The 288,358-nt window shown below is 47.0% G+C and overlaps 1 protein-coding gene and 1 long non-coding RNA gene across 5 annotated transcripts; one reads left to right on the top strand and one right to left on the bottom strand.

The window, feature by feature from the left end:
• The first annotated feature begins 127,140 nt into the window (after nt 1–127,140).
• On the top strand, nt 127,141–276,322 carry LOC310888759 (protein FAM219A-like). 4 transcript variants are annotated; one of them, XM_083815824.1, is made up of 6 exons: nt 127,141–127,299; nt 216,883–216,982; nt 260,164–260,266; nt 264,680–264,760; nt 265,124–265,178; nt 266,210–276,322. In XM_083815824.1, the coding sequence occupies exons 1-6, from the start codon at nt 127,273–127,275 to the stop codon at nt 266,363–266,365; spliced, it is 522 nt and encodes a 173-aa protein (XP_083671950.1). In that variant the 5' UTR covers nt 127,141–127,272; the 3' UTR covers nt 266,366–276,322. The 4 variants fall into 4 exon arrangements, with proteins under 4 accessions (XP_083671950.1, XP_083671949.1, XP_083671948.1 ...); XM_083815823.1 differs by having other exon boundaries at nt 266,207–276,322; XM_083815822.1 differs by having other exon boundaries at nt 127,141–127,332.
• On the bottom strand, nt 188,142–195,936 carry LOC310888766. The gene is made up of 2 exons (XR_014576141.1): nt 193,777–195,936; nt 188,142–190,331 (listed from the first exon to the last, which is right to left on the bottom strand). It is a non-coding gene; the product is annotated as an uncharacterized lncRNA (long non-coding RNA).
• Nucleotides 276,323–288,358: the final 12,036 nt, after the last annotated feature.

Here is a 288,358-nt window from a genome sequence, read left to right as displayed (position 1 = left end):
CGCCTATTTCCAGCGACTTTCAGTACGAGCTTCTCTGAGCGGTTTGCTGAGTTCGGCCGAACCTATCTTCACGAGGCAATCAATGTCCCTGTTCCTGTCCTGGTCCCTGTTCTGCTAGCCTGTCCCTATTCATTCCTTATTTGGTTTTGTCCATGTTCTGTTAGCCTGTCCCTGTTCCTGTTCTTCATGTCCCTGTTCGGGCACCATTTGTTGCGTAACGACCACACGGACACCAGGGTTCTTTTAGGATCAGTAACTGCTACTTCTTTATTGATGACATAACTTCATTATCTTTTACTGAGGGCCTAACTTCATCTCTCATATTGAGGACATAACTTCATTATTCTTGTTGCCTCCCCATATTGAGGACAGGCTTCCTTCTTCTACTATTCGCCCCACAGCAGTACTTTTCCACTAACTATTCATTGGTCAACAACTTTGCCTGGCAACAGCAAACACCCAGCAACTTCCATGCCTTAATGGCTGGAGAACAGGCAACCCGAGACAGCAAGGCGTCTCCTGAATCACCCTTCTTTGTTCCCTCTACACTCTTTACATTCCTGATGGTCTCATCGATAAGAGTCCATCTGATGTTATCACCAACCATGGGGCTTGTCGACCCCCATGGCCACACTCCCACATCTCCCCCTTCTTTAGTAACATAAAAAAGCACGATTAACACAAATTAAGAAAGCACGATTAACACAAATGAAAACACAGAGAAAAACTACCAGGCATACCAATTCTATCTTTAACAAACTTTGTAACCACATCCCTGGGAGAGGCAGGCACTGAGTGCTGCCCAGCTGCGGGGGGGCTTTGGCTGCCCCTCCAACTCCTGGAGTCCTTGTTTGTGGGTCCTGCATATGCCAGCGGGACCCTCCCATACGGTGTTTTTGGTTTGAGCTGGAGTCCAAACCGCGGAGGAGAGTGCTGTGATCATGTGAAGGCAGATGATGAGACGGCCGGACGGACCCCTCGTGCTGACACCCATCTAGGACCGGCTCCTGTTAAAACACAAGCACAACCTCGGCCCCAATTTATTAGAGTGTAGTGCCCTTGCCAATCATTGGTGCTTTAGTCTTTTACCATGACTTGTGCCCTTTCTTCAACTGAGTTTCTCCCAGATCTGTCTCCCAGATCTGTCTGTCTCCCAGATATGTCTGTCGCCTTTTCTCCTGCATGGACAGATGCAAGGACCTTCCTCTGTCCATCGGTTTAAAAATTAAGAACATAGCATGCTTTAGCTATCTTTTCCTGGGGGGTCACACCCCTATTCCCCCTTTTTTTTTGTTTTAGAAACATAGCTTTTAGGGTATCATAGGCCTGTTCAATAATTACTTGACCCGTGGGGAGAACCCGTCAGATGTTGAATACCCCACTGTTGAAAAGAAAAAAAAAGTGGGTTGCATGAGTCCCGTATCCCGGCCCATTATCTGTTTCAATCATTTTTGGAACTCCTAATTTCGCAAAAGCTGACAGCAGATGTTGACACACATCCTTTCCCTTTTCTCCTGCAAGAACAGATGCAAAAATACAATCCGAAAACGTATCAGCTGAAACATAAACATAGCAAAGTTTTCCGAATTCTGGCAATCTTTTAACAAACAATCCTTTAAGTCTATTACTATTAATGTCCATGACTGGGGGAGCATAGTTGGAGTTGGTAATCCCGGCTGAAGTGCTCCCATATCTTCCATGACTTCATTACTTTTTCTCAGATCGTGTAACAGTCTCCATTTTCCATTCTTTTTCTTGAGTACAAACACCGGAGACTTCCAGGGCTAGCCGTGGGAACAATATGTCTCGCTTAAAATTGTTAAGCAACTCGGCCTTCGGGCCCTACATATCCTATTCCTCCCGGATCGAAGGAGAGCACATCCGGCTCCTTTTCAGGGCCCATAGGGCCTGGATCAAAAGGAACGTTCAGGTCACCAGGGGGCATAACAGCAAAGGCCTGCGTTGGCTGTAGCAGCGGAGGGGCCGATGGCGTAGCAGGTGGATCCGTAAACGAGCCCGCAGCTCCCTCACTGTCTGGCAAAGCACACGTTTCTGACTGTGGTCCCACATGGCTCTTTAAGGCCTCAGAGATTGCTCGCCAGGTGCCGAGCAATCCCGCCACAACCTTGTCATTTTTAGTAGCAGAGTCCCACACCTTGACCTCAATTTGGTCCCATGTTTCAGGATCATAAACTGTCTGATTCGAAATAAAGGGAATAAGCTGTAAGGTTACCAGGACATTTTTTGTTTCTAAGGACATATGATTCCCCAAAGCGTGCAACTGCTTACCTTCGGCCAGTGAGGGGCAGTTGTGTGCGCGGGTCTGCTTCTCTCAGCTTGAGCTTCCAGCTCACGTGCGCTTCGTTTCAGCGACTTTCAATACGAGCCTCTTTCCAGCTCCGGTGCGCCTATTTCCAGCGACTTTCAATACGAGCCTCTTTCCAGTTCCGGTGCGCCTATTTCCAGCAACTTTCAATTAGAGCTTCTCTGAGCAGTTTGCTGAGTTCGGCCGAACCTATCTTCACGAGGCAATCAATGTCCCTGTTCCTGTCCTGGTCCCTGTTCTGGTAGCCTGTCCCTATTCATTCCTTTTTTGGTTTTGTCCCTGTTCTGTTAGCCTGTCCCTGTTCCTGTTCTTCATGTCCCTGTTCGGGCACCATTTGTTGCGTAACGACCACACGGACACCAGGGTTCTTTTAGGATCAGTAACTGCTACTTCTTTATTGATGCCATAACTTCATTATCTTTTACTGAGGGCCTAACTTCATCTCTCATATTGAGGACAGAACTTCATTATTCTCGTTGCCTCCCCATATTGAGGACAGGCTTCCTTCTTCTACTATTCGCCCCACAGCAGTACTTTTCCACTAACTATTCATTGGTCAACAACTTTGCCTGGCAACAGCAAACACCCAGCAACTTCCATGCCTTAATGGCTGGAGAACAGGCAACCCGAGACAGCAAGGCGTCTCCTGAATCACCCTTCTTTGTTCCCTCTAAACTCTTTACATTCCTGATGGTCTCATCGATAAGAGTCCAGCTGATGTTATCACCAACCATGGGGCTTGTCGACCCCCATGGCCACACTCCCACATCTCCCCCTTCTTTAGTAACATAAAAAAGCACGATTAACACAAATTAAGAAAGCACGATTAACACAAATTAAAACACAGAGAAAAACTGCCAGGCATACCAATTCTATCTTTAACAAACTTTGTAACCACATCCCTGGGAGAGGCAGGCACTGAGTGCTGCCCAGCGGGGGGGGGGGCTTTGGCTGCCCCTCCAACTCCTGGAGTCCTTGTTTGTGGGTCCTGCATATGCCAGCGGGACCCTCCCATACGGTGTTTTTGGTTTGAGCTGGAGTCCAAACTGCGGAGGAGAGTGCTGTGATCATGTGAAGGCAGATGATGAGACGGCCGGACGGACCCCTCGTGCTGACACCCATCTAGGACCGGCTCCTGTTAAAACACAAGCACAACCTCGGCCCCAATTTATTAGAGTGTAGTGCCCTTCCAATGCTTGGTGCTTTAATCTTTTACCATGACTTGTGCCCTTTCTTCAACTGAGTTTCTCCCAGATCTGTCTCCCAGATCTGTCTGTCTCCCAGATATGTCTGTCGCCTTTTCTCCTGCATGGACAGATGCAAGGACCTTCCTCTGTCCATCGGTTTAAAAAATTAAGAACATAGCATGCTTTAGCTATCTTTTCCTGGGGGTCACACCCCTATTCCCCCTTTTTTTGGTTTTAGAAGCATAGCTTTTAGGGTATCGTAGGCCTGTTCAATAATGTCTTGACCCGTGGGGAGAACCCGTCAGATGTTGAATACCCCACTGTTGAAAAGAAAAAAAAAGTGGGTTGCATGAGTCCCGTATCCCGGCCCATTATCTGTTTTAATCATTTTTGGAACTCCTAATTTCGCAAAAGCTGACAGCAGATGTTGACACACATCCTTTGCCTTTTCTCCTGCAAGAACAGATGCAAAAATACAATCCGAAAAGGTATCAGCTGAAACATAAACATAGCAAAGTTTTCCGAATTCTGGCAAGTGTTTAACAAACAATCCTTTAAGTCTATTACTATTAATGTCCATGACTGGGGGAGCATAGTTGGAGTTGGTAATCCCGGCTGAAGTGCTCCCATATCTTCCATGACTTCATTACTTTTTCTCAGATCGTGTAACAGTCTCCATTTTCCATTCTTTTTCTTGAGTACAAACACCAGAGACTTCCAGGGCTAGCCGTGGGAACAATATGTCTCGCTTTAAATTGTTAAGCAACTCGGCCTTCGGGCCCTACCTATCCTATTCCTCCCGGATCGAAGGAGAGCAGATCCGGCTCCTTTTCAGGGCCCATAGGGCCTGGATCAAAAGGAACGTTCAGGTCACCAGGGGGCATAACAGCAAAGGCCTGCGTTGGCTGTAGCAGCGGAGGGGCCGATGGCGTAGCAGGTAGATCGGTAAACGAGCCCGCAGCTCCCTCACTGTCTGGCAAAGCACACGTTTCTGACTGTGGTCCCACATGGCTCTTTAAGGCCTCAGAGATTGCTCGCCAGGTGCCGAGCAATCCCGCCACAACCTTGTCATTTTTAGTAGCAGAGTCCCACACCTTGACCTCAATTTGGTCCCATGTTTCAGGATCATAAACTGTCTGATTGGAAATAAAGGGAATAAGCTGTAAGGTTACCAGGACATTTTTTGTTTCTAAGGACATATGATTCCCCAAAGCGTGCAACTGCTTACCTTCGGCCAGTGAGGGGCAGTTGTGTGCGCGGGTCTGCTTCTCTCAGCTTGAGCTTCCAGCTCACGTGCGCTTCGTTTCAGCGACTTTCAATACGAGCCTCTTTCCAGCTCCGGTGCGCCTATTTCCAGCGACTTTCACAGTATCACAGATTTCTAGGTTGGAAGAGACCTCAAGATCATCGAGTCCAACCTCCGACATAACACTAAGTACTCCACTAAACCATATTGCTAAGCTCTACATCTAAACGTCTTTTAAAGACCTCCAGGGATGGTGACTCCACGACCTCCCTGGGCAGCCCGTTCCAATGCTTAATAACCCTTTCGGTAAAGAAGTACTTCCTAACATCCAACCTAAAACTCCCCTGTTGCAACTTTCGCCCATTCCCCCTCGTCCTGTCACCAGGCACGTGGGAGAACAGACCAACCCCCACCTCTCTACAGCCTCCTTTAAGTTAAGTGTAGAGAGCGATAAGGTCGCCCCTGAGCCTCCTCTTCTCCAGGCTGAACAAGCCCAGCTCCCTCAGCCGCTCCTCGTAAGACTTGTTCTCCAGACCCCTCACCAGCTTGGTCGCCCTTCTCTGGACTCGCTCGAGCACGTCCATGTCCTTCCTGTAGCGAGGGGCCCAAAACTGAACACAGTACTCGAGGTGCGGCCTCACCAGAGCCGAGTACAGGGGCACAATCACTTCCCTCGACCTGCTGGCCACACTGCTTCTTATACAGGCCAGGATGCTGTTGGCCTTCTTGGCCACCTGAGCACACTGCTGGCTCATATTCAGCCGACTATCCACCAATACTCCCAGGTCCTTCTCGGCCAGGCAGCTTTCCAGCCACTCATCTCCCAGCCTGTAGCTCTGCTTGGGGTTGTTGCAGCCCAGGTGCAGGACCCGGCACTTGGCCTTGTTGAACTTCATGCAGTTGACCTCAGCCCATCGCTCCAGCCTATCCAGATCCTCCTGCAGAGCCTTCCTGCCCTCGAGCAGATCGACACACGCACTTAGCTTGGTGTCGTCTGCAAACTTACTGAGGGTGCACTGGACGCCCTCATCCAGATCATCGATAAAGATATTAAAGAGGACTGGCCCCAGTACCGAGCCCTGGGGGACACCACTAGTGACCAGCCTCCAACCAGATTTGACTCCATTCACCACAACTCTCTGGGCCCGGCTATCCAGCCAGTTTCTAACCCAGCGAAGCGTACGCCAGTCCAAGCCCCGAGCAGCCAGTTTCTTGAGGAGAATGTTGTGGGGAACGGTGTCAAAAGCCTTACTGAGGTCAAGGTAAACCACATCCACAGCCTTTCCCTCATCCACCAAGCGCGTCACTTTGTCATAGAAGGAGATCAGGTTCGTCAAGCAGGACCTGCCTTTCATAAACCCATGTTGACTGGGCCTGATCGCCTGGTTGCCCTGCAAGTGACGCGTGATGACCCTCAAGATAATCTGCTCCATGAGCTTTCCTGGCACTGAGGTCAAACTGACAGGCCTACAGTTCCCCGGGTCTGCCCTCCGGCCCTTCTTATAGATGGGCGTCACATTGGCTAGCCGCCAGTCAACTGGGACCTCCCCCGATAGCCAGGACTGCCGATAAATGATGGAAAGCGGCTTGGCCAGCTCCTCCGCCAGTTCTTTCAGTACCCTCGGGTGCATCCCATCCGGCCCCATCGACTTGCACACATCCAAGCTCCGTAGCAGGTCGCCAACCATTTCCTCAAGGATAGCGAAGGCCACATCCTGCTCCCCATCCCCTTCCACCAGCTCAGGGCACTGGGTATCCAGAGAACAACCGGTATTGCCGCTAAAGACTGAGGCAAAGGCGGCATTAAGCACCTCAGCCTTTTCCTCATCCTTAGTAACTAGGTTTCCCCTCGCATCCAGTAAAGGATGGAGATTCTCCTTAGTCCTCCGTTTTGCGTTGATATATTTGTAAAAGGATTTTTTGTTGTCTTTAACGGCAGTAGCCAGGTTGAGCTCCAGATGAGCTTTGGCCTTTCTAATTTTCTCCCTGCACAGCCTCGCTACATCCTTGTAGTCCTCCTCAGTGGCCCGCCCTTCTTTCCAAAGATTATAAACCCTCTTTTTTCTGCTAAGCTCCAGCCGCAACTCTCTGTTGAGCCAGGCCGGTCTTCTTCCACGCCGGCCCGTCTTTGGGCACGTGGGGACGGACCGCTCCTGTGCCATCACGATTTCCTTCTTGAGGAGCGCCCAGCCTTCCTGGACTCCTCTGCCCTTCAGAACCGCCTCCCAAGGGACTCGGCCAACCAGCGTCCTGAACAGCTCAAAGTCAGCCCTCCGGAAGTCCAAGACAGCAGTTTTACTGGTCCCCTTCCTGGCCTCGCCAAGAATAGAGAACTCTACCATTTCGTGGTCACTCTGCCCAAGACAGCTTCCGACCACCACATCTCCCACCAGTCCTTCTCTGTTTGTGAAGAGAAGGTCTAGCGGGGCACCACCCCTGGTAGGTTCACTGACCAGCTGCGTCAGGAAGCTATCTCCCACGCTCTCCAGAAACCTCCTACACTGCTTTCTCTGTGCCGTGTTGTGTTTCCAGGATATGTCCGGGAAGTTGAAGTCCCCCACGAGGACAAGCGCCGACGATTTTGCAACTTCTGTCAGTTGCCTATAAAACTCCTCATCCGTCTCCTCATCCTGGTTCGGCGGTCTATAACAGACCCCGACCAGGATGCTAGTCTTGCCGGCCTTCCCGCGGATCCTAACCCACAGGGATTCAACCTTATCATTCCCAGCCTGGAGTTCCACAACATCAAAAGATTCTCTAATGTATAGAGCCACGCCACCACCCCCTCTGTGCTGCCTGTCCCTCCTGAAGAGCCGATAGCCAGGCATTGCAGCACTCCAGTCGTGGGAGCGGTCCCACCACGTCTCCGTGATGGCAACCAAGTCGTAGCCTGCCTGCTGCACGATGGCTTCCAGCTCCTCCTGTTTGTTACCCATGCTGCGTGCATTAGTGTAGATGCACTTCAGCTGGGCCATCGCCTTCTTCCCCGGCCTAGCCATTGTTTCCCCCGGCACAGCTCCAACAAGCCTTGTTTGAGCCCCGTCCCCCTTCTTACCTAGTTTAAAGCGCTCTCTATGAGCCCCGCCAGCTCCTGGCCTAGGATCCGTTTTCCCCTTGGAGATAGGGACCCGTCTGGGGCCATCAGGCCGGGTGCCGAGTAAAGCTCCCCATGGTGAAAAACCCAAAATTTCTGTGCTGGCACCAGCCTCTGAGCCACCTATTAACCACGTGAGCTTTCCGTGTCCTCTCCGTGCCTCTCCCTTCCCCCGTAGGGATAGACGAAAACACCACCTGCACTCCCACTCCCTCCACCAATCGTCCCAGCCCCCTATAGTCCTGTTTGATAGCCTTGAGGCTTCTCTTTTCAACATCATCACTGCCAGCCTGGACTATCAAAAGCGGGTAATAGTCAGAGGGGCGAACCAGGTTTGGAAGCTTCCTGGTAACGTCTCTGACCCTGGCCCCAGGGAGGCAGCAGACTTCCCTATGTGTGGGGTCAGGCCGACAAATAGGGCCCTCCGTTCCCCTGAGGAGGGAGTCGCCCACAACAATCACCCTTCTTTCTTTCTTGGTGGAGGCAGTCCTGAGGCGTGGAGTCAACTTCCTCACCTCAGGCATCCTCCTGGGTAGGCTTCCTACCTCATCCTCACCCACCGGTCTCTCAAGCTCCAGGGCCTCAAACCTATTGTTCAAGGGCACCTGGGAAGGCGGCGCCGGAAGGGGAGGGCATCCCCTGCGAGGTCGAGCAGGGACCTGTCTCCATTCCTCCTCAACTCGCAGGTCCCCTCCCTCTGCCCGATGGCGACAGTACAAGCTTCTTTCCAGCTTGGGTGCGCTTCCTTTCAGCGACTTTCAATACGAGCTTCTCTGAGCGGTTTGCTGAGTTCGGCCGAACCTATCTTCACGAAGCAATCAGTGTCCCTGTTCCTGTCCTGGTCCCTGTTCTATTAGCCTGTCCCTGTTCCTGTTCTTCATGTCCCTGTTCGGGCACCATTTGTTGCGTAACGACCACACGGACACCAGGGTTCTTTTAGGATCAGTAACTGCTACTTCTTTATTGATGACATAACTTCATTATCTTTTACTGAGGGCCTAACTTCATCTCTCATATTGAGGACAGAACTTCATTATTCTCGTTGCCTCCCCATATTGAGGACAGGCTTCCTTCTTCTACTATTCGCCCCACAGCAGTACTTTTCCACTAACTATTCATTGGTCAACAACTTTGCCTGGCAACAGCAAACACCCAGCAACTTCCATGCCTTAATGGCTGGAGAACAGGCAACCCGAGACAGCAAGGCGTCTCCTGAATCACCCTTCTTTGTTCCCTCTAAACTCTTTACATTCCTGATGGTCTCATCGATAAGAGTCCAGCTGATGTTATCACCAACCATGGGGCTTGTCGACCCCCATGGCCACACTCCCACATCTCCCCCTTCTTTAGTAACATAAAAAAGCACGATTAACACAAATTAAGAAAGCACGATTAACACAAATGAAAACACAGAGAAAAACTACCAGGCATACCAATTCTATCTTTAACAAACTTTGTAACTACATGCCTGGGAGAGGCAGGCACTGAGTGCTGCCCAGCCGTGGGGGGGCTTTGGCTGCCCCTCCAACTCCTGGAGTCCTTGTTTGTGGGTCCTGCATATGCCAGCGGGACCCTCCCATACGGTGTTTTTGGTTTGAGCTGGAGTCCAAACCGCGGAGGAGAGTGCTGCGATCATGTGAAGGCAGATGATGAGACGGCCGGACGGACCCATCGTGCTGACACCCATCTAGGACCGGCTCCTGTTAAAACACAAGCACAACCTCGGCCCCAATTTATTAGAGTGTAGTGCCCTTGCCAATGATTGGTGCTTTAATCTTTTACCATGACTTGTAGCCTTTCTTCAACTGAGTTTCTCCCAGATCTGTCTCCCAGATCTGTCTGCCTCCCAGATATGTCTGTCGCCTTTTCTCCTGCATGGACAGATGCAAGGACCTTCCTCTGTCCATCGGTTTAAAAAATTAAGAACATAGCATGCTTTAGCTATCTTTTCCTGGGGGTCACACCCCTATTCCCCCTTTTTTTTTGTTTTAGAAGCATAGCTTTTAGGGTATCATAGGCCTGTTCAATAATTACTTGACCCGTGGGGAGAACCCGTCAGATACTGAATACCCCACTGTTGAAAAGAAAAAAAAAAGTGGGTTGCATGAGTCCCCTATGCTGGCCCATTATCTGTTTTAATCATTTTTGGAACTCCTAATTTCGCAAAAGCTGACAGCAGATGTTGACACACATCCTTTGCCTTTTCTCCTGCAAGAACAGATGCAAAAATACAATCAGAAAAGATATCAGCTGAAACATAAACATAGCAAAGTTTTCCGAATTCTGGCCAGTGTTTAACAAACAATCCTTTAAGTCTATTACCGTTAATGTCCATGACTGGGGGAGCATAGTTGGAGTTGGTAATCCCGGCTGAAGTGCTCCCATATCTTCCATGACTTCATTACTTTTTCTCAGATCGTGTAACAGTCTCCATTTTCCATTCTTTTTCTTGAGTACAAACACCGGAGACTTCCAGGGCTAGCCGTGGGAACAATATGTCTCGCTTTAAATTGTTAAGCAACTCGGCCTTCGGGCCCTACGTATCCTATTCCTCCCGGATCGAAGGGAAGCAGATCCGGCTCCTTTTCAGGGCCCATAGGGCCTGGATCAAAAGGAACGTTCAGGTCACCAGGGAGCATAACAGCAAAGGCCTGCGTTGGCTGTAGCAGCGGAGGGGCCGATGGCGTAGCAGGTGGATCCGTAAACGAGCCCGCAGCTCCCTCACTGTCTGGCAAAGCACACGTTTCTGACTGTGGTCCCACATGGCTCTTTAAGGCCTCAGAGATTGCTCGCCAGGTGCCGAGCAATCCCGCCACAACCTTGTCATTTTTAGTAGCAGAGTCCCACACCTTGACCTCAATTTGGTCCCATGTTTCAGGATCATAAACTGTCTGATTCGAAATAAAGGGAATAAGCTGTAAGGTTACCAGGACATTTTTTCTTTCTAAGGACATATGATTCCCCAAAGCGTGCAACTGCTTACCTTCGGACAGTGAGGGGCAGTTGTGTGCGCGGGTCTGCTTCTCTCAGCTTGAGCTTCCAGCTCACGTGTGCTTATTTCCAGCGACTTTCAATAGGAGCTTCTTTCCAGCTCCCGTGCGCCTATTTCCAGCGACTTTCAATATGAGCCTCTTTCCAGCTCCGGTGCGCCTATTTCCAGCGACTTTCAGTACGAGCTTCCTTCCAGCTTGGGTGCCTTCCTTTCAGCGACTTTCAATACGAGCTTCTCTGAGCGGTTTGCTGAGTTCGGCCGAACCTATCTTCACGAGGCAATCAATGTCCCTGTTCCTGTCCTGGTCCCTCATCTGCTAGCCTGTCCCTATTCATTCCTTTTTTGGTTTTGTCCCTGTTCTGTTAGCCTGTCCCTGTTCCTGTTCTTCATGTCCCTGTTCGGGCACCATTTGTTGCGTAACGACCACACGGACACCAGGGTTCTTTTAGGATCAGTAACTGCTACTTCTTTATTGATGACATAACTTCATTATCTTTTACTGAGGGCCTAACTTCATCTCTCATATTGAGGACATAACTTCATTATTCTTGTTGCCTCCCCATATTGAGGACAGGCTTCCTTCTTCTACTATTCGCCCCACAGCAGTACTTTTCCACTAACTATTCATTGGTCAACAACTTTGCCTGGCAACAGCAAACACCCAGCAACTTCCATGCCTTAATGGCTGGAGAACAGGCAACCCGAGACAGCAAGGCGTCTCCTGAATCACCCTTCTTTGTTCCCTCTAAACTCTTTACATTCCTGATGGTCTCATCGATAAGAGTCCATCTGGTGTTATCACCAACCATGGGGCTTGTCGACCCCCATGGCCACACTCCCACATCTCCCCCTTCTTTAGTAACATAAAAAAGCACGATTAACACAAATTAAGAAAGCACGATTAACACAAATGAAAACACAGAGAAAAACTACCAGGCATACCAATTCTATCTTTAACAAACTTTGTAACCACATCCCTGGGAGAGGCAGGCACTGAGTGCTGCCCAGCTGCGGGGGGGCTTTGGCTGCCCCTCCAACTCCTGGAGTAATTGTTTGTGGGTGCTGCATATGACAGCGGGACCCTCCCATACGGTGTTTTTGGTTTGAGCTGGAGTCCAAACCGCGGAGGAGAGTGCTGCGATCATGTGAAGGCAGATGATGAGACGGCCGGACGGACCCCTCGTGCTGACACCCATCTAGGACCGGCTCCTGTTAAAACACAAGCACAACCTCGGCCCCAATTTATTAGAGTGTAGTGCCCTTGCCAATGATTGCTGCTTTAATCTTTTACCATGACTTGTAGCCTTTCTTCAACTGAGTTTCTCCCAGATCTGTCTCCCAGATCTGTCTGCCTCCCAGATATGTCTGTCGCCTTTTCTCCTGCATGGACAGATGCAAGGACCTTCCTCTGTCCATCGGTTTAAAAAATTAAGAACATAGCATGCTTTAGCTATCTTTTCCTGGGGGTCACACCCCTATTCCCCCTTTTTTTTTGTTTTAGAAGCATAGCTTTTAGGGTATCATAGGCCTGTTCAATAATTACTTGACCCGTGGGGAGAACCCGTCAGATACTGAATACCCCACTGTTGAAAAGAAAAAAAAAAGTGGGTTGCATGAGTCCCCTATGCTGGCCCATTATCTGTTTTAATCATTTTTGGAACTCCTAATTTCGCAAAAGCTGACAGCAGATGTTGACACACATCCTTTGCCTTTTCTCCTGCAAGAACAGATGCAAAAATACAATCAGAAAAGATATCAGCTGAAACATAAACATAGCAAAGTTTTCCGAATTCTGGCCAGTGTTTAACAAACAATCCTTTAAGTCTATTACCGTTAATGTCCATGACTGGGGGAGCATAGTTGGAGTTGGTAATCCCGGCTGAAGTGCTCCCATATCTTCCATGACTTCATTACTTTTTCTCAGATCGTGTAACAGTCTCCATTTTCCATTCTTTTTCTTGAGTACAAACACCGGAGACTTCCAGGGCTAGCCGTGGGAACAATATGTCTCGCTTTAAATTGTTAAGCAACTCGGCCTTCGGGCCCTACGTATCCTATTCCTCCCGGATCGAAGGGAAGCAGATCCGGCTCCTTTTCAGGGCCCATAGGGCCTGGATCAAAAGGAACGTTCAGGTCACCAGGGAGCATAACAGCAAAGGCCTGCGTTGGCTGTAGCAGCGGAGGGGCCGATGGCGTAGCAGGTGGATCCGTAAACGAGCCCGCAGCTCCCTCACTGTCTGGCAAAGCACACGTTTCTGACTGTGGTCCCACATGGCTCTTTAAGGCCTCAGAGATTGCTCGCCAGGTGCCGAGCAATCCCGCCACAACCTTGTCATTTTTAGTAGCAGAGTCCCACACCTTGACCTCAATTTGGTCCCATGTTTCAGGATCATAAACTGTCTGATTCGAAATAAAGGGAATAAGCTGTAAGGTTACCAGGACATTTTTTCTTTCTAAGGACATATGATTCCCCAAAGCGTGCAACTGCTTACCTTCGGACAGTGAGGGGCAGTTGTGTGCGCGGGTCTGCTTCTCTCAGCTTGAGCTTCCAGCTCACGTGTGCTTATTTCCAGCGACTTTCAATAGGAGCTTCTTTCCAGCTCCCGTGCGCCTATTTCCAGCGACTTTCAATATGAGCCTCTTTCCAGCTCCGGTGCGCCTATTTCCAGCGACTTTCAGTACGAGCTTCCTTCCAGCTTGGGTGCCTTCCTTTCAGCGACTTTCAATACGAGCTTCTCTGAGCGGTTTGCTGAGTTCGGCCGAACCTATCTTCACGAGGCAATCAATGTCCCTGTTCCTGTCCTGGTCCCTCATCTGCTAGCCTGTCCCTATTCATTCCTTTTTTGGTTTTGTCCCTGTTCTGTTAGCCTGTCCCTGTTCCTGTTCTTCATGTCCCTGTTCGGGCACCATTTGTTGCGTAACGACCACACGGACACCAGGGTTCTTTTAGGATCAGTAACTGCTACTTCTTTATTGATGACATAACTTCATTATCTTTTACTGAGGGCCTAACTTCATCTCTCATATTGAGGACATAACTTCATTATTCTTGTTGCCTCCCCATATTGAGGACAGGCTTCCTTCTTCTACTATTCGCCCCACAGCAGTACTTTTCCACTAACTATTCATTGGTCAACAACTTTGCCTGGCAACAGCAAACACCCAGCAACTTCCATGCCTTAATGGCTGGAGAACAGGCAACCCGAGACAGCAAGGCGTCTCCTGAATCACCCTTCTTTGTTCCCTCTAAACTCTTTACATTCCTGATGGTCTCATCGATAAGAGTCCATCTGGTGTTATCACCAACCATGGGGCTTGTCGACCCCCATGGCCACACTCCCACATCTCCCCCTTCTTTAGTAACATAAAAAAGCACGATTAACACAAATTAAGAAAGCACGATTAACACAAATGAAAACACAGAGAAAAACTACCAGGCATACCAATTCTATCTTTAACAAACTTTGTAACCACATCCCTGGGAGAGGCAGGCACTGAGTGCTGCCCAGCTGCGGGGGGGCTTTGGCTGCCCCTCCAACTCCTGGAGTAATTGTTTGTGGGTGCTGCATATGACAGCGGGACCCTCCCATACGGTGTTTTTGGTTTGAGCTGGAGTCCAAACCGCGGAGGAGAGTGCTGCGATCATGTGAAGGCAGATGATGAGACGGCCGGACGGACCCCTCGTGCTGACACCCATCTAGGACCGGCTCCTGTTAAAACACAAGCACAACCTCGGCCCCAATTTATTAGAGTGTAGTGCCCTTGCCAATGATTGCTGCTTTAATCTTTTACCATGACTTGTGCCCTTTCTTCAACTGAGTTTCTCCCAGATCTGTCTCCCAGATCTGTCTGTCTCCCAGATATGTCTGTCGCCTTTTCTCCTGCATGGACAGATGCAAGGACCTTCCTCTGTCCATCGGTTTAAAAAATTAAGAACATAGCATGCTTTAGCTATCTTTTCCTGGGGGTCACACCCCTATTCCCCCTTTTTTTTTTTTGTTATAGAAGCATAGCTTTTAGGGTATCATAGGCCTGTTCAATAATTACTTGACCCGTGGGGAGAACCCGTCAGATACTGAATACCCCACCGTTGAAAAGAAAAAAAAAGTGGGTTGCATGAGTCCCATATCCTGGCCCATTATCTGTTTTAATCATTTTTGGAACTCCTAATTTCGCAAAAGCTGACAGCAGATGTTGACACACATCCTTTGCCTTTTCTCCTGCAAGAACAGATGCAAAAATACAATCAGAAAAGGTATCAGCTGAAACATAAACATAGCAAAGTTTTCCGAATTCTGGCAAGTGTTTAACAAACAATCCTTTAAGTCTATTACCGTTAATGTCCATGACTGGGGGAGCATAGATGGAGTTGGTAATCCCGGCTGAAGTGCTCCCATATCTTCCATGACTTCATTACTTTTTCTCAGATCGTGTAACAGTCTCCATTTTCCATTCTTTTTCTTGAGTACAAACACCGGAGACTTCCAGGGCTAGCCGTGGGAACAATATGTCTCGCTTTAAATTGTTAAGCAACTCGGCCTTCGGGCCCTACGTATCCTATTCCTCCCGGATCGAAGGGAAGCAGATCCGGCTCCTTTTCAGGGCCCATAGGGCCTGGATCAAAAGGAACGTTCAGGTCACCAGGGGGCATAACAGCAAAGGCCTGCGTTGGCTGTAGCAGCGGAGGGGCCGATGGCGTAGCAGGTGGATCCGTAAACGAGCCCGCAGCTCCCTCACTGTCTGGCAAAGCACACGTTTCTGACTGTGGTCCCACATGGCTCTTTAAGGCCTCAGAGATTGCTCGCCAGGTGCCGAGCAATCCCGCCACAACCTTGTCATTTTTAGTAGCAGAGTCCCACACCTTGACCTCAATTTGGTCCCATGTTTCAGGATCATAAACTGTCTGATTCGAAATAAAGGGAATAAGCTGTAAGGTTACCAGGACATTTTTTTGTTTCTAAGGACATATGATTCCCCAAAACGTGCAACTGCTTACCTTCGGCCAGTGAGGGGCAGTTGTGTGCGCGGGTCTGCTTCTCTCAGCTTGAGCTTCCAGCTCACGTGTGCTTATTTCCAGCGACTTTCAATAGGAGCTTCTTTCCAGCTCCCGTGCGCCTATTTCCAGCGACTTTCAATATGAGCCTCTTTCCAGCTCCGGTGCGCCTATTTCCAGCGACTTTCAGTACGAGCTTCCTTCCAGCTTGGGTGCCTTCCTTTCAGCGACTTTCAATACGAGCTTCTCTGAGCGGTTTGCTGAGTTCGGCCGAACCTATCTTCACGAGGCAATCAATGTCCCTGTTCCTGTCCTGGTCCCTCATCTGCTAGCCTGTCCCTATTCATTCCTTTTTTGGTTTTGTCCCTGTTCTGTTAGCCTGTCCCTGTTCCTGTTCTTCATGTCCCTGTTCGGGCACCATTTGTTGCGTAACGACCACACGGACACCAGGGTTCTTTTAGGATCAGTAACTGCTGCTTCTTTATTGATGACATAACTTCATTATCTTTTACTGAGGGCCTAACTTCATCTCTCATATTGAGGACATAACTTCATTATTCTTGCTGCCTCCCCATATTGAGGACAGGCTTCCTTCTTCTACTATTCGCCCCACAGCAGTACTTTTCCACTAACTATTCATTGGTCAACAACTTTGCCTGGCAACAGCAAACACCCAGCAACTTCCATGCCTTAATGGCTGGAGAAGAGGCAACCCGAGACAGCAAGGCGTCTCCTGAATCACCCTTCTTTGTTCCCTCTAAACTCTTTACATTCCTGATGGTCTCATCGATAAGAGTCCATCTGGTGTTATCACCAACCATGGGGCTTGTCGACCCCCATGGCCACACTCCCACATCTCCCCCTTCTTTACTAACATAAAAAAGCACGATTAACACAAATTAAGAAAGCACGATTAACACTAATGAAAACACAGAGAAAAACTACCAGGCATACCAATTCTATCTTTAACAAACTTTGTAACCACATCCCTGGGAGAGGCAGGCACTGAGTGCTGCCCAGCCGGGGGTGGGGGGGGCTTTGGCTGCCCCTCCAACTCCTGGAGTCCTTGTTTGTGGGTCCTGCATATGACAGCGGGACCCTCCCATACGGTGTTTTTGGTTTGAGCTGGAGTCCAAACCGCGGAGGAGAGTGCTGCGATCATGTGAAGGCAGATGATGAGACGGCCGGACGGACCCATCGTGCTGACACCCATCTAGGACCGGCTCCTGTTAAAACACAAGCACAACCTCGGCCCCAATTTATTAGAGTGTAGTGCCCTTGCCAATGATTGCTGCTTTAATCTTTTACCATGACTTGTAGCCTTTCTTCAACTGAGTTTCTCCCAGATCTGTCTCCCAGATCTGTCTGCCTCCCAGATATGTCTGTCGCCTTTTCTCCTGCATGGACAGATGCAAGGACCTTCCTCTGTCCATCGGTTTAAAAAATTAAGAACATAGCATGCTTTAGCTATCTTTTCCTGGGGGTCACACCCCTATTCCCCCTTTTTTTTTGTTTTAGAAGCATAGCTTTTAGGGTATCATAGGCCTGTTCAATAATTACTTGACCCGTGGGGAGAACCCGTCAGATACTGAATACCCCACTGTTGAAAAGAAAAAAAAAAGTGGGTTGCATGAGTCCCCTATGCTGGCCCATTATCTGTTTTAATCATTTTTGGAACTCCTAATTTCGCAAAAGCTGACAGCAGATGTTGACACACATCCTTTGCCTTTTCTCCTACAAGAACAGATGCAAAAATACAATCAGAAAAGATATCAGCTGAAACATAAACATAGCAAAGTTTTCCGAATTCTGGCCAGTGTTTAACAAACAATCCTTTAAGTCTATTACCGTTAATGTCCATGACTGGGGGAGCATAGTTGGAGTTGGTAATCCCGGCTGAAGTGCTCCCATATCTTCCATGACTTCATTACTTTTTCTCAGATCGTGTAACAGTCTCCATTTTCCATTCTTTTTCTTGAGTACAAACACCGGAGACTTCCAGGGCTAGCCGTGGGAACAATATGTCTCGCTTTAAATTGTTAAGCAACTCGGCCTTCGGGCCCTACGTATCCTATTCCTCCCGGATCGAAGGGAAGCAGATCCGGCTCCTTTTCAGGGCCCATAGGGCCTGGATCAAAAGGAACGTTCAGGTCACCAGGGAGCATAACAGCAAAGGCCTGCGTTGGCTGTAGCAGCGGAGGGGCCGATGGCGTAGCAGGTGGATCCGTAAACGAGCCCGCAGCTCCCTCACTGTCTGGCAAAGCACACGTTTCTGACTGTGGTCCCACATGGCTCTTTAAGGCCTCAGAGATTGCTCGCCAGGTGCCGAGCAATCCCGCCACAACCTTGTCATTTTTAGTAGCAGAGTCCCACACCTTGACCTCAATTTGGTCCCATGTTTCAGGATCATAAACTGTCTGATTCGAAATAAAGGGAATAAGCTGTAAGGTTACCAGGACATTTTTTCTTTCTAAGGACATATGATTCCCCAAAGCGTGCAACTGCTTACCTTCGGACAGTGAGGGGCAGTTGTGTGCGCGGGTCTGCTTCTCTCAGCTTGAGCTTCCAGCTCACGTGTGCTTATTTCCAGCGACTTTCAATAGGAGCTTCTTTCCAGCTCCCGTGCGCCTATTTCCAGCGACTTTCAATATGAGCCTCTTTCCAGCTCCGGTGCGCCTATTTCCAGCGACTTTCAGTACGAGCTTCCTTCCAGCTTGGGTGCCTTCCTTTCAGCGACTTTCAATACGAGCTTCTCTGAGCGGTTTGCTGAGTTCGGCCGAACCTATCTTCACGAGGCAATCAATGTCCCTGTTCCTGTCCTGGTCCCTCATCTGCTAGCCTGTCCCTATTCATTCCTTTTTTGGTTTTGTCCCTGTTCTGTTAGCCTGTCCCTGTTCCTGTTCTTCATGTCCCTGTTCGGGCACCATTTGTTGCGTAACGACCACACGGACACCAGGGTTCTTTTAGGATCAGTAACTGCTGCTTCTTTATTGATGACATAACTTCATTATCTTTTACTGAGGGCCTAACTTCATCTCTCATATTGAGGACATAACTTCATTATTCTTGCTGCCTCCCCATATTGAGGACAGGCTTCCTTCTTCTACTATTCGCCCCACAGCAGTACTTTTCCACTAACTATTCATTGGTCAACAACTTTGCCTGGCAACAGCAAACACCCAGCAACTTCCATGCCTTAATGGCTGGAGAACAGGCAACCCGAGACAGCAAGGCGTCTCCTGAATCACCCTTCTTTGTTCCCTCTAAACTCTTTACATTCCTGATGGTCTCATCGATAAGAGTCCATCTGGTGTTATCACCAACCATGGGGCTTGTCGACCCCCATGGCCACACTCCCACATCTCCCCCTTCTTTAGTAACATAAAAAAGCACGATTAACACAAATTAAGAAAGCACGATTAACACAAATGAAAACACAGAGAAAAACTACCAGGCATACCAATTCTATCTTTAACAAACTTTGTAACCACATCCCTGGGAGAGGCAGGCACTGAGTGCTGCCCAGCTGCGGGGGGGCTTTGGCTGCCCCTCCAACTCCTGGAGTAATTGTTTGTGGGTGCTGCATATGACAGCGGGACCCTCCCATACGGTGTTTTTGGTTTGAGCTGGAGTCCAAACCGCGGAGGAGAGTGCTGCGATCATGTGAAGGCAGATGATGAGACGGCCGGACGGACCCCTCGTGCTGACACCCATCTAGGACCGGCTCCTGTTAAAACACAAGCACAACCTCGGCCCCAATTTATTAGAGTGTAGTGCCCTTGCCAATGATTGCTGCTTTAATCTTTTACCATGACTTGTGCCCTTTCTTCAACTGAGTTTCTCCCAGATCTGTCTCCCAGATCTGTCTGTCTCCCAGATATGTCTGTCGCCTTTTCTCCTGCATGGACAGATGCAAGGACCTTCCTCTGTCCATCGGTTTAAAAAATTAAGAACATAGCATGCTTTAGCTATCTTTTCCTGGGGGTCACACCCCTATTCCCCCTTTTTTTTTTTTGTTATAGAAGCATAGCTTTTAGGGTATCATAGGCCTGTTCAATAATTACTTGACCCGTGGGGAGAACCCGTCAGATACTGAATACCCCACCGTTGAAAAGAAAAAAAAAGTGGGTTGCATGAGTCCCATATCCTGGCCCATTATCTGTTTTAATCATTTTTGGAACTCCTAATTTCGCAAAAGCTGACAGCAGATGTTGACACACATCCTTTGCCTTTTCTCCTGCAAGAACAGATGCAAAAATACAATCAGAAAAGGTATCAGCTGAAACATAAACATAGCAAAGTTTTCCGAATTCTGGCAAGTGTTTAACAAACAATCCTTTAAGTCTATTACCGTTAATGTCCATGACTGGGGGAGCATAGATGGAGTTGGTAATCCCGGCTGAAGTGCTCCCATATCTTCCATGACTTCATTACTTTTTCTCAGATCGTGTAACAGTCTCCATTTTCCATTCTTTTTCTTGAGTACAAACACCGGAGACTTCCAGGGCTAGCCGTGGGAACAATATGTCTCGCTTTAAATTGTTAAGCAACTCGGCCTTCGGGCCCTACGTATCCTATTCCTCCCGGATCGAAGGGAAGCAGATCCGGCTCCTTTTCAGGGCCCATAGGGCCTGGATCAAAAGGAACGTTCAGGTCACCAGGGGGCATAACAGCAAAGGCCTGCGTTGGCTGTAGCAGCGGAGGGGCCGATGGCGTAGCAGGTGGATCCGTAAACGAGCCCGCAGCTCCCTCACTGTCTGGCAAAGCACACGTTTCTGACTGTGGTCCCACATGGCTCTTTAAGGCCTCAGAGATTGCTCGCCAGGTGCCGAGCAATCCCGCCACAACCTTGTCATTTTTAGTAGCAGAGTCCCACACCTTGACCTCAATTTGGTCCCATGTTTCAGGATCATAAACTGTCTGATTCGAAATAAAGGGAATAAGCTGTAAGGTTACCAGGACATTTTTTTGTTTCTAAGGACATATGATTCCCCAAAACGTGCAACTGCTTACCTTCGGCCAGTGAGGGGCAGTTGTGTGCGCGGGTCTGCTTCTCTCAGCTTGAGCTTCCAGCTCACGTGTGCTTATTTCCAGCGACTTTCAATAGGAGCTTCTTTCCAGCTCCCGTGCGCCTATTTCCAGCGACTTTCAATATGAGCCTCTTTCCAGCTCCGGTGCGCCTATTTCCAGCGACTTTCAGTACGAGCTTCCTTCCAGCTTGGGTGCCTTCCTTTCAGCGACTTTCAATACGAGCTTCTCTGAGCGGTTTGCTGAGTTCGGCCGAACCTATCTTCACGAGGCAATCAATGTCCCTGTTCCTGTCCTGGTCCCTCATCTGCTAGCCTGTCCCTATTCATTCCTTTTTTGGTTTTGTCCCTGTTCTGTTAGCCTGTCCCTGTTCCTGTTCTTCATGTCCCTGTTCGGGCACCATTTGTTGCGTAACGACCACACGGACACCAGGGTTCTTTTAGGATCAGTAACTGCTGCTTCTTTATTGATGACATAACTTCATTATCTTTTACTGAGGGCCTAACTTCATCTCTCATATTGAGGACATAACTTCATTATTCTTGCTGCCTCCCCATATTGAGGACAGGCTTCCTTCTTCTACTATTCGCCCCACAGCAGTACTTTTCCACTAACTATTCATTGGTCAACAACTTTGCCTGGCAACAGCAAACACCCAGCAACTTCCATGCCTTAATGGCTGGAGAACAGGCAACCCGAGACAGCAAGGCGTCTCCTGAATCACCCTTCTTTGTTCCCTCTAAACTCTTTACATTCCTGATGGTCTCATCAATAAGAGTCCATCTGGTGTTATCACCAACCATGGGGCTTGTCGACCCCCATGGCCACACTCCCACATCTCCCCCTTCTTTACTAACATAAAAAAGCACGATTAACACAAATTAAGAAAGCACGATTAACACTAATGAAAACACAGAGAAAAACTACCAGGCATACCAATTCTATCTTTAACAAACTTTGTAACCACATCCCTGGGAGAGGCAGGCACTGAGTGCTGCCCAGCCGGGGGTGGGGGGGGCTTTGGCTGCCCCTCCAACTCCTGGAGTCCTTGTTTGTGGGTCCTGCATATGACAGCGGGACCCTCCCATACGGTGTTTTTGGTTTGAGCTGGAGTCCAAACTGCGGAGGAGAGTGCTGTGATCATGTGAAGGCAGATGATGAGACGGCCGGACGGACCCATCGTGCTGACACCCATCTAGGACCGGCTCCTGTTAAAACACAAGCACAACCTCGGCCCCAATTTATTAGAGTGTAGTGCCCTTGCCAATGATTGCTGCTTTAATCTTTTACCATGACTTGTGCCCTTTCTTCAACTGAGTTTCTCCCAGATCTGTCTCCCAGATCTGTCTGTCTCCCAGATATGTCTGTCGCCTTTTCTCCTGCATGGACAGATGCAAGGACCTTCCTCTGTCCATCGGTTTAAAAAATTAAGAACATAGCATGCTTTAGCTATCTTTTCCTGGGGGTCACACCCCTATTCCCCCTTTTTTTTTTTTGTTATAGAAGCATAGGTTTTAGGGTATCATAGGCCTGTTCAATAATTACTTGACCCGTGGGGAGAACCCGTCAGATACTGAATACCCCACCGTTGAAAAGAAAAAAAAAGTGGGTTGCATGAGTCCCATATCCCCGCCCATTATCTGTTTTAATCATTTTTGGAACTCCTAATTTCGCAAAAGCTGACAGCAGATGTTGACATACATCCTTTGCCTTTTCTCCTGCAAGAACAGATGCAAAAATACAATCAGAAAATGTATCAGCTGAAACATAAACATAGCAAAGTTTTCCGAATTCTGGCAAGTGTTTAACAAACAATCCTTTAAGTCTATTACCGTTAATGTCCATGACTGGGGGAGCATAGATGGAGTTGGTAATCCCGGCTGAAGTGCTCCCATATCTTCCATGACTTCATTACTTTTTCTCAGATCGTGTAACAGTCTCCATTTTCCATTCTTTTTCTTGAGTACAAACACCGGAGACTTCCAGGGCTAGCCGCGGGAACAATATGTCTCGCTTTAAATTGTTAAGCAACTCGGCCTTCGGGCCCTACGTATCCCATTCCTCCCGGATCGAAGGGAAGCAGATCCGGCTCCTTTTCAGGGCCCATAGGGCCTGGATCAAAAGGAACGTTCAGGTCACCAGGGGGCATAACAGCAAAGGCCTGCGTTGGCTGTAGCAGCGGAGGGGCCGATGGCGTAGCAGGTGGATCAGTAAACGAGCCCGCAGCTCCCTCACTGTCTGGCAAAGCACACGTTTCTGACTGTGGTCCCACATGGCTCTTTAAGGCCTCAGAGATTGCTCGCCAGGTGCCGAGCAATCCCGCCACAACCTTGTCATTTTTAGTAGCAGAGTCTCACACCTTGGCCTCAATTTGGTCCCATGTTTCAGGATCATAAACTGTCTGATTCGAAATAAAGGGAATAAGCTGTAAGGTTACCAGGACATTTTTTTGTTTCTAAGAACATATGACTCCCCAAAGCATGCAACTGCTTACCTTCGGCCAGTGAGGGGCAGTTGTGTGCGCGGGTCTCCATCTCTCAGCTTGAGCTTCCAGCTCCGGTGCGCCTATTTCTAGCAACTTTCAATACGAGACTCTTTCCAGCTCCGGTGCGCCTATTTCCAGCGACTTTCAATACGAGCCTCTTTCCAGCTCCGGTGCGCCTATTTCCAGCGACTTTCAATACGAGCCTCTTTCCAGCTCCAGTGCGCCTATTTCCAGCGACTTTCAGTACGAGCTTCTTTCCAGCTTGGGTGCGCTTCCTTTCAGCGACATTCAATACGAGCTTCTCTGAGCGGTTTGCTGAGTTCGGCCGAACCTATCTTCACGAGGCAATCAATGTCCCTGTTCCTGTCCAGGTCCCTGTTCTGCTAGCCTGTCCCTATTCATTCCTTTTTTGGTTTTGTCCCTGTTCTGTTAGCCTGTCCCTGTTCCTGTTCTTCATGTCCCTGTTCGGGCACCATTTGTTGCGTAACGACCACACGGACACCAGGGTTCTTTTAGGATCAGTAACTGCTACTTCTTTATTGATGACATAACTTCATTATCTTTTACTGAGGGCCTAACTTCATCTCTCATATTGAGGACATAACTTCATTATTCTTGCTGCCTCTCCATATTGAGGACAGGCTTCCTTCTTCTACTATTCGCCCCACAGCAGTACTTTTCCACTAACTATTCATTGGTCAACAACTTTGCCTGGCAACAGCAAACACCCAGCAACTTCCATGCCTTAATGGCTGGAGAAGAGGCAACCCGAGACAGCAAGGCGTCTCCTGAATCACCCTTCTTTGTTCCCTCTACACTCTTTACATTCCTGATGGTCTCATCGATAAGAGTCCAGCTGATGTTATCACCAACCATGGGGCTTGTCGACCCCCATGGCCACACTCCCACATCTCCCCCTTCTTTAGTAACATAAAAAAGCACGATTAACACAAATTAAGAAAGCACGATTAACACAAATGAAAACACAGAGAAAAACTACCAGGCATACCAATTCTATCTTTAACAAACTTTGTAACCACATCCCTGGGAGAGGCAGGCACTGAGTGCTGCCCAGCCGTGGGGGGGCTTTGGCTGCCCCTCCAACTCCTGGAGTCCTTGTTTGTGGGTCCTGCATATGCCAGCGGGACCCTCCCATACGGTGTTTTTGGTTTGAGCTGGAGTCCAAACCGCGGAGGAGAGTGCTGCGATCATGTGAAGGCAGATGATGAGACGGCCGGACGGACCCATCGTGCTGACACCCATCTAGGACCGGCTCCTGTTAAAACACAAGCACAACCTCGGCCCCAATTTATTAGAGTGTAGTGCCCTTCCAATGATTGGTGCTTTAATCTTTTACCGTGACTTGTGCTCTTTCTTCAACTGAGTTTCTCCCAGATCTGTCTCCCAGATCTGTCTGTCTCCCAGATATGTCTGTCGCCTTTTCTCCTGCATGGACAGATGCAAGGACCTTCCTCTGTCCATCGGTTTAAAAAATTAAGAACATAGCATGCTTTAGCTATCTTTTCCTGGGGGTCACACCCCTATTCCCCCTTTTTTTTTTTTTGTTTTAGAAGCATAGCTTTTCGGGTATCGTAGGCCTGTTCAATAATTACTTGACCCGTGGGGAGAACCCGTCAGATGTTGAATACCCCACTGTTGAAAAGAAAAAAAAAAGTGGGTTGCATGAGTCCCATATCCCCGCCCATTATCTGTTTTAATCATTTTTGGAACTCCTAATTTCACAAAAGCTGACAGCAGATGTTGACACACATCCTTTGCCTTTTCTCCTGCAAGAACAGATGCAAAAATTCAATCCGAAAAGGTATCAGTTGAAACATAAACATAGCAAAGTTTTCCGAATTCTGGCAAGTGTTTAACAAACAATCCTTTAAGTCTATTACCGTTAAAGTCCATGACTGGGGGAGCATAGATGGAGTTGGTACTCCCGGCTGAAGTGCTCCCATATCTTCCATGACTTCATTACTTTTTCTCAGATCGTGTAACAGTCTCCATTTTCCATTCTTTTTCTTGAGTACAAACACCGGAGACTTCCAGGGCTAGCCGCGGGAACAATATGTCTCGCTTTAAATTGTTAAGCAACTCGGCCTTCGGGCCCTACGTATCCCATTCCTCCCGGATCGAAGGGAAGCAGATCCGGCTCCTTTTCAGGGCCCATAGGGCCTGGATCAAAAGGAACGTTCAGGTCACCAGGGGGCATAACAGCAAAGGCCTGCGTTGGCTGTAGCAGCGGAGGGGCCGATGGCGTAGCAGGTGGATCAGTAAAGGAGCCCGCAGCTCCCTCACTGTCTGGCAAAGCACACGTTTCTGACTGTGGTCCCACATGGCTCTTTAAGGCCTCAGAGATTGCTCGCCAGGTGCCGAGCAATCCCGCCACAACCTTGTCATTTTTAGTAGCAGAGTCCCACACCTTGACCTCAATTTGGTCCCATGTTTCAGGATCATAAACTGTCTGATTCGAAATAAAGGGAATAAGCTGTAAGGTTACCAGGACATTTTTTTGTTTCTAAGAACATATGATTCCCCAAAGCGTGCAACTGCTTACCTTCGGCCAGTGAGGGGCAGTTGTGTGTGCGGGTCTGCATCTCTCAGCTTGAGCTTCCAGCTCCGGCGCGCCTATTTCTAGCAACTTTCAATACGAGACTCTTTCCAGCTCCGGTGCGCCTATTTCCAGCGACTTTCAATACGAGCCTCTTTCCAGCTCCGGTGCGCCTATTTCCAGCGACTTTCAGTACGAGCTTCTTTCCAGCTTGGGTGCGCTTCCTTTCAGCGACATTCAATACGAGCTTCTCTGAGCGGTTTGCTGAGTTCGGCCGAACCTATCTTCACGAGGCAATCAATGCCCCTGTTCCTGTCCTGGTCCCTGTTCTGCTAGCCTGTCCCTATTCATTCCTTTTTTGGTTTTGTCCCTGTTCTGTTAGCCTGTCCCTGTTCCTGTTCTTCATGTCCCTGTTCGGGCACCATTTGTTGCATAACGACCACACGGACACCAGGGTTCTTTTAGGATCAGTAACTGCTACTTCTTTATTGATGACATAACTTCATTATCTTTTACTGAGGGCCTAACTTCATCTCTCATATTGAGGACATAACTTCATTATTCTTGCTGCCTCTCCATATTGAGGACAGGCTTCCTTCTTCTACTATTCGCCCCACAGCAGTACTTTTCCACTAACTATTCATTGGTCAACAACTTTGCCTGGCAACAGCAAACACCCAGCAACTTCCATGCCTTAATGGCTGGAGAAGAGGCAACCCGAGACAGCAAGGCGTCTCCTGAATCACCCTTCTTTGTTCCCTCTAAACTCTTTACATTCCTGATGGTCCCATCGATAAGAGTCCAGCTGATGTTATCACCAACCATGGGGCTTGTTGACCCCCATGGCCACACTCCCACATCTCCCCCTTCTTTAGTAACATAAAAAAGCACGATTAACACAAATTAAGAAAGCACGATTAACACAAATGAAAACACAGAGAAAAACTACCAGGCATACCAATTCTATCTTTAACAAACTTTGTAACCACATCCCTGGGAGAGGCAGGCACTGAGTGCTGCCCAGCTGCGGGGGGGCTTTGGCTGCCCCTCCAACTCCTGGAGTCCTTGTCTGTGGGTCCTGCATATGCCAGCGGGACCCTCCCATACGGTGTTTTTGGTTTGAGCTGGAGTCCAAACTGCGGAGGAGAGTGCTGTGATCATGTGAAGGCAGATGATGAGACGGCCGGACGGACCCATCGTGCTGACACCCATCTAGGACCGGCTCCTGTTAAAACACAAGCACAACCTCGGCCCCAATTTATTAGAGTGTAGTGCCCTTCCAATGATTGGTGCTTTAATCTTTTACCATGACTTGTGCTCTTTCTTCAACTGAGTTTCTCCCAGATCTGTCTCCCAGATCTGTCTGTCTCCCAGATATGTCTGTCGCCTTTTCTCCTGCATGGACAGATGCAAGGACCTTCCTCTGTCCATCGGTTTAAAAATTAAGAACGTAGCATGCTTTAGCTATCTTTTCCTGGGGGTCACACCCCTATTCCCCCTTTTTTTTTTTTGTTTTCGAAGCATAGCTTTTAGGGTATCATAGGCCTGTTCAATAATTACTTGACCCGTGGGGAGAACCCGTCAGATGTTGAATACCCCACTGTTGAAAAGAAAAAAAAAGTGGGTTGCATGAGTCCCATATCCCCGCCCATTATCTGTTTTAATCATTTTTGGAACTCCTAATTTCGCAAAAGCTGACAGCAGATGTTGACACACATCCTTTGCCTTTTCTCCTGCAAGAACAGATGCAAAAATACAATCCGAAAAGGTATCAGTTGAAACATAAACATAGCAAAGTTTTCCGAATTCTGGCAAGTGTTTAACAAACAATCCTTTAAGTCTATTACCGTTAATGTCCATGACTGGGGGAGCATAGTTGGAGTTGGTAATCCCGGCTGAAGTGCTCCCATATCTTCCATGACTTCATTACTTTTTCTCAGATCGTGTAACAGTCTCCATTTTCCATTCTTTTTCTTGAGTACAAACACCGGAGACTTCCAGGGCTAGCCGCGGGAACAATATGTCTCGCTTTAAATTGTTAAGCAACTCGGCCTTCGGGCCCTACGTATCCCATTCACAGATTCACAGATTCACAGATTTCTCTAGGTTGGAAGAGACCTCAAGATCATCGAGTCCAACCTCCGACCTAACACTAAGTACTCCACTAAACCATATCCCTAGGCTCTACATCTAAACTTCTTTTAAAGACCTCCAGGGATGGTGACTCCACCACCTCCCTGGGCAGCCCGTTCCAATGCTTAATAACCCTTTCGGTAAAGAAGTACTTCCTAACATCCAACCTAAAACTCCCCTGTCGCAACTTTAGCCCATTCCCCCTCGTCCTGTCACTAGGCACGTGGGAGAATAGACCAACCCCCACCTCTCTACAGCCTCCTTTCCGGTAACTGTAGAGAGCGATGAGGTCGCCCCTGAGCCTCCTCTTCTCCAGGCTGAACAAGCCCAGCTCCCTCAGCCGCTCCTCGTAAGACTTGTTCTCCAGACCCCTCACAAGCTTGGTCGCCCTTCTCTGGACTCGCTCGAGCACCTCCATGTCCTTCCTGTAGCGAGGGGCCCAAAACTGAACACAGTACTCGAGGTGCGGCCTCACCAGAGCCGAGTACAGGGGCACAATCACTTCCCTCAACCTGCTGGCCACACTGCTTCTTATACAGGCCAGGATGCTGTTGGCCTTCTTGGCCACCTGAGCACACTGCTGGCTCATATTCAGCCGACTATCCACCAATACTCCCAGGTCCTTCTCGGCCAGGCAGCTTTCCAGCCACTCATCTCCCAGCCTGTAGCTCTGCTTGGGGTTGTTGCAGCCCAGGTGCAGGACCCGGCACTTGGCCTTGTTGAACTTCATGCAGTTGACCTCAGCCCATCGCTCCAGCCTATCCAGATCCTCCTGCAGAGCCTTCCTGCCCTCGAGCAGATCGACACACGCACTTAGCTTGGTGTCGTCTGCAAACTTACTGAGGGTGCACTGGACGCCCTCATCCAGATCATCAATAAAGATATTAAAGAGGACCGGCCCCAGTACCGAGCCCTGGGGGACTCCACTAGTGACCGGCCTCCAACCAGATTTGACTCCATTCACCACAACTCTCTGGGCCCGGCCATCCAGCCAGTTTCTAACCCAGCGAAGCGTACGCCAGTCCAAGCCCCGAGCAGCCAGTTTCTTGAGGAGAATGTTGTGGGGAACGGTGTCAAAAGCCTAACTGAGGTCAAGGTAGACCACGTCCACAGCCTTTCCCTCATCCACCAAGCGCGTCACTTGGTCATAGAAGGAGATCAGGTTCGTCAAGCAGGACCTGCCTTTCATAAACCCATGCTGACTGGGCCTGATCGCCTGCTTGCCCTGCAAGTGCCGCGTGATGACCCTCAAGATAATCTGCTCCATGAGCTTCCCCGGCACTGAGGTCAAACTGACAGGCCTATAGTTCCCCGGGTCTGCCCTCCGGCCCTTCTTATAGATGGGCGTCACATTGGCTAGCCGCCAGTCAACCGGGACCTCCCCCGATAGCCAGGACTGCCGATAAATGATGGAAAGCGGCTCGGCCAGCTCCTCCGCCAGTTCTCTCAGTACCCTCGGGTGGATCCCATCCGGCCCCATCGACTTGCGCACATCCAAGCTCCGTAGCAGGTCGCCAACCATTTCCTCATGGATAGCGAAGGCCACATCCTGCTCCCCATCCCCTTCCACCAGCTCAGGGCACTGGGTGTCCGGAGAACAACCGGTATTGCCGCTAAAGACTGAGGCAAAGGCGGCATTAAGCACCTCAGCCTTTTCCTCATCCTTAGTAACTAGGTTCCCCCTCGCATCCAGTAAAGGATGGAGATTCTCCCTAGTCCTCCGTTTCGCGTTGATGTATTTGTAAAAGGATTTTTTGTTGTCTTTAACGGCAGTAGCCAGATTGAGCTCCAGATGAGCTTTGGCCTTTCTAATTTTCTCCCTGCACAGCCTCGCTACATCCTTGTAGTCCTCCTCAGTGGCCCGCCCTTTTTTCCAAAGATTATAAACCCTCTTTTTTCTGCTAAGCTCCAGCCGCAACTCTCTGTTGAGCCAGGCCGGTCTTCTTCCACGCCGGCTCATCTTTGGGCACGTGGGGACGGACCGCTCCTGTGCCATCACGATTTCCTTCTTGAGGAGCGCCCAGCCTTCCTGGACTCCTCTGCCCTTCAGAACCTCCTCCCAAGGGACTCGGCCAACCAGCGTCCTGAGCAGCTCAAAGTCAGCCCTCCGGAAGTCCAAGACAGCAGTTTTACTGGTCCCCTTCCTGGCCTCGCCAAGAATAGAGAACTCTACCATTTCGTGGTCACTCTGTCCCAGACAGCTTCCGACCACCACATCTCCCACCAGTCCTTCTCTGTTTGTGAAGAGAAGGTCTAGTGGGGCACCACCCCTGGTAGGTTCACTGACCAGCTGCGTCAGGAAGCTATCTCCCACGCTCTCCAGAAACCTCCTAGACTGCTTTCTCTGTGCCGTGTTGTGTTTCCAGGATATGTCCGGGAAGTTGAAGTCCCCCACGAGGACAAGCGCCGACGATTTTGCAACTTCTGTAAGTTGCCTATAAAACTCCTCATCCGTCTCCTCATCCTGGTTCGGCGGTCTATAACAGACCCCGACCAGGAAGCTAGCCTTGCCGGCCTTCCCGCGGATCCTAACCCACAGGGATTCAACCTTATCATTCCCAGCCTGGAGTTCCACAACATCAAAAGATTCTCTAATGTAGAGAGCCACGCCACCACCCCCTCTGTGCTGCCTGTCCCTCCTGAAGAGCCGATAGCCAGGCATTGCAGCACTCCAGTCGTGGGAGCGGTCCCACCACGTCTCCGTGATGGCAACCAAGTCGTAGCCTGCCTGCTGCACAATGGCTTCCAGCTCCTCCTGTTTGTTACCCATGCTGCGTGCATTAGTGTAGATGCACTTCAGCTGGGCCATCGCCTTCTTCCCCAGCCTAGCCATTGTTTCCCCCGGCACAGCTCCAACAAGGCTTGTTTGAGCCCCGTCCCCCTTCTTACCTAGTTTAAAGCTCTCTCTATGAGCCCCGCCAGCTCCTGGCCTAGGATCCGTTTTCCCCTTGGAGATAGAGACCCATCTGGGGCCATCAGGCCGGGTGCCGAGTTCGATTCCTCCCGGATCGAAGGGAAGCAGATCCGGCTCCTTTTCAGGGCCCATAGGGCCTGGATCAAAAGGAACGTTCAGGTCACCAGGGGGCATAACAGCAAAGGCCTGCGTTGGCTGTAGCAGCGGAGGGGCCGATGGCGTAGCAGGTGGATCAGTAAACGAGCCCGCAGCTCCCTCACTGTCTGGCAAAGCACACGTTTCTGACTGTGGTCCCACATGGCTCTTTAAGGCCTCAGAGATTGCTCGCCAGGTGCCGAGCAATCCCGCCACAACCTTGTCATTTTTAGTAGCAGAGTCCCACACCTTGACCTCAATTTGGTCCCATGTTTCAGGATCATAAGCTGTCTGATTCGAAATAAAGGGAATAAGCTGTAAGGTTACCAGGACATTTTTTTGTTTCTAAGAACATATGATTCCCCAAAGCGTGCAACTGCTTACCTTCGGCCAGTGAGGGGCAGTTGTGTGCGCGGGTCTGCATCTCTCAGCTTGAGCTTCCAGCTCCGGCGTGCCTATTTCTAGCAACTTTCAATACGAGCCTCTTTCCAGCTCCGGTGCGCCTATTTCCATCGACTTTCAATACGAGCCTCTTTCCAGCTCCGGTGCGCCTATTTCCAGCGACTTTCAATATGAGCCTCTTTCCAGCTCCGGTGCGCCTATTTCCAGCGACTTTCAGTACGAGCTTCTTTCCAGCTTGGGTGCGCTTCCTTTCAGCAACATTCAATACGAGCTTCTCTGAGCGGTTTGCTGAGTTCGGCCGAACCTATCTTCACGAGGCAATCAATGCCCCTGTTCCTGTCCTGGTCCCTGTTCTGCTAGCCTGTCCCTATTCATTCCTTTTTTGGTTTTGTCCCTGTTCTGTTAGCCTGTCCCTGTTCCTGTTCTTCATGTCCCTGTTCGGGCACCATTTGTTGCGTAACGACCACACGGACACCAGGGTTCTTTTAGGATCAGTAACTGCTACTTCTTTATTGATGACATAACTTCATTATCTTTTACTGAGGGCCTAACTTCATCTCTCATATTGAGGCCATAACTTCATTATTCTTGCTGCCTCTCCATATTGAGGACAGGCTTCCTTCTTCTACTATTCGCCCCACAGCAGTACTTTTCCACTAACTATTCATTGGTCAACAACTTTGCCTGGCAACAGCAAACACCCAGCAACTTCCATGCCTTAATGGCTGGAGAAGAGGCAACCCGAGACAGCAAGGCGTCTCCTGAATCACCCTTCTTTGTTCCCTCTACACTCTTTACATTCCTGATGGTCTCATCGATAAGAGTCCATCCGATGTTATCACCAACCATGGGGCTTGTCGACCCCCATGGCCACACTCCCACATCTCCCCCTTCTTTAGTAACATAAAAAAGCACGATTAACACAAATTAAGAAAGCACGATTAACACAAATGAAAACACAGAGAAAAACTACCAGGCATACCAATTCTATCTTTAACAAACTTTGTAACCACATCCCTGGGAGAGGCAGGCACTGAGTGCTGCCCAGCTGCGGGGGGGCTTTGGCTGCCCCTCCAACTCCTGGAGTCCTTGTCTGTGGGTCCTGCATATGCCAGCGGGACCCTCCCATACGGTGTTTTTGGTTTGAGCTGGAGTCCAAACTGCGGAGGAGAGTGCTGTGATCATGTGAAGGCAGATGATGAGACGGCCGGACGGACCCCTCGTGCTGACACCCATCTAGGACCGGCTCCTGTTAAAACACAAGCACAACCTCGGCCCCAATTTATTAGAGTATAGTGCCCTTCCAATGATTGGTGCTTTAATCTTTTACCATGACTTGTGCTCTTTCTTCAACTGAGTTTCTCCCAGATCTGTCTCCCAGATCTGTCTGTCTCCCAGATATGTCTGTCGCCTTTTCTCCTGCATGGACAGATGCAAGGACCTTCCTCTGCCCATCGGTTTAAAAAATTAAGAACATAGCATGCTTTAGCTATCTTTTCCTGGGGGTCACACCCCTATTCCCCCTTTTTTTTTTTTTTGTTTTAGAAGCATAGCTTTTAGGGTATCGTAGGCCTGTTCAATAATTACTTGACCCGTGGGGAGAACCCGTCAGATGTTGAATACCCCACTGTTGAAAAGAAAAAAAAAAGTGGGTTGCATGAGTCCCATATCCCCGCCCATTATCTGTTTTAATCATTTTTGGAACTCCTAATTTCGCAAAAGCTGACAGCAGATGTTGACACACATCCTTTGCCTTTTCTCCTGCAAGAACAGATGCAAAAATACAATCCGAAAAGGTATCAGTTGAAACATAAACATAGCAAAGTTTTCCGAATTCTGGCAAGTGTTTAACAAACAATCCTTTAAGTCTATTACCGTTAATGTCCATGACTGGGGGAGCATAGTTGGAGTTGGTAATCCCGGCTGAAGTGCTCCCATATCTTCCATGACTTCATTACTTTTTCTCAGATCGTGTAACAGTCTCCATTTTCCATTCTTTTTCTTGAGTACAAACACCGGAGACTTCCAGGGCTAGCCGCGGGAACAATATGTCTCGCTTTAAATTGTTAAGCAACTCGGCCTTCGGGCCCTACGTATCCCATTCCTCCCGGATCGAAGGGATGCAGATCCGGCTCCTTTTCAGGGCCCATAGGGCCTGGATCAAAAGGAACGTTCAGGTCACCAGGGGGCATAACAGCAAAGGCCTGCGTTGGCTGTAGCAGCGGAGGGGCCGATGGCGTAGCAGGTGGATCAGTAAACGAGCCCGCAGCTCCCTCACTGTCTGGCAAAGCACACGTTTCTGACTGTGGTCCCACATGGCTCTTTAAGGCCTCAGAGATTGCTCGCCAGATGCCGAGCAATCCCGCCACAACCTTGTCATTTTTAGTAGCAGAGTCCCACACCTTGACCTCAATTTGGTCCCATGTTTCAGGATCATAAGCTGTCTGATTCGAAATAAAGGGAATAAGCTGTAAGGTTACCAGGACATTTTTTTGTTTCTAAGAACATATGATTCCCCAAAGCGTGCAACTGCTTACCTTCGGCCAGTGAGGGGCAGTTGTGTGCGCGGGTCTGCATCTCTCAGCTTGAGCTTCCAGCTCCGGTGCGCCTATTTCTAGCAACTTTCAATACGAGACTCTTTCCAGCTCCGGTGCGCCTATTTCCAGCGACTTTCAATACGAGCCTCTTTCCAGCTCCGGTGCGCCTATTTCCAGCGACTTTCAATATGAGCCTCTTTCCAGCTCCGGTGCGCCTATTTCCAGCGACTTTCAGTACGAGCTTCTTTCCAGCTTGGGTGCGCTTCCTTTCAGCAACATTCAATACGAGCTTCTCTGAGCGGTTTGCTGAGTTCGGCCGAACCTATCTTCACGAGGCAATCAATGCCCCTGTTCCTGTCCTGGTCCCTGTTCTGCTAGCCTGTCCCTATTCATTCCTTTTTTGGTTTTGTCCCTGTTCTGTTAGCCTGTCCCTGTTCCTGTTCTTCACGTCCCTGTTCGGGCACCATTTGTTGCGTAACGACCACACGGACACCAGGGTTCTTTTAGGATCAGTAACTGCTACTTCTTTATTGATGACATAACTTCATTATCTTTTACTGAGGGCCTAACTTCATCTCTCATATTGAGGCCATAACTTCATTATTCTTGCTGCCTCTCCATATTGAGGACAGGCTTCCTTCTTCTACTATTCGCCCCACAGCAGTACTTTTCCACTAACTATTCATTGGTCAACAACTTTGCCTGGCAACAGCAAACACCCAGCAACTTCCATGCCTTAATGGCTGGAGAAGAGGCAACCCGAGACAGCAAGGCGTCTCCTGAATCACCCTTCTTTGTTCCCTCTACACTCTTTACATTCCTGATGGTCTCATCGATAAGAGTCCATCTGATGTTATCACCAACCATGGGGCTTGTCGACCCCCATGGCCACACTCCCACATCTCCCCCTTCTTTAGTAACATAAAAAAGCACGATTAACACAAATTAAGAAAGCACGATTAACACAAATGAAAACACAGAGAAAAACTACCAGGCATACCAATTCTATCTTTAAAAAACTTTGTAACCACATCCCTGGGAGAGGCAGGCACTGAGTGCTGCCCAGCTGCGGGGGGGCTTTGGCTGCCCCTCCAACTCCTGGAGTCCTTGTCTGTGGGTCCTGCATATGCCAGCGGGACCCTCCCATACGGTGTTTTTGGTTTGAGCTGGAGTCCAAACTGCGGAGGAGAGTGCTGTGATCATGTGAAGGCAGATGATGAGACGGCCGGACGGACCCCTCGTGCTGACACCCATCTAGGACCGGCTCCTGTTAAAACACAAGCACAACCTCGGCCCCAATTTATTAGAGTGTAGTGCCCTTCCAATGATTGGTGCTTTAATCTTTTACCATGACTTGTGCCCTTTCTTCAGCTGAGTTTCTCCCAGATCTGTCTCCCAGATCTGTCTGTCTCCCAGATATGTCTGTCGCCTTTTCTCCTGCATGGACAGATGCAAGGACCTTCCTCTGCCCATCGGTTTAAAAAATTAAGAACATAGCATGCTTTAGCTATCTTTTCCTGGGGGTCACACCCCTATTCCCCCTTTTTTTTTTTTGTTTTAGAAGCATAGCTTTTAGGGTATCATAGGCCTGTTCAATAATTACTTGACCCGTGGGGAGAACCCGTCAGATGTTGAATACCCCACTGTTGAAAAGAAAAAAAAAAGTGGGTTGCATGAGTCCCATATCCCCGCCCATTATCTGTTTTAATCATTTTTGGAACTCCTAATTTCGCAAAAGCTGACAGCAGATGTTGACACACATCCTTTGCCTTTTCTCCTGCAAGAACAGATGCAAAAATTCAATCCGAAAAGGTATCAGTTGAAACATAAACATAGCAAAGTTTTCCGAATTCTGGCAAGTGTTTAACAAACAATCCTTTAAGTCTATTACCGTTAAAGTCCATGACTGGGGGAGCATAGTTGGAGTTGGTAATCCCGGCTGAAGTGCTCCCATATCTTCCATGACTTCATTACTTTTTCTCAGATCGTGTAACAGTCTCCATTTTCCATTCTTTTTCTTGAGTACAAACACCGGAGACTTCCAGGGCTAGCCGTGGGAACAATATGTCTCGCTTTAAATTGTTAAGCAACTCGGCCTTCGGGCCCTACGTATCCCATTCCTCCCGGATCGAAGGGAAGCAGATCCGGCTCCTTTTCAGGGCCCATAGGGCCTGGATCAAAAGGAACGTTCAGGTCACCAGGGGGCATAACAGCAAAGGCCTGCGTTGGCTGTAGCAGCGGAGGGGCCGATGGCGTAGCAGGTAGATCAGTAAACGAGCCCGCAGCTCCCTCACTGTCTGGCAAAGCACACGTTTCTGACTGTGGTCCCACATGGCTCTTTAAGGCCTCAGAGATTGCTCGCCAGGTGCCGAGCAATCCCGCCACAACCTTGTCATTTTTAGTAGCAGAGTCCCACACCTTGACCTCAATTTGGTCCCATGTTTCAGGATCATAAACTGTCTGATTCGAAATAAAGGGAATAAGCTGTAAGGTTACCAGGACATTTTTTTGTTTCTAAGAACATATGATTCCCCAAAGCGTGCAACTGCTTACCTTCGGCCAGTGAGGGGCAGTTGTGTGCGCGGGTCTGCATCTCTCAGCTTGAGCTTCCAGCTCCGGCGCGCCTATTTCTAGCAACTTTCAATACGAGACTCTTTCCAGCTCCGGTGCGCCTATTTCCAGTGACTTTCAATACGAGCCTCTTTCCAGCTCCGGTGCGCCTATTTCCAGCGACTTTCAGTACGAGCTTCTTTCCAGCTTGGGTGCGCTTCCTTTCAGTGACATTCAATACGAGCTTCTCTGAGCGGTTTGCTGAGTTCGGCCGAACCTATCTTCACGAGGCAATCAATGTCCCTGTTCCTGTCCTGGTCCCTGTTCTGCTAGCCTGTCCCTATTCATTCCTTTTTTGGTTTTGTCCCTGTTCTGTTAGCCTGTCCCTGTTCCTGTTCTTCACGTCCCTGTTCGGGCACCATTTGTTGCGTAACGACCACACGGACACCAGGGTTCTTTTAGGATCAGTAACTGCTACTTCTTTATTGATGACATAACTTCATTATCTTTTACTGAGGGCCTAACTTCATCTCTCATATTGAGGACATAACTTCATTATTCTTGCTGCCTCTCCATATTGAGGACAGGCTTCCTTCTTCTACTATTCGCCCCACAGCAGCACTTTTCCACTAACTATTCATTGGTCAACAACTTTGCCTGGCAACAGCAAACACCCAGCAACTTCCATGCCTTAATGGCTGGAGAAGAGGCAACCCGAGACAGCAAGGCGTCTCCTGAATCACCCTTCTTTGTTCCCTCTAAACTCTTTACATTCCTGATAGTCTCATCGATAAGAGTCCATCTGATGTTATCACCAACCATGGGGCTTGTCGACCCCCATGGCCACACTCCCACATCTCCCCCTTCTTTAGTAACATAAAAAAGCACGATTAACACAAATTTAGAAAGCACGATTAACACAAATGAAAACACAGAGAAAAACTGCCAGGCATACCAATTCTATCTTTAACAAACTTTGTAACCACATCCCTGGGAGAGGCAGGCACTGAGTGCTGCCCAGCTGCGGGGGGGCTTTGGCTGCCCCTCCAACTCCTGGAGTCCTTGTTTGTGGGTCCTGCATATGCCAGCGGGACCCTCCCATACGGTGTTTTTGGTTTGAGCTGGAGTCCAAACTGCGGAGGAGAGTGCTGTGATCATGTGAAGGCAGATGATGAGATGGCCGGACGGACCCCTCGTGCTGACACCCATCTAGGACCGGCTCCTGTTAAAACACAAGCACAACCTCGGCCCCAATTTATTAGAGTGTAGTGCCCTTCCAATGATTGGTGCTTTAATCTTTTACCATGACTTGTGCTCTTTCTTCAAATGAGTTTCTCCCAGATCTGTCTGTCTCCCAGATATGTCTGTCGCCTTTTCTCCTGCATGGACAGATGCAAGGACCTTCCTCTGTCCATCGGTTTAAAAAATTAAGAACATAGCATGCTTTAGCTATCTTTTCCTGGGGGTCACACCCCTATTCCCCCTTTTTTTTTTTTGTTTTAGAAGCATAGCTTTTAGGGTATCGTAGGCCTGTTCAATAATTACTTGACCCGTGGGGAGAACCCGTCAGATGTTGAATACCCCACTGTTGAAAAGAAAAAAAAAAGTGGGTTGCATGAGTCCCATATCCCCGCCCATTATCTGTTTTAATCATTTTTGGAACTCCTAATTTCGCAAAAGCTGACAGCAGATGTTGACACACATCCTTTGCCTTTTCTCCTGCAAGAACAGATGCAAAAATTCAATCCGAAAAGGTATCAGTTGAAACATAAACATAGCAAAGTTTTCCGAATTCTGGCAAGTGTTTAACAAACAATCCTTTAAGTCTATTACCGTTAAAGTCCATGACTGGGGGAGCATAGTTGGAGTTGGTAATCCCGGCTGAAGTGCTCCCATATCTTCCATGACTTCATTACTTTTTCTCAGATCGTGTAACAGTCTCCATTTTCCATTCTTTTTCTTGAGTACAAACACCGGAGACTTCCAGGGCTAGCCGTGGGAACAATATGTCTCGCTTTAAATTGTTAAGCAACTCGGCCTTCGGGCCCTACGTGTCCCATTCCTCCCGGATCGAAGGGAAGCAGATCCGGCTCCTTTTCAGGGCCCATAGGGCCTGGATCAAAAGGAACGTTCAGGTCACCAGGGGGCATAACAGCAAAGGCCTGCGTTGGCTGTAGCAGCGGAGGGGCCGATGGCGTAGCAGGTGGATCGGTAAACGAGCCCACAGCTCCCTCACTGTCTGGCAAAGCACACTTTTCTGACTGTGGTCCCACATGGCTCTTTAAGGCCTCAGAGATTGCTCGCCAGGTGCCGAGCAATCCCGCCACAACCTTGTCATTTTTAGTAGCAGAGTCCCACACCTTGACCTCAATTTGGTCCCATGTTTCAGGATCATAAGCTGTCTGATTCGAAATAAAGGGAATAAGCTGTAAGGTTACCAGGACATTTTTTGTTTCTAAGAACATATGATTCCCCAAAGCGTGCAACTGCTTACCTTCGGCCAGTGAGGGGCAGTTGTGTGCGCGGGTCTGCATCTCTCAGCTTGAGCTTCCAGCTCCGGCGCGCCTATTTCTAGCAACTTTCAATACGAGCCTCTTTCCAGCTCCGGTGCACCTATTTCCAGCGACTTTCAGTACGAGCTTCTTTCCAGCTTGGGTGCGCTTCCTTTCAGCGACATTCAATACGAGCTTCTCTGAGCGGTTTGCTGAGTTCGGCCGAACCTATCTTCACGAGGCAATCAATGTCCCTGTTCCTGTCCTGGTCCCTGTTCTGCTAGCCTGTCCCTATTCATTCCTTTTTTGGTTTTGTCCCTGTTCTGTTAGCCTGTCCCTGTTCCTGTTCTTCATGTCCCAGATCTGTCTCCCAGATCTGTCTGTCTCCCAGATATGTCTGTCGCCTTTTCTCCTGCATGGACAGATGCAAGGACCTTCCTCTGTCCATCGGTTTAAAAATTAAGAACATAGCATGCTTTAGCTATCTTTTCCTGGGGGTCACACCCCTATTCCCCCTTTTTTTTTGTTTTAGAAACATAGCTTTTAGGGTATCATAGGCCTGTTCAATAATTACTTGACCCGTGGGGAGAACCCGTCAGATGTTGAATACCCCACTGTTGAAAAGAAAAAAAAAGTGGGTTGCATGAGTCCCATATCCCCGCCCATCATCTGTTTTAATCATTTTTGGAACTCCTAATTTCGCAAAAGCTGACAGCAGATGTTGACACACATCCTTTCCCTTTTCTCCTGCAAGAACAGATGCAAAAATACAATCCGAAAACGTATCAGCAGAAACATAAACATAGCAAAGTTTTCCGAATTCTGGCAAGTGTTTAACAAACAATCCTTTAAGTCTATTACTATTAATGTCCATGACTGGGGGAGCATAGTTGGAGTTGGTAATCCCGGCTGAAGTGCTCCCATATCTTCCATGACTTCATTACTTTTTCTCAGATCGTGTAACAGTCTCCATTTTCCATTCTTTTTCTTGAGTACAAACACCGGAGACTTCCAGGGCTAGCCGTGGGAACAATATGTCTCGCTTTAAATTGTTAAGCAACTCGGCCTTCGGGCCCTACGTATCCTATTCCTCCCGGATCGAAGGAGAGCAGATCCGGCTCCTTTTCAGGGCCCATAGGGCCTGGATCAAAAGGAACGTTCAGGTCACCAGGGAGCATAACAGCAAAGGCCTGCGTTGGCTGTAGCAGCGGAGGGGCCGATGGCGTAGCAGGTAGATCGGTAAACGAGCCCGCAGCTCCCTCACTGTCTGGCAAAGCACACGTTTCTGACTGTGGTCCCACATGGCTCTTTAAGGCCTCAGAGATTGCTCGCCAGGTGCCGAGCAATCCCACCACAACCTTGTCATTTTTAGTAGCAGAGTCCCACACCTTGACCTCAATTTGGTCCCATGTTTCAGGATCATAAACTGTCTGATTCGAAATAAAGGGAATAAGCTGTAAGGTTACCAGGACATTTTTTGTTTCTAAGGACATATGATTCCCCAAAGCGTGCAACTGCTTACCTTCGGCCAGTGAGGGGCAGTTGTGTGCGCGGGTCTGCATCTCTCAGCTTGAGCTTCCAGCTCCGGCGCGCCTATTTCTAGCAACTTTCAATACGAGCCTCTTTCCAGCTCCGGTGCGCCTATTTCCAGCGACTTTCAATACGAGCCTCTTTCCAGCTCCGGTGCGCCTATTTCCAGCGACTTTCAGTACGAGCTTCTTTCCAGCTTGGGTGCGCTTCCTTTCAGCGACATTCAATACGAGCTTCTCTGAGCGGTTTGCTGAGTTCGGCCGAACCTATCTTCACGAGGCAATCAATGCCCCTGTTCCTGTCCTGGCCCCTGTTCTGCTAGCCTGTCCCTATTCATTCCTTTTTTGGTTTTGTCCATGTTCTGTTAGCCTGTCCCTGTTCCTGTTCTTCATGTCCCTGTTCGGGCACCATTTGTTGCGTAACGACCACACGGACACCAGGGTTCTTTTAGGATCAGTAACTGCTACTTCTTTATTGATGACATAACTTCATTATCTTTTACTGAGGGCCTAACTTCATCTCTCATATTGAGGACATAACTTCATTATTCTTGCTGCCTCTCCATATTGAGGACAGGCTTCCTTCTTCTACTATTCGCCCCACAGCAGCACTTTTCCACTAACTATTCATTGGTCAACAACTTTGCCTGGCAACAGCAAACACCCAGCAACTTCCATGCCTTAATGGCTGGAGAAGAGGCAACCCGAGACAGCAAGGCGTCTCCTGAATCACCCTTCTTTGTTCCCTCTAAACTCTTTACATTCCTGATGGTCTCATCGATAAGAGTCCAGCTGATGTTATCACCAACCATGGGGCTTGTCGACCCCCATGGCCACACTCCCACATCTCCCCCTTCTTTACTAACATAAAAAAGCACGATTAACACAAATTAAGAAAGCACGATTAACACAAATGAAAACACAGAAAAAAACTACCAGGCATACCAATTCTATCTTTAACAAACTTTGTAACCACATCCCTGGGAGAGGCAGGCACTGAGTGCTGCCCAGCCGGGGGGGGGGGGCTTTGGCTGCCCCTCCAACTCCTGGAGTCCTTGTTTGTGGGTCCTGCATATGCCAGCGGGACCCTCCCATACGGTGTTTTTGGTTTGAGCTGGAGTCCAAACTGCGGAGGAGAGTGCTGTGATCATGTGAAGGCAGATGATGAGACGGCCGGACGGACCCCTCGTGCTGACACCCATCTAGGACCGGCTCCTGTTAAAACACAAGCACAACCTCGGCCCCAATTTATTAGAGTGTAGTGCCCTTGCCAATCATTGGTGCTTTAATCTTTTACCATGACTTGTGCCCTTTCTTCAACTGAGTTTCTCCCAGATCTGTCTCCCAGATCTGTCTGTCTCCCAGATATGTCTGTCGCCTTTTCTCCTGCATGGACAGATGCAAGGACCTTCCTCTGTCCATCGGTTTAAAAATTAAGAACATAGCATGCTTTAGCTATCTTTTCCTGGGGGTCACACCCCTATTCCCCCTTTTTTTTTGTTTTAGAAGCATAGCTTTTAGGGTATCATAGGCCTGTTCAATAATTACTTGACCTGTGGGGAGAACCCGTCAGATGTTGAATACCCCACTGTTGAAAAGAAAAAAAAAGTGGGTTGCATGAGTCCCATATCCCCGCCCATTATCTGTTTTAATCATTTTTGGAACTCCTAATTTCGCAAAAGCTGACAGCAGATGTTGACACACATCCTTTCCCTTTTCTCCTGCAAGAACAGATGCAAAAATACAATCGGAAAACGTATCAGCTGAAACATAAACATAGCAAAGTTTTCCGAATTCTGGCAAGTGTTTAACAAACAATCCTTTAAGTCTATTACTATTAATGTCCATGACTGGGGGAGCATAGTTGGAGTTGGTAATCCCGGCTGAAGTGCTCCCATATCTTCCATGACTTCATTACTTTTTCTCAGATCGTGTAACAGTCTCCATTTTCCATTCTTTTTCTTGAGTACAAACACCGGAGACTTCCAGGGCTAGCCGTGGGAACAATATGTCTCGCTTTAAATTGTTAAGCAACTCGGCCTTCGGGCCCTACGTATCCTATTCCTCCCGGATCGAAGGAGAGCAGATCCGGCTCCTTTTCAGGGCCCATAGGGCCTGGATCAAAAGGAACGTTCAGGTCACCAGGGGGCATAACAGCAAAGGCCTGCGTTGGCTGTAGCAGCGGAGGGGCCGATGGCGTAGCAGGTAGATCGGTAAACGAGCCCGCAGCTGCCTCACTGTCTGGCAAAGCACACGTTTCTGACTGTGGTCCCACATGGCTCTTTAAGGCCTCAGAGATTGCTCGCCAGGTGCCGAGCAATCCCGCCACAACCTTGTCATTTTTAGTAGCAGAGTCCCACACCTTGACCTCAATTTGGTCCCATGTTTCAGGATCATAAACTGTCTGATTCGAAATAAAGGGAATAAGCTGTAAGGTTACCAGGACATTTTTTGTTTCTAAGGACATATGATTCCCCAAAGCGCGCAACTGCTTACCTTCGGCCAGTGAGGGGCAGTTGTGTGCGCGGGTCTGCATCTCTCAGCTTGAGCTTCCAGCTCACGTGCGCTTATTTGCAGCGACTTTCAATACCAGCCTCTTTCCAGCTCCGGTGCGCCTATTTCCAGCGACTTTCAATACGAGCCTCTTTCCAGTTCCGGTGCGCCTATTTCCAGCAACTTTCAATTAGAGCTTCTCTGAGCAGTTTGCTGAGTTCGGCCGAACCTATCTTCACGAGGCAATCAATGTCCCTGTTCCTGTCCTGGTCCCTGTTCTGCTAGCCTGTCCCTATTCATTCCTTTTTTGGGTTTTGTCCCTGTTCTGTTAGCCTGTCCCTGGTCCTGTTCTTCATGTCCCTGTTCGGGCACCATTTGTTGCGTAACGACCACACGGACACCAGGGTTCTTTTAGGATCAGTAACTGCTACTTCTTTATTGATGACATAACTTCATTATCTTTTACTGAGGGCCTAACTTCATCTCTCATATTGAGGACAGAACTTCATTATTCTTGTTGCCTCCCCATATTGAGGACAGGCTTCCTTCTTCTACTATTCGCCCCACAGCAGTACTTTTCCACTAACTATTCATTGGTCAACAACTTTGCCTGGCAACAGCAAACACCCAGCAACTTCCATGCCTTAATGGCTGGAGAACAGGCAACCCGAGACAGCAAGGCGTCTCCTGAATCACCCTTCTTTGTTCCCTCTAAACTCTTTACATTCCTGATGGTCTCATCGATAAGAGTCCATCTGATGTTATCACCAACCATGGGGCTTGTCGACCCCCATGGCCACACTCCCACATCTCCCCCTTCTTTAGTAACATAAAAAAGCACGATTAACACAAATTAAGAAAGCACGATTAACACAAATGAAAACACAGAGAAAAACTACCAGGCATACCAATTCTATCTTTAACAAACTTTGTAACCACATCCCTGGGAGAGGCAGGCACTGAGTGCTGCCCAGCAACCGGGGGGCTTTGGCTGCCCCTCCAACTCCTGGAGTCCTTGTTTGTGGGTCCTGCATATGCCAGCGGGACCCTCCCATACGGTGTTTTTGGTTTGAGCTGGAGTCCAAACCGCGGAGGAGAGTGCTGTGATCATGTGAAGGCAGATGATGAGACGGCCGGACGGACCCCTCGTGCTGACACCCATCTAGGACCGGCTCCTGTTAAAACACAAGCACAACCTCGGCCCCAATTTATTAGAGTGTAGTGCCCTTGCCAATGATTGCTGCTTTAATCTTTTACCATGACTTGTGCCCTTTCTTCAACTGAGTTTCTCCCAGATCTGTCTCCCAGATCTGTCTGTCTCCCAGATATGTCTGTCGCCTTTTCTCCTGCATGGACAGATGCAAGGACCTTCCTCTGTCCATCGGTTTAAAAAATTAAGAACATAGCATGCTTTAGCTATCTTTTCCTGGGGTCACACCCCTTTTCCCCTTTTTTTGGTTTTAGAAGCATAGCTTTTAGGGTATCATAGGCCTGTTCAATAATTACTTGACCCGTGGGGAGAACCCGTCAGATGTTGAATACCCCACTGTTGAAAAGAAAAAAAAAGTGGGTTGCATGAGTCCCGTATCCCGGCCCATTATCTGTTTTAATCATTTTTGGAACTCCTAATTTCGCAAAAGCTGACAGCAGATGTTGACACACATCCTTTCCCTTTTCTCCTGCAAGAACAGATGCAAAAATACAATCGGAAAACGTATCAGCTGAAACATAAACATAGCAAAGTTTTCCGAATTCTGGCAAGTGTTTAACAAACAATCCTTTAAGTCTATTACTATTAATGTCCATGACTGGGGGAGCATAGTTGGAGTTGGTAATCCCAGCTGAAGCGCTCCCATATCTTCCATGACTTCATTACTTTTTCTCAGATCGTGTAACAGTCTCCATTTTCCATTCTTTTTCTTGAGTACAAACACCGGAGACTTCCAGGGCTAGCCGCGGGAACAATATGTCTCGCTTTAAATTGTTAAGCAACTCGGCCTTCGGGCCCTACGTATCCCATTCCTCCCGGATCGAAGGAAAGCAGATCCAGCTCCTTTTCAGGGCCCATAGGGCCTGGATCAAAAGGAACGTTCAGGTCACCAGGGGGCATAACAGCAAAGGCCTGCGTTGGCTGTAGCAGCGGAGGGGCCAATGGCGTAGCAGGTGGATCAGTAAACGAGCCCGCAGCTCCCTCACTGTCTGGCAAAGCACACGTTTCTGACTGTGGTCCCACATGGCTCTTTAAGGCCTCAGAGATTGCTCGCCAGGTGCCGAGCAATCCCGCCACAACCTTGTCATTTTTAGTAGCAGAGTCCCACACCTTGACCTCAATTTGGTCCCATGTTTCAGGATCATAAACTGTCTGATTGGAAATAAAGGGAATAAGCTGTAAGGTTACCAGGATATTTTTTGTTTCTAAGGACATATGATTCCCCAAAGCGTGCAACTGCTTACCTTCGGACAGTGAGGGGCAGTTGTGTGCGCGGGACTGCTTCTCTCAGCTTGAGCTTCCAGCTCATGTGCGCTTATTTCCAGCGACTTTCAATACAAGCTTCTTTCCAGCTCCGGTGCGCCTATTTCCAGAGAATTTCAATACGAGCCTCTTTCCAGTTCCGGTGCGCCTATTTCCAGTGACTTTCAATTAGAGCTTCTCTGAGCGGTTTGCTGAGTTCGGCCGAACCTATCTTCACGAGGCAATCAATGTCCCTGTTCCTGTCCTGGTCCCTGTTCTGCTAGCCTGTCCCTATTCATTCCTTTTTTGGTTTTGTCCATGTTCTGTTAGCCTGTCCTTGTTCCTGTTCTTCATGTCCCTGTTCGGGCACCATTTGTTGCGTAACGACCACACGGACACCAGGGTTCTTTTAGGATCAGTAACTGCTACTTCTTTATTGATGACATAACTTCATTATCTTTTACTGAGGGCCTAACTTCATCTCTCATATTGAGGACAGAACTTCATTATTCTTGTTGCCTCCCCATATTGAGGACAGGCTTCCTTCTTCTACTATTCGCCCCACAGCAGTACTTTTCCACTAACTATTCATTGGTCAACAACTTTGCCTGGCAACAGCAAACACCCAGCAACTTCCATGCCTTAATGGCTGGAGAACAGGCAACCCGAGACAGCAAGGCGTCTCCTGAATCACCCTTCTTTGTTCCCTCTACACTCTTTACATTCCTGATGGTCTCATCGATAAGAGTCCAGCTGATGTTATCACCAACCATGGGGCTTGTCGACCCCCATGGCCACACTCCCACATCTCCCCCTTCTTTAGTAACATAAAAAAGCACGATTAACACAAATTAAGAAAGCACGATTAACACAAATGAAAACACAGAGAAAAACTACCAGGCATACCAATTCTATCTTTAACAAACTTTGTAACCACATCCCTGGGAGAGGCAGGCACTGAGTGCTGCCCAGCTGCGGGGGGGCTTTGGCTGCCCCTCCAACTCCTGGAGTCCTTGTTTGTGGGTCCTGCATATGCCAGCGGGACCCTCCCATACGGTGTTTTTGGTTTGAGCTGGAGTCCAAACCGCGGAGGAGAGTGCTGTGATCATGTGAAGGCAGATGATGAGACGGCCGGACGGACCCCTCGTGCTGACACCCATCTAGGACCGGCTCCTGTTAAAACACAAGCACAACCTCGGCCCCAATTTATTAGAGTGTAGTGCCCTTGCCAATGATTGGTGCTTTAATCTTTTACCATGACTTGTGCCCTTTCTTCAACTGAGTTTCTCCCAGATCTGTCTCCCAGATCTGTCTGTCTCCCAGATATGTCTGTCGCCTTTTCTCCTGCATGGACAGATGCAAGGACCTTCCTCTGTCCATCGGTTTAAAAATTAAGAACATAGCATGCTTTAGCTATCTTTTCCTGGGGGTCACACCCCTATTCCCCCTTTTTTTTTGTTTTAGAAACATAGCTTTTAGGGTATCATAGGCCTGTTCAATAATTACTTGACCCGTGGGGAGAACCCGTCAGATGTTGAATACCCCACTGTTGAAAAGAAAAAAAAAGTGGGTTGCATGAGTCCCGTATCCCGGCCCATTATCTGTTTCAATCATTTTTGGAACTCCTAATTTCGCAAAAGCTGACAGCAGATGTTGACACACATCCTTTGCCTTTTCTCCTGCAAGAACAGATGCAAAAATACAATCGGAAAACGTATCAGCTGAAACATAAACATAGCAAAGTTTTCCGAATTCTGGCAATCTTTTCACAAACAATCCTTTAAGTCTATTACTATTAATGTCCATGACTGGGGGAGCATAGTTGGAGTTGGTAATCCCGGCTGAAGTGCTCCCATATCTTCCATGACTTCATTACTTTTTCTCAGATCGTGTAACAGTCTCCATTTTCCATTCTTTTTCTTGAGTACAAACACCGGAGACTTCCAGGGCTAGCCGTGGGAACAATATGTCTCGCTTTAAATTGTTAAGCAACTCGGCCTTCGGGCCCTACCTATCCTATTCCTCCCGGATCGAAGGAGAGCAGATCCGGCTCCTTTTCAGGGCCCATAGGGCCTGGATCAAAAGGAACGTTCAGGTCACCAGGGGGCATAACAGCAAAGGCCTGCGTTGGCTGTAGCAGCGGAGGGGCCGATGGCGTAGCAGGTAGATCGGTAAACGAGCCCGCAGCTGCCTCACTGTCTGGCAAAGCACACGTTTCTGACTGTGGTCCCACATGGCTCTTTAAGGCCTCAGAGATTGCTCGCCAGGTGCCGAGCAATCCCGCCACAACCTTGTCATTTTTAGTAGCAGAGTCCCACACCTTGACCTCAATTTGGTCCCATGTTTCAGGATCATAAACTGTCTGATTCGAAATAAAGGGAATAAGCTGTAAGGTTACCATGACATTTTTTGTTTCTAAGGACATATGATTTCCCAAAGCGTGCAACTGCTTACCTTCGGCCAGTGAGGGGCAGTTGTGTGCGCGAGTCTGCTTCTCTCAGCTTGAGCTTCCAGCTCACGTGCGCCTATTTCCAGGGAATTTCAAAACGAGCCTCTTTCCAGCTCCGGTGCGCCTATTTCCAGCGACTTTCAATACCAGCCTCTTTCCAGCTCCGGTGCGCCTATTTCCAGCGACTTTCAATACGAGCCTCTTTCCAGTTCCGGTGCGCCTATTTCCAGCAACTTTCAATTAGAGCTTCTCTGAGCGGTTTGCTGAGTTCGGCCGAACCTATTATCACGAGGCAATCAATGTCCCTGTTCCTGTCCTGGCCCCTGTTCTGCTAGCCTGTCCCTATTCATTCCTTTTTTGGTTTTGTCCATGTTCTGTTAGCCTGTCCCTGTTCCTGTTCTTCATGTCCCTGTTCGGGCACCATTTGTTGCGTAACGACCACACGGACACCAGGGTTCTTTTAGGATCAGTAACTGCTACTTCTTTATTGATGACATAACTTCATTATCTTTTACTGAGGGCCTAACTTCATCTCTCATATTGAGGACAGAACTTCATTATTCTCGTTGCCTCCCCATATTGAGGACAGGCTTCCTTCTTCTACTATTCGCCCCACAGCAGTACTTTTCCACTAACTATTCATTGGTCAACAACTTTGCCTGGCAACAGCAAACACCCAGCAACTTCCATGCCTTAATGGCTGGAGAACAGGCAACCCGAGACAGCAAGGCGTCTCCTGAATCACCCTTCTTTGTTCCCTCTACACTCTTTACATTCCTGATGGTCTCATCGATAAGAGTCCAGCTGATGTTATCACCAACCATGGGGCTTGTCGACCCCCATGGCCACACTCCCACATCTCCCCCTTCTTTAGTAACATAAAAAAGCACGATTAACACAAATTAAGAAAGCACGATTAACACAAATTAAAACACAGAGAAAAACTGCCAGGCATACCAATTCTATCTTTAACAAACTTTGTAACCACATCCCTGGGAGAGGCAGGCACTGAGTGCTGCCCAGCCGGGGGGGGGGGCTTTGGCTGCCCCTCCAACTCCTGGAGTCCTTGTTTGTGGGTCCTGCATATGCCAGCGGGACCCTCCCATACGGTGTTTTTGGTTTGAGCTGGAGTCCAAACTGCGGAGGAGAGTGCTGTGATCATGTGAAGGCAGATGATGAGACGGCCGGACGGACCCATCGTGCTGACACCCATCTAGGACCGGCTCCTGTTAAAACACAAGCACAACCTCGGCCCCAATTTATTAGAGTGTAGTGCCCTTCCAATGCTTGGTGCTTTAATCTTTTACCATGACTTGTGCCCTTTCTTCAACTGAGTTTCTCCCAGATCTGTCTCCCAGATCTGTCTGTCTCCCAGATATGTCTGTCGCCTTTTCTCCTGCATGGACAGATGCAAGGACCTTCCTCTGCCCATCGGTTTAAAAAATTAAGAACATAGCATGCTTTAGCTATCTTTTCCTGGGGGTCACACCCCTATTCCCCCTTTTTTTTGTTTTAGAAGCATAGCTTTTAGGGTATCGTAGGCCTGTTCAATAATGTCTTGACCCGTGGGGAGAACCCGTCAGATGTTGAATACCCCACTGTTGAAAAGAAAAAAAAAGTGGGTTGCATGAGTCCCGTATCCCGGCCCATTATCTGTTTCAATCATTTTTGGAACTCCTAATTTCGCAAAAGCTGACAGCAGATGTTGACACACATCCTTTGCCTTTTCTCCTGCAAGAACAGATGCAAAAATACAATCAGAAAAGGTATCAGCTGAAACATAGACATAGCAAAGTTTTCCGAATTCTGGCAAGTGTTTAACAAACAATCCTTTAAGTCTATTACTATTAATGTCCATGACTGGGGGAGCATAGTTGGAGTTGGTAATCCCGGCTGAAGTGCTCCCATATCTTCCATGACTTCATTACTTTTTCTCAGATCGTGTAACAGTCTCCATTTTCCATTCTTTTTCTTGAGTACAAACACCGGAGACTTCCAGGGCTAGCCGTGGGAACAATATGTCTCGCTTTAAATTGTTAAGCAACTCGGCCTTCGGGCCCTACCTATCCTATTCCTCCCGGATCGAAGGAGAGCAGATCCGGCTCCTTTTCAGGGCCCATAGGGCCTGGATCAAAAGGAACGTTCAGGTCACCAGGGGGCATAACAGCAAAGGCCTGCGTTGGCTGTAGCAGCGGAGGGGCCGATGGCGTAGCAGGTAGATCGGTAAACGAGCCCGCAGCTCCCTCACTGTCTGGCAAAGCACACGTTTCTGACTGTGGTCCCACATGGCTCTTTAAGGCCTCAGAGATTGCTCGCCAGGTGCCGAGCAATCCCGCCACAACCTTGTCATTTTTAGTAGCAGAGTCCCACACCTTGACCTCAATTTGGTCCCATGTTTCAGGATCATAAACTGTCTGATTCGAAATAAAGGGAATAAGCTGTAAGGTTACCATGACATTTTTTGTTTCTAAGGACATATGATTTCCCAAAGCGTGCAACTGCTTACCTTCGGCCAGTGAGGGGCAGTTGTGTGCGCGGGTCTGCTTCTCTCAGCTTGAGCTTCCAGCTCACGTGTGCTTATTTCCAGCGACTTTCAAAACGAGCCTCTTTCCAGCTCCGGTGCGCCTATTTCCAGCGACTTTCAATACCAGCCTCTTTCCAGCTCCGGTGCGCCTATTTCCAGCGACTTTCAATACGAGCCTCTTTCCAGTTCCGGTGCGCCTATTTCCAGCAACTTTCAATTAGAGCTTCTCTGAGCGGTTTGCTGAGTTCGGCCGAACCTATTATCACGAGGCAATCAATGTCCCTGTTCCTGTCCTGGCCCCTGTTCTGCTAGCCTGTCCCTATTCATTCCTTTTTTGGTTTTGTCCATGTTCTGTTAGCCTGTCCCTGTTCCTGTTCTTCATGTCCCTGTTCGGGCACCATTTGTTGCGTAACGACCACACGGACACCAGGGTTCTTTTAGGATCAGTAACTGCTACTTCTTTACTGATGACATAACTTCATTATCTTTTACTGAGGGCCTAACTTCATCTCTCATATTGAGGACAGAACTTCATTATTCTCGTTGCCTCCCCATATTGAGGACAGGCTTCCTTCTTCTACTATTCGCCCCACAGCAGTACTTTTCCACTAACTATTCATTGGTCAACAACTTTGCCTGGCAACAGCAAACACCCAGCAACTTCCATGCCTTAATGGCTGGAGAAGAGGCAACCCGAGACAGCAAGGCGTCTCCTGAATCACCCTTCCTTGTTCCCTCTAAACTCTTTACATTCCTGATAGTCTCATCGATAAGAGTCCATCTGATGTTATCACCAACCATGGGGCTTGTCGACCCCCATGGCCACACTCCCACATCTCCCCCTTCTTTAGTAACATAAAAAAGCACGATTAACACAAATTAAGAAAGCACGATTAACACAAATGAAAACACAGAGAAAAACTGCCAGGCATACCAATTCTATCTTTAACAAACTTTGTAACCACATCCCTGGGAGAGGCAGGCACTGAGTGCTGCCCAGCTGCGGGGGGGCTTTGGCTGCCCCTCCAACTCCTGGAGTCCTTGTTTGTGGGTCCTGCATATGCCAGCGGGACCCTCCCATACGGTGTTTTTGGTTTGAGCTGGAGTCCAAACTGCGGAGGAGAGTGCTGTGATCATGTGAAGGCAGATGATGAGACGGCCGGACGGACCCATCGTGCTGACACCCATCTAGGACCGGCTCCTGTTAAAACACAAGCACAACCTCGGCCCCAATTTATTAGAGTGTAGTGCCCTTCCAATGCTTGGTGCTTTAATCTTTTACCATGACTTGTGCCCTTTCTTCAACTGAGTTTCTCCCAGATCTGTCTCCCAGATCTGTCTGTCTCCCAGATATGTCTGTCGCCTTTTCTCCTGCATGGACAGATGCAAGGACCTTCCTCTGCCCATCGGTTTAAAAAATTAAGAACATAGCATGCTTTAGCTATCTTTTCCTGGGGGTCACACCCCTATTCCCCCTTTTTTTTGTTTTAGAAGCATAGATTTTAGGGTATCGTAGGCCTGTTCAATAATGTCTTGACCCGTGGGGAGAACCCGTCAGATGTTGAATACCCCACTGTTGAAAAGAAAAAAAAAGTGGGTTGCATGAGTCCCGTATCCCGGCCCATTATCTGTTTCAATCATTTTTGGAACTCCTAATTTCGCAAAAGCTGACAGCAGATGTTGACACACATCCTTTGCCTTTTCTCCTGCAAGAACAGATGCAAAAATACAATCCGAAAAGGTATCAGCTGAAACATAAACATAGCAAAGTTTTCCGAATTCTGGCAAGTGTTTAACAAACAATCCTTTAAGTCTATTACTATTAATGTCCATGACTGGGGGAGCATAGTTGGAGTTGGTAATCCCGGCTGAAGTGCTCCCATATCTTCCATGACTTCATTACTTTTTCTCAGATCGTGTAACAGTCTCCATTTTCCATTCTTTTTCTTGAGTACAAACACCGGAGACTTCCAGGGCTAGCCGTGGGAACAATATGTCTCGCTTTAAATTGTTAAGCAACTCGGCCTTCGGGCCCTACCTATCCTATTCCTCCCGGATCGAAGGAGAGCAGATCCGGCTCCTTTTCAGGGCCCATAGGGCCTGGATCAAAAGGAACGTTCAGGTCACCAGGGGGCATAACAGCAAAGGCCTGCGTTGGCTGTAGCAGCGGAGGGGCCGATGGCGTAGCAGGTAGATCGGTAAACGAGCCCGCAGCTCCCTCACTGTCTGGCAAAGCACACGTTTCTGACTGTGGTCCCACATGGCTCTTTAAGGCCTCAGAGATTGCTCGCCAGGTGCCGAGCAATCCCGCCACAACCTTGTCATTTTTAGTAGCAGAGTCCCACACCTTGACCTCAATTTGGTCCCATGTTTCAGGATCATAAACTGTCTGATTCGAAATAAAGGGAATAAGCTGTAAGGTTACCATGACATTTTTTTTTCTAAGGACATATGATTTCCCAAAGCGTGCAACTGCTTACCTTCGGCCAGTGAGGGGCAGTTGTGTGCGCGAGTCTGCTTCTCTCAGCTTGAGCTTCCAGCTCACGTGCGCCTATTTCCAGGGAATTTCAAAACGAGCCTCTTTCCAGCTCCGGTGCGCCTATTTCCAGCGACTTTCAATACCAGCCTCTTTCCAGCTCCGGTGCGCCTATTTCCAGCGACTTTCAATACGAGCCTCTTTCCAGTTCCGGTGCGCCTATTTCCAGCAACTTTCAATTAGAGCTTCTCTGAGCGGTTTGCTGAGTTCGGCCGAACCTATCTTCACGAGGCAATCAATGTCCCTGTTCCTGTCCTGGCCCCTGTTCTGCTAGCCTGTCCCTATTCATTCCTTTTTTGGTTTTGTCCATGTTCTGTTAGCCTGTCCCTGTTCCTGTTCTTCATGTCCCTGTTCGGGCACCATTTGTTGCGTAACGACCACACGGACACCAGGGTTCTTTTAGGATCAGTAACTGCTACTTCTTTATTGATGACATAACTTCATTATCTTTTACTGAGGGCCTAACTTCATCTCTCATATTGAGGACAGAACTTCATTATTCTCGTTGCCTCCCCATATTGAGGACAGGCTTCCTTCTTCTACTATTCGCCCCACAGCAGTACTTTTCCACTAACTATTCATTGGTCAACAACTTTGCCTGGCAACAGCAAACACCCAGCAACTTCCATGCCTTAATGGCTGGAGAACAGGCAACCCGAGACAGCAAGGCGTCTCCTGAATCACCCTTCTTTGTTCCCTCTAAACTCTTTACATTCCTGATGGTCTCATCGATAAGAGTCCAGCTGATGTTATCACCAACCATGGGGCTTGTCGACCCCCATGGCCACACTCCCACATCTCCCCCTTCTTTAGTAACATAAAAAAGCACGATTAACACAAATTAAGAAAGCACGATTAACACAAATTAAAACACAGAGAAAAACTGCCAGGCATACCAATTCTATCTTTAACAAACTTTGTAACCACATCCCTGGGAGAGGCAGGCACTGAGTGCTGCCCAGCGGGGGGGGGGGGCTTTGGCTGCCCCTCCAACTCCTGGAGTCCTTGTTTGTGGGTCCTGCATATGCCAGCGGGACCCTCCCATACGGTGTTTTTGGTTTGAGCTGGAGTCCAAACTGCGGAGGAGAGTGCTGTGATCATGTGAAGGCAGATGATGAGACGGCCGGACGGACCCATCGTGCTGACACCCATCTAGGACCGGCTCCTGTTAAAACACAAGCACAACCTCGGCCCCAATTTATTAGAGTGTAGTGCCCTTCCAATGCTTGGTGCTTTAATCTTTTACCATGACTTGTGCCCTTTCTTCAACTGAGTTTCTCCCAGATCTGTCTCCCAGATCTGTCTGTCTCCCAGATATGTCTGTCGCCTTTTCTCCTGCATGGACAGATGCAAGGACCTTCCTCTGCCCATCGGTTTAAAAAATTAAGAACATAGCATGCTTTAGCTATCTTTTCCTGGGGGTCACACCCCTATTCCCCCTTTTTTTTGTTTTAGAAGCATAGATTTTAGGGTATCGTAGGCCTGTTCAATAATGTCTTGACCCGTGGGGAGAACCCGTCAGATGTTGAATACCCCACTGTTGAAAAGAAAAAAAAAGTGGGTTGCATGAGTCCCGTATCCCGGCCCATTATCTGTTTAATCATTTTTGGAACTCCTAATTTCGCAAAAGCTGACAGCAGATGTTGACACACATCCTTTGCCTTTTCTCCTGCAAGAACAGATGCAAAAATACAATCAGAAAAGGTATCAGCTGAAACATAAACATAGCAAAGTTTTCCGAATTCTGGCAAGTGTTTAACAAACAATCCTTTAAGCCTATTACCGTTAATGTCCATGACTGGGGGAGCATAGTTGGAGTTGGTAATCCCGGCTGAAGTGCTCCCATATCTTCCATGACTTCATTACTTTTTCTCAGATCGTGTAACAGTCTCCATTTTCCATTCTTTTTCTTGAGTACAAACACCAGAGACTTCCAGGGCTAGCCGTGGGAACAATATGTCTCGCTTTAAATTGTTAAGCAACTCGGCCTTCGGGCCCTACGTATCCTATTCCTCCCGGATCGAAGGGAAGCAGATCCGGCTCCTTTTCAGGGCCCATAGGGCCTGGATCAAAAGGAACGTTCAGGTCACCAGGGGGCAAAACAGCAAAGGCCTGCGTTGGCTGTAGCAGCGGAGGGGCCGATGGCGTAGCAGGTGGATCGGAAAACGAGCCCGCAGCTCCCTCACTGTCTGGCAAAGCACACGTTTCTGACTGTGGTCCCACATGGCTCTTTAAGGCCTCAGAGATTGCTCGCCAGGTGCCGAGCAATCCCGCCACAACCTTGTCATTTTTAGTAGCAGAGTCCCACACCTTGACCTCAATTTGGTCCCATGTTTCAGGATCTGTTGTGGTTTAACCCGGCTGGCAGCTAAACACCACACAGCCGTTCGCTCACCCTCTCCCCTCCCTCTCTGGGATGGGGGAGAGAAACGGGAAAGTGAAGCCGGTGAGTTGAGATAAAGACAGTTTATTAAGACAGGAATATAATAATAACAATAATAATAATAATAGTGATAATGATAATAGTATTAACAATAATAATGTGTAAGAAAACAAGTGATGCACAACGCAATTGCTCACCACCCGCTGACCGATGCCCAGCCTATCCCCGAGCAGCCGGCCCCCCACCCCGGCCAGCCACCCCTATATATTGTTTAGCATGACGTCAGATGGTATGGAATACCCCTTTGGCCAGTTTGGGTCAGCTGTCCTAGGTCTGTCCCCTCCCAGCTCCTGCTGCACCCCCAGCCTGCTCGCTGGCAGGACAGAGCGAGAAGCTGAAAAGTCCTTGGCCTGGTGTAAACACTGCTCTGCAACAATTAAAACATCAGCATGTTATCAGCGCTCTTCTCATCCTAATCCAAAACATAGCACCCTACCAGCTACTATGAGGGAAAATTAACTCTGTCCTAACTGGAACCAGGACAGGATCATAAACTGTCTGATTTGAAATAAAGGGAATAAGCTGTAAGGTTACCAGGACATTTTTTCTTTCTAAGGACATATGATTCCCCAAAGCGTGCAACTGCTTACCTTCGGCCAGTGAGGGGCAGTTGTGTGCGCGGGTCTGCTTCTCTCAGCTTGAGCTTCCAGCTCACGTGCGCTTCGTTTCAGCGACTTTCAATACGAGCCTCTTTCCAGCTCCGGTGCGCCTATTTCCAGCGACTTTCACAGTATCACAGATTTCTAGGTTGGAAGAGACCTCAAGATCATCGAGTCCAACCTCCGACCTAACACTAAGTACTCCACTAAACCATATTGCTAAGCTCTACATCTAAACGTCTTTTAAAGACCTCCAGGGATGGTGACTCCACGACCTCCCTGGGCAGCCCGTTCCAATGCTTAATAACCCTTTCGGTAAAGAAGTACTTCCTAACATCCAACCTAAAACTCCCCTGTTGCAACTTTCGCCCATTCCCCCTTGTCCTGTCACCAGGCACGTGGGAGAACAGACCAACCCCCACCTCTCTACAGCCTCCTTTAAGTTAAGTGTAGAGAGCGATAAGGTCGCCCCTGAGCCTCCTCTTCTCCAGGCTGAACAAGCCCAGCTCCCTCAGCCGCTCCTCGTAAGACTTGTTCTCCAGACCCCTCACCAGCTTGGTCGCCCTTCTCTGGACTCGCTCGAGCACGTCCATGTCCTTCCTGTAGCGAGGGGCCCAAAACTGAACACAGTACTCGAGGTGCGGCCTCACCAGAGCCGAGTACAGGGGGACAATCACTTCCCTAGACCTGCTGGCCACACTGCTTCTTATACAGGCCAGGATGCTGTTGGCCTTCTTGGCCACCTGAGCACACTGCTGGCTCATATTCAGCCGACTATCAACCAGTACTCCCAGGTCCTTCTCGGCCAGGCAGCTTTCCAGCCACTCATCTCCCAGCCTGTAGCTCTGCTTGGGGTTGTTGCGCCCCAGGTGCAGGACCCGGCACTTGGCCTTGTTGAACTTCATACAGTTGACCTCAGCCCATCGCTCCAGCCTATCCAGATCCTCCTGCAGAGCCTTCCTGCCCTCGAGCAGATCGACAAACGCACTTAGCTTGGTGTCATCTGCAAACTTACTGAGGGTGCACTCGATCCCCTCATCCAGATCATCGATAAAGATATTAAAGAGGACCGGCCCCAGTACCGAGCCCTGGGGGACACCACTAGTGACCAGCCTCCAACCAGATTTGACTCCATTCACCACAACTCTCTGGGCCCGGCTATCCAGCCAGTTTCTAACCCAGCGAAGCGTACGCCAGTCCAAGCCCCGAGCAGCCAGTTTCTTGAGGAGAATGTTGTGGGGAACGGTGTCAAAAGCCTTACTGAGGTCAAGGTAAACCACATCCACAGCCTTTCCCTCATCCACCAAGCGCGTCACTTTGTCATAGAAGGAGATCAGGTTTGTCAAGCAGGACCTGCCTTTCATAAACCCATGTTGACTGGGCCTGATCGCCTGCTTGCCCTGCAAGTGCTGCGTGATGACCCTCAAGATAATCTGCTCCATGAGCTTTCCTGGCACTGAGGTCAAACTGACAGGCCTACAGTTCCCCGGGTCTGCCCTCCGGCCCTTCTTATAGATGGGCGTCACATTGGCTAGCCGCCAGTCAACCGGGACCTCCCCCGATAGCCAGGACTGCCGATAAATGATGGAAAGCGGCTCGGCCAGCTCCTCCGCCAGTTCTTTCAGTACCCTCGGGTGCATCCCATCCGGCCCCATCGACTTGCGCACATCCAAGCTCCGTAGCAGGTCGCCAACCATTTCCTCAAGGATAGCGAAGGCCACATCCTGCTCCCCATCCCCTTCCACCAGCTCAGGGCACTGGGTATCCAGAGAACAACCGGTATTGCCGCTAAAGACTGAGGCAAAGGCGGCATTAAGCACCTCAGCCTTTTCCTCATCCTTAGTAACTAGGTTTCCCCTCGCATCCAGTAAAGGATGGAGATTCTCCTTAGTCCTCCGTTTTGCGTTGATATATTTGTAAAAGGATTTTTTGTTGTCTTTAACGGCAGTAGCCAGATTGAGCTCCAGATGAGCTTTGGCCTTTCTAATTTTCTCCCTGCACAGCCTCACTACATCTTTGTAGTCCTCCTCAGTGGCCCGCCCTTCTTTCCAAAGATTATAAACCCTCTTTTTTCTGCTAAGCTCCAGCCGCAACTCTCTGTTGAGCCAGGCCGGTCTTCTTCCACGCCGGCCCGTCTTTGGGCACGTGGGGACGGACCGCTCCTGTGCCATCACGATTTCCTTCTTGAGGAGCGCCCAGCCTTCCTGGACTCCTCTGCCCTTCAGAACCGCCTCCCAAGGGACTCGGCCAACCAGCGTCCTGAACAGCTCAAAGTCAGCCCTCCGGAAGTCCAAGACAGCAGTTTTACTGGTCCCCTTCCTGGCCTCGCCAAGAATAGAGAACTCTACCATTTCGTGGTCACTCTGCCCAAGACAGCTTCCGACCACCACATCTCCCACCAGTCCTTCTCTGTTTGTGAAGAGAAGGTCTAGCGGGGCACCACCCCTGGTAGGTTCACTGACCAGCTGCGTCAGGAAGCTATCTCCCACGCTCTCCAGAAACCTCCTACACTGCTTTCTCTGTGCCGTGTTGTGTTTCCAGGATATGTCCGGGAAGTTGAAGTCCCCCACGAGGACAAGCGCCGACGATTTTGCAACTTCTGTCAGTTGCCTATAAAACTCCTCATCCGTCTCCTCATCCTGGTTCGGCGGTCTATAACAGACCCCGACCAGGATGCTAGTCTTGCCGGCCTTCCCGTGGATCCTAACCCACAGGGATTCAACCTTATCATTCCCAGCCTGGAGTTCCACAACATCAAAAGATTCTCTAATGTAGAGAGCCACGCCACCACCCCCTCTGTGCTGCCTGTCCCTCCTGAAGAGCCGATAGCCAGGCATTGCAGCACTCCAGTCGTGGGAGCGGTCCCACCACGTCTCCGTGATGGCAACCAAGTCGTAGCCTGCCTGCTGCACGATGGCTTCCAGCTCCTCCTGTTTGTTACCCATGCTGCGTGCATTAGTGTAGATGCACTTCAGCTGGGCCATCGCCTTCTTCCCCGGCCTAGCCATTGTTTCCCCCGGCACAGCTCCAACAAGCCTTGTTTGAGCCCCGTCCCCCTTCTTACCTAGTTTAAAGCGCTCTCTATGAGCCCCGCCAGCTCCTGGCCTAGGATCCGTTTTCCCCTTGGAGATAGGGACCCGTCTGGGGCCATCAGGCCGGGTGCCGAGTAAAGCTCCCCATGGTGAAAAACCCAAAATTTCTGTGCTGGCACCAGCCTCTGAGCCACCTATTAACCACGTGAGCTTTCCGTGTCCTCTCCGTGCCTCTCCCTTCCCCCGTAGGGATAGACGAAAACACCACCTGCACTCCCACTCCCTCCACCAATCGTCCCAGCCCCCTATAGTCCTGTTTGATAGCCTTGAGGCTTCTCTTTTCAACATCATCACTGCCAGCCTGGACTATCAAAAGCGGGTAATAGTCAGAGGGGCGAACCAGGTTTGGAAGCTTCCTGGTAACGTCTCTGACCCTGGCCCCAGGGAGGCAGCAGACTTCCCTATGTGTGGGGTCAGGCCGACAAATAGGGCCCTCCGTTCCCCTGAGGAGGGAGTCGCCCACAACAATCACCCTTCTTTCTTTCTTGGTGGAGGCAGTCCTGAGGCGTGGAGTCAACTTCCTCACCTCAGGCATCCTCCTGGGTAGGCTTCCTACCTCATCCTCACCCACCGGTCTCTCAAGCTCCAGGGCCTCAAACCTATTGTTCAAGGGCACCTGGGAAGGCGGCGCCGGAAGGGGAGGGCATCCCCTGCGAGGTCGAGCAGGGACCTGTCTCCATTCCTCCTCAACTCGCAGGTCCCCTCCCTCTGCCCGATGGCGACAGTACAAGCTTCTTTCCAGCTTGGGTGCGCTTCCTTTCAGCGACTTTCAATACGAGCTTCTCTGAGCGGTTTGCTGAGTTCGGCCGAACCTATCTTCACGAAGCAATCAGTGTCCCTGTTCCTGTCCTGGTCCCTGTTCTATTAGCCTGTCCCTGTTCCTGTTCTTCATGTCCCTGTTCGGGCACCATTTGTTGCGTAACGACCACACGGACACCAGGGTTCTTTTAGGATCAGTAACTGCTACTTCTTTATTGATGACATAACTTCATTATCTTTTACTGAGGGCCTAACTTCATCTCTCATATTGAGGACAGAACTTCATTATTCTCGTTGCCTCCCCATATTGAGGACAGGCTTCCTTCTTCTACTATTCGCCCCACAGCAGTACTTTTCCACTAACTATTCATTGGTCAACAACTTTGCCTGGCAACAGCAAACACCCAGCAACTTCCATGCCTTAATGGCTGGAGAACAGGCAACCCGAGACAGCAAGGCGTCTCCTGAATCACCCTTCTTTGTTCCCTCTAAACTCTTTACATTCCTGATGGTCTCATCGATAAGAGTCCATCTGGTGTTATCACCAACCATGGGGCTTGTCGACCCCCATGGCCACACTCCCACATCTCCCCCTTCTTTACTAACATAAAAAAGCACGATTAACACAAATTAAGAAAGCACGATTAACACAAATGAAAACACAGAGAAAAACTACCAGGCATACCAATTCTATCTTTAACAAACTTTGTAACCACATGCCTGGGAGAGGCAGGCACTGAGTGCTGCCCAGCCGTGGGGGGGCTTTGGCTGCCCCTCCAACTCCTGGAGTCCTTGTTTGTGGGTCCTGCATATGCCAGCGGGACCCTCCCATACGGTGTTTTTGGTTTGAGCTGGAGTCCAAACCGCGGAGGAGAGTGCTGCGATCATGTGAAGGCAGATGATGAGACGGCCGGACGGACCCATCGTGCTGACACCCATCTAGGACCGGCTCCTGTTAAAACACAAGCACAACCTCGGCCCCAATTTATTAGAGTGTAGTGCCCTTGCCAATGATTGGTGCTTTAATCTTTTACCATGACTTGTGCCCTTTCTTCAACTGAGTTTCTCCCAGATCTGTCTCCCAGATCTGTCTGCCTCCCAGATATGTCTGTCGCCTTTTCTCCTACATGGACAGATGCAAGGACCTTCCTCTGTCCATCGGTTTAAAAAATTAAGAACATAGCATGCTTTAGCTATCTTTTCCTGGGGGTCACACCCCTATTCCCCCTTTTTTTTTTTTTGTTTTAGAAGCATAGCTTTTAGGGTATCATAGGCCTGTTCAATAATGTCTTGACCCGTGGGGAGAACCCGTCAGATACTGAATACCCCACCGTTGAAAAGAAAAAAAAAGTGGGTTGCATGAGTCCCATATCCCGGCCCATTATCTGTTTCAATCATTTTTGGAACTCCTAATTTCGCAAAAGCTGACAGCAGATGTTGACACACATCCTTTGCCTTTTCTCCTGCAAGAACAGATGCAAAAATACAATCCGAAAAGGTATCAGCTGAAACATAAACATAGCAAAGTTTTCCGAATTCTGGCAAGTGTTTAACAAACAATCCTTTAAGTCTATTACTATTAATGTCCATGACTGGGGGAGCATAGTTGGAGTTGGTAATCCCGGCTGAAGTGCTCCCATATCTTCCATGACTTCATTACTTTTTCTCAGATCGTGTAACAGTCTCCATTTTCCATTCTTTTTCTTGAGTACAAACACCAGAGACTTCCAGGGCTAGCCGTGGGAACAATATGTCTCGCTTTAAATTGTTAAGCAACTCGGCCTTCGGGCCCTACGTATCCTATTCCTCCCGGATCGAAGGGAAGCAGATCCGGCTCCTTTTCAGGGGCCCATAGGGTCTGGATCAAAAGGAACGTTCAGGTCACCAGGGAGCATAACAGCAAAGGCCTGCGTTGGCTGTAGCAGCGGAGGGGCCGATGGCGTAGCAGGTGGATCCGTAAACGAGCCCGCAGCTCCCTCACTGTCTGGCAAAGCACACGTTTCTGACTGTGGTCCCACATGGCTCTTTAAGGCCTCAGAGATTGCTCGCCAGGTGCCGAGCAATCCCGCCACAACCTTGTCATTTTTAGTAGCAGAGTCCCACACCTTGGCCTCAATTTGGTCCCATGTTTCAGGATCATAAACTGTCTGATTCGAAATAAAGGGAATAAGCTGTAAGGTTACCAGGACATTTTTTCTTTCTAAGGACATATGATTCCCCAAAGCGTGCAACTGCTTACCTTCGGACAGTGAGGGGCAGTTGTGTGCGCGGGTCTGCTTCTCTCAGCTTGAGCTTCCAGCTCACGTGTGCTTATTTCCAGCGACTTTCAATAGGAGCTTCTTTCCAGCTCCGGTGCGCCTATTTCCAGCGACTTTCAATATGAGCCTCTTTCCAGCTCCGGTGCGCCTATTTCCAGCGACTTTCAGTACGAGCTTCCTTCCAGCTTGGGTGCCTTCCTTTCAGCGACTTTCAATACGAGCTTCTCTGAGCGGTTTGCTGAGTTCGGCCGAACCTACCTTCACGAGGCAATCAATGTCCCTGTTCCTGTCCTGGTCCCTCATCTGCTAGCCTGTCCCTATTCATTCCTTTTTTGGTTTTGTCCCTGTTCTGTTAGCCTGTCCCTGTTCCTGTTCTTCATGTCCCTGTTCGGGCACCATTTGTTGCGTAACGACCACACGGACACCAGGGTTCTTTTAGGATCAGTAACTGCTGCTTCTTTATTGATGACATAACTTCATTATCTTTTACTGAGGGCCTAACTTCATCTCTCATATTGAGGACAGAACTTCATTATTCTTGTTGCCTCCCCATATTGAGGACAGGCTTCCTTCTTCTACTATTCGCCCCACAGCAGTACTTTTCCACTAACTATTCATTGGTCAACAACTTTGCCTGGCAACAGCAAACACCCAGCAACTTCCATGCCTTAATGGCTGGAGAACAGGCAACCCGAGACAGCAAGGCGTCTCCTGAATCACCCTTCTTTGTTCCCTCTAAACTCTTTACATTCCTGATGGTCTCATCGATAAGAGTCCATCTGGTGTTATCACCAACCATGGGGCTTGTCGACCCCCATGGCCACACTCCCACATCTCCCCCTTCTTTACTAACATAAAAAAGCACGATTAACACAAATTAAGAAAGCACGATTAACACTAATGAAAACACAGAGAAAAACTACCAGGCATACCAATTCTATCTTTAACAAACTTTGTAACCACATCCCTGGGAGAGGCAGGCACTGAGTGCTGCCCAGCCGGGGGTGGGGGGGGCTTTGGCTGCCCCTCCAACTCCTGGAGTCCTTGTTTGTGGGTGCTGCATATGACAGCGGGACCCTCCCATACGGTGTTTTTGGTTTGAGCTGGAGTCCAAACCGCGGAGGAGAGTGCTGCGATCATGTGAAGGCAGATGATGAGACGGCCGGACGGACCCATCGTGCTGACACCCATCTAGGACCGGCTCCTGTTAAAACACAAGCACAACCTCGGCCCCAATTTATTAGAGTGTAGTGCCCTTGCCAATGATTGCTGCTTTAATCTTTTACCATGACTTGTGCCCTTTCTTCAACTGAGTTTCTCCCAGATCTGTCTCCCAGATCTGTCTGTCTCCCAGATATGTCTGTCGCCTTTTCTCCTGCATGGACAGATGCAAGGACCTTCCTCTGTCCATCGGTTTAAAAAATTAAGAACATAGCATGCTTTAGCTATCTTTTCCTGGGGGTCACACCCCTATTCCCCCTTTTTTTTTTTTTGTTATAGAAGCATAGCTTTTAGGGTATCATAGGCCTGTTCAATAATTACTTGACCCGTGGGGAGAACACGTCAGATACTGAATACCCCACCGTTGAAAAGAAAAAAAAAGTGGGTTGCATGAGTCCCATATCCTGGCCCATCATCTGTTTTAATCATTTTTGGAACTCCTAATTTCGCAAAAGCTGACAGCAGATGTTGACACACATCCTTTGCCTTTTCTCCTGCAAGAACAGATGCAAAAATACAATCAGAAAAGGTATCAATTGAAACATAAACATAGCAAAGTTTTCCGAATTCTGGCAAGTGTTTAACAAACAATCCTTTAAGTCTATTACTATTAATGTCCATGACTGGGGGAGCATAGTTGGAGTTGGTAATCCCGGCTGAAGTGCTCCCATATCTTCCATGACTTCATTACTTTTTCTCAGATCGTGTAACAGTCTCCATTTTCCATTCTTTTTCTTGAGTACAAACACCAGAGACTTCCAGGGCTAGCCGTGGGAACAATATGTCTCGCTTTAAATTGTTAAGCAACTCGGCCTTCGGGCCCTACGTATCCTATTCCTCCCAGATCGAAGGGAAGCAGATCCGGCTCCTTTTCGGGGCCCATAGGGTCTGGATCAAAAGGAACGTTCAGGTCACCAGGGAGCATAACAACAAAGGCCTGCGTTGGCTGTAGCAGCGGAGGGGCCGATGGCATAGCAGGTGGATCCGTAAACGAGCCCGCAGCTCCCTCACTGTCTGGCAAAGCACACGTTTCTGACTGTGGTCCCACATGGCTCTTTAAGGCCTCAGAGATTGCTCGCCAGGTGCCGAGCAATCCCGCCACAACCTTGTCATTTTTAGTAGCAGAGTCCCACACCTTGACCTCAATTTGGTCCCATGTTTCAGGATCATAAACTGTCTGATTCGAAATAAAGGGAATAAGCTGTAAGGTTACCAGGACATTTTTTCTTTCTAAGGACATATGATTCCCCAAAGCGTGCAACTGCTTACCTTCGGCCAGTGAGGGGCAGTTGTGTGCGCGGGTCTGCTTCTCTCAGCTTGAGCTTCCAGCTCACGTGTGCTTATTTCCAGCGACTTTCAATAGGAGCTTCTTTCCAGCTCCCGTGCGCCTATTTCCAGCGACTTTCAATATGAGCCTCTTTCCAGCTCCGGTGCGCCTATTTCCAGCGACTTTCAGTACGAGCTTCCTTGCAGCTTGGGTGCCTTCCTTTCAGCGACTTTCAATACGAGCTTCTCTGAGCGGTTTGCTGAGTTCGGCCGAACCTATCTTCACGAGGCAATCAATGTCCCTGTTCCTGTCCTGGTCCCTCATCTGCTAGCCTGTCCCTATTCATTCCTTTTTTGGTTTTGTCCCTGTTCTGTTAGCCTGTCCCTGTTCCTGTTCTTCATGTCCCTGTTCGGGCACCATTTGTTGCGTAACGACCACACGGACACCAGGGTTCTTTTAGGATCAGTAACTGCTGCTTCTTTACTGATGACATAACTTCATTATCTTTTACTGAGGGCCTAACTTCATCTCTCACATTGAGGACATAACTTCATTATTCTTGCTGCCTCCCCATATTGAGGACAGGCTTCCTTCTTCTACTATTCGCCCCACAGCAGTACTTTTCCACTAACTATTCATTGGTCAACAACTTTGCCTGGCAACAGCAAACACCCAGCAACTTCCATGCCTTAATGGCTGGAGAACAGGCAACCCGAGACAGCAAGGCGTCTCCTGAATCACCCTTCTTTGTTCCCTCTAAACTCTTTACATTCCTGATGGTCTCATCGATAAGAGTCCATCTGGTGTTATCACCAACCATGGGGCTTGTCGACCCCCATGGCCACACTCCCACATCTCCCCCTTCTTTAGTAACATAAAAAAGCACGATTAACACAAATTAAGAAAGCACGATTAACACAAATGAAAACACAGAGAAAAACTACCAGGCATACCAATTCTATCTTTAACAAACTTTGTAACCACATCCCTGGGAGAGGCAGGCACTGAGTGCTGCCCAGCCGGGGGGGGGGGGCTTTGGCTGCCCCTCCAACTCCTGGAGTCCTTGTTTGTGGGTGCTGCATATGACAGCGGGACCCTCCCATGCGGTGTTTTTGGTTTGAGCTGGAGTCCAAACCGCGGAGGAGAGTGCTGCGATCATGTGAAGGCAGATGATGAGACGGCCGGACGGACCCATCGTGCTGACACCCATCTAGGACCGGCTCCTGTTAAAACACAAGCACAACATCGGCCCCAATTTATTAGAGTGTAGTGCCCTTGCCAATGATTGGTGCTTTAATCTTTTACCATGACTTGTGCCCTTTCTTCAACTGAGTTTCTCCCAGATCTGTCTCCCAGATCTGTCTGTCTCCCAGATATGTCTGTCGCCTTTTCTCCTGCATGGACAGATGCAAGGACCTTCCTCTGTCCATCGGTTTAAAAAATTAAGAACATAGCATGCTTTAGCTATCTTTTCCTGGGGGTCACACCCCTATTCCCCCTTTTTTTTTTTTTGTTATAGAAGCATAGCTTTTAGGGTATCATAGGCCTGTTCAATAATTACTTGACCCGTGGGGAGAACCCGTCAGATACTGAATACCCCACCGTTGAAAAGAAAAAAAAAGTGGGTTGCATGAGTCCCATATCCTGGCCCATTATCTGTTTTAATCATTTTTGGAACTCCTAATTTCGCAAAAGCTGACAGCAGATGTTGACACACATCCTTTGCCTTTTCTCCTGCAAGAACAGATGCAAAAATACAATCAGAAAAGGTATCAGTTGAAACATAAACATAGCAAAGTTTTCCGAATTCTGGCAAGTGTTTAACAAACAATCCTTTAAGTCTATTACTATTAATGTCCATGACTGGGGGAGCATAGTTGGAGTTGGTAATCCCGGCTGAAGTGCTCCCATATCTTCCATGACTTCATTACTTTTTCTCAGATCGTGTAACAGTCTCCATTTTCCATTCTTTTTCTTGAGTACAAACACCGGAGACTTCCAGGGCTAGCCGTGGGAACAATATGTCTCGCTTTAAATTGTTAAGCAACTCGGCCTTCGGGCCCTACGTATCCTATTCCTCCCGGATCGAAGGGAAGCAGATCCGGCTCCTTTTCGGGGCCCATAGGGTCTGGATCAAAAGGAACGTTCAGGTCACCAGGGAGCATAACAGCAAAGGCCTGCGTTGGCTGTAGCAGCGGAGGGGCCGATGGCGTAGCAGGTGGATCCGTAAACGAGCCCGCAGCTCCCTCACTGTCTGGCAAAGCACACGTTTCTGACTGTGGTCCCACATGGCTCTTTAAGGCCTCAGAGATTGCTCGCCAGGTGCCGAGCAATCCCGCCACAACCTTGTCATTTTTAGTAGCAGAGTCCCACACCTTGACCTCAATTTGGTCCCATGTTTCAGGATCATAAACTGTCTGATTGGAAATAAAGGGAATAAGCTGTAAGGTTACCAGGACATTTTTTCTTTCTAAGGACATATGATTCCCCAAAGCGTGCAACTGCTTACCTTCGGACAGTGAGGGGCAGTTGTGTGCGCGGGTCTGCTTCTCTCAGCTTGAGCTTCCAGCTCACGTGTGCTTATTTCCAGCGACTTTCAATAGGAGCTTCTTTCCAGCTCCAGTGCGCCTATTTCCAGCGACTTTCAATATGAGCCTCTTTCCAGCTCCGGTGCGCCTATTTCCAGCGACTTTCAGTACGAGCTTCCTTCCAGCTTGGGTGCCTTCCTTTCAGCGACTTTCAATACGAGCTTCTCTGAGCGGTTTGCTGAGTTCGGCCGAACCTATCTTCACGAGGCAATCAATGTCCCTGTTCCTGTCCTGGTCCCTCATCTGCTAGCCTGTCCCTATTCATTCCTTTTTTGGTTTTGTCCCTGTTCTGTTAGCCTGTCCCTGTTCCTGTTCTTCATGTCCCTGTTCGGGCACCATTTGTTGCGTAACGACCACACGGACACCAGGGTTCTTTTAGGATCAGTAACTGCTGCTTCTTTATTGATGACATAACTTCATTATCTTTTACTGAGGGCCTAACTTCATCTCTCATATTGAGGACATAACTTCATTATTCTTGCTGCCTCCCCATATTGAGGACAGGCTTCCTTCTTCTACTATTCGCCCCACAGCAGTACTTTTCCACTAACTATTCATTGGTCAACAACTTTGCCTGGCAACAGCAAACACCCAGCAACTTCCATGCCTTAATGGCTGGAGAAGAGGCAACCCGAGACAGCAAGGCGTCTCCTGAATCACCCTTCTTTGTTCCCTCTAAACTCTTTACATTCCTGATGGTCTCATCGATAAGAGTCCATCTGGTGTTATCACCAACCATGGGGCTTGTCGACCCCCATGGCCACACTCCCACATCTCCCCCTTCTTTAGTAACATAAAAAAGCACGATTAACACAAATTAAGAAAGCACGATTAACACAAATGAAAACACAGAGAAAAACTACCAGGCATACCAATTCTATCTTTAACAAACTTTGTAACCACATCCCTGGGAGAGGCAGGCACTGAGTGCTGCCCAGCCGCGGGGGGGCTTTGGCTGCCCCTCCAACTCACAGATTCACAGATTCACAGATTTCTCTAGGTTGGAAGAGACCTCAAGATCATCGAGTCCAACCTCCGACCTAACACTAAGTACTCCACTAAACCATATCCCTAAGCTCTACATCTAAACGTCTTTTAAAGACCTCCAGGGATGGTGACTCCACCACCTCCCTGGGCAGCCCGTTCCAATGCTTAATAACCCTTTCGGTAAAGAAGTACTTCCTAACATCCAACCTAAAACTCCCCTGTCGTAACTTTAGCCCATTCCCCCTCGTCCTGTCACTAGGCACGTGGGAGAATAGACCAACCCCCACCTCTCTACAGCCTCCTTTCAGGTAACTGTAGAGAGCGATGAGGTCGCCCCTGAGCCTCCTCTTCTCCAGGCTGAACAAGCCCAGCTCCCTCAGCCGCTCCTCGTAAGACTTGTTCTCCAGACCCCTCACCAGCTTGGTCGCCCTTCTCTGGACTCGCTCGAGCACGTCCATGTCCTTCCTGTAGCGAGGGGCCCAAAACTGAACACAGTACTCGAGGTGCGGCCTCACCAGAGCCGAGTACAGGGGCACAATCACTTCCCTCGACCTGCTGGCCACACTGCTTCTTATACAGGCCAGGATGCCGTTGGCCTTCTTGGCCACCTGAGCACACTGCTGGCTCATATTCAGCCGACTATCCACCAATACTCCCAGGTCCTTCTCGGCCAGGCAGCTTTCCAGCCACTCATCTCCCAGCCTGTAGCTCTGCTTGGGGTTGTTGCAGCCCAGGTGCAGGACCCGGCACTTGGCCTTGTTGAACTTCATGCAGTTGACCTCAGCCCATCGCTCCAGCCTATCCAGATCCTCCTGCAGAGCCTTCCTGCCCTCGAGCAGATCGACACACGCACTTAGCTTGGTGTCGTCTGCAAACTTACTGAGGGTGCACTGGACGCCCTCATCCAGATCATCAATAAAGATATTAAAGAGGACCGGCCCCAGTACCGAGCCCTGGGGGACTCCACTAGTGACCGGCCTCCAACCAGATTTGACTCCATTCACCACAACTCTCTGGGCGCGGCCATCCAGCCAGTTTCTAACCCAGCGAAGCGTACGCCAGTCCAAGCCCCGAGCAGCCAGTTTCTCGAGGAGAATGTTGTGGGGAACGGTGTCAAAAGCCTTACTGAGGTCAAGGTAGACCACGTCCACAGCCTTTCCCTCATCCACCAAGCGCGTCACTTGGTCATAGAAGGAGATCAGGTTCGTCAAGCAGGACCTGCCTTTCATAAACCCATGCTGACTGGGCCTGATCGCCTGCTTGCCCTGCAAGTGCCGCGTGATGACCCTCAAGATAATCTGCTCCATGAGCTTCCCCGGCACTGAGGTCAAACTGACAGGCCTATAGTTCCCCGGGTCTGCCCTCCGGCCCTTCTTATAGATGGGCGTCACATTGGCTAGCCGCCAGTCAACCGGGACCTCCCCCGATAGCCAGGACTGCCGATAAATGATGGAAAGCGGCTCGGCCAGCTCCTCCGCCAGTTCTCTCAGTACCCTCGGGTGGATCCCATCCGGCCCCATCGACTTGCGCACATCCAAGCTCCGTAGCAGGTCGCCAACCATTTCCTCATGGATAGCGAAGGCCACATCCTGCTCCCCATCCCCTTCCACCAGCTTAGGGCACTGGGTATCCAGAGAACAACCGGTATTGCCGCTAAAGACTGAGGCAAAGGCGGCATTAAGCACCTCAGCCTTTTCCTCATCCTTAGTAACTAGGTTCCCCCTCGCATCCAGTAAAGGATGGAGATTCTCCCTAGTCCTCCGTTTCGCGTTGATGTATTTGTAAAAGGATTTTTTGTTGTCTTTAACGGCAGTAGCCAGATTGAGCTCCAGATGAGCTTTGGCCTTTCTAATTTTCTCCCTGCACAGCCCCGCTACATCCTTGTAGTCCTCCTCAGTGGCCCGCCCTTTTTTCCAAAGATTATAAACCCTCTTTTTTCTGCTAAGCTCCAGCCGCAACTCTCTGTTGAGCCAGGCCGGTCTTCTTCCACGCCGGCTCATCTTTGGGCACGTGGGGACGGACCGCTCCTGTGCCATCACAATTTCCTTCTTGAGGAGTGCCCAGCCTTCCTGGACTCCTCTGCCCTTCAGAACCGCCTCCCAAGGGACTCGGCCAACCAGCGTCCTGAGCAGCTCAAAGTCAGCCCTCCGGAAGTCCAAGACAGCAGTTTTACTGGTCCCCTTCCTGGCCTCGCCAAGAATAGAGAACTCTACCATTTCGTGGTCACTCTGCCCCAGACAGCTTCTGACCACCACATCTCCCACCAGTCCTTCTCTGTTTGTGAAGAGAAGGTCTAGCGGGGCACCACCCCTGGTAGGTTCACTGACCAGCTGCGTCAGGAAGCTATCTCCCACGCTCTCCAGAAACCTCCTAGACTGCTTTCTCTGTGCCGTGTTGTGTTTCCAGGATATGTCCGGGAAGTTGAAGTCCCCCACGAGGACAAGCGCCGACGATTTTGCAACTTCTGTCAGTTGCCTATAAAACTCCTCATCCGTCTCCTCATCCTGGTTCGGCGGTCTATAGCAGACCCCCACCAGGATGCTAGCCTTGCCGGCCTTCCCACGGATCCTAACCCACAGGGATTCAACCTTATCATTCCAAGCCTGGAGTTCCACAACATCAAAAGATTCTCTAATGTAGAGAGCCACGCCACCACCCCTTCTGTGCTGCCTGTCCCTCCTGAAGAGCCGATAGCCAGGCAACTCCTGGCTCCAAGGACTCCTGGAGTCCTTGTTTGTGGGTGCTGCATATGACAGCGGGACCCTCCCATACGGTGTTTTTGGTTTGAGCTGGAGTCCAAACCGCGGAGGAGAGTGCTGCGATCATGTGAAGGCAGATGATGAGACGGCCGGACGGACCCATCGTGCTGACACCCATCTAGGACCGGCTCCTGTTAAAACACAAGCACAACCTCGGCCCCAATTTATTAGAGTGTAGTGCCCTTGCCAATGATTGCTGCTTTAATCTTTTACCATGACTTGTGCCCTTTCTTCAACTGAGTTTCTCCCAGATCTGTCTCCCAGATCTGTCTGTCTCCCAGATATGTCTGTCGCCTTTTCTCCTGCATGGACAGATGCAAGGACCTTCCTCTGCCCATCGGTTTAAAAAATTAAGAACATAGCATGCTTTAGCTATCTTTTCCTGGGGGTCACACCCCTATTCCCCCTTTTTTTTGTTTTAGAAACATAGCTTTTAGGGTATCGTAGGCCTGTTCAATAATTACTTGACCCGTGGGGAGAACACGTCAGATACTGAATACCCCACCGTTGAAAAGAAAAAAAAAGTGGGTTGCATGAGTCCCATATCCTGGCCCATCATCTGTTTTAATCATTTTTGGAACTCCTAATTTCGCAAAAGCTGACAGCAGATGTTGACACACATCCTTTGCCTTTTCTCCTGCAAGAACAGATGCAAAAATTCAATCCGAAAAGGTATCAGTTGAAACATAAACATAGCAAAGTTTTCCGAATTCTGGCAAGTGTTTAACAAACAATCCTTTAAGTCTATTACTATTAATGTCCATGACTGGGGGAGCATAGTTGGAGTTGGTAATCCCGGCTGAAGTGCTCCCATATCTTCCATGACTTCATTACTTTTTCTCAGATCGTGTAACAGTCTCCATTTTCCATTCTTTTTCTTGAGTACAAACACCGGAGACTTCCAGGGCTAGCCGTGGGAACAATATGTCTCGCTTTAAATTGTTAAGCAACTCGGCCTTCGGGCCCTACGTATCCTATTCCTCCCGGATCGAAGGGAAGCAGATCCGGCTCCTTTTCGGGGCCCATAGGGCCTGGATCAAAAGGAACGTTCAGGTCACCAGGGAGCATAACAGCAAAGGCCTGCGTTGGCTGTAGCAGCGGAGGGGCCGATGGCGTAGCAGGTGGATCCGTAAACGAGCCCGCAGCTCCCTCACTGTCTGGCAAAGCACACGTTTCTGACTGTGGTCCCACATGGCTCTTTAAGGCCTCAGAGATTGCTCGCCAGGTGCCGAGCAATCCCGCCACAACCTTGTCATTTTTAGTAGCAGAGTCCCACACCTTGGCCTCAATTTGGTCCCATGTTTCAGGATCATAAACTGTCTGATTCGAAATAAAGGGAATAAGCTGTAAGGTTACCAGGACATTTTTTCTTTCTAAGGACATATGATTCCCCAAAGCGTGCAACTGCTTACCTTCGGACAGTGAGGGGCAGTTGTGTGCGCGGGTCTGCTTCTCTCAGCTTGAGCTTCCAGCTCACGTGTGCTTATTTCCAGCGACTTTCAATAGGAGCTTCTTTCCAGCTCCGGTGCGCCTATTTCCAGCGACTTTCAATATGAGCCTCTTTCCAGCTCCGGTGCGCCTATTTCCAGCGACTTTCAGTACGAGCTTCCTTCCAGCTTGGGTGCCTTCCTTTCAGCGACTTTCAATACGAGCTTCTCTGAGCGGTTTGCTGAGTTCGGCCGAACCTATCTTCACGAGGCAATCAATGTCCCTGTTCCTGTCCTGGTCCCTCATCTGCTAGCCTGTCCCTATTCATTCCTTTTTTGGTTTTGTCCCTGTTCTGTTAGCCTGTCCCTGTTCCTGTTCTTCATGTCCCTGTTCGGGCACCATTTGTTGCGTAACGACCACACGGACACCAGGGTTCTTTTAGGATCAGTAACTGCTGCTTCTTTATTGATGACATAACTTCATTATCTTTTACTGAGGGCCTAACTTCATCTCTCATATTGAGGACATAACTTCATTATTCTTGCTGCCTCCCCATATTGAGGACAGGCTTCCTTCTTCTACTATTCGCCCCACAGCAGTACTTTTCCACTAACTATTCATTGGTCAACAACTTTGCCTGGCAACAGCAAACACCCAGCAACTTCCATGCCTTAATGGCTGGAGAACAGGCAACCCGAGACAGCAAGGCGTCTCCTGAATCACCCTTCTTTGTTCCCTCTAAACTCTTTACATTCCTGATGGTCTCATCGATAAGAGTCCATCTGGTGTTATCACCAACCATGGGGCTTGTTGACCCCCATGGCCACACTCCCACATCTCCCCCTTCTTTAGTAACATAAAAAAGCACGATTAACACAAATTAAGAAAGCACGATTAACACTAATGAAAACACAGAGAAAAACTACCAGGCATACCAATTCTATCTTTAACAAACTTTGTAACCACATCCCTGGGAGAGGCAGGCACTGAGTGCTGCCCAGCCGGGGGTGGGGGGGGCTTTGGCTGCCCCTCCAACTCCTGGAGTCCTTGTTTGTGGGTGCTGCATATGACAGCGGGACCCTCCCATACGGTGTTTTTGGTTTGAGCTGGAGTCCAAACCGCGGAGGAGAGTGCTGTGATCATGTGAAGGCAGATGATGAGACGGCCGGACGGACCCCTCGTGCTGACACCCATCTAGGACCGGCTCCTGTTAAAACACAAGCACAACCTCGGCCCCAATTTATTAGAGTGTAGTGCCCTTGCCAATGATTGGTGCTTTAATCTTTTACCATGACTTGTGCCCTTTCTTCAACTGAGTTTCTCCCAGATCTGTCTCCCAGATCTGTCTGTCTCCCAGATATGTCTGTCGCCTTTTCTCCTGCATGGACAGATGCAAGGACCTTCCTCTGTCCATCGGTTTAAAAAATTAAGAACATAGCATGCTTTAGCTATCTTTTCCTGGGGGTCACACCCCTATTCCCCCTTTTTTTTTTTTGTTATAGAAGCATAGCTTTTAGGGTATCGTAGGCCTGTTCAATAATTACTTGACCCGTGGGGAGAACCCGTCAGATACTGAATACCCCACCGTTGAAAAGAAAAAAAAAGTGGGTTGCATGAGTCCCATATCCTGGCCCATCATCTGTTTTAATCATTTTTGGAACTCCTAATTTCGCAAAAGCTGACAGCAGATGTTGACACACATCCTTTGCCTTTTCTCCTGCAAGAACAGATGCAAAAATACAATCCGAAAAGGTATCAGCTGAAACATAAACATAGCAAAGTTTTCCGAATTCTGGCAAGTGTTTAACAAACAATCCTTTAAGTCTATTACTATTAATGTCCATGACTGGGGGAGCATAGTTGGAGTTGGTAATCCCGGCTGAAGTGCTCCCATATCTTCCATGACTTCATTACTTTTTCTCAGATCGTGTAACAGTCTCCATTTTCCATTCTTTTTCTTGAGTACAAACACCAGAGACTTCCAGGGCTAGCCGTGGGAACAATATGTCTCGCTTTAAATTGTTAAGCAACTCGGCCTTCGGGCCCTACGTATCCTATTCCTCCCGGATCGAAGGAGAGCAGATCCGGCTCCTTTTCAGGGCTCATAGGGCCTGGATCAAAAGGAACGTTCAGGTCACCAGGGGGCATAACAGCAAAGGCCTGCGTTGGCTGTAGCAGCGGAGGGGCCGATGGCGTAGCAGGTGGATCCGTAAACGAGCCCGCAGCTCCCTCACTGTCTGGCAAAGCACACGTTTCTGACTGTGGTCCCACATGGCTCTTTAAGGCCTCAGAGATTGCTCGCCAGGTGCCGAGCAATCCCGCCACAACCTTGTCATTTTTAGTAGCAGAGTCCCACACCTTGGCCTCAATTTGGTCCCATGTTTCAGGATCATAAACTGTCTGATTGGAAATAAAGGGAATAAGCTGTAAGGTTACCAGGACATTTTTTCTTTCTAAGGACATATGATTCCCCAAAGCGTGCAACTGCTTACCTTCGGACAGTGAGGGGCAGTTGTGTGCGCGGGTCTGCTTCTCTCAGCTTGAGCTTCCAGCTCACGTGTGCTTATTTCCAGCGACTTTCAATAGGAGCTTCTTTCCAGCTCCGGTGCGCCTATTTCCAGCGACTTTCAATATGAGCCTCTTTCCAGCTCCGGTGCGCCTATTTCCAGCGACTTTCAGTACGAGCTTCCTTCCAGCTTGGGTGCCTTCCTTTCAGCGACTTTCAATACGAGCTTCTCTGAGCGGTTTGCTGAGTTTGGCCGAACCTATCTTCACGAGGCAATCAATGTCCCTGTTCCTGTCCTGGCCCCTGTTCTGCTAGCCTGTCCCTATTCATTCCTTTTTTGGTTTTGTCCCTGTTCTGTTAGCCTGTCCCTGTTCCTGTTCTTCATGTCCCTGTTCGGGCACCATTTGTTGCGTAACGACCACACGGACACCAGGGTTCTTTTAGGATCAGTAACTGCTACTTCTTTATTGATGACATAACTTCATTATCTTTTACTGAGGGCCTAACTTCATCTCTCATATTGAGGACAGAACTTCATTATTCTCGTTGCCTCCCCATATTGAGGACAGGCTTCCTTCTTCTACTATTCGCCCCACAGCAGTACTTTTCCACTAACTATTCATTGGTCAACAACTTTGCCTGGCAACAGCAAACACCCAGCAACTTCCATGCCTTAATGGCTGGAGAACAGGCAACCCGAGACAGCAAGGCGTCTCCTGAATCACCCTTCTTTGTTCCCTCTAAACTCTTTACATTCCTGATGGTCTCATCGATAAGAATCCAGCTGATGTTATCACCAACCATGGGGCTTGTCGACCCCCATGGCCACACTCCCACATCTCCCCCTTCTTTACTAACATAAAAAAGCACGATTAACACAAATTAAGAAAGCACGATTAACACAAATTAAAACACAGAGAAAAACTGCCAGGCATACCAATTCTATCTTTAACAAACTTTGTAACCACATCCCTGGGAGAGGCAGGCACTGAGTGCTGCCCAGCCACGGGGGGGGGGCTTTGGCTGCCCCTCCAACTCCTGGAGTCCTTGTTTGTGGGTCCTGCATATGCCAGCGGGACCCTCCCATACGGTGTTTTTGGTTTGAGCTGGAGTCCAAACTGCGGAGGAGAGTGCTGTGATCATGTGAAGGCAGATGATGAAACGGCCGGACGGACCCATCGTGCTGACACCCATCTAGGACCGGCTCCTGTTAAAACACAAGCACAACCTCGGCCCCAATTTATTAGAGTGTAGTGCCCTTCCAATGCTTGGTGCTTTAATCTTTTACCATGACTTGTGCCCTTTCTTCAACTGAGTTTCTCCCAGATCTGTCTCCCAGATCTGTCTGTCTCCCAGATATGTCTGTCGCCTTTTCTCCTGCATGGACAGATGCAAGGACCTTCCTCTGCCCATCGGTTTAAAAAATTAAGAACATAGCATGCTTTAGCTATCTTTTCCTGGGGGTCACACCCCTATTCCCCCTTTTTTTTGTTTTAGAAGCATAGATTTTAGGGTATCGTAGGCCTGTTCAATAATGTCTTGACCCGTGGGGAGAACCCGTCAGATGTTGAATACCCCACTGTTGAAAAGAAAAAAAAAGTGGGTTGCATGAGTCCCGTATCCCGGCCCATTATCTGTTTTAATCATTTTTGGAACTCCTAATTTCGCAAAAGCTGACAGCAGATGTTGACACACATCCTTTGCCTTTTCTCCTGCAAGAACAGATGCAAAAATACAATCCGGAAAGGTATCAGCTGAAACATAAACATAGCAAAGTTTTCCGAATTCTGGCAAGTGTTTAACAAACAATCCTTTAAGCCTATTACTATTAATGTCCATGACTGGGGGAGCATAGTTGGAGTTGGTAATCCCGGCTGAAGTGCTCCCATATCTTCCATGACTTCATTACTTTTTCTCAGATCGTGTAACAGTCTCCATTTTCCATTCTTTTTCTTGAGTACAAACACCAGAGACTTCCAGGGCTAGCCGTGGGAACAATATGTCTCGCTTTAAATTGTTAAGCAACTCGGCCTTCGGGCCCTACGTATCCTATTCCTCCCGGATCGAAGGAGAGCAGATCCGGCTCCTTTTCAGGGCCCATAGGGCCTGGATCAAAAGGAACGTTCAGGTCACCAGGGGGCATAATAGCAAAGGCCTGCGTTGGCTGTAGCAGCGGAGGGGCCGATGGCGTAGCAGGTGGATCAGTAAACGAGCCCGCAGCTCCCTCACTCTCTGGCAAAGCACACGTTTCTGACTGTGGTCCCACATGGCTCTTTAAGGCCTCAGAGATTGCTCACCAGGTGCCGAGCAATCCCGCCACAACCTTGTCATTTTTAGTAGCAGAGTCCCACACCTTGACCTCAATTTGGTCCCATGTTTCAGGATCATAAACTGTCTGATTCGAAATAAAGGGAATAAGCTGTAAGGTTACCAGGACATTTTTTCTTTCTAAGGACATATGATTCCCCAAAGTGTGCAACTGCTTACCTTCGGACAGTGAGGGGCAGTTGTGTGCGCGGGTCTGCTTCTCTCAGCTTGAGCTTCCAGCTCACGTGCGCTTATTTCCAGCGACTTCCAATACGAGCTTCTTTCCAGCTCCGGTGCGCCTATTTCCAGCGACTTTCAGTACGAGCCTCTTTCCAGCTCCGGTGCGCCTATTTCCAGCGACTTTCAATACGAGCCTCTTTCCAGCTCCGGTGCGCCTATTTCCAGCGACTTTCACAGTATCACAGATTTCTAGGTTGGAAGAGACCTCAAGATCATCGAGTCCAACCTCCGACCTAACACTAAGTACTCCACTAAACCATATTGCTAAGCTCTACATCTAAACGTCTTTTAAAGACTTCCAGGGATGGTGACTCCACGACCTCCCTGGGCAGCCCGTTCCAATGCTTAATAACCCTTTCGGTAAAGAAGTACTTCCTAACATCCAACCTAAAACTCCCCTGTTGCAACTTTCGCCCATTCCCCCTCGTCCTGTCACCAGGCACGTGGGAGAACAGACCAACCCCCACCTCTCTACAGCCTCCTTTAAGTTAACTGTAGAGAGCGATAAGGTCGCCCCTGAGCCTCCTCTTCTCCAGGCTGAACAAGCCCAGCTCCCTCAGCCGCTCCTCGTAAGACTTGTTCTCCAGACCCCTCACCAGCTTGGTCGCCCTTCTCTGGACTCGCTCGAGCACGTCCATGTCCTTCTTGTAGCGAGGGGCCCAAAACTGAACACAGTACTCAAGGTGCGGCCTCACCAGAGCTGAGTACAGGGGGACAATCACTTCCCTAGACCTGCTGGCCACACTGCTTCTTATACAGGCCAGGATGCTGTTGGCCTTCTTGGCCACCTGAGCACACTGCTGGCTCATATTCAGCCGACTATCAACCAATACTCCCAGGTCCTTCTCGGCCAGGCAGCTTTCCAGCCACTCATCTCCCAGCCTGTAGCTCTGCTTGGGGTTGTTGCGCCCCAGGTGCAGGACCCGGCACTTGGCCTTGTTGAACTTCATGCAGTTGACCTCAGCCCATCGCTCCAGCCTATCCAGATCCTCCTGCAGAGCCTTCCTGCCCTCGAGCAGATCGACAAACGCACTTAGCTTGGTGTCATCTGCAAACTTACTGAGGGTGCACTGGACACCCTCATCCAGATCATCGATAAAGATATTAAAGAGGACCGGCCCCAGTACCGAGCCCTGGGGGACACCACTAGTGACCAGCCTCCAACCAGATTTGACTCCATTCACCACAACTCTCTGGGCCCGGCTATCCAGCCAGTTTCTAACCCAGAAAAACGTACGCCAGTCCAAGCCCCGAGCAGCCAGTTTCTTGAGGAGAATGTTGTGGGGAACGGTGTCAAAAGCCTTACTGAGGTCAAGGTAAACCACATCCACAGCCTTTCCCTCATCCACCAAGCGCGTCACTTTGTCATAGAAGGAGATCAGGTTCGTCAAGCAGGACCTGCCTTTCATAAACCCATGTTGACTGGGCCTGATCGCCTGCTTGCCCTGCAAGTGCCGCGTGATGACCCTCAAGATAATCTGCTCCATGAGCTTTCCTGGCACTGAGGTCAAACTGACAGGCCTACAGTTCCCCGGGTCTGCCCTCCGGCCCTTCTTATAGATGGGCGTCACATTGGCTAGCCGCCAGTCAACTGGGACCTCCCCCGATAGCCAGGACCGCCGATAAATGATGGAAAGCGGCTCGGCCAGCTCCTCCGCCAGTTCTTTCAGTACCCTCGGGTGCATCCCATCCGGCCCCATCGACTTGCGCACATCCAAGCTCCGTAGCAGGTCGCCAACCATTTCCTCAAGGATAGCGAAGGCCACATCCTGCTCCCCATCCCCTTCCACCAGCTCAGGGCACTGGGTATCCAGAGAACAACCGGTATTTCCGCTAAAGACTGAGGCAAAGGCGGCATTAAGCACCTCAGCCTTTTCCTCATCCTGTCCTGGTTCCAGTTAGGACAGAGTTAATTTTCCCTCATAGTAGCTGGTAGGGTGCTATGTTTTGGATTAGGATGAGAAGAGCGCTGATAACATGCTGATGTTTTAATTGTTGCAGAGCAGTGCTTACACCAGGCCAAGGACTTTTCGGCTTCTCGCTCTGTCCTGCCAGCGAGCAGGCTGGGGGTGCAGCAGGAGCTGGGAGGGGACAGACCCAGGACAGCTGACCCAAACTGGCCAAAGGGGTATTCCATACCATCTGACGTCATGCTAAACAATATATAGGGGTGGCTGGCCGGGGTGGGGGGGCCGGCTGCTCGGGAATAGGCTGGGCATCGGTCAGCGGGTGGTGAGCAATTGCGTTGTGCATCACTTGTTTTCTTACACATTATTATTGTTAATACTATTATCATTATCACTATTATTATTATTATTGTTATTATTATATTCCTGTCTTAATAAACTGTCTTTATCTCAACTCACCGGCTTCACTTTCCCGTTTCTCTCCCCCATCCCAGAGAGGGAGGGGGGAGGGTGAGCGAACGGCTGTGTGGTGTTTAGCTGCCAGCCGGGTTAAACCACAACACATCCTTAGTAACTAGGTTTCCCCTCGCATCCAGTAAAGGATGGAGATTCTCCTTAGTCCTCCGTTTTGCGTTGATATATTTGTAAAAGGATTTTTTGTTGTCTTTAACGGCAGTAGCCAGATTGAGCTCCAGATGAGCTTTGGCCTTTCTAATTTTCTCCCTGCACAGCCTCGCTACATCCTTGTAGTCCTCCTCAGTGGCCCGCCCTTCTTTCCAAAGATTATAAACCCTCTTTTTTCTGCTAAGCACAAGCCGCAACTCTCTGTTGAGCCAGGCCGGTCTTCTTCCACGCCGGCCCGTCTTTGGGCACGTGGGGACGGACCGCTCCTGTGCCATCACGATTTCCTTCTTGAGGAGCGCCCAGCCTTCCTGGACTCCTCTGCCCTTCAGAACCGCCTCCCAAGGGACTCGGCCAACCAGCGTCCTGAACAGCTCAAAGTCAGCCCTCCGGAAGTCCAAGACAGCAGTTTTACTGGTCCCCTTCCTGGCCTCGCCAAGAATAGAGAACTCTACCATTTCGTGGTCACTCTGCCCAAGACAGCTTCCGACCACCACATCTCCCACCAGTCCTTCTCTGTTTGTGAAGAGAAGGTCTAGCGGGGCACCACCCCTGGTAGGTTCACTGACCAGCTGCGTCAGGAAGCTATCTCCCACGCTCTCCAGAAACCTCCTAGACTGCTTTCTCTGTGCCTTGTTGTGTTTCCAGGATATGTCCGGGAAGTTGAAGTCCCCCACGAGGACAAGCGCCGACGATTTTGCAACTTCTGTCAGTTGCCTATAAAACTCCTCATCCGTCTCCTCATCCTGGTTCGGCGGTCTATAACAGACCCCGACCAGGATGCTAGTCTTGCCGGCCTTCCCGCAGATCCTAACCCACAGGGATTCAACCTTATCATTCCCAGCCTGGAGTTCCACAACATCAAAAGATTCTCTAATGTAGAGAGCCACGCCACCACCCCCTCTGTGCTGTCTGTCCCTCCTGAAGAGCCGATAGCCAGGCATTGCAGCACTCCAGTCGTGGGAGCGGTCCCACCACGTCTCCGTGATGGCAACCAAGTCGTAGCCTGCCTGCTGCACGATGGCTTCCAGCTCCTCCTGTTTGTTACCCATGCTGCGTGCATTAGTGTAGATGCACTTCAGCTGGGCCATCGCCTTCTTCCCCGGCCTAGCCATTGTTTCCCCCGGCACAGCTCCAACAAGCCTTGTTTGAGCCCCGTCCCCCTTCTTACCTAGTTTAAAGCGCTCTCTATGAGCCCCGCCAGCTCCTGGCCTAGGATCCGTTTTCCCCTTGGAGATAGGGACCCGTCTGGGGCCATCAGGCCGGGTGCCGAGTAAAGCTCCCCATGGTGAAAAACCCAAAATTTCTGTGCTGGCACCAGCCTCTGAGCCACCTATTAACCACGTGAGCTTTCCGTGTCCTCTCCGTGCCTCTCCCTTCCCCCGTAGGGATAGACGAAAACACCACCTGCACTCCCGCTCCCTCCACCAATCGTCCCAGCCCCCTATAGTCCTGTTTGATAGCCTTGAGGCTTCTCTTTTCAACATCATCACTGCCAGCCTGGACTATCAAAAGCGGGTAATAGTCAGAGGGGCGAACCAGGTTTGGAAGCTTCCTGGTAACGTCTCTGACCCTGGCCCCAGGGAGGCAGCAGACTTCCCTATGTGTGGGGTCAGGCCGACAAATAGGGCCCTCCGTTCCCCTGAGGAGGGAGTCGCCCACAACAATCACCCTTCTTTCTTTCTTGGTGGAGGCAGTCCTGAGGCGTGGAGTCAACTTCCTCACCTCAGGCATCCTCCTGGGTAGGCTTCCTACCTCATCCTCACCCACCGGTCTCTCAAGCTCCAGGGCCTCAAACCTATTGTTCAAGGGCACCTGGGAAGGCGGCACCGGAAGGGGAGGGCATCCCCTGCGAGGTCGAGCAGGGACCTGTCTCCATTCCTCCTCAACTCGCAGGTCCCCTCCCTCTGCCCGATGGCGACAGTACAAGCTTCTTTCCAGCTTGGGTGCGCTTCCTTTCAGCGACTTTCAATACGAGCTTCTCTGAGCGGTTTGCTGAGTTCGGCCGAACCTATCTTCACGAAGCAATCAGTGTCCCTGTTCCTGTCCTGGTCCCTGTTCTATTAGCCTGTCCCTGTTCCTGTTCTTCATGTCCCTGTTCGGGCACCATTTGTTGCGTAACGACCACACGGACACCAGGGTTCTTTTAGGATCGGTAACTGCTACTTCTTTATTGATGACATAACTTCATTATCTTTTACTGAGGGCCTAACTTCATCTCTCATATTGAGGACAGAACTTCATTATTCTTGTTGCCTCCCCATATTGAGGACAGGCTTCCTTCTTCTACTATTCGCCCCACAGCAGTACTTTTCCACTAACTATTCATTGGTCAACAACTTTGCCTGGCAACAGCAAACACCCAGCAACTTCCATGCCTTAATGGCTGGAGAACAGGCAACCCGAGACAGCAAGGCGTCTCCTGAATCACCCTTCTTTGTTCCCTCTAAACTCTTTACATTCCTGATGGTCCCATCGATAAGAGTCCAGCTGATGTTATCACCAACCATGGGGCTTGTCCACCCCCATGGCCACACTCCCACATCTCCCCCTTCTTTACTAACATAAAAAAGCACGATTAACACAAATTAAGAAAGCACGATTAACACTAATGAAAACACAGAGAAAAACTACCAGGCATACCAATTCTATCTTTAACAAACTTTGTAACCACATCCCTGGGAGAGGCAGGCACTGAGTGCTGTCCAGCCGCGGGGGGGCTTTGGCTGCCCCTCCAACTCCTGGAGTCCTTGTTTGTGGGTCCTGCATATGCCAGCGGGACCCTCCCATACGGTGTTTTTGGTTTGAGCTGGAGTCCAAACCGCGGAGGAGAGTGCTGCGATCATGTGAAGGCAGATGATGAGACGGCCGGACGGACCCCTCGTGCTGACACCCATCTAGGACCGGCTCCTGTTAAAACACAAGCACAACCTCGGCCCCAATTTATTAGAGTGTAGTGCCCTTGTCAATGATTGGTGCTTTAATCTTTTACCATGACTTGTGCCCTTTCTTCAACTGAGTTTCTCCCAGATCTGTCTGTCTCCCAGATATGTCTGTCGCCTTTTCTCCTGCATGTACAGATGCAAGACCTTCCTCTGTCCATCGGTTTAAAAAATTAAGAACATAGCATGCTTTAGCTATCTTTTCCTGGGGGTCACACCCCTATTCCCCCTTTTTTTTGTTTTAGAAACATAGCTTTTAGGGTATCGTAGGCCTGTTCAATAATGTCTTGACCCGTGGGGAGAACCCGTCAGATGTTGAATACCCCACTGTTGAAAAGAAAAAAAAAGTGGGTTGCATGAGTCCCCTATCCCGGCCCATTATCTGTTTTAATCATTTTTGGAACTCCTAATTTCGCAAAAGCTGACAGCAGATGTTGACACACATCCTTTGCCTTTTCTCCTGCAAGAACAGATGCAAAAATACAATCCGAAAAGGTATCAGCTGAAACATAAACATAGCAAAGTTTTCCGAATTCTGGCAAGTGTTTAACAAACAATCCTTTAAGTCTATTACTATTAATGTCCATGACTGGGGGAGCATAGTTGGAGTTGGTAATCCCGGCTGAAGTGCTCCCATATCTTCCATGACTTCATTACTTTTTCTCAGATCGTGTAACAGTCTCCATTTTCCATTCTTTTTCTTGAGTACAAACACCGGAAACTTCCAAGGGCCTGCCGTGGGAACAATATGTCTCACTTTAAATTGTTAAGCAACTCGGCCTTCGGGCCCTACGTATCCTATTCCTCCCGGATCGAAGGAGAGCAGATCCGGCTCCTTTTCAGGGCCCATAGGGCCTGGATCAAAAGGAACGTTCAGGTCACCAGGGGGCATAACAGCAAAGGCCTGCGTTGGCTGTAGCAGCGGAGGGGCCGATGGCGTAGCAGGTGGATCGGTAAACGAGCCCGCAGCTCCCTCACTGTCTGGCAAAGCACACGTTTCTGACTGTGGTCCCACATGGCTCTTTAAGGCCTCAGAGATTGCTCGCCAGGTGCCGAGCAATCCCGCCACAACCTTGTCATTTTTAGTAGCAGAGCCCCACACCTTGACCTCAATTTGGTCCCATGTTTCAGGATCATAAACTGTCTGATTCGAAATAAAGGGAATAAGCTATAAGGTTACCAGGACATTTTTCGTTTCTAAGGACATATGATTCCCCAAAGCGTGCAACTGCTTACCTTCGGACAGTGAGGGGCAGTTGTGTGCGCGGGTCTGCTTCTCTCAGCTTGAGCTTCCAGCTCATGTGCACTTATTTCCAGCGACTTTCAAAATGAGCTTCTTTCCAGCTCCGGTGCGCCTATTTCCAGCGACTTTCAATACGAGCTTCTTTCCAGTTCCGGTGCGCCTACTTCCAACGACTTTCAGTACGAGCTTCTTTCCATCTTGGGTGCGCTTCCTTTCAGCGACTTTCAGTACGAGCTTCTTTCCAGCTTGGGTGCTCTTCCTTTCAGCGACTTTCAATACGAGCTTCTCTGAGCGGTTTGCTGAGTTCGGCCGAACCGATCTTCACGAGGCAATCAGTTTCCCTGTTCTGCTAGCCTGTCCCTATTCATTCCTTTTTTGGTTTTGTCCCTGTTCTGTTAGCCTGTCCCTGTTCCTGTTCTTCATGTCCCTGTTCGGGCACCATTTGTTGCGTAACGACCACACGGACACCAGGGTTCTTTTAGGATCAGTAACTGCTACTTCTTTATTGATGACATAACTTCATTATCTTTTACTGAGGGCCTAACTTCATCTCTCACATTGAGGACATAACTTCATTATTCTTGCTGCCTCCCCATATTGAGGACAGGCTTCCTTCTTCTACTATTCGCCCCACAGCAGTACTTTTCCACTAACTATTCATTGGTCAACAACTTTGCCTGGCAACAGCAAACACCCAGCAACTTCCATGCCTTAATGGCTGGAGAACAGGCAACCCGAGCAGCAAGGCGTCTCCTGAATCACCCTTCTTTGTTCCCTCTAAACTCTTTACATTCCTGATGGTCTCATCGATAAGAGTCCAGCTGATGTTATCACCAACCATGGGGCTTGTCCACCCCCATGGCCACACTCCCACATCTCCCCCTTCTTTAGTAACATAAAAAAGCATGATTAACACAAATTAAGAAAGCACGATTAACACAAATGAAAACACAGAGAAAAACTACCAGGCATACCAATTCTATCTTTAACAAACTTTGTAACCACATCCCTGGGAGAGGCAGGCACTGAGTGCTGCCCAGCCACCGGGGGGCTTTGGCTGCCCCTCCAACTCCTGGAGTCCTTGTCTGTGGGTCCTGCATATGACAGCGGGACCCTCCCATGCGGTGTTTTTGGTTTGAGCTGGAGTCCAAACCGCGGAGGAGAGTGCTGTGATCATGTGAAGGCAGATGATGAGACAGCTGGACGGACCCATCGTGCTGACACCCATCTAGGACCGGCTCCTGTTAAAACACAAGCACAACCTCGGCCCCAATTTATTAGAGTGTAGTGCCCTTGCCAATGATTGGTGCTTTAATCTTTTACCATGACTTGTGCCCTTTCTTCAACTGAGTTTCTCCCAGATCTGTCTCCCAGATCTGTCTGTCTCCCAGATATGTCTGTCGCCTTTTCTCCTGCATGGACAGATGCAAGGACCTTCCTCTGTCCATCGGTTTAAAAAATTAAGAACATAGCATGCTTTAGCTATCTTTTCCTGGGGGTCACACCCCTATTCCCCCTTTTTTTGGTTTTAGAAGCATAGCTTTTAGGGTATCATAGGCCTGTTCAATAATTACTTGACCCGTGGGGAGAACCCGTCAGATGTTGAATACCCCACTGTTGAAAAGAAAAAAAAAGTGGGTTGCATGAATCCCGTATCCCAGCCCATTATCTGTTTTAATCATTTTTGGAACTCCTAATTTCGCAAAAGCTGACAGCAGATGTTGACACACATCCTTTGCCTTTTCTCCTGCAAGAACAGATGCAAAAATACAATCCGAAAAGGTATCAGCTGAAACATAAACATAGCAAAGTTTTCCGAATTCTGGCAAGTGTTTAACAAACAATCCTTTAAGTCTATTACTATTAATGTCCATGACTGGGGGAGCATAGTTGGAGTTGGTAATCCCGGCTGAAGTGCTCCCATATCTTCCATGACTTCATTACTTTTTCTCAGATCGTGTAACAGTCTCCATTTTCCATTCTTTTTCTTGAGTACAAACACCGGAGACTTCCAGGGCTAGCCGTGGGAACAATATGTCTCGCTTTAAATTGTTAAGCAACTCGGCCTTCGGGCCCTACGTATCCTATTCCTCCCGGATCGAAGGAGAGCAGATCCGGCTCCTTTTCAGGGCCCATAGGGCCTGGATCAAAAGGAACGTTCAGGTCACCAGGGGGCATAACAGCAAAGGCCTGCGTTGGCTGTAGCAGCGGAGGGGCCGATGGCGTAGCAGGTGGATCGGTAAACGAGCCCGCAGCTGCCTCACTGTCTGGCAAAGCACACGTTTCTGACTGTGGTCCCACATGGCTCTTTAAGGCCTCAGAGATTGCTCGCCAGGTGCCGAGCAATCCCGCCACAACCTTGTCATTTTTAGTAGCAGAGTCCCACACCTTGACCTCAATTTGGTCCCATGTTTCAGGATCATAAGCTGTCTGATTCGAAATAAAGGGAATAAGCTGTAAGGTTACCAGGACATTTTTTCTTTCTAAGGACATATGATTCCCCAAAGCGTGCAACTGCTTACCTTTGGCCAGTGAGGGGCAGTTGTGTGCGCGGGTCTGCTTCTCTCAGCTTGAGCTTCCAGCTCACGTGTGCTTATTTCCAGCGACTTTCAATACGAGCCTCTTTCCAGCTCCGGTGCGCCTATTTCCAGCGACTTTCAATACGAGCCTCTTTCCAGCTCCGGTGCGCCTATTTCCAGCGACTTTCAATACGAGCTTCTTTCCAGCTTGGGTGCGCTTCCTTTCAGCGACTTTCAATACGAGCTTCTCTGAGCGGTTTGCTGAGTTCGGCCGAACCTATCTTCACGAGGCAATCAATGTCCCTGTTCCTGTCCTGGTCCCTGTTCTGCTAGCCTGTCCCTATTCATTCCTTTTTTGGTTTTGTCCCTGTTCTGTTAGCCTGTCCCTGTTCCTGTTCTTCATGTCCCTGTTCGGGCACCATTTGTTGCGTAACGACCACACGGACACCAGGGTTCTTTTAGGATCAGTAACTGCTACTTCTTTATTGATGACATAACTTCATTATCTTTTACTGAGGGCCTAACTTCATCTCTCATATTGAGGACAGAACTTCATTATTCTTGTTGCCTCCCCATATTGAGGACAGGCTTCCTTCTTCTACTATTCGCCCCACAGCAGTACTTTTCCACTAACTATTCATTGGTCAACAACTTTGCCTGGCAACAGCAAACACCCAGCAACTTCCATGTCTTAATGGCTGGAGAAGAGGCAACCCGAGACAGCAAGGCGTCTCCTGAATCACCCTTCTTTGTTCCCTCTAAACTCTTTACATTCCTGATGGTCTCATCGATAAGAGTCCATCTGATGTTATCACCAACCATGGGGCTTGTCGACCCCCATGGCCACACTCCCACATCTCCCCCTTCTTTAGTAACATAAAAAAGCACGATTAACACAAATTAAGAAAGCACGATTAACACAAATGAAAACACAGAGAAAAACTACCAGGCATACCAATTCTATCTTTAACAAACTTTGTAACCACATCCCTGGGAGAGGCAGGCACTGAGTGCTGCCCAGCCACCGGGGGGCTTTGGCTGCCCCTCCAACTCCTGGAGTCCTTGTTTGTGGGTCCTGCATATGCCAGCGGGACCCTCCCATACGGTGTTTTTGGTTTGAGCTGGAGTCCAAACCGCGGAGGAGAGTGCTGTGATCATGTGAAGGCAGATGATGAGACGGCCGGACGGACCCATCGTGCTGACACCCATCTAGGACCGGCTCCTGTTAAAACACAAGCACAACCTCGGCCCCAATTTATTAGAGTGTAGTGCCCTTGCCAATGATTGCTGCTTTAATCTTTTACCATGACTTGTGCCCTTTCTTCAACTGAGTTTCTCCCAGATCTGTCTGTCTCCCAGATATGTCTGTCGCCTTTTCTCCTGCATGGACAGATGCAAGGACCTTCCTCTGTCCATCGGTTTAAAAAATTAAGAACATAGCATGCTTTAGCTATCTTTTCCTGGGGGTCACACCCCTATTCCCCCTTTTTTTGGTTTTAGAAGCATAGCTTTTAGGGTATCATAGGCCTGTTCAATAATTACTTGACCCCTGGGGAGAACCCGTCAGATGTTGAATACCCCACTGTTGAAAAGAAAAAAAAAGTGGGTTGCATGAGTCCCGTATCCCGGCCCATTATCTGTTTTAATCATTTTTGGAACTCCTAATTTCGCAAAAGCTGACAGCAGATGTTGACACACATCCTTTGCCTTTTCTCCTGCAAGAACAGATGCAAAAATACAATCCGAAAAGGTATCAGCTGAAACATAAACATAGCAAAGTTTTCCGAATTCTGGCAAGTGTTTAACAAACAATCCTTTAAGTCTATTACTATTAATGTCCATGACTGGGGGAGCATAGTTGGAGTTGGTAATCCCGGCTGAAGTGCTCCCATATCTTCCATGACTTCATTACTTTTTCTCAGATCGTGTAACAGTCTCCATTTTCCATTCTTTTTCTTGAGTACAAACACCGGAGACTTCCAGGGCTAGCCGTGGGAACAATATGTCTCGCTTTAAATTGTTAAGCAACTCGGCCTTCGGGCCCTACGTATCCTATTCCTCCCGGATCGAAGGGAAGCAGATCCGGCTCCTTTTCAGGGCCCATAGGGCCTGGATCAAAAGGAACGTTCAGGTCACCAGGGGGCATAACAGCAAAGGCCTGCGTTGGCTGTAGCAGCGGAGGGGCCGATGGCGTAGCAGGTGGATCGGTAAACGGGCCCGCAGCTCCCTCACTGTCTGGCAAAGCACACGTTTCTGACTGTGGTCCCACATGGCTCTTTAAGGCCTCAGAGATTGCTCGCCAGGTGCCGAGCAATCCCGCCACAACCTTGTCATTTTTAGTAGCAGAGTCCCACACCTTGACCTCAATTTGGTCCCATGTTTCAGGATCATAAACTGTCTGATTCGAAATAAAGGGAATAAGCTGTAAGGTTACCAGGACATTTTTTTGTTTCTAAGAACATAAGATTCCCCAAAGCGTGCAACTGCTTACCTTCGGCCAGTGAGGGGCAGTTGTGTGCGCGGGTCTGCATCTCTCAGCTTGAGCTTCCAGCTCCGGCGCGCCTATTTCTAGCAACTTTCAATACGAGACTCTTTCCAGCTCCGGTGCGCCTATTTCCAGCGACTTTCAATACGAGCCTCTTTCCAGCTCCGGTGCGCCTATTTCCAGCGACTTTCAGTACGAGCTTCTTTCCAGCTTGGGTGCGCTTCCTTTCAGCGACATTCAATACGAGCTTCTCTGAGCGGTTTGCTGAGTTTGGCCGAACCTATCTTCACGAGGCAATCAATGTCCCTGTTCCTGTCCTGGTCCCTGTTCTGCTAGCCTGTCCCTATTCATTCCTTTTTTGGTTTTGTCCCTGTTCTGTTAGCCTGTCCCTGTTCCTGTTCTTCATGTCCCTGTTCGGGCACCATTTGTTGCGTAACGACCACACGGACACCAGGGTTCTTTTAGGATCAGTAACTGCTGCTTCTTTATTGATGACATAACTTCATTATCTTTTACTGAGGGCCTAACTTCATCTCTCATATTGAGGACAGAACTTCATTATTCTTGTTGCCTCCCCATATTGAGGACAGGCTTCCTTCTTCTACTATTCGCCCCACAGCAGTACTTTTCCACTAACTATTCATTGGTCAACAACTTTGCCTGGCAACAGCAAACACCCAGCAACTTCCATGCCTTAATGGCTGGAGAAGAGGCAACCCGAGCAGCAAGGCGTCTCCTGAATCACCCTTCTTTGTTCCCTCTAAACTCTTTACATTCCTGATGGTCTCATCGATAAGAGTCCATCTGATGTTATCACCAACCATGGGGCTTGTCGACCCCCATGGCCACACTCCCACATCTCCCCCTTCTTTAGTAACATAAAAAAGCACGATTAACACAAATTAAGAAAGCACGATTAACACAAATGAAAACACAGAGAAAAACTACCAGGCATACCAATTCTATCTTTAACAAACTTTGTAACCACATCCCTGGGAGAGGCAGGCACTGAGTGCTGCCCAGCTGCGGGAGGGCTTTGGCTGCCCCTCCAACTCCTGGAGTCCTTGTTTGTGGGTCCTGCATATGCTAGCGGGACCCTCCCATATGGTGTTTTTGGTTTGAGCTGGAGTCCAAACCGCGGAGGAGAGTGCTGTGATCATGTGAAGGCAGATGATGAGACGGCCGGACGGACCCATCGTGCTGACACCCATCTAGGACCGGCTCCTGTTAAAACACAAGCACAACCTCGGCCCCAATTTATTAGAGTGTAGTGCCCTTCCAATGATTGGTGCTTTAATCTTTTACCATGACTTGTGCTCTTTCTTCAAATGAGTTTCTCCCAGATCTGTCTGTCTCCCAGATATGTCTGTCGCCTTTTCTCCTGCATGGACAGATGCAAGGACCTTCCTCTGTCCATCGGTTTAAAAAATTAAGAACATAGCATGCTTTAGCTATCTTTTCCTGGGGGTTACACCCCTATTCCCCCTTTTTTTTTTTTTGTTTTAGAAGCATAGCTTTTAGGGTATCATAGGCCTGTTCAATAATTACTTGACCCGTGGGGAGAACCCGTCAGATGTTGAATACCCCACTGTTGAAAAGAAAAAAAAAAGTGGGTTGCATGAGTCCCATATCCCCGCCCATTATCTGTTTTAATCATTTTTGGAACTCCTAATTTCGCAAAAGCTGACAGCAGATGTTGACACACATCCTTTGCCTTTTCTCCTGCAAGAACAGATGCAAAAATTCAATCCGAAAAGGTATCAGTTGAAACATAAACATAGCAAAGTTTTCCGAATTCTGGCAAGTGTTTAACAAACAATCCTTTAAGTCTATTACCGTTAAAGTCCATGACTGGGGGAGCATAGTTGGAGTTGGTAATCCCGGCTGAAGTGCTCCCATATCTTCCATGACTTCATTACTTTTTCTCAGATCGTGTAACAGTCTCCATTTTCCATTCTTTTTCTTGAGTACAAACACCGGAGACTTCCAGGGCTAGCCGCGGGAACAATATGTCTCGCTTTAAATTGTTAAGCAACTCGGCCTTCGGGCCCTACGTATCCCATTCCTCCCGGATCGAAGGGAAGCAGATCCGGCTCCTTTTCAGGGCCCATAGGGCCTGGATCAAAAGGAACGTTCAGGTCACCAGGGGGCATAACAGCAAAGGCCTGCGTTGGCTGTAGCAGCGGAGGGGCCGATGGCGTAGCAGGTGGATCAGTAAACGAGCCCGCAGCTCCCTCACTGTCTGGCAAAGCACACGGAATACCCCTTTGGCCCGTTTGGTTCAGTTGTCCTGGGTCTGTCCCCTCCCAGCTCCTGCTGCACCCCTAGCCTGCTCGCTGGCAGGACAGAGCGAGAAGCCAAAAAGTCCTTGGCCTGGTGTAAACACTGCTCTGCAACAATTAAAACATCAGCATGTTATCAGCGCTCTTCTCATCCTAATCCAAAACATAGCACCCTACCAGCTACTATGAGGAAAAATTAACTCTGTCCTAACTGGAACCAGGACAACTACCTACACTGTTCACTCCATCCTCCCACCTTCTGGAGCTTTTTCTGTGTATCTGGCCAGGCTTTAATCACAAAATGATCTTTCAAGAGCCCTTGGGCTTCCGGGTCCTCAGGATTCATCCCCGAGTACTTTCTCATTCTGACCCCGAGTCTCTCATATGATTTCTATGTTGTGGGTTGTTATTATCCCAGTTGGATAAGCGTATATTTCTGGTCTATCGGAATTACTCTCGGTCCGGGGGGATGTTAGTTCTTTCCCATTCTTGCATAGCTGCCTGCCGAATCATTCCCCTCCTTAATATTCTTCTCCAGTGAATAAAGTACTCAAGATTGACATTTCCCCCCCAGGAATACAAATTAAGCCTTAGAAACGGATTTGACTGTTCTGCTAGGCCCTCAATTAAAGACTTCATTTTCTTCTTAAATCTCCTAACCTCTCTGCTGGTAAGGGGGGAGTGGCACTGGCTCTGCAGCACCGCACGACCCCGAGGCCCCACCGGGACCCCGTTCCCCCTCCGCTCCTGCTGCTCCACGCTCTCTGGCGCCACTTCTCCAGGGACAGCGTCAATTGCAGCCCCTGCCTCCCCTCCTGGAACAGCTGCCGCTGCCTCTGGTACAATATTAGGATTATAGGGAGCATAACTTGATTCCTCCTCCGAAAAAGGAGTCTTATTGTTTACATATAAATTCAAAGCCTGAATTTTCATCAGACCCGTATTTTGGCCAAAATACTGTAGTTCCTTTTATTGGCTTTTTAGGCCAGACAATTACACGATCTCTAACCTTTTTTCTTTTTTTTTTAATCTTTTCCCCTAGTTTTTGGGTTGTTTGTCCAAATCCTTATCATTCTCCCCAAAGGACTATCTTTAGGAACAATCCCGGGATCTCCAACCCCACCCTGCTGACTTGCTCTTGGAACCCTTAATCCCCAGCTCTTCCTGATGTGCTGCTGTGGACTTTACCACCCACAGGGTACCACACGCCTTCACCTAGAATTAGGACAGAGGTGGGGTGTACTGCCGAGCACCTCACTTCACCGTGCTCGGGGTACCGTACACCTAAGGGCCCAAACCCCCGAGACTCTCTTTCGCTCATTTATCTTTTGCTTCGTCCATCTCCAGCCGAGGGGACTTCGTTCGTCCCCTCAAGGGACTTCAGAACCTCGCAGATCAGGACTCCACACTCGCTTTGCACTAAAAGTGCGCCTCATTCACACTCCACACATGAAGGGATGCAAGACACGGACTCCTCATGACTCTTGAACAGGAGACCTTTATTGCCATTTTTCACCACTACATGTACTTTCCCCATAGCCCCACACGCTGTCCACGCGCCCGAATCTGTCTTACAATTGGTTAGAGACCCTCAGACACGCGCCTTGAGCCAGCCAGCAATTGGCCACTGCCCAAAGCTCATCTTTAACACTGCAGACAATTTACTCTATCTCGACATTGCTCAAGTTTTTGGTTCTACTGCTGTTTTCCTCATTATCTCTAACTCAGGGACATGTTAAACAGCACAAAGCTCCCTGCGAATTCCTTTCCCACAATTTTCCCTTTTTTATTTTCAATCAACCAAACGCTTTCTATGGATTTTTCGATCAATCACCGCAGACACTGCAATAAGCAAGGTACAATAAGCAACAGGGTGAAAATCACATGCAGAATTACGATTGTAAAGTAGCGTGCCTACTAGAATCTACAAGCCACTAAGCCACTAAGCGCTAGGGATGTTGCTTCGCAGGGATACTGCTTCTCACTCGCACAGCACAATCACACAATCACGCAAGGAGGCCTCTTGCACTTCTCATTCATACCACACGAAAATATCACTTAAAATAATTTGTCCGCGGCTTCAGGAGGTCCTTGTGTACTCCCGCGATGAGAGACTGAGAGTGGAGACCCCTCCTAGGAAAATGTTCGGGGTGCACCTAGGGGCGTCTGTTCCACAGTCGATCCCACAGCCGAGCAGAGTGGCTCCTGGCGCAAAGAAGGATGCTATTATAATTTGTATAATGACAGCAAAGAGATGCATTGCAAAAAGGAGCAAGTGTGGTGTTGACCATTTGTTTCATGATTTGTTTTTTTGCCTGAGCAATTAAACCTTACACATGCTGTTGCTGTTTCACATCCCAGGATATCTAATTCCTGTGGCTCTAGGGGCACTTGCGGTAAGTAGACAGTCCAGTCTTTGTTATCTGCTGGGTTCCCCACCAGACATGTTGTAAACGGGTCGTTAGCACTAGCCAGGGGCAGGCAGGTGCCCTTGTCCTTCTTGGACCTTCTTGTCCTGTCATGTTGGCAAGGGTGACCCAGATGTTGCGGCGTGGTTGGATGGTGACCCAGGGCTGGCAATAACCAATGACAGCAGCGACTGTGAGGAGGAGGCCAACCATGGCGTTACCCCCCTTGCTGGTACCCATCTTGGTCCATGACCTGTGGAGACACAAGCATACCCTCGACCCCAAGTTATTAGAGGCTGGGGTCCCTCCCAAAGACCTGTATTTAAATTTTTTACTATTACTAAGGCCTGCTCTGACTGTGGCACCCGTGACAGCGTGGAATTCATATTTTTGTAATGTTTTACTATGGGCGGTACCTCTTTGTGAGGAAAGGGTAATGATAGGTGAGTCATTACGTGCAGTGCCTTTCCCAACCTGTTCTGTAGTGCTTCCTGGGTGTCTCCCCCTTTTTGTTTATTTGGCAGTGTTTTCAAGGTGCAATGTGTGCGCTCAACAATGGCTTGACCCGTGGGGCAATGAGGAATGCCTGTGATGTGTCGGATACCCTAAGTTTGAAAAAAGGTTTGAAGGGAGTGACTACCATAGGCGGGGCCATTGTTGGTTTTTATTTCTTTTGGGATGCCTAGCGCCACGAAAGCAACACGGAAGTGAGCCTGGACATGGCGACTAGTTTCACCCACCGCAACTGTCACCCAAATAGCATGAGAGAAAGTATCTACCGATACGTGAACATTTTTCAAGTGACCAAATTCCAGAATATGTATTACATCAGTCCGCCATAACTGTAAGGACCGTAGACCTCTATGGTTTACCATTAAAGACGGGGTCGAAACATGTTGTTGACAGTCAGGACATGTTTGGACAATCAATTTGGCGTCAGTGATCGATATAGTGAATTGTTTCGCCAAGACTTTGGCGGATTGATGGAAAAAGGCATGGGATAACCCTGCTTGCTCCAGCACCTTAGGCACCGGGGCAGTCAGGGTCATATTAGTTAGCTGGTCAGCGTATGTGTTACCCTCTGCAAAAATACCAGGTAACATGGTGTGGCTCTGCATGTGAATAATACAATACAGGTGCACTCTCTGCTCTACCAAAAATAACAGCTCTTTAAATTTTAGAAACAAGTTTTCCTTTGGGATATGTCTCAAACGTGCCCTCTCAATGCGCTGAGCAACACCTACAGCATATTGCAAGTCCGATACAATATTCAAAGGTACAGTTTTTTTTTTTCTTGTTTCCTTTTTTTTCTCTCTTTTTTTTTTCTGGCTGCAATGTCCTCGATCACTGCATTGATTCATCGCAAATCATGCAGTAATCTCCATTTCCCACTCTTCTTCTTGATAACAAACACTGGTGAATTCCATAGGCTGTTTGTCAGAACAATGTCCTTGTTGGAGTTGTTCTTGAACCAAGTCCTGCAGACTACTGCTCGGAAAAGAATCAATTGAGCAATTCTAGTTCCCTTTGGTATTGACAATGGTGGAGACGGTATCCAAGCCATAGTTTGGATTTGTCCATTATAATCGGCATCAATTATCCCCGGCAAAACAAACAATCCGGTCAAAGTTGTACTTGATCGTCCTAGCAGCAATACACTACAGTCATTCCCAATTGGTCCTTTGATGTTCAATGGAATTTTATGAACGTGAGTACACCACAACGTGGCGTCTGTTACTGTGGGGCCATCCACTCCGGCACTCCCTCTGGTTCTTGCTGAAAGGGTGTCCACGGTGGTAACTGTGGCAGCAGGGCTGCAGCATGGAACCCTGCTCCACCGTGGTACTCCATGGGCTGCAGGGGGACAGCCTGCTTCACCATGGTCCTCACCACAGGCCGCAGGGGACTTCTGCTCTGGCGCCTGGAGCACCTCTCCCCCTCCTCCTTCACTGACCTTGGCGCCTGCAAGGCTGTTCCTCACTCCTCTCACTCTCCCAGCTGCTGTGTGGCACAGCGTTTTTTTTCCTTTTTTTTTTTTCTTTTCTCTTTCTTACTTCTGCTCTCACAGAGGCTCAAACAACATCGCTTATTGGCTCGGCTCTGGTCAGCAGTGGGGCCCTTACCTAACATGGGGCAGCTTCTAGATTCTTTTCACAGAAGCCACCCCTATGGCCCCCTGCTACCAATACCTTGCCACATAAACCCACTACATTCCAATATACTCTTAATTTACAATTATCACAATCTTCACAAACTTCACTTACATCAAAAAAAAAGAATTCCCCACACCAGAATAAACATAACATCATCACAACACCGATGAGGTGGACAGTTTACACACACACCACCCCTCGTCCCTTCACCACACTAATATGAAACATATTCCTCACAATTGCTGCTTTCTTAAATTCTTCACAACTAATACATTCATAAAAAAAAATCCAGTCCATGTTTTGCCTGTTACTTCTCTCAGCTATCATCCCTATCTCAAATTCCTTGAGCCCCATGTTGGGTGAGTAAAAACCATAAGAAGTTATCACGGATTTGGGGTAGGAGGTTTAAAGAAACCAATCTTCCAGCAGTATCAGACAATAAATGGCACAGAAACTATATAATGCTGATTCGTACCGGAGCAAACAATTTGTGAATAGCATATGCCAACACAAACGTGCCTGTACCAGCAGCCCTTTTAGATTGCAGCGATGATTCACTGAAACCAAGTTTGAGGAGAACTGCAGTCATATCCACACCACTTGACACAGCCAGGTAGAAGATTCCTAGAGATACTAATGAAATTCCAACATGGAATGAAACCCCTACAGCACCACATTCTTTGAAAACTTTTTCAGCTGCTGGGATTTATTGAATTTGTGTTCACTGCTGAGATCTGTGGCTGCCTTTTCAGGGGATCCACCCACATCCTTGGCCGAGCTGCCGGCGGCGGCCCGCAGCGCCAGCAGAGGGGTCGGCGGGCTGAGGGGGGGGGCAGCAGCGGCGGCGACGGCGGTCGGCGACGAGCGGGGGGGCGGTGGCGGCGCTTGCGGCCGTGCGGGCTGTCGCGGAGCGGGGGCGGTGCGCGGCTCTGCCCGGCCTCGCAGGACGGACAGAGCGGGGGCCCGCGGGGCGGCGGGCCTGGGCGCAGCAGCAGGCGGAACACGGCAGCGCCCGGTGCGTGCGGGCGGGCGCCCAAACCGGAGAAACGCAGCAGCCGGCGGCGGGGCGGGCGGGCGGGTGCCCGGAGCTGACAGCGGGGCGGGCGGCGGCGCTGGCGGCAATCGTACGGCACCAGCAAGTGACCAGTCATAACATTTTCTAACAGTGACTGAGTAAATGGTGCGTGTAATCCATATGTAGTCACAGTCTTTCTCAACTCTTTAATTAGGTCCCAGTGGAAGGCATTATATTCATTTTGACCGTTGGGTCGCACCTGCACCGGGAAAGCCATTCCTACCGGGTCCCCGTCTTTTAGAGCTTCCCGGCGCACCAGCTCCCATCGTTCCCGCGGGTCGAAAGCTCGGGCCCCCAGGGAGGCATTATCGGGGGCAGGCAAGGCGGGAGTCGAGGGGGTCAGCGGGGAGGGGCTCTGCGGCGGCGGTCCACGGCCCTCTTCCTTGTCATCCCCCGGGTCTATCAAACTGCACTGCTCTGGTGACCTTGCAGGCTCTGATCTCAGTTCGGCTGCTGTTATTGCCTGGGCAGCGGCGTTCTGTACTTTCTTTTCTGCCTGCCATGCTCTTAAAGTCTCTGTCACCAGCCGCCACATAGTCATCACCTCAGCAGCATTAGTATCCCCACGGGACGCTGCTTCCCATATTTTTTCCCCTGCTTGGTCCCAAGTTTTTACATCAAATACTGTGGAAGCCATTGAGGGGAACCCTTGTTTTCGCAAAAATTTCAATAATAGCTTTATCTTAAACGGATCATTTTTTACTCCCCTGTCTATTAGGAGTTGTGTTAGTATTTTCACTATAGCCTCTTCCTCTGCCGAAAGGCTAGCTCCCATGATTAATGCCCAGCCGCTCACCTGTCCTCCAGGTGCTGTCCCCGGGGTTGAAGCTGCAGCCCAGCTGCGAGCTTGACTCTTTCGGCTGGGTTCCCTTCGGACGCTCGTGCAATGCTGCTCCTCCCCTATCACATCGGGGTCACCATTTGAAGGGATGCAAGACACGGACTCCTCATGACTCTTGAACAGGAGACCTTTATTGCCATTTTTCACCACTACATATACTTTCCCCGTAGCCCCACGTGCTGTCCATGTGCCCGAATCCATCTTACAATTGGTTAGAGACCCTCAGACACGCGCCTTGAGACAGCCAGCAATTGGCCACTGCCCAAAGCTCATCTTTAACACTGCAGCCAATTTACTCTATCTCGACATTGCTCAAGTTTTTGGTTCTACTGCTGTTTTCCTCATTATCTCTAACTCAGGGACGTGTGAAACAGCACAAAGCTCCCTGCAAATTCCTTTCCCACACACACAAGAGTCTCCCCGAACCCAACCCGAGGCAAGATACGGTAAAGTTTCTCTTACCTCGGTCTGTGTACAGCTTCCCGGTCCGGGTTATCAGCAGTAATCCCTGTGCCTGTACCCTGTCTGGGCTGTGTCTGTGGTGTGTCAGTGCTGGCCTCCCTTCTTCCCAGAGCTTCGCAGAGCCTGTCTTCAGATTAACAGTCTCGGTCCTTTGTCGGCCATACCAAGATGACCCACCACCCCCGACGGGACCGCTGAAATCAGTGTGGTGCACCTTCCTGTCTGTGGTGGCAAGAACTCTTCGGTAGGCGACAAGCTCCCGGACGAGCCCCCAAATTGTGAGAAAAATCTCAAATAATTTTCTTCAGACAGGATCTTCTGTGAAGCTATTTTATTCGCGATTGCAATGGTGGGCATCCTGCCAATTAGGAGCACATTAAATATATAACCTTTTATTCCCTATTACCCGACACCTGGTCACCTCCCCTGTTTCCTCATTGGCTGAATACTACAGGTTCACAAGCTACTTGACGCCCCTCTATACCATATATGTACAATTTTTTTCAACCCTTTAATTTCTCCTTTTTCCCTTCTTTTTTCTCCTTTCTTATGTTTTGAGAACTTGTGATCTTTGTTTTACTGTTCTCACACTGCTCATCCTGAGTTTCTCAAGCTTCCACCTTATTTTGCAACAGTGAGGCCTTCTACTGTCCACTTATCTACTTAGCATTTCTCCTTGTTATGACTACACAACTACTTTTGAATACAGAAAATTAGTTCTCTACTGCAAAAACACAGCTTAGTTTCTCACAACAAGAATATATCTGTGTATTCCCTCAGCATTCAGTTAATTACATCATAACATTTCATTTTAAAACTTATCTATGATATGGAATGAGCAGAGCATATACTAGATGGATTAAAAACTGGTTCACTGTTGAGGCCTAAAGTAGAGCTGTAAGCAGAAATAAATAGAGATGTTTTCTAGTGCAGATTTACAGGCATCATTTCTTGGTCCTGCACTGCTAATGTTTTTATTTTAATGTGAATACTTTTATAAACCATTTGCTGGGAGAGCCTGAAGATGACACAACAGTGGGTGACACAGAAATGATGAAAAAGGCAGCTATTCTTACAGTATGCTCTTAGTTACAGTATCCTATTAGTTAAATGGGCACCACTGCATGTGCCCTTTCCATACACCCATGGTACATTTGGGAATGAAAGTTACACCAAGGATGGGAAGCTACAATTTGGAAAGCAAAAACTCCAAGACCCATGCCAGTTGTTTTGGATAACCATTACCATGAGCTGTGACTACACAGTGGCTAGGTCTAAAACTGAGAGGACCACCCAAGGAGACAAAGCTGTGTATCTATGAAACATGCATAACAGATAAACTGGGTGAGTATGTCTGGTTATGGTGCTTGCACTCAAGAATAATGTGGATGTTTTCATGAAAGGTTAGAGAAAGTCCACTAATATTATGTGGCTTATAGAAAACAAGTCTTGAGTAGAGCATGACGAGTTGTCTAAAAAGAGAAAAATGAGAGAATGCTTCATCAATGCATATGGGCATTTACCCATGGAGAAGGGAGTTGCTGTAAAGGCTTTTTGAGCTTGCAGACAATACATTAATGAGTTTCAATGGTTAAAAATTTAAGTTAAATAAATTTAACCTTGAAATGAGACACCATTTACCAGGAGGCAGACCAAATCAAAGTTGGAACAGTATGAGAGGGAAGGGGGATGTTAAGGACTCACCATCAGATGGAATTTTGACGTGAAAATTGAGCATCATTCTAAAACTCATGCTTTGACCCAGCTTTTAAGATAAATCCTCCAGCCAGCATGTGAAGGTAGGATGGGATCCAGCCCCGCTGCCCATTACTTTTTTTTCCTTGACTCCAAGAAGAATGTCACACCTTGCTCAGAACAGCTGTAGGCTTGCCTTAGGAGAGTTATGATCAGAGCTTAGGCTTCAGTTCTCTGATTGGTCTTCTGTCAGGATCAGGAAAGAACGTCTTCCTGCTATCTAACCTGACTCCTGAACTTCTATTTTCTGCAAGTTAGTCTTAGTCAACAAACAGTCCATAACTGAAGAGAAAGTGCTTGTCAGGGCATGGCACAACTCTGCAGTGGTACCATGAGTACTTCCTGATGCCTGGTGAAAGCATCTTGTTTATATGCTCAGGATCCTATACTCTGTCAGAGAATATCTGCCCTACCTCTTCCAAGACTTGAAGGTTTCAACGTCTAAGGTTTTCAACAGCATCTTGAGGTAAGAATCACACTCTGAAACCACGAGGGTATAGGGTGCCTAAAGAACTTCCTTCCCTTGGAAGAACTTGGAAACAGGCCACTTTGGCCTCCACTACTCCTGATTTGTGTCTCTCGAATTAATGTTTAGAAGATGCTAGAAAACAAAGTATTTGGCCTAGCAGAAGCCTTTGGGACTTGGAGCAGGCTCTGCATGAACCTAATTGTTGTGTAATATGAAGCTGATTTTAATTTTCATGAAATCTTTGAAGTGAACAGTGCATTGGGAATCCTCTACTAATTATTTTTTCCACTGTTTGCTTTCTAGAGGGAACCCAGGCTTCTTGCACAAAATGAGAGAAAGAAAACGGAATACTTCCAAAGATACTCTCTTAGTCCCTGCAGGATGACTTTTACCCACCAGAAGCAAGCAAGTTTTGTTACCAGTCATTTTCTTTATTCTAAGCTCATATTTTCAAGTCCTGATTCTGCAAATCACCAGTTATGGTGTGTAGTAATGGATTCTCCATTCAGTTGTCTGTGTAAGATCAGACCCTTGCAGAGAAGCTGTCTGCAAGGCAAAAGAAGCATGTTCCTTGACCATGCCAATCTTACTTTACATTCATCCTGCTAACTTGTCTTCACTACCTTTCCTGAAGAGAAAGTTTCTCAGTGTTACTGTGGAGCTAACTCCTTGAAGAACTTCACTTCTTCCTTAAGTGCTAAGTGCTCGTGGAGCACTGAGGAAGAATAGATTCAATTGACTTGGAAGAGTGGAAGATCTGCTGCGAGATGAAACCTCCAGGTGTGCAAGCAATGCCTACAAAGCACAGGAGTGAAACTGCAGTCCCTTACTGTTAAAGCCACCTGGATCATTTTCTTCTCTCCCTGTTCTCTCTGAAGCACTCTGAGCATGTCCCATTGGGGAATATGCTTATCGCAATGTCTATCCATCAGTGTCAGTCAGTAGCAGGCAGTAAATGAAAGACTATCCATGTTCTGAGTGCGAGTCTGTACTCTTCACTCATCCTTGTGACTGAAAAGTTACATCTGTGGAGTGCAAAGAAATATCAGGAGAAACTACATTGGCCCAGCAGATATTGCTTTTCTCTAGTCACCTCATGTACTGACAGACGGAGCTGCACATAAAAAGCCATCTCTGAATGTTGTCAGAGGCACTCTTGCTTGTGAAACATGAATTGAGGTGATTACTAAGGCCTGGGCTTGTGGTGCTCCCATGAGCAAGGCAAAACACAAGCCCAACACCCATCACAGCCCTCTGAACCCCGTACCGCAGGCTGTCAATCTAGCCAGAAATCCAGCGATCTCATTTATGCAAAAACAAAAGCAGAAAGACAGCTTCTCCCGATGGGAATAAAAATTACTTCTAGTCAGGCAGCAAAGATTCTGAATTGCAAATTATCATGACAATATTTCTTTGTTCAGAGGGGACTGTCTCATGCCAAAGAAATGCCATTAGCATCAGAAACTGTGACTTCATGACCCACACGGACAACAGGGTTCTTTAAGGATCAGTAACTGCTAGTACTTTATTGATGACGTATCTTCAACTCCTCCTCATTGAGGGCATAACTTTGTTATAAATGACTGAGTCCCAAATAGGACTGCAATCAAAGTTTACAATTTATTAAACGAATAGAGGCAAGCAAACAGCTCTGGGTGCGCCGGGAGTCTCTGCTCCACCAGGACGCACACCTGTTACGTAAGGCGGCTGATTTTTATGCTCCTAGGCTAATACATATTCATTACTACTTCTAGAAGAGGCAGGGTTATTATAATTGGTTTCCCGAATCCAAAGTCCTCCCAGGGGCGCCTGCTTATCAGTCTCTGTTAGTCTCTCGGGGGCCGCTCGGACGGGGATGCTCATATTCTTCCTCCTTATCTGGTGGTCTCTTGGCCGGGTGTCAGAAGTTACTGCACGTCCGTGCAGAGTCAGCAGTTTTTCTCTAAAAAATCCCTTTGTTCTCTTCTCACCTAACCCCAGGCCTCAATGTTAACCCTTCAAATCCCTTAGTGGCACGAATTGCTGGACCATTCCTTACAATTCCTCACCTTCTTTTTAATATCATCAATTCGTGTCTCTTCTTCAACCTTTGTCAGTAACAATTGGATTTCATCAGTCAGTTCTCGGGGTGTCCATTTCTTAAGCATCATTATCGACACATCAACTTTTCTCTCCCGAAGTCATCACAAATTGGGTGCTATTTATTATTCGCCGTACCAACAACGTAAAGCAAGGTATCATACAAGGTATAAACAATAATGTCATTACACCACATAAAAATAAAAATAGCATCCTTTTAACCCATGGTCCACCGGGCAACCACGAAAAGAAATCCCAATCCATACCCTTCCAAGTTTGTACTGGGACGTGGGCTAACTTCCTAATTTCCTTTGTTATCTGTTTAACCACTTTTCCATTATCATCAATTTGTAAACAACAATTAGAATCGTTCAGTTTTCCACACACTCCCCCTTCTTCTGCTAGTAAATAGTCTAAGACCATTCTATGTTGAAAGATAGCATTCCTCATCTGAGTGGATTGATCAGCCAGAAGATCCAAGGTCGTCGCTGTTTGATTGGTTACAACTTCGAGGATAGCTTGCAACCTAATTATTGGGTTCAAATTATAAATAGGTGCTCGGGCTCCTGATACCAACTCATTCGGGTTCCAGGTAGCTGGCCCATAATGCTGTATGATTCTTTCAGGAGGCCATTCATCCTTTCCCCTTTTTTGGGCACTACCCCCGGCTAAGGAAGTATCAATAGATCGTTTCACTCTGTTCAGGTCATCATATAATCTTATTCCTAAATGATTTCCTTGTGTTTGTGACAATAAAAAGAACAAGGGTCTTATGTACCCCACATAGCATATTCCCGACCAGTTTCCGGGTAGCCTCTTGTAAGCATGTTTGCCACACACCAAATAATGTCCCTTTAGGGCCCACGTCCCATTTGGAAAAGGACCATCCCATCCCTCTTTACCCTTTGGGGCGTGATAATACAGAGTGTCCTTGTTACCGAGTGGTCCTGTTACAATGTCTGCCCCGTTTGTACTCGTATATGCACACTTCCAAGCTCCCACGTTGGGTTTCCGCTTACAGTCACAATTCAGTTCTCTTTGGCGGCCTGTCATATTATAAGCTGACCAGAAATGTTTAAAGAACACTCGCCTCCCATTCTCATCCTGCAATCTCCAGCAATAGACCCGCACCACATGCTGTTCCTTAGTGGTGTTATCACGCTGACAGCTCAAGATTTGACCATCGAATTGTCCCCCCTCTTGTGCTCTTGCCACAGTTTCACATCCGGATCCAAAAAAAATCCCTATATGAGCATTTCAGCCAAGTCCCATTTCTCAGCTGAACATGTGTGGCGTTCCATTTCCCACTACGTGCTGTACAGTTTATAGGACTACATCCAGGATCGGTACAATCATATCCGGGGGACAGAGTCCAATTGCAAACGCTTTTTCCCACCGCCACTGTTCCTGTTCTGTTCAAGCAGTATACACCCCGAGCTGACGAGTGCAACTGCCATGGACCTCCTTCCTCTTTCCAAAATTGCGTCCCATTATGAACTTCGCTCAAATTCCTGACCCACCACTTGGGTTCAACCGGGCCTGCTACCCAGGGCCAACTTTCAGTTCCCCCCTGGTCCTCCACAAATCCAGCAGTTACTAAGGTTAAAGGCCTTGGCCACTTCCTCCCCCAAAGTGAAAAAGTTATTCCTCCATTCCTGCCCATGGCCCAATTGCCCCTGTAAAAACAATACCAGGAAGTATAGCATTTCTTATCCTTTTTCGCCGTCCAATCTTGAGAGTGTGGGAAGCTCCTTCAATCATGGGGTTGGGCCCGCTTTCAGAGCTTGTGTTACCATTCAGCCCTTCGGGGTGATCCAGCTCCTGGAAAAACTAATCACAATTTTATTATGGGTTCAAAAGGTTCTCATGTTATTTTTCTCAGGACAACCTGATCTTAGCGCGGGAGAAGTCCGGTCGAGGCCCTCTCACTCGGCGGTCAATACCCATAGGGGTTGCCTCCCTCAGTAGACCATACACACTGCAGTGGAGGGTCCTACCCCGGTCTTGCCTCCTCCCTTTCCTCCCTGCAGCCTTGTCCTCTTTATCCAGTGCCCTTAATTCATGCAGAAACTCATTGCTGGGATATCAGTTCCTCTTTAGTCTCAGTTTCAGTTCCCCAGGAGTGGACTCAACCCTCCAGGCTTCGGTAGTTATTGGTCCTTTTATTCTGGATGCGTGGGTCCAACCCGTTTCTGCTGTTCTCACAGCTGTTTCAGTAGTAAGTAAAACAAGGTACGGTCCCTCCCATCGGGGGTTCAATGATTCCTCTCTCCAGGTTTTTATTAAGACCTTGTCTCCTGGTTGTATTTTATGAATAGCAAATCCTAAAGGTGGTGTCTGAGTCATCATCCCAATTTCTCTTAGCTCCTGTAATCTCCTTCCAATGGTAATTATGTATTTCTGGATACTATGATCCTCAACTACATTGTTCCCTAGGGGCATCCCTTGAGAATAAGGCATACCATATAACATTTCATATGGTGATAATCCAGTCTCACTGTGTGGTTTAGTTCTTATGTTTAAAAGTGCCAATGGTAAGCATTTCGTCCAGGGCAGCTGTGTCTCCATCATTAACTTAGCCAATTGTTGTTTTATTGTTTGATTCATCCTTTCTACTTTCCCTGAGCTTTGTGGGTGCCACGGAGTGTGGTATTCCCACTGAATACCTTTCAAGGGGTGCATCCTTCGAATATTCGCGGCTGGCGTATGTTCGATTATTTCCACACAATTGTGTTCCAATGGCCCTTCTTCTGGAACAGTTCCTAGAAATACTGCTGGATATAACAGGTTAGTCGTTTTCAAGGTTATGTCATCTTGTTCAGTTAGTATTGCCTGATATTTCATCATCCGGCTGGGTGATAACCAGTGGCCCCCCCCCTTTTGTTCTAAAATGGTTGTTACCATATGTGGTCCAAAAACTTCAATATGTTTTCCCATTCGAAGGCAAATAATTTTCTACTATCTTTATCAAGAGGTATGCAAAAGAAGGCATCCTTTAAATCTATCACGGTAAACCATTTATATTTCCCTTTCACAGATGTTAACAATGTGTAAGGATTAGCTACTACCGGGTGAATGTCCTTTGTTATTTCATTTATTCCTCTAAGATCTTGTACTAATCTATACTCGCCATTCGGCTTCTTTACTGGAAAAATTGGAGTATTGTATTCCGATTTACATTCTTCCAGAATCTGATATTTGAGAAATTTGTCAATAATTTTCACTATCCCCTGCCTAGCTTCTATCTTAAGTGGATATTTTTTGATTCAAACAGGTTTGGCTCCTTTCTTTAATTCCACCTTTACCGGTTGTGCCAGTTTCGACTTCCCTGGTACATCTGTTTCCCATACTGCTGGTATAACTGCATTTTCTACTTCTCTTGGAATATTAACAAAGGGTTTATCTTTGTCCTACTTTGAGTAGAATTTGTCCTACTTTGGACTCAGGTACCTTCATTATTAATTCTCCATCCTCAAAGGTTATTGTTGCATCTAATTTGGCTAATAGATCCCGTCCCAAGAGTGGCATCGGGCATTCTGGTACATACTAAAATTCATGGGTTAGTTCCTTACCCCCAAAACGCAAATCAAGGGGTCGTAAGAATGGCCGTTCCTCCTCCTTCCCTGTGGCTCCAATTATTGTAGTTGTCTTAGTTCCTAATCGTCCTTTTAAACTATTTAACACTGAATATGTTGCTCCTATTACATTTACTGACTAACACAGAGAAAGAAGCTCCCATAACCAACAAAAAATTCAAGCCTCTGTCTTCGTTTCCTAGCTTTATTTCAACTAGTGGACCTGCTAGGGTAGATGCCCCAGGTCCCCGTCATTCCTGACTGTTGTAAGTTTGTCCTGCAGCCTAAGACAATTTCTTTCTGATATCAGGGGCCGATTGCCCTGGAAAGAGGCTAGCCAGTTGCCTCTGTTTGTTTGTTTGTTTGTTTGTTTGTTTTTAAGCCAGGTCCATTTTTTTTTCTCATTGCATTTCAAAGTTGGTCCAAAAATTCAAAAATTCCATAGGGGTTTCTTTTGGACCTTGTTGGAACAGATTCTCATTTCCCATTTTAACCAGATTTTGGTATTTACATAATTTCTGGGGTGATTAGGGTCTCAGTGAGGGGGTCGGTCAGGGGAATGCAATCGTTGACAGTTCCCTGAGCGGTCCCATTGGCAATCTGAGCTCACACAGGAACTCAGGTTGTTTCAAGAGTTAGCTGCTTTTCTGTTTCCACGACAACTCTCTCGGACCCATCACGGTCCCCCTGCCCCAGAGGGCTCACACCCGCGATTTAGAGATCTCAGCCTCGGGTTGAGGCGGAACTATTAGCATTCCTACATCCTCTTTCCCTGCTCATTCAACTTCAAACAGCTCTTTTAAATACTACATACCACACAACCTTTAACACCTTCAACAACCCTTTTAACACTTCCTTTATCTTTCTCCAGCCTGTACTTTTCTAATGCCAACACCAAAGGCTCAGTCAGGGGCCAACTTAATTCCAAACTTTTTCCCTCCAAGATGCTGAAACAACATATCACTATACAACATTTCTTCCTATTTTCCTTCTCTCCTCAAAAACAACATTAATTGCAAGACACTGTTATAGTCGATTGATCCATAAAGTGGCCATTTAGTTTATATAGTGGCCACCATTGATTGCAATACTTAGTGAAAGTCCTCTTGCTTTCTGTGCCCCCATTTCTAACAATATCCTTCCAATGTGCCAATATGCACCCAAAGTATGCACCCAAGGAGGCTTTTTTTTTTTTTTTTTTTAGGATGTCTTTGTTTTGGATTTTACTCATTTCCTTGATTTCCCATTCCCTTTTATTTATTTATATTACTTACTGTCCCTTGTTTCAATTTCCACGCAAACCTTTTTATTGCAGGTTTTTACTATCTTTTCCTAATCTTCTTCCCAAATGTCCCAATTCTCTGGGATTAAACTCTTCTTTCCACATACAAACTTCACTATTTCAGATTATTAATGAGCCCCGTTCCAATCATAAATCCACAGGACTTCGGAAAAACACCAGAAGCACTCAGCCTTCTGTCTTCTAGACAAACAATATCACCTTTTCCACAAAATTTACATTTCAACAAGACCGAATTTCAAGCCGAATGCCTATTTTTCTCATGCACTTTGTTAGTAAGCCCACACAAAACAAGGAATCACTCCTGTGTATCTGTCAAGATGGGGGTTTAAAAGGTATTGAGGCCTAAATAAATTCGCTCTCCCCCTTCTTACCAAATTCCCAGGGCTCAGGCCCGAACCACCAAAGAAGTGACTCTCCGTTCTACCACTTTGATAATCAGCCACCCCCTCCCCCTCCCCCGATACTTGGGAAACTGACCAAACACCACCGCGAATATACCAAAACTTCTAAACTGTTACTTAGATAAGGCTCCCACCTTCCTCCTTGACACAGTCAAAACATTTAAGAACAAAATAGGATTGCAAGATGCACCACCGGGGGTGGATTGTTAGGATATAGAGGTGGTAGGTTATCCAATGACTCCCATTCATCATCTTTTTCTTTTTCCTTTTTTTTTTTTCTTCTTCTTCAAACTTCTCGTCTGCTTTTAGTGTAAATATTGAGGCTGGAAAAGGACGTGAAGTCCTGATCCATAATCCTGCATAATCACTTTCCTCCTAGCTAAAAAGGTTCCTTTGAATTAACATGTATATTTAAGGCCTGGCAAACCCAGTCTTCGAAGGATCCGAAAACGGGCCAAAAGACATGTGGTCTTAAAGGATCCTTCGGCCATTCTATCATTCAATACTGGACCATTTTTAATTTACTTTTTTCCTTTTCTGGGGCCCCTATCGTTCCAATTTCTAATCATTATCCCTAATGGACTTTCTGGTGGTATGTCTGGTAATTTGCTCCCTTTTCTCTGGTCCCGGGTCTTCAATTTTGTCTGACCCATCTAGGAATTTTACTGTGGCAATTCCTACAGCCCTTGGTTGCCTTAGTGAGAGTGTCTTGCAGGGGGTTTAGGACCTATCACCCACCCACGAATCCTATAGGAATCGCTTCGGTCCTTCACCAGCCAAGTCCCTCGCGGGAGATTGGAACCGCGGTTAGAAGACCTCCACAATCGCTTCGGAACTACGTTCCGTCTCAGTCACACTCTCACACACACACAGGCAACCGAATCCCACCCAACCGAACGGTATACGCCTTAAATACTTACGACTCCGTCATCTTCGTTCGGATCTTTGCGCGCAGAATTACGGGCAAAATATAGTGCTGCAGCTGGCAAAGGGAGCTCATAAAAAAATCTAAATCTTTGCTTGCCCTTATTCAGGTTCAAGATGGTGTTAGTCCCGACCCGACTCGAACAGGAGCCACCAAATGGTGGGGGCACCCCTCCTAGATCAAGTCAGAATTCAGGAACCAAGACCATCCCGGACGAGCCCCCAATTGTTATAAATGACTGAGTCCCAAATAGGATTACAATCAGAGTTTACAATTTATTAAATGAATAGAGGCAAGCAAACAGCGCTGGGTGCGCCGGGAGTCTCTGCTCCACCGGGACGCACACCCGTTACATAAGACGGCTGAATTTATGCTCCTAGGCTAAAACATATTCATTACTACTTCTAGAAGAGTCAGGGTTATTACAATTGGTTTCCCGAATCCAAAGTCCTCCCAGGGGCGCCTGCTTATCAGTCTCTGTTAGTCTCTCGGGGGCCGCTCGGACGGGGAGGATCATATTCTTCCTCATTATCTGGTTGTCTCTTAGCCGGGTGTCAGAAGTTACTGCAGGTCCGTGCAGAGTCAGCAGTTTTTCTCTGAAGAAATCCCTTTGTTCTCTTCTCACCTAACCCCAGGCCTCAATGTTAACCCTTCAAATCCCTTAGTGGCACGAATTGCTGGACCATTCCTTACATTTATTAACATAAAAAAGCGCGATTAACACAAATTAAGAAAGCACAGTTAACACAAACTAAAACACAGGGAAAAACTACCAGGCATACCAATTCTATCTTCAACAAACTTTGTAACCACATCCCTGGGAGAGGTAGGCACTGAGTGCTGCCCAGCCACCGGGGGGCTCTGGCTGCCTCTCCAACTCCTGGAGTCCTTGCTTGTGGGTCCTGCATATGCCAGAGGGACCCTCCCATACGGTGTTTTTGGTTTGAGCTGGAGTCCAAACCGCGGAGGAGAGTGCTGCGATCATGTTAAGGCAGATGATGAGACGGCTGGACGGACCCATCTAGGGTCGGCTCCTGTTGAAACACAAGCACAACCTCGGCCCCAATTTATTAGAGTGCAGTGCCCTTGCCAATGATTGGTGCTTTAATGTTTTACCATGACTTGTGCCCTTTCTTCAACTGAGTTTCTCCCAGATCTGTCTCCCAGATCTGTCTGTCTCCCAGATATGTCTGTCGCCTTTTCTCCTGCATGGACAGATGCAAGGACCTTCCTCTGTCCATCGGTTTAAAAAATTAAGAACATAGCATGCTTTAGCTATCTTTTCCTGGGGGTCACACCCCTATTCCCCCTTTTTTGTTTTAGCTTTTAGGGTATCGTAGGCCTGTTCAATAATTGCTTAACCCGTGGGAAGAATGAGGTATACCTGTCAGATGTTGAATACCCCACTGTTGAAAAAAAAGTGGGTTGCATGGGCCACATATCCTATCCCTTTATCTGTTTTAATCATTTTTGGAACTCCTAATTTCACAAAAGCTGACAGCAGATGTTGACACACATCCTTTGCCTTTTCTCCTGCATGGACAGATGCAAAAATACAATCCGAAAAGGTATCAGCTGAAACATAAACATAGCAAAGTTTTCCGAATTCTGGCAAGTGTTTAACAAACAATCCTTTAAGTCTATTACTATTAATGTCCATGACTGGGGGAGCATAGTTGGAGTTGGTAATCCCGGCTGAAGTGCTCCCATATCTTCCATGACTTCATTAATTTTTCTCAGATCGTGTAACAGTCTCCATTTTCCATTCTTTTTCTTGAGTACAAACACCGGAGACTTCCAGGGCTAGCCGTGGGAACAATATGTCTCGCTTTAAATTGTTAAGCAACTCGGCCTTCGGGCCCTACGTATCCTATTCCTCCCGGATCGAAGGGAAGCAGATCCGGCTCCTTTTCGGGGCCCATAGGGCCTGGATCAAAAGGAACGTTCAGGTCACCAGGGGGCATAACAGCAAAGGCCTGCGTTGGCTGTAGCAGCGGAGGGGCCGATGGCGTAGCAGGTGGATCGGTAAACGAGCCCGCAGCTCCCTCACTGTCTGGCAAAGCACACGTTTCTGACTGTGGTCCCACATGGCTCTTTAAGGCCTCAGAGATTGCTCGCCAGGTGCCGAGCAATCCCGCCACAACCTTGTCGTTTTTAGTAGCAGATTCCCACACCTTGACCTCAATTTGGTCCCATGTTTCAGGATCATAAACTGTCTGATTCGTAATAAAGGGAATAAGCTGTAAGGTTACCAGGACATTTTTTGTTTCTAAGGACATATGATTTCCCATAGCGCGCAACTGCTTACCTTCGGCCAGCGAGGGGCAGTTGTGTGCGCTGGGCCGCTTCTTTCAGCTCCAGCTTCTTTCCAGCTCCGGTGCGCCAATTTCCAGCGACTTTCAGTACGAGCTTCTTTGAGCGGTTTGCTGAGTTTAGCCGAATCTATCTTCATGAGGCGATCAATGTCCCTGTTCCTGTCCTGGTACCTGTCCTTCAAGTTGTCCCTGTTCTTCAGGTTGTCCCTGTCTGGGCGCCATTTGTGGCATAATGACCACACGGACACCAGGGTTCTTTCAGGATCAGTAACTGCTGCTACTTTATTGATGACATAACTTCATTATCCATGTTGCCTCTCATCATGAGGACAGCCTCCCTTTTTCTACTATTCGCCCCACAGCAGTACTTTTCCATTAACTGTTCATTGGTCAACAACTTTGCCCGGCAACTGCAAACACCCAGCAACTTCCATGCCTTAATGGCTGGAGAACAGGCAACCCGAGACAGCAAGGCGTCTCCTGAATCACCCTTCTTTGTTCCCTCTAAACTCTTTACATTCCTGATGGTCTCATCGTTAAGAGTCCGATGTTATCACCAACCATGGGGCTTGTCGACCCCCATGGCCACATTCCCACATAAAGTGGGAAAACAAACAAACAAAACAACAACAAAACAAAACAACCAACCAAACAAAAAACAACCCAATGGTAAACTGAGCGGGGAGATGTAAGGCACACAGCAAAACAGCACAAAAATGGTGAGAAAACATCAACTTGTTAGAATTCTTTTCCATTTCCTGAATGTGAGAGCAGTAATACTGGATAGAAATTGCAATGGATTAACACAGGAAACTCTGAACCAGAGATGTCCATAGCTGCTCATAATTATCACATATCTAATTCCAGACACTACAGCAGGGGAGGTGCCTTTTCACAGCATACAGGCTTGATGTGCCCTAGTGGAGAGCTTATCTTCTGAGACATTCCTAGATGTCCCCCTACAAGAGAACAAGGAGTTTACATTTAGAGAAGCATCTCACCATTAGCTTCTGGCAAAACGTCTGGTCTTTCAGGGATCAGAAGACTGGGAACAGGGAAATGCCAACCATAACCCATCAGGTAAAATAAGAAGAATTAAGTGGTGCTTCTAGAGGCAAGTCCTTGACCAAAGGGAGAGTCAGCACTATCGTAAACCAGAAGCCCTGGCTAATACTGCCTATGCCTATTTATTTGTGGATGCTCACATCACAGAACATAGGTGTAATCCCTATCTTGAGTTAAATCTCAATTTAGAGCTATGAAATCAGGTGAGTCTTTTCTACGAGAAGCAATCTGTGCAGTATAATATAATTTAATCTCAATGCACCACTTTAATATTTTATATCCCTCAGTGATATTTTTGCATTTGTTACTTACAAGAGCTGTACCCCACTGCAAATAGGTCCTTGTACTTTGGATTCCTGTATTGAGAAATTTCATATAAGATTTCATTTATTATTAACCATATTCTTCCACAGAAATGCACAGTGTTTCGCACATTAACATCAGAGCCTATTCCCACAGGATTGCACACAGTCTAAAGGCTTGAACTTTTGAATATATGCAGTAGTAAAGTTCACGTGAAGCCAGGGATAGAAGAATGGGGGCTTGCTTAATCGCTTTAAAATAGATATTGCTAAGTCTCTTTGCTTACTACTGTGCAAATTAACTGAAAAAAGGAGTCTCGGGGCCCCTCACAGAAGATGTTTCCTGACAAAAATGGAGAACCTGTCTCAAAAACCAGCTGAGACTGACCTTGTGGTTTGGACAAGAGCCGAGGAGCAGCTGAGTCTGTACAAAGGCAGGGGGTCAACTAGTGGTGATGAAGAGGAGTTATCGGACTTCATCCCCACGACCCCCGGACGACCACCACCAGAAGGCATTGCGCAGGCACAGATGGGAGGAGTTTATGGAAATGACTTATTGGAGCTAATTTTAATACAAAGCGGGGATAGGTTATGCATATGTATAGGCGTATTGGGAAACTTCATGCATATTGTGGGAATAGAAATGTTGTTTTTGCAGTGTTACATTGTATAGAAGGAAGGAATGTGGTATTGAGATATGCTTACAGTGATAAGAAAGCTCAGCAGGTGACCTCCTAAAATGCAGACAACCAGACTCCTTAGAGCAATCAGGTGAAAATCACTATGTTTAGTCAAGCCAGATAAGGGGAGAAAACATTACCATCTCAAAAACAGGCCGGCAACTGAAGGCCAGGCATTGTCTGTGAAGCATCAGATAGATTGTGAACCTGGATTACCCACTCCAGTGGGGAAACAGGGGAGGGTCCTGTCATCAAAAAGTATATAAACTGTGTTTTTGGAACTAGTAGGTGCGCTCTCCTGCTTGTGGGGCGCCCGCCATTGCAATCGCGAATAAATTACTACTTCACTGAGATCCTCGCCTGAGCCTGAGTTATTGGCTACGGAGTGTTTCTCACAATATGTAACTTTTTACTGCATATAACCAAAGCAAGTTGCCGCGTTAAGGTGCGCGTGCCTTTGGGAGCTATATCACCCATGCGCCCGGCGCCGAAAAAAACCACATACCTACTTTATAACTTATTTGCTTTTAGTTATAGAGCTCTTCCACGAATCATTTTGGCGAGCCAGCCAGGAGGCTCTCTGCCTGCCCACAGGAGTGGCCGCACCGCGGACGTCCTAGCGTACACCGGGCACAATTCCCTGGAGGAAATCCGCTCCTCGGCCGCTCACTGAGGGGGCAGACAATGACTTGCTGGACCGTGGACAAACAGTATGTGTAACAGTACAGGAAGGGCCTATAAGTCGTATGTGTGGTTGGGGCAGCTGGTAAATTGCGCAGAGACGTCTGGCATGCAGCATAGTCCCCGTAAGGGAGGAGGGTACCCTACAGGCTGACTGATTGAGTGGTCAAGGGGGATTTGCTGACCGATGGAACAGCCACTAGCGATCTTGGTAGCAGATCGAGCAAATCCGAGGTTACCGCTGCATCCCAGTTTTGGGAGCCAGGACGGACCTGCTAATGACTGTATAAGAAGCAGGAGAAGGGTAAGCGGGCCTCTCACAATTGTGACAAGGTTACCTGGGTAATATTTGCAATTGATGGAGGGATATTAATTGGAGTGTTAACAATTGTATGTCTTATTTGCAGATGTCTGGGTATCTCATGTTGAAAGCATTTGTGTAAGTGTATGTGTTTGAGACAAAGTATTGTTGTGAAGTGAGTTACTCCACGAGGAACACGGCCAGAGATGATACAAACAAGTTTGATTATTGTTTTAAGTGATATATTCTTGTGGTATGAACGAGAAGTGCAAGGGGCCTCTTTGTGTGATTGCGTGATTGTGCTGTGTGAGTGAGACGAAGCATCACTGCTGTGGGAATAAAAATGTTATTTTTGCAGAGTTACATTGTTTAAAGGTAAGGAATGGGGTATTAAGATATGCTTGCAGTGATAAGAAAACTTAGCAGGCGACCTTGTAAAATGCAGACAACCAGACTCCTTAGAACAATTAGGTGAAAATCACGGTGTTAAGTCAGATAAGTGAAGAAACATTACCACTTCAAACAGTAAAAAAGTCTAAAGAAATTTGAAATTTAACAGGCCGGCAACTGAAGGCCAGGCATTGTCTGTGAAGCATCAGATAGATTGTGAACCTGGATTACCCAGTCAATGGGGAAACAGGGGAGGGTCCTGTCATCAAAAAGTATATAAACTGTGTTTTGGAACCAGTAGGTGCGCTCCTGCTTGTGGGACGCCCGCCATTGCAATCGCGAATAAATTACTACTTCACTGAGATCCTCGCCTGAGCCTAAGTTATTGGCTACGGAGCGTTTCTCACAATTTGGGGGCTCGTCCGGGAGCCAGTCACCTACCGGGGAGCCCCACCGCTGCAGCAGCAGGAAGGCATGCCCCGCTGATTTCAGGGTCCTGTGCATCGACGGTGGCAGTTCTGCGGAGAGCTGACAGAGGGCCCGAGACTGATTAAAGAGGCAGGATCCATGAAGTACCATGAAGTACTGGGGAAGGGAAGAAGGTAGGCACTCCGGGTTTAAGAATTGATCCGGTAACTCTGTGCACAGACCAAGGTAAGAAATATTAAGTATTGCCTTGGGGGTCGGGTGAGACTCTGTGTGATGTGTGATTGAGACGTACTTTTGTACGGAGCGAGTGTGGAGTCCTGATCCGCGGTTCCGTAGCTCCGCGAGGGGCGTGGCCGGAGACGGACGAAGCGTGAGATAAGGGAGAGAAAGGAAGAGTCTCGGGAAATTTGGTGTATGGTAAGCCCTTGCACAGGGAAGTGCTTGGCAATACACCAGGGAAATTTGGTGTGCGGTAGTCCTTGCACGGGGAAGTGCTTGGCAGTACACCAGGGAAATTTGGTTTGCGGTAGTCCTTGCACAGGGAAGTGCTTGGCAGTACACCAGGGAAATTTGGTGTACAGTAATCCTTGCATGGGGAAGTGCTCGGAAGTACACCAGGGAATCTGGTAAACTCATAGGTGTGCGGTACCCCTTGCACGGGGAAGTGCTTGGCAGTACAGCCCCATTTTCCAGAATCGGAACGTTAGTGTGTGGTACCCTGCAGGAGGGAAATTTCTGTAGCAGCACACTGACAAGGGCTAGGAAAAATGGGAAATATGGGTTCCAGGGGACAGGGAGATATCCCTGGGGGAGTGCCTACCGACAGTTCTTCCTGAAGAATGATAAGAAATTGGAAAAATAATCCCAAAATTAGAGGAAGTGATAAAAGAAGAAAATGGTTAAATATTGTGTATCGGTCTGTACAAAAGAACCAATTAAGGAAACAGCAGTATTTTGGCCAAAATATGGGTCTGATGAAAATTCAAGCTTTAAATTTATATGTAAACAATAAGATTCCTTTTTTGGAGAAGGAGCCAAGTTATGCTCTCTATAATCCTAATATTGCACCAGAGGCAGCAGCAGCCGCTCCAGGAAAGGAGACAGGGACTGCAATTAACACTGTCCCTAGAGAAGGAGCGTACTCTAGGCTCTGGTAAGAATTAGAACAAGGTAGAAGAGATATTGAGAGTTTTGCCTTCCCTGATACTAGCACTACTAACACTAACTGTGTGTCGTCTTAGGTGAACTCCTCCCCTCCTTACCAGCAGAGAGGTTAGGAGTTTTAAGGAGATGAAGTCTTTAATTGAGGACCCCATCGGGCTAGCTGAACAATTAGACCAGTTCCTAGGGCCTAACTTATACTCTCGGGGGGGGGAAATTATGTCTGTACTAAGTATGTTGTTTATAGGGGAAGAAAGGGGAATGATCAGGAGGAGAGCTGCTATACAAGAATGGGAAAGAGCTCATCCTCCAGGACCAGGGGTAATACAAGCAGAGCAGAAATACCCACTTGCCGATCCTGGCTGGAATAATAATAATAATGCGCAACACAGAAATCATATGAGAGACTTGGGGTCAGAATGAGAAAGTACTTGGGGATGACTCCTCAGGACCCGGTATCCCAAGGGCTCTTGAAAGTTCATTTTGTGATTAAAGCCTGGCCAGATACACAGAAAAAGCTCCAGAAGGTGGGAGGATGTAGTGAACAGTCACTGGGGGGCCCTCCTGCGGGAGGCCCTGAAGGTGTGTGTCAGGAGGGGAGATGAGAAGGAAAAGCAGAGAGTGAAACTAATGGTATTGACAGTGTAGCAGGTAGTGAGGCAGAGGGTTGGAGAAAGAGGAAGAAAATCTTCAGGGGGAGTCAGGGCCAGGATGGAAAGGAGAGGAAGAGAGATGAAGGAATGGCAGGCAAGGAAAGCTACCCGTGTTGCGGCCTGAATCCTAGCAGGGACAGGCTTTGATGGGATGTTTTAAGTGTGGCCAGGCTGGCCACTTCAGGTGGGAATATCCAGAGTGGAAGAAGGAGGAGAGAAGGAAAATGGGATGAAATATGTTATACTGATATGTTGTTTCAGCATCCTGGAGGGAGAAAGGTATGGAATTAAGTTGGCCAATGACTGAGCCTTTGGTGATAGGACAGGCTGGAGAAAGATAAGAAGAAGTGTTAAAAAGGGTTATTGAAGGTGTTAAAGGTGTGGTATGTAATGTTTGACAGCTGTTTTTTGAATGAGTTGGGAAAGTTGAATAAGCAGGGAAAGAGGATGTAGGCATTATCTAAGTAACAGTCTAGAAGTTTTGGTATATTTGCTGTGGTGTTTGGTCAGTTTCCCAAGTATCGAGAAGGGGGGGGGCAGGGGGGCAGCCTGCTCCACCAGGGGCCTCTCCACAGGCCGCAGGGGACTTCGGATCCGGCGCCTGGAGCGCCTCCACCCCCTCCTTCTGAGCTGACTTTGGTGTCTGCGGGGAGGTTTCTCACTCCTCACTCTCCCAGCTGCTGTTGAGCAGCAGGTTTTTGTTTGTTCGTTTTCGTGGATGTGCTCTCACAGAGGCACGGACTGTGTCCCTCATGGCTTGGCTCTGGGCAGCGGTGGACCCCTTTGGAGCTGGATGAAATTGTCCCTTATCTGCCACGAGGTGGTTTCTGGATTCTCCTCGTGGGGGCTGCCACTGCAGCCCCCTCCCGAACCTTGCCATCAAACACAATACACTGGGGCAGCTAGGTCATTATTGGCCTGTAAAGTATCAGGGATTAAATTAACTAATGAAACCCTAAAAAGTGATGGGGGTAGAAGGGGCTGGGATAACAGTGCCACCTTTGAGGGATACCAAGCTGAGACTAGGGGATAAAATGATCTCTGGGCAATTATTGTATGTACCCAAGGCAGGGACTAACTTGTTGGGAAGGGATTTGATGATGAAATTGGGCATTCAAATAGTAAATTGTTAGACTGGAATAACAGTGTTATTAATGGAGGGCTCTCAGGCCCTGAGAGCAAAGATATATTCCCCTCTGACTGGAAAGACTCTGAAATGGGGGCGGAAGCAACAATACATATGGACAGTTTTACCTCAGGGGTTTACAGGGCCACCGATTTATTTGGGCAAAGTTCTAGAACAGATTTTGGAGCAATTCCAACATCCTGAGGAGGAATTACTGTTAGAAAATATGGATGATCGTTTATTGTCAGGACAGGAGAAAACAGTTCTGAAGGAAGCTACTAACAAGCTATTCAACTTTCTGGGAAAGCAGGGCTTGGGAGTATTGAAAAATAAATTTCAATACGTAGAAAGAGAAGTCAGGTATTTAAGGCATCTAATGTCTGAGGGAAAACGGAGAATAAATCCAGAGAGGATTCAGGGAATTGTTGAAAACTAAGAAAGAACTAAAAAGTTTTAAGAGAAAGATTTTTTTAAGGAATCAGGAGCCACGAAGTCTGAGGGAAAATGGATACTCCCTGATGGGAGAGAAATGTTGAATAAAGCACCAATGAGGCAAATATCAATCGTTTTACATCAAGAGAGTCATTGGGAGGTGCAAGCAATGTGTGATGTTGTGCTAAGACAGTATGTCTGTGTAGGAATATACACTTCAGTGAAGCAAATATGCAGAGGATGTACCATATGTCAAAAGGCAAATAAAAAGGTCATTCGTAACTCACTTAGAGGGGGACGGGAGCCAGGGATTCGGCCTTTCCCAAGTATACAGGTAGACTTTACTGAGTTACCTAAAGCAGGGAGATTTAAGTACTTGTTTGTCCTAGTTGACCACGTGACTGGATGGGTGTAAGCTTTCCCCTCCGTATCTGCCACTGCGAACACGGTGGCTAAGGTATCACTGGAGCAAACAGTCCCTAGATATGGGATAGCTGAAAACATTGATTCAGATCAAGGAAGTCATTTCCCTTCACAAGTACTGCAAGGGTTAATGCAGGCCTTAGAGATTGAGTGGGATTTTCACACCCTCAGCACCCCTCCTCTTCTGGGAAGGTGGAGCAAAATGGTAAAATGTTTACCCTTAGCACTCTTCCAGGTTCAAACAGCACCAAGAAAGGATATAGGAATTTCACCATATGAGATGCTGTTTGGATTACCCTATCTGGGCAGGAGGGGTGAGATACTGCAATTCGAAACAAGAGAGTTTTCTTAAGAACTGTATTCTGGGGTTGTCCTCTTCTTTGTCATCTCTCAGGACCCGTGGGTTGCTGGCTCAAACCCCACCTTTGGAATTCCCCATTCACCACCATCAACCAGGAAATTGGGTCCTGATTTGGACCTGGAAAGAATCAAGGCTGCAGCCTGAATGGGAAGTGTTATAAGCGAGACCACGCAATTTTCTGGTCTATCGAAGATAATTTATTAATTAAGTAAGCAGGTACAAGCAAAACAGCACTGGGCGGCTGGAAGTTGTGCTCGTGTTCAAGGGTAGTAAAGCAGCAAACAGTATTTCACAGTCTTTGTTTTACCAAGGACGTTTATCCAGCACCCCCTCCCCACTATCTACTTGCTTAGTCTTCCCCTTAACAAGGTCATAAATTGCAAAACCTTATCTTCTCAGCAGATTCTCTGAATTCCTTTTAAAGACAATGAACAAACACCCACTAATTTATCACAATCCCTCCTTTTTCTTTTTCTAACATATTTTGTTCATTGATGAATTTTTGAAGCACTTGTTTGCTCAATATTAAAGTTTCTGCGTCATCCTCCTCCTGTTCAAGAGATTCATATTTCGCACGCACAAGCATAAGGTGAGCTGCCTCTAATCGTTTTTTTCACAATTGTGATTATTTGATTGAATATACATGGTCCAAATGTTAGTGTAAATATGAGCAGCAACAAAGGTCCTGCTATAGCTGATAGCAGTGTAGGGAGCCAAGGTGAGTAATTAAACCAGGATTCATACCAATTCTGGTGGGCTTCATTCTCCCTTTTTCGTTTTTCTAGCCCTTCTCTCAATTTAGTCATTGTGTCCCTTACTACTCCAGTATGATCAGCATATACACAACACTCCTCTCTTAGGGCTGCACACAGTCCTCCTTGTTGTAGAAAAATCAGATCTAATCCCCTACGATTTTGTAGTACTACTTCAGATAAGGATCGCACAGATTTCTCGAAAGCTGATATAGATTGCTCGATATGGGCCAAATCCTCATCTACAGCAATGCGTAGAGAGGTAAATTCTTGGCTTTGTTTTACCAGAGAGGTAATTCCAGTTCCGGCTCCTGCAGCCCCCAGAATCATCAGAGTGGCTAAAGTAACAGCCGTAATAGGCTCTCTCTTCCTTAAGTGGTTTTTTGCCATAGCATGTTGGATGTACATATACTCCTCAGAATGGTAAAGAATCCTAGGTATAATTACTACCTGTACACAGAAATCATGAGACGAGTTGAACAATTTCAAAGATAAGCATGGAGTTACCCCCAGAGACGAACATACCCATCTGGTGTTATCTGCTGGTATTAACCATTTTTCTTTGTCTAATTGTGTAACATTTTCTGTAATATTGCATAGATGGAACTTCTCACCAGGGACCGTGCCTACGCACCTGCCATTCCCAGTTACTTCCGTTAACGTTATTCCTACATCCCTTCCCCAATGGCATTGTGGGGGATCGGTTTCGTTTGAACGGGTGGTTTCTCCCAGATCCCCAATGGCGTCGTAATATGAGGGCCTTATATCAAGACATAACCAGCAAGGTCTAGGCACGTCTGGATTTGTTTGATTCAACAACTGATAACTAGCATTCATGATTCTCCATATGTTATTCCCGGTCACCCCTTCATTTCTAATCCCGTACTCCGGGTTTACTGATTTATTAGCAACCTCCAGTGGTTTAGGGCTATTAGGAGTGTCCTGGTTCCAGTTAGGACAGAGTTAATTTTCCTCATAGTAGCTGGTAGGGTGCTATGTTTTGGATTAGGGTGAGAAGAGCGCTGATAACATGCTGATGTTTTAATTGTTGCAGAGCAGTGTTTACACCAGGCCAAGGACTTTTCGGCTTCTCGCTCTGTCCTGCCAGCGAGCAGGCTGGGGGTGCAGCAGGAGCTGGGAGGGGACAGACCCAGGACAGCTGACCCAAACTGGCCAAAGGGGTATTCCATACCATCTGACGTCATGCTAAACAATATATAGGGGTGGCTGGCCGGGGTGGGGGGCCGGCTGCTCGGGGATAGGCTGGGCATCGGTCAGCGGGTGGTGAGCAATTGCATTGTGCATTGCTTGTTTCTTACACATTATTATTATTAATACTATTATCATTATCACTATTATTATTATTATTGTTATTATTATTTTCCTGTCTTAATAAACTGTCTTTATCTCAACTCACCGGCTTCACTTTCCCGTTTCTCTCCCCCATCCCAGAGAGGGAGGGGGGAGGGTGAGCGAACGGCTGTGTGGTGTTTAGCTGCCAGCCGGGTTAAACCACAACAAGGAGTTAGCATTCTAAAAGCTTGTGTAGGCTGAATCCTCAAAACACTCCCCGACAGTTCCTGATTTGGTCCCACCCGTTGGGGACTCTTAGTCTCTTCCTTCTTTATATAGATGATGCCTCCCCTATCAGTCCCCCAGCAGTAGTTATCTGCTGAACAACATGGTGATCTTCCCATCTAATCAGGCTCCATTTAAAAGGTTTGTGAGGGTGCACAGACCCAGGAACAGTGTAAACAATCGTACCCATTACTATGTATCGCAAAAAAAAAAATAAAAAAATGGCTAGGGCCCATTTTCCAGAGTTCTTTACCTGGCCACGTAATTCCCCACCGTTTCACTCTCTGCCTCGCTTGTCAGTTCGGTTGCAGCGAACTACAAGGTGCAGGTTCTTCTCGGCAGCAGCAGTGTTCTTCAGGGGAGTTTCTCAGGTAACCGCGACCTTTTTCTGATCAAACAGGGTCCCCTCTCCTCCTCTTTTTTTTTTTTTTTTTTTTACGATACATAGACAGTTAGACCATACTTCTCGAGTTCGTTTCAACGTGAGCTTTAAGTCATCAGGGCCTGCGACCGCTTCCCATTTGCTTTTCTGGATCGGTCCTTTCACGCGACTGGCATGCGTTCACCCCTTCTCAGCCGTCCGGATAGCCGTCTCTGTGATAAGTAAAACAACATAGGGGCCTCCCCACCGCGGTGTTAAAGACGTTTCTTTCCATGTCTTAATTAGAACCCTATCTCCAGATTGTATCCTATGGATTGCTATATCTAGCCACCAAGCCTTTCGCTTGCAACTCCCTCCGTCGGTTCATAAGCTGTATTAAATAAGGTTTTAATTGGATATCCTGTACCTGGGGGTGATCAGATGGCATCTCTAAATCATAAGGCATACCATACAGCCTTTCAAAAGGTGAGATTCCGACATCGGCTTGGGGCTATGTCCGGATATTCAATAGTGCAAGCGGTAAACATTTCACCCAGGAGGTTTTTGTCTCTATCATAAGCTTTGTTAGTTGCTTTTTAATTTCACCATTCATTCGTTCTACCTTTCCCGAACTCTGAGGATGCCAGGGAGTGTGATATTCCCATTTAATTCCCAGAGCCTTCATCGTGTCTCGGGATACCTTTGACACAAAGTGTGGGCCTTGATCAGAGTCAGTTGCTTCTATTATCCCGTATCTGGGTATGATGCTTTCTAATAATATCTTTACCACGGTTTGAGCTGTGGCCCTTGCCGTAGGGAATGCTTCAACAAAGTTTGTGAGGTGGTCTACAATAACTAACCAGTTAGTTGAGAAGATAAGAAGATAAGGTTGCTGAGAAGATAAGGTTGGAAGTTCAGTAAAATCTAATTGAATCTTTGCAAAAGGTCGATATGTCAATTCTCGTCCTCCCGGGACCCTTTTTCTCATATGTTGAGCATTTACCCTCCGACAAGTTATACAATTATTTATGATCCTCTTTGCTATATTATAAATCCCTATACACATATAATTTGTGGCAAATTGATCCACCAATGCCTGGGTTCCCCAGTGCATCTGTTCATGAAATCTCCGTAGCACCCTCATAGCTACTGATTTTGGTAACACTTCCCGTCCATCAGGCAGTACCCATTTCCCTTTATCATTTTTTTTTTTTCGAACCCCCATTTGTGTCATCTTGTCTTCTTCTGTAATAGTGAAACAGAGTAAGGGGAGGGGAATGGGTCCATTCGACCACAGGGAGTTAGCCGGCCCGCACTTGTAGCAGTTTTTATAAGGCGGGCTTTCTTCCTCAGAACAACTGCATTCAATCCCATCAACTCCCCATTCACTCCAGCAATCATAACATGGAAATTCCTTTAAGTCTTTCCCACAGTATTAAGTATTATATTAAGCATTATTATATATTATTTATATATTATTATATTATTAATTATTATATTAATTATTATATATTAAGCATTAAGTATAAGTATTAAGTATTTCCCACAGTCTGGGCAATCTTCCCTCGTTCTTATAATTCTTATACTCATTAATGCCGCCCTTTTTGCCTCCTGATCTGCTAGATTATTACCCCTAACCTGAGGGGTGAGGCCTTTTTGATGCCCTTTTATATGTACTACGGCAATTTCTTTGGGCTCTCTGATAGCTTGTAAAACCTGGGTAATCAATTCCTGATGTATTAAACCCTTTCCTTGTGAATTGATGAGCCCCCTTTCTTCCCATATTTTACCAAATGTATGTACTACCCCATAAGCATATTTTGAATCTGTATATATTGTACCGCTTTTATTTTTCAACAATTTTAGGGCCCGCAATATGGCATATAGCTCGCAAGCTTGGGCGGACCAGCTAGGGCTCAAAGGTCCAGATTCCACTATCTCAAATGTTTTCCCGTTTACTAACGCGTATCCTGATTTTTGCTTTCCCTCGACTACTCTCGAGGAACCATCCACATATATCTGTTCACCGATGGGTAATTCCACCTCCTCTAGATCAGGTCTCAATTTCGTTTGCTCTTCTATATTTCGGAGGCAATCATGTCCTAAGGACTCATTTGGTTCCCCATAAAGAAATTGAGCAGGGTTCTGTAGGGAGGTTGTTTCTAATGTTAATTTTGGAGAGGAAATCAAAATTCCTTCATATTTTAATAATGTGGCGTCAGTGATCCATTTCTCTGCCTTCTGTTGCAGTACCCCGCATATATTGTGTAGAGATATTACCTTGATTTCCCCCCCAAAAGTGATCTTCTGTGCTTCTTCCACTAACAAGGCAGCAGCTACCACTACCTGCAAACAGTTTGGCCAACCCCGGCTAACCGGATCCAATAATTTAGACAAATAGGCCACAGGTTTTTTACTCCCTGCCCATTCTTGGGCCAGCACTCCGTATGCCGTGCCTTCTGCGCTGTTCACAAAAAAAAAAAAAAAAAAACAGCCTCCTTAAATCTGGTAAGCTTAACACTGGGGGGCGTACTAGTTCCTCCTTTAACTTGTTCAGTCGTTCCTCATCTTCTTTTGTCCATTTGAGTAATCCATCCTTATTCGGCTTGTTATATAAAAATGTAACCTTTCCACTGTAATCTTCTATCCATTGTCTACAGTATCCGGTCAACCCTAACAGTTGCCGTACCTGCCTTTTAGTTCGCGGGGACGCTAAAACCAATATTCCACTGATTCTGCCCGGGTCTAACAACTTAGTCCCCTTACTTAACTGGTGACCCAGGTACTTTATCTCTTGCTCCACAATTTGTAATTTTGCCCCTCCTTTTTCTTTTAAAGGGTACAGAGGGTACAGATTAACTCGATTCTCTGAGCCAATCCAAAGGCTCACATATTTGCTCTCCTCTAAACAAAAAGGTTCCTTTGCATTTACATAAACATTTAAGGCTTGACAAACCCAGTCTTCAAACGACCTAGATATGGGCCAATAATTTGCCTACCTTCCCAAACTTCAACACAATAATGAATCATTTTTACTTTATCCTTTCCCCGCCTAAAAGGGGAATCACTCCAATTCTTAATCATTAACCCCAGTGGACTATCTGGGGGCAACTATAGGGGGCAACCTAGCACTAGGCATTACCCCACCCATGGGACCAGAAGGCTTACTCTTCTTCTGTCCCATCTTCCGGAGTGCCTTCACACACACACAGAGCCGCTTCCCCCTGGTCGTGGCCCAGTCCCTCGCGGGATGTGGGAACCGCACTACTGAGGGGTCCGCACTCACTTCGTCCGCAATTGGACGTCTCACACAGACGCACTCCGGGATCACCAACCCCAACCGAACGGATCACCGGCCTATACTTACCCACCCCGTGGGTCTTCGTTCGGTCTTCGTGCACAAAGATTGCTTGGGGTTACCGGTTTTATTTGCTTCTGCCTAATTTTAGGGTTCGTCGGTGAAGGGCTCGAGTGAGGCTTTCCGTTCCAGGGGCCGCCGAAATCGGCGGGGCGCCTCCCCCGAAAGGGTCCTCAGTCAATTTGCCTTCATCCGAGTCACGGCACCAAATTTGTTATAAGCGAGACCACGCAGTTTTCTGGTCTATCGAAGATAATTTATTAATTAAGTAAGCAGGTACAAGCAAAACAGCGCTGGGCGGCTGGGGAGTCTCCGCTCCATCACAGCACGCAACTTTCCCATTTCAGTGTCGCCGTTTTATAGCATCCAAGTTCGGCTTGTCAGCATCCAAGTTTCGGCTTGTCAGGACTTGTTGAATCTTCTGAAGCTGAGCAGTTCGTTCTGTTTCTTTCAATGATCATGCCTTGTGCTCGTGTTCAAGGGTAGTAAAGCAGCAAACAGTATTTCACAGTCTTTGTTTACCAAGGACGTTTATCCAGCACCCCCTCCCCACTATCTATTTGCTTAGTCTTCCCCTTAACAAGGTCGTAAATTGCAAAACCTTATCTTCTCAGCAGATTCTCTGAATTCCTTTTAAAGACAATGAACAAACACCCGCTAATTTATCACAGGAAGGATCATTCCAGATACTCCTCACCACTGAAACAGCCGTAAGAACTGCAGAAAAGGGGTGGACTCACTTCACACGGGTAAAAGCATCCTCCAGCCCTGATACTTGGGAGACAGTTTCAACAGATGCCCCTCTGAAAGTTAGCATCAGAAGAAAAGATACATGAATATGACAGATGAGACTGGTGATTGGGCAAATGGACTGTCCTATACTGAATTAGTGTGTCCTAATGACGGAATATTGGTCTTTTTAATAATCTGCTTACTTGCTTTTGGTATGATCCTGTATAAACCAAGGTGCACGGAGTTCTGGTAATAATTCTGTAAGCAAACCTGTTATTCTGAAATGCTAAAAAGGACTGAGTATCCAACAGAAGGACCAGTCCAAATAACTGAATGTCCAAATTGTGGGACGCAGTGTTGGGTCAATTTGGAAGTAGGGGGTGAATTAAATTGTCCAAAATACAGGCTTTTGGAGGGAAATTGGAAAATTGATTCTGTAAATAAGAGGAGTCAAATCTCTGTGGAGGTGGGAATTTTTTTGCTGGAAAAATAATATTTTTTGGTATATTTGTTTTATATTAGTTTTGGTATATTTGCTGTGGTGTTTGGTCAGTTTCCCAATGGGGGACGGGGGGGACATGACGACACAGCCTCCACCAAGGGCCTCTCTATGGGCCGCGGGGGGGGCTTCGTCTCCAGCAGGAGCGCCTCCTCCCCCTCCTTCCGCACTGACCTTGGTGTCTGCAGGGAGGTTTCTCACTCATCACTCTCCCAGCTGCTGTTGTGCAGCAGTTTGTTTGTTTGTTTGTTTTCGTTTTCTGTGACGCTGTGAGGTGACAGTGACAGAGACACAGCGGGGGCGCTGCTGATTGGGGACACAGGGGAATGGGGACACGGGGCGTCAGGGATGCGGGGGTGACGTCACCGCGTCGCCGCCCTGCCCCGTACCTGCCGCTGCTTGTCACCCGCTTTAGCCGGCATGGCGGCCCACCGCCCCGGCCTCCCCTCCACCAGAAGTTGACTCCAGTAGCCGTAGCAATGCGCCGATAGCGCTGCTACCGAACTCTCTCTCCCTTCCGAGCTATTCCGCGCTCTGGCTCCGCCCACTGCACTCCCGTTCTCATGAATATGCAAATGAAAGGGGAGGTGGTGGCGTCTTTGGGCCCGGAAGCGACGCGGCTGAGTCACGGCGGCGGCGATGAGGTTGCGGCGGGTGGTGGTGGGTGCGTGAGCGAGGATCCGAGAGCTTGTCCTCCTGTCCTCCCTTCCTGCCGTCACCATGATGGAGGAGATAGACCGGTTCCAGGTGCCCGCCGTGCGCGCAGAAATGCAGCCGCTGGTGAGCGGCGGGCGGGGTCGTGGCGGAGCGGGAGGGCCCGCTTGGCTGGTGCCTTGCCTGGGGGAACGGGATTAGGATTAGGGAGGGGAAAGCGGGGGTGGAGGCTCTCCTCGGGGCTGTTACATAGCGGCAGTCTCCTGCTGTGTCATGGCGGAGGGTGTGGGGGGCGGTGGCCACCAGAAAATGTGGCCCCCCGCATCCCGGTTGAGGCTCGCCTAGATCTAGTGGGTGGGAAGGAAGGAGGCATGGCTATCCCCAGGGGCTGCCGGTTGGCTGCCTGGTAGCCAACGGCTTCCTACGTGTGTGGCCACCTTACTCTGGGGCTAAGGGTTTGCTCCTGGTGCTGTGCCCCAGCAGCATGCAAGCATTGGGGTGCGTCTGGCCCTGCATCCTGCCCGGTAAAGGTCCTGTGTCTTTCTCTCCTCCTTCCTTGCCTTCCTTCCTCGTTCCCCATTTTCCTCCCCTTCTTTTCTGCCTCCTTATGGTCCCCTCCAAAGCTCATGACCTGTTGGCATCATGGTCAAGGCAGGTGGCTTCAACGCACCACCTCCTCTTGGCACCTGGAGGAAGCAGGTTCCATCCCAGCACCTGGTTGTGTGGGGTGAGCTTCTTGGAGAGGTGTGATGGACTTGACTGAAATGCCTGTACAGATCTCCTGGCAGTGGGAGTGAGACTGTTAGTGGCAGGTTCATGTTAGCCCTGAAGGTGCTTCCGAGGCTCCTGGTGTATTGAGCTGTTGGCTGTCTAGAGTTGGTGTGTGCACCTTGGTTTCTTGTGGCAACTAATGTTTATCAGCTAAATAAAAATTGAGAACGCAGTAACTGGCTTGCGAACAGAAAGGCTTTCCTATGCTGGTCTCCAAACTGATTACCTCCCGGTGATGAATTACGGGAATAGTTTCAGGCTGATCTTTTTTTATGGTTTGTTTTTTTTAGTCTGTAACCTTTGTGATGGGAAGAAAACTGTCCCTACAAGCTGTTGGGGACTTGTTGCATGCATTTTTGTTGAGCATGGTGAGGCTGGCCCTGTTATACCCACTGGTGAAGGCAGCAGGGGTAGTATTGAGATGAGTGAGTTTAGAAGAGTCGTTGGCAGACCAAAAAAACAGAACTCTTAAATACTTCCCAAAGCAGTTGGGATTTCTTATGCCCAATAAAATCCCATAATAGTAGAGGGATGGAAATGGTATTTACGTGCACATTTTTGGAGGCATAGAGTGGGCAGAACCTGAAGAGGTGACTTGGTCCAGCCCTGCTGTCTCAGGGTAGGATGTTATATCATGCAGTAATGGTAGTAAGCTTAAGAAGGTTTCCTTCCCCTCCTCAGCTGCCAAAATTATGAAAGTTTCACAGAGGAATTTCACATTTAAAAAGCAAAATATTCTGAACACAGCTAAAGGAGTTTTTTTTTCCCCCTATGCTTCAGGGTTTCTGTTGATTTTTTTTTTTTTTTTTTTTAACTAATAGAGTTCATAGTAAAAATGTGTGCATGCAAGGGACTGATGCAGTGAGTGGATGGTGGGGGATTCTTCCACGTGCTTGGGAATGCTGGCGTCAGTCTCAGGAATGGGGCAGAACGAGTCTGGTACAGCATTTCCTGTGGCACCACCTGCTTGTAGGTCCTGGTCAGCACCTGGCATGCAGGCACTGGTGCTTGCAAGGCTCCTTGCAGTTCAGAAGTTGGCTGGGGTTTGTAGCAGTCTGCTTGGCTGGCGCAATTCTGCCCCATGCTGCTGTGTTGTTCTACAGCAGCTACTGCTTGTCCTGTTCTTCTTCCTCCCCTCCCTTCTTACCCCATTCCATGTTTTTAAGTACAAAATAACTGGTGCATCTCAGGACTGTGTTTTTTTTTTTCCCTCAGTGGAAAGGCTTCAAATTCCACATGGTCCCAGAGACAGTGGTCTGTGCAATGTTGAAGGCTGAAGGAGCCTGGCAGTGTTTTCCCCATCCAAAGGGCTGAGGTAGAATCTTGTTTTCCAGGTGTGACCTGAGAGCCAGAACTCCTCAAATTTAAGAGACAGGTACAGCTGGTAAATGCTTAAGGAAAGCCATTCTCAGAATGTAGTCTGAAGCCTTTCTGATCCTATAAGTATCCAAACCTGCCACCAATACTGGCATTATTGTTCAGTTGTCTGTCAGGGGTGACAAATGGTGAAAATATTTTAGGTTGTTCTTGTTGTTCTTCATTTCTGTAGCTTCTAACTCTTGTGTTGGGGGGAAAAAATGTCTATACAAGCTGATGGGGACTTGTTCCATGCCCTACTTGTATGTATTTTTGCCAAGCAGAAGCACAAGTCTCCCTCTTGGGAGATGTCAAAAGCCTCCTGGGCAGCTGTCTTGGGGTGGCACTGCTTGAGCTGGGGCTTGGAGCAGGTGACCTCCAGAGGTTCCTGCCAACCTCAGCCTTTGTGGTGGTTCTGCACAAATGTCTGGTGCCCACAGAGTGTGCATCATGATACTAATAGTATTGTAATCACTGAGCAGGGGCAGAGTACTTGGCCCAACTATGACTTTTTGTCCAAATCCTTAAAGTTCAAATGTGTCTGGAGGGGGAACCTTGTCTCATGTCTGGCTAAGGGTTATGTTGGTGTCTTAGTACAAGGCTAAGGGCTGCCCCTAACTGGAGCTGTGTGGAGCATCGCTTGCTCTGACAAAGCCTGCTGGGATCTCTGGTTGCTGCAAGTTGCTCCCAGCTAATAATAGGGTTGGTCAGGGGTTGTGTCGCAGAGCAGATAAGTGTTTGTTGGGCTGGCCAGCTCTGTTGTGATTTCCCTACCCTTCTCATCAATTGCAATGATGTGGAGCTAGGAGGGTGGCCAGTCATTTCCTCCTCTATTCAGCCTGTTTGGATAAGCAACACTGAGTCAGACAAGCTGTCTTGATTCTGCTTGACCTCTGCAAACATGGATTATGAGAACTGCTGTGTACTAATGCTGACCCAAGAGAAGGTTCAGTGCAGGACTTAATGAGAGGGATTTGCTGCAGAGAAATGGATGGGATGGCCTACAGACCCTGGATCAACACTGACAAGTCAAGGCCCAGTGTTTCACATCTCTGCAAGATGTATTATTCTGCACGTCTTGATATTGTGGCACAATTCAGTACACATTCCTTCTGGAACACACATGTGACATCTTTCTATAATATTGGAATGGTTTTGATTCTGATTTCCTGTCTTGGATGCTGGTGGCTCTTGACTTCCATCCCCAAAATACCTGCCCTTTCAAATTAATTAATATACTAATTTACCTGGGGTCTTGTTTACTCCTAACGCTTATTATCATGTCTTCCCTATCAATGCGATGCAAACTCAACTGTGGAAACTCTGTTCTGCTTAATTTCTCTTTGATCTCTGCCTGGTCACAAGCCTTCTGTGCTCACAAAAAGGGATCTTTTCAGCAGCTGCTGGGCAGCAGGTTAGTTTCAGAGAAAGCAAAGTTCTAATGTTGCTGGGACGTATGATGTGATGAGGCCTGAAACACGCTATTTCTGGGATGCTTATGCTCTGTGGGTAGCTGTCTTTGCTGATGTGGTTGGGATTTGATGTGTTAACTTGTAACTAGAGAAATACTGCAAGCCTTTTGTTGCATTATTGTGACGATTGATGTGGGTTTTTCTCTGCTTTTTTCTTTTTTGCCTGGAAGGGTTCATAACACATCATTCTTGTTGCAGAGATAGGTATTAAACAGAGGGAGAAGTAGAGGGACGTTTGCCCAGTGAGGATGCCCAAGGGGAAGAGCATTAGTCTGGAATAGGAATGGGGCAGCCTGTAGTTATATGTGGACCTATTCTAACAAAAGTTCAGCACAGGAACCTCACTACATGCTCTTCCCATGACTTACAAGTTTGTGTTGGCTAAACTCCTGCAAAATCCTTCCTATTTTTGTTAGAATGGAATATACCGAGCACAGTGTGGTGGGGTTGTATCTTGAATTTTGGCGGTATGTGGAAGCCCTCCTGAGCATGGCTGGTGTATGGTGACAAACTGACAGGTGACAGTATTGGATCGCACATCATTCCTATATGCTAATGCAGGCAGTTGCTGTTCTTAGCACGAAAATGCAAGTAGAATAGAAGTGCATTTGCCCATATGGCATCGGTACCACTTTTCCTGAGGAAAAAGCACCTGCCAAAATGCAGCAGCTTCAGAGGAGCTTTTCCATAAACTGCGGAGACTTTGTCTTGATTTCTGTAGGTGGCAGCTGGAACACAATATTTTAATTTCCCAGTTCTCCACCTGCTTGAAAAATGGAACTCTTTGCAGAGAAATTGGGCTAATGGTTCTTATATCTACTTCTGAAGCATTGTGGGCAGGTTGGCTCCTTGCAGAGGTTTGCCATGCTGTGGAGCCTTGGGTTGGCAGCTCGAGTTGTGACTGCTAAAGCTGTTTGAAGGATTTCAATTAGCCACATCCTGCAGTGATGCTGATGGCTCTTTAGCTGAGATGCTGAATCCGTACTGATACTGGAGGTGTAAAATTTCCAGAAAACTCAAAGATACAGAAGTTGCATTTCCATACACCTGTTCTTGAAAATTAGTCTTTTTTTTCCTGTTTTTATTTTCTATCTACTGGGTACTTAGTTTTTCAAAAGCAAACTATAATTTTTAGTCAGCAGACAGTATGTGTGTTCAGCATGCTTATAAAATCTGTGTTCTTAGTTTTTGGAAATATTGACTATCTCCTGTTAGGGAAGTTGTGCCGTGCTTTAAGATCTTTTTTTTGTCTGGTGCATCTCTAAAATAAGGAAAAACCTGACATTAGAAAAGCAAGAGTTACTACCAAGCAAAAAGAAAGGTTATACCTATAGGGCTTAGAAATGGTATGTTAATGTAACGTTAGGTCTCAAGTGCAGCTAGATGAGAAACTCATCTTTCTATAAGGAAAAAGCTTCTAAAATGAAAATATCATCCCTATGTATATTCATGGTAATGTAGCCCAGGGGTTACTGAGCTATATGTTTTGTAAATGCCTACAGTACATGAGACTTGTAATGAGTCAGTACTACGAGTTCGGAAATATTTCTATTTCAGATGGCACTTCCTTTAGTTATACAATCTGACTTGATGTGCTGCAGTGTCATTTATAGCCAGAGTCGTAAGAATGATCTACCTGAATACTTTGGTTATGTAATGGTTGTTGTCCCCCATTCTGTATCAGGCCTTTGGTGCAGAGGTACAGGAGCAATCTCCATTTTTCCCCCAGGCCACGGAAGAGCTTGAACAGTTATTCTAGCACAGGCTGTGCTGAGGGATGCGGCTGCTTCTGCCAAAGGGTGCAGGAGCCCTGGCTCTGCAGGCTGCTGCTTCTTTTCTACTACTTTGCACAAACTATTAAACGTATTTCTTCTGTCAGTCGTGTTGGGAGATAGATTCATGAGCGAAGAAAGGTGTTTAAACAGCGGCACTGCGAACTTGATGAAGAATTCTACCTCCATCCACAGTCTCCACTAGGGATTCTTCCATACCTCTGTGGGAACAGAAATGTTGTTTTTGCACAGTTACATTGTTTAGAGGGAAGGAATGTGGTATTGAGATATGCTTGCAGTGATAACAAAGCTTACCAGACAACCTTGTAAAATGCAGGCAACTGGACTCCTTAGTGCAGTTAGGTGAAAATAACGGTGTCTGAGTCAAGTCAGATAAGGGAAGAAACATTACCACCTCAAAGAGTATAAAAGTCAAAAGAAATTTGTAAAATAACAGGCTGGCAACTGAAAGCCATGTATTATCTGTGAAGCATTGGATAGGTTATGAACCTGGACTACCCAGTCAATGGGGAAACAGGGGAGGGTCCCAGTCACAGAATGATCTAGGTTGGAAGAGACCTCCAAGATCACCTAGTCCAACCTCTGACCTAACACTAACGAGTCCTCCACTAAACCATATCACTAAGCTCTATATCTAAACGTCTCTTAAAGACCTCCAGGGATGGTGACTCAACCACTTCCCTGGGCAGCCCATTCCAATGCCTAACAACCCTTTCAGTAAAGAAGTTCTTCCTAACATCCAACCTAAACCTCCCCTGGCGTAACTTTAGCCCATTCCCCCTCGTCCTGTCACCAGGCACATGGGAGAATAGACCAACCCCCACCTCTCTACAGCCTCCTTTAAGGTACCTATAGAGAGCGATAAGGTCGCCCCTGAGCCTCCTCTTCTCCAGGCTGAACAATCCCAGCTCCCTCAGCCGCTCCTCGTAAGCCTTGTTCTCCAGACCCCTCACCAGCTTGGTCGCCCTTCTCTGGACTCTCTCGAGCACCTCCATGTCCTTCTTGTAGCGAGGGGCCCAAAACTGAACACAGTACTCGAGGTGCGGCCTCACCAGAGCTGTGTACAGGGGGACAATCGCTTCTTTGAGAAATGAAGTATATAAACTATACTATGTGACTAGTAGGCGTGTTTCTGCTTGTGGGACACCTGCCATTGCAATCGCGACTAAAAATGCTACTTCACTGAGATCCTTGCCTGAGCTTATGTTATTGGCTACAGCGTGTTTCTCACAATTTGGGGGCTCGTCCCGGATCCAGTCACCTACCGGGGAGACCTGCTGCAGCAGCAGGAAGGCATGCCCTGCTGATTTCAGGGGTTCTGTGCATCTACGGTGGTGGTTTTGTGGAGAGCTGACAGAGGGCCCGAGACTGATTAAAGAGGCAGGATCTGTGAAGTAGTGGGGAACGGAAGAAGGTAGGCACTTCTGGTTTGAGAACTGATCTGGTAACTCTGTGCACAGACCAAGGTAAGAAATATTAAGTATTGCCTTGGGGGTCGGGTGAGACTCTGTGTGATGTGTGATTGAGACGTACTTTTGTACGAAGCGAGTGTGGAGTCCTGATCCTGTTGTCGTTTAACCCGGCTGCCAGCTAAGCACGACACAGCCATTTGCTCACCCTCCCCCCACCCTCTCTGGGATGGGGGAGAGAAACGGGAAAGTGAAGCCTGTGGCTTGAGATAGAGACAGTTTATTAAGACAGAAAAAAAAAAATGATGATGACAGTACTACTACTACTGTGTACGAAACAAGTGATGCACAATGCAATTGCTCACCACCCGCTGACCGATGCCCAGCCTATCCCCGAGCAGCCGGCCCACCACCCTGGCCAGCCACCCCTATATATTGTTTAGCATGACGTCAGATGGTATGGAATACCCCTTTGGCCAGTTTGGGTCAGCTGTCCTGGGTCTGTCCCCTCCCAGCTCCTGCTGCACCCCCAGCCTGCTCGCTGGCAGGACAGAGCGAGAAGCCGAAAAGCCCTTGGCCTGGTGTAAACACTGCTCTGCAACAATTAAAACATCAGCATGTTATCAGCGCTCTTCTCATCCTAATCCAAAACATAGCACCCTACCATCTACTAGGAGGAAAATTAACTCTATCCTAACTGAAACCAGGACAGATATCCACCCCTTATTCCATACCACTTATGTCATGCTCAGGTTACACCCTTTCCAATACATTCCAATTAATCACCATTTTCATCTATGGTATATAGAATGTCCACAGAATTTGCATAGGCCATGACTGGCTTTGGGCTCCATCTGTCTCAGCAGTCTTCCAGGGCAGAAGCGATGCTGTGTGGTGTTGGATCGTCACATGTTGAAGCCTATTGTCATTACATCACATCTCTGTGCCTGTCCAATTCTATCAAAATTCATTCATCATTATCTGTGTGGCTCTTACTGTGATACCATTAACAGGACATTGATACATAGCAATCATGGTAGTGATGACATACAGTATTAGATAATAATTAACATAATACAATTCAACTCATGGGCTATTCTCACCCAGTATTAAATCCCCTTGAGGTACACACCGGACCTCCCCATTCTTTTGCATCACCCACCGAGTGCATCCAGGTCCCTGAGCAAAAGCAATCCCACGAATGGGTTTGCCTTTTCCTGAGGCAGGAGTAGCCCAGACTGTTTTACCCAGCATGTTTCTTACGTGCACTACAGGAACTTTATCCCCTTCTACAGTGCGTAACAGGTTTGATTGGGCAGGTCCAGCTCGGTTGGCAGATCCCCTAGTATTGACTAACCAGGTGGCCTTTCCCAAATGTGTATCCCGATGTTTGAATGTCCCAGCACCCATTGCTTTCAGTGTAGTCTTTAACAGTCCATTGTATCACTCAACTTTCCCGGAGGCTGGTGCATGATAGGGGATGTGATACACCCACTCAATACCATGTTCTTTGGCCCAAGTGTCTATAAGGTTGTTTCGGAAATGAGTCCCGTTGTCTGACTCAATTCTCTCTGGGGTGCCATGTTGCCATAGGACTTGCTTTTCAAGGCCCAGGATAGTGTTCCGGGCGGTGACATGGGGCACAGGATATGTTTCCAGCCATCCGGTGGTTGCTTCCACCATTGTAAGTACGTGGCGCTTGCCGTTGCGGGTTTGAGGGAGTGTGATGTAAGCAATCTGCCAGGCCGCTCCATATATTTATATTTCAGCCATCATCCTCCATACCAAAGAGGCTTTGACCGTTTGGCTTGCTTGATTGCAGCACATGTTTCACAGTCATGAATAACCTGTGCTATAGTGTCCATGGTCAGGTCCACCCCTCGATCACGAGCCCATCTGTATGTTGCATCTCTACCTTGATGGCCTGAGGTGTCATGGGCCCATTGGGCTATAAATAATTCACCTTTATGTTGCCAGTCCAGGTCCACCTGGGCCACTTCAATCTTAGCAGCCTGATCCACCTGCTGGTTGTTTTGATGTTCTTCAGTAGCCCGATTCTTGGGCACGTGAGCATCTACATGGCGTACCTTTACAACCAGGTTCTCTACCTGGGCAGCCATATCTTGCCACAATGCAGCAGCCCAGATGGGTTTGCCCCTGCGCTGCCAGTTGTTCTGCTTCCACTGCTGTAACCACCCCCACAGGGCATTTGCTACCATCCATGAATCAGTATAGAGATAGAGAACTGGCCACTTTTCTCGTTCAGCAATATCTAAAGCCAGCTGGATGGCTTTCACTTCTGCAAACTGACTCGATTCACCTTCTCCCTCAGCAGCTTCTGCAACTCGTCGTGTAGGACTCCATACAGCAGCCTTCCATCTCCGATGCTTTCCCACAATACGACAGGACCCATCAGTGAACAAGGCATATTTCTTCTCATTTTCTGGTAGCTTGTTGTACAGTGGGGCTTCTTCAGCACGGACCACCTCCTCCTCTGATGATATCCCAAAGTATTTGCCTTCTGGTCAGTCCATAATAACTTCCTGGGCGATTGGGGTTTCCTATCCGAGCCCGCTGAGTCATCAGTGCAACCCACTTGCTCCATGTAGCATCAGTTGCATGATGTGTAGAGGGGACCCTTCCTTTGAACATGCAGCCTAGTACCGGCAGTCGGGGTGCCAGGAGGAGCTGTGCTTTAGTATGGACCACTTCCAAAGCAGATCGAACTCCTTCATATGCTGCCAATATCTCCTTTTCGGTTGGAGTGTAGTGGGCCTCAGATCCTCTGTATCCGTGACTCCAAAACCCTAGGGGTCGACCTAGCGTTTCCCCAGGCCATATGGGACTATTAAAAGGTGAATGAGTCTTGCTGATCACTCCTTGGCTCTCCAGTTGACGAATTAGCTTATGGATGGGAATCAGGGACTCTCGGTTGGTGCGATATTGCTGCTGGTGCACAGTTGTGGTGGCGATTGGCACCTGCTGTTCTTCGACCCTCAGCAACCCCACAACAGAAGAGTCCTCCGGGACACCGGGCAAGGCAGACAACTGTTTAATGTCCTCTGTCTCTAAGGCAGTGGATTCATCTTGAATCCACTTCATCTGCCACCTTTATCTCTGACAGCTAACCAGATTTTGGCATATTTTCATCCAAGAATTGGGGAGATTCCATTCAAAGAAGAAAAAGACACTGGGTAGTTGGAGTTTGAACTGGAGGCTGAAGTCACTGGGATAAAGAGATAAAGAGTGAAAGAAAGCAAGAGACTCATGTCAGAGGAGAGGGCAAATACAAGACAGGCAGAAGAAGGGCAGGCAACTGCCGCATGTAGGGAAAGAAAAAAAAAAAAAGGGTTGATCACAAAGCACTCAAAGAACCCACAGCCATGGAAGCGAAGGAGGGACTGGAAGTGACACATGGTAAAAGAGAAGAACCTGATACCACTCGGGTAACTGTCTCAGCTTTGAGCACAATCTCAGGAAGAAAATTTTCAAAGGGAAAGCAGTCAGCAGTGAAAAACCTACGAGGCAGAACAGAACAAAGAAATACAAGGGAAGTAGAGGAATGAAAAGTATGGGGATAGGTGAAAAGAGCATAATGCTATAGGAGAACTTGCAGTGAAAAGGACAAGGGTGGAAAGCCATGGAAACGATGCTCAGAAGAAAAAGCAGTCTCACAGGCAAGTAGCAAGCTTGTTTCCTGCTTTTTTACGAACACTGGCAGAGAGGAAGAACGTGTCTGAGACACAAGTGCAGGGCTTTGCTCGTTTGCTTTCAAAAGAGATTTTCTTGACAAGAATTGGGATCTAGACCTTGACTCACCAATTAATTTTACAGTAGCCATCAGGCCCCAGTAAATACCAGTCATCGGGCCCTGATGGAGCAGTGAGTCGTGCAAAGGCGCAGCCATCCACTCCTGTGACTCTCCAAGCCCCAGTGATGTGGGCTGTACTTTAAATCAGTAAAAATGAGACAAAAGCCTCTGGAGTCCAGAGCCAGCTAGTGATTCACACAATTCCTCCACTGCAAGAATATTCCAGTCGATGAAAATGCACAAAACAGCAGTTAGATTTAACAAGCACAGGCAAATATAGGAAAGGCAGTACAGGACAAGGTAAAGTTATTTTCTTTTAAGTAATTGTAATGGAAGTTATGGGAAAACCCAAAAATCCAAAGAGTTTAAACAGTTTGTGATGTTTCAAGAACTTCAGTGTGCCGTAAAGGCATTCTTTTTATTTTAATTAAGTTTTTCTAATAACATGTGAATCAAAGCCTATCCATTTCAGAGTTTTTGAGATAATGGGTTACTGAAAGTGATTGAATATGTGTTATGGTTTAACCCGGCTGGTAGCTAAGCACCACACAGCTGTTTAATGTCCTCTGTCTCCAAGGCAGCTATGCCAAAAGCCCAGCGGAACCCTTTTGGGTCCTTGAAATATCCTCTTCTAAGATAGTCTATGCCAAGGATGCACGGAGCATCCGGGCCAGTCACAATACGGTGCTTTTGCCACTCATTACCGGTTAGACTCACTTCAGCCTCCAATACAGTTAACTGCTGGGATCCCCCTGTCACACCATAAATACAGATGGGCTCTGGCCCTTTATAGCTTGATGGCATTAGAGTACATTGTGCACCGGTGTCTACTAAAGCCTTATACTTCTGTGCGTCTGACGTGCCAGGCCATCGAATCCACACAGTCCAATAAACTCGATTGTCCCTTTCCTCCCCCTGGCTGGAGGCAGGGCCCCTTTAGTCCTGGTCAGAATCTTCATTTCTGTGTCTAAAGGACTGCCTGCTGGAAGTTGGAGCAGCAAACTTTTCAGAGAATCCCTTTTTCCCTATTGTTTTTCCTTGCAACTCACATACCCGTGCCTCTAGGGTTGCAGTAGATTTTCCATCCCATTTTCTCATGTCCTGTCCATGGTCACGTAGGTAAAACCACAGGGTGGCGCGGTGTGTGTGCCCACCATATTGTCTTCCTTGCATAGATGAACGTTTACCCCTAATAGCTGAGACACTGGTTTGTACAGGTGGGGAGGAAAATAATCTCTCTTCAAGTTGGTGGAACTCTTCAGAAAGTTTCTCCACAGCTGAGAGACAGGCCTGTAGGGAAGAGGAGAGACTTTCTTCATACTGCCAGAGTTGTTTAGTCAATTCATCCGCTGTGGGTTCCTCATCCTCTTTCCAGGCCATTACTGCCAATGAGCTGGCATATGATGATGGTGCACTCCGTACAAACTTCCGCCACATGGGTCGTGTACACTGGACTTCATCTGGACCTGTGGATATTTGTTCGTTGTCTAGGTCCCTATAAATCACCTCCCGTATGGCTAATTCCCTCAGGTACTGGATTCCCTTCTCCATAGTGGTCTACTTGCCTGGTAGACATACAAGTTCTTCCTTGAAGGGATACCTTTCCTGCACAGCTGACAGGAGACGCCTCCAGAGGCTGCGAGATCGTGCTCCATCTCCAATTGCTTTGTCAATGCATGCGTCTCTAGCAAGGGATCCCAGCCGCCTGGCTTCCCTGCCCTCTAATTCCACACAATTGGCTCCCGTGTCCCAGCACCGGAGCAGCCAGGTGACAAGCTGCTCACCTATACAGCGACCAAAATCTTTTCGCACATCTCGTAGCTCACGCTGGTATAGGGTTCGGGTAGTTACTGTTGATTTTTCGACATCCTCATCTTCATCCTCCTGCACCTCTGATGGCCCAGCCTCGTCTTCTCTATACCCAGGCCTAGCAGAAGACTCTCTGCGTTCTAAACGACCTGAGCCTCTATACCATTTTTTCACCTACAGGGGCAACTTGCACTGCTACAGCTCGTTTCTCTAACCCAGCCACAGGGCCTGCTACAGGGGTTGGAATACACGCTGGGCCCATCACAGGGGTTGGAGCGGCTGCAGTAGCTGGAGTGGCAGGACAGAGCGAGAAGCTGAAAAGTCCTTGGCTTGGCGTAAGCACTGCTCTGCAACAATTAAAACATCAGCATGTTATCAGCGCTCTTCTCATCCTAATCCAAAACATAGCACCCTACCAGCTACTAGGAGGAAAATTAACTCTGTCCTTACTGAAACCAGGCTGTGACTTGTCTCATATTTTTGTTCGTATGCAGCCCCAGGTGAGAACAAACCATAGTTTCTGTCTCGGTGTCAAAGATTAGACATCGTCTTTGTTTTTAGCTAATCTTTTAGCCATCTTTGTTTTTATCCATGTTTTTAGCCAAGCTAGTTCTAGGATCACAGCTCTTAGATCATGCAGGTCTAATTCTGTTAGAGATGAGGAGATAAGGGGATTCAAATCCGCCCCAAAACCTCTAAATGTTGCCAGTGGCCTGTTTGAGTGCAAGGACCTTCACCTGTGGTGGTTGACACAGTAGTAGAGAAGTATACTACCTGAATACTCACAGTGGCTTGTTCTCAGTGGTAGTAGCCCATTTGTGGGGTTTAACTTTTAATCTGAAACTTGTCTTGTGGTCAGTAGCTTCAAGCAGGTTGGGGTGTGATAAAGGACGACTTTTAAATTTTTTTCTGAAATCTGCAGAACCAGAACATCCAAGGAGCTGTCTGAACAGATCGACCTTCTGAGAAACGAGAGAGGGAGGAAAAGCTGTGTTGCATTGGGAGCATGCTGTTAATTGAAAAGAAAAACCAATTAGGAATGTTCCTGACCAGAGACTGCATTTAAATCTGTTGTCTGGCAGGATCTTGTGGCTGATGCTTCTAAAAACAATACGCTCTTCTGTGTAAAAGCATGATTTTCTTCTCATCCACATGCACATAGTGCAAATAGAAAATACGTTGTCTCCGATGGCTAGAGCAGTCCCTCTAGCTGAGCACCATGCAGACACAGGGCTCCCGCAGGCCCTTTTCTGTCAGTTGGGGCATGGAAAGGGGTCTCAGCTGGTGATCACACTGATGGAGCAAAACAAGTGATGGTTCACCCTTACCAGCATGGCCTGTACCATTTTCAGAAGGGGTCTCAGGTATGGCAAAATGTACAGTGAGTGTTCCTGTGGCACGGCTTCCCTCTGCTTCCCCTTGTTGTTGTTGGGGGACTGCTTTGTTCCACTGGCAAAATGGATTTTGGGAAGTACAGCCTGGGTCATCAAAATGCTGTTGCATCTTTAGACATAGCACTGAGCCCTAATGGTTGCAAATGTGGATTTAGTTTGAAAGCACAAAGGAAGGCACAATGCCTGAACCTTGGTTCTCATAGCAGCTGCTTTTGGGACACGTGGAATAAGAGAGAGCCAAATACAACATCCCTTGAGACAAGCTGTGGGAGAGAGGCAGAATAGGTGGACTCTGATCTAGAACAAGTTTTGAGATCTTATGATTTAAGCTGTTTAATAAAAGGTGGAATAATAGTGGAAGTGAAGAGGTTTTCAGTTAGTTGTGTAAGTGATGAATGTGTAACGAATGTTTCACAGGATCTACCTGATATGGAAGCAGGAGGAAACTTTTTCTAAGTTTAGGATTCCTAAACTCTAGGCAATCTTGCAGCAGAATTATGATGCAGTCCAGGGAAAGGTTTAACTATTTCTCTTTCTCCCTGCCAACCACTTTCAGGTCTGTGGGTCTGTCTAGATCTCTGTAAAGTTTCTTTATCTAAGAAAAAAAAATCGAATAGCAGTCCTGAGAATAGCTGTAGGAACAGCATGTTCACAGGCTTTAAAGATGGAGGTCACCTAGCCTGTTGGAGCATGTAAAAGCTGTACTTCGCATTGGGTTGTTGGCATCTGATAATCCTAGGGGAAACTTCTAGCTAGTGTGACTCAATTTCTGTATATCTGCATATGTCAAAAGTTGGGTTTAGATTCCAGTTTTGGTCACTATGCTGGGATTGAGGAAAATGGGTATGGTAAAGGAGTTATAGGAAGTCCAATGTTTCTTGTAAATGCGTTATATGATACTTGCACTGAGATTTAACTGGCACGAATTGCTACTTTGGGATGTTAATGCAGGGCCTGAATGTATAGTCTGGAATTCTTCAAAGCACTAGTGATTCTTCTGCTGCTGCAATGGAGTAAAAAGACATACTACTCCTTTTCAGCTATTCCAGCAGAGCCAAACCCTTCAGTGGATATGCTTTAGCCAGCATATCACAAAAGCACTTCCCCATGAAAAGAATATCTTGTAGCTCTTGCAAAAATTGGGGCAAAGTGATTGTGAAAATAACTGAGATGATCCATGCTGTGCATGTAAGAATTATTATAAAGAGATTATCTGGTTAGGGGAAAATGCTTCATTTGGATTATGTAGCTACGTATAATTTATAAGCCATGCTTCTTCAGAAAAAGTTTCCTCATGCTGCAGTGGGAAATGTCAGATGTGAGCTTTTATTAACACTAAGGTTCTGTATTTGCAGCATTAAATTCTTTAAGATTAATCTCTGAATTGGGGGAAAAAATTCTTTAGGTAGAGAGCAACCCAGCAAAAAAAAGGTTGTCTCCCCAGGTTCACTGGTGTTACACTTCAGGAATCTGCAGGTGCTTTTGTTTTAATTTGTAGAGGTGTGAAGCTTGCTGCTTGGTTTGCGGCTATAGGCGGTCTCAGTTTGAGAAATGTGGAATATATATATGACAAACTCTTTTCAGTGACTAGGATTCTGGTCATTGATCAGTCTGGGCCTGAGATAGAGGATGTATGTGCTAGTGTTGCCAAGGTACCGGCTCTGTTTTCAACTCTGCTCTATAATTTAGTAATCCACAGTGTAGACTCTAATACTGCCAGTGTTTTCCCTTGCTTGTCCATATGATTAACCCTTGAAGCAATATTTAGTACAAAAGTGCCTGTGTAGAGGTGCTGTTCAGAAGAGGTAGTGGTCAATGCCCTAGTAAAAGCCTAGCTGGAGAGGCACAAGGTGCTCATACTGGCATGAGAGATGTGTGTTTGCTGGCTTACTTTCTTTGCCTGTTCTACGGTTCTGTGATTCTGTTTCATGAGCAAAAAGTTTGCTTTTTTTTCTTGATAAGCTATGGCAGCTTGGCAATGGCTGTGATGCTAAGTGACCATTGATAATTTTGCTAAAATGAGTAGCGAAATTCAGTATTAAGCCTTCAGACTTCCCAACTTCCAAGTCCACACCTGGTTAAGAGTTTATTTTTCTTGACTGCACTAAGTCCTGATAGCTCTGGCAAATGTTCTTATTTGGTTTGAGGGTCAAACACTTCATTTTCGTTTCTGACTTGTTTTTTTTTTCTGTGGAAGACTAGTCAGAATTATAGGACACGTGAGTTTTTTTAATAGATACATAGGGACCCAAAAACAAGTCCTGATGCATTTCCTTGTTGTCTACTTCTTTCCAGACCAGTTGTTTTGGTGTTGTGTTTTGTTTTTTGGTGTTTTTTTTTTTTGTTTTGTTTTTGTTTTTTTTGTTTTGCTTTTGAGAGAGAGATTTTCAAATGGCCACTGAAGTCTGGCTTGCTTTATTAATGAATAACTGGGAGAAAGCTAAATGTTTTTTACCACAGGTATTTCCCATTGGTATGGAGGCTGGTAGAAATTGCGGAAGAACCTGCTGGGAGACTTTACATAAATTCAAAACTCATTAACATCACAGGGAATTATTAGCAGTTAGTTGCAATGGTGATAAGGTTTTCATGCTGACGCACAGATCTGGGAGGCATGGCTGAGGCAGGCCTATTAAATACCACTCCAAATTTGACCTTCTGAAGTGTATTAGACCCTTGCTGGGATTTTTATTCTCTTGTTATCATGAACTTCTTTTGGTTTAGCAGCATTGAAGAACCTGCTTTTAATGGTCTGAAACACTTCTTCAGGCTGTGATCTTAATTGATAAACATGACATCCTTTATTTTTGCATAATAAAAAGGATGAATTGACTTCAGACTTGAAAAATTAAAGATACTTTTCCTTGGTTATTACTGTGGCACGGGACTTAATTCTGTTGATTGCCAACACATTGTTTGTTTGTGGTTTTTTTTTTTTTCTGGGACATATATAGGATGGCCTGAGCACAGTGAGATAGAGGCAAGGAAGTGCTGTGGGTGAAGGTGGGGAGCTGGAAGGAGGTATAAGGGAGAGTGGGTTGGAAGGGGGAGCTGAATGGAAGGAGGACACAGGTGCAGCCCTCCTGGAAGACCACCACAGCAGCAGTAAGCATTGAGAGTAATTGTGAGGCAAGGCAGAGGGCTTAATGTGTTTGAATGTGGAGTATGCCAAGTACATGTACTTAGTGATATGGTTTAGTGGAGGACTTGTTAGTGTTAGGTCAGAGGTTGGACTGGGTGATCTTGGAGGTCTCTTCCAACCTAGATGATTCTGTGATTCTGTGATACAAGTGTCAAAGTCCTAAGTCCTGTTTTCAGCCTTTAAAAAGAGGCTTTAAGTGATGCACCATCAGGGTTGTACTTGATGTGCCTTTTTCTTTAGGAACACTCTGGTGAAAATAAGTCAATTACTCTACCTGTCATTTCAGCCCTACTATCTTAAAAGAGCAAATTAGTATTACCATGCATAGTTGCCTTCAGTAATGGCAATTGGAGACTTCTTGAAAATGGATGGTCTTGTAGCTTTGAGATCTGAGTGGGGAGTGCTGGTTAAACATAACTCACTGTACCTTCAGCTATGAAAATGGAGCAAAGGAAATGGCAGCTTAGGTCTGTTCTTCAGGAGCTCCATAGAAATGATAGGTCAAAACTGGGCTTTTTGTTTTGTTTTAACCTTGGCAAGCAGCCAAGCACCATACAGCTGCTCACTCACTGTCCCAAGATGGAATGGGGAGAGAACGGGAAAGGTAAAAGTGCGAGAACTCATGGGGTGAGATAAAGACAGTTTAGTAGGTAAAGCGAAAGCTATGCATGCAAGCAAGGTAAAACAAGGAATTCATTCAGTATTTGCCAGCAGCAGGCAGGTGTTCAGCCACTTCCAGGAAAGCAGAGTTCACCATGCATAATGGTTTCTTGGGAAGACAAACAATGTCACTGCAAATATCCCCCCTTTTCTCCTCCTTTACCCCAGCTGTTATTGCTGAGTGTGACGCCATATGGAGTGGAACATCCCTTTGGCCAGTTGGGGTCAGCTGTCCTGGTTCTGTCCCCTCCCAGCTCCTTGTGCACCCCCGGCCTCTTCACAGCGTGAGGAGCTGAAAAGTCCTTGGCTCCATGGAAGCGCTGCTCTGCAACCACTGAAACAAGGATGTGATGTCAGCATTGTTCTCATCCTATATCCAGAACACAGCATCATATGAGCCTCCACAAAGAAAATCAACTCCATCCCAGCCAACACCAGGACAATTTGGAAACTGAGTGCTGCAGTTCTCAGGTTGCTATGACTGTGTAAATGCAGTTAAAATTCATCTGTACCAGTATTAGTCTTATTGTTTTACCTTATTGTAGCTTTGGTTTCAGAGATAATTGCACGTCATTAGTAGGCAGGATCCATATGTGAATAAAACATGGTGTAGTTGGATGCTGGAAACTGTAACACCTCCAGGGGCTCTAATCAAATTTGGTGAACTCTGTGGGAAAGATACCATAAATAAGCAAGGTAACACAAAGTAAATTGTAAATTAAAAAAAAACAACAACACATAGTAAATTGGCTAGGTGTATTAGTGTGCATGCTTTTCACCTTAAAGAAACCCAGGTGGTAAACTAAGTGCAGTGACTGGTCTTCAGGCACTAGGTCCTTGACATGTGGTTAAGCTGTGTTTAGGTGGCCATGTAACTTAGCAGCCTTGCACCTGATGTGGTGTTGCTGCATGCTTCTGTCACTTGTTCCATAGCAAGTTGTGTGGTCGGTGTTGAATGTTACAGCCAGAGATGAAAATTATGTGGCCCTACGTGCTGGGAAACTCGGGACTTTTACCCACTCCAGTGTCAGGCTGTGCCTCATGCTGCATGTTGAGCAGCTCTTCTGCTAAAGCTTTTGAAAACAAATCCAGGATGCTGGGTTGAAAGTTGCTGGTAAAGCAACTAGCAGGGATTCTTCCTGATCTCTAGAAGAGCTCCTTTTTGTAGTCTGCAGTCTGCATCTCTTTCTCACAGCTCAGAGAAGGCTTTCTACAGATTTAGCTATGCTTGTGGTACCGGGTCAGGACTTTCGTTACTGGAGCTCAACCATGGGGTAGCTGAATGCCCCGTGCCCCTTGAATGCAAAGGCCAGGTAGTAGCAGGAGGAAAAGCTGGCATTTGGAGTGTGTTCTTCAAAAGCTTTTCCACAGCTTTTACAGAATGCACTGATGGTTTGATGTGACAACATCCTATTTTTAAAGCAAACACCTCCCTTCTGGAATCCTAATGTTGTCTAGAAAATGAGCGAGAGAAACAGCAGCTTTCAGGATTTGGTGTATGGATTGGAGAAATTAAGCTGCATTACAAGGTCCGGTGAACAGGAGTATGGACTGTCTCATATCAGCCTTGTTGCAGGCTTGCCATCTGCCTAATTATCCAGGCGGGCCAGGGTGGAAGGTAGATGTGGCTCCTTTGCTACCTGCAGGCTTCTGACAAGTTCAGGTAAGCTGGAATACTTCAGCATTTGCAAGGCACAGCCTTCCTGTAAACTGTTCTGCTGCTTTGGTGTAGCAGGTGTGCTCTTAGCTGTATACACACACACAAGGTTTTGGGCCACCCCAAAAGCACATGTGCAGTACTTGGGGTGTAGGCAGTGTGTCTGATCTGTTGCCAACAGCTCAGAGTGTCATACCTGCTAAGGCCATCTGTTACAACCCCTTTTGCCAGCTGCAAACAGAAATGCAGGCAATCTTTTTTTTCCACCCAATCTGGCCATGTCCTGAGGAAAGGTTTTGCTCTGGCTAAGGTTAAAAAAAAAAAAAAAAGTACCCAAGCTTTATCCACCATGGGTTGCTGGAAGGGAGGAGTTGAAAAACAAAATCTTTCTCATCTCCTGTGAACTTGTCTCTAGTAAAGAATCATTGAAAATGGGATAAACCTGGACAAGTGGTGGTGGAAGGTTCTAGTTCTGTCCCAAATTGGGTAAGAGCTGCAGAAACCTCTGATGAGCAGTCGTATTTTCTGGTAAGTGGTCAAAAGTCTCTTCAAAGCTTCCAGGGAGGAGACTCAAGGTGGTCTTAGGGTGACATGTCCCCATATTGTACAACTTGTCATCTTGATGTATTGAGAAAGTATTGGAGAAGCCCTGCTGTAGCCCTCTCCAGTGGCACACTGGGCTTTTCTGGTCTCTTGTTTCTCTCAAAAAAACATTGCATAAGAAATTAAGTAGTGATTTCCGTTTTCCAGGGCAAGAGTGGAAGACAGTAGAAAACCTTAAAGCCTTTTTCCCCAAAAGAACTGATCATTCTTTGTAAAATTTAAATTTCCTGTATGCAGTGTTGGATTAAGAGTATGACAATTTTGTGGTGCTGTATCTCTATCCTCATCTAAATAACCATGCCTGTTAGAAAAATAGCTTCTGAACCAGATAGCTGTCCATAAATGTCAGTTCTGTGTCAATACAAAACCTTTGATTGGATGTGCTCTTGGTTAATATTGATTAAAATTGCAGTCACAATTAAGCAGAGTCTGGTGATGGTGCCATTGTGTTGCTATAGGCAACCAACACATTGTAAGCTTACTGAATATTAGATTACATTTTAATGTTTCCATGGTCTTTCTGGTAGAAACAAGGTTTCTTCCCATAGATGAAGAGAGCTCTGACAGCCATGTGAGTACACAGAAATAATGCTAACAAGATCAGGGATTTCTATTTCTGTTCTCAATTGATTATTTTTTAATGCCTTTCCACAGTGGAACAGGTTTTCTGTTTGTCTCTTTCCTTTGCTTCCTGAGTGGTCAAGGGCAAACGTATTAGAGCTGTGCACTGTTCAGCCTGTGTCTTAACTCAAAATTCACTTTTTAAACTTATGTTTCAGCAGTGCCTCAGATTCTGGCTGGTCTCTCCCCATGGAGGTGCTGGCCACCTTCCCGAGAAACCAGCACTGCAGCTGAGGACAAAACAAGACTAAATGAAGAGATCGCTTGTGTCGACTTTCATTTGGAGATCAGCAACTCGTGGCTCTTTCTGAAGCAGGGGGATTTCTCCAGCGAAAACAACCCAGAGGAAAATGAATCTTATCCTTGCAATGATATCTAAATAAACAGTGTAGGGAACCTGATGGGTCCTAATCTCCAGACACTTCTTTCACAGACAATCTCTAATGTGTTCTTGCAGCACTGATTTTTGTCTTTATACCCTCTGGCTGTTCTCACTGATGTGAGATGGTAGTCAACAGCCACCATAGGCTAGATGCAGACTTTTGGGACAGCAGTGTGACATCCATATTCCTTGTTCTCCCTGAACAGCCACCATTCCTCTTGTTCTTATAGACAGGATGTTACAAGCTGGCTTAAGATGGGATGTACAATTTTGAAACCATTTCACTTTTATATAGACCAGAAATATATTATGTACCTGTACCAGAAATCATAATATTTCTCTAACAGTTTTTCCTATCACCTTAATGATATGGCCGTGTCTTTTGGCCAATTGAAATGGGATGCAACCATCTCTTTCCATATGAGCAGCACATTTTTTTTTCTAATGGTTTTCTTAAATCTTTCATGAAAGAAAACCTACTCGTGTCCAGTATGGGATTGGTTATTATTTAGGCAGTCCTTGGCTTCATGGTGATGATGGCTGTTAGAACCACATGAGAAAATGAATGGGTCTGTGGTGCTGTTTTCCACTCCCAGGAATATCTGAGAGTGTGTTCATGCTGTGACCATATCAATTACTCCAGCAGAGTGTGGAGATTTCTGAATTAAAGTCAAACTAAGCACCTCTATCCAGGCACCCCAGTATGGAGCCCAGCAGGACTAAAAGATCTGTCCCAGAAGCAGGTAAATTAGCCTTCAGTGAACTTCATGCTTTTCTGATTGCACAGTGAAAATACACCTCAGGTAACTTGGTTAAACCTAAGCAGAGTTGTCTTTCTGCTGCATGGCAGTAACTTAGATAGTAGCAAGTAGCTCAGTGCTCTGAATATTTTTTTTTTTTTAGCTACATGAAAGAGATTTGCCTCCAAGGTATACAAGAGTGCATGCTGGTCATGCACAGATTGTACTGCCTCATGGTTATAAGTCCTTTTCTTACTAACATATTCAAGCTACTTCCAGTGAGGTTACTTGCTAAAAGTCTGGAGGGAGGTTTTTTTTGATGTTCACTTAGTCGAATTGAGTTTTATGGGTTCTAAGGGATGTGTTTTGTAGGTAACTGCAGAGAGGCAGTGTGGAAAGCCAGGCACATATGGTTTTGCTTTTTAAAAAAGAAAAAAAAAAGGGGGGGGTTTAACTTGACTTATCTTAACAGTCATTTGGTGAACTGCAGTTACATTTTCAAGCAATGTCTGAGCCCTACAGAATATTGTGTAGAATTTCATGGCTTTTCTGTTTGTGGAAGGCAATGATTACTGGGGGCGCTCTCTGGAACTCTTGCCATCCATTTTCAATGCTGCTGTTGCTCCCTTCTAAAATAAATTGTCAGGATGATGTTCTAGGAGGATAACTTCTGCATCCTGCTGCTGCTGGAAAAGTGTCTGAGAACAGGGCAAGCTGTGTGGATTTGGCCTGTGGTATCTGTCCTGTTCTTGAAAGCTTCTTACTCAGTAGATCTATTTTTACATAGCTTTGATTTCTGCAGGGACTCCTATACTGTCTTAGTGTATTAGACGCTGGAGGCAATAGGAAACCAGTGGAAGACCTCTAAAATGCCCTATGAAAGCCATTAGGTAAGGGTTTTAAACAATCTGTATGCCTTGTCTGTCCCTGTAAAATAAGTAAATGAATGTGTGGGCAAGCAAAGACTTATGTGAAGAAGTCTCCAGATGCTTTTGGAAGGCTGTATTTAACGGAGCAACTACAAAGGAGATTTTAATAGGTATTCGTTTCAGGACAATTGTATCAAATATAGTAAGTGTGTGAATTAAAATAGAAGGTTTTGCTATACCACTGCTGGGTCAGTGTGCTGTGTTGGGGAGGAAAAAAATGACATAAAAAGTCAGAGCTGATTGATCCATAGCATTGCTGTAACTTGGTTCTGGCTTTGAGCTGCCATGCAGGGTTTTGTTTCTGGAGGGCAAGTAACCCAAGAGGACCGAATGTGCAATGTTATTTCCTGGCCAATCTCTAAGGTGCTCAGGGCTCTGAGCAGGCTCCCTGAGGCAGCCCTTTTATTCACAAACATCCATACAGTTGTGCTCTGCAGAGATTTGAGGCTTTCCTGCACAGGGAGCTGTTTTGGCTGTGACTTCTCCTTGATTAAGATGTCTGTTATTTGCATGGCAAAATCAAAGATACCACTAAATGTACCTTCCTTAAACAGTCTTCCTTGCTACCAGCCCTTTCACTGCTCTCCCACCCCATGTTACTTCAGACTGCTGTGGGGCCAGATATGACTTTTAATGCTGGGCCACAGCCAAGCATGTCTGTGTGCAATTGCAGGTTTCTGTCCTTGGTGTGAGAGCCACCAAGTTTCGTGTGTACCTGCAAAGAGGCTGCAGATGAAGCAGCTGAGGAAAGATGTCTTGCAAACTCCCAGCAGAGGTTTGTAGGGGGCTCTGTGTGACAAGGCGTAGCTCTTGCCTAAGGGGTGACAGTGGGCACAGGCACACAGGTCATGGGACCACCTGAGACATGACAGACAGGCTGGTGCATCCGTGATAAGTTTTAGCACTGCAGAGGAAAAGAACCCCTCGAGAGCCACCCACCCATCGACTCCATACACAGAAGAGGGAGCAACAGGCTTTTGAGGTGTCAAGTGGGGTGGTATTTCTGCCAAAAAGCATCAATGAAGCTGCAATTAAGCAGCAATAGGACTGATGAAGAAATGCCAGAGGCCAGTGACCTTTAACAAGGCTTCTGATGGAAGGAACAGCTCTTGAAAGTCAAATCTTTTCCCAAGTTAGATTTTCTGAAACTTTGGCAGACGTAAACCTGCCACCAAAACTTGGCAGGGATGGTGGGAGCTTTTCCAGGGAATATTAAATGTAATATTTGAGTCTGTGCATTGAGGGTGCGCTATTTTGCTGTGTCTGACGGCAGTGCTTCTCTCAGCACCAACCTCTTTTCTAAACATCAGCATAAATTCATCTCCCTCTTCAGAATTTGCGGGGGCAGAGGTCTCTGCTTTCTGCTAGACCCTTCTTCTTTTCTTGCTCCTGCAAAGTAGTCTGTGCAGCCAAGGCCAGCCCCTTCACAGTGCAGGTATAGGAGTCAACACGTCAGAGAACAAAAGCACTTGCAGCATAATAAGACCTTGTTTCAAGTTACAGCAATTTTAAAAGGCACTTTGAGGAATTCTTGTCAGTAAGTTCATGGGGAGATAAGTCACTCAGGTAATCACTCACAGTATGAATGACTCTGGGTTTGGGACACCTGCTTATTTAGCAGTGTGCTTTTCCACACCTGCCTGTCAGCAAAACAGAATTCAGAAGTGGAGAGGGTTGTTTTCCCTACAAATACTCAAGGTTGCACGTTGTTTTAATGTTTATGGCTAAGCAGTACTGCTTTCTTCTGCTGGAAGAGTAGCATTTTACTTAGGTACTTATCCTTGTCCTGTACCAGTCACTAGTCTGAACAAGGTGCATTTCTGCACCCTGGAGACATGTGTCAAGGCTTCAGAGATGTTTGGTTAGCTGTGAACCTGTTCTCTGCTCCTCTTGAACTTTCTTCTTCCAAGCTGTGCTATAGTTCAAGTGTGAAAGAGACAGAGAAACAATCTTATATCCAAGTTTAAAGAAAATTTCTTGGAATATTACTGCAGAAATGGGGAATCACAGACTCACAGAATCACAGAATCTTCTAGGTTGGAAGAGACCTCCAAGATCACCCAGTCCAACCTCTGACCTAACACTAACAAGTCCTCCACTAAACCATATCACTAAGGGCTACATCTAAACGTCTCTTAAAGACCTCCAGGGATGGTGACTCAACCACTTCCCTGGGCAGCCCATTCCAATGCCTAACAACCCTTTCAGTAAAGAAGTTCTTCCTAACATCCAACCTAAACCTCCCCTGGCACAACTTTAGCCCATTCCCCCTCGTCCTGTCACCATGCACGTGGGAGAACAGACCAACCCCCACCTCCCTACAGCCTCCTTTAAGGTACCTATAGAGAGCGATAAGGTCGCCCCTGAGCCTCCTCTTCTCCAGGCTGAACAATCCCAGCTCCCTCAGCCGCTCCTCGTAAGCCTTGTTCTCCAGACCCCTCACCAGCTTCGTTGCCCTTCTCTGGACTCTCTCGAGCACCTCCATGTCCTTCTTGTAGTGAGGGGCCCAAAACTGAACACAGTACTCGAGGTGCGGGCCTCACCAGAGCTGTGTACAGGGGGACAATCACTTCTCTAGCCCTGCTGGCCACACTGCTTCTTATGCAAGCCAGGATGCTGTTGGCCTTCTTGGCCACCTGAGCACACTGCTGGCTCATATTCAGCCGACTATCAACCACTACTCCCAGGTCCTTCTCTGCCAGGCAGCTTTCCAGCCACTCATCTCCCAGCCTGTGGCGCTGCTTGGGGTTGTTGTGCCCCAGGTGTAGGACCCGTGTCCTGGTTTCAGTTAGGATAGAGTTAATTGTCCTCCTAGTAGCTGGTAGGCGCTTCAGGTTTTGTTTAAGGTTAAACAACTACTTAAGTATCTCATCCAGAGATCTGTCCTGAGGCGGGATAGTTGTGAGTGGCAGGGAGTGTGGGAGGATATGGGCAGGTTTCTAGAGCAGTGGGCACCTCCAGTGTTTTGGACATTCACCCCTGAACAACTGCAAAATCCTAAAAAGCTGGCAGAATGCTTGAAAAAAGGATGTCATGACTCTGGCAGTTCCAAAGAGACACAAATCACTGTAGCGTGCTGGGGCCTGGACTGTGCCTATCAAGCTGCAATTGATGCTACTATCAACCTTGTGACAGACCCTACGGCCGCTTCAAGTCCTGTGACAGGCCCAATGTCCACTCTAACCCCTAAGATGGACCCTGCAGCCTCTGCATCTCCCGCAGCCGCTCCAGCTATTGCAGCCGCTCCAGCTCCTGCAGCTGCTCCAGCCCCTGTGATGGGCCCAGCGTTTATTCCAACCCCTGTGGCAGGCCCTGTGGCTGGGTTAGAGAAACGAGCTGTAGCAGTGCAAGTTGACCCCGCAGAGGGTATTCCAACCTCTGTGGCAGACCCTGTGTCTGGGTCAGAGAAACGAGCTGTAGCAGTGCAAGTTGACCCCGCAGAGGGTATTCCAACCCCTGTGGCAGGCCCTGTGGCTGGGTCAGAGAAACGAGCTGTAGCAGTGCAAGTTGCCCCTGTAGACAAGGTGAAAAAATGGTATAGAGACTCAGGTCGTTTAGAACGCAGACAGTCTTCTGCTAGGTCTGGGTATAGAGAAGACGAGGCTGGGCCATCAGAGGAGAAGGAGGATGAAGATCAGGATGTCGAAAAAGCAACACTAATTACCCAAAACCTATACCAGCGTGAGCTATGAGATGTGCGAAAAGATTTTGGTCGCTGCTGTGGTGGTTTTACTCGGGTGGGCAGCCAAGCTCCACCACAACCGCTCTCTCACTCCCCCTCCTCAAAGAGGAACGGGGAGAAAATATGATGAAAAGGGCTCAAGGGTTGAGATAAGGATGAAGATATCGTGCAGTAATTATCGTGACGGGCAAAACAGACTCAGCATAGGGAGATAGTAAGATTTATTGCTTATTACTAACAAGCTAGAGAAGTGAGAAACAAAGGAAAGAAACCAAAAACGCCTTCCCCCCATCCGCCCTCTTCTACCTCCTCCCCCCGAGCAGCGCAGGGGAACGGGGGTTATGGTCAGTCTATAGCGCTTCTTCGCCACTGCTCCTTCTCGGTCACTCTCGTCCCCTGTGTTGTGGGGTCCCTCCCACGAGATGCAGTCCTTGCTGAACTGATCCTGCGTAGGCTTCCCACAGGCAGCAGCTCTTCAAGAACTGCTCCAGATATGGGTCTGTACCACTGGGTCCATCCCTCAGGAGCAAACTGCTCCAACCTGGGTCCCCCATGGGCAGCAGCTCCTGCCAGGTCACCTGCTCCTGCGTGGGCTCCTCTCCACAGGCTACAGGTTCGGCCTGGAATCTGCTCCAGCAGGGGTCTTCCACAGTCTCCGTCGGTGCAGGTCCACCTGCTCCACCGTGGTCTCCTCCATGGGCTGCAGCGTGGAACCCTGCTCCACCGTGGTACTCCATGGGCTGCAGGGGGACAACCTGCTTCACCATGGTCCCCACCACATGCTGCAGGGGACTTCTGCTCCGGCGCCTGGAGCACCTCTCCCCCTCCTCCTTCACTGACCTTGGCGCAAGCAAGGCTGTTCCCCACTCCTCTCACTCTCCCAGCTGCTGTGTGGCGCAGCGTTTTTTTTTTTTTTCCCTGTCTTAAATATGCTCTCACAGAGGCGCAAAACAACATCGCTTATTGGCCTGGCTCTGGTCAGCAGTGGGGGAGCTTAACTAACCTAACATGGGGCAGCTTCTAGATCCTTCTCACAGAAGCCACCCCTATGGCCCCCTGCTACCAAAACCTTGCCAAGTAAACCCACTAGAGCTGCATAGGTGAGCAGCTTGTCACCTGGCTGTTCCAGTGCTGAGACACTGGAGCCAACTGTGTGGAATTAGAGGGCAGGGAAGCCAGGTGGCTGGGATCCCTTGCTAGAGATGCAGGCATTGACAAAGCAATTGGAGATGGAGTGTGACCTTACAGCCTCTGGAGGCATCTCCTGTCAGCTGTGAAGGAAAGGTATCCCTTCAAGGAAGAACTTGTATGTCTACCAGGCAAGTGGACCACTATGGAGAAGGAAATCCAGTACCTGAGGGAATTAGCCATACGGGAGATGATTTATGAGGACCTAGACGACGCACAAATATCCACAGATCCAGACAAAGTCCAGTGTACGCGACCCATGTGGCGGAAGTTTGTACAGAGTGCACCATCATCATATGCCAGCTCATTGGCAGTAATGGCCTGGAAAGAGGATGAGGAACCCACAGTGGATGAATTGGCTAAACAACTCCAGCAGTACGAAGAAAGTCTCTCCTCTTCCCTACAGGCCTGTCTCTCAGCTGTGGAGAAACTCTCTGAAAGCATCCATCAACTAAAAGAGAATACTTTGGAGAAACTTTCTGAAAAGGTCCACCAACTTGAAGAGAGTTTATTTTCCTCCCCACATGTACAAACCAGTGTCTCAGCTATCATTGGTAAGCGTTCATCCTTGCAAGGAAGACAATATGGTGGGTACACACCCTGCGCCACCCTGTGGTTTTACCTACCTGACCATGGAGAGGACATGGGAAAATGGGATGGAAAATCTACCTCGAACCTAGAGGCAAGAGTACATGAGTTGCAAAAGAAAACAAGTGGGAAAAAGGGGTTCTCTGAAAAGTTTGCTGCTCCAAATTCCAGCAGGCAGTCCTTTAGACACAGAAACGAAGATTCTGACCAGGACTAAAGGGGCCCTGCCTCCAGCCAGGAGGAGGAAAGGGACAATCGAGTTTATTGGACTGTGTGGATTTGATGGCCTGGCACGTCAGATGCACAGAAGTATAAGGCTTTAGTAGACACCGGTGCGCAGTGTATAGTAATGCCATCAAGCTATAAAGGGCCAGAGCCCATCTGTATTTATGGGGTGATGGGAGGATCCCAGCAGTTAACTGTATTGGAGGCTGAAGTGAGTCTAACCGGGACCCCCTGATTCCCATCCATAAGCTAATTCGTCAACTGGAGAGCCAAGGAGTGATCAGCAAGACTCATTCACCTTTTAATAGTCCCATATGGCCAGTGAGAAAGTCTAATGGTGAGTGGAGACTAACAGTGGACTATCGTGGCCTGAATGAAGTCACGCCACCACTGAGTGCTGCAGTGCTGGACATGCTAGAACTCCAGTATGAACTGGAATCAAAGGCAGCCACGTTGTACGCCACAATTGGTATCGCTAATGCATTTTTCTCCATCCCTCTAGCAGCACAGTGCAGGCCACAGTTTGCTTTCACTTGGAGGGGTGTCCAATACACCTGGAATCGGCTGCCCCAGGGGTGGAAACACAGCCCTACCATTTGCCATGGACTGATCCAGTCTGCGCTGGAGCAGGGGGAAGCTCCTGAACACCTGCAGTACATCGATGACATCATTGTGTGGGGTGACACTGCAGAGGAAGTTTTCGAGAAAGGGAAGAAAATAGTCCAAATCCTTCTGAAGGCCGGTTTTGCCATAAAACAAAATAAAGTCAAAGGACCTGCACGAGAGATCCAGCTTTTAGGAATAAAATGGCAAGATGGACGTCGTCAAATCCCAATGGATGCGATCAACAAAATAACAGCTATGTCTCCACCAACTAGCAAAAAAGAAACACAAACTTTCCTAGGTGTCGTGGGGTTTTGGAGAATGCATATTCCAAATTACAGTCTGATTGTAAACCCGCTCTACCAAGTAACCCGTAAGAAGAATGCTTTTGAATGGGGCCCTGAGCAACGACAAGCCTTTGAACAAATTAAGCAGGAAATAGTTCATGCAGTAGCCCTCGGGCCAGTCCGAACAGGACCAGATGTAAAGAATGTGCTCTACACCGCAGCCGGGGAGAATGGTCCCACCTGGAGCCTCTGGCAGAAAGAACCTGGGGAAACTCGAGGTCGACCCCTGGGGTTTTGGAGTCGGGGATACAGAGGATCTGAGGCCCGCTATACTCCAACTGAAAATGAGATATTGGCAGCATATGAAGGAGTTCGATCTGCTTCGGAAGTGGTCGGTACTGAAGCGCAGCTCCTCCTGGCACCCCGACTGCCGGTGCTAGGCTGGATGTTCAAAGGAAGGGTCCCCTCTACACATCATGCAACTGATGCTACATGGAGTAAGTGGGTTGCACTGATTACTCAGCGGGCTCGAATAGGAAACCCCAGTCACCCAGGAATCTTGGAGGTGATTGTGGACTGGCCAGAAGGCAAATACTTTGGGATGTCACCGGAGGAGGAGGCGGCCCGTACTGAAGAAGCCCCACTGTACAACAAGCTACCAGAAAATGAGAAGCAATATGCCCTGTTCACTGATGGGTCCTGTCGTATTGTGGGAAAGCATCGGAGATGGAAAGCTGCTGTATGGAGTCCTACACGACGAGTTGCAGAAGCTGCTGAGGGAGAAGGTGAATCGAGTCAGTTTGCAGAAGTGAAAGCCATTCAGCCGGCTTTAGACATTGCTGAACGAGAAAAGTGGCCAGTTCTCTATCTCTATACTGATTCATGGATGGTAGCAAATGCCCTGTGGGGGTGGTTACAGCAATGGAAGCAGAACAACTGGGAGCGCAGGGGCAAACCCATCTGGGCTGCGGCATTGTGGCAAGATATTGCTGTCCGGGTAGAGAACCTGGTTGTAAAGGTACGCCATGTAGATGCTCACGTGCCCAAGAATCGGGCTACTGAAGAACATCAAAACAACCAGCAGGTGGATCAGGCTGCTAAGATTGAAGTGGCTCAGGTGGACCTGGACTGGCAACATAAAGGTGAATTATGTATAGCCCGATGGGCCCATGACACCTCAGGCCATCAAGGTAGAGATGCAACCTACAGATGGGCTCGTGATCGAGGGGTGGACCTGACCATGGACACTATAGCACAGGTTATTCATGATTGTGAAACATGTGCTGCAATCAAGCAAGCCAAACGGTCAAAGCCTCTTTGGTATGGAGGACAATGGCTGAAATATAAATATGGAGAGGCCTGGCAGATTGATTACATGACACTCCCTCAAACCCACAACGGCAAGCGCCACGTACTTACAATGGTGGAAGCAACCACCGGATGGCTGGAAACATGTCCTGTGCCCCATGCCACCGCCTGGAACACTATCCTGGGCCTTGAAAAGCAAGTCCTATGGCAACATGGCACCCCAGAAAGAATTGAGTCAGACAATGGGACTCATTTCCGAAACAACCTTATAGACACTTGGGCCAAAGAACATGGTATTGAGTGGGTGTATCACATCCCCTATCATGCACCAGCCTCCGGGAAAGTTGAGCGATACAATGGACTGTTAAAGACTACACTGAAAGCAATGGGTGCTGGGGCATTCAGAAATTGAGATACACACTTGGCAAAGGCCACCTGGCCAACTGAGCCGGACCTGCCCAATCAAACCTGCTACGTACTGTAGAAGGGGATAAAGTTCCTGTAGTGCACGTAAGAAATATGCTGGGGAAGACAGTCTGGGCTACTCCTGCCTCAGGAAAAGGCAAACCCATTCGTGGAATTGCTTTTGCTCAGGGACCTGGATGCACTTGGTGGGTAATGCAAAAGAATGGGGAGGTCCGGTGTGTACCTCAAGGGGATTTAATACTGGGTGAGAATAACCCATGAGTTGAATTGTATTATGTTAATTATTATCTAATACTGTATGTCATCACTACCATGATTGCTATATACCATAGATGAAAATGGTGATTAATTAGAATGTATTGGAAAGGGTGTAACCTGAGTATGACATAAATGGTATGGAATAAGGGGTGGATATCTGTCCTGGTTCCAGTTAGGACAGAGTTAATTTTCCTCCTAGTAGCTGGTAGGGTGCTATGTTTTGGATTAGGATGAGAAGAGCGCTGATAACATGCTGATGTTTTAATTGTTGCAGAGCAGTGTTTACACCAGGCCAAGGACTTTTCGGCTTCTCGCTCTGTCCTGCCAGCGAGCAGGCTGGGGGTGCAGCAGGAGCTGGGAGGGGACAGACCCAGGACAGCTGACCCAAACTGGCCAAAGGGGTATTCCATACCATCTGACGTCATGCTAAACAATATATAGGGGTGGCTGGCCGGGGTGGGGGGGCCGGCTGCTCGGGGATAGGTTGGGCATCGGTCAGCGGGTGGTGAGCAATTGCATTCTGCATCACTTGTTTCTTACACATTATTATTAGTAGCACTGTTATCATTATTATTATTATTATTATTATTTTCCTGTCTTAATAAACTGTCTTTATCTCAACTCACCGGCTTCACTTTCCCGTTTCTCTCCCCCATCCCAGAGGGGGAGGGGGGAGGGTGAGCGAACGGCTGTGTGGTGTTTAGCTGCCGGCTGGGTTAAACCACAACAAGCCAGCACTTGGCCTTGTTGAACCTCATACAGTTGGCCTCAGCCCATCAGTCCAGGCTATCCAAATCCTCCTGCAGAGCCTTCCTACCCTCGAGCAGATTGACACACGCATGTAACGGTGTCATCTGCAAGCTTACTGAGGGTGCACTCGATCCCCTCATCCAGGTCATCGATGAAGATATTAAAAAGAACTGGCCCTAGTACTGAGCCCTGGGGGACTCCACTAGTGACCGGCCTCCAACTGGATTTAACTCTATTCACCACAACTCTTTGGGCCCGGCTACCCAGCCAGTTTCTAACCCAACGAAGCGTACGCCAGTCCAAGCCATGAGCAGCCAGTTTCTTCAGGAGAATGCTGTGGGAAACAGTGTCAAAAGCCTTACTGAGGTCAAGGTAGACCACATCCACAGCCTTCCCCTCATCCACCAAGCGTGTCACTTTGTCATAGAAGGAGATCAGGTTCGTCAAGCAGGACCTGCCCTTCATAAACCCATGCTGACTGGGCCTGATCGCCTGGTTGCCCTGCAAGTGCCGCGTGATGACCCTCAAGATAATCTGCTCCATGAGCTTCCCTGGCACTGAGGTCAAACTAACAGGCCTGTAGTTCCCCGGGTCTACCCTCCGGCCCTTCTTTTAGATGGGCGTCATGTTTGCTAGCCGCCAGTCGACTGGGACCTCCCCTGATAGCCAGGACTGCCGATAAATGATGGAAAGCGGCTTGGCCAGCTCCTCCACCAGTTCGCTCAGCACCCTCGGGTGGACCCCATCGGGTTCCATTGACTTGCGTACATCCAAGTGCTGTAGCAGGTCGCCAACCATTTCCTCATGGATAGTGAGGGCCATATCCTGCTCCCCATCCCCTTCCACCAGCTCAGGGTACCAGATATCCAGAGAACAACTGGTCTTGCCTCTAAAGACTGAGGCAAAGAAGACATTAAGCACCTCAGCTTTTTCCTCATCTTTTGTAACTAAGTTTCCCCCCGCATCCAGTAAAGGATGGAGATTCTCCTTACTCCTCCTTTTCGTGTTAATGTATTTATAAAAACATTTTCTGTTGTCTTTAACAGCAGTAGCCATATTGAGCTCCAGATGAGCTTTGGCCTTTCTAATTTTGTGTGGTGCCACACAAATAATTTTGGAGTGGTGCCACCACGTTTCAGTGATGGCTACCAAGTCATAGCTAGCTTGCTGCATGATGGCTTCCAGCTCCTCCTGTTTGTTGCCCATGCTGCATGCATTAGTGTAGATGCACTTCAGCTGGGCCATTGCCTGCTCCCCCGGCCCTGACTTTGTTCTCCCTGGCACACCTCTAATGAGCCTTGTTCCCTCCCTGTCCCCCTTCCCACCTAGTTTAAAGAATGTAGTGGTTACTATGTGCGTTTTGTTTTTTTTTTAAAAAGCTTTAGTTGCTTTCCTGGCAGCCACTGACTACAGGAGCTGTAGAGTTCATAGCAGCTGCAAAGCATCCATGGCAAGGGAGCAGGTGGCAGGAGATTAAATGTTTTGGGACTTTACAATGCATAATAGAAAGATAAGGAGAGAGAGAGAGAGAGAGAGAGAGAGAGATGCTTGGGAGATGCTTGGGAGATGCAGTGGAAAGGAAATTACTGAGATGGGCAGAAACACTGCTTTACTGGAGAAGCCTGGATTGTGATGTTATTGTTTGTTGTTGCAGTCTCAGCGTAGTGATGTCTGTCAGGTGGTAAGAGAGAATCATTTGGAACTTGCCAGGCATTTTGCTGACTAAAGTAACTCGTTTTGATTTTAAAATATGCAATCATCTGTTTTAAAGATTTGGGACAACTGTTTATTTCAGAAAGAACCTGTGTGAAAGAAACTTGCTGCTGTGCAAATAAAACATTCAGAAGAATATGTGATATCAACACTTCATGGTTGAACTAGTGAAATGGAGAAGTCGCTGGCTGAAAACTTGGTGTCCAGGTTTGACATACAAAGCCCCAGCTTCTTCAGTAATCATCTCTTCTGGGCCATGAGAGAGATTTTCAGGTTATTAAACTGAACTAGTTGAATAATAATTTCACAACTGAGAAATCAGTTGGGAGTTAGAAAAAGGGAAGAAAGTGTGTTTCTCCTTCAGTTGTGAAAGAGGTCTTTGGCAGAGACCTGTTCTGAAATCTTGTTGGTCAGAAATTGTATCAATTTTGCAACACATTGACAGAAAATCTGCATTTATAATCTCAGATGTACTGTTTTTAAGATCGTCACTGCTTGTTAAAAGTTGTTAAAAGTTTGTGCACTTGAGCTCTAATTTCTATTCGAGTGTAATTTCAGGAGAAGAGTAGAAATTTGGCAGGGGAGAGGAGGGGCCGGAATCAGATTAATTTGTCGTGACACCAGAGGGTGGGTAAGCATAAAGATGGGTGTATGTATGCAGATTGTTATGGGGAGCAAAACCAGTAACTATGGTGTAAGACTAGATCTAGTTGTGAATTGAAAGTTAACCCAAAAAAGAGGCCAGTCACCAGAGTAAAAACTAACGCATAAAATCAAAGTTAGTCAGTGACTTAAATTTATGTTCAATACTTTTTTTTTTTAAGTCACTGGTGTTGGTAAGGATATAAATCACAAAGATATCAAATCATTGTGCATCTTTACCTCACGCTTTAGGGCAATGAAAGCAATCAGGGTTGCAAAAGATGTACTGGCAGGAGCACAGAGGGTTTTTCCCTTGCCGCTTCTGTGCACGAAGTCATTCTAACGTGGTGAAGCCCTGTGCTTTCACGCACTTGTGGTCAGTACAGCACAGCCCTGTCTCCACTCTCACGTTCTGTAAAACTGTACAGAGCCTTGTGTTTCAATATGCTCTGTTGGCTTAGTTTCTGTTGGTCTGGTTAATAAATGTTTATTTGTGCTACTTGATGCTTTGTAAAGCTTATGGCTAGAGATTCAGCTGTTCTAATAAAGTTGTCTTTTCTCTTGCTGTAGAAGAATGTCTGCTCACGAAATCACTGCAAAAAGGAAAATAAACTTTCTTCCTTGAAATAGCTGCCTATGGGCTAACAATCTTTGTATAACACAGTCAGTCTTCATTCAGTCCCAGTCTCAGGCTGTAACGTTTGTCAGTCCTGGCTTACTGCAGTTCTTGGAGGATAGGCTGGGATTTCGGGGGGGGGCGGTCTGAGGCCTGAAAGTCCCTCCGTTAGCATTGCCATAGACATAATACAGTGTGCTATGTGGGGGGAAAGGGCTGTAATGTAGATTGTCCTCTTTCTCTTTTCCCTGACCCTGGGTTAGCTCACCTGTCTTGGTGTGACGATGGTCTTTTAAGAGCAGCTCATTCAAGATGAAGATGGTCACTTCTTGGTCACTTCTTCACTTCTTGAAGATGGTCACAAGACTTTTCTACTTCATGCAGCATCACTCATAATGGAAACAGTGAAGGTCATGTTATGCAGCCTGTGTGTGACACTAGTGATCCTCTGTGTTTGTGGAGTATGGCTGTGAGTCTTTAAAATCATTCAACCCGTTAATTAGAGGTGAGGAAAAGGATCCTGCCACAGGGTTGCATTGTGCGCTGCTCACCAAGAAAATATTCCTAGAGAACTGAAGTGAAGTGGGAGGTTTAGGTTGGATATTAGGAAGAATTTCTTTACTGAAAGGGTTGTTAGGCATTGGAATGGGCTGCCCAGGGAAGTGGTTGAGTCACCATCCCTGGAGGTCTTTAAGAGACGTTTAGATGTAGAGCTTAGTGATATGGTTTAGTGGAGGACTTGTTAGTGTTAGGTCAGAGGTTGGACTAGGTGATCTTGGAGGTCTCTTCCAACCTAGATGATTCTGTGATTCTGTGTTTGATCTGGGCCATTGAGATTTGTTAACTTTGAATTCAGGGGTGATATTTTTAGAATTGGTTTCCAAATGTGGAGCTATGCTTTAATTTCTCTTCAGGACCAGAATGCTATGGTGGCTGACCCTTATAAATGCCTGAGTGGGTTTGGAAGAAGCACATCTGTGTCTAATGAATCTAATTGGAAATGAGAAACTTGCATTTCTATATCATGGAGTGTGAAGAAAAGGATTTTAACATAGGTTGTGTCTCGATGTAAGCATTATTATATATGTGTGGGACAGAGAAGAAAGCCAACTCTGGAAAACCTCTCCCTAATTTTTCCTGTTTTTGAGGTATGTGCACAAAACGTAGCGTGCTCACTACATTTCAGTCTTTAGTGTTCAGCTTTAGAGGTAAATGCTGAAATGCACAATGGTTAAGGCCCAGCACACTGTTGGCTTACCCCTTTTCTTAGCTGTGGTAAGTGCTGCTTTCAAGCACCTCTGTGGCCCACAGGAGAATGTCAGTGTATTTTCAGCAGCTCACAGAAACACGGAGGTGTGTTGTAAGGTAGTTCTTGAAGTGTAGATCCTGCGTCCATAACAGTTTGGTTTCAGGAGGACAGGTGGCTTATGCTATGGTGATGTCTGTCCATTTCCCCAGAAATAAGTTTTTGTTAGCCAATACAAGCCAGTTTTAAAGCTTTTTTTTTTCCAAAGATAACTAGCATCCCATGTTTCAGGCTCTGTGAAAACCAGCAGTAGAAGAGAGATCCAAGAGTTCCCTGGTGTGGGAAGGACAGACAGGATTCATCTCAGGGTCTGTGTGGCAGCTGCAAAGAAACATCTTTGAGGAACCAAGATTCCTTAGTGCTGCTGGTCAGAGAATAGCTTCTTTTTTTTTTTTTTAATGAAATCAGAAGGGTTCATTTTTACAGAATTTACAGAAAAATCTGACTACAGCTCAGTGCAAGCTAACAACCTGCAGAATAATAACTGTTAATGTACAAGGCGTGTTAATGAAGGATGAACTTTGACCACAGGGTAACACAGCGTTTGGGGTCAGGACTATATGAGATGATTTAGAAAGATTCCTCTGAACGTTGCGTGTTTTGTTTGTTTTTAACTTTCATCATGTTTTGAGGCTGTAAACTTATTCCTTCCACTCTGTGCTTTGGCTTCTCTATTCCTGGTCCTGGTTTTCTGATGCATCTCCTATTGTCCCCAGTAGCCCAATGTTCCTCTGTATATTGGCTGTAGGTTGTGTTTTTTTTTTTTGTTTTTGTTTCTTTTACTTTAAATGATAGATTGCGATTTCTTTCAGGCAGAAAATGAAAAAAATATCTAAGCAACAGATTAAATTCCTCTGTGAAAGCCTCAGTTACAATAATGCTGGCTTTTTCCTCTCTCACACAATTTTAGATTGAATGGAAGCTGTTTGGGAGAAGAACTATATTGGAGAAACCTGCACTGGTGTCTCAGACCCTTTAAATGAATTAGCTGTCCATCACATGATGACTGTCTTTGGGTAACAGTACAGCAACTCAAGTCCCACTGTGCTCCATTTTCATTAGCAGAGTTCCACCTTTCGCTTATACACACTCATTTCAAAATATGAGTCAAAATAAAAATTCATTCTGATTTGCAGCTCTGATTTTCTAGGGCAAAGCATAGTGATTCTAAAATTCTAAAATTCTAGCGATTCGTCGCTCTGTTGCAGCTGCCTCTCCCTTCGGTGCTTGTAACCTGCTTGCGTAGAACCTGACCATGGTATCAACCAGGCAGAAAACCGTGGCCTCCGCATCTCGTGCGGCATCTCCAGCCACGGTCACCAGGGTGGCTACTCAGACGGAGGGATCCGGGAAAAACGCAGCCGTCCAGGTCCTGGGCTGCAGAGTGTGCCCCAGCCTTCTGTCGGTCTCCGACAGCAGTGGTGGGTATGCCTGTGGGAGGTGTGCCCAGGTTGAAGAACTGCTCAGCCAGGTAGCGGTGCTCCGGGAGGAGGTGAACAGGCTCAGGAGCATCAGGGAATCGGAGATGGAAATTGACTGGTGGAGGTGCACTCTACCCTCTCTGAGGCAGGCTCACGAACCTGCCACAGCACAGGCGTCTCCTGTTATGCAGAAGACGGAGGTTCCCTCCTCCTGCCAGGCAGCGGGAGGAGACCTAGATCAAGGGGGGGAATGGAGGCAGGTGCCTATTCGGGGTGGTAGGCGAGCCCTCTCTCTGCCCACCTCACCTTCTCATCTACCCTTAAATAATCGATATGAAGGACTAGAACAAGACAATCTGAATGACAAAGTAGATAAAAACCCGTCCCAGTTGGAGGGGGCGCCTAAGACAAGGCGACCTACACATCGCATTGCCACATCATCCTTCAAAAAAGAAAGAAGGGCTATTGTTATGGGGGGCTCCCTTCTGAAAGGGACAGAGGGACCGATATGCCGACCGGACCCAACCCGCAGAGAAGTCTGTTGCCTCCCTGGGGCTCGGGTGAGAGACTTCGCCAAGAAAGTCCAGCGCCTGGTACGGCCCACTGACTACTACCCGCTACTGGTCTTTCAGGCTGGTAGCGATGAAGTAGCAACGAGAAGTCCGAAGGCGATCAAAAGAGACTTTAGGGATTTGGGGCGACTACTTAGAGGATCAGGGGCGCAGGTTGTGTTTGCCTCTGTCCTTCCGATAGGGGGGATCGAAGCTGAAAGGCGTGCTGTTCACATAAACTCGTGGCTTCGAGACTGGTGTGACCGGCAGAACTTTGGGTTCTTTGATCACGGGAAGGTCTATGCTACACAGGGCCTGATGGCACCGGATGGGATGTGCCTCTCTCGGAGAGGGGTAAGGATCTTTGGTCAGGAGTTGGCAGGGCTGATAGATAGGGCTTTAAACTAGAGTCGAAGGGGGAAGGGGCTAAAACCAGGCACGCCGGTGAAAACCTAAGGGAAGGTACGCTAGAATCAGAGGGGCTGGGTGCCACTGAGGTCCTTCGGGCAGATCCACAAGGTGCTGAGTGTAAGGAGACACACCTGAAGTGCTTCTACACGAACGCACGCAGTATGAGGAATAAAATGGATGAGCTAGAAGTCCTGGCCCAGTCCCGCAACTACGACATCATCGGCATAAGCGAAACCTGGTGGGATGAGTCCTGTGACTGGGGTGTTGCGATAGATGGTTACAGGCTCTTCAGGAGGGACAGGCAGGGTAGGCGAGGTGGTGGGGTGGCGATGTATGTGAAGCAGGGGCTGGACTGTGTGGAACTTCAGGTCGGCGATGGCAAAGTTGAGAGCCTCTGGGTAAGGATCAAGGGACGAACGAATAAAGGGGATGTCGTTGTGGGAGTCTATTACAGACCGCCTGGCCAGGACGATAGCGCAGATAAATTATTCTTTACAGAACTAAGAGAGGCCTCGAGATTAACTCCCCTTGTCCTTATGGGGGACTTCAACTTGCCAGACGTTAACTGGGAGTGCCACACGGCTGACACGAGCAAGTCCAGGAGGTTCATGAAGCACCTAGATGATAACTTCTTGGTGCAGGTGCTAACGGAGCCAACTAGGAAAGGTGCCCTCCTAGACCTGTTGCTAGAAAACAGAGAGGGTCTGGTGGGAGATGTGGTGATTGGTGGCCGCCTTGGTCATAGCGACCATGAAGTGGTTGAGTTCAAAATTTACGGTGACAGAAGGAAAAGTGCCACCAAAACCTCATCCCTAGATATGGGGAAAGCGGACTTCAGGCTGCTCAGGGAACTAGTCAGCAAGGTCCCCTGGGAAACTGCTCTTGAAGGCCTCGATGTCCACCAGTGCTGGTCATTCTTTAAACGATGCCTCCTAGAAGCACAAGATCAAGCAATTCCTAAATATCGCAAGTCAGGCAGGCGGGGCAGGAGGCCGGCATGGCTGACCAGGAACATTCTAATGGAGATTAGGCGGAAACAGAGAGTGTTTCGCTACTGGAAGGAGGGCCAGGTGTCATGGAAAGAATACAGGGATGCTGTTCGTGTTTGTAGGCAGAAAATTCGTGTGGCCAAAGCACACCTAGAGTTGAAGCTGGCTGTGTCTGTGAGAGAAAATAAAAAGGGCTTTTTCAGATATGTGAATGGAAAAAGGAGAACTAAAGAATACATAGGGCCGCTCCTTGATAGGGAAGGTCTCCTCACAGACAATGACATAGGCAAAGCAGAGACGCTTAACGCCTTCTTTGCCTCTGTCTTCAATGCCGATGATGGGCTTCGGGACCCAGGGTGCCCTGAACTGGAGGACCGGGACGGTGGGGATGACAAACTCCCAACCGACCCTGAACGTGTGCGGGATTTGCTTCTCCACCTGGATCCCTACAAGTCCATGGGTCCGGATGGGATTCATCCCCGGGTGCTGAAAGAGCTGGCGGACGTCATCGCGGAACCTCTCTCAATTATTTTTCAACGATCCTGGGAATTTGGAGAGGTCCCGGTAGACTGGAAGCTGGCAAATGTTGTGCCGATTTACAAGAAGGGTCAGAAAGAAGACCCTAGCAATTACAGGCCTGTCAGTCTCACGTCAGTGCCTGGTAAAATCATGGAGAAGATGGTTCTCGAACTTATTGAGGCTCACCTGGGGGACAAAGCAGTCATTGGTCCCAGCCAGCATGGGTTTGTGAAGGGTAGGTCCTGCCTAACTAACCTGATTTCCTTTTATGATAAGATCACCCATATGATGGACCAAGGGAAACCAGCTGATGTGATTTTTTTGGACTTCAGCAAGGCTTTTGACACGGTTTCCCATAGGATCCTACTGGACAAAATGTCCACCATACAGCTAAATAAAAACATCATACGATGGGTGAGCAATTGGCTAACGGGCAGGGCCCAAAGGGTTATGGTAAATGGAGCTGCGTCAGGCTGGCGGGCGGTCACCAGTGGGGTCCCTCAAGGCTCCATTTTAGGGCCGGTACTTTTCAATATTTTTATAAACGATCTGGATGTAGGAATAGAAGGTATTTTGAGCAAGTTTGCTGATGACACCAAACTTGGAGGAGTTGTGGACTCGAATGAGGGTGGAAAGGCCTTGCAGAGGGATCTGGATAGGTTGGAGAGCTGGGCGATCACCAACCGCATGAAGTTCAATAAGAGCAAGTGCCGGGTCCTGCACCTGGGACGGGGAAACCCTGGCTGCACATACAGACTGGGCGATGAGACGCTGGGGAGCAGCCTAGAAGAGAGGGATCTGGGGGTCGTGGTAGACAGCAAGTTGAATATGAGCCAGCAGTGTGCCCTGGCGGCCAGGAGGGCCAACCGTGTCCTGGGGTGCATCAAGCACGGCATCGCTAGTAGGTCAAGGGAGGTGATTGTCCCGCTCTACTCTGCGCTGGTGCGGCCTCACCTCGAGTACTGTGTGCAGTTCTGGGCACCACAGTATAAAAAGGACATGAAACTGTTGGAGAGTGTCCAGAGGAGGGCTACGAAGATGGTGAAAGGCCTGGAGGGGAAGACGTACGAGGAACGGCTGAGGTCACTGGGCCTGTTCAGCCTGGAGAAGAGGAGGCTGAGGGGAGACCTCATCACAGTCTACAACTTCCTCGTAAGGGGGTGTCGAGAGGCAGGAGACCTTTTCTCCATTAACACCAGTGACAGGACCCGCGGGAACGGGGTTAAGCTGAGGCAGGGGAAATTTAGGCTTGACATCAGGAGGGGGTTCTTCACAGAGAGGGTGGTTGCACACTGGAACAGGCTCCCCAGGGAAGTGGTCACTGCACCGAGCCTGTCTGAATTTAAGAAGAGATTGGACTGTGCACTTAGTCACATGGTCTGAACTTTTGGGTAGACCTGTGCGGTATCAAGAGTTGGACTTGATGATCCTTAAGGGTCCCTTCCAACTCAGGATATTCTATGATTCTATGATAAAATGCCCTTGCACAAAGTCTTCTGCCACGGACTCTGCTAGTGCCAGTGCCTGTGCCCCACAGAGGAGCCGTGCCCGTGCAGCCGGCTGTGAGCGCAGCCCCTCACCTGGCGCCGTGCAAGCCATCTGCTGCTGCGTGCAGTGCTGGTAATGCTCTCAGCGTATTTCACACCTTGGGAACTTTGCACAAACACATCCTCCTGTGGTGGACGAGGAGGAGGTTGGCTTGAGAGCAGGGGTGGGTCAGGTGTAGGTGGTCAGCAGAGATGGTAATGCCGTAGACTAAAAGCAGTCACTGCACTGCACGCGGTGCTGATGGATTGAGCTCTGGCACTGTGAGATTGGCTTGCTCAGCCCCTTCTGCAATGAAGGCAGTTTGCTGCACTGTGTCCCTGTGCAGACAAACTGTTCTCTGCTCTATCTGCCACCAGCCTGCAGCTTTAGGGATGGTTCTGCTAATCACTAATTGCTTTTTTTATTCAAAAGGGGAAGGAAGGGTTTTGGTGGATGTGGCTTTTTACCCATTATCTGAGATTTCAGAGCTGCTTGTGTAATGCTGCAGTGCAGGGGAGACTCATGTTGTTCTGTTCAGATGGAGCTACAAAATGTCCATTGCTGTGATCTTTGAATCCTCATCCTCCTGGGGTCCCTCTTGCTGACTGTGTGCAGCCAGAGCAGGGCAGCATCCTCTGAGCTGCCTGAGGAAGACTGGGAAGGGAGAGAAGTGGGGATGCCATGCTAGAGTCCCACAGAGCAGGTTCATTCTCCCAGAAACCTGTTTCCCCTTGAAGACTGCGCACCTGTCTGACCTTCAAGAAAGGAAGCAAGCTTGCAGAAACTCAGATACTTGTTTTCCATGAGGCAGAGTGCTGGAACAAGTGGAGTAGTGTAGTAGTTTTAGAGCCCGTACAGGGCTCAGAAAAGCATCCTTAGCCCATGATATCCCAGAGCTGGGACAGAATATTGGAGGAGAGGCCATGCATTGTCTGCCATAGTTGCTGCTGGAATTAAAAGGTGTCAGGATTCTTGAGAAAGTGGTCTTGCTCCTTAGTGCATTGGAGTACCTGAGGAAAAGAAGGTATCTGAGTTGGATCTTTCAGTTGGTTTCGTTGCTGAAAAGGAGGAGCATTAACTCTTTGAAGCCATGTTATTGGGGTCACGAACAAGAAAGATTTTTGGTTGACTGTTCCCCTGTCCTTTTTTCAGTAGCTGATAGCTGCTAATCAGATTGGGCAGCAGTGCATCGCTTCACATGCAGAAACAAAGCCTTCAGACAGACAGCACGGTTAGCCATAAAACTTAACAAAACTAGCTGTTATGCTCTGTTGATTTTGGAACAGAGTGCTCAGGGCTTACCTGCTCTCGCATGGGAGGTTAGCTTTTCCAGCAGGTATGGTCATCTGTCTGTTAGGATCTGAATCCTGGGCTGCTGTATCTTTCTGTATCAGCCTATATAAATGACTGCTAATAAAACCTACAAGTTAAAGCAGGGCATCTAGGTGAAAAGCTCTGCCATCTTTCATCGGTACCTTACAACACTGAGTCACTAGGGTCAATCTTATGAAAGGAATTGGCAAATTGTCAAGTCTTTTTTTTTTAAAAATCTAATTGCCCTTGCTTTTTGATAGTCAGTTGGAGCCACTGGCCCTTAAATGAGTCAAAGCCTTCAAATCATTGTCTTGGACAGTAAACACCTTGACATGGTTTCCAAAATACAGTGATAGACCACAGGTTTAAAAGCTCTTTTAATTATTTAAAAAACAAACAAAAAAACAACCTGAGATGAATTCACCTTCAGCAAGCTATATGCTTCCTTCTGAAGCTTGATATATGTGAGCTGAAACAAATGCAAAAGGAAAAGGAGCCAAATGTAAAAGAGGTAAAGTCTGAAGAGGTCAAATCTGCTGTGGTGTTCTGTTCTGGTGACTCTGTTGCAGTGTTTCAGGCTATTTTCTGTTTGGCAAACTGCATATACTGGTCCTAAAAATGTTAATAACCCTTTTGTAAATGAGTTTTAATGTCTTAATTAAGAATTTCTAGCTATGGTTATGACCTGCAGGGAAATGTATAATTGGCTGTTTTCCCTAGCTGGTTAAACGTCGTCTTCCTAGAAAAGAAGAATATATGCTTATGGGATCTGAAAGCCTCAGACCCAGCGTAAACCAGGATCCCTGTGCTTAACACTGCAGCAGAAATTTTTGCACGTGGCCACTGCAAGGCAGCTCTCCACTTCAGTGCAACAGGGCAAGTCCTTGCTCACCTCCATCTCTGAGGTACAAACAGTGTGAGGCAACAGAAGCATCCTCTGCTCTGACAGGATGGGCACAGGTTGCCCAGAGAGGTTGTGGAGTCCCCTTGAAGATGTACAAAAGCTGCTTGGACATGCTCCAGGGCACCGGCTCTGAGCAGGGCGTTGGATAAGATGACCTCTAAAGGTTGCTGACAACATCACTCTATGATTCTTTTTATCCAGAAAAAGTAAAAGGGAAGGGATGCACGCTCACAGCCCCAGTAAGGCATGCAGAGAATCAGCAGCTAGCAGAGGTGCAGCAGCCCAGAGAGAAGCAATAGGGCATTTGCAATCAGCAGGCTGTATGAAGAGGGATGGCCAAGGCATGAAAGATGGTGCTTGATGTTCCCAGATGATGCAAGGGTGACTAGAGATTGTGTGTGGAACAGTGGAATGGGCTGTGTGTTGCCAAATGGGAACGGCTGCGTGCAGCCTTGACAAGATTTACAGCATCCTTGCTCGCTGCTGAAAATGTCATTGAGGTACTGGATGCTCTGCTAAATTCTACTTGTCTGTTTGCTGTTAAATACCTGTAAAATTTTGCCTGGTTAGATAGTCTGGAGAAACTCATTCAGTGCTTGTTATAGTGACGCTCGTTTCCCTTCTGCAGAAGTGAAGCCACCTCTCACAGAATGGCTGAGGTGGGCAGGACCTCTGGGTCCCTCTGGTCCAACCCCTGCCCAAGCAGGGACACCCAGAGCAGAGTGCCCAGGACCAGTCCAGGTGGATTTCGAAGATCCCAAGGAGGGAGACCCCACAGCCTCTCTGTGCCACCTGTGCCAGTGCTCTGTTGCCTGTACAGCACAGCAGTGCTTCCTGGTGGTCAGGGGGAACCTCCCGTGCTCCAGTTTGTGCCCATGACCTCTTGTCCTGGCACTGGGCGCCACTGGGAAGAGCCTGGATCCGTCCTCTTTGCACCCTCCCTTCAGGCATTTCTAGACATTGGTGAGATCCCCCCCTGAGCCGCCTCTTGTCCCCCCTGAACAGCCCCAGCTCTCTCAGCCTCTCCTCACAGGAGAGATGCTCCAGCACCTTGATCGTCGTGGTGGCCCTCTGTTGGACTGTTCACAGCTCTCAAGACAGCGGTAATCCTTCTGCATGTGGGGCACGCAGGGAGGAAAGGTGCTATATGAGTAGGATCATGGGTATCTCGTTCCCTTAGTTGGGACAGGGCTTTCCTGCTCAAGTGGAGAACACTTCAACACCTAGCACAGGCATGCTTCTGCAGCACTGAAGACCGGAAGAATATTTCTTTAAGACTAATTCCTTGCACCAGTTATATTCTGAAGACAGTGATTTGTCCCTGTGCTGCATCTTCCTTTCTAAATGCTTAGTCGTGGCTGAAAACCAAGGCTTGAATTTATACTTCAACAGGTTACATCTAAATCCAGAAACCCAGTCACGTCTGTGTAAAGCCATTATTGCGTTTAATGAGAAGTGCATGTCTGCAACAAATGGAACCCTGTTTGTCTTCATCTAATCATCCATAAAATTCACCACTGTTAAAATCATCTCAGCAAATTTGGGGTGAATCCCTGGCTGAAAGTAACTGTCTTGTAGCAGTGGCCATCTGGAAACACCTGTGGCAACATAGCTGTGAAGGGTGAAGAAATCCTCTTTCTCCACTCCCCTATAAAACTCTGAAGTACGGTGTTTCATTCGAGAGGGCAGCCCCACGGCACTGTTGCAAACCACTGTGCTGATTCAGATGTGTTGAGGTGAGCAGCATGAAGAACAAGCGGGTAGAAAATGGCTGAGGACTGCATGCAACAAAGCCTTTAAAGCAAGCTTTATTGGAAGAGTGAGCAATATTCTGCTTATTAGCATAGACTGGAATTTCCTGCTAGCTGTGAATAATGCAAAGGTCACTCACCAGCTGCAAGCAAACAGCGTGTGGTTGATTCTACAATTAGTCTGTCTCTAGCATTGCCACTTCTTTTCTCTGCATTTCTTCTTCTCTACCTTAGGCCGGGGAATCCTATTCAAGATAGCACAGGATTGTAAGAAAATTCGCTTCCCACACCCTGCCCTCCCCATAAGCTTCTGTAAACAGTTGCAGTTGAGATAGCTAGGTGTCTGTTGCCTACCATATGGCCAGGGTATTATAGATCTAAAACTCTTTCCATAGGCTCAGTGACAGCATTTTAACTCTCAAATGGCTTAGTTATCCTTTCTTCCCAGTCAGCTGGAGTCTGCTAGTGCAACGTTATCTGCAACCATTTTACATTGATTTATTTTTAAGTTTTTTCTTTTATCTCTGGGTCTCAGAGAGAAGCTCAGGGAGACCCTGAACAACAGCCTTAGAAAAGCTTCAGGTTCTCTTTGCTGATGAACCAGGAGCCTGTTGGTGGGTGACGCAGCACCATGGCCGGCTCAGAGGTGGGAAAATTGTCAGAGCATGCCTTGGATGGGAAGGAGGACAGCAGCACCACAGGCATAAAACTGCCCCCGTGTTAGCTGATGTGCAAGGCAGATGCTCCCTCCCAAAGAATGCAGCTCCAGAGAGCACCTACCTCCTTCTATAGAGGATCTTGCAGAAAGATTTTAACCTAATGGCTGTATAAAATAAACTACTTCAGAGCAGACACACCTGTCTTGGGACACGTGGCTGATTGCCTGTTGGCAGAGGTCATTTGTATGGCAGAGAGAAGGAGATGCTCAGGACTGTGGCCAACTGAAAATGCAGGAAGAACTTGAGTGAGCGAGCAAACTGGGCTGTGCTACCATAATAAACCGAATCCTTTCTTTGCAGAATATCACTGGGGAGATGCTACTTAGTATGATACACGTCCTAGATCCTGGAGGGCCAGGCAGTTGTTCTGAGTATATGAGTATTGTGTATCTGAGCCTCAGCTGAGATCTAGGCACCTCCAGTCTGTGGGTGGATCAGTCTGCTCTGCACATGCCAGCAGGGCCTGCTGTGGGCAGGGATGTCTTAAAGCAGATAGAAAACCAGCAAGGCATAAGGATGTTGTGTGATAAAAACACCTAGTCATGTTGTAACAAAATTCTTCACTGTGAGGGCAGTGAGGCCCTGGCCCAGGCTGCCCAGAGAAGCTGTGTATGCCCCATCCCTGGCAGTGCCCGAGGCCAGGCTGGATGGGGCTTTGGGCAACCTGGGCTGGTGGGAGGTGTCCCTGCCTATGGCAGGGGGCAGGAATTAGATGGTCTTTAAGGTCCCTTCCAACCCAACCCATTCTGTGATTTAAGAGTATTTTATAAGAGAGAGAGAGCCTTATTTTCTGGAAGTCTGTGTAGTTGGGATAATGTGATCTGGAGTGCATCCTAGGAGTGCTGTGGGTGTTTAAACCTCAGTAGAGAAAGCTCACAACACCATGCTGTGCAAAAGCCCTGGCTTTTTGCACAGCCTTCCCTTTTTGTCCTGCTTGTCCGTTGTATAGAGCCATTCACCTTCTCATATAATAAAAGAAGAGAACGTCATCTTAGATGTTACATTCTCTTCTCTTATCTCTCATAATTTTGTTTTGACAATGCTAAGTGTGCTTAGCAAGGCAGTTGATGCTGCAGAAACACTCTGTAAAATACTCTGCAGAAACACTGGTGTAATCTCAAGTAATGCCATTAAAAGAAAAGAGTTTTCTTCAGGTTTCTTCATGGTGGACTGTGAGCAGACTGTGGTCTGCAAAGTCGTGTTGTCTCAAGCGTGGAAATCTCTGCACTGATAAAAGCTACAAAACAGAGAAATCAGGCATCAGCGATGCACCACCTCTACAGAACATCCAAAAAGTATCAGCAAAAGAGAAGGAAAGCCCCCCAAGCCATGTCCTTATGCTCACTGAACTTTTGTGCAGCCTGACCAGCATGACCTGCGTGTTGCTGTCATCCAGAGCTGTGCTCCCAGCGCTCTGTGCTGGCCATGTGCCCAGGTGGACGTCGGTTGTCAGCACAGCTTGTAGTGATGCAGCGAGAGCATTCCACAGCCACGCAGAGCTTCTTGGAAGAGATGGTATCCAATCTTAAGTCTATGTTCATCTATTTTTTTCAGGAGATGCCTGAACTTTTCATGACTCCTTATGAAATGTTTGTAAAACTTCTTAAGGAGGAGTTGTCTGTATCACCCATATCAGTAATGATGCTTGCAGCAGCATCCAATCTGTGCTAGCAGGGGAAGAAGAAAAGTGTATTTAGAAGTATTGATGTGTAGTGCTAGCATGAATATTCCGGAAAGGCAATCGTAGCCTTGTAAATTTTAAAGTAAAAATAACTTGAATTGATACAATGCAGAAAATGCAGTAGGCTGAAATGCTTCCTAGTCAGCATTGATCTGTAATACCCAGTTTGGGGGCATCTATAAAGCTAAAGATTTGAAGATCTATAAAGCTAAAGCAAATTTATCTTTTCATTAAACCACCTATTTATGTGTCTTCCACTAATCCTGGAACAACTGAGTCTTGGCTTTTTAATTCAAGATCGTATTCTCTGTGTCTTCCCTAGCATGATTTTCATAATCCTTCTCAAGGAGGCAAATGGTGGAGTCAGAGAATTGATGAGATGGTAGAAAACCTCTCACACTTGAACTCCCAGTTCTAGTCCAGCAAAGGCAATGTGAGAACAATCTCAATAATTCTCTTCAGACAGGACCTTCTGTGAAGCTATTTTATTCGCAATTGCAATGGCGGGCGTCCTGCAAGCAGGAGCACACCGTAAAAGTTTATCATAACCTTATATTCCCTATTACCTGACACCTGATTTCTCTCCTGTTTCCTCATTGGCTGAGTACTACAGGTTCACAACCTACTCAACGCACTTCTATACCATATATGTACAATTTGATTTGACCAACCGTTAATTTCTCCTTTTCCTTTTTTTTCCTTCTCTCATGACTAGAGGGCCTGTGATTTATGTTTTTACTGATTTTATACTGCTCATCCTGTTTTTCTTAGCCATCCTCCTTAAAAACCACATTGCAAAACTGTGAAATGTGGTCTCAAGGGGGCTTTGGCTTTGTAGGTCTTCAATAATAGTTACATTTGGAATTACTGCCTCTAGGGTGCAAGCTCCCTTCCAACCTAGGGGCAACACCTTCCTGGCTTTATTGCCACATAGCCAGTACCACCCCTTGCCATTTGGGACAGGCCATCCGGTTACAGGATTCTCATGTTGTACCTGGTGTGCATTATGTATATTAGCATTCCTGTAGCTACCATATTCGGTACAGTATGGATTATTCACTACTTCATGGATAATATTAACACACCCAGGGTCAGTACTATTGCCCCCTTACTTTCTAGCAATGTTGTTTAAAAGGCACTTTTGATGACACAGTATATTGTAGCCAGGATTATGTGTAGGGAGCTCAACTTCAAAATCTAGTCCTTCCCAGGACTGAGTATGATCTGTCATTTTTAGAAATCTAGAGAATAAAGACACAGTTGCTGCTGGAAGTAGCAATCAGGGACAAGGCCTTTTCAATCCTTCTAGGTATTTGGGTGCAAATCCAACATTTATTTTGAGACAGAACTCGATAGATGTTCTGGATTCATTGGAAATGCTGATTTTTCCCTCCATCCTATCACTAATCCATTGAGAATAGGTATTACTAAGATAAACTTAAAATACATCATTTCTCTCTCTATATATATACACCCCTATGTTATAAATGACTGAGTCCCAAATAGGATTACAGTCAAAGTTTACAATTTATTAAATGAATAGAGGCAAGCAAACAGCGCTGGGTGCGCCGGGAGTCTCTGCTCCACCAGGACGCACACCTGTTACGTAAGGCGGCTGGTTTTTATGCTCCTAGGCTAATACATATTCATTACTACTTCTAGAAGAGGCAGGGTTATTACAATTGGTTTCCCGAATCCGAAGTCCTCCCAGGTGCGCCTGCTTATCAGTCTCTGTTAGTCTCTCGGGGGCCGCTCGGACGGGGAGGCTCATATTCTTCCTCCTTATCTAGTGGTCTCTTGGCCGGCTGTCAGAAGTTACTGCACGTCCGTGCAAAGTCAGCAGTTTTTCTCTGAAGAAATCCCTTTGTTCTCTTCTCACCTAAACCCAGGCCTCAATGTTAACCCTTCAAATCCCTTAGTGGCACGAATTGCTGGACCATTCCTTACAATTCCTCACCTTCTTTTTAATATCATCAATTCGTGTCTCTTCTTCAACCTTTGTTAGTAACAATTGGATTTCATCAGTCAGTTCTCGGGGTGTCCATTTCTTAAGCATCATTATCGACACATTACCTTTTCTCTCCCAAAGTCATCACAAATTGGGTGCTATTTATTATTCGCCGTACCAACAACGTAAAGCAAGGTATCATACAAGGTATAAACAATAATGTCATTACACCACATAAAAATAAAAATAGCATCCTTTTAACCCATGGTCCACCGGGCAACCACGAAAAGAAATCCCAATCCATACCCTTCCAAGTTTGTACTGGGACGTGGGCTAACTTCCTAATTTCCTTTGTTATCCGTTTAACCACTTTTCCATTATCATCAATTTGTAAACAACAATTAGAATCGTTCAGTTTTCCACACACTCCCCCTTCTTCTGCTAGTAAATAGTCTAAGACCATTCTATGTTGAAAGATAGCATTCCTCATCTGAGTGGATTGATCAGCCAGAAGATCCAAGGCCGTCGCTGTTTGATTGGTTACAACTTCGAGGATAGCTTGCAACCTAATTATTGGGTTCAAATTATAAATAGGTTCTCGGGCTCCTGATACCAACTCATTCGGGTTCCAGGTAGCTGGCCCATAATGCTGTATGATTCTTTCAGGAGGCCATTCATCCTTTCCCCATTTTTGGGCACTACCCCCGGCTAAGGAAGTATCAATAGATCGTTTCACTCTGTTCAGGTCATCATATAATCTTATTCCTAAATGATTTCCTTGTGTTTGTGACAATAAAAAGAACAAGGGTCTTATGTACCCCACATAGCATATTCCCGACCAGTTTCCGGGTAGCCTCTTGTAAGCATGTTTGCCACACACCCAATAATGTCCCTTTAGGGCCCATGTCCCGTTTGGAAAATGACCATCCCATCCCTCTTTACCCTTTGGGGCGTGATAATACAGAGTGTCCTTGTTACCGAGTGGTCCTGTTACAATGTCTGCCCCGTTTGTACTCGTATATGCGCACTTCCAAGCTCCCACGTTGGGTTTCCGCTTACAGTCACAATTCAGTTCTCTTTGGTGGCCTGTCATATTATAAGCTGACCAGAAATGTTTAAAGAACACTCGCCTCCCATTCTCATTCTGCCATTTCCAACGATAGACACGCACCACATGCTATTCCTTAGTGGTGTTATCACGCTGACAGCTCAAGATTTGACCATCGAATTGTCCCCCCTCTTGTGCTCTTGCCACAGTTTCACATCCGGATCCAAAAAATTCTCAATATGAGCATTTCAGCCAAGTCCCATTTCTCAGCTGAACATGTGTGGCGTTCCATTTCCCACTACGTGCTGTACAGTTTATAGGACTACATCCAGGATCGGTACAATCATATCCGGGGGACAGAGTCCAATTGCAAACGCTTTTTCCCACCGCCACTGTTCCTGTTCTGTTCAAGCAGTATACACCCCGAGCTGACGAGTGCAACTGCCATGGACCTCCTTCCTCTTTCCAAAATTGCGTCCCATTATGAACTTCGCTCAAATTCCTGACCCACCACTTGGGTTCGACCGGGCCTGCTACCCAGGGCCAACTTTCAGTTCCCCCCTGGTCCTCCACAAATCCAGCAGTTACTAAGGTTAAAGGCCTTGGCCACTTCCTCCCCCAAAGTGAAAAAGTTATTCCTCCATTCTTGCCCATGGCCCAATTGCCCCTGTAAAAACAATGCCAGGAAGTATAGCATTTCTTATCCTTTTGTGCTGTCCAATCTTGAGAGTGTGGGAAGCTCCTTCAATCATGGGGTTGGGCCCGCTTTTCAGAGCTTGTGTTACCATTCAGCCCTTAGGGGTGATCCAGCTCCTGGAAAAACTAATCACAATTTTATTATGGGTTCAAAAGGTTCTCATGTTATTTTTCTCAGGACAACCTGATCTTAGCGCGGGAGAAGTCCGGTCGAGGCCCTCTCACTCGGCGGTCAATACCCATAGGGGTTGCCTCCCTCAGTAGACCATACACACCACAGTGGAGGGTCCTACCCCGGTCTTGCCTCCTCCCTTTCCTCCCTTCAGCCTTGTCCTCTTTATCCAGTGCCCTTAATTCATGCAGAACCTCATTGCTGGGATATCAGTTCCTCTTTAGTCTCAGTTTCAGTTCCCCAGGAGTGGACTCAACCTTCCAGGCTTCGGCAGTTATTGGTCCTTTTATTCTGGATGCGTGGGTCCAACCCGTTTCTGCTGTTCTCACAGCTGTTTCAGTAGTAAGTAAAACAAGGTACAGTCCCTCCCATCGGGGGTTCAATGATTCCTCTCTCCAGGTTTTTATTAAGACCTTGTCTCCTGGTTGTATCTTATGAATAGCAAATCCTAAAGGTGGTGTCTGAGTCATCATCCCAATTTCTCTTAGCTCCTGTAATCTCCTTCCAATGGTAATTATGTATTTCTGGATACTATGATCCTCAACTACATTGTTCCCTAGGGGCATCCCTTGAGAATAAGGCATACCATATAACATTTCATATGGTGATAATCCAGTCTCACTGTGTGGTTTAGTTCTTATGTTTAAAAGTGCCAATGGTAAGCATTTCGTCCAGGGCAGCTGTGTCTCAATCATTAACTTAGCCAATTGTTGTTTTATTGTTTGATTCATCCTTTCTACTTTCCCTGAGCTTTGTGGGTGCCACGGAGTGTGGTATTCCCACTGAATACCTTTCAAGGGGTACATCCTTCGAATATTCGCGGCTGGCGTATGTTCGATTATTTCCACACAATTGTGTTCCAATGGTCCTTCTTCTGGAACAGTTCCTAGAAATACTGCTGGATATAACAGGTTAGTCGTTTTCAAGGTTATGTCATCTTGTTCAGTTAGTATTGCCTGATATTTCATCATCCGGCTGGGTGATAACCAGTGGCCCCCCTTTTGTTCTAAAATGGTTGTTACCATATGTGGTCCAAAAACTTCAATAGGTTTTCCCATTCGAAGGCAAATAATTTTCTACTATCTTTATCAAGAGGTATGCAAAAGAAGGCATCCTTTAAATCTATCACGGTAAACCATTTATATTTCCCTTTCACAGATGTTAACAATGTGTAAGGATTAGCTACTACCGGGTGAATGTCCTTTGTTATTTCATTTATTCCTCTAAGATCTTGTACTAATCTATACTCGCCATTTGGCTTCTTTACTGGAAAAACTGGAGTATTGTATTCCGATTTACATTCTTCCAGAATCTGATATTTGAGAAATTTGTCAATAATTTTCACTATCCCCTGCCTAGCTTCTATCTTAAGTGGATATTTTTTGATTCAAACAGGTTTGGCTCCTTTCTTTAATTCCACCTTTACCGGTTGTGCCAGTTTCGACTTCCCTGGTACATCTGTTTCCCATACTGCTGGTATAACTGCATTTTCTACTTCTCTTGGAATATTAACAAAGGGTTTATCTTTGTCCTACTTTGAGTAGAATTTGTCCTACTTTGGACTCAGGTACCTTCATTATTAATTCTCCATCCTCAAAGGTTATTGTTGCATCTAATTTGGCTAATAGATCCCGTCCCAAGAGTGGCATCGGGCATTCTGGTACATACTAAAATTCATGGGTTAGTTCCTTACCCCCAAAACGCAAATCAAGGGGTCGTAAGAATGGCCGTTCCTCCTCCTTCCCTGTGGCTCCAATTATTGTAGTTGTCTTAGTTCCTAATCGTCCTTTTAAACTATTTAACACTGAATATGTTGCTCCTATTACATTTACTGACTAACACAGAGAAAGAAGCTCCCATAACCAACAAAAAATTCAAGCCTCTGTCTTCGTTTCCTAGCTTTATTTCAACTAGTGGACCTGCTAGGGTAGATGCCCCAGGTCCCCGTCATTCCTGACTGTTGTAAGTTTGTCCTGCAGCCTAAGACAATTTCTTTCTGATATCAGGGGCCGATTGCCCTGGAAAGAGGCTAGCCAGTTGCCTCTGTTTGTTTGTTTGTTTGTTTGTTTTTAAGCCAGGTCCATTTTTTTTTCTCATTGCATTTCAAAGTTGGTCCAAAAATTCAAAAATTCCATAGGGGTTTCTTTTGGACCTTGTTGGAACAGATTCTCATTTCCCATTTTAACCAGATTTTGGTATTTACATAATTTCCGGGGTGATTAGGGTCTCAGTGAGGGGGTCGGTCAGGGGAATGCAATCGTTGACAGTTCCCTGAGCGGTCCCATTGGCAATCTGAGCTCACACAGGAACTCAGGTTGTTTCAAGAGTTAGCTGCTTTTCTGTTTCCACGACAACTCTCTCGGACCCATCACGGTCCCCCTGCCCCAGAGGGCTCGCACCCGCGATTTAGAGATCTCAGCCTCGGGTTGAGACGGAACTATTAGCATTCCTACATCCTCTTTCCCTGCTCATTCAACTTCAAACAGCTCTGTTAAATACTACATACCACACAACCTTTAACACCTTCAACAACCCTTTTAACGCTTCCTTTATCTTTCTCCAGCCTGTACTTTTCTAATGCCAACACCAAAGGCTCAGTCAGGGGCCAACTTAATTCCAAACCTTTTCCCTCCAACATGCTGAAACAACATATCACTATACAACATTTCATCCTATTTTCCTTCTCTCCTCAAAAACATTAATTGCAAGACACTGTTATAGTCGATTGATCCATAAAGTGGCCATTTAGTTTATATAGTGGCCACCATTGATTGCAATACTTAGTGAAAGTCCTCTTGCTTTCTGTGCCCCCATTTCTAACAATATCCTTCCAATGTGCCAATATGCACCCAAGGAGGCTTTTTTTTTTTTTTTTAGGACGTCTTTGTTTTGGATTTTACTCATTTCCTTGATTTCCCATTCCCTTTTATTTATTTATATTACTTACTGTCCCTTGTTTCAATTTCCACGCAAACCTTTTTATTGCAGGTTTTTACTATCTTTTCCTAATCTTCTTCCCAAATGTCCCAATTCTCTGGGATTAAACTCTTCTTTCCACATACAAACTTCACTATTTCAGATTATTAATGAGCCCCGTTCCAATCATAAATCCACAGGACTTCGGAAAAACACCAGAAGCACTCAGCCTTCTGTCTTCTAGACAAACAATAACACCTTTTTCACAAAATTTACATTTCAATAAGACCGAATTTCAAGCCGAATGCTAATTTTTCTCATGCACTTTGTTAGTAAGCCCACACAAAACAAGGAATCACTCCTGTGTATCCATCAATATGGGGGGTTTAAAAAGGTACTGAGGCCTAAATAAATTCGCTCTCCCCCTTCTTACCAAATTCCCAGGGCTCAGGCCCGAACCACCAAAGAAGTGACTCTCCGTTCTACCACTTTGATAATGTCAGCCCCTCTCCCCCGATACTTGGGAAACTGACCAAACACCACCGCGAATATACCAAAACTTCTAAACTGTTACTTAGATAAGGCTCCCACCTTCCTCCTTGACACAGTCAAAACATTTAAGAACAAAATAGGATTGCAAGATGCACCACCGGGGGTGGATTGTTAGGATATAGAGGTGGTAGGTTATCCAATGACTCCCATTCATCATCTTTTTCTTTTTCCTTTTTTTTTTTTCTTCTTCTTCAAACTTCTTGTCTGCTTTTAGTGTAAATATTGAGGCTGGAAAAGGACGTGAAGTCCTGATCCATAATCCTGCATAATCACTTTCCTCCTGGCTAAAAGGTTCCTTTGAATTAACATGTATATTTAAGGCCTGGCAAACCCAGTCTTCGAAGGATCCGAAAACGGGCCAAAAGACATGTGGTCTTAAAGGCTCCTTTGGCCATTCTATTATACAATACTGGACCATTTTTAATTTACTTTTTTCCTTTTCTGGGGCCCCTATCGTTCCAATTTCTAATCATTATCCCTAATGGACTTTCTGGTGGTATGTCTGGTAATTTGCTCCCTTTTCTCTGGTCCCGGGTCTTCAATTTTGTCTGACCCATCTAGGAATTTTACTGTGGCAATTCCTACAGCCCTTGGTTGCCTTAGTGAGAGTGTCTTGCAGGGGGTTTAGGACCTATCACCCACCCACGAATCCTATAGGAATCGCTTCGGTCCTTCACCAGCCAAGTCCCTCGCGGGAGATTGGAACCGCGGTTAGAAGACCTCCACAATCGCTTCGGAACTACGTTCCGTCTCAGTCACACTCTCACACACACAGGCAACCGAATCCCACCCAACCGAACGGTATACGCCTTAAATACTTACGACTCCGTCGTCTTCGTTCGGATCTTCGCGCGCAGAATTACGGGCAAAATATAGTGCTGCAGCCGGCAAAGGGAGCTCATAAAAAAATCTAAATCTTTGCTTGCCCTTATTCAGGTTCAGGATGGTGTTAGTCCCGACCTGACTCGAACAGGAGCCACCAAATGGTGGGGGCACCCCTCCTAGATCAAGTCAGAATTCAGGAACCAAGACCATCCTGGACGAGCCCCCAATTGTTATAAATGACTGAGTCCCAAATAGGATTACAATCAAAGTTTACAATTTATTAAATGAATAGAGGCAAGCAAACAGCGCTGGGTGTGCCGGGAGTCTCTGCTCCACCAGGACGCACACCTGTTACGTAAGACGGCTGGTTTTTATGCTCCTAGGCTAATACATATTCATTACTACTTCTAGAAGAGGCAGGGTTATTATAATTGGTTTCCCGAATCCGAAGTCCTCCCAGGTGCGCCTGCTTATCAGTCTCTGTTAGTCTCTCGGGGGCCGCTCGGACGGGGATGCTCATATTCTTCCTCCTTATCTAGTGGTCTCTTGGCCGGGTGTCAGAAGTTACTGCAGGTCCGTGCAAAGTCAGCAGTTTTTCTCTGAAGAAATCCCTTTGTTCTCTTCTCACCTAACCCCAGGCCTCAATGTTAACCCTTCAAATCCCTTAGTGGCACGAATTGCTGGACCATTCCTTACACCTATAATAATTAAGAAATAATAATAAAGAAAAACAATAAAAATCACAAACTAATAAGGATTCTTCTGGTGGGGATTAAATATCCCCCCTCTTCTTTTTCTCCCACTTTCAGGGAGTGTTCCCTGGAAACACCCCAATTCTGTGTAATTCAATCCCTTTTACTCATTAATTCATTAAGAATTCTTCTGAGGAGAAGTTAAAGGTTTACAATAGATAATTTCAACAGTTTTAACCTTAAAAGTCTTTGTTAATGCAGTCTCTCAGGTATCGGGGTTAGCTGATGCTTTTACCCAGGAATGAGTCCACCCTTTCTCAGCTCTTCTTACTGTCATCTCAGTAGTCAGGAGCACTTGGAACAGTCCGTCCCACTCAGGTTGCAGTTTCAGTTCTCTCCATGTTCGCATCAGATCCCAGTCTCCTTCTCGGAATGGATGGATCGGGGCTTCCAAGGGTGGGGTTTGAGCTAACAGTCCACGGGTCCTGAGAGATGACAAAGAGGATGACAGCCTCAGTATATAGTTCTTAAGAAAAGCATATTTTGTCTCATTTTGAGGTAATTCATTCCCTTTGTCCATGTACAGCAATCCTAATAATATTTTATATGGTGAAACTCCCACATCTTTTCTTGGTGCAGTTTGAATTCGGAGAAGTGCCAAAGGTAAGCACTTTGGGGAAGCTGAGTTTCCAGAACTTAGTCAATTGCTGCTTACTGTCTGATCCTCTCCACCCTTCCAGAAGAGGAAGGATGCCAAGGAGTGTGAAATTTCCACTTAATTCCTAGAGTCCACATTAGCCCTTGCAATATTTCTGACATAAAGTGATTTCCTTGATCAGAGTCAATATTTTCAACAATTCCATACCTGGGAGTTATTTGTTCTAGAATTACTTTAGTTACTATGTTCGCAGTAGCAGGTACTGAAGGGAAAGCTTCCACCCACCCTGACAAATGATCGACCAAGACTAACAAGTATTTAAATCTACCTACTCTAAGGAGTTCTGTAAAATCTACCTGTACATTTTGGAAGCATTGAATTCCTGGTTCTCACCCCTCTTTGGGCTGACTGCGGATACTTTTCCTATTTACCTTTTGACATACTACACAACTCCTGCATACTTGTTCAGCCAGAGTACATATGTATTCCTACACATACATATTTCCATAGCACAGCATCACACGTTGCTTGAATTCCCCAATGACCCTCTTGATGTAAAACAGTTAATATTTGCCTCATTAGCACTTTATTCAGCATTTCTCTCCCATCAGGGAGTATCTGTTTTCCTTTGGATTTCATGACTCCTCATTCCTTAGGAACCTCTTTCTCTTAAAACTCTTTACTCCTTTTTAGTTTTGGGTAGGGGTAGCTCAACAGTTCCCTGAATCCTCTCTGGATTTATTCTTTGTTCTCCCTCAGACACTAGATGCCCTAAATACCTGACTTCTCTTTCTACATATTGTAATTTATTTTCCAATCCTTTCGAGCCCTGTTTTCCCAGAAAGTTGAATAGCTTGTTAGTGGCTTCCTTCACAACTGTTTTCTCCTGTCCTGACAATAAAGGATCATCCACATATTGTAACAGTAACACCTCCTTTGGAGGTTGGAATTGCTCCAAAATTTCTTCTAGAACTTGCCCAAATAAATCGGTGGCCCTGTAAACCCCTGAGGTAAAACTGTCCATCTGTATTGCTGTTTCCACCCCATTTCAGGGTCTTTCCACTCAAAGGCAAATATATCTTTACTCTCAGGGTCTGAGAGCCCTCCATTAATAACACTGTTATTCCAGTCTAACAATTTACTATTTTAATGCTCAATGTCATTATCAAATCCTTTCCCAACAAGTTAGTCCCTGCCTCGGGTGCATACAATAATTGCCCAGTGATCAATCTGTCCCTAGTCTCTACTTGGTATCTGTTGTGGTTTAACACGGCCGGCAGCTAAACACCACACAGCCGTTCGCTCACCCTCCCCCCTCCCTGTCTGGGATGGGGAAGAGAAACGGGAAAGTGAAGCCTGTGAGTTGAGATAAAGACAGTTTATTAAGACAGGAATATAATAATAATAATAATAATGATAATAGTACTACTACTACTGATGTGTACGAAACAAGTGATGCACAATGCAATTGCTCACCACCCGCTGACCAATGCCCAGCCTATCCCCGAGCAGCCGGCCCACCACCCTGGCCAGCCACCCCTATATATTGTTTAGCATGACGTCAGATGGTATGGAATACCCCTTTGGCCAGTTTGGGTCAGCTGTCCTGGGTCTGTCCCCTCCCAGCTCCTGCTGCACCCCCAGCCTGCTCGCTGGCAGGACAGAGCGAGAAGCCGAAAAGTCCTTGGCCTGGTGTAAACACTGCTCTGCAACAATTAAAACATCAGCATGTTATCAGCGCTCTTCTCATCCTAATCCAAAACATAGCACCTTACCAGCTACTAGGAGGAAAATTAACTCTGTCCTAACTGAAAACAGGACAGTGTCCTCAAAAAGTGGCACTGTTATCCCAGCCCCTTCTACCCCCATCACATTTAGGGTTTCATTAGTTAATTTAAGCCCTGATACTTTACAGACCAGTAATGACCTAGCTGCCCCAGTGTATGTGGTTCACATGGCAAGGTTCTGGTAGTGTGTGTGGGGGGGGAGGGCTGCGGTGGTAGCCCCTGTGAGAAGATTCCAGCAGCTGCCCCACGTTAGATAAGGGCCAGTTTCAGCCGGCCCCAAAGGGGCCCACCACGGCCCAGAGCCAAGCCATGAGCAATGCAGTTTGTGCCTCTGTGAGAGCACATCCAAGAAAAGGAAAAAAACTGCTGCACAACAGCAGCTGGGAGAGTGAGGAGTGAGAAACCTCCCTGCAGACACCAAGGTCAGTGCAGAGGAGGGGGAGGAGGTGTTCCAGGTGCTGGAGCCTAAGCCCCCTCACGGCCCACAGAGAGGCCCCTGGTGGAGCAGGCTGCCCCCCCCGCAGCCCATGGTGTACCACAGCAGAGCACATCTCCACGCTGCAGCCCGTGGAGAGGAGCCCATGCAGGAGCAGGTGATCGGGGGGGGGGGGGGGGGGGGGTGGGGGGGGGGGTGGACCCCAGGGGGTTCCAAGCCGGACCAACCTTCTCCTGACGAATAGACCCTGTGGCACAGACCCACACCTGGAGCAGCTCCCAAAGAGCCCGTTTTTCGCTGCCCGTGGAGAAACCCACACAGGACCAGCCCAGGAAGGTCAGCACCCCACAAGAGGGACCCCACACCAGAGCAGGGGGGAGAGTGACCGTGAAGGAGCGGTGGAAATGAAGCACCACGGACTGACGGCAGCCCCCACTGCCAGCCCCCCCGCGCCACTCAGGGCAGGGAAGAGGTGGAAGAGGGTGGATAGGGGAAGGTGCCCCCAGCTTGTTTCTTTGTTTCTCACCGCTCCAGCCTGTCAGCAAGAGGTAATAAATTTTATTACTCTTCCTATGCTGTCTGTTTTACCCGCAATTATAATTGTAGAGTGATCCCCATTGAGGTACACTTGAGGAGCCCTTGAGGTACACTTTTTCATTTATCAGGGAACTAGCTTTCTGAGAAGCCCTGACTCCCCTATTCTGAATTTATAACAGCCATCTCTCCTCCTTCTTTCACTCCGGGTATTCCTATTTGAAGTGGCCTGCTTGGCCACATCTTCTCAAACCTGTCCTTGCTAGGATTTAGGCTGCAACACAGGTAGCTTTCCTTGTGTTATAAATGACTGAGTCCCAAATAGGATTACAATCAGAGTTTACAATTTATTAAACGAATAGAGGCAAGCAAACAGCGCTGGGTGCGCCGGGAGTCTCTGCTCCACCGGGACGCACACCTGTTACGTAAGGCGGCTGGTTTTTATGCTCCTAGGCTAATACATATTCATTACTACTTCTAGAAGAGGCAGGGTTATTATAATTGTTTTCCCGAATCCGAAGTCCTTCCAGGTGCGCCTGCTTATCAGTCTCTGTTAGTTTCTCGGGGGCCGCTCAGACAGGGAGGCTCATATTCTTCCTCCTTATCTAGTGGTCTCTTGGCCGGCTGTCAGAAGTTACTGCACATTCGTGCAAAGTCAGCAGTTTTTCTCCGAAGAAATCCCTTTGTTCTCTTCTCGCCTAAACCCAGGCCTCAATGTTAACCCTTCAAAACCCCTTAGTGGCACGAATTGCTGGACCATTTCTTACAATTCCTCCCTTTTTTTTTTTTTAATCATCAATTCGTGTCTCTCCTTCAACCTTTGTCAGTAACAATTGGATTTCATCAGTCAGTTCTCGGGGTGTCCACTTCTTAAGCATCATTATCGACACGTCACCTTTTCTCTCCACTGAAGTCATCACAAATTGGGTGCTATTTATTACTCGCCGTATCAACAACGTAAAGCAAGGTATCATACAAGGTATAAACAATAATGTCACTATACCACATAAAAATAAAAACAGCATCCTTTTAACCCATGGTTCACCAGGCAACCATGAAAAGAAATCCCAATCCATACCCTTCCAAGTTTGTACTGGGACGTGGGCTAGCTTTCTAATTTCCTTTGTTATCTGCTTGACCACTTTTCCATTATCATCAATCTGTAGACAACAATTAGAATCGTTCAGTTTTCCACATACTCCCCCTTCTTCTGCTAGTAAATAGTCTAAGACCATTCTATGTTGGAATATAGCATTTCTCATTTGAGTGGATTGGTCAGCCAAAAGATCCAAGGCTGTCGCTGTTTGATTTGTTACAACTTCGAGGATAGCTTGCAACCTAATTATTCGGTTCAAATTATAAATAGGTTCTCGGGCTCCTGATATCAACTCATTTGGGTTCCAGGTGGCTGGCCCATAATGCTGTATGATTCTTTCAGGAGGCCATTCATCCTTTCCCCATTTTTGGGCACTACCCCCGGCTAAGGAAGTATCAATAGATCGTTTTACTCTGTTCAGGTCATCATATAATCTTATTCCTAAATGATTTCCTTGTGTTTGTGACAATAAAAAGAACAAGGGTCTTATGTACCCCCATAGCATATTCCCGACCAGTTTCCAGGTAGCCTCTTGTAAGCATGTTTGCCACACACCCAATAATGTCCCTTTAGGGCCCACGTCCCGTTTGGAAAATGACCATCCCATCCATCTTTACCCTTTGGGGCGTGATAATACAGAGTGTCCTTGTTACCGAGTGGTCCTGTTACAATGTCTGCCCCGTTTGTACTCGTATATGCACGCTTCCAAGCTCCCACGTTGGGTTTCCACTTACAGTCACAATTCAGTTCTCTTTGGCGACCTGTCATATTATAAGCCTTTTTCGCCGTCCAATCTTGAGAGTGTGGGAAGCGCCTTCAATCATGGGGTTGGGCCCGCTTTCAGAGCTTGTGTTACCATTCAGCCCTTCAGGGTGATCCAGCTCCTGGAAAAACTAATCACAATTTTATTATGGGTTTAAAAGGTTCTCATGTTATTTTTCTCAGGACAAACTGATCTTGGTGTGGGAGAAGTCCGGTCGAGGCACTCTCACTCGGCGGTCAATACCCATAGGGGTTGCCTCCCTCGGTAGACCATACACGCCGCAGTGGAGGGTCCTACCCCGGTCTTGCCTTCTCCCTTTCCTCCCTTCAGCCTTGTCCTCTTTATCCAGTGCCCTTAATTCATGCAGAACCTCATTGCTGGGATATCAGTTCCTCTTTAGTCTCAGTTTCAGTTCCCCAGGAGTGGACTCAACCCTCCAGGCTTCGGTAGTTATTGGTCCTTTTATTCTGGATGCGTGGGTCCAACCCCTTCTTGCTGTTCTCACAGCTGTTTCAGTAGTAAGTAAAACAAGGTACGGTCCCTCCCATCGGGGGTTCAATGATTCTTCTCTCCAGGTTTTTATTAAGACCTTGTCTCCTGGTTGTATTTTATGAATAGCAAATCCTAAAGGTGGTGTCTGAGTCATCATCCCAATTTCTCTTATCTCCTGTAATCTCCTTCCAATGGTAATTATGTATTTCTGGATACTATGATCCTCAACTACATTGTTCCCTAGGGGCATCCCTTGAGAATAAGGCATACCATATAACATTTCATATGATGATAATCCAGTCTCACTGTGTGGTTTAGTTCTTATGTTTAAAAGTGCCAATGGTAAGCATTTCGTCCAGGGCAGCTGTGTCTCAATCATTAACTTAGCCAATTGTTGTTTTATTGTTTGATTCATCCTTTCTACTTTCCCTGAGCTTTGTGGGTGCCACGGAGTGTGGTATTCCCACTGAATACCTTTCAAGGGGTACATCCTTCAAATCTTTGTGGCTGGCGTATGTTCGATTATTTCCACACAATTGTGTTCCAACGGTCCTTCTTCTGGAACGGTTCCTAGAAATACTGCTGGATATAACAGGTTAGTCGTTTTCAAGGTTATGTCATCTTGTTCAGTTAGGATTGCCTGATATTTCATCATCCGGCTGGGTGATAACCAGTGCCCCCCCCACTTTGTTCCAAAACGGTTGTTACCATATGTGGTCCAAAAACTTCAATACGTTTTCCCATTTGAAGGCAAATAATTTTCTACTATCTTTATCAAGAGGTATGCAAAAGAAGGCATCCTTTAAATCTATCACGGTAAACCATTTATATTTCTCTTTCACAGATGTTAACAATGTGTAAGGATTAGCTACTACCGGGTGAATATCCTTTGTTATTTCATTTATTGCTCTAAGATCTTGTACAAATCTATACTCGCCATTCGGCTTCTTTACTGGAAAAATTGGAGTATTGTATTCCCATTTACATTCTTCCAGAATCTGATATTTGAGAAATTTGTCAATAATTTTCACCATTCCCGTGCCTAGCTTCTATCTTAAGTGGATATTGTTTGATTCAAACAGGTTTGGCTCTTTCCTTTAATTCCACCTTTACCAGTTGTGCCAGTTTCGACTTCCCTGGTACATCTGTTTCCCGTACTGTTGCTATAACTGCATTTTCTACTTCTCTTGGAATATTAACAAAGGGTTTATCTTTGATCATTAGGATTTGGCCTACTTTGGACTCAGGTACCTTCATTATTAATTCTCCATCCTCAAAGGTTATTGTTGCATCTAATTTGGCTAATAGATCCCGTCCCAAGAGTGGCATCGGGCATTCTGGTACATACTAAAATTTATGGGTTAGTTCCTCACCCCCAAAACGCAAATCAAGGGGTTGTAAGAATGACCATTCTTCCTCTTTCCCTGTGGCTCCAATTATTGTAGTTGTCTTAGTTCCTAATCGTCCTTTTAAACTATTTAACACTGAATATGTTGCTCCTATTACATTTACAGCCTAATTAACACAGAGAAAGAAGCTCCCATAACCAACAAAAAATTCAAGCCTGTCTTCGTTTCCTAGCTTTATTTCAACTAGTGGACCTGCTAGGGTAGATGCCCCAGGTCCCCATCATTCCTGACTGTTGTTTGTCCTGCAGCCTAAGACAATTTCTTTCTGATATCAGGGGCTGATTGCCCTGGAAAGAGGTTAGCCAGTTGCCTCTCTCTCTTTTTTTTTTTTTTTTTTTTTTTTTTTTAAGCCAGGTCCATTTTTTTTTTTTTCATTGCATTTCAAAGTTGGTCCAGAAATTCAAAAATTCCATAAATTCCATAGGGGTTTCTTTTGGACCTTGTTGGAACAGATTCTCAATTCCCAATAGCCAATTTAACCAGATTTTAGTATTTACATAATTTCCGGGGTGATTAGGGTCTCAGTGAGGGGGTCGGTCAGGGGAATGCAATCGTTGAAAGTTCCCTGAGCGGTCCCATTGGCAATCTGAGCTCACACACGAACTCAGGTTGTTTCAAAAGTTAGCTGCTTTTCTGTTTCCACGACAACTCTCTCGGACCCATCACGGTCCCCCTGCCCCAGAGGGCTCACACCGCGATTTAGAGATCTCAGCCTCGGGTTGAGGCGGAACTATTAGCATTCCTACATCCTCTTCCCCTGCTCATTCAACTTCAAACAGCTCTGTTAAATACTACATGCCACACAACCTTTAACACCTTCAACAACCCTTTTAACACTTCCTTTACCTTTCTCCAGCCCGTACTTTTCTAATGCCAACACCAAAGGCTCAGTCAGGGGCCAACTTAATTCCAAACCTTTTCCCTCCAACATGCTGAAACAACATATCACTATACAACATTTCATCCTATTTTCCTTCTCTCCTCAAAAACATTAATTGCAAGACACTGTTATAGTCGATTGATCCATAAAGTGGCCATTTAGTTTATATAGTGGCCACCATTGATTGCAATACTTAGTGAAAGTCCTCTTGCTTTCTGTGCCCCCATTTCTAACAATATCCTTCCAATGTGCCAATATGCACCCAAGGAGGCTTTTTCTTTTTTAGGACGTCTTTTTTTTTTTTTTTTTTTTTTTTTTTTGGATTTTCCCCTTTTCCTTGATTTCCCATTCCCTTTTATTTATTTATATTAGTTACTGTCCCTTGTTTCAATTTCCACGCAAACCTTTTTATTGCAGGTTTTTACTATCTTTTCCTAATCTTCTTCCCAAATGTCCCAATTCTCTGGGATTAAACTCTTCTTTCCACATACAAACTTTACTATTTCAGATTATTAATGAGCCCCATTCCAATCATAAATCCGCAGGACTTCGGAAAAACACCTGAAGCACTCAGCCTTCTGTCTTCTAGACAAACAATAACACCTTTTCCACAAAATTTACATTTCAATAAGACCGAATTTCAAGCCAAATGCTAATTTTTCTCATGCACTTTGTTAGTAAGCCTACACAAAACAAGGAATCACTCCTGTGTATCCGTCAAGATGGGGGTTTAAAAAGGTACTGAGGCCTAAATAAATTCGCTCTCCCCCTTCTTACCAAATTCCCAGAGCTCAGGCCCGAACCACCAAAGAAGTGACTCTCCGTTCTACCACTTTGATAATCAGTCAGCCCCGCTCCCCCGATACTTGGGAAACTGACCGAACACCACCGCGAATATACACAAACTTCTAAACTGTTACTTAGATAATGCTCCCACCTTCCTCCTTGACACAGTCAAAACATTTAAGAACAAAACAGGATTACAAGATGCACCACCGGGGGTGGATTGTTAGGATATAGAGGTGGTAGGTTATCCAATGACTCCCATTCATCATCTTTTTCTTTTTCCTTTTTTTTTTCTTTTTTATTTTTTTGTTCTCTTCTTCGTCAAACTTCTCGTCTGCTTTTAGTGTAAATATTGAGGCTGGAAAAGGACGTGAGATCCTGATCCATAATCCTGCATAATCACTTTCCTCCTGGCTAAAAGGTTCCTTTGAATTAACATGTATATTTAAGGCCTGGCAAACCCAGTCTTCGAAGGATCCGAAAACGGGCCAAAAGACATGTGGTCTTAAAGGCTCCTTTGGCCATTCTGTCATACAATACTGAACCATTTTTAATTTACTTTTTCCCTTTTCTGGGGCCCCTATCGTTCCAATTTCTAATCATTATCCCTAATGGACTTTCTGGTGGTATGTCTGGTAATTTGCTCCCTTTTCTCTGGTCCCGGGTCTTCAATTTTGTCTGACCCATCTAGGAATTTTACTGTGGCAATTCCTACAGCCCTTGGTTGCCTTAGTGAGAGTGTCTTGCAGGGGGTTTAGGACCTATCACCCACCCACGAATCCTATAGGAATCGCTTCGGTCCTTCACCGGCCAAGTCCCTCGCGGGAGATTGGAACCGCGGTTAGAAGACCTCCACAATCGCTTCGGAACTACGTTCCGTCTCAGTCACACTCTCACACACACAGGCAACCGAAACCCACCCAACCGAACGGTATACGCCTTAAATACTTACGACTCCGTCGTCTTCGTTCGGATCTTCGCGCGCAGAATTACGGGCAAAATATAGTGCTGCAGCCGGCAAAGGGAGCTCATAAAAAAATCTAAATCTTTGCTTGCCCTTATTCAGGTTCAAGATGGCATTAGCCCTGACCTGACTCGAACAGGAGCCACCAAATGGTGGGGGCGCCCCTCCTAGATCAAGTCAGAATTCAGGAACCAAGACCATCCCGGACGAGCCCCCAATTGTTATAAATGACTGAGTCCCAAATAGGATTACAATCAGAGTTTACAATTTATTAAACGAATAGAGGCAAGCAAACAGCGCTGGGTGCGCCGGGAGTCTCTGCTCCACCGGGACGCACACCTGTTACGTAAGGCGGCTGGTTTTTATGCTCCTAGGCTAATACATATTCATTACTACTTCTAGAAGAGGCAGGGTTATTATAATTGTTTTCCCGAATCCGAAGTCCTTCCAGGTGCGCCTGCTTATCAGTCTCTGTTAGTTTCTCGGGGGCCGCTCAGACAGGGAGGCTCATATTCTTCCTCCTTATCTAGTGGTCTCTTGGCCGGCTGTCAGAAGTTACTGCACATTCGTGCAAAGTCAGCAGTTTTTCTCTGAAGAAATCCCTTTGTTCTCTTCTCGCCTAAACCCAGGCCTCAATGTTAACCCTTCAAAACCCCTTAGTGGCACGAATTGCTGGACCATTTCTTACACTTGTCTGCCATTCCTTCGTCTCTCTTCCCCTCCTTTCCAGCCTGGGCCTGACTCCTCCCGAAAGTCCCTCTGTCTCCAACCCTCTGCCTCACTACCCAGTACGCTGTGAATACCATTTGTTTCGCTCTCTACTTTTCCTTCTCATCTCCCCTCCTGGCATACACCTTCATACTACCTACATTGTTCACTCCATCCTCCCACCTTCTGGAGCTTTTTCTGTGTATCTGGCCAGGCTTTAACCACAAAATGAACTTTAAAGAGCCCTTGGGCTACCGGGTCCTGAGGAGTCATCCCCGAGTACTTTCTCATTCTGGCCCCGAGTCTCTCATATGATTTCTGTGTTGTGGGTTGTTATTATTGCAGTTAGATAAGCGGATATTTCTGCTCTATTGGAATTACTCTCGGTCCGGGGGGGGTGTTAGTTCTTTCTCATTCTTGCATAGTTCCTGGCAAATCATTCCCCCCCTAAACATTCTTCTCCAGTGAACAACATACTCAAGATTGACATCCCCCCCCCCCCCCCGAATACAAATTAGGCCTTATAAATGGATTTGACTGTTCTGCTAGGCCCTCAATTAAAAACTTCCATTTCCTTCTTAAAACTCCTAACCTCTCTGCTGATAAGGGGGGAGTTCACATAACATATTTGTCCTTGTCCCACTGGAATCTCCCTAAGAGGATACACAGTTAGTGTCAGTACTGTTAGTATCAGGAAAGGCGAAACTCTCAATATCTCTTCTACATTGTTCTAATTCTTGCCGGAGCCTAGAGTGTGTTCCTTCTCCAGGGACAGTGTCAATTGCAGTCCCTGTCTCCCCTCCTGGAGCAGCTGCCGCTGCCTCCGGTGCAATATTAGGATTATAGGGAGCATAACTTGATTCTTCCTCTGAAAAAGGAGTCTTATTGCTTACATATAAATTTAAAGATTGAATTATCATCAGACCCATATTTTGGCCAAAATACTGAAGTTCCTTTTATTGGCTTTTTAGGCCAGACAATTACACAATATCTAACCATTTTTTTTTAATCTTTTCCCCTAGTTTTTGGGTTGTTTGTCCAAATCCTTATCATTCTCCCCAAAGGACTATCTTTAGGAACAATCCCAGGGTCTCCACCCCCACCCTGCTGACTCTTGGAACCCTTAATCCCCATCTCTTCCTGATGTGCTGCTGTGGACTTTACCACCCACAGGGTACCACACGCCTTCACCTAGGATTAGGACAGAGGTGGGGTGTACTGCCGAGCACCTTACCTCACCGTGCTCGGGGTACCGTACACCTAAGGGCCCAAACCCCCGAGACTCTCTTTCACTCGTCTCTCTTTTGCTTCGTCCTTCTCTGGCCACGCCCCTCGCGGGACTACGGAACCTCGCGGATCGGGACTCTACACTCGCTTCGCACTAAAAGTGCGTCTTATGCACACTCCACACAAAAGTCTCCCTGAACCCACCCCAAGGCAAGATACGGTAAAGTTTCCCTTACCTCGGTCCGTGCACGGCTTCCTGGTCTGGGTTATCAGCAGTTATCCCTGTGCCTGTGCTGTGTCAGTGCTGGCCTCCCTTCTCCCCAGACCTTCGCAGAGCCTGTCTTCAGATTAACAGTCTCGTTCCCTTGCCGGCCATCCCGAGACAACCTACCACGACAGGGCCGCTGAAATCAGCGGGGTGCACCTTCCTGTCTGTGGTGGCAAGAACTCTTCGGTAGGCGACAAGCTCCCGGACGAGCCCCCAAACTGTGAGAAAAATCTCAAATAATTTTCTTCAGACAGGACCTTCTGTGAAGCTATTTTATTCACGATTGCAATGGTGGGCGTCCTGCCAATTAGGAGCACATTATAGTAAACATATCATTGTCTGCGATTTTTGTTTTTACTGATTTTTTACTGCTTCTCCTGTTTTCCTTAGCTATCCTCCTTATTTTGGGACAGTGGGACCTTCCCCTTATCTGCTTAACATACTCCCCACTGCTATGCCGCACAACCACTTTTGAATATGCAAGGTTAGTGGAATTTTCCACTGCAAAAACACCTTCTATTGCAAAAACACAACTTTGTTTCTCACAGCAATAACCAAGAATAATTACAATGCAGTTGTTATTTTGACAGAAAACTACAGATTTTCATCAAAACCAAGTTCTGCTAAACCATTAGCTGCAAAGGAAAGCGGTTGTTTGCCCTCCTTCAGGATGGTGAACTTTCTATTCCTTACTAGCAATAGATCTGTTTTCACATGTTAGAATTTGACTTGGAGGGACTGAATGGCTCTTAAGGATGGCGTGCTTTGCTCCCGAGCACTACAGGCTGCTATCAGTCACTTCTAGGAGAGATGGGATTGCTGCCAGCAGGGTCTGTACAATTAGGATTAACTGGGGCCATGGAGTGGTGAGAGGAGCATCTCTAGCTGCTCCAGCGGGTAGTAGCTGCCAGCCTAAGGTGGGATGGTGGCTAACAATGCACAGCATTTGTGAGTGCCCCTGAAGTCTACTGATAAATCTATTCACACCTCATATATGAGAAATAGGTACTGGTTTCCATTGTCACCTTGTGTTAAAAGGGCTACTGGGGAATAGCATGCAGACAACTCTTCTGTCCTCACTCCTGCAGCAAAACTCCTTGCTTATGAGCACCCAGGTACCCTGCTGTCCTAGGTTTATTCAGACACTTCCTGCATAACTTCTCTCCTCCCTGTTTCTTATTGTATTGTGAATCACTCTGTGGTCTGTCATGGTTTATTTTTACAGCACAGTGAAAGGTATAATAGGGAACTCATAAACATGCTGGGGGGAAGCCACCTGAAATAGCAAATGTTTCTAATTATGAAGTTAAAGCTTCCTTTCTAAGCTATTGGTTTCTTTATTACACCTTGAACAGCCTGAAAATGTACTTGGCTACAATTAGACTTCCAGATGCAATAGGTGAATTGTAAATGAAACCCATCCAGTGGAAATTTACACTATTAGCCTGGAGCAGTAGCCCTACTCTTTATGGTTTATGGTCCTGCACAGCCTACCCATCCAGTAATGTTCTGTGAGCCCATAAAGTTGAGGACAGTCTCTTAAAAGCAAAACAGTTTAGTTTAAAAATAAAAAATGTCATTATCACCTTCTTTTCTGTTTCATTATTTTTTTAACTTTTTCAGGCTTTTCCACATCAGTCTGGTTTAAATAGAAAATAACTTATCTCTGCCTTACCAAGATACATTAGGCAATGTTCCTGAAAGGGCTACATCTAATTAGTTTCAGTCATGGTTTTGGTACCTGCAGGGTGAAAAAATAATAATAATTTAATTATATATATGTAGATTTCTGTACAGGATTGGATAATAGTAATTGTAATTGAGTCTTTGTGTTCCACCGTTGTGCTTGGATCTTAATCCCTTTCCTTACGCAGAGTTGCACACTGATGGTCCAGGTTTGCTCCATTAACAAACTGCTTTACTGACTGCTAATTTAAGGCTGTGGGGCACATCTTCAGCCATCACCAATTTGTTGCAGTGTTCATGGAGGAACAAGAGTGGTAGTGCCACAGCTGGAACAGGAAGAAATGACCTACTCTTTGCAGCAGAGCTAAAGCTACACAAGAATGGGCAGGGATCAGGGCCACGTGCATCTCTGTTCAAGAGAGCAAGGTACAGTTCAGAGCTGTCTAAAGCTGCCATGTCCTGGCTCCTGAAAAGAAGTCATCAAGCTCACTGAGATTGACATCTGGACCCAGTGGTCTGAATGCAGCCTCTTCTTTATCTGCTCGCTGCACTGGGAGCCAAGGGCATTTCAGATGCCTTTGGAGATGGTTTAAATAAGGTCTACAGTAATCATGTTGGCTGGCTTGAGCACGGGACATTAAAACTGACATCTTGTCCTCCTACGGTTTAGGATTTGATTAGGTGCCAGTTTGCATGAAGCTTGCCATGGTTGTTAGAATAAAAAGAAACAGGAGAGGAGCTTTTACTTGACTAAAAAGAAGAGCTCTATATAAGCAGCTGTTTTGCTGGGGAAGAGGTGGGAGACTCTTCTTCTGCTTCATTTCTCTTCCATCTCTGTTTGCAGGTAAGATATTATTCAGTCTTTCATTATGAGTGGATCCATAGTTTGTTTGGAAAGTATACTTAACAGACAGGGATCGATACCATAATAGAGTTCTCAAATAATCTGTTACAGGATAAAATATGTTAAATGAAATTGCTTGGGTTATAAGATGTAGAATACTTCTGGTGTTTTTTGAGTTAAAGCAATGTGCTTTCTTGTTTTCTTCTGGGAAAGAAGAGGAGTTTGCCAGTGGCATTTACCTTGGTTGTCTTTTTTTTTAATGCAACAAAAAGAAATAGTTTTTTTGACCATCTACTGAAATGAAATACTTGTTATTCCGTTAGCTTTGTACTTTTTTAATTTATGGAGAATGGCTGTGGAATTGTTACACCAACAATGTAAGTGAATGTCTTAACAGATGGTTCTCGTGCTGGCTTGGACAAAAGCAGCCTCTTCCATCCTGATGTGGCATGTTTGTTGTTCTTAAATCCAGTTATCTTGACAGCGCTTGAGTAAGTCTTTGTTGCTTCCTATGCAGTGTAAGGATAGTGTTGCTGCAGTACTTTTGCATTGAAGTGTTGCCCCACCCTTTATTTTTCTTCTAAAATAAAGGAACAAAAGTATTCACTTTCTCCTTAAATCTCAGCTCTGGTGTGACATGTTCAGCTGGAGAAATCAGAATGGAAATGTAAAGTTCCTCCAGCTGGAAATGTTTTTTACAAGGGAGGTACTGTGTGGTACCACTGTGTGGTCAAAGATACGTCAGAACTTGAAACTGTCTTCCCTCCATTGCATCCAGTGAGGAAAGTTTATTAAAAAAAAAAGTGCCTTGGAGCATGTAATTGTTTGCATATGACATGCCAAGCTTGTTCAGGTAACATTTAATCTCCTGTTTCTGAAGCAGGGATGAGTCTTCACATTACAGAGAAGTGTGGACTCTTACTCACCCCCCAGACTTTAGCTGTAGGAGTCTTATGCTTAGAGAGACTACTTTTTTTCAGCTGCGATGTTTTTGTGACAGTTGTCATGACTGTGACATGAGATACACCAACACCCTCCCTTTGCTGTGACAGCAGAACCTGTGAATCAGCACAGCCCAGCTGTGGTGGCTTCGAGGAGCAGCAGCCTGGCTCTGAGGGCCAGCTGATGTGGTAGTGGCTGCAGCACAGAGCTCTGGGCTGCGTGCATGTGCAAGGAGCGGTGTGATCCCAGCCTTGCCACTTCCCTCTGGGGCGTGCAGCAGCTGCTCAGGCTCTGGACTTGTGAGTAGCATGGGCTGAAGGAGATGATCAGATGTGAAGGCAGCCCATGCTGCCAGAAAACCCATTCCTTCCATCTTTCAAGGAAAAAGCAGCGTGCCAGCCTGGGCTGCCAGCTGAGCTGCGCCATCGTAAGTGGTGGAAGAAACACAAAACATACTGCGAGCAAATGTCACAGATCTGTGGGTGAATAACTTGTCAGCCTAGCAGCTGAAGGACGAATGCATTGCATTCGTAGTGAGAGGCTCACCTGAATAGTTGAAATCTTGTTTCAGGTCATTGTTCTGTTCTCTCTTGTGTTCACCTGCCCAGTTAGTTTGTGCTCTCTGTGCAGATGTGATTGGAAAGTGACTTTACCAATCATCTCCAGATAAAAATCTCAAGGAGTCACATTGACTGAAGCAGCAGGAGGTCCTCTTTCTGGTGTGACCCAGTGAGAAACCCTATGAGCTGATTGTCGGTGGGCTGTATTCTTGCCCCACAAAAAAACACCTTCACTGTGATAATCGCCTCCTGTAAATTGTATGGATGGTACAAGACCCAGGCTACTTCTGGAGGCCTTTATGAAATGATGTTCTTCAGGAGAAGCCATATAGTGCAGCTGTTGCTGGGGGTGGAAGGGTATAGAGACAGTGAGGAGTTAAACTGTAATGTGGGCAGAGAGCATTTTCAGCATCCGTGTTGTCATGTGGCCACACTTTTGTGAGATACGTCTTGGCTCTGTAGAAACCACAGTACTAGCTACCAGTCTACTGGGTGTACTTTTTAATTCTGAATTTAAAACATATTATGTTAATGCAATGGGATACCCACTGGTGTGATGGAAATAGAGAACAATTACTGAAATTTTTATGCAGGATTAGCAGGAATGTCTTAGTTCAAGGTTCTGGGTGTAGTTGTAAATGAAAATGTGTTTGGCATGGTGTCCTATATAATTAAGATGCCACACATTGTCTCTTTTTGCATGGGTGCATGTGTCACTGTCAGCACCTCAGGATTATCATGGGCATAATGGCAGCAGGCAAGTACCTCCATAATTTTCTTGATGTAAAAGCTGGATCCGAGAACTAGTAGCTCAAACTGGAGTTTAGCCATACACATGTTTTTAGAGACTTAAAAAGCAGTCACAAATTCCCCAAATCCTGCCCCATTATAGTGGGGAAGTAGTTATATTTGAAAAGCCCTTGGAGCAGTTGGAGTAAATGGCCCTAAACTGTACTGTTTGTGCAATTTAATATCCATTTCTGCTCAAAGCAATTCTATGGGGATTTTACATACTGTAAAAGCAGAATAATTTAATTTTGCTGTGTTAAAGTCTGTTAGCTCTCCTGCAAACAGGAAATAGTTCACAGCTTCTTGATAACTCCAAAATGACTGAGGTGGGAAATTCAAGTGAATTATGTTTCCCTGTGTAAGCACAGGTGTATACTCAGTGTTGACTGCATTGCTCTGCTTCAAATATTTGCAAATACTGCAGAAGTAGAAGCATAAGAAATAGGGACAAGGTAGATGGGCACGGATTACGCTATGATTAAACATAATGCAATCTTAATGTCATTCTTAGTATGCAAAATGCACAGCCTAGTGGCTGTGCAAACTGGTTGGCACACAGATCGCAACTAAATTGTTGATCCTCCTGGCACAGATGACCCACACGTGTTGTTCTGGGTGTTTTTTAGACATGACCCTATTTCTGTCTCTGTGACCCTGTTCTGTTGGGCTCAGGCCACCTCATTGTGCTGTCTTCTGGTCACCCCACATCACACCCCTCAATTAAAAGCCAAGGTTCTGCAGGCACTTTACACAAGTTTTTGTCATGATGCTGAATTTCCAGATATGATAGTGATCCTGTAACTTAAATGGAAAACATTGTTGTGGAGGCAAAATAGTGACGAGATGGATTTTTACTTCAATAGTTGTAAAGACAGAGAAGAGTTGAAATGGAAGTGTAGTCAGTTTCAATTGAAGGCCTCCAAGTTTTGTCAGGCTAGAGCACAGGTTACAGGTAGGTTAGAGAGCTGGCTGTTACACAGGAACCAAGGTGTCTCACCCAGTGTCGTGGTTTAACCCGGCCGGCAGCTAAACACCACACAGCCGTTCGCTCACCCTCCCCCTCCCTCTCTGGGATGGGGGAGAGAAACGGGAAAGTGAAGCCTGTGAGTTGAGATAAAGACAGTTTATTAAGACAGGAATATAATAACAACAACAATAACAACAATAATAATAATGATAATAGTACTACTACTAATAATGTGTATGAAACAAGTGATGCACAATGCAATTGCTCACCACCCGCTGACCGATGCCCAGCCTATCCCCGAGCAGCCGGCCCCCCACCCCGGCCAGCCACCCCTATATATTGTTTAGCATGACATCAGATGGTATGGAATACCCCTTTGGCCAGTTTGGGTCAGCTGTCCTGGGTCTGTCCCCTCCCAGCTCCTGCTGCACCCCTAGCCTGCTCGCTGGCAGGACAGAGCGAGAAGCCGAAAAGTCCTTGGCTTAGTGTAAGCACTGCTCTGCAACAACTAAAATATCAGCATGTTATCAGCGCTCTTCTCATCCTAATCCAAAACATAGCACCCTACCAGCTACTAGGAGGAAAAATTAACTCTGTCCTAACTGAAACCAGGACACCCAGGAATGATTATCTCCATGTGAAACCCCCTTCAAAACTAATGGGCTCCCAGCTATGGACAATGAGCTACTTAAGGGTGAGAATAAAAGGTCTGGGAATAAGGAGAGGGAGATGGTGAGAGCAACAGAGGGTGTGCGAAAGAGCTGTAAAGAGCCAGGGATCCTAAAATCATGTCCTGAGATAGCTGCACTTAGCTTACAGGCTAATCATTATGATTTGTGTCATCGGTACATTATGTGATTATACATCATAGTGGGCCGGGACTCTGCTGCCTCTTCTGAAGGTCATTGCGACTCACTTAGGTATCTTGTGTTTGTACAGTGTGCATGCCGGTTTAGATAGGTCTGTGTGCGGTAACATGTGCTGGAGGTATGCCCAGGGGGGAGGCTGCATGTAGATGAGCTTTTTAAAACGTGAGTTTCATCTAAAGCATCCGAAGCTCGCTCTCAGCTATGGTGCTGGGGGCAGGGACCTAATGAGACTGCTTTAATACGGCGCTAACATGCATATTAGGTAACAGTTGGAAATACAGTCTATCTTTCAAGGTTTAAGCAGCACTTTCTGAAAGTGCCTCAATTAACAGCTAATGACAAGCTTTCTTCAGTGCTTCTCTCATTGTCTTGTATAGCCAGATAATGAGAATGATCATCCAGAGAGACTCCAATTTATTTACCACTTTTTATTTTATTGGGAGGCTTCTGGATATTTTAGCCAGTAACATTCCTGATTTGTGCCTCCATAAGTGCCTGAGTTCAGCTTAAATCAATCATTACTCTTAAGATGTGCATTTCAGATAGCTTTTTCCAGCAGCACAGGCATTGCAAACCTTAAGTTAATTCATGAAGCTGATTCTACCCTGCAAAAGATGGAACTAGTATGTAGGGAAAACAGTACCTCTTTCCCTTGTCTGTCATCTTAATGGAATTTAAGATATCTACAAAGGGCTGTTTCAGCTAAATATCTCATGTCCACCAGTATTTGAAAAGAAAATAATGAGCTGAAAGTGTTTCTGCGCCCACCCACATTGTTAATTGAAAGCCATGAAGACAAAGAGGTAGAACCAGGCTCAAGGGACCTTTCTTACATAAAGTTTTTGTGAACCATCTCTCCTGTATCAGGATGTATTTTCTAAGTCATCCTCATGAAGCTAAAAAGACTTTGGTGTTAATAGGAGGTCTTCTTAATGCTTCCCCATGCATTAATTCTATAGGCAACTTACAAATCAAATTGAAACCCTTCCAAAAGATCCCATTCTTGTTTTGTTGACTTGTTTCTAGTCTCCACTTCTCCATACAAAGCAAAAGAAGCAGACGCAAGTGTGGACTTAGCCTCAATATCTACAACTGAGAAAGTACCTTAGGGGAAGATACTAAGGCAAATTGTGCATTTTTTATTATCTTTTTAAGCTCATGTGTTGCTCTTAATTGTGAGCTCCTTATATAAATGAGACTCACAGGGAGCAGAAATTGTCAGATGTGACAGATTGGTAGAGAGGCGACTCTTTACATTGATCAGGGATGTGTGACATAATTGACACGTTGGGGAGCGCTGTCTGAATTACAGTAGTTTGGATGATAATGAGAAAGGAGTAAGTTCCTGAGAAAATTAAATGAGCAAAGAGCATGAAGCCGTTTGCAAGGCAATTCTGGAAAAAACATTTTGCTGGAAAAAGAAGATTACAAGAAAAAGAAACAAGCATGTATACTGAACCCAACCTTTAAAATGTCTGGGGAACAATGCGGCTTGCAAGACTTTTGATTTGTTTATGTAATTTTCTGCTTAATATCAAGTTCTCGCAGGAAGGAACCACTTTTCAGGACTGTAACGTAGTCCTGGAACTGCAGCTTCTGACCATTTTCCTTCCCCTGCAGTGTAGTTGGAAGTGTAATATTGGTACTCACTGCTTTCTGGTGTGTGCTATCAAGTGGATTCGGTAGAAATGCATTTATGAAAATGCTCTTGTCTCAGAGGCAAAACCGGGGGGAGGACACAGCTCTCCTGCTCTTGTGTTGAACAGCTTCACCTCTCTGGATCTCAGCTTGCCCAGGTATAAAATGGGGATAATGATTCAGACACCTCTCACAAAAACGCTTTGAAAGATGAAAAGGAGGATAGCTGAGACATGGGAAAGAACTCAGCATCACTGCTGGGAACTCGAATTAAGCTATCTAGGTTTCGTGGCAACAAAAACAAAAAGGCAAACAAAAGTTCAGGGAGCAGAGAGTAGACAAGATACTGTGAAGCCGTTCTAGATCAGTAGTACGGTGCCTGGGACATTGCATGTGTTTCTGATCACCCACCTTGAGAAAGACGTTGTAGAACCATAAAGAGATGGTAACAAGAAAGAGACAGTGAAAATAGTGGAATTGTTTCTTCTTCGGGAAATAAATAAAAGGATGCATACTAAGAGGAGGGAAATAGTCAAGGAGGTAGAAAAAAGAGACAAGGTTTTTGTGGGTACCCAGACTGCTACTCCAAAACAGAACTTAGAACAACACAGATCCCAAAGCTGAGTTATAGTGGGGTGAGGGGGAGAGGCTGGGATGTGAACCCATTCCTATGGCTTATGGACCCACTGGCACAGGCTTCACTTGACAGAAAGGGATAGTCAATGTCTAAGGAGAATGCCCAGAGCTACTTACAAACTGCCACGTTAAGCCTCCTCCCTGATACGGACCTTATGCACTATGAATAGTTTAGAAACAAGACCATTTCTCTGTTCAGATGGACAGGATTCGCTCTGTTCACAAGCAAGGCTTTCTGGATTTTGCTGTAGTCTCATTGTGCCTACCTGGCTGTCTAGGTGTTCACAGCAGGTCAAAATACCCCTAAGTCAGTCATTTTGTGGGCTGTTCTGTGGTGTTTGGCCGGACATGGTGCTTGAGCACTTCACGAAGTCTTTGTTTATCTTTGCAGCGCTCCTGCCTGGTGAGGGGGTGGTTTAAAAAGCCCGCAAGATCCCCCAGCCCTTTCAAAATCCCATCCCTCTCTCTTATGATTTTGTGACTAGATGGATAAGGGCTTGAAACAGACAGTAATTCAGGCCAGAACATCATTTGGGGTTTTTGGTGCAGCACACCTCTTGCCTGATGATTATTTTATCATCCTGATTCATAGCTTTTCTCCTATTCACAGCACATCTGCCGCTCACTTTGGTAGCAGTTGCAAGCAGCACTCAGCAAATTGCACTACAGGGCTATGAGCCAGGAACCCAGGAAAGGAGAGAGACCTTATTAGTGATCCTTTGTGGGAAATCTGGTTTAAGAGGCTTGGCACACTTCACGTAAGAGCTCAAGAGTAAAGGTCCCAGTTCCCTAGGACAGCCCTGGGTTGTATAACCACGAGATCATCTTTCCTCCTGTGCACTGTTTCCCTGCTCCCTACGTGACTTGCAGCTTCTGCAAGAAATCATGTACTTGGGCTTCTCTTCCCTGGTTGCTTAACCCTGGTTCATCTCCAGCATAGGTCTGTCCTGTCCCCTGAATTACCAAGGAAAAGAGGTTACGTGAGTATGTCATTAAAGACTGTTTTATAGCACATAGGTTGCAAGGACTCAAATTAGGCTGCAGCCGCTGTATTTTGGAGCTTGGATAACCAGCCCTGCTGGTTTGGGGTTTTTTTCTTGTAATGTCAGTTCCCTGCAGTTTTAACAGAGGAAAATGGGCTATAAAGGAAGTCCAGCATGACCTGGCACAGCAGCATCAGCATGGATCAAGGCTGTCTGAGTGCTCAGCTCTGTGCCACTAGCCCTAGCTAAGCTCAGGCCACAGGGACAGCAAGGTTACTAAATCCTGCTGATTTCTCGTCAGTGCAGGAGGGCTTTTAGAGCTTAATACAGCTGGGGAAGTAACAGCAATGGTACACTCACCATCCCCGTCCTGTCTCTTCATTGTCTTCTTGGACCTGTCCAGGAACATCCTTCAGCCCCTCCTAGCTAGCCACCCCATCCACTTCCCCCATCCCTATCCATCTTGAGTCCTACCAGCAGACTCTGCCTCCCCTCCTTCCTCAGCCCCCTGCCCTCATCACCCTGAGGCTGCGATTGCTGAGGGGCTATCACTTAGCAGGGAGGGCTGAAGGTGACAAAATAGATTCCCAGCACCCCAACAAAAAAATTGTATTTGTGTTTATTAAATTATATATTGATTTTTTTTAAAAAAAACAAATGAGGTTGAGAAGTACCTGGAGTGCAAAATTTTGGCCCAGAGAATAGGCATTTGGCAAATGAAAAAAAAAAAACAGCAAACAGTGAACTGTCAAAATGGAAAGATTTGGGCAGTCACGCTAAGCAAGCAAAGCCCTGCGTGTCTCTCAGCAGCCTGCCTTCCAGCAAGCCTCTGGGAGCCCCTGTGCAGGGCTTTGGGGCTGCTCCATGTCTCCGTGGCAGAAGGAGCAGCAGCCCAGAGGGAGCCAAGCAGCAGGGACCGGTGAGCGTGTGTCTGAGCTCATCCCAGGAGCACTGATGGCAGCAGCCACCCTTTCATCTCCCTTCCCAGCTCAAGGGCTTCCCCCCGGCGCTGGGGGAAGGGGGTCTGGTTTGGCTTTTTGTGCGTGCGAGGAGCTTCCTTGACCTCCTGGTCCCACCTCGCGCGGTGTTTCCTCTGCAATCTGCTGCATCGCCTCGGAGGGGGCCAGGGACAGATGGCTTGATTTAGGCTGATAAAGGGGCTGCCTTCAAAGGAGAAGCGAGGTGGAAGCTGTCTGGCCTGATATCTCTTTCTGGCGCTGTCAACGGGAGGCCGAGGAGACAAGCTGGGGCCGGATGGAGACCAGCTCCATTGCAGGGAACGTGGAGAGAAACAAATCTCCCCTTAAAAACGCTCTCCTCACGCTGTTAAATGGTGTCTGCTTGCCTTTATTTCAAACAGCTCCTGCCAAGCTGGGTTTACCTCAGTATTTGAGGCATGCTCTGGTCCTCGCTGAGGCTGCTGCGCTGTGTGAAAGATAACAGCGCTAAATATCTTCCCTTGCTCTCAAGGGACAGCCGGGGATGTGGCTGGCATTTTGCGTGCCACCAGCTCGAAGTTGAACGTGGTTAAACCCTAACCATGCTTGTCACTTCCCATCCACAGCCTCTGACAGCGCTGCGGCTGTCGAGCAACTCGCTGAGGCCTACCCCTGCTGCGGTGTCGGGCTGGCGTGCTGTCCCGGCCCTCTGCAGCCAGCAAACTGCAGTCCTGCAATAACCAGGGAAATGCAAGCCAGCCCAGTGCCACTGGCTTCAGTAGTGGAGGAGATGAGAGTTTCCCCTTCTCGGAATAAAAATAGGTTTTTCTTCAGAGATCTTAATTTTGTACTTTTTTTTTTTTCAGGAATGGGAGGGAAAGAAGTGTCTCTGCCCTTTGGAGGCAGAATAATTTATGAGCTGTGTTCATAAAAGTCAGCAATTTCCCTTTAAGTCGGCTCCTGTGCCTTCGTCTCGGCTTCCCAGATTAGTCACATAACGAGATATTTCTAATACAAACGTGTCAGGGGAGAGCCGAGCCAAACAGCGCTTTATCAGAGGAGAACCCGTATCCTCCGGCTGCTAATTAGTCACAGAGACACAGGTGTGGAGGTGAGGTGGACTCTTATTTTAGAAGCCTGTCCTGGTTCCAGTTAGGACAGAGTTAATTTTCCCTCATAGTAGCTGGTAGGGTGCTATGTTTTGGATTAGGATGAGAAGAGTGCTGATAACATGCTGATGTTTTAATTGTTGCAGAGCAGTGTTTACACCAGGCCAAGGGCTTTTCGGCTTCTCGCTCTGTCCTGCCAGCGAGCAGGCTGGGGGTGCAGCAGGAGCTGGGAGGGGACAGACCCAGGACAGCTGACCCAAACTGGCCAAAGGGGTATTCCATACCATCTGGCGTCATGCTAAACAATATATAGGGGTGGCTGGCCGGGGTGGGGGGGCCGGCTGCTCGGGAATAGGCTGGGCATCGGTCAGCGGGTGGTGAGCAATTGCATTGTGCATCACTTGTTTTCTTACACATTATTATTGTTAATACTATTATCATTATCACTATTATTATTATTATTGTTCAGGCTCAGGTCGTTTAGAACGCAGACAGTCTTCTGCTAAGTCTGGGCATAGTGAAGACGAGGCTGGGCCATCAAAGGTGCAGGAGACTGAAGATGAGGATGGGGATGTCGAAAAATCAACAGTAACTACCCGGACTCTATACCAGCGTGAGCTACGAGATGTGCGAAAAGATTTTGGTCGCTGTATAGGCGAGCAGCTTGTCACCTGGCTGCTCCGGTGCTGGGACACGGGAGCCAATTATGCGGAATTAGAGGGCAAGGAAGCCAGGCGGCTGGGATCCCTTGCTAGGGACGCATGCATTGACAAAGCAATTGGAGATGGAGCACGATCTCGCAGCCTCTGGAGGCGTCTCCTGTCAGCTGTGCAGGAAAGGTATCCCTTCAAGGAAGAACTTGTATGTCTACCAGGCAAATGGACCACCATGGAGAAGGGAATTCAGTACCTGAGGGAATTGGCCGTACGGGAAGTAATTTATAAGGACCTAGACGACGCACAAACATCCGCAGATCCAGATGCAGTCCGGTGTACACGACCCATGTGGCGGACGTTTGTACAGAGTGCACCATCATCATATGCCAGCTCATTGGCAATACTAGCCTGGAAAGCGGAGGAGAATCCCACAGTGAATGAAGTGACTAAAATACTCCGGCAGTACGAAGGAAATCTCTCCTCTTCCCTACAGGCCTGTGTCTCAGCTGTGGAGAAACTCTCTGAAGAGGTCCACCAACTTAAAGAGAATTTATCTTCCCCTCCACCTGAACGAACCAGTGTCCACCAGCTAAAAGAGAATGCTTTGGAGAAACTTTCTGAAAAGATCCACCAACTTGAAGAGAGATTATTTTCCTCCCCACCTGTACAAACCACTGTCTCAGCTATTAGGGGTAAACGTTCATCTATGCAAGGAAGACAATATGGTGGGCACACACACCGCGCCACCCTGTGGTTTTACCTACGTGACCATGGACAGGACATGAGAAAATGGGATAGAAAATCTACCGCGACCCTAGAGGCACGGGTACGTGAATTGCAAAGGAAAACAAGTGGGAAAAAGGGATTCTCTGAAAAGTTTGCTGCTCCAACTTCCAGCAGGCAGTCCTTTAAACACAGAAACGAAGATTCTGACCAGGACTAGAGGGGCCCTGCCTCCAGCCAGGGGGAGGAAAGGGACAATCGAGTTTATTGGACTGTGTGGATTCGATGGCCTGGCACGTCAGACGCACAGAAGTATAAGGCTTTGGTAGACACCGGTGCACAATGTACTCTAATGCCATCAAGCTATAAAGGGCCAGAGCCCATCTGTATTTATGGTGTGACGGGGGGATCCCAGCAGTTAACTGTATTGGAGGCTGAAGTGAGTCTAACCGGTAATGAGTGGCAAAAGCACTGTGTTGTGACTGGCCCAGATGCTCCGTGCATCCTTGGCATAGACTATCTCAGGAGAGGATATTTCAAGGACCCAAAAGGGTTCCGCTGGGCTTTTGGCATAGCTGCCTTGGAGACAGAGGACATTAAACAGTTGTCTACCTTGCCTGGTCTCTCAGAGGACCCTTCTGTTGTAGGGTTGCTGAGGGTTGAAGAACAGCAAGTGCCGATCGCTACCACAACTGTGCACCGGCGGCAATATCGCACCAACCGAGACTCCCTGAGTCCCATCCATAAGCTAATTCGTCAACTGGAGAGCCAAGGAGTGATCAGCAAGACTCATTCACCTTTTAATAGCCCCATATGGCCAGTGCGAAAGTCTAATGGTGAGTGGAGACTAACAGTGGACTATCGTGGCCTGAACGAAGTCACGCCACCACTGAGTGCTGCAGTGCCGGACATGCTAGAACTCCAGTATGAACTGGAATCAAAGGCAGCCAAGTGGTATGCCACAATTGATATCACTAATGCATTTTTCTCCATCCCTCTAGCAGCACAGTGCAGGCCACAGTTTGCTTTCACTTGGAGGGGAGTCCAATATACTTGGAATCGGCTGTCCCAGGGGTGGAAACATAGCCCTACCATTTGCCATGGACTGATCCAGTCTGCGCTGGAGCAGGGGGAAGCTCCTGAACACCTGCAGTACATCGATGACATCATTGTGTGGGGTGACACAGCAGAGGAAGTTTTCGAGAAAGGGAAGAAAATAGTCCAAATCCTTCTGAAGGCTGGTTTTGCCATAAAACAAAATAAAGTTAAAGGACCTACACGAGAAATCCAGTTTTTAGGAATAAAATGGCAAGATGGACGTCGTCAAATCCCAATGGATGTGATCAACAAAATAACAGCTATGTCTCCACCAACTAGCAAAAAAGAAACACAAACTTTCCTAGGTGTCGTGGGGTTTTGGAGAATGCATATTCCAAATTACAGTCTGATTGTAAACCCGCTCTACCAAGTAACCCCTAAGAAGAATGCTTTTGAATGGGGCCCTGAGCAACGACAAGCCTTTGAACAAATTAAGCAGGAAATAGTTCATGCAGTAGCCCTCGGGCCAGTCCGAACAGGACCAGATGTAAAGAATGTGCTCTACACCGCAGCCGGGGAGAATGGTCCCACCTGGAGCCTCTGGCAGAAAGAACCTGGGGAAACTCGAGGTCGACCCCTGGGGTTTTGGAGTCGGGGATACAGAGGATCTGAGGCCCGCTATACTCCAACTGAAAAGGAGATATTGGCAGCATATGAAGGAGTTCGATCTGCTTCGGAAGTGGTCGGTACTGAAGCGCAGCTCCTCCTGGCACCCCGACTGCCGGTACTAGGCTGGATGTTCAAAGGAAGGGTCCCCTCTACACATCATGCAACTGATGCTACATGGAGCAAGTGGGTTGCACTGATTACTCAGCGGGCTCGAATAGGAAACCCCAGTCGCCCAGGAATCTTGGAGGTGATTATGGACTGGCCAGAAGGCAAATACTTTGGGATATCATCAGAGGAGGAGGTGGTCCGTGCTGAAGAAGCCCCACTGTACAACAAGCTACCGGAAAATGAGAAGAAATATGCCTTGTTCACTGACAGGTCCTGTCGTATTGTGGGAAAGCATCGGAGATGGAAAGCTGCTGTATGGAGTCCTACACGACGAGTTGCAGAAGCTGCTGAGGGAGAAGGTGAATCGAGTCAGTTTGCAGAAGTGAAAGCCATTCAGCCGGCTTTAGACATTGCTGAACGAGAAAAGTGGCCAGTTCTCTATCTCTATACTGATTCATGGATGGTAGCAAATGCCCTGTGGGGGTGGTTACAGCAATGGAAGCAGAACAACTGGCAGTGCAGGGGCAAACCCATCTGGGCTGCTGCATTGTGGCAAGATATTGCTGCCCGGGTAGAGAACCTGGTTGTAAAGGTACGCCATGTAGATGCTCATGTGCCCAAGAATCGGGCTACTGAAGAACATCAAAACAACCAGCAGGTGGATCAGGCTGCTAAGATTGAAGTGGCTCAGGTGGACCTGGACTGGCAACATAAAGGTGAATTATTTATAGCCCGATGGGCCCATGACACCTCAGGCCATCAAGGTAGAGATGCAACATACAGATGGGCTCGTGATCGAGGGGTGGACCTGACCATGGACACTATAGCACAGGTTATTCATGACTGTGAAACATGTGCTGCAATCAAGCAAGCCAAACGGTCAAAGCCTCTTTGGTATGGAGGACGATGGCTGAAATATAAAGATGGAGAGGCCTGGCAGATTGCTTACATCACACTCCCTCAAACCCGCAACGGCAAGCGCCACGTACTTACAATGGTGGAAGCAACCACCGGATGGCTGGAAACATATCCTGTGCCCCATGCCACCGCCCGGAACACTATCCTGGGCCTTGAAAAGCAAGTCCTATGGCGACATGGCACCCCAGAAAGAATTGAGTCAGACAATGGGACTCATTTCCGAAACAACCTGATAGACACTTGGGCCAAAGAACATGGTATTGAGTGGGTGTATCACATCCCCTGTCATGCACCAGCCTCCGGGAAAGTTGAACGATACAATGGACTGTTAAAGACTACACTGAAAGCAATGGGTGCTGGGACATTCAAAAATTGGGATACACATTTGGCAAAGGCCACCTGGTTAGTCAATACTAGGGGATCTGCCAACCGAGCTGGACCTGCCCAATCAAACCTGTTACGCACTGTAGAAGGGGATAAAGTTCCTGTAGTGCACGTAAGAAACATGCTGGGTAAAACAGTCTGGGCTACTCCTGCCTCAGGAAAAGGCAAACCCATTCGTGGAATTGCTTTTGCTCAGGGACCTGGATGCACTTGGTGGGTAATGCAAAAGAATGGGGAGGTCCGGTGTGTACCTCAAGGGGATTTGATACTGGGTGAGAATAGCCCATGAGTTGAATTGTAGTATGTTAATTATTATATAATACTGTATGTCATCACTACCATGATTGCTATATATCATAGATGAAAATGGTGATTAATTAGAATGTATTGGAAAGAGTGTAACCTGAGCATGACATAAATGGTATGGAATAAGGAGTGGATATCTGTCCTGGTTCCAGTTAGGACAGAGTTAATTTTCCCTCATAGTAGCTGGTAGGGTGCTATGTTTTGGATTAGGATGAGAAGAGCGCTGATAACATGCTGATGTTTTAATTGTTGCAGAGCAGTGCTTACACCAGGCCAAGGACTTTTCGGCTTCTCGCTCTGTCCTGCCAGCGAGCAGGCTGGGGGTGCAGCAGGAGCTGGGAGGGGACAGACCCAGGACAGCTGACCCAAACTGGCCAAAGGGGTATTCCATACCATCTGACGTCATGCCAAACAATATATAGGGGTGGCTGGCCGGGGTGGGGGGCCGGCTGCTCGGGGATAGGCTGGGCATCGGTCAGCGGGTGGTGAGCAATTGCATTGTGCATCACTTGTTTTCTTACACATTATTATTATTAATACTATTATCATTATCACTATTATTATTATTATTGTTATTATTATATTCCTGTCTTAATAAACTGTCTTTATCTCAACTCACCGGCTTCACTTTCCCGTTTCTCTCCCCCATCCCAGAGAGGGAGGGGGGAGGGTGAGCCAACGGCTGTGTGGTGTTTAGCTGCCAGCCGGGTTAAACCACAACAGTTGAGTAAATATTTCTCTGGGTAGATTTGCTACAGAGAGAGAAATGTGTGCATTCATGATGCACAGAGGCAAGGCTGCAGCCCTAGCTGAACCACAGGAATGCTGTTGTGCTTGTGCTTGTCTGGAGCCCTGTGCGTTGCTGCAGAACCATGGTTATGCCAGTGCCACGGACAAGACACACTAGTGCTGGGGGTGCTGTCCCTGGCCCAGCTCGGTGTCCTTCTGGTTCAGTTTTGCAATTCAGAGGGAGCAGGCCTGGCCCGTGCACCGCAGCGGTGGTTGCTCAGGCTCAGCTGTTGCTGCATAGGCCCTTTGTGCCCATCATGAGTGCTGTGCGGCAGGAGTGTGTGCCCAAGTGTGTCTGATGTAGCAGTGAGGTGTGCTGAGGCAGAAGGGCAACATTTTAGGCCTTAGAAATGATTTCCTGGCATAGACTAGTCAGATGAAAGGTCTCACCTACCCCTTCATTGTGTCCCCATGAGCACGAGAACAGGGTGAGTCCCCAGTGTTACCTCCCTGGTTCACTCTCTCCAGAGATCTGTGCCTCTAGGGCTGCCTAAGCTCACAGCAGAACTTTAGTATTTGATAATCTTCATGGATATCCCTTCCATGCATTTATCTCGCCCTTTTCTCAGCCCCTTTTAGCATCCTCAGTAGCCTGTCACCTGTTGTATGGAGAAGTACTGAGTTTGTTTCCAGCTGCTGCATGTTAACTGCCATTTGATAGCCCTTTCTTGTAGAAAATAAAGGCTGGCTGATCCCTATTCACCTTCTCATCCCACTCTGGATCATTTAAACTTCTCCCAGATCCCCCATCCATTGTCTCTTCCTGGCTGAAGAGTCCTGGTCTGTGTTGTTCTGGTCATCTCATGGAACCTGTCATCCAGGATCTCTTCCTTGAGTGACAGAAGCTAGCTGCAGCTCACCATTTTCATTTGTGAAGTTGGGATTTTTTTTTTCTTCTGTCTGCCACTTTTATCTTCATTTAATTTCAACTGTTGTATTTTTACCATTCAGCTGCCGTACTTTGTCATTCAGTGTGGTTATTAAAAATCTGGTATTTTTTGTCACAAAAGTAGGATTTCTAACCTAAAATCCACGTGATTTATTATTCATGCCTAATCATGTTCTCCTGGATACTGGCTTGGTTGTCTGCAACTTACTGTAACCTTTCTCACCGTATTATTAAACTGCTGCTGCGCTACTCTGGCAGTGGCTACGTTTTAGAGGAAGGTTCAGCATTATCTATTTTGTGTCATTGAATGCAGAGTCTTGTAAGCACTATCCATTTTAAGTGCTGTCAAAGAACGTCTACTGGACAGTGCAAGGGAGCAGAATTTTGATAAAATAATCCTGCATGTGTTATTTGACCAGTTCCTATTAAGACACAGCCTAATTCAAGAAACATATTTTATCTCTTAAACACAGTGTATTAAAAAGAGCTAAAGAATTAAAAAGAGCAAAGAGAAGGCAGGCACTGGGGGTGGAAGGGATGGTGGTTCACAGACTCGCCAAGTGCTGAGGTGGGCAGGACCTCTGGATGCCATCTGGTCCAACCCCTGCCCAAGCAGGGACACCCAGAGCAGGGTGCCCAGGACCAGTCCAGGTGGATTTTGAAGATCCCAAAGAGGGAGACCCCACAGCCTCTCTGTGCCACCTGTGCCAGTGCTCTGTTGCCTGTACAGCACAGCAGTGCTTCCTGGTGGTCAGGGGGAACCTCCCGTGCTCCAGTTTGTGCCCATGACCTCTTGTCCTGGCACTGGGCGCCACTGGGAAGAGCCTGGATCCGTCCTCTTTGCACCCTCCCTTCAGGCATTTCTAGACATTGGTGAGATCCCCCCCTGAGCCGCCTCTTGTCCCCCCTGAACAGCCCCAGCTCTCTCAGCCTCTCCTCACAGGAGAGGTGCTCCAGCACCTTGATCGTCGTGGTGGCCCTCTGTTGGACTCTCTCCAGTGTGTCCATGTCTCTCTTGTACTGAGGGGCCTGGAACTGGACCCAGCACTGCAGGTGCAGCCTCCCCAGTGCTAAGTAGAGGGGAAGGAGCATATCTGTTGACCTGCTGGCAATGCTTTGCCTAATGCAGCCAAGAATGCTGTTACCCTTCTACTCTTCATTGCTGACTCACCTTCAACTTGGTGTCCTTGGTGTCCTGTCAACTTGACTCCTCGGTCCTTTTCTGCAGAGCTTACTGACTGAAGGAGAACTCACTGAGCTCACAGACATTTCTTTCTGAGACAGAAGAGCAACAGTCCCTTGCTTTGAAACTCACTAACTGGCTTGCATTGCATACAGGTGTCAGTGCCAAATCATGGGTTGCATTTTTACTAGAAAATCTGTAAAAATCTCCAGAAACTGAGAGATGGACAATATTAATTAGCTAGTTTGGAGTGGTATTTATCGATATTTAGTTTCTCACGATTTGTTCTATTTCTACAAAGTGATGGTTTCTTCAGATATTGGACTTAATGCTGGATGTTTGTTTTCCCTGTGCAGCTGTACCTATTATAAATCAGAATTCATATACCCATATTTGCATATATACATATGCATGTTCAATTTAGTTTCTAGCTGGGAAGAAGTGAACACATTGGAAAATCAGTGGTGCTAAATAGAGATAAGTCCAACAGGTTTGAAATTTGACGTGAAAGGATTTTAAATACTTTCATCAGTGCTGGAGCCAAGTGAATTGGTAACTTGTCTCTGTATGAATGCTCTGATGCACTGTAACACTGAGTACAGCGCTACCTGGATTAGGTTGTCTGCGAGTGGACATGATGGAGCAGATTTAAGTTTTGGGAGCTTTTGTTTTAGGGGGATTCCAGTGAAAGTTGCTGTGCTGACAGATACTGAAATTAAATCTTCCCATTTAGCCGCAAAATAGGTCCAGTATGGGAAATACAGGCTTCTTCAGTCTTCTCCAAGATGGACCGGAGATTGAATTCACCTTTTCATTTGGTCTTAATTCCTTTTGAGCTAGACTTACACAGCTGGTCACGAGCTTTTTAGTTTTAATCATGAGGTTGACTGATCCACTTAGAACTCAGTTGAAACTGTAGTGTGTTTCATACGACACACCAAAGAGTCATCATATGAAAATGGCTTGGGACTATTGCCAGCCCAGGCTGAATTTGATCTGGTGACCCACCCTCCATATTATATTCCCGATATCATCTATCATGTGTCTGATGTTGAAATCTGGCATTTCCAGAGATACTTTAAACATACTAAACATGCTTCTAGAGTTCTGTGATTTTCCCCTAGGTTTCAGCCATTTGAAACACCAGCATAGTCTCTGCTCCCTCTGAACGCAGGTGGGGATGGACTCACCTAATAGTCAGTTAGAGAAGTGACTGCATAACTTTTAGCTAAACCGTTCTGTTCTGTTTCATTTTCTATCTCCACAGGATCCAACAGCTGCATCTATTTCGGACAGAGATTGTGATACGAGAGAGGGAGAGACTGTAGCCATGAACTATAAGCCGCCCCCACTCCAAGTGAAATTAGGTGAGTCTTTGCTGATGAAGAATGAGAAGGCTGAATCTAGGGTCTGTAATATGTTGAGGTGCTAGTGGGATCATAAGCAGATCTCCATTTGTATGACTGAATGTGCCAGCTCAGCTCAGAAATCTCACAGAGCAGTTTATCAGTGTGATTCCACTGCTCAGGGAACTGACCTACAAACGTTGAAGGACACTTTGTCTTGGGCTGTGGTAGAGGTCTTTTTCAAAAGGAAGGCATAGCTTTTTAAACTCACAGAATTTCATCAAGCTAAGATTAAGGCTTGGCCAGAAAAAGAATGAAGATAATATAGAGGGACTGTAAAAAGAAGAGGACAGGATGACTGCAAACAAAAGGGAGAGGAACAGAGACTTGGACCATTACCAGGAAAAGACATAGCTGTGTTGTGAGGTGGAGGGACTGTAGGTTTGTAATAGTTCACAAAGAAATGCTCATGCTATTTCTGAGCAGTATTTCTGAAGTTCTGGAAGCAGCAGCATATATTAGCACAATACACTGCTTCCTCACAAAGATGATGCTTACAAGAGGACAGCAATCCACACATTGCCATCCTGCTTCCAAAACCGGAGCTGCTGTTGTGCCATACAGACTCAAGACCCTGACAAAGGACATGTCAAAGGAATAGTGTGCTTTTTGCTTAGAGCATGGGTAAAAAATGGTCTGGAAAATTTCCAGATAGGAGCAGAAAGCAGTCCATAGTTGTCCTTCGCATCAGAATAAATGACATTGATGGGATACTGCTAGAGCTGATTGAGGTTGACTGTGCTATGTCAGGGAAGGCTCTGAAAAAAAGTGGATGCCCAGATGTTCAGTGGCATAGCTCCGGACCCTACCAAATAAATGACAGGGAAGGTCAGCAGACAGATAAAGTCTGAACAAGATTTGGGAAAGTGTGAGCATTGTTATGTGGTTATGAAGAGATCTTGTCAATAGGTAGGTTTAACCCAAGGACCTGCAGTACTACTGCAAACAGTGGTGTTGGCTTCATTGGTAAGAGAAGCTTTAAAGAAACACTCAGAAAAGGCTGGAAGCACTTGTGCAGTCTCAAGGCTCTGATGGAGTATATGAGAGATTGAATAATAGACAAATCTGGTCATTGCAGTGCATAAAGGAATTTTGTAGACTAGGTCCATGGACAGCAAAGTGAAAGAAAGTAGTTGAATAGTGATCTTGAAGAAAGAGTGACTAGGGAGGAAAAGACAAAGTTGTATGTGCAAATGCAGCAAGGTTATGCAGCAAAGTGGAAGACCTTGAACTATTGATAGAGGATATGAGCAAGTGCATTGGGACAGTAGATCTGCCCTGCAATAGCAATCATAAGTACTCTAAAACCGGCAGCTGCTTTTCAGGAAAAGGCAGAAAGCAGTGTTAATGACAGCTCAACTCACAGTTTGGTAAAAGATAATCACTGCCAGCATGCCATATGCCATCAGGTTCCTTTTTCACTACCTAAAGAGTTCTGTAATGTTATTAGAGAGGTAATTACTACTGCAGTAGTTTTGGATAATTTAACATCAGGAATTAGGTTGGAGAGCAATTGATACTATTATTGGGAGGTCCGAGACATTCTTGTATTTCTAGACAATAAAGATATCCTCCAGAGATTCACTAATGTGACAGAAAATGGTGCTATTCTATACTTGGCTTTGGTAACACATGAGGACATCATAGAAGATCTGATCATCAAAAATAGATTTGGATTCAGAGATAATAAGTTCAATTCATGCAAATTAAATGTAAAGGTAATTTAAAATAGATCTATAACAAATTTCAGTTTTATGAAGTGAGTGCATAAGCAGGGACAGTGAATTGAGAACCCCGGGAACTACATTAGGTAGTGGTGAAGGAGAAACTGTCAGAAGAAAGGAGATTGTTAATGGACTTCTCCAACAGTCATTTCTTTTAGAAGTTCATTAATGACAAAGGGACAAAAAGCAGGAGGGAGTTGGCTAAGAAAGGAGGGAGACATCAGTACAACAAAGACTCAGAAATACCACAGAGAAAAGGCATAAAAACTGAAATAATAGAAATGAGAAAAATATGACAGGAGCAACTCAATCTGCTGTAAATTGGAGTTTACCAACTGGAAGTGACTAAGGAAGAGGAAGCCTGATATGATTGCAAGATAAGCAATTGTTAAAATGGACTAATACATAAAAATATGCCATAGTCATACCTTTGCAGTTTCCCAGCTTTTTTCCAAACATACAGATAGAGCAGAATGATTAGTTCTTCTGCCAAAACTTCTGCTTTATCATGTAGGGAAAATTTTATTCCATTTGGCCACTGCTGAATGATATTATCCACCATTAAAGTGGGAAAGGTAGATATTAGAAGAGTCGGTATCACTTTTTCCAGTAGATAAAGGTGTATCATTGCTATTGTGAAAGGCCAGGGTAAGATGTTTGCAATGCAGTGTAGCAATCTCATCTCTTCAGTTCCACCAATAAGAATTTAGTGTGGGCTAGGCGTAGATGAGAACTACATAAGACATGGGATTTGAAAGCCTGTCATATAACAGAAAACTAAAAGAGGTTAGCATATTGAACCTGGTAAAACCAGGATGGAGAAAGGATTTGCTTGCCATATATAAATCTTTCAGGAAGTAAATATCAGGAACAAAAAAAGAAATATTTGACGTAATAAATGGTGTCAACATTGGAAAAGTTAAGCATAAATTGTGAGGGGTATATTACATCTGGAAATTAAAGCATGCTTAACCATGAAAGCAGGGACAGGCTCAACTGGCGTCTTCTGGGAATAACAGAAAACATCCAAAACTTGTATTATGTTAGAGCTCCACAGAGTTATAGAAGAACGCAGCCTCCAGGACCTGCTAGTGCTCCTGCCTAGTGAATGCTCGGTGCTGACCACACTGTGCTTATGAAGATCATAGTTAGTGAAATCTACCTGCTTAGGAGGAATTGTCCAACAACGCTGACAAGCATGTTCCTGCCCAGGCTCCAGAGAAAAGTCTGCTCAAAAACCTCCTCTCCCTGTGGATACAGTGTGCCTCTTTAATTAGGTGAACGCATATCTAGCGGTATTTGGATTGACTCTCTACTCTTAGCCATACTCTGATGAGTGCTAGGTTACCTGGGCCAAAACGAGACTGATGGTATTGTCTGCAGCCAGTGTAACATGCTTTTAATCCACATCAGTCAGCTCCTGCTGCTGTCGTTCTTAAAATCTGCCCGACCTTTGCAATTTTCAAGCAGCGTAATGTCTCACATCTCCCAGCTCTGGCTCCTTTTCTTCCAACTCAATCTTTAGTCTCTTCTGCATTAAACTCATCGGGATTTGGACTGCTTTTTAATCCCTTTAAGCCTAGACAAAGTTAAGGTAGTACATAAATGTTTAATAGCTTACCTGGCAGAGCCATTGTTGGGGATGGTAGTGACTAGGGTTTTAATCCTATTGCAAGTTTTCTGTATGGATAGTGGCATTTTTCACTGTTAAATCAGAATCAGTTGTTCAAATATCAAATGCTCTGACGGAAGGTTGATAAATGTCATTTTATACTCTGTGAAGATTCATATATAAATCTGTCATATGTGCTTGTGTCCTGGTTCCAGTTAGGACAGAGTTAAGTAGCTCATAGTAGCTGGTAGGGTGCTATGTTTTGGATTAGGATGAGAAGAGCGCTGATAACATGCTGATGTTTTAATTGTTGCAGAGCAGTGTTTACACCAGGCCAAGGACTTTTCGGCTTCTCGCTCTGTCCTGCCAGCGAGCAGGCTGGGGGTGCAGCAGGAGCTGGGAGGGGACAGACCCAGGACAGCTGACCCAAACTGGCCAAAGGGGTATTCCATACCATCTGATGTCATGCTAAACAATATATAGGGGTGGCTGGCCGGGGTGGGGGGCCGGCTGCTCGGGGATAGGCTGGGCATCGGTCAGCGGGTGGTGAGCAATTGCATTGTGCATCACTTGTTTTCTTACACATTATTATTATTAATACTATTATCATTATCACTATTATTATTATTATTGTTATTATTATATTCCTTATATTCCTTATATTATTATATTCCTGTCTTAATAAACTGTCTTTATCTCAACTCACCGGCTTCACTTTCCCGTTTCTCTCCCCCATCCCAGAGAGGGAGGGGGGAGGGTGAGCGAACTGCTGTGTGGTGTTTAGCTGCCAGCCTGGTTAAACCACAACAGCTTGCTGGAAGCTTGGTTTAAATGAGCTCAATTAAATAGCAACCCAGCATGCATACAAGTTTTGCTTCCAGAGCCCACAGTGATTGAAGGCGACAGAAAGTGTGCTGTGCTGCATGCTCCGAACTCAGATTTATCCTGCTGCTTGAATGTCCTTTCTATGGTTGTTTCTCTGCCCCATAAGTAAATACATGGCATTACCACATGTTTGTTTGGGGGTCAGTTAGATACAAGAAAATCTTCACAGGTGGCTTTTATTTCTAGTAAGTTCCTAAAGATTACACCTGGTTTGTAAGCAGAATAGTAAAGTATTTAGCTTGTTGCTGGTACCACATCTAAAAAGAGACAAACTTCACATCAAGGGAAAGTAACTTCTCCTGCCTCATGTAATTCATCATCTTAAGACTTACAGATATTCTATCCATATTAATTATGTACTCCTTACTTTCCTAACACTCCCACTTTGTCTTTCTCTTGAAGTTTCAGGACTCAGCCATGCTTCTTTCTTGCCTGCAAATCACTTGATAAGGAGGCTCCCGACAGCACTGGGGGGGTTGGGTGTCCATTAGTGCTGGGAGATGTCTCCAGCACATCCTTATTAGGAGGCATATCCAGATGGAACACATACCACAAGCCTTTGGAAAACAGAAGAGAGTCGTGATAAGGAGAGGAAGGAACAGAATAATCCCTAAATGTAAACCTCAGGGGCTCCATATCCACTGGAAGGTAACAGATCCCCATGGGATCCCCACAAGATGACATATTATTTTAATGAAGTTTATGCCATCTGTTTTTCTATTTTGCATTTTTAATTTCACTTCTTTGCGCTGAAATCCCCATCCAGACAGCCTGTCTGTCTTACCTAGCAGTCAGTGATGTGACAATTTGCGTTAAAACAAAATAGGCAGTGTGGCAATAGGTTGCAGCACAGGCTACAGTGGTGATGAGGGACTGTGGCAGTGGCATCTTTATCAACACATCCATCACGCCAGGAGCTTGGCAGTAAATCCCCCACATCCCTGTCTGCAAGATGAACATACGAGAGAGAGACAGACAGACAGAGCGACTCATAGCAGCATCCCTCTGAGACCTGCTTCCTTTTCTTACTCAGTGTCCGTGACTAGCATGCAGGCTGGCTTCAATGTAGGCTTTCATGCAATCTCAACTGTTGTAGAGGGAAGGAAAACTGCAGTGTCCAAGGCATGACACCTGGCCAGTACACTTAATGTGCTGGAGGGAGATACTCCACCCCAGAAAGGGCTCGCTGACTGTAACTGGCTTCAGGCAAGCAAAGTAACAAGGGCTGATGATGGGTATGAAAAATCAAGCTGCCATTAGGGAGTTTTGATTGTTTTGTGGAAAATTAGAGAGGCTCTCCTTGGACATGGTTCTTGAAAAAGGATAAATCTTCTCCATTTATGAAAATACATGCTTTATGGGCTATATTCAGAAGAGGCTCAAATGTTGCAGCCAATACCTTTCTTCCCAGCCTTTTGACCTCCTAATTATTCTCTGTGGGCTCGCTCTTCTAGACACCCATCAGGGATGCAGTGCACCTGATGTCAGCACTTCCTTGCTGTCTTTAGTTTAGCTAGGTTCTGGAGCAGTTTCTTAACTGCTTCTTTATAAAGTTGCCAGTCAGCTAATGGGGAAAGGTGGGTATTTTTGGAGGGCTCTGGTGGGATCTTGTCTGCTTAGATGTAAGCACCTTCTCTCCTTAAACTAGGTAGAGAAATATGGCACTGCTTTTGGAAGATTGCTCAGTGGGGTGCCTAACTGTATGTGATCAGCAAATGTCTAATCTAGCACACTGGATCCCACCTTAGGACTGAGTGAGCTACATGCAGATGAAGTCCCAAAAGGAAGCCTATTTCATATTGATGCTGGCTTGAAAATATTTGTGGTTTTTATTTTAGATTTTGTTTGCAAAGCTTCTTGTAAAAAGTGACCTGAATTGCAAATGTAGCAGATAATTTTCCCACTTTCCTATCTACAGTTTTGTTCCTCTCCCAGCTCAGATCTCATGCTGGTATTTATCTAAGTACCAAAAAAGCCACAGTGGCTGGTACTAGTCAGCCCCATAAGGAGAAGCACATGTCACAAATTTGCCTTTAATGTAAGTTGCTGTTGCTCAATTATATAATCTGCCAGCCTAACCAAAAACTTCCCTTGCTTCAAGAGGCAGGAAGCTGTCCTACAGCTAACAGAGCAGAGCTATTTCATGAATTAATAGGGTACTAACACTTTGCTGGGGCCAGCTGCATTGTAGGATGTTGCTTTTTTTCTCCAGGAGACATTGCACAGATCATTCTTAGAGCAGGTCAGCCACAGTCCTGTTACTGTCAGGGAGGAAATTATGCTTTCCTGGAGCCTGGACCTATCGCTAGGGTGAGCATAAAAGCATCTTGAATCATCCTAGCCTGGCCTTTTGGCTTTCTGTATGACAAGAAGGAGATGAGAGCAACTGAGCAGCCATAGGGGGGCCTGAGTCAAGCAGGGTGAGGTGAAGGAAGGAGAAAAAGCTGTGCTCTGACACATAACCATAATGCTCTCCCTCCAAGGAGAGATGAGATCTCAGATTAGACCACCGAGGCTTTCTGTCTGCTTCTGTTTCTCTCTGTATCAGTCCCACCTCTCTATGATGTTGTTTATTTAAAAAAAAAAAGTGCTGATGTTAAAAAAAAAAAAGCATATTTAAAGGATACATCAAATGTCCTGAAAGATACAAGAATTTGAGTAAAATTTTCACTTTTTTGCTCTATTATACATACCATACAGAATATGCTATGTACCATATCTCCTTTTAAGCTCAAAGCACTCTGCAGATATCCAATTAAGTTTTATATCACCCTGTTGTATGGTATAACCTTATAATACCTGTCAAATCCAGCAATAAGTATACAAAACATATTTGGATAATGAGGAAGAGATAGCAGGAAATAAAATATTTTTTCATCTATGCTGGAATAGAATAGAATAGTTCTGTTGGAAGGGAGCTTCAAAGATCTTCTTGTCCAACTGCCTGACTACTTCAGGGCTAACCAAAAGTTAAAGCCTTTTAATGAGGGCATTATCCAAATACCTTTTGAGGCAAATGCCACACTAGGGGTTGACCAGGATTATCCTTGAATTTTGCAAGAGGCTGTTGCAGGTCTTGCTTAAGCTGAGGGGCTTGCTGAGAGGATTGCTAAAAGGGAGCCCAGTGGTACCCAGCACTGGAGTGTGACATACGGAGACGTAACCAGGCTGTGAGGGAATGGGCCCAATCCCTACCTGTTGCTCATCGCTCCATCACTGGACTTCTCCATGTCTAAGATTTTACCTGATGGCAGGAGAGGATTTCATATCTCTGGCTTTCTCAGCCTCTAGCTGGGGACAGGGATTCTGCACAGAGACACCAATCACGTGTGTCCACTTCCAAGCACCAAATTATTTCTCCTGTGCTATTGTATTAATTCCTGCTTGTTAACAACATTCTCTGAAACCTCAGTCACTTAACTTGAATGATGTTCACTTACAGCAAGCAACTCTGGTAAGGGTGAAACGGCAACAGAAATCCTGTCCCAAGGAAATTCAGCATGTTGTTCCCTGGTGTGCTTGAGTTGGAAAAAACTAAGTGTTGTGGTTTAACCCGGCTGGCAGCTAAACACCACACAGCCGTTCGCTCACCCTCCCCCCTCCCTCTCTGGGATGGGGGAGAGAAACGGGAAAGTGAAGCCGGTGAGTTGAGATAAAGACAGTTTATTAAGACAGGAATATAATAATAACAATAATAATAATAATAGTGATAATGATAATAGTATTAATAATAATAATGTGTAAGAAAACAAGTGATGCACAATGCAATTGCTCACCACCCGCTGACCGATGCCCAGCCTATCCCCGAGCAGCCGGCCCCCCACCCCGGCCAGCCACCCCTATATATTGTTTAGCATGACGTCAGATGGTATGGAATACCCCTTTGGCCAGTTTGGGTCAGCTGTCCTGGGTCTGTCCCCTCCCAGCTCCTGCTGCACCCCCAGCCTGCTCGCTGGCAGGACAGAGCGAGAAGCCGAAAAGCCCTTGGCTTAGTGTAAGCACTGCTCTGCAACAATTAAAACATCAGCGTGTTATCAGCGCTCTTCTCATCCTAATCCAAAACATAGCACCCTACCAGCTACTATGAGGGAAAATTAACTCTGTCCTAACTGGAACCAGGACACTAAGGATCTAATTTATGGCTGGGCCCCATCTTAGTGGAGACTGGAGTGAACAAAGGAATCATCCACTTGGGGACAGAGGCTAACAGCACAAGCTTTGGTGTTGCCTCCTGCCTTCCAGCCTGCTGCTGTGCATTCGTGGCAGATATTAAATTGCCATACTGTCAGGGATGAGTAGTACTGGGAATATCAGTCAATGAGCTGAGAACTACAAAGCCCTCAGGGTTCAACATAACAAAATTCGTGTATTTCTGGTTGAAACTTTACAGATGGTCTCTAGCCCAGTAAAGGACAGGCTGCCTTTAACTCTCCATGTTGCTTCTGAAACTGATCTTTCAATGTGTAGTTATTTAACTCATGTGTAGCTATTGAACCACTCTCATAAGGTTGTGTATGGGTTCAGAACTTGTTCTAAAGCAGATCCACTGAAGAGACACAAAATGAACAGTGGAGTAACCTGTCCCAGTGCTGTTCAAAAGGATGCCTCACTCAGAGACCCCCTTCCAGTGCTGCTTTTGCCAGAGGTCAAGATGAAAAAGTGGCTCTGGGAGATGCCATCCCAAAGGGAGCAGGTATCAAGCTTCTTGTGCAGTCTGAATGGATTGGTACCTGTCTGCATCCTTGGCTTCTTTTCTGCATCATCTCTTCCCAGTCTGCTTCACAGCTTGTGACTTCTAAGTGTTTCAATACAGAAAGTAGAATAATAAGGGAAGGTTGTAGTAGACTGGACAAATCAATGCCATTAGTGTATCCTTTTGTCAGTACCTCAAGTACTGTACTATTCCCAGTTCTTCTGTAACAAGGCGATTAATGTTAATTAGGTACAGCAGCTGTTGTTCCTGGGAAGAAGCTCTGTAAGTAAATTAGGGAAACATTTTATTAAAAAGCTGTATCTCTTTAGCTAGGTCCCCAGGTTCCAGCTCTATTGACAAAACTGCAGATTTCCGTATCCATAACTGTTTGCTTGGTGACCTCAAATGACATCGTTACCTTAAGTGCACAAAGCCATTTATTTTCCTCCCTTGGGAGCACCCATTTCCTTGAACACAGTCTGTATGTTGGGGGGGGGGGGGGTGAGGGGGGATGAGTAATGTGGAAGCCAGAGTGCAGTGGCAATATAGCACTGCTATTGATTTTCTTCATGAAGACAGAAGTGCAGCCTACCACTCGGAGGTCTCCTGGGGCTGGGAGGAATTTATTTAAACATTATTTCATATGTTATTACTCTTACCATTTGTAAGAGAAATTGTGTACACAGATTTATTGCAGCATCCTTCCTGTAGGATATCTCCAGGCTGTTTGGAAGGGAATGAGAGTGAACAGCTGCATCACGTTAAGGGCAGCAGGGCTGTCTGCAGACAGAGTGGCAAAGACGAGGGCAGAAAAACAGATGTGACAGGCATGTTATTGAAGATTAGCTAGAGGAGAAATAGAGGATCAGAAAGGAAGAGGTGTGTGAGATGCTGTAGCTGACACAGGCACCAGTAAACAGTAAAGCCATTAAGAGAAACTGGAATCGAGCAACCCAGTGGGGTTCAGCAGAGATCTCTGGGCAGGAGGATGTGTGTAGGTAGATGAGACAGAGGGAAGGGAAGTACCAGTCAGCAAAGCCAGGAGCAAAGCAAAGTGTGGACAAATAAATACGAGCACGATGTGGCATGATTTACATTTACACTAAATGATCCTAGTCTTTCTGTCACTGCTGTTCAATTTGTTATGCCAGCCCACCAGGGTCTTACTGCCCCTCCCAGCCCTCCTCCATCATACGTGCACCTCTCCTGTGACAAGTCACTGCGTACCCACCTGCCTCACCAGCCGATAGACACACGTGCACTCACATCTTGTATCACACACAACAGTCTTGACTAACATGGCTTCAGATAAAAGGTCGTGTAGGAAGAGGCTATGAGCTAGCTGTATTATTCTGATGGGCAGTATTTGACCATCCTCTAGCCTCGGAGTTTTTATAGTATAAACATATGTGGTAGTCCAGGAAAGTGAGCTAATCCTGGAGATCTGCTTCTACACAAGTTATTTCACTTTGTAATCAGAATGTGCCAAAGCATCTGAATGGAGGTTTTGTGCTTGAAGCAGAAGACCAGAGCTGCAAATTACAGGTTCTCTTTTTTGCACTGCCCTGACCTGCCATAATCTGTCACAAATGTAAGAAGTAGCTCAGATCATGTCCTGCTTATTTCACTAGCAGTAGGTTGTGAGGTAAACAAATTAAGCAAATTACTGAGAATCTCTGATAGAAGGAGGGAAAAACACAGTAATTGAAGTAGTGATTAGAATAAAAACTACCCTGGCAGAACCTAACCACAGCAGTGAACACCCCAGCAGTGATAAGCCCATGGTCTGTTCAGAGGTCTCACTACATGCTGCATATTGCTGTCATCGCTGCTTTCTGCGAAGCAAATAGAGACCCCATTTAAAAGTGTGTTCACCCCCAAAGATGATGTGCACTTCGTTCCTGACATTAAAAAGACTAACATCAGCTGTGCTAACAAAGCTGCCCGCTCAGGTGCTGACACCTTCGACAGAGCCAACACAGGAAAGGGATGATAGGACTAAGTTTTCTGGCTTCACAGAGCCCCGTGTCCTCAAATGTAGGTTCCACCTGCTCCTCTGGCCCTCTGCAAAGAAACACTTCCCCCGGTCTGACTATTTTTATAATTCCTTCTAACATCTCTGCAGGTAGATGAGTTTCTGTGTAGCAGGCAAGGGAAGCAAGTAGAGCCCAGTGTAATTAATGTAAACTGGCTCCAGAACAGACCACGACATCCACAGACAAGGTTGGATGATGCTTTTTTTTTTTTAATTCTGTGTTTGATTTATTAATGATGAGCCTTAAACTGTACCTGACAGTTAATTGAATTTGTTCTGACTATTCAGTGGTGTGGGCTCTCCCTTTGTCTTCTCTGTGCTGCACACTCAGCTCTTAACTGGGAAAGGTTACTGCCTGCTTATTGAATGTTGGGGCTAAAGTGCTCTGTCCAGGGCTCTATTATGGAGAAATAACACATACTTTCTCAAAGGGAAGGGGCTTGTGCTGGTATAGGAATTCACTGCAATTCATGTTCTTTAACTGCTATCCTTATTCATGGAGGATGCTCACAGCACCCTGAAAACTTCTTGTCATTTCTCTGAAATCTTAAAGGATCCTTCAGAGACTCAGGAGAGTTTCCAATCTCAATGTGCTACAGTGGGAAAGCAGAATGGATGAGGATGTCATCAATATTTGTGTCCTGGCAATAGCAGGGTCCTTGTTAGGTGAGGGTACCCTAGTGGTCTTGGAAATGAACCTGAGCTGAACATTAACGGAGGAACATTCAAGGAGCCCTTCTGCCCTGAACCTGGGGACAGTCTGTCTTGTCTCCATTTACAGCAGCCAGCGTTGCACCAAGCTGTGCACAGCAGAGCCCCAGTGTGCCAGGCACAGTACAGCAGTGCAGCTAAGCACCACCCGTGTGCCCAGGCTCTTATGGTGTCAGTGAGAAAGATGTACCAAATGATGGACAAGAGGTAGGATTGGAGCAACAGCAGCAAACTAAACATGTTTTTTTTTTGCTCAGTTAGCAACTGTTGGACTTCATCGTGTCCATCAGTTTCAGCTCAGAGGGCTGGGGAGAAGAGCTTCCCCAAAGTGGGGGAATCAGCATGTTTCTTTCACAGTGCTTCATGGAGGGAAGAGGGCTGGTTGGAGCAGGTCACGGGGCATGTTGCTCCATGGGCCTATGGTGGGTACACACAAAGGAGGCTGTTGCCTAGGTTAGCAGACCAATGGAAGTGATTCTACAGCATCTCCAGCTGTTCTCAGGATCCAAGCTTGAGGTCAGAGATCCCTCCCACCTTTTACACCAACACCTTTATGGAGAACTTTTAGAAATAGAAATGAGGCTGCAGTGCAGACAGTGGGGGCAGTTGTGCAACGAGGCTTCTGGATCTTGCAAGCCCTGGCTGGGACTGAGAGGGAGCTTCGCCTGTACCCTGACAGCCGCTTCACCCCTGCAAGTAACGAGGCAGGTGGCCTCTTCAGGAAGGACCACAGCCTGTACCAGTTGCAGTCTTTCTGCTCTGCTGCATGCAGAAACCCCTCTGGCACCTCTCCTCCTTTTCTCTCAAACCTCAAGCTTTTGGCACAGCTCTTTTTTTGTTCCGCTTGGCAGCTATTCTCTATAAAGCAGGTCTCGCTGAAGGAAAATAAAGCTGTTTTTATAGATGCCACATACTTACCAAGATAAGATTTTATTTAAAAAGTTGTAAAGTCACAGCAGTAATTGGACAGTCTGATCCCATTTCGCCAGTTGTTAAACACAGCTATCATTTAAAGAGCTTTAATTACTGACTGAATCATGGCTGAAAAGCTTGTGCTGAGGGTAGGCATTTATTGCATCATTCATGGAAATGAGACATCACAGTCGGGTACTGTGCAAAACAGTCATAGTCCCCTTTGTGAAACCTCTTCCAGAAGGAGAAACAGAATTTGTTCATCAGTTTTTAAAACATGAGTATTCCCCAAACCATTTTTCTAAATTAACCTGTAGAAAAAGCATGTCCCACAGACAACGTTTGTGTTCCTTTCTCCAGGTCTGAATAAGAGGGGAGAGGAAGGACAGCAAACACATTCTTGCCAGGTAGATCCAGCTTGCTGGATTCATTTGCTCAGAGTCATCTCCAACTTCTCCTTTATAATCCCTGTGATCTGCTCCTCCCTGCCTCCAGCCTTGGCCAGTACTAGTGGTGGACTCCTGTTCTCTCCCCTCTGCTTTGCAAACTGCTCCTCTCCCAGGCTTCGTCCTGCTTTCTCTCTCAGTGAAACATTTCATCCTCACGTTTCATGACTGCACAGCTCAGCCACTGCCTCTCCCCAGCTCCTGCCTTCCGCTCCGTGTCCCTTTTGCCTGTGGACTCTGCCCAAATCCTTTTCTTCCCTCAGTTCTTACCCTGAGAAGAGCTTGAATTGATTCAGCCTAAGCCTCTGTGGACGGGGAACTGTTTCAATTCCATCTTTAAAGTAACACTTTTTTATAGCACAATAAAATTAATCTTCTACAGGGTGTTAAGGCAATTCTATTGTAAACCCAAAGTCATCATGTTAAGTTTACTGTAACTGATTTTTTCTACCTTTTGCTCTAAATGCAAGACAATTCCTTCTTTTTCCAAACAACCTACACACATACCCACTTTTTTGCTCCCTGCTATGAAATGGTACAATCAAGTCAGCAGCTGTTGATGTCTTTTGGAGGAACAATGCACTCTCCCATCTAGCTCAGCAGGCTGAAGTTCAGGAGCTTAAAAGTGCTTTCTGCCATGAGTAAACCGTGAGCTGGCTATGAGAAGAGGGTTTGATCGCACCAGTTGTTTCAGAGCTGCGGGCTGCTGGCAGTTCCTTCACTGCAATGGAGCTCCCAGGAAACATCGTGCCAGAAAACAGCCCCTCTCGGTCTGCCTCCACTACCGGGCCCAAAATAAGAGCAGGTTTTCAAAAAAAGAAAGATTTGCTTTGATTTATTTAAAATACTAGTTGTAAGACTAGCAATTTTGGAGAAGAGGTGAAGATTACAATTGAGACAATTGTACTTTGTATAAGTGATCTGACAAGCAGTATTTGACATATTAAATGACACAGTGTTAAAAATAGATCCTGAGCAAGGCTAGCATATTTAATATTTAAAGTGATGCTGTCAGGCATGGGTAGTTTGAGTCCAGAACAGAGGCCGCTCTTTAAAATTAAGATTTTTCAGGCTTTGTTTAAATTTTTTAAAGAAGAAACAGGTATCTTGGGCTTAAAGTCTTCAATAAACCCTAGCACTTTATTTTTGTACATTCACTGAAAGAATATGTACTTGCTCATTCCAAAAGTATTCCCAAATCTGGGTCTAATTTGCAAGGTGTTTCTGGCTAGAAAAAATTGAGAGGCTTGTTGTGGTTTAACCCGGCTGGCAGCTAAACACCACACAGCCGTTCGCTCACCCTCCCCCCTCCCTCTCTGGGATGGGGGAGAGAAACGGGAAAGTGAAGCTGGTGAGTTGAGATAAAGACAGTTTATTAAGACAGGAATATAATAATAACAATAATAATAATAATAGTGATAATGATAATAGTATTAATAATAATAATGTGTAAGAAAACAAGTGATGCACAATGCAATTGCTCACCACCCGCTGACCGATGCCCAGCCTATCCCCGAGCAGCCGGCCCCCCACCCCGGCCAGCCACCCCTATATATTGTTTAGCATGACGTCAGATGGTATGGAATACCCCTTTGGCCAGTTTGGGTCAGCTGTCCTGGGTCTGTCCCCTCCCAGCTCCTGCTGCACCCCCAGCCTGCTCGCTGGCAGGACAGAGCAAGAAGCCGAAAAGTCCTTGGCCTGGTGTAAACACTGCTCTGCAACAATTAAAACATCAGCATGTTATCAGCGCTTTTCTCACCCTAATCCAAAACATAGCACCTTACCAGCTACTAGGAGGGAAAATTAACTCTGTCCTAACTGGAACCAGGACAGATATCCACCCCTTATTCCATACCATTTATGTCATGCTCAGGTTACACTCTTTCCAATACATTCTAATTAATCACCATTTTCATCTATGATATATAGCAATCATGGTAGTGATGACATACAGTATTATATAATAATTAACATACTACAATTCAACTCATGGGCTATTCTCACCCAGTATCAAATCCCCTTGAGGTACACACCGGACCTCCCCATTCTTTTGCATTACCCACCAAGTGCACCCAGGTCCCTGAGCAAAAGCAATTCCACGAATGGGTTTGCCTTTTCCTGAGGCAGGAGTAGCCCAGACTGTTTTACCCAGCATGTTTCTTACGTGCACTACAGGAACTTTATCCCCTTCTACAGTGCGTAACAGGTTTGATTGGGCAGGTCCAGCTCGGTTGGCAGATCCCCTGGTATTGACTAACCAGGTGGCCTTTGCCAAATGTGTATTCCAATTTTTGAATGTCCCAGCACCCATTGCTTTCAGTGTAGTCTTTAACAGTCCATTGTATCGCTCAACTTTCCCGGAGGCTGGTGCATGATAGGGGATGTGATACACCCACTCAATACCTTGTTCTTTGGCGCAAGTGTCTATAAGGTTGTTTCGGAAATGAGTCCCGTTGTCTGACTCAATTCTCTCTGGGGTGCCGTGTCGCCATAGGACTTGCTTTTCAAGGCCCAGGGTAGTGTTCCGGGCGGTGGCATGGGGCACAGGATATGTTTCCAGCCATCCGGTGGTTGCTTCCACCATTGTAAGTACGTGGCGCTTGCCGTTGCGGGTTTGAGGGAGTGTGATGTAATCAATCTGCCAGGCCTCTCCATCTTTATATTTCAGCCATCGTCCTCCATACCAAAGAGGCTTTGACCGTTTGGCTTGCTTGATTGCAGCACATGTTTCACAGTCATGAATAACCTGTGCTATAGTGTCCATGGTCAGGTCCACCCCTCGATCACGAGCCCATCTGTATGTTGCATCTCTACCTTGATGGCCTGAGGTGTCATGGGCCCATCGGGCTATAAATAATTCACCTTTATGTTGCCAGTCCAGGTCCACCTGAGCCACTTCAATCTTAGCAGCCTGATCCACCTGCTGGTTGTTTTGATGTTCTTCAGTAGCCCGATTCTTGGGCACATGAGCATCTACATGGCGTACCTTTACAACCAGGTTCTCTACCTGGGCAGCAATATCTTGCCACAATGCAGCAGCCCAGATGGGCTTGCCCCTGCGCTGCCAGTTGTTCTGCTTCCATTGCTGTAACCACCCCCACAGGGCATTTGCTACCATCCATGAATCAGTATAGAGATAGAGAACTGGCCACTTTTCTCGTTCAGCAATGTCTAAAGCCAGCTGAATGGCTTTCACTTCTGCAAACTGACTCGATTCACCTTCTCCCTCAGCAGCTTCTGCAACTCGTCGTGTAGGACTCCATACAGCAGCTTTCCATCTCCGATGCTTTCCCACAATACGACAGGACCCGTCAGCGAACAAGGCATATTTCTTCTCATTTTCCGGTAGCTTGTTGTACAGTGGGGCTTCTTCAGCACGGACCACCTCCTCCTCTGATGATATCCCAAAGTATTTGCCTTCTGGCCAGTCCATAATCACCTCCAAGATTCCTGGACGACTGGGGTTTCCTATTTGAGCCCGCTGAGTCATCAGTGCAACCCACTTGCTCCATGTAGCATCAGTTGCATGATGTGTAGAGGGGACCCTTCCTTTGAACATCCAGCCTAGTACCGGCAGTCGGGGTGCCAGGAGGAGCTGCGCTTCAGTACCGACCACTTCCGAAGCAGATCGAACTCCTTCATATGCTGCCAATATCTCCTTTTCAGTTGGAGTATAGCGGGCTTCAGATCCTCTGTATCCCCGACTCCAAAACCCCAGGGGTCGACCTCGAGTTTCCCCAGGTTCTTTCTGCCAGAGGCTCCAGGTGGGACCATTCTCCCCGGCTGCGGTGTAGAGCACATTCTTTACATCTGGTCCTGTTCGGACTGGCCCGAGGGCTACTGCATGAACTATTTCCTGCTTAATTTGTTCAAAGGCTTGTCGTTGCTCAGGGCCCCATTCAAAAGCATTCTTCTTACGGGTTACTTGGTAGAGCGGGTTTACAATCAGACTGTAATTTGGAATATGCATTCTCCAAAACCCCACGACACCTAGGAAAGTTTGTGTTTCTTTTTTGCTAGTTGGTGGAGACATAGCTGTTATTTTGTTGATCGCATCCATTGGGATTTGACGACGTCCATCTTGCCATTTTATTCCTAAAAACTGGATCTCTCCTGCAGGTCCTTTAACTTTATTCTGTTTTATGGCAAAACCGGCCTTCAGAAGGATTTGGACTATTTTCTTCCCTTTCTCGAAAACTTCCTCTGCAGTGTCACCCCACACAATGATGTCATCGATGTACTGCAGGTGTTCAGGAGCTTCCCCCTGCTCCAGCGCAGACTGGATCAGTCCATGGCAAATGGTAGGGCTGTGTTTCCACCCCTGGGGCAGCCGATTCCAGGTGCATTGGACACCCCTCCAAGTGAAAGCAAACTGTGGCCTGCACTGTGCTGCTAGAGGGATGGAGAAAAATGCATTAGCGATATCAATTGTGGCGTACCACTTGGCTGCCTTTGATTCCAGTTCATACTGGAGTTCTAGCATGTCCGGCACTGCAGCACTCAGTGGTGGCGTGACTTCGTTCAGGCCACGATAGTCCACTGTTAGTCTCCACTCACCATTAGACTTTCGCACTGGCCGTATAGGACTATTAAAAGGTGAGTGAGTCTTGCTGATCACTCCTTGGCTCTCCAGTTGACGAATTAGCTTATGGATGGGACTCAGGGAGTCTCGGTTGGTGCGATATTGCCGCCGGTGCACAGTTGTGGTAGCGATCGGCACTTGCTGTTCTTCAACCCTCAGCAACCCTACAACAGAAGGGTCCTCTGAGAGACCAGGCAAGGTAGACAACTGTTTAATGTCCTCTGTCTCCAAGGCAGCTATGCCAGAAGCCCAGCGGAACCCTTTTGGGTCCTTGAAATATCCTCTTCTAAGATAGTCTATGCCAAGGATGCACGGAGCATCTGGGCCAGTCACAACACGGTGCTTTTGCCACTCATTACCGGTTAGACTCACTTCAGCCTCCAATACAGTTAACTGCTGGGATCCCCCTGTCACACCATAAATACAGATTGGCTCTGGCCCTTTATAGCTTGATGGCATTAGAGTACATTGTGCACCGGTGTCTACCAAAGCCTTATACTTCTGTGCGTCTGACGTGCCAGGCCATCGAATCCACACAGTCCAATAAACTCGATTGTCCCTTTCCTCCCCCTGGCTGGAGGCAGGGCCCCTCTAGTCCTGGTCAGAATCTTCGTTTCTGTGTTTAAAGGACTGCCTGCTGGAAGTTGGAGCAGCAAACTTTTCAGAGAATCCCTTTTTCCCACTTGTTTTCCTTTGCAATTCACGTACCCGTGCCTCTAGGGTCGCAGTAGATTTTCCATCCCATTTTCTCATGTCCTGTCCATGGTCACGTAGGTAAAACCACAGGGTGGCGCGGTGTGTGTGCCCACCATATTGTCTTCCTTGCATAGATGAACGTTTACCCCTAATAGCTGAGACAGTGGTTTGTACAGGTGGGGAGGAAAATAATCTCTCTTCAAGTTGGTGGATCTTTTCAGAAAGTTTCTCCAAAGCATTCTCTTTTAGCTGGTGGACACTGGTTCGTTCAGGTGGAGGGGAAGATAAATTCTCTTTAAGTTGGTGGACCTCTTCAGAGAGTTTCTCCACAGCTGAGACACAGGCCTGTAGGGAAGAGGAGAGATTTCCTTCGTACTGCCGGAGTATTTTAGTCACTTCATTCACTGTGGGATTCTCCTCCGCTTTCCAGGCTAGTATTGCCAATGAGCTGGCATATGATGATGGTGCACTCTGTACAAACGTCCGCCACATGGGTCGTGTACACCGGACTGCATCTGGATCTGCGGATGTTTGTGCGTCGTCTAGGTCCTTATAAATTACTTCCCGTACGGCCAATTCCCTCAGGTACTGAATTCCCTTCTCCATGGTGGTCCATTTGCCTGGTAGACATACAAGTTCTTCCTTGAAGGGATACCTTTCCTGCACAGCTGACAGGAGACGCCTCCAGAGGCTGCGAGATCGTGCTCCATCTCCAATTGCTTTGTCAATGCATGCGTCCCTAGCAAGGGATCCCAGCTGCCTGGCTTCCTTGCCCTCTAATTCCACACAATTGGCTCCGGTGTCCCAGCACCAGAGCAGCCAGGTGACAAGCTGCTCGCCTATACAGCGACCAAAATCTTTTCGCACATCTCGTAGCTCACGCTGGTGTAGAGTCCGGGTAGTTACTGTTGATTTTTCGACATCCCCATCCTCATCTTCAGTCTCCTGCACCTTTGATGGCCCAGCCTCGTCTTCACTACGCCCAGACTTAGCAGAAGACTGTCTGCGTTCTAAACGTCCTGAGCCTCTATACCATTTTTTCACCTTGTCTACAGGGGCAACTTGCACTGCTACAGCTCGTTTCTCTGACCCAGACACAGGGTCTGCCACAGGGGTTGGAATACCCTCTGCGGGGTCAACTTGCACTGCTACAGCTCGTTTCTCTGACCCAGCCACAGGAGTGGGAGCAGCTGCACGAGCTGGAGCTGGAGCGGCTGCAGGAGCTGGAACTGGAGCGGCTGCAGGAGCTGGAGCGGCTGCAGGAGCTGGAACTGGAGCAGCTGCAGGAGCAGGAGCGGCTGCAGCGTCTGTCACTAGGTTGCTAGTAGCATCAATTGCAGCTCGATAGGCACAAGCCAGACCCCAGCACGCTACAGTGATTTGTGTCACTTTGGAACTGCCAGAGTCATGACACCTTTTTTTCAAGCATTCTGCCAGCTTTTTAGGATTTTGCAGTTGTTCAGGGGTGAATGTCCAAAACACTGGAGGTGACCACTGCTCTAGAAACCTGCCCATATCCTCCCACACTCCCTGCCACTCGCAACTATCCCGCCTCAAGACAGATCTCCGGACGAGATTCCTAAGTAGTTGTTTAACCCTCAACAAAACCTGAAGCGCATTCAGGAGACATAACAACAAGAGCAGGCTGGTCTGAGTATCCCAAGGATATTCAACATCTCGGAGAACCACCGTAACTAGCTCGGGGGATAAGAGGGTGGTGAAGGAGAAAGGGAGAGTGAACAGGTAGGGAAACATGTCTTCCCCTGTCCCCTTCACAGATTGGCTCCCTAACGAAAACAGGCAATAGGTGTAATTGCTAATAGTTTCCGAGATATGGTTTCCAAAGTATAGAGTCGACGTCAGTGCTGAGTACAAATACCAGGTTAGAGTCGTGACCAGATATTTCATCATTTCATAAGCCATTGTTACACCGCACAGTACCATAACAATCTTAAACCAGGGCCCGGAAAGGATGAACAGTGCAACAGGGAGCACATACAGAAAGTAACGCACCATAAAACTCAATTTGGAATACAGGTACAGGAGACTGGAGATTAAGGCAATCAACATCGTGACTAGCAACTATTAAGCAGGTCCAATACTTATACCAATTTTAGTTTAACACACTCTGGTCAAATTTGTCGATATCTCAACCCTTCGAGCCCCACGTTGGGCGCCAAAAGGACTGCTGTGGTTTAACCCGGCTGGCAGCTAAACACCACACAGCCGTTCGCTCACCCTCCCCCCTCCCTCTCTGGGATGGGGGAGAGAAACGGGAAAGTGAAGCCGGTGAGTTGAGATAAAGACAGTTTATTAAGACAGTAAAATAATAATAACAATAATAATAATAATAGTGATAACGATAATAGTATTAATAATAATAATGTGTAAGAAAACAAGTGATGCACAATGCAATTGCTCACCACCCGCTGACCGATGCCCAGCCTATCCCCGAGCAGCCGGCCCCCCCACCCCGGCCAGCCACCCCTATATATTGTTTAGCATGACGTCAGATGGTATGGAATACCCCTTTGGCCAGTTTGGGTCAGCTGTCCTGGGTCTGTCCCCTCCCAGCTCCTGCTGCACCCCCAGCCTGCTCGCTGGCAGGACAGAGCGAGAAGCCGAAAAGTCCTTGGCCTGGTGTAAACACTGCTCTGCAACAATTAAAACATCAGCATGTTATCAGCGCTCTTCTCACCCTAATCCAAAACATAGCACCCTACCAGCTACTAGGAGGAAATATTAACTCTGTCCTAACTGGAACCAGGACAAGGCTCAAGACACAAAACATCTTTGCCTTGTTTAGCTAATAGAGACTTTCAGTCAGAACATGGAAGAATCAAGTTCTTTCTCTGCCTGAATGCTTTAACTACCAGGCTGAAATGTGGCTTTACTCAGCTTCTGATCTTTGGGGCAGGATGATGTAAAGCAATTGCAAAATGTAAAAACAAAACCGTGACGTAGATATTTCAGTGCAGGCAGATGCTATGTTCTTAATGCCTCACATAACTGACTCACTTCTGCCTGTGTGCAGAAGAGCTAAGGTACAGGATAGTCCTTGGATTTGGCTTTATAAAGTGTTTTGCTACCCTTCATTGAAAGGGGATGATCAGCCACACAAGGAGGTGATCTCCTGTCCTTTGCTGACAGTGTTCTTCTTTGTGTCTGCAATAAAACTGTCATAGCAATGCAGGAGTTTCCACCTTCCTAGAAAATGGTGTTATGGACACATTATGTACCTCTGTACCCTCTTCCTCAGGGTAGGGCAGAGAAAGAGGAAAGGGCAGGAATAAAGGGGGAAAAACTGTCTGCGTTTACCTGGTTATGACCATCAAATGGAGGATGACAGGATAATCTGGGGAGTTGTAAGAGGAGTGGAAAGACATTGTAAGAAACTTCCTTTGTGGCAGTGAGGAGCGATACCAACATGGCCAAGTTGGCAATCAATTGCCTGCAGCATCTGATGGGTACTTCGTTCCCAGCCTGTTTCTTTTCACACCTTAATCGCAATTAAGGAAAACCTTTTTCACCACAAGAAGAGTCAAGCACAGAAAATCTTTTCCCAGAGAGGACGTGTCACCTCCATCCTTAGAGGTTTTCAAAACCTGACTGAATAAAGCTCTGAGCAACCCAGTCTGATCCAGTTGGTGATCCTGTTTTGAGCAAGGCACTGGGCTAGAAACCTCCTGAGGTGCCTTCCAACCTTCCTATGATCCCATTCCTGGTTTGACCTCCAGTTATTTTTTTCAGATGTCATATCCTTTCTAAGTCCTATCTAGTTATTCTCTTGGGATCCCAACACAAACCCAGCAGGATTTGCAGAGGTTGACTTAGGTAACTTGAGTGCACTGGCACAGAGCAGTCCTCATTCATAAACATGAGGTCCACTGGTAAACAAGAGAAACCCAATTGCTGCTTCATTTTCACTCTGTTACAAATGTTTTTCTTTCTATTTTTTTATTGCTCTATTCTTTCTCTTTAATTCAGCAAACCTCCCCAATTGTACAATGATTACATTTAAGAATATATTAAAATTATTTTTCTCCTTTGCTTTTACCTCTGACTGACTCCAGTGCACAGACAGGGTAATTTGCTCTTTTACAGATGTCTCCTGACTGGCATTTTATCCATGTTTCTCAATGTCGAGTGATCTTTTAATACCAGCAAGCAGCCTAATTTCTTGCACTCACTGTGTCCTAGCAGAACAAGGGCATTCACAAAGGGTAGCAATGGAATATTACGAAGCAGAAACAAATTCAAGATGGTTGTGCAAGTTTTCATGAGGTGCAGCACAGATGACAAACAAGCACCTGCTAATGCAGCTGTACAACAGCTCCACTTCTTAGACCAGTTTGGGCTCTTCTTAGCATTGCTGATGTCTCCAGCAGCCATTGGGAAAGGCAGTTCAGTCTCAACTTGGCAGAAGGATTTTTTTCCACTGTAATTTGGGTTATTAAGGGGACTTTGCAAGAAAAGATCATGACCCAGAGCCCCATCACATGTAGATCCCTACATGTTGCTTGCCACAAATGATTAAGAGAAAGAAAAGAAAAAAAATAAGTGGATGAATCCTCCCATTCTGTGTTCTTTCCCATTTATATCCCATGTATTTTTTTTCTGCAGAATGGGGGGAGCATTTTTTAAGCAGAAGAAGTTAAAATTCATCCTGAAGAATGAGGTCTGTTATTTTGATGACTTAAAAAACACTGTTTTGATCTTCTTAGAGGAATTTAGGGCAGGAGTGGAGGCAGTGGGCAGGTGTTCAACATTGTTAGAGGTGCAGAGATTCTCTTGGGAAAAAATGAATGCTGGTCTGGAGCAAACTGTGATGTATTGCTTATAGCTTATTGCTTATTGTATTTGCTTATTGTATTGCTTATTGTATATGTATTGCTTATTGCTTATAGCACAGAAGAAAGAAATTCTCTTTCATGATCTCGGAGTCTGGAACAAAGAGATGCTTATGAAAAGCTGATTGTGATATCTAACAAGGTTACAGAATAATGCTAAAAGTTTTCTAACACAGGATACAACAACAACAAAAGCAACTTGCCAGACCTCATAGACTATTATCCAGAGGCAGAATCACAGAATTGTGAAAAACTAAGCAAAGAATATTGAAGACCTAAAATTGAAGACTCTTGAGTATGTTTCTTGTGGTCCTTCACCTCAACAAATTATTTACTTTTGCTTCCTGAGTACTGTACTCATCATGTAGTTAGCATTCAAGTTGGCCTTTAGCAGTGGTTAACAGCTGCTGAAAGTCTGAGTACTCTGGGCTGTGACCTGTGGAGGAGATGGCAGTGTGTTAGGTGGAAGAAAAGGATAAGTATTGATATCAGGACTTGTACATGGCCACCATTGTAAAACCTTTTATTTGGGGCAGTCCTTGAAAACCTCTAGGGCTTGCTAAACACGTATCCCTCTGCCTATTCAGCAGTGCTGAAGTCCCCCCAGGCTGGTGGCCTTGGACCTCAGAGCTTCCAGAGGCGGGGAGTGCCCCATGGTAGCAATCTGCTCAGGCGCTGACTTGTGCCTTCTTCCTTTGGCCCCACAATGTTGTGAGACATTTTTAGGTACCAAAGTCTGCTCTGAGCCAGAAAGTTAGGGGGATCATTTTAGCTGGCTGATCCTAGTTGTAATTGTTGACTTCACTTGGAGGCTGTCAGATGTAACTGGTAAACGCAAGCTCTCTCAGGATGATGCCTTGCCAGGTCCCCAGCACCTTGCACTGTCATCACTAGACATCTGTTGACTGTCCTGAGATCTATGCAGACGACCAGATTATGGAGCCAGCAGTGAATCCTAAGTAGGATTTTCCACAAGGTGAACTAAAGTAAGCAGGGTGCATTTAACTCTTGAAGTAAAGTAAGAAAACTATACAGCCACTGAGGCCATTCCAGAGCACCAAATGGGATAGATTTTAACCTCCAAGTTTTCCTGTCTGTGTTTCTGAAATTTGTACTCTCAAAGAGCAAAATGTCATTATTGGCTTCCAAACAATAAATCTGAAGCTGCTGCCCTGCCACAGAGAGAACCAGCCCAGAGCAGCAGCACCCACTCTGCCACAAAGCACCCGCACCAGCACAGAAAGAATAGAGGTACTTTGCTGGGTTCCTATTTATTCCAGTTCACTGGCTTTAAGCATCAAATTAATTTAATTTACAGAAGAAAAGCCTTTCTGCCCCCTGTTTTTGATTCCATCCTCTCCAGAGGGACGTGGAAGAGTGAGGGCTCTCTGTGCCTTTCCCAGCCGAGGTTGCTGCAGAGGTGATGCTGTCAGAGCTGCTCGGACAGCTTCGTCAGCGTGCTCAGGAGAGGAGATGCTGCTTGCTCTCCCTTACATGTTACTGGCCCCTGTAGAGCTGGTAGGAGGAAACCTTGTTCCTGTCATTGGCCTGAGCCAATGTGACTTAAGGTGCCTGGGGAACAGACACAGAGGATGCAAAAATGCCAGTTTGAGTTGTTTTTCTGGCTCTCCTCAGTTTTTGTCCTTACGTGCTCCAAGTCAGGGCACGTCTCCCCGCGCAGCTGGCTTTGCTGGGTTATGTGTTGGTGATCGGAAAATGCACACACTGCTCAGGGAGAGAACCTCTTGAAGACAGATTGGCACATCCCAGTGCCCCCAAATTTTTGCTTAAGTGCTATCCCTGGAAAGGACAAGGCTGTCAATCCAAGGGCTTCCTCCACATCTCTGCTGGTGCTGACCAGAGAGAAGTTGAAGGCTTTTTATTCCCCGAAGCATGGTGTTGCCCTTCCGATCACCTCACAAGTGCAGCTGTTAGCAGCCACAAAGGCTCGTTGAAAGCAGAAAGTGTTTTCTGCCACCCTTTCCCTCTACTCACAGCTTTTCCCCATCCTCCCTGAGCACTGCGCATGCCAGAATCAGTGGGGCAGAGAGACTATCAGGAAATCTGAACATTACAGCTATTTCTGTTTGGGTCTTGGCAAAAGCCAGGCTCTTTCCAGCATTTTGTGTGTGAGAAAGAGATTCTAGGCTTGAGAGTTATTGAACAGGTTGTGGGTGTGGGTGGGTATGTACACCATGGCTGCTTCATCCTCCCTGCACTCGCTTGAACTTTTTGCCTTGGGGTAACTGGTTCGTTTCCCTGCTCCAGTTTGTGCATTCAGAGAGTTTCACACTGAAGTTGTCTCCAGGACAGCCAGTCCCATCTCCCATCACCCCTACTTTCTGTCCCCGGGGTAATTTGACATGCAGTGTGACTTTGAGCTGCTGAATCTTCCATAGAGGGAAATAATGAGACATAAAAGACAATTGCTATTTACCCTGCACACAGTTGGTTTGCAATGGAAATCTGTGTTCTTGATTCAAAACAGATTATGAACAGGCAGATTAGTTTCTTTAAAAAATGCATACCAAAAAGAAAAACAAAACAGCCTTGTGTTTTTGCAAAGGCTTTCTGAAATACCACCATGCCTTACGACAACTCCTCACATCTTCTGCTCTAGATTGCAGTCTGTAGCTTTGTTCCTTGCACATCCCGCTGCCGAATCCCCTTCCTTCCCCTTCACCCCTTCCTGTCCACCCGGCAGCACCGTCTGGCTGAAGGTCATTTTTATAAAGTCCTTTGAAAGGACTGGAATTAACAGTGACTGGTGGAGTTCAGTGTTTTTGTCAGGAAAAAAAAGCTGACCCTCCTCGCTCCACTTTTTCATCATTAGCTTCAACCAACTTTTGCTGTGTTTAAGAATCTGCGGGTAGAAGTTAAAGCCTGTTGTAAATCTTAATTATTGAAAGATAATTCAAACTGAAGTTGGAACCAAGAGGAGCTGTACATCACTGAAACACCTACCATTTTAGCTGCCTGTACTGTTTACACACATTCTGTTTTCTGTCTTAATTTCCTCAGGCATGGAACTACATCTTATATACACACTCTCTAGTCCCATAGTGCTACTGCACTAAAATCTCGCTTGCTGAGACCCTCAGGCTGTTTCTCTCCTTTCTTCTACTGTTACAACTCTTCTGTTCCTTTTATCCCAGCTCCAACTCGGGTCAGGCAGCCAAACCTGTAACTATACAGCAATCAACCTCATGCTTATATGCAGTAGGAGATTTTAGCTCACAAGAATGTATTTGCCAAGTGAAGCTGAATATACACACACCATGGCCCAGCACAAACCTGACCCACGCATGCAATGAGCACAGAAATTACAATAATTCCCATATTGCTTTTGCTTGCCTCCTCTCCTTTGTTTAGAAATGCTGTAGAAAATCCTTAGCTAACAGTCTTTTGATAAGCAAATCCGAGCTGGTATTTTTCCTCCCCTGGGTGAATACAGCTGCCCATCATGGAGGGAGGTAGAAGTGTCAGCCTGCCACCATTTCTGCCTCACTGGGTCACTGAAGAGAGCGGGTCAGTGGCAGGGGCTCCGCAGCTGCAGCCTGGGGAAAGATCTCATTTAGTGCTGCGGTGGTGAGAGCAGGCAGCTGGGGGGCAGAGGCAGAAACCTCCCTTGCCGCCTGCTAGGGGGAGGTGGATGCGCTTGCCAGTCAATGGGATCACATCAGGTCTTTCGGTGTGGCAAGACAGAAGTCTGACTCTTTGCAAGAGGATTGGGAACACACGGAGCTCTGAAACACAAGGTCTGACACTCAGAGTCTAGTTTGTACCTGCCTCCCCTTCACCTGGACTCCTTTTTACAGCCCCCAGAAAGCAGTGTGAAACCTCACTCAGGCCAGCAGTGCTTTAGCACCTGACCTCTGTGGCTGTGAATGACAACTGCACTGGGGTGGCCAGCAGAGTGACATCGGGATGGCACTGCTATACCGCAGCTTTGGATGGGCTTGACACATCAGGGTTTTATATTAAGAACTGTCCTCATCTCTACCTGTACGTTGCTGTTATCTCCAGCGTGAGCCCCTTTGAACTCTGCCTGCAGAGAACTTCAGGACCATAACAAATGTGATGTGGGCACTAAGATTGACTCTGTTTCTCTGGCAGATTGTTGCTGTGCCTTTAGCATAAGTGATGCTTTAAATGAAGACAGCTATTACCAATAAGAATTAAATTGCATTTAATAGACTACTTTTTTATTTTTTTTTATCTAATCTACTGTGCAACAGACTCAGGACAAGCAAATGACTTTGTCTTAAACCTGTATTCATCTGAGTAGAAATGATGTTGGAGGGAGCATTTGCAGAAGTCTTTCCGGATGAAATAACTTCATTTTCTTTGTACCTTTAAAATATGTAAAGGGAGAGAGTAACTCAGATTTATGGATTATATTTTTTAGAGTTCACTTTATAAGCTGAAACTTTTTAGCTGGGCTTGTCAGGTTGCGAGCACTTCCCCACATATCTAACTTTGTTCTTTTGGCTGGTAGGAAAACTATTCTTTGAGAAATAGTTGAAAATACCAAAAAAAAATCTTTCTGAAGGTAAATGTGCAAGAAGAAAAAAATACATTTAAATAAGACTGATGCTGTTCATACATTCCAGTTTTGACAGTGATGGATGAAATCTTTATATTCGGTATTTTGCAGCCATTAGGAATAAAAGTCTCAATTTTTAATAAGTGAAAAAGCACTAGCTGAATCACAACAAAATGCCCTTGTGAGCTGGGAGCTGCGACAACAGATGCATTTGAAATCAGCCCAGATAGATGTTCAAAGCTGAAGAGAGATCAGTTGCTGCCTGCTGCTACGTAGTCACAACCTGTCTAAATAAGATGGCTGCAGAGACAGAGCAGGGAGAGGACGGGGAGCCAGGAGTCCCCATTTTCTGCTTCCCTGCTGCCACAGATGCTTTGCATGGCTTGAAGGTAAAGCAGTTAAATAGTTTCTCCCATCAGTAAAATATAGCTTACTGCTTCACAAAGGTGATTCATGATTATACCGTGCCATGAAGAGGTAAAATGGGCTGTGTTCAAAACAGTAAATTATTTCCCTAATGTTTACAGCTATAAGGTTTCCTTTGCTAGATAGCTAGTTGCACTGGATACCCAGCTCTCCTTCATGTCAGAGCCCAATAATGGATATAAACAGAGAAGTCATTCTTTCCTATAATCACGCGAAGGTCAGATAAATGAGCTTTGGGGCTGGGACAACGCGTCTAGTGTACAGGGGCATTCTGTTGGAACATAAAGCCAATTTTGGAGACGATTGTGGTGTGAGTGGATTCAGTTGGGACTGGAGCAGCCATTTACCTGTCCTCCTCTGTGCTAAGGAAAAGCATGGCACTTAGTTTAGTGTGTGTTTTCTGAAGGGAAATGCAAATAGTAACATCAGCCTGGCCACACAGAAACCTCTCTAACTTGTGGAGCCAGCGCTTCAGAAGAGCATTCCCCAGGAATCAATGTGAGAAAAATCTCAATAATTTTCTTCAGAAAGGACCTTCTGTGAAGCTATTTTATTCGCGATTGCAATAGCAGGCATCCTGCAAGCAGGAGCACACAGTAAAAGTTTATCATAACCTTATATTCCCTATTACCCGACACCTGATTTCTCCCCTGTTTCCTCATTGGCTGAGTACTACAGGTTCACAACCTACTCAACGCACTTCTATACCATATATGTACAATTTGATTTGACCAACCGTTAATTTCTCCTTTTCCTTTTTTTTCCTTCTTCTCTCGTGACTAGAGGGCCTGCGATTTTTGTTTTTACTGATTTCATACTGTTCATCCTGTTTTTCTTAGCTATCCTCCTTATTTTGGGACAGTGGGACCTTCCCCTTATCTGCTTAACATATTCCCACTGCTATGCCGCACAATCACTTCTGAATATGCAAGTTTAGTGGAATTTTCCACTGCAAAAACACCTTCTATTGCAAAAACACAACTTTGTTTCTCACATTAGCCCTGCATTGCTGCGCAGGCAGTGCACTGACTGCTTGTTGTAGGAGCTCCTGTGTTAGAAGTTAAGAGCTGCATCCTTGGAAAAGAGACACAAACATTGTGTCTGTACTGTACTGCATACCACTCCTGTCTCTGGTCAGGCCTTCAGGGGAGCTTAAAACCACTGCCCAGCAGGGTTTGTGCCAGCTCTCAGTCGTACCAAAGGGACAGAGCAGCAGCCAGAGCAGCAAAACAGAAGAAAATGCAGCTACATGGGTGCTTAAAACCTGGTCCAGGAGGGACCTTGGAGGACAGATTTGTATGCCCACTCTTGTTGAGAGTTCTCACAATTAGACATAGCTTGCTAATCTCCACAAGTTTGTCTGGGTCAGCAAAAATGAGGTGCTTTGGGTAAAAATATTGTCATGCACAACTTTCCCAAGTTGGGAGCTGGATGACTTAGCTATCTGACCCCTACTTATGTGAAGAGTCTTTTCTTTGTGTCGTATTTTCTCCCCTTTTCCCTTTGAGAGGGGGAGTGAGAGAGTGGCTGTGGTGGAACTCGGCTGCCCACCTGAGTAAAACCACCACTCACACACATGCGCTCCAAATCTCCCCAGGGAGCACAGCCCTTGTTGGCACTGGCATAGCCACAGCACACAGCATTCATTTACCTCCCTTTCCATACAGCACTCCTCAGCGTGCAGGCAAAGCCCCTACTGAAGTGTGCCCTGAAATCTCTCCAAGGAGAGACACGCTCCCAGCTGCCAAACGCTCTCTGTCAGAGGTGAAAGTTCGGTATGGTTTCAGTGTTAAGTAGATGCATGCCGATGTCCCGGGGCTGAATGATGCTCTGAGCTGGGTTCAGGACTTGGTCTCCAAGTGAAAGTTGAAGTCAGCATTTTGTTCGTTCTCCCTCCATTTGTTCATGACTCTTGATCATTCAGCGGGGTGTGAACAGACAGATTAATTTTATTTACTGTGTAATTTAAATTCTTGGCTTGCTTGAGAAGGAGGAATTCATCAGGGAATTGCTGTAGTCCTCAGCCTCTGAAATGGTCTTGACTGACAGTGGGGGACAGAGAAACAAATACATCCCAAAATCTCATTTCGTAGATCTTGAAGATGGAAAAATACAACTCTGTCACACTGGATTAATTTCTCTTTGTCTTCCGACTGCATCAAATCCCATGGAACCACACTGCACAGTCCCCATGGCAGGAAGCTCCGTCTCCTCCCACCTAGGCAGGTTCACAAGCAGCTGAGGTAGTGAGGTTCAGCTAGCAGCTCTCGGCCAAAAGACAGGAGCAGGCAGTGCCTGCCTGCTTCCAACCCATAGTGCTAAGGAAGCAAATCAGCCTCATCTGCCACCAAACAGCATTTGTGCTGATCAGGCTGCCTCAGATGAGAAGGATACCCACAGTCAAGCACTGTGGCAGTGAGAGACAACAGCATCCTAAACCACTCTCAACCCAAACTGTTTGAACATAGCCAGAGTCAGCATCTTGAGATAAATGGGAAGCGTGGATTTGGGGATTCAGACCCTCCAAACAGATCTTCAGCATAGCATGAGCTGATGCTCACCAAATTCCTGGGTTGTCTGCTTTGCCTGATACTGCAAAAGGAGCAGTTCTGCAGGAGACCAAAATGTACGCTATTTTTTAACGTTTCTGGTTAGGATAGAGTGTAGACAAAACCAATGCCACACATAGCAATGTGTACCAAAAAGCTGCTCAGAATTCCATTTAAAAACAAAAAATGGGAAATTGTAATTAAAACTGGTTATGATTTTGTTAAATACTGAATCCAGAGGTATGATTGTAATGATTTATTCAGCTCTGATGTTTTACGTAGACACATTCATGTAAGTTCATTCTGCTTCACATGCTCCATTACTATCTTCCCTTGTCACAAAGGAACCAGACACATCCAGCCGGTTGAACAGGTAACAATTCTACATTGCACCTCCTGCTATTCAGAGGTGTATATGGGTATTGAAAGGATCCTGGACCCCTCCCCACGTACACACACAGGCACAGACATGTGTGTGTCACTCCACACTTTCCTCTTCCAACACAATGTCCAGGATTGGCTTAGGAGGAAGTGCTGCAGCCACAATCCCCAGCGCATCAGGCTGAACGCATAGCTGCCTGTGCTCTCTGAGCTCGCCACTGAAACAAAAGTTTGCTCCACTCAAGTGTGGAGCCAGGTAGATTACCCAACACAACAGCCCTACTAATGATCAGACATGACCTTCAGACTCCTAATTGAGCATACTTTTTAATGTTAAAGGCACATACCAGCTGCTTCATACCCTCCCAGCCTCCTATGTTCTGTCGTGCACAGGAAGCATCTCTCTGGAAAATTAGTGAAAAGCCAGCAGGAACTCAGATTTGGTTGAAGCTGTCTCACCCCCATCTCTACTAGCCTTGCTGGAATTGCTTGCCTGTTGGCTCTGCAAGCCATCACATCTGTACTTACAGTATGCTCACTCACCCATAACCAACCGCTTCATGGGAAGAGGATGACAAACCACATGGGAGTGAATATTTCACTAGGTACAATGATAAAAAGTATAACAGCCAAGTGAAATGAAAGCTGAACAGCTCATTTCAAATACTTGCAAATGCCACATTCAGAGCACTGTTGGAGCTCTGCTATTATACTGCCCTTTTACTGCCAGCAGTTAGAAATTTCTCTGAAATAGCTGGAGAACAGCCTTGTTTTATTCTGGTTTCCCAATCTCCAAGTCTCTGTCATTCACCTTGTATCTCTGCCATATTAGCTTTTTACTGATCATCAAACAGCAAACTCAGCAGGCACAAAATAACTGGTGTCTGGGAATCACAGTCTTCCGCTCCTTCATTTATTCCTGTGTGTCCCATTTTCTCTGTATTTGGCACCAGTGCCTGTTAACAACCATTCCTCATTTTCCTGGTGCCTGAAAGTTGCCCATGTTATAAATGACTGAGTCCCAAATAGGACTGCAATCAAAGTTTACAATTTATTAAATGAATAGAGGCAAGCAAACAGCGCTGGGTGCGCCGGGAGTCTCTGCTCCACCAGGACGCACACCTGTTACGTAAGGCAGCTGGTTTTTATATTCCTAGGCTAATACATATTCATTACTACTTCTAGAAGAGGCAGGGTTATTATAATTGGTTTCCCAAATGCGAAGTCCTCCCAGGGGCGCCTGCTTATCAGTCTCTGTTAGTCTCTCGGGGGCCGCTCGGACGGGGAGGCTCATATTCTTCCTCCTTATCTAGTGGTCTCTTGGCCGGCTGTCAGAAGTTACTGCACGTCTGTGCAAAGTCAGCAGTTTTTCTCTGAAGAAATCCCTTTGTTCTCTTCTCGCCTAAACCCAGGCCTCAATGTTAACCCTTCACACCCCTTAGTGGCACGAATTGCTGGACTATTCCTTACAATTCCTCCCTTTTTTTTTTTAATATCATCAATTCGTGTCTCTTCTTCAACCTTTGTTAGTAGCAGTTGGATTTCATCAGTCAGTTCTCGGGGTGTCCATTTCTTAAGCATCATTATCGACACATCACCTTTTCTCTCCCAAAGTCATCACAAATTGGGTGCTATTTATTATCCGCCGTATCAACAACGTAAAGCAAGGTATCATAAAAGGTATAAACAATAATGTCATTACACCACATAAAAATAAAAATAGCATCCTTTTAACCCTTGGTCTACCGGGCAACCATGAAAAGAAATCCCAATCCATACCCTTCCAAGTTTGTACTGGGACGTGGGCTAGCTTTTTAATTTCTTTTATCTGCTTAACCACTTTTCCTTTATCATCAATTTGTAAACAACAATTAGAATCGTTCAGTTTTCCACACACTCCCCCTTCTTCTGCTAGTAAATAGTCTAAGACCGTTCTATGTTGAAAGATAGCATTCCTCATCTGAGTGGATTGATCAGCCAGAAGATCCAAGGCCGTCGCTGTTTGATTGGTTACAACTTCGAGGATAGCTTGCAACCTAATTATTGGGTTCAAATTATAAATAGGTTCCCGGGCTCCTGATACCAACTCATTCGGGTTCCAGGTAGCTGGCCCATAATGCTGTATGATTCTTTCAGGAGGCCATTCATCCTTTCCCCATTTTTGGGCGCTATCTCCAGCTAAGGAAGTATCAATAGATCGTTTTACTCTGTTCAGGTCATCATATAATCTTATTCCTAAATGATTTCCTTGTGTTTGTGACAATAAAAAGAACAAGGGTCTTATGTACCCCACATAGCATATTCCCGACCAGTTTCCGGGTAGCCTCTTGTAAGCATGTTTGCCACACACCAAATAATGTCCCTTTAGGGCCCACGTCCCATTTGGAAAAGGACCATCCCATCCCTCTTTACCCTTTGGGGCGTGATAATACAGAGTGTCCTTGTTACCGAGTGGTCCTGTTACAATGTCTGCCCCGTTTGTACTCGTATATGCACGCTTCCAAGCTCCCACGTTGGGTTTCCACTTACAGTCACAATTCAGTTCTCTTTGGCGACCTGTCATATTATAAGCCTTTTTCGCCGTCCAATCTTGAGAGTGTGGGAAGCGCCTTCAATCATGGGGTTGGGCCCGCTTTCAGAGCTTGTGTTACCATTCAGCCCTTAGGGGTGATCCAGCTCCTGGAAAAACTAATCACAATTTTATTATGGGTTTAAAAGGTTCTCATGTTATTTTTCTCAGGACAAACTGATCTTGGTGTGGGAGAAGTCCGGTCGAGGCACTCTCACTCGGCGGTCAATACCCAAAGGGGTTGCCTCCCTCGGTAGACCATACACACCGCAGTGGAGGGTCCTACCCCGGTCTTGCCTTCTCCCTTTCCTCCCTTCAGCCTTGTCCTCTTTATCCAGTGCCCTTAATTCATGCAGAACCTCATTGCTGGGATATCAGTTCCTCTTTAGTCTCAGTTTCAGTTCCCCAGGAGTGGACTCAACCCTCCAGGCTTCGGTAGTTATTGGTCCTTTTATTCTGGATGCGTGGGTCCAACCCGTTTCTGCTGTTCTCACAGCTGTTTCAGTAGTAAGTAAAACAAGGTACAGTCCCTCCCATCGGGGGTTCAATGATTCCTCTCTCCAGGTTTTTATTAAGACCTTGTCTCCTGGTTGTATCTTATGAATAGCAAATCCTAAAGGTGGTGTCTGAGTCATCATCCCAATTTCTCTTAGCTCCTGTAATCTCCTTCCAATGGTAATTATGTATTTCTGGATACTATGATCCTCAACTACATTGTTCCCTAGGGGCATCCCTTGAGAATAAGGCATACCATATAACATTTCATATGGTGATAATCCAGTCTCACTGTGTGGTTTAGTTCTTATGTTTAAAAGTGCCAATGGTAAGCATTTCGTCCAGGGCAGCTGTGTCTCCATCATTAACTTAGCCAATTGTTGTTTTATTGTTTGATTCATCCTTTCTACTTTCCCTGAGCTTTGTGGGTGCCACGGAGTGTGGTATTCCCACTGAATACCTTTCAAGGGGTACATCCTTCGAATATTCGCGGCTGGCGTATGTTCGATTATTTCCACACAATTGTGTTCCAATGGTCCTTCTTCTGGAACAGTTCCTAGAAATACTGCTGGATATAACAGGTTAGTCGTTTTCAAGGTTATGTCATCTTGTTCAGTTAGTATTGCCTGATATTTCATCATCCGGCTGGGTGATAAACAGTGCCCCCCCCCCCCCTTTTGTTCTAAAATGGTTGTTACCATATGTGGTCCAAAAACTTCAATATGTTTTCCCATTTGAAGGCAAATAATTTTCTACTACCTTTATCAAGAGGTATGCAAAAGAAGGCATCCTTTAAATCTATCACGGTAAACCATTTATATTTCCCTTTCACAGATGTTAACAATGTGTAAGGATTAGCTACTACTGGGTGAATATCCTTTGTTATTTCATTTATTGCTCTAAGATCTTGTACAAATCTATACTCGCCATTCGGCTTCTTTACTGGAAAAATTGGAGTATTGTATTCCGATTTACATTCTTCCAGAATCTGATATTTGAGAAATTTGTCAATAATTTTCACCATTCCCGTGCCTAGCTTCTATCTTAAGTGGATATTGTTTGATTCAAACAGGTTTGGCTCCTTCCTTTAATTCCACCTTTACCGGTTGTGCCAGTTTCGACTTCCCTGGTACATCTGTTTCCCGTACTGTTGCTATAACTGCATTTTCTACTTCTCTTGGAATATTAACAAAGGGTTTATCTTTGATCATTGGGATTTGGCCTACTTTGGACTCAGGTACCTTCATTATTAATTCTCCATCCTCAAAGGTTATTGTTGCATCTAATTTGGCTAATAGATCCCGTCCCAAGAGTGGCATCGGGCATTCTGGTACATACTAAAATTCATGGGTTAGTTCCTTACCCCCAAAACGCAAATCAAGGGGTCGTAAGAATGGCCGTTCCTCCTCCTTCCCTGTGGCTCCAATTATTGTAGTTGTCTTAGTTCCTAATCGTCCTTTTAAACTATTTAACACTGAATATGTTGCTCCTATTACATTTACTGACTAACACAGAGAAAGAAGCTCCCATAACCAACAAAAAATTCAAGCCTCTGTCTTCGTTTCCTAGCTTTATTTCAACTAGTGGACCTGCTAGGGTAGATGCCCCAGGTCCCCGTCATTCCTGACTGTTGTAAGTTTGTCCTGCAGCCTAAGACAATTTCTTTCTGATATCAGGGGCCGATTGCCCTGGAAAGAGGCTAGCCAGTTGCCTCTGTTTGTTTGTTTGTTTGTTTGTTTGTTTTTAAGCCAGGTCCATTTTTTTTTCTCATTGCATTTCAAAGTTGGTCCAAAAATTCAAAAATTCCATAGGGGTTTCTTTTGGACCTTGTTGGAACAGATTCTCATTTCCCATTTTAACCAGATTTTGGTATTTACATAATTTCCGGGGTGATTAGGGTCTCAGTGAGGGGGTCGGTCAGGGGAATGCAATCGTTGAAAGTTCCCTGAGCGGTCCCATTGGCAATCTGAGCTCACACAGGAACTCAGGTTGTTTCAAGAGTTAGCTGCTTTTCTGTTTCCACGACAACTCTCTCGGACCCATCACGGTCCCCCTGCCCCAGAGGGCTCGCACCCGCGATTTAGAGATCTCAGCCTCGGGTTGAGACGGAACTATTAGCATTCCTACATCCTCTTTCCCTGCTCATTCAACTTCAAACAGCTCTGTTAAATACTACATACCACACAACCTTTAACACCTTCAACAACCCTTTTAACGCTTCCTTTATCTTTCTCCAGCCTGTACTTTTCTAATGCCAACACCAAAGGCTCAGTCAGGGGCCAACTTAATTCCAAACCTTTTCCCTGCAACATGCTGAAACAACATATCACTATACAACATTTCATCCTATTTTCCTTCTCTCCTCAAAAACATTAATTGCAAGACACTGTTATAGTCGATTGATCCATAAAGTGGCCATTTAGTTTATATAGTGGCCACCATTGATTGCAATACTTAGTGAAAGTCCTCTTGCTTTCTGTGCCCCCATTTCTAACAATATCCTTCCAATGTGCCAATATGCACCCAAGGAGGCTTTTTTTTTTTTTTTTAGGACGTCTTTGTTTTGGATTTTCCCCTTTTCCTTGATTTCCCATTCCCTTTTATTTATTTATATTACTTACTGTCCCTTGTTTCAATTTCCACGCAAACCTTTTTATTGCAGGTTTTTACTATCTTTTCCTAATCTTCTTCCCAAATGTCCCAATTCTCTGGGATTAAACTCTTCTTTCCACATACAAACTTCACTATTTCAGATTATTAATGAGCCCCATTCCAATCATAAATCCGCAGGACTTCGGAAAAACACCTGAAGCACTCAGCCTTCTGTCTTCTAGACAAACAATAACACCTTTTTCACAAAATTTACATTTCAACAAGACCGAATTTCAAGCCGAATGCTAATTTTTCTCATGCACTTTGTTAGTAAGCCTACACAAAACAAGGAATCACTCCTGTGTATCCGTCAAGATGGGGGTTTAAAAGGTATTGAGGCCTAAATAAATTCGCTCTCCCCCTTTTTACCAAATTCCCAGGGCTCAGGCCCGAACCACCAAAGAAGTGACTCTCCGTTCTACCACTTTGATAATGTCAGCCCCTCTCCCCCGATACTTGGGAAACTGACCAAACACCACCGCGAATATACCCAAACTTCTAAACTGTTACTTAGATAATGCTCCCACCTTCCTCCTTGACACAGTCAAAACATTTAAGAACAAAACAGGATTACAAGATGCACCACCGGGGGTGGATTGTTAGGATATAGAGGTGGTGGGTTATCCAATGACTCCCATTCATCATCTTTTTCTTTTTCCTTTTTTTTTATTTTTTATTTTTTTGTTCTCTTCTTTGTCAAACTTCTCGTCTGCTTTTAGTGTAAATATTGAGGCTGGAAAAGGACGTGAAGTCCTGATCCATAATCCTGCATAATCACTTTCCTCCTGGCTAAAAAGGTTCCTTTGAATTAACATGTATATTTAAGGCCTGGCAAACCCAGTCTTCGAAGGATCCGAAAACGGGCCAAAAGACATGTGGTCTTAAAGGCTCCTTTGGCCATTCTGTCATACAATACTGGACCATTTTTAATTTACTTTTTTCCTTTTCTGGGGCCCCTATCGTTCCAATTTCTAATCATTATCCCTAATGGACTTTCTGGTGGTATGTCTGGTAATTTGCTCCCTTTTCTCTGGTCCCGGGTTTTCAATTTTGTCTGACCCATCTAGGAATTTTACTGTGGCAATTCCTACAGCCCTTGGTTGCCTTAGTGAGAGTGTCTTGCAGGGGGTTTAGGACCTATCACCCACCCACGAATCCTATAGGAATCGCTTCGGTCCTTCACCAGCCAAGTCCCTCGCGGGAGATTGGAACCGCGGTTAGAAGACCTCCACAATCGCTTCGGAACTACGTTCCGTCTCAGTCACACTCTCACACACACACAGGCAACCGAATCCCACCCAACCGAACGGTATACGCCTTAAATACTTACGACTCCGTCGTCTTCGTTCGGATCTTCGCGCGCAGAATTATGGGCAAAATATAGTGCTGCAGCCGGCAAAGGGAGCTCATAAAAAAATCTAAATCTTTGCTTGCCCTTATTCAGGTTCAGGATGGTGTTAGTCCCGACCCGACTCGAACAGGAGCCACCAAATGGTGGGGGCGCCCCTCCTAGATCAAGTCAGAATTCAGGAACCAAGACCATCCCGGACGAGCCCCCAATTGTTATAAATGACTGAGTCCCAAATAGGATTACAATCAAAGTTTACAATTTATTAAACGAATAGAGGCAAGCAAACAGCGCTGGGTACGCCGGGAGTCTCTGTTCCACCAGGACGCACACCTGTTACATAAGACGGCTAATTTTTATACTCCTAGGCTAATACATATTCATTACTACTTCTAGAAGAGGCAGGGTTATTATAATTGGTTTCCCGAATCCGAAGTCCTCCCAGGTGCGCCTGCTTATCAGTCTCTGTTAGTCTCTCGGGGGCCGCTCGGACGGGGAGGCTCATATTCTTCCTCCTTATCTAGTGGTCTCTTGGCCGGCTGTCAGAAGTTACTGCACGTCCGTGCAAAGTCAGCAGTTTTTCTCTGAAGAAATCCCTTTGTTCTCTTCTCGCCTAAACCCAGGCCTCAATGTTAACCCTTCACACCCCTTAGTGGCACGAATTGCTGGACTATTCCTTACACCCAGAATTAGGTGGTTTTGTAGGGTCGGCATCGATTTTCCATCAGGCTGTGTTGCCTTCCTGGAAGTTTGTTTGCACATACTGGAATACCGTGGGCAGCACAGGCAGTCCCAGACATGGAGAGACTTTGCATAGCCAGTGCCAGAAGTTGCCAAGGTCAGAAGACAAACTAAGCCTATCCTCTGTGGTTGGACCATGCCCCTCATGTCTCAAGCTGTGGCCTTGAGGCTTTTAGGGAGACAAACAGGAACATAGGTGCCATTTAAGTCCAATGGGGAATATTTGACTACCATACCAGAGAGCCTGGGATACTGAGAAGGAAAGAGCACTTTTGTTTTTCATGCAGTCCTAACCTTGAGAATTGCCCAAGGACTTGGTTCCCAGTTTTCACACAAGGGTTAGCACAGTTGGGTCACTGGAGGGTGGTGGTGTTGGGATTCATGCTCATTTGGGTCTAACATCAGCCAGTATGGGGCAGCCTGTAAAGAAAAATGCTGTTTACTTTTCAAGACTAGGTTGTTGTTCCTTCTTTCACCTTCTCTTTACCATGCTGCTGTGGCGTAATGACCACACGGACACCAGGGTTCTTTCAGGATCAGTAACTGCTACTAGTTTATTGATGACATAACTTCAAATCTCTCTTATTGAGGGCATAATTTCATCTCTCTCTTATTGAGGGCATAACTTCATCACCCTATATTGAGGACAGGCTCCCTTCTTATACCATTCGCCCCACAGCAGTACTTTTCCACTAACTATTCATTGGTCAACAACTTTGCCCGGCAACAGCAAACTCCCAGCAACTTCCATGCCTTAATGGCTGGAGAACAGGCAACCCGAGCAGCAAGGCGTCTCCTGAATCACCCTTCTTTGTTCCCTCTAAACTCTTTACATTCCTGATGGTCTCATCCATAAGAGTCCATCTGATGTTATCACCAACCATGGGGCTTGTCGACCCCCATGGCCACACTCCCACATGCTGCTATATGCATTTGATTGCAGCTTCTACGAGGACTTATTTGTGAATTTATAGTTTTTTTGTAAACATGTTGGACCCTGACAGTAACATCATCTGAACTGCCTAAGTCAATCACATTTCTAAAAGGAGCTTAGATACTTACCATGTGGAGCTCTGGCCTTAAAACAAACATCTGGGAGCTAAAACTAAATGAGCTGGAAAAGAGCTCGCTGCCTATAAATGGAGTTCACCAACTTCACCTGCTAGGCCAGGAGGAAACACCAAGCAGAAAATGGGCACTGAAAGCCCACCATTCTCATGGACCTGATGGTTGGTGTGCAAGGCTGCTCAGAATTACTTCAGGAGACTGGCACCCAAACAGCTCCTTTGGTTGATGGTGGAAGTAGCAGCAGTTCATAATACTTGTAAGACTTGGTTAGCTCATTTCCTTGCCTCCAAGCCTGAAGTGACTCATACACATCTCTACCATCTTCCAGGAGCTTGTCCTGTCACCCCAGAGCTGGATAGAGCTCCTGTTCTCCCTCCTATTTTTTGCTTTTTGGCCACCACGGACTCAGTATTCATAGCATCCAAAAGGGAGCTGACCTGTTGATTCATGATTAAGAAATTTGTCTGGGGACACAAGCATGGATGTGACAATGACACTGTATTCCTGCAGTGCTATTGCTTTGGGAATATTCGCTCCAAGCCACTAAGTAAGTGAAAGAAGGGGTTAAATAGGAGAAGTCTTATCATTCAACCTCACACATTGAATTATCACTCAGTAAGAGCAGAGAAATAGTCATGGGGAGACCTACTGAAGGAAGAAGACGTAGCTAAAGCTCATATTCATCAACTGAATGAGTAATCTGAATTGGAAAACAGCATTAGTGCTTGTAGTGAGTAATCAATAGGAATCAGAGAGCAGCAGTACATTTAAAAGGCTCAGGCAAGCCTGAAGTGTCTTGACAGAAAATGAAATCTGTAACCTTGTTTCTGAGTCAGGTGCTTTTTGTGAATTATACAGCATCTTGAAGTATTGGCAACTTGTATAACTTGTATATTGTAACAGCACTGCATATTTGTGGTCAGCCACTAGAGCTCCTGGTGTAGATGTGTGGAGGCTGTTTTGTATTTAGGGTTGTAAACCTTTGCCTCCATAAAATCCCACTTTATCCCTCTATGTTTGAATAGCACCATTCACATGGCCTGCAAAATACCAGCTTTTTTTTTTTTTTTTCTGGAGACAAAGATAACCACTGCATTTGCAAGTTCCAGTCATGAGAAATTACTGTGATTTAAGGTTTTGACTTCGATACTGTATCAGTCTCTTTGTTGCTCATGCCAAAGAGAGTTATAGGTCTGGTCCTTCCCCTGCCAACTTCAATGAGCTTTTATTTACCTCTGCTGTCAGCAGGAGCAGCGCTGGGCATGGTTTGTATGAGTATATACTCTTCTCTGCAGGTTCCTCAGCCACAGTATCTAGGTATCTCTGCCGCTTGTTCATCCGTCAGAAAAGGCGGCCATGGACACATTTCCTTGCTCTTACCCCTGTGTTAAGGACAGAGTTGGCCTATCTCACCCTTGCACACCTGGGTAGGCACGCAGCTTTCCCACAACAAGCAACAGGTGCTTTTCTCTCCAAGGGGAATAAAATCTGCAAGAGAAAAATATATCAGCACATTTCACACACCCCAGGGGAAGCAGAAACAAAATGAATTCATTATTCAGGTTCCCCAGCCAGCAGTCTGGTAAACCCCTATTATTCAGGCATGACACAAAAGTAGTTTCCAGCATTTTCTCACACTCTGGAGAATGTTTTTAACTAGGCCTTTTCCTGCCTTGCTGGTCTCTCACTTTGCTTTTCCCTACCAGACTTGCCTGACATTACAGGATGAGTTTGGGGCAGTTAGCTCAGCTTTTGTGGCCAATTGCTAACTGATTGCTTTGAATCAGAAAACTAAATATCAGTTTATATGATAGCCCATCATAGATGGGCTCCTATCCCTCCTATCCTGGAGGCAGGGATGATTTAATACAGCACAAATGCTGCATTCCTGCAGAAGGCTTAGCTTTTGGACCTGAACTCTGGTTATGATCCTGTGGTGAGAAGTTATTAAGAAGAGAAATAGCCTCTCCTAAACGAGAAGCTAATTTTAATCCCCTCTTGCAATGAATACACAAAGAAAGCCCCACGTACTGTCAGAGGTTTAAGGTACATTTCAGCAGCAAATAGAACATGCTTTGAAAACTAAGCAAACAATAGCCTGTTTAAAAATACAGCTGCACAATGTGCAGCTTTTTTACTTTACTTAAATAAAGAAATAAAGCTCGCAAGATTCAATGTGGGATAAAAGAGGAAGACACGCTGGGGACATCACAGGCTGTCAGGAGGAGAAGGGGTATAATAATGATAATAGTATTAATAATAATAATGTGTAAGAAAACAAGTGATGCACAATGCAATTGCTCACCACCCGCTGACCGATGCCCAGCCTATCCCCGAGCAGCCGGCCCCCCACCCCGGCCAGCCACCCCTATATATTGTTTAGCATGACGTCAGATGGTATGGAATACCCCTTTGGCCAGTTTGGGTCAGCTGTCCTGGGTCTGTCCCCTCCCAGCTCCTGCTGCACCCCCAGCCTGCTCGCTGGCAGGACAGAGCGAGAAGCCGAAAAGTCCTTGGCCTGGTGTAAACACTGCTCTGCAACAATTAAAACATCAGCATGTTATCAGCGCTCTTCTCATCCTAATCCAAAACATAGCACCCTACCAGCTACTATGAGGGAAAATTAACTCTGTCCTAACTGAAACCAGGACAGGGAGGCAGCAACGTTTTCTGCTGTAGGGTGTGTTAGTCCATTGAGTTGCCAGCCAGGGAAGTGGTAATAACTCAGGCATGGTGTCAAGCTAGGCTGGACTAACACTAAATGACGGTGCTGCATTGACGGAGGCTCTTTTCTGTCCCAGCTGGGCCCCTCAGTGTCAGCCTGAATAGGAGAAAATGTAAAAGGATAAATTCCCTTGCCCAGCATACAGTGCAGTCTCAGAGCCCATAGCTGCACAGAGGAAGGGGTTCTGCCCTTCTTCAGCCTTAGCGGGACAGTCCCGGCCTGCATCCAGAAGCTCTATGGCTGTCGTGGTGTGGCCTGGTCAGCAGGCTGCTGCGAGGCAGGGCATATGAGCTTTAGCCCCTAGGGACCTCGGAGGCAACGGGACACAGCTCCTCCGGCCTTTGCTGTGTCTGCTTGGGAGATGGAGTGCTCATGTCCTGTGCTATTAATTCTGCAATCCCTTTTGCTGCAATCAAATCTGGGTTTCTGTAGCTGTATGGTGACCTGCCAGGCTGGTGCCCTAATTTTGCTTTTCCCCTTTGTATCCCATATGCAGAGAAACAGAGGGAGCTGGCTCGGAAGGGCTCTCTGAAGAACGGCAACATGGGCAGCCCAGTTAATCAGCAGCCCAAGAAGAACAATGTGATGGCACGGACAAGGTAAAGGACTGGAAAACTCAGCTGTGCTCTAAGCTGCAATCCCTAATGGCCTTAAGATGACAAGAACAACATTCATTGCTATTCCCCTACAAATACACAGCAAGAGCAGTGATGGCCCTTCCCAAACACCGTGCTGTGTTGCATCCTGTCCCATGGGGGAACGTGGGGACAGCTGGGCCCAGGATGAGTGACAATACAGCCTGCAGGAGGCAGAGGGAGCCCGGCCTGGAGAACGGCTTTTACCTGGGAAGGTAGTGATAGGACAAGGGGGAACAGTTTTAAACTAAATGAAGAGAATTTAGATGAGATGTTAGGAGGAAATTCTTTACTGTAAGGATGGCAAGGCACTGACACAGGCTGCCCAGAGAAGCTGTGGATGCCCCATCCCTGGCAGTGCTCAAGGCCAGGCTGGATGGGGCTTTGGGCAGCCTGGGCTGGTGGGAGGTGTCCCGCCCATGGCAGGGGGGTGGGACTGGGTGATCTTTAAGGTCCCTTCCAACCCAAACCTTCCTGTGATTCGATCATTCTGTGAAAATCAGAGGTTTGATATGTTTGTCTCGAATGCTCTGGGCATCCTCATGTAACGTTGTAATCCTACCAGTGGGAGAGCGTACAGTGCTGCTTCATGTAACAGCAAACTGTTTTAGAGCTTAGTTCTGACTTGGCTGCTTTTATCCCAATAGTTCCCCTGCTTCTTTTTGAAAATGCCCTCTTCCCCATACTGATTAACTTAATGAAGGCTTGTGTATAATTCATCTCTGCGTGCTTTGCTATACACCTCCTCCACACTGCAAACAGCATGGTCATACTTTGCTGGGGCTGCTTTGGCTCATCTCTGTATGACAGTATCAGACAGTGCTACAAACCTCTGTAAACAAAGAAGTTCTTACCTGAATACTTTCTTTCAGAGTATTTCTGGTGTGTTTTTGTTTTGTTTTGTTTTGTTTTTTTCCATGCAGGCATCAGTACAATTGTGTATTGTTTGCCTACATTCAGGGGCAGGAACCCACTGAGTCAACAGGATTGCACTCTTTGCATGCTATGAGAAAGGTGGCAATTTTTATTGGAGGATCTTATTTAAAATGACAGCAGAGTCTGCATTAAAGCTGTGTTTTTGTTGATGAATGAGAAACTTGCATGGATTACCATATATTAAGTAGCATGGGAGCTGTAGGTGAGAGCCTCTCTCTGTGCAATACATCCAACAGATGAGGTTCTTTGTTTCAAATTAGTTCCCAAAACCCACAACAGCAGTCATAAATCATGCCAGGACTTTGTCAAGTTTTATTTGTAAGCACCTGCAATGTTGGTAAAATATGCTACACTGCTCCAAATTTGGTTGTTGAGACCACGTAAAGGTGCCAGGCCCTTACTGGCAGTAAGAAATTCTGCAAATGCCCAGCTGGGTTTTCCGTACCCACTGCTCCTCTTTGTATCCCAAATGCAAGCTGGGAAGACTTGGATTCTTTTGGCATTAGGCTGCACAATAGCTTCCCAAGAGGAATAGTAGCAGATTTGCTGCTTTAGAGATTTAGAAACACTGAAATTAGTGGGGGAAGATAGTAAGGGAGAGAGGATAAGTGCTGATGCCCTCCTGTAAAATTAGTTACTTCTGCCTGGAGGGGCTGCTGTTTCAGAGGTGCCAGTGGAAGGAAGAGTGATTTGGTTTGGGAAGGGTAGAGCACTGACGACCATTGACAAAAGCTTTAGAACAGCCAGCTCAGTTTTATGCCATCCATGGACATCTGAGCAGTGTTCAGGGATGTGGAGAACCCTGCACAGACAAGCTAAGCCTGCTGGCAATAGATTCACATCTCTTAGTTACTTTTCACACAGCTTTTAGAAGCTTCCTTTGGGATCTGAAAAACACAGGTTTGCAGCAACTGCTTTAGTAGCAGATGTAGCCAAGCTCTGTTGCTCCTGTATGGAGAGCTGGGAGATGCCTGGCACAGGCTCTTGCTGGCCCATGATTCCTCATCCCCCAGCTCCCTTGGCTTTCTAGGAACCAAGCAGCACTCTGGACACAGCCCTCACGATACCTCAGAATGGTTTGCTCTGTCCTGCCATAGACAGGGCAACCCCAGGAAGGCAGAAATGTCACAACCTTGTTCACAAGGCTGCAGTACAATGAGAGACTCCAGTGGGATACACTGCAAAACATCCAGGTTCTAGTTGCTCTTTATGTCTGAACTGTTGGCTTCTTCCAGGCTCTATAGGAGAAGAAGCTAAAGCCATTTCCCCTTTTTTGCTCTTCTCCTCATCAAATATGTTTTCCTTCTTTCATTCAAAGTGTATTGCTTCTCTTTGTCCCTGCCCCACTTCCTCCTCCTTCCCCGAGGCCATTGTTCTTCAGTATTACTTATATGAATTTCTGAAATCCGGCCTCTGATACCAGGTTCCCTTCACCATTGAGTCTTCTTCTGAGGCAGGGGCACAGCCAGCCTTAGAGGTGAAAGAATCTGGATCCATAACATGCTCAGCCTCCCTAAGAGCAAATAAAATGTGAACAAGGTTGGTGTGATGCTGCCAATCCCCACTGCAAGCACAGGCAGAGCCCACAACACCATCTGCACTACTTCTACACAGCCAGATATTGTAGTCCACTCTAAAGATAAACTAAACGCAGATGTTGTTGTAAAGTATTCCATGTTAAGCAACCAAAACCACCAAGACTAAAAGCTCATACCTGCAGATGAAAGCAGGTACAACTTAAACCCAGCTTTGTTCCAAGGACACTGGGAAGCAAGAAAAAAAAGGCAATCAGGATGTGAGAAAAAGGCTTAAATCAAGGACAAAAACATTATCACAGTTTTAGTCTGTGGCAGAGAAGTTGAAGTTCCATTGCTAAGAAAAAAAACATTTCTCAACAAAAAGATGTAGTGATTTGTTTTAATCAAGTAAATAGCACCACAAAGGACTGTTCTCCTTGATCCCCTGATAGTGCTTTGTTCATTCACAATGTAGTAACAATTGTCAGTGAGTGTATGTGGAGCAGTGACTTGAAAAATGGAGAGCAGGCATGGAAGTGAGTGCTTCTGGTATCTGGATAGGCAAGCTGCCAGATCACAGCTTCTGTTTTAGTTCCAGACATCTTTGCTTTTTGACTTCCTTCCTACATGCTTTGTAGGGAGCAGAAGGAACCTCTGGAGGATATGGGAAGGGGTTTTGCATTTTGCAAGTGGATCCCATTTTCTGCAGTACCCTGATGCAGCAGCCTGGAAATTCTGCATCAATTAATTTATTTAGCCTTGCATTTCAATGAATGCAGTAAGAAAATGCAACTAGTTATGAGCCTATACATCTGCTTCGTTAGAACATTTAATATATTTTGCTTTCCCTGAGCCTTGCCCATCTTCAATGCCTTTACATTACTAAAATCATAATGACTTTCTGAAATTTTTTGAGCAGAAGAGCATTGCAGCTGGTTAAAGAGCAGTTAGAGCATGGATGAGATGGATTATCATTTTTAGATTTTCCCAAACTCTTAGTGAAGCCCTGCTGCATCATTGTATTGTTAAAGACCAATCATTTATTTGGGAGAGAATCTGATTTAACCCATTGAATAAGGAGATTTCCATGATAATCTTGCAGTTCCCACCTGCTGAACATAGTACCTTGCTCCATTTGCTCAGTCTGGTTGATCTTATTTTAAATATGAACCCAAGTCTTTGTGCAGTTTTGTGGATGAAATAACTGTTGTGAGCTGGATACCACTGAATAATGTATTTTCCTTATCCTAGAGGCTCTGAAGTCTATATTCCATTCCACAGACTCCCTCAGGCAATTAAAGGTGCAAAGTCATCATCAGCCATTGTAACACTTCTGATGAACTGAAAGTCTTTATAGAATAATGGGATTTTAAAAGTGCTAGTCAGACAGGGCTCTTATGCTGCACCCACTAGTTCTCACTTCTCATATTACTAAATTTAGGGGTGAGATTTCACAAGTTCTGTGTTATGGGGACTGGGTAGGGACTCAGGCAGAAAGACCAAATCCCTGATTTCCAATCCTATAATACCTTCCTTTAGCTAGAATACCTTCTCCTGCTTACTTATTGCAAGTGCCATGTACTCATTGCTAGGAAAAAAAACAACACAGAAGTCTGATAAGGCAAGCACTGCGAACTGAACAGTTTCATCAGAATGAAGCCCAGAGTGTCCCAATCATTTTGTCTTCCAGGGAGGAGTGTGTTCCCAAGGCATGTCCAGCATCCGTCCTTGTAAATCTGCTCTGAGCTACCCAGAGACATAGCCTGCCTCCTCTGAATTGCACCTATTTAAATGTCTTCACCAATAAGGGAGGACTTGCAAAGAAGTGAAATGGGGAAAGCTTAACTATCATGTGACTTTGATACGACTATGTGTGGTACTGAGCTTTACTGTGTGGTTAATGGAGAACATTTAATTATTTCAGGCTCGTCATTCCCAATAAGGGCTATTCGTCATTAGATCAGAGTCCAGATGAAAAGCCACTGGTAGCCCTGGATACGGACAGGTATGCAAAGTGATAATAAGATGATATATGTTAAGGTGCAAGCAAGTTTTCATGACAAAGCACAGCACTGGAGCTAACTCCTGCTGAAACCATTCTTGCAGACCACTTGCAGCCTTCCTTGCTGTGCCCTTTGGCATATGCCGTAATTGGTCTGTGCATGTAAACAAGCAGGAAGAGACAAGAGTAAAGAGCACTTTCATGGAAATGTCTGAGGTTCACAGATGAAAGTTGCTCTCCAGGCTCCCTTGATGTAAATTCTCTGTGCCTAAAGGGCAGCTTCACAGCACAAGAAGGATAGGACTAAGCAGGGAATTCAGGTCTCTTTAACTGTTTCCTTCTTTGCTGTCTTGTCCTTCCCTGCAGTGATGATGACTTCGACATGTCCAGATATTCCTCCTCGGGATACTCATCAGCTGAGGTGAGTTACACTCTCTCTTCCCAGCCATGAATGCTGATACTAGAGCATCCAGAAACGCCTTAGAGTGGCCTTTTGTAGCCAGAAACGGCTACACAAGGAATTTACCAGTGGTGTAAACTCTGTGAGTCTGTAAGGGGCCGTGGCAGAAACTGTGTCATGTTTCTTTCTTCCCCAGTGATCTAGTTGGCTCCGTCCCCACACCGCCACAGCACAGAGTTTTTCCCGTCAGCTTCACTGAAGCTTTTCCCAGTTCTGCTCAGTCCTGCAGTGCCCATGTGGTGCAAAAGCATCAACTTGTCTGTCGTGGCAGCTCAGCAACCGTCCACTTGCCAAGGACACAAATAAAGGAGCTGAGGGTGTGCTGTCATTTCCAGTTCTAGTGGGGGTCAGGGTCACCTGGAGGGTGTTTACTTGGAGCAAGCAGAAATTCCAAAGAGGACTTACAGATATGAACTCTTGCCCTCTCAAAGAGAAATGGCAGGAAGTTCATGTTTGCTAATCCCTTGCATTGTTTCTGAATGTATTCCCAAGCTCTCCAGTGAATTAGTTGCTCAGCCTCTGGGTGCTGCTTCTGTAGGATCTGATTTACAATCAGGGTGCTGAGCAGCCATTCTGCACGCAAGCTGCTGGAAACTGTTCCCCCTTGTGTCTCTTCCTGGGGCAAAATCCCTCTGAAGTGTGGAGAAACAGCCAAGAGCAGGGACCAGGTCAAATGATCTGGGCCATCTGTGGGCCCTGACTTGAAGGGTTTTTCACCCAGAGGTGAAAGTGCTAGGCAGCACTTGAATCTGAGATTACAAAGAACCAAGTGGCTTTACCACCACCTTTCAAATGCTGTAGTGCCCCAGACTGAGTGGAGGGACTACACAGCTCCCAGTTGGTTTATTATCATTATTTCCCATTTTAAATATCATATATATTTCCCATATCGTATGTGGGAGATATATTCCAGAATAAGGGACCTCCTTCCTCTTCCAACCTGTCAGAAGCAAGAAGTCTCAAGTGTTTGACTGTCTCTTTGTCTGTAGCAGATCAACCAAGACTTGAACATCCAGCTGCTAAAGGACGGGTACCGGTTAGATGAGATCCCAGATGACGAGGACCTCGACCTAATCCCCCCTAAATCGGTCAACCCTACCTGCATGTGTTGCCAAGCCACCTCCTCCACCGCCTGTCACATCCAGTAGTGAGGCCGGCAGGCTGTGATCAGTGCTTTCCACTATAACTGTAAAACTTAACTGCCATTGCTTCCTCCTATGGTAGGATGTGCACCTCTTTGTGTTCATGGAGCCAGGAGAAACCAAAAAATTCATTTTATGATTGGTTGATAAGTTATTTTAAACTCTGGTTAAACAAAAGAGTTAAACTAAGTGCCAGGCAGTGCCTGGCAGAACTGACTGGTCCAGGGAGCGGATGCAGAAGGGCCCAGAGATACTTCTGGGTTTGTGTAGGCACCAGAGATGTTTTGTAAGGTGTCAGTTCCAGAATGGGAAGGATCAGATGGGGCTGCAGTTAATCCTACCCTCTAAAAACAATCCATTTGCAAGATCAGGGGTGAGTCTGAGGTGTCAGGGGGGTTTACCTGAGGTCAGTTCATAATTAGTTCACTAAGCCTCATTTGCCTGTGTAACCAAAATTACACCATGACCAGGGCACAAGAATGGCAACAGAGCAGGGCATCCTTTCTTATGGCAAGTCTAGCCAGGATCAACATGACACAATTCATTCACTTGCAAAGAGAGCAAGATGGTGGCATTTCTCTGTGAGTCAGTAGTAGCTGGAGCTGTTGTGTCACATACCCAATGCAATCTACCCTTAGCACCACATTAAATTATCACCAAACACATCAGATTTGATTTGCAATCCATCCATACTCTCAGTAGATTCAGTCCTTGCCTGAGAATACCATAATCATGAGTTCAGTTCAGTTGAATACACTGACTTCAGCTTCTACTTAAGTCCTGTGAGAGCCATCTGCTTCCAAAAATCTTAAACTTTGTTCAACTAAGAAAAAATGAGTCCTGCATAAGACAGGACTCGAGCTGTACAGTCTGAAGGTCAGTGCTGAAAAAGCTAGTTGAAGAAAGCATATTTTTTGGAGCTCAGCTGTTGGTACTCTTGACAGTGTATCTCTTGGTGCCTATGGGAGACATTAGTTAACGTGGTGGTGTCAGACTTTAGGGGAGTTTTCAGCAACAGAGGGATTATGAGCAGATTCAGCTGAAAAAAAAAGCCATGAGAGGGAACTACTGTTTATTGCATCTCTGCCCCCTTGTGAACTGCTCTGTTAGAGCAGTCCCACATCAGGAACAATTATGTTTATTTGATGCTGGAATAGTCAGGAAACCTGGCATTACATTAGATTTCTGGGCTGAATTGCCAGTTCACCAACAGATTGTTTTAAATGCAAAATCATTTCTGGATTTAGAAAATATGTCCTCTCCTTGTTCAGTCTTACACTGCTGGCTTCAGAAGACATGGGATTCAGGTGATGGATAGGCTGGCATCTTTCTCTGAGGTGAAATCTTTTGACACAGCCACAACTGTGTCTTTTCCTGCTCAGCCAGGAAGAAAGACTGCCTGCCTTATGTCAGCACTCTCTTTAGAGCCTGGTGGAGGGAAAAAGCGAAGGCAATTCTAAGTTTCCCATCAGAATTCCCCTGAGCCACAAGAAAGAGCCTGATCTCCACCCTGAATTACAGATCCCTTGTATGAAATTTGCACATCATGAGCTGACTCTTTAAGAAGTTCTCTTAGTGATGAAGAGGACACTTGTTTAACATCACACGTTTTCACTCTGTGCAGTGCAAGGCATGATGTCATCCGCAGCATGAGCAAAAGAGCAGGCATACAGGGCTCCTGGGCTTTATTATTCAGCAGCTAGCTGCAGGCAACCGTGAAAGCTGTGTTTGCCCCCTCCTCGAAACAGGGACTGTTGCCCTATCTGCCAGGGAACAGAAAGAGGATGGAGCAGACTTGTTTACTGAGCATCTCTGCCTCCTTGTGCAGAAGTGCTGGTTAACTTGCCAACTCCTCTAGGGAGAGAGTGTTCCTCTATTGAATTCCTCTCACTTTCTCATCATGTGGCAGTGCTGAGGGGGAATATTTCAAAAATGTTTCTAAAGAAGCACAAAGCTTCAGGTCCCTAATTCCTTGCTTCTTCTTTCGTGTGCCAGCCTTCCTCTCCAGTGCTAGCTCAGGTGTGAGATTAGCAAGTTGTCTGCAGTGGGGAGAAGAGCTCTAACAGCACTGTGTAGGAAGAGAGGTTAAAAGGGAGGAAAAGCTCAGGAGTCTTTTTTTCAGATGGGGAATGTAGTCAAAACAGAAAATAGAAACCACATGGTCAAACTAAATCCTATAGGACATGGCCAAGTCTCTTTAAACATTCACACTTCTAAAGCAGGAGTTTGCAGTTCAGCGTTGGTATCATGCAACATCTCCATTGCACTTCTCCTCCTGGGTCAGTGTCTGTGCCTTTCAGGCAGGCTGCACACACTCAGCCTTTCCCACAGCCTTTGCTCAGGAGCTTGGGGTATTTTGGTGAGCCTGCTCAAGCAATGAGGTGTCTGTTTCCGTTGGTTAACCTTGGCAGACTGCACATCGCACAGTTCTCCATCAAACCACCTTTGTCTTAGGACAAAGATGGAAGTAGATGTCTGAGATTGTGTCTCCCACAGCTGTAACTTCCCCTCTGAAGGACAGACCTTCCCTGTAACCACTGCCCCATGGCACCACTGCTAAGTCCTTTTATTGCCCTGATTTCTGTTTTTTGCCTGCCATGTGCTCTGAGGCATTCCCCAACCCCACAACCCTGCAACTGCCCTACACCCTTTGCATTGTGTGATGTGCACCTGCTTCCACCATAACCACTTAAGGTCACAGAATCACAGAATCACAGAATTGTAGGGGTTGGAAGGGACCTCAAGAGATCATCAGGTCCAACCCCCCTGCCAAAGCAGGTTCCCTAGAGCAGGTTGCCCAGGTAGGCGTCCAGACGGGCCTTGAATATCTCCAGAGAAGGAGACTCCACAACCTCCCTGGGCAGCCTGTTCCAGTGCTCCGTCACCCTCACCATGAAGAAGTTCTTTCTCATGTTGGTGCGGAACTTCCTGTGCTCCATCTTGTGGCCATTACCCCTTGTCCTGTCCCTACAAACCACTGAAAAGAGGTTGGCCAAATCCCTCTGTCTCCCACACCTCAGGTATTTATACACACTGATGAGATCCCCTCTCAGTCTTCTTTTCTCCAGGCTGAACAGACCCAGGTCTCGCAGCCTTTCTTCATAGGGAAGATGCTCCAGGCCCTGTATCATCTTTGTGGCCCTCCGCTGGACTCCTTCCAGGAGATCCCTGTCTTTTTTGTACCGGGGAGCCCAGAACTGGACACAGTACTCCAGGTGAGGCCTGACCAGGGCAGAGTAGAGGGGGAGGATCACCTCCCTTGACCTGCTGGCCGCACTCCTTTTAATGCACGCCAGGATCCTGTTGGCCGCCTTGGCCATGAGGGCACACTGCTGGCTCATGGCCAACCTGTCGTCCACCAGGACCCCCAGGTCCTTCTCTTCAGAGCTCCTCTCCAGCAGGTCATCCCCCAGCCTGTACTGATACGTCCGGTCGTTCCTTCCCAGGTGCAGGACTCTACACTTGCTCTTGTTAAACCTCATTTGGTTTCTTCCTGCCCATCTCTCCAGCCGGTCCAGGTCTCGCTGAATGGCAGCACAGCCTTCTGGCGTGTCGGCCACTCCTCCCAGTTTTGTATCATCGGTCCCTGGGAGGGAACTACTCATTTGCACATGTGAGGGAGGAAGATGAATTTAAATGTGAACTAGGCCAGTGCTTCCTCCAAATAGACAGAAGCACAAGCCAAGTGTTTTTCCCTGCTCACAGAAGGAGCTGGTTGCACAAATAGTTGATTTGGCATGACAGTACAGGACCATAAAATGGCAATTTTTTGGCTTCTCCTCTCTATGCTTTGTGTTCATATATTTTATTAGGGGAATAAAGTAGAAAGGGTGGGGAAAAGTAGTTACCTGTGTAGGGTCATTATCAGGAAGGCTGAATGGATTAAGGCAATGCACGTGTGGCTATCATAGAAAACTGACCACTAACCCTTCTGAACTGCAGCCCCTTAATCAGGTTATGACCATGGGGCATGTTTGTTGGCTCTTTACAGAATCCGATGGACAGCCCAGCAGTGTGTGTTAACAGCAAATTGGCTTGCCTCTCCCTGTCTGGTCTTGTGTTCAGACCTTTGTGTTTTGGCCAGAAGGTTTTCCTTGTGCCCTCACTGGAGGTTGTGGGGGCTTCCCAGGAAGGAGTATAGATACATGGTTGTTCTGTCACTGTTCTCCTTACATCAGCAGTATATCTGCTGCCATGGCCCAGAGAAGACAAAAGCAAACAGCACAGCCCCTGACTCTTTGTTGCAGCATTAGAAAGCCCTAAAATCTGCAGGGCTGCTGGGTACTCTCCAAACTGCAGGTTACTTGCAAGAAAGCGAAGCATTCCTTGTTCCAGTCTTTGCACCAAACCATACGGTCTTTTCAGGCCCTATTTTCAGTCTGAAGTGTACAGAATACCAGGGGGAGGAGTGCTGTGGAGTATAAAAAGCTGCATTACTGTCCATCTAAATTACCACGCAAATAGGATAGCTTCCTTATAGTGATGCTGGTGCCACTAACAAAGGAATTTGCATTTGAAAATTCCTAAATTTGAAAATTCCATCCTAAAGCCAGATTGGCTTTTTTGGCTAGGATTTTAAGTAATTTTAGTCACCAAATTACCTGAGGTTAGGCAAATCACTTCCTCTTATCAGATGTTAGTTTAGCCCTTTCATGTCAACTTTGGACTACAAGGTCTCAGCACTCAATTCTTGTCTCTCCAGTCAGTCTGCAAACCCCCCTATTTCCAGATGTCCGTGTGAGGGGAAGTATCCTCCCAGTGTCGAGGAAGGGCTCTAGATAGCGTGGTCTAGTCTGCTTTTCCTGTGGTTGTATAAATAACCTTTGGTTGAAGGAAGGCTGATGTCCAGGTGACCATCCCAGAGGCTCATTTGATGTCCTATCAGGCATATCTTAAAGCCAACCTTTGGAAGAGCCGCTGGATCATATCTGATGTTGCTGCACGTCTATCCCCAACGCGTATATTTGGCTGTCAAGCCTACTCTGCTCTTCTGGCCATCCTGCTTGTAGATGCCTTGCAATTGCAAAAGCAGGCAGCCAAGCCTGCTTCACAGAGGGGCTTGAGGATGCTGTGCTCACCCACGGACAGGACAGACTCAACTGCTTCTGGTTTGGCTCTCCGTCTCCTTTCCCAAAAGGAGACAGCTGCTCTGCTCAGCTGTGTGCTGGCTGACACATTGATCTGAGATCCTGAGCAGAAACCTTCCCTCTCCATGCAGAGTCTGTCCTCAGGCTGGCCTGCAAGCTGTACAACGGCGTGCAGGAAGCTTGAAAAGTGCAGCACCCTGTATGTGACTCAACAGAAACATGAAGATGCTTTTGAAGGAAGGAAAGACCCAGCTGGGCACCAGATGGAACGAGAGAAGAAAAAGAAGCAATAACTGGAAAGGTTGCCAAGTGCTGCCTTGGCCTAGGGCAAATCCCAGTTGTCCAAACTAATCTATCTCAGTACAGTGCTGATACCAAGCTAAGCTTGTTTTCAGATGCGTACACCAGAAACACCGTGTCCCTGAGCTAACACTGCAGCCAAATAGTACTGCAGAGAGTCTGCTGGACCATCAGCACAGAAATGAGATCTGGGGTCCCTCGCTGCTTTTGGCACGTGTGTTTGCTCCAACCCCAGGCAGGTCACATCCCCTCTTGACATCCATTCCCTTCTGCAGCGCAGAGGAGAAACCTGCCTTCCCCGGATGCTACCACCACCCCCGCATGGATGTTGCCAAGTGTGTGGCAGGCACCACTGATAGGACAGATCTGTAAACAGGGTGCAAAAAGTATGCTATAAAAGTTTTACACATATTTTCAAAGTTCTGCAGAGAACAGCAACACAACTCTACTCTCCTTCTGTTTACCAGCTTCTGATGTTGCTTGCATGTACCAGAAGGCTGCAAGGTGAGCTTAGTAGAGAAATTAAACAGCTTTGGGGGCAGATGTTTGGCAATGGGATGTTTCTCAGTTATTTGGCTGTTGGCTCATTCACAGCTGGCTACTTAATATGCACGCTGACACAGGGAACATGTAAGAAGAATTGGTGGTTCAACAGCACCATCCCCTGCTAGCAGACTTAAGGAATTTAGGAGTGCAAGTGGATTTCCAACTCAGACAGTGAATTTTAATTGGGTGGAAGAGATCACTGAAGGGTTTTTTTGAGATATTCCCAGGGAAGTTTCATGCTTTTATATTTAGCATTTATGTAATGATCTGAGGCACTTGTGTCTGGGCTCTTCCTTTATTTTTCCATTCTTCCTTGACATACTCACACAGTATGGCCACTCTTACCTAGAACAGAACAGGCTTTGTCACCTGGCTGCTCAGCAAGCACAGGCTGCATGTGCCACCCTGAACATACCCTGGCTTTGGCCTCTGGCACCCTTCAGAGCTGTCTCTTCACAACTCACTTCTCTTTCTAGTTCTCATGTCTCAGAAACATCTGCAGAGATGGGCAGAGTGCTACAGGGGAAGCTGGACTAGGCTGAGCCTGAGGGGCAGGCACGGGAAGGTCTGCATTTTAAAGTGCTTTTCACCTCAAGGAGGACAAGGCATCCTTGTCACTTCTTGTCAAGGCCTTCTTGTGCGAGAGGCTGCTCCAGACCTTGAACTGCACCTCACCAGACGAACGTGCCTGTTACAGAGCCACACAAACCCTGAAGCAGAAGGGCCAGAGACAGAGGAAGAGATTGGGACCTGGGATTACATAGAGAGGATAATGACAGACTAACCAGGTGCAGGTTTCTCACAGGGGCTCGCATCCCAGTTTTCACTCCCTGTGTTGTGCAACTGAGCTGTTGCATTGCTTCCCAAAAATTACAGCTACATACCCTCCTTCAGCCCCCTTGACATCGGTGGCAATCCCAGGATCACAGCAGCCTGGCTGAGCTTGCTTGGAAGGTAAGGGCCAGGGGCTAATGGAGGTTACATAGAGCAGAGCACCGTGGCCCATGCAAGCATTCAGGAAGCCACGGCATGGAGAAGGACATCGCTGACTTTCCCTGGCGCCTGCAGCGAACAGGTCTTCCCATTGCTTTCCAGACCCAGTTGCCAGCAGAAACTGGTGGTGGGTCTGAGGCTTTCTTTTTCTGTAAAAAGCTGCTTCAGCGAAAGATGGGTTTGCTCCTAGGAGGAGCTCTCCTGGCTGATTGTGCCTGGTCTGTGAGGCAGCCATTTCCATAGTAACAAGTGGCGATAGAGGCGGTGGGATTACATCAGGGAGTGAAGGTACAAAAGAAGCCTCATTTAAATGTGACTGTCTCAGGCATGGCACTGGAAACCAGCACAGTAGGCACCAGGAAAAGAAAAGGCCACCAAAAGGCCATGCTGAGATAAGTCCCGTTACATGCCGAGATGTTTGCCCTCCCAGAGCAACATTTCTCCCCGATCTGTCTATTCAGCTGCCCCAGGTCAGGTCTCCAGAAAGCACTGCTCTGCCCGGGCTGCCTTCTCATTTCTGCACTGGTCCCAAGAAATCTGCATCTTCATTTGTTACTCATCTTCCTCAAGGCCGCATGATCTGGGAAAGGAAAAGTTTATCAGGAGATGTGATATAGACCAATGGGGAGCTGGAAAATTTGGACAAGCTCTCTTCACAGCAGCCTTTCTGGTTTTTGTCACTTCTGCCTCCTTCCTCAGCTCAGATTTCTCTGCTCTGTTTCTTTGTGTGGGGAAGCTGGCTGGGATAGCAGGTATGTTCAGCTTGTTGCTGCCTCTGTCCGGTGACAAACCCAAGGCAAACATCAGACCAGCAGGAGACCCAAGAGGCATGATGGTGGGTGAGCCAGCGAGCTGGATGGGATTTCTCTTCACCCACCCGAGTGGCCAGGGGAAGGCTGTGGAGCTGAGGGTCACCTGAGCGAGTTTAAAACCTTGGTGTGAGCCACCAAGCCCAGGTGGGTGCCGTCACCCTTCCAGCATCAGCACTGTGGGCACACTGGGACCAGAGATCCCAGTCCAAGACCTGCCTGAGCCTGAGACCCATGGGGAGGCACAGGTGGAAGTCTGTCAGTGGTCCCCTTCTCAGCTGTGAAACACGTGGGTAGGGCTGTAGTTCTGCAGGGAGAACAACTCTTGCAGAGGATGAAGTCTTTGCAGGGGAGAAAATTCAGGAAGATATTCCCCCCCTCCCTCCCTTTTTGCACTTTTTAACTCCTTCCACAGGAGTTATTGGACCCTTAGTAAAGAAGGAAACAAAGTACCATTAAATACTTTCTAAAGGGTTCTGAAAGCAGGTGCTGCTTGCATGCAGAGCTGGTCTGTGTCTACCGTGTGATTTCCAGACCTCATGGCACATCCTGTAGCTGAGTCACCTAGAGCGCCGTGCAGGAACTAGGGTGGGAGAACCAACGCTGACCATCACGTCAACAGCTACAGCTTCTCAAACTAGAGAAGGGTCAGATAAGGGAAGGGGGGAAAGCAGCAGCAATGATAGAAGTATAACTAGTTGTCACAGGTAAACTTCGGTATCTGTGTCCAGTGGTTAGTTCTAGAATCTCAAGCCTTGTTATATTGCACACGTCCTCCTTTTACTCCTCTTTTCTCAAAGCAGCCATCATCTTTTTTTTTTTTTCCCTTGAACTAGTGATGAGCAACAGAGGCAGTTGCACCAGAATGACTCTCAGCCCAGTTCTGCATCCCCCTCTCCCACCCAAACCCAAGGCAGTCCGGATAGCTGTTGGCCATCACAATTCTTAATTTTTAGTAACTCCACTTGGATTTCTTTCCTTGTGTACCATGGCTTCCTCCACAAGCACCCCAGCAGGGCAGCACAGGAGGCTCTGACCATGTCCCAGGAAGCTTCTTTGCCCCTGGCAGCACCTTGCAGACATGCATCTTACCGGGAACGTACTGGGTCGATGCTGGTGAGATCCGGCACTGCCAATCTTGCGTACGTGGCAGCTGATGGGAATCTGGCAGGAAGTGGCTACTGTTCCTTTTTGATTTTGATTTTGAGGGAGAGGGGGATTTTTTTGGCATTAAGATTTTTGTCCACCTTCCAGTGGCCAAGTTCTGGGCTGCATTAATAATTGGGGTTGATTGGCTGTCTGGGCAGGTATGGAGCTTCACACCAGCTTTGATAGCAAACGTCACAGCTGCATCCAGAGCCTGGCTACAGGCTGGGTTTCTCCTGTGCTGGCAATGAGCAGGCTGCGCTTCCAGCAGGCTCCAGATAACCTGGCAGGTGGGGGGACAGCCCTCTTCTGAGTCCAGATCAAGTCCGAATTTCCATTTCATGTCCTCAGCTTGAAAGAAACCCAAGCAAATGCTACCAAGGTCTCCTTCCACCGCACGGTGCCTGGCGCCCAGGGGAGGGGGTGGCGGGAGGTATTTGTGGGTCACTGCAGATGGGATCCTTCTGGGATATAGTTAATGGAAATGCCTTTCAGGAGAGACCTCCCAACCTTTGTGTTAATCTCAGAGCACGAGATGAATTTCTGGCTGTCCTTGCATATAGTGAAACATAGCTGAAACAGCCAAATGCAAAGTAGAATTAAATGTAGGGTTTGACCTGAATAACCTTTTAATTAGGAAGATAAACTTGTTGTAGTTTGACCTTAGTCCATGTTAGGAACCTGCTAATCATTTGACATGCAGAGTGTATTAATGCTGCACTTAACTTGGCCATTGGTTTTATTATCTGGTTTTGGGAGTTTTTTACTCCTGAAGCATCAATCTGCATCTTGTATGGCTTCTTTTTCTTTCTTCCTGTTCAGAACATGTAGCACACTGTTGTACTTCTGTTCCCGTCCACGTAGAGTATTGCCTTAAACAGATCAGTTGTGTTGTGGTTTGTTTTGGGTTTTCTTTTTTCTACCATCAGTTTTATGCATTAATTTATTTTAAAAGTATGTTTGTTTGAAAAAACATGAAGCGTATAATATTTTTTTTTAACATTTCCATTGCAGTATTTATCATTGTTACTGTTTGTGTGTAGTGTAACAATTAATGATATTAAAAAGCATATATATGAAAACCAGCCTGCCAGCCTTTGTCACTGGAGCGAGATGGACAGCGGGGTGGGAGGACACGGACAGCACCACCTCCTCTGCAGCCCCAGCCCTCGCTGAGCCTGAAACCACAGGTGGACAAGTGGATGGGGAACAGGAGGTTTTGTACTGATACACCCTTGCTTGGCCTCCTGCTCAAGGAAAACAGGAGCTCTCCTGGGAACAGAGGGGTGCTCTGTAGTGGGGTGGCCCCTGGGAGCCCTCTCCAAGGATGAGGGGATTTAGGAAGCCAGCCCTGGCCTTCCCCATGAGGAAGCACCTCAGAAGACTGCTCCTCTCCCAGTAACACCTTGGCTGATGGGTTGTATCTGCAGAGGCAGTCCCACTGCTTTCCAGCCCCTGGTTCCCTCCTGCCCCCATCGCTTTGCCGTGTGCTTTCCTTCAACCTGTAAGCCAATGATTTAGGGCTGCCAGTGACAAATGGAGAGGAGCTGGGCAGTGAGCCCAGGACCCGGGAGGGAGGTGCAGCAGTGCCATCAATGCCTCAATACCGTCAACTCCTGCTTTCCTGCCAGTAACTAATGCAAACCCATGGGCAAGAGGCTCGCAACTTGAATTTATCCCATTAAAGAGCAAGCCACAGTCCCCTCTTGCCTCGCCATGTCCCCCCCGCACGGGACAGGCAGGTTTTACCCAGCTCCCAGGAGGGATGAAAAACAGTGGCATCTTGGGGAGCCTCAGGATGGAGGTGCCCAGGGCAGGGGGTGGGGGTTCTGCTTGGCATCCTTTGGGCAACAAGCACACATGGTTCATGTAAATCCCTTCCCGGGTGTAACCTGGCTGACGGTGCTGGGTGAGGATTGCTCCCTCCACCAGCCCTGCAGAGCCCACCGCAGCACTCGGGATAGCAAACGAGCCACTCACAGTCACCTAAATCCAGCTTTTTAATGAAAAAGGGGAAAGAGGTCCCCCCAAGCAGGCAGTAATTCCCCTGGATACCCTAAAATGACCGAACAGTGCCACAGTCCAAGTGTGGAGCCCCCTGCTGTGCCGCATGGTGGTGGCTGCAGCGGTGTGGTACTGCTCCGGGATTTCTAAGGAAATATGGGAGAGGGGGGCTGGAAAAGCAGCAATTACTGTGATGCCTGGGAGCCACAGTCCCAAACCTTTCACAATATGTTGACTAGGACCAGCTGAAATTGTTTCCTACCCTTGCTAATCTAATTGCCTGCAAGAGGGGAGGAAACCTGGGGCCAGGGGGATGCCCATGGCAGGAGGCATGGAGGGAAGATGGGGGAGGGATGCAGGGACGGGTTGCTGTACCCTAATCCAGGACATGCTGTCCCTGGGAGCGCAGCCATGGCACAGAAAGTGCCCAAATCCCCCCTGCTGCCACACTATGATGTCACTGATGACATAAGCACCACCAGAATCTGGTGGCACCGGGGCCCCATTCCATTTCCACGCAGGGCCACGTGGGCTGGGAGACCCCAGTCCCATGCAGTGTCACTGAGTCCGCCCAAGACCCACCAGGACTCAGCGCTCCTGTGGCCACAGCACCATGTTCCTCTTCGCCCAAAAACACAAGACCCCCGTCAGCACCTACACCGACTCCTACTGGCTGCCATGCACCTTGAAGAAGTTGATCCATGGGAAGGCCCTGCTGCAGCTATGGAAAAAAAAACAAATTTGTGACCCAGGTAAATACCTCGGGGTTTCTCCCCCAGCCCAGCAGGGGGAGGTGGATGGGGGTGCCTCGCTTTCTGTAACAGAGGCTGTTCATATTTCCTGGTCAACAAAGTGTGTGACACCCCACGGCCCATGCTCGCTGGCTTTTTGTCCCCTGGGCTTGATGTGTGACTGTGGGGCTGCACCCCGTGGTGGCTTGGGCTCGTAGGGCAGACAAGCACAAGCTTTCACACGTCAGCCCTGTCCATCAGTAGGTTTCAGAGTTCCCACTGAGGAAGGGGAAACTGAGGCACTGGCAGGGCACCACTCAGGGCCATGAGGTGACACGATGGTGATGGGGGACAGATTGGGAAGCTCTGGGAGCTGCCCCAGCACACAGCCCCAAGGCTCCAGCTGGGAGCCCTCCGTGCCAGCGGGACCCCATGGAGGCCAGGAGGAGCCCTGAGCATGGCAAAAGCTCTCCCAGCCCTGCTCCTGGAGGAGGACGGATCCCTGAGCCATGGCCTTGCCACAGCAGGGTCCATGTGTGCCATGGCCATGCAGCTCTCACCACACAGCCCAACAAGCAGGCAGACTCTGATGCAAACCACACCACAAAGCGACTCATCTCTTGCAGCCTCGTTAGCATGTGCATTGTAATTAGAGAGCCAGCAGAGGGCATGGAGAAAGATGTCACTGCTGTGCAGGGACAGAACAGGCTCATACATACTGGGAGACCCCGGCCCTCTTGGTCTTTGCCAGCTGTGGGGGACCGGCTTTCTCTCATAACTCCCTTCCCTACTACTGCTGGCCCCATATGCGGTGGTCCTGGTGCACCCACCCAAACCTCTGCTTTACTGCAAGCCCTGATGTGAGAAACTAAGCTGTGTTTTTGCAGTAGAGAACTAATTTTCTGTGTTCCAAGGTAGTTGTGTAGTCATAACAAGGAGAAATGCTAAGTAGATAAGTGGACAGTAGAAGGCCTCACTGTTGCAAAATAAGGTAGAAGCTTGAGAAAAACAGGATGAGCAGTGTGAGAACAGGAAAACAAAGATCACAGGTTCTCAAAACATAAGAAAGGAGAAAAAAAAGGGAAAAGGGGGAAATTAAAGGGTTGAAGAAAAAAAATGTACATATATAGTATAGAGGGGCGTCGAGTAGCTTGTGAACCTGTAGTACTCAGCCAATGAGGAAACAGGGGAGGTGATCAGGTGTCGGGTAATAGGGAATAAAAGGTTATGATATGTTTACTATAATGCGCTCCTAATTGGCAGGACGCCCGCCATGGTAATCGCGAATAAAATAGCTTCACAGAAGGTCCTGTCTGAAGAAAATTATTGAGAGTTTTTTTTTTTTTTTTTCTCACAATCTGGGGGCTTGTCCGGGATCTTGTCGCCTGCTGAAGATTTCTTGCTACCACAGAGAGGAAGGTGCACCCCGCTGATTTCAGCGGTCCCATCGGGGGTGGTGGGTCGTCTCGGTATGGCCGGCAAAGGACCAAGACTGTTAATCTGAAGACAGGCTCTGCGAAGCTCTGGGGAGAAGGGAGGCCAGCACTGACATACCACAGACACAGCCCAGACACAGCACAGACAGGGTACAGGCACAGGGATTACTGCTGATAACCCAGACCAGGAAGCCGTGCACGGACGGAGGTAAGGGAAACTTTACCATATCTTGCCTTGGGGTGGGTTTGGGGAGACTCTTGTGTGGAGTGTGCATAAGACGCACTTTTAGTGCGAAGCGAGTGTGGAGTCCCGATCCGCAAGGTTCTGTAGTCCCACGAAGGGACGAATGAAGTCCCCTTGGTCAGAGACGGACGAAGCGAAAGATAAACGAGCGAAAGAGAGTCTCGGGGGTTTGGGCCCTTAGGTGTACGGTACCCCGAGCACGGTGAAGTGAGGTGCTCGGCAGTACACCCCACCTCTGTCCTAATCCTAGGTGAAGGCGTGTGGTACCCTGTGGGTGGTAAAGTCCACAGCATCACGTCAGGAAGAGCTGGGGATTAAGGGTTCCAAGAGTCAGCAGGGTGGGGGTGGAGACCCTGGGATTGTGCCTAAAGATAGTCCTTTGGGGAGAATGATAAGGATTTGGACAAACAACCCAAAACCTAGGGAAAAAGATTTAAAAAAAAAATTAAATGGTTAGATGTTGTGTAATTGTCTGGCCTAAAAAGCCAATAAAAGGAACTTCAGTATTTTGGCCAAAATATGGGTCTGATGATAATTCAATCTTTAAATTTATATGTAAGCAATAAGACTCCTTTTTCAGAGGAAGAATCAAGTTATGCTCCCTATAATCCTAATATTGCACCAGAGGCAAAGGCAGCTGCTCCAAGAGGGGAGATGAGAAGGAAAAGTAGAGAGTGAAACAAACTCGGGGTCAGAATTAGAAAGTACTCGGGGATGAATCCTGAGGACCCGGTAGCCCAAGGGCTCTTTAAAGTTCATTTTGTGATTAAAGCCTGGCCAGATACACAGAAAAAGCTCCAGAAGGTGGGAGGATGGAGTGAACAGTGTAGGTAGTATGAAGGTGTATGCCAGGAGGGGAGATGAGAAGGAAAAGTAGAGAGCGAAACAAATGGTATTCACAGCGTACTGGGTAGTGAGGCAGAGGGTTGGAGACAGAGGGACTTTCGGGAGGAGTCAGGCCCAGGATGGAAAGGAGAGGAAGAGAGATGAAGGAATGGCAGGCAAGGAAAGCTACCTGTGTTGCAGCCTAAATCCTAGCAGGGACAGGCTTTGACAAGATGTTTTAAGTGTGGCCAGGCCAACCACTTCAAATAGGAGTACCCGGAGTGAAAGAAAGAGGAGAGATTGCTGTTATAAATTCAGAATAGGGGAGTCAGGGCTTCTCAGATAGCTAGTTCCCTGATAAATGAAACAGTGTACCTCAAGGGCTCCTCAAGTGTACCTCAGTGAGGATCACTCTACAATTATCATTGCGGGCAAAACAGACTTGGCATAGGAAGATTAATAAAATTTATTACCTATTGCTAATGGGCTGGAGCGGTGAGAAACAGAGGAACAAGCTGGGGGCACCTTCCCCCATCCACTCTCTTCCACCTCTTCCCTGCCCTGAGTGGCGCGGGGGGGGGGGGGGGACGGCAGGAGTGGGGCTGCAGTCGGCCCATGGTGCTTCGTTTCCACCGCTCCTTCACGTTCGCTCTCCCCCCTGCTCTGGTGTGGGGTCCCTCTCGTGGGGTGCTGACCTTCCTGGGCTGGTCCTGTGTGGGTTTCTCCATAGGCAGAGAAAAACAGGCTCTTTGGGAGCTGCTCCAGGTGTGGGTCTGTGCCACAGGGTCTATTCGTCAGGAGAAGGTTGGTCCGGCTTGGAACCCCCTGGGGTCCACCCCGCCCCAATCACCTGCTCCTGCATGGGCTCCTCTCCACAGGCTGCAGCGTGGAGATGTGCTCTGCTGTGGTACACCATGGGCTGCGGGAGAGGGTCATCCTTCCCCACCGGGGGCCTCTTTGTGGGCCGCGGGTGGCTTCAGCTCCGGCACCTGGAGCGCCTCCTCCCCCTCCTTTGCACTGACCTTGGTGTCTGCAGGGAGGTTTCTCACTCCTCACTCTCCCAGCTGCTGTTGTGCAGCAGTTTTTTTCCTTTTCTTGGATGTGCTCTCACAGAGGCACAAACTGCATTGCTCGGGGCTTGGCTCTGGGCCGTGGTGGGCCCCTTTGGGGCCGGCTGAAACTGGCCCTTATCTAACATGGGGCAGCTGCTGGAATCTTCTCACAGGGGCTACCACCGCAGCACTCTCTGCTACCAGAACCTTGCCATGTGAACCCAATACACTGGGGCAGCTAGGTCATTACTGGCCTGTAAAGTATCAGGGATTAAATTAACTAATGAAACCCTAAATGTGATGGGGGTAGAAGGGGCTGGGATAACAGTGCCACTTTGGGGACATCAAGCTGAGACTAGGGGATAAAATGATCTCTGGGCAATTATTGTATGCACCCAAGGCAGGGACTAACTTGTTGGAAAAGGATTTGATAATGAAATTGGGCATTCAAATAGTAAATTGTTAGGCTGGAATAACAGTGGTATTAATGGGGTGGTCTCAGACCCTGGGAGAAAAGATATATTCGCCTTTGAGTGGAAAGACCCTGAAATGGGGCGGAAGCAGCAATGCAGATGGACAATTTTACCTCAGGGGTTTACAGGGCCACCAATTTATTTGAGCAAGTTCTAGAACAAATTTTGGAGCAATTCCAACCTCCAAAGGAGGTGTTACTGTTACAGTATGTGGATGATCTTTTATTGTCAGGACAGGAGAAAACAGTTGTGAAGGAAGCCACTAACAAGCTATTCGACTTTCTGGGAAAACAGGGCTCGAAAGGATTGGAAAATAAATTACAATACATAGAAAGAGAAGTCAAGTATTTAGGGCATCTAGTGTCTGAGGGAGAATGAAGAATAAATCCAGAGAGGATTCAGGGAATTGTTGAGCTACCCCTACCCAAAACTAAAAAGGAGTAAAATGAGGGGAAGGAATTCCCAGGTAGTCTTGCGTTGTTTGACACATCCCTGAACTAGGGATAATGAGGAAGTAAGCGGTAGAAACAGGAACTTGAGCCAAGTCGAGATAAACAAATTAACCGCAGTGTTGAAGATAAGTTTTGCACAATGGCCAGTTGCTGGCTAGCTTGAGGCGCATTCCTAAGGCTCTCTGACCAATTGTATGACAGATACGGGCGCGTGAACAGTGTATGGGGCTATGGGAAAAGTATATAGTGTGGAAGAAAATTGCAGTAAAGGTCTCCTGTTCAATAGCCATTGGGAGTCTGTGTCGCTAATCCCTTCAAATGGTGACCCCGATGTGATCGGAAGAGAGCAATGCTGAGAGAAGCATCCAGAGGGACCCCAGCCGAACGACTCAAGCTGGTGGCGGGACCGCGGCTTTAATCCTGGGACATCACCTCAAGAAGCAGGTGAGCAGCTGGGGCATTAACTATGGGAGCTAATCTATCGGCCGAGGAGGAGGCGATAGTTAAGTTATTGATTCAACTCCTGATAAAAAGAGGAGTGAAATATGACCCATATAAAGTGAAACGATTGCTAAAGTTCTTATGAAAGAATGGGGCCCCAGCAACAGTTTCGGCGGTGTTTGATGTAAAAACTTGGGAAAACGCGGGGACAACTACATGGGATGCTGCCTCGCGGGGAGATACAACAGCTGCTGAGGTGATGACGACCTGGCACTTAGTAACTGAGACACTGAGATCATGGCAAGTGGAAAAAAGGGTACAGACAGCGGCCGCTCAGGCTACACAGACGGGTGAAATAAAAAGCAGTGACTGCGTACCACCAAAGAAAGCAAACCTGGATAGACTTGGGAACAGAGGCAGAGACAATATCCCAACCCATGGCGGCCACTCTGCGCTCGATGCCATTGCGGCCATCAGCATCGCCATCACCGCCGCCCACAAGGCCAGCGGCGCTGCCTGTGGGAGATCCCTTTGACCCCTGAGATCGCTGGGAACAACTTCAGAGAGAAGCAATAAAGGACAGGGGGCGCACAGGGCTCGTTTTTCCAGTCCAAGTTCGGAATCGCGGGCCAAATGACTGGAACCCCTTCCAGTGGGACCTTATTAAAGAACTGTGGAAGACGGTGACCGCTTATGGGTTATCGGCCCTGTTTATGCAGTCCCTGCTGGAGAGTGTCATGACGGGACAACTTTTAACTCCCTTTGATCTACGACAAATGGCGGCAATGATATTAATTCTGACACAGAAATTATTATGGGAACAGAAATGGAGAGATTTGTGTGAATATGCAGCGCTCCAAAATTTAGAAGGGCAGCTGGGGGATCTGCTTTTAGGAGCCGGTATACCTCAACTGATGGGTACAGACCTGATAGTGGATCCATGCCTTCAGGCGTGTCTACATCCAAACATCCTCCGGCAAACTGCAACCCTAGCCCTTCAGGCAATGTTAAGAATTCCAGAGGCAAACTGCAACCCTAGCCCTTCAGGCAATGTTAAGAATTCCAGAGACCGATGTTAAGAATTCCAGAGACCGGTAAGCCTGGGCAGCTCTTTACAAAGGTCCAGCAAGGGGTGTCTGAACCATACATGCAGTTTATAGATCGAGTTCACGATGCACTAGATAAACAGATTGAAAATCGTGAAGCAAAAGAGGCCTTGCTGCAAAAGCTAGTGGTAGAAAACGCAAATACCGACTGTAAAAAAGTACTCCAGGCCTTGCCTGTGAATACAACAATAGTTCAGATGATAGAGGCGTGTAACCGAGTGGGTTCTATCGAACATCATACCGAATCGCTGGCGTCTGCCTTTGCAGCAGCACTAACCATCAGTCAGGACCCCAAGGGTCAGAAAAAATGCTGTCGGTTTGGAGACCCGAGCCACCTAGTCTCCGCATGCCCCTGGCGGGGGCGGGGGGGTAACTCGCCGGCAGTTCCGCCCACTTTGTGTCCCAGATGTGGGAGGGGAAGCCACTGGGCGAGCCAATATCTCTCTAAATACAACGCGGAAGGGCAGCCTTTGCCGCCGCGGCAGGGAAACGGGAAGAGGAGCGCGGGGCGGGGCCGCGCGACGACACAAGCACCCCCGCCTCCTGGTCAAAGGAGGAACCTCCCACAAAGGAGGGCTCCAAACGTAATGCTGACGCAGGGTCCAGCGCCACCTGCAGCCCCGCCGACACTATCACCACCGTGGACGCCCTCTCCGCCAAAACAAGAGGGAGTGCCAGAGTGGATGTCTCCACAGTAACAGACACCACCTTGTGGGGTGCTCACGTTCATAAAATTCCATTGAACGTCAAAGGACCAATTGGGAATGGCTGTAGTGTATTGCTGCTAGGACGATCAAGTACAACTTTGACCGAATTGTTTGTTTTGCTGGGGATAATTGATGCCGACTATAATGGACAATTCCAAGCTATGGCTTGGACACTGCCTCCACCAATGTCAATACCAAAGGGAACTAGAACAACTGATTCTTTTCCGAGTGGTAGTACCAAAGGCTGTGGATGCTATCAGGGGAGAGGCAGTATTCGGATCAACCAGATTCCCCGAGGTATTTTGGGCCACTGACATAGCCTAGCATCGGCCAACGGTTACTGTTACCCTTTGGAATAGCTCTGAGCACCCACACTCCAGTCAATGCAAGATGCTGGTGGACACTGGAGCGGACGTTACCGTCATTGCCATTAAAGACTGGCCCTCTGCTTGGCCCATGACAACTCCCACAGGCGGATTGGTTGGAGTGGGAGGAATGTCAAGCACCTTTCAGAGTGCCACGATGCTTACTATGCATGTAAGCATAAAAAACCCAAGAAGGTACTATGTGCATGGTACGCCCTTACATTACTAATATCCCCATCAGCCTGATGGGGCGAGATGTGATGGGGCAATGTAAATTCACCATCTCCTCCCCTGAAAATTTTCAGTACTGGCCATTGATGAGCGACCGACACTCCATCTCACTGGTATGGGTGGATCAATGGCTGCTTACAAGAGATAAGGTCGCAGCACTGCAGGAGTTGGTTCAAGAACAACAACAACAAGGACATATTGTTCCGACAAACACCCCATGGAATTCACCGGTGTTTGTCATCAAGAAGAAGAGCAGGAAATGGAGATTACTGCATGATTTGCGATGAATCAACGCAGCGATCGAGGACATGGGCTCCTTGCAGCCAGGATTACCCTCACCTACAATGATACCCCATAATTGAGACATCGTTGTTATGGACTTGAAAGATTGTTTTTTTCACAATTCCTTTGCATCCTGATGACACTCCTCGTTTTGCCTTCTCGGTGCCAAAGATCAATAGGGAGGAGCCTATGGACCGATATCATTGGACCGTACTACCACAGGGCATGAAAAACTCCCCAACTATGTGTCAAACCTATGTTGCAAAAGCTATCCAACCAGTACGCCAATGCTTCCCGGAGATACATATATACCACTACATGGATGATATCCTACTAGCTGGACCATCCGGTGATAAGGTCCAAGAGGCACTGCCTGCCTTAAAACAAGCGTTACAGACAGCAGGGCTCCAAACTGCATCTGAAAAAGTGCAGACCCAAGCACCTTGGAAGTATCTGGGGTGGAAGATTTTACAGCAAACCATTTAAACACAGCAGATATCCATTAATGCAGATGTTAAGACACTGAACGACGTACAGAAATTACTAGGGAATATAAACTGGATTAGAGTACAGTGTGGGATAGACAATTCGATATTGGCACCTCTATTTGAATTATTAAAGGGAGACACTGATATTAATGCCCCAAGGCGATGCACTCAGGAGGCTCATAAAGCACTGCAGATGGTTAACGAAAGAATCTCAGCACAACAATGCCATCGCTGTAGTGAGAACCTCCCCCTTCAATTATATTGAAACAAGATTGAAACAAGGTATGGGGATGTGAATGCCTGGATAGAATGGGTCAAATATACTGTCCAGAGTCTCAACCGTAGCAATTCCTATGCTTGTGCCTCGGGACGACCGGTTGCCCAGATAGTGCCCTGCCCATTGGGGTGGACCAAGGACTCCCAGGGGATGCGATGTATGATTGCACTCTACCAAGAAAAGACTGCCTGGGGAAATGAGGCCTGTAAGTCTCTCTCTTTGCTATTCCCTTCCTTGCGTGATAGCAATATCAGGGTTCCCCCTGCATTCTCTACAGCTATAGGTAACCATACAGCTTGCCTCTCACGGCAGGGTGTGAGTGCTACCCGGCATCTGGGAGAATTTGCCTTGTGCACGAGGACCTTGAATGCTACCGAGGACTTGATGGGAAACTGCTCAAGACTTGAGATCCCCAGGGCAGATCTCTGGTGGTACTGTGGAGGGAAGATCTTACGGTCCACCCTACCATCTAACTGGGGAGGCACTTGTGCACTTGTTCAATTAGCTATACCCTTCACCCTGGCATTTGAAAGAGAAACATCACAAATACCCAGAAGAAGTAAAAGAAGCTTAGGAGTATCATTTGATGATAGCGCGTACATAGATTCTATTGGGGTGCCTAGAGGAGTTCCCGATGAACAGGAAGCCAGGAATCAAATTGCTGCAGGGTTTGAGTCACTGTTCTGGTGGGTAACGATCAATAAGAATGTGGATTGGATTAATTATATCTATTATAATCAGCAGAGATTCATAAATTATACAAGGGATGCGATAAGAGGAATCGCTGAACAACTAGATGCCACCAGCAAAATGGCTTGGGAAAAGCCAGGGAAATGGCTTGGGAAAAGCCCAGGTGTGATGCTCGCAGAGAAAGGTGTGTGTGTGTGTGATACTGAACAACCACTGTTGCACTTTTATACCCAACAATACTGTCCTGGATGGCACAGTAACTAGAGCATTGCAAGGGCTTACCACCCCTGCCAGTGAATTGGCAGAAAACTTAGGGACAGACACTTCCATCACCGGACGGTTGGAATCTTGGTTTGGTAAATGGAAAGGGATGGTAGTGTCCATATTCACATCCTTGATCGTAGTAGCAGGAGTTTTGACAGCCATCGGTTGTTGCACTATCCCCTGTGTAAGAGGACTAGTGCAGTGGTTAATTGAAACTGCACTATTGAAACAAATGGCCATGGAGCCACCACCTTACTCAGATAAGGTTGTAATGGGTAAAGCCTTGTTTGTTCATTAAATATTCCTGATGGGAAGGTTTTCAACGATTAACTGCTTATACCCCCAATATCCTGTTGAAGGAAAAAAACAAGTATAGGAATTTCCTGTTAAGTTAACAATTGCAGTAGAAACCAGCTCCAAAAAAGGGCACAATGGCATTCCCCCCCGCGTGGGAACACACATATCAGCAGCAAAGTCACGACCCCAACGCAGAGGAAGACGACGATCTTCATCCTCACGACCACCAGAGGACTGACGAAGACCCCCTAGTAACAGGCCTTGCAGTGTAAGAAGACACCAGGATGTGCCACTAAAAACCCGGAACCACAAGACTATAAATCGAGACTCTGGTGGGCTTAGGGGTGCACGCCGTTGGCGGAGCAGGAGACTCCCCGGCCGCCCAGCGCTGTTTTACTTATCGCTGCTTGCTGAATTGCTCAAATAAATTAAAATTCGGTCTACCTTACCCACGATGTGTCGGGAATGATTTTTACCAAACTAATTTATAACAAATTGGTGCCGTGACTCGGATAGTGGTAGCTTGGCTGGATCCCTCCCAGGGGAGGCGCGCCCCGCTGATTCTGCGGTCCCTGTCTGGAGGTCCCCAAGCCAACGCACCCCTACCGACGAACCTAAAGTTCCAGCGATAAGTAAATAAACAACCGGTAACCCCTTAATCTTTGTGCACGAAGCTCCGAACGAAGACTCAGGAGTGAGTAAGTATAGGCCGGTTATCCGTTCGGTTGGGGTTGGGAATCCCAGAGTGTGCCT

The sequence above is a fragment of the Anser anser genome (assembly GCF_964211835.1).
Source record: "Anser anser genome assembly, chromosome: W".
In the NCBI taxonomy this organism is placed as follows: Eukaryota; Metazoa; Chordata; class Aves; order Anseriformes; family Anatidae; genus Anser; species Anser anser.
This window is presented reverse-complemented; position numbering and strand designations above follow the sequence as displayed.

Coding starts and splice junctions, on each gene's coding strand:
- LOC310888759 (XM_083815821.1), top strand. CDS start 127,273: ATGATGGAGGAGATAGACCGGTTCCAGGTGCCCGCCGTGCGCGCAGAA. Junction 216,983..260,163: donor CCCACTCCAAGTGAAATTAG/GTGAGTCTTTGC, acceptor TCCCATATGCAG/AGAAACAGAGGGAGCTGGCT. Junction 260,267..264,679: donor AATGTGATGGCACGGACAAG/GTAAAGGACTGG, acceptor TAATTATTTCAG/GCTCGTCATTCCCAATAAGG.